This window comes from Pantherophis guttatus, chromosome 3, assembly GCF_059756535.1.
Source record: "Pantherophis guttatus breed Tessera chromosome 3, ASM5975653v1, whole genome shotgun sequence".
NCBI classification, from domain to species: Eukaryota; Metazoa; Chordata; class Lepidosauria; order Squamata; family Colubridae; genus Pantherophis; species Pantherophis guttatus.
The window spans coordinates 184,828,040-185,116,397 of NC_142065.1; the positions used below are offsets into that span (position 1 = coordinate 184,828,040).

The 288,358-nt window shown below is 37.6% G+C and overlaps 6 protein-coding genes and 1 long non-coding RNA gene across 20 annotated transcripts; 3 read left to right on the plus strand and 4 right to left on the minus strand.

Moving 5' to 3' along the window:
- The first annotated feature begins 21,289 nt into the window (after positions 1-21,289).
- On the plus strand, positions 21,290-46,059 carry ATP6V0D2 (ATPase H+ transporting V0 subunit d2). Its single transcript, XM_034422377.2, has 8 exons — positions 21,290-21,577; positions 28,008-28,179; positions 34,619-34,797; positions 36,955-37,034; positions 39,001-39,078; positions 42,661-42,837; positions 43,384-43,461; positions 45,245-46,059. Exons 1-8 carry the CDS (start codon positions 21,448-21,450, stop codon positions 45,404-45,406), a joined length of 1,056 nt encoding a protein of 351 aa, XP_034278268.1. The 5' UTR covers positions 21,290-21,447; the 3' UTR covers positions 45,407-46,059.
- Positions 35,034-72,056, minus strand: LOC117668479 (uncharacterized). Its single transcript, XR_009620146.2, has 2 exons — positions 71,875-72,056; positions 35,034-35,377 (listed from the first exon to the last, which is right to left on the minus strand). It is a non-coding gene; the product is annotated as an uncharacterized LOC117668479 (long non-coding RNA).
- Positions 72,057-72,061: 5 nt separating this feature from the next.
- WWP1 (WW domain containing E3 ubiquitin protein ligase 1) lies at positions 72,062-140,354 on the plus strand. 11 transcript variants are annotated; one of them, XR_015733417.1, is made up of 25 exons: positions 74,315-75,531; positions 77,385-77,539; positions 97,617-97,707; positions 102,640-102,781; positions 103,401-103,525; positions 108,317-108,454; positions 108,542-108,608; positions 117,345-117,508; positions 122,825-123,173; positions 123,622-123,717; positions 124,537-124,711; positions 125,203-125,257; positions 125,335-125,419; positions 125,513-125,641; positions 128,392-128,464; positions 128,556-128,627; positions 130,749-130,837; positions 132,769-132,928; positions 135,517-135,650; positions 135,742-135,882; positions 136,674-136,794; positions 136,980-137,084; positions 138,889-138,998; positions 139,106-139,178; positions 140,095-140,354. XR_015733417.1 is itself a non-coding variant. In XM_087890765.1 (25 exons), the coding sequence occupies exons 2-25, from the start codon at positions 77,525-77,527 to the stop codon at positions 140,192-140,194; spliced, it is 2,796 nt and encodes a 931-aa protein (XP_087746891.1). In that variant the 5' UTR covers positions 74,315-75,531; positions 77,385-77,524; the 3' UTR covers positions 140,195-140,354. The 11 variants fall into 11 exon arrangements, 8 of the variants coding, with proteins under 8 accessions (XP_034278262.2, XP_087746894.1, XP_087746891.1 ...); XR_015733418.1 differs by having other exon boundaries at positions 108,545-108,608; XM_087890765.1 differs by having other exon boundaries at positions 138,889-138,985.
- Positions 140,355-148,433: 8,079 nt separating this feature from the next.
- RMDN1 (regulator of microtubule dynamics 1) lies at positions 148,434-163,508 on the minus strand. Of its 4 annotated transcripts, XR_004592298.3 has the most exons (11): positions 162,754-163,508; positions 160,414-160,531; positions 157,316-157,403; positions 156,526-156,685; positions 155,040-155,129; positions 153,532-153,587; positions 151,490-151,577; positions 151,053-151,083; positions 149,675-149,808; positions 149,090-149,214; positions 148,434-148,590 (listed from the first exon to the last, which is right to left on the minus strand). XR_004592298.3 is itself a non-coding variant. In XM_034422379.2 (10 exons), exons 1-10 carry the CDS (start codon positions 162,895-162,897, stop codon positions 148,552-148,554), a joined length of 948 nt encoding a protein of 315 aa, XP_034278270.1. In that variant the 5' UTR covers positions 162,898-163,508; the 3' UTR covers positions 148,434-148,551. The 4 variants fall into 4 exon arrangements, 3 of the variants coding, with proteins under 3 accessions (XP_034278270.1, XP_034278272.1, XP_034278271.1); XM_034422379.2 differs by lacking the exon at positions 149,090-149,214; XM_034422381.3 differs by lacking the exon at positions 149,090-149,214 and having other exon boundaries at positions 163,201-163,332.
- CPNE3 (copine 3) lies at positions 163,284-189,356 on the plus strand. The gene is made up of 16 exons (XM_034422376.3): positions 163,284-163,773; positions 166,639-166,770; positions 168,033-168,212; positions 169,180-169,254; positions 169,883-169,954; positions 171,025-171,108; positions 171,424-171,513; positions 173,780-173,878; positions 174,485-174,571; positions 175,484-175,543; positions 176,075-176,208; positions 179,486-179,540; positions 179,912-179,963; positions 180,854-180,987; positions 184,639-184,875; positions 186,685-189,356. Exons 2-16 carry the CDS (start codon positions 166,639-166,641, stop codon positions 186,814-186,816), a joined length of 1,623 nt encoding a protein of 540 aa, XP_034278267.2. The 5' UTR covers positions 163,284-163,773; the 3' UTR covers positions 186,817-189,356.
- Positions 189,357-195,149: 5,793 nt separating this feature from the next.
- Positions 195,150-280,602, minus strand: CNGB3 (cyclic nucleotide gated channel subunit beta 3). The gene is made up of 18 exons (XM_034422383.2): positions 280,476-280,602; positions 274,139-274,223; positions 247,177-247,297; positions 227,356-227,507; positions 226,255-226,419; positions 225,645-225,853; positions 221,758-221,808; positions 220,611-220,697; positions 219,319-219,383; positions 217,858-217,980; positions 212,905-213,046; positions 211,336-211,495; positions 210,993-211,090; positions 209,344-209,427; positions 206,112-206,230; positions 201,328-201,474; positions 196,746-196,917; positions 195,150-195,491 (listed from the first exon to the last, which is right to left on the minus strand). Exons 1-18 carry the CDS (start codon positions 280,575-280,577, stop codon positions 195,177-195,179), a joined length of 2,397 nt encoding a protein of 798 aa, XP_034278274.2. The 5' UTR covers positions 280,578-280,602; the 3' UTR covers positions 195,150-195,176.
- On the minus strand, positions 227,813-239,487 carry LOC148114937 (uncharacterized). The gene is made up of 3 exons (XM_087888849.1): positions 239,453-239,487; positions 237,898-238,677; positions 227,813-228,059 (listed from the first exon to the last, which is right to left on the minus strand). Exons 1-3 carry the CDS (start codon positions 239,485-239,487, stop codon positions 227,813-227,815), a joined length of 1,062 nt encoding a protein of 353 aa, XP_087744975.1.
- Positions 280,603-288,358: the final 7,756 nt, after the last annotated feature.

A 288,358-nucleotide genomic window follows, 5' to 3' on the forward strand; every position in this document is an offset into this window, starting at 1 on the left:
AAATGCTGTCCATTTTCCTCTGGTCTAGTTTTTTCATGGTCCATTATTCACAACCATAGGTAGCTATGGGATACAGGAGAGTGGGGATAATCTACAACTACTTGCATGGCTGATGACCTTACTTTTCCATACTCAATTCATGCTCATCATTGCTGTGCAAACCAGTAGAATTTGATGCTTTATTTCTGGACTGCATTAACTGCTTTGATCGAGCTACAATCCGAGAAATATTGCAAATGGACATAATCAGATTACTTCTAGAACTGTTAAGATATTAGAAAATAGAACAAAATAACTGAGAAAGGAGACAAAGCAAATTTAGAAGCTGCTATTATCTCAATTGTTTAAATTTATATGTATCATTTGTGGGAGAGTATCACAAAGTCTTTCTTTGAAAAATTATTGGGAATTTTTAAAGTCACTTTTTTAAACTAGGCAAGCTGCAGGTTGGGAGCTCCACAATGTTCTCCTTATATTAGGCAGAAGTTAGAACTCTACATCTAGGAAGCAAAGTGAACTAAAATGTGTCTGAAATATATAACAATGTTTTCAGTTGTTTTGAAGGTCTGTTTGAAATAAATTAAAGACATAATTAGCCAAACTGCACCATCTTGTGGCTGCATAGAAAATGTTTGAGACATAGAAGCATTCTAGAAACACCTTATATTATGCTGGTATATGATGTTAGTTTGCTCTGACAAATAATAATTTAGGTAAAATGTATAAATGTTAATATAAAAACCACATCTGCCTACAGTTTGAAAACACTAAAATTGTTGCATTGAAATAGAAGTCAACGACCAATGATCCTAAGCAATAACCAGAATGAATTATTTTACTTCTCAGTACAAATTTTTGAGATCTGCTGTCTAAGATGACTGTCTTTTTCCTCTAATGATAGAACCATAGTGGCTCTTCCTGGTGAGCTCCTGGAGGGGTTTTTGTGATGAATCACAGCCTTAAAGATGAAACTCCCAGGAGCAATTCTGCTTTGTTCAGACCCTAATTCCCCAGGTTCCTTAAACTCTTTGAAAAAGGCAACATATGGAAATGTGAATTCAAGTATCACATTTTTCACCCTTGGTTTAGGGGAAAAAAATCAAGCAAATAGGCTCCAGAAACTATTTGCTTCAGAAAGTATTCCTTCACAATGAAGACAATTTTTAAAGAATGGCTTCCAACTTCAGCTCAAGACAAAGAAAGGAGTGCTTCCTCTTCCCTAGCTGCCTATCTGTAGAAGTCAATCTAAAGAAGGACCAAGGCTGTAAAGAAGAAAATAGCATTCTTCAGGAACACTTCAATTTTCCTTCTTTCTGGTCTCTCCCCCCCCCCCAGGTTATTATCTCCTTCTTTGATGGAGGTATGAGAGCTTAACTGCAAAGACAGGGATGAACACCAAATGGCAGCAAAGTCATAAGTACAATTCTTTGGCGCCATCTACTGATCACCAATATTTTTGCAACAAGTCTTGAAATCAAATCTTTTCACAAATCTCTATCTCTGTCTATAATTCTCAGGCACTTTACTTCAGTCTGCATTATTTATATTGAAACAGATTTATATAAGTGTCCTTGTGATTCTGTTTTTCTTACTCCCCTTCCTTATGAAGTTTAGAATACTTCCCTGATTTTTATTGGAAGAAAAAATACCCAGCATTATTAATCACAACTGTAAGAAAGATAGTAAAAAGGTTCAGCTTTTAGGCATGGAGTTTACCAAAATGAGGAAGTTACTGTTCCCGAAATTGAGGAAGTTGGAGATAAATATAGGTTTCTGAAACTGTCACAGCATATTATACAGGCTATAAAATGAATGCTTTTATCAAAATAGTTATACCATCAGCTCATTTCAGCCAATAATAGCAGAAAAGGAAGAAAAATACAATAAGGAGATACAATCTAAAAAATTATGATAGGACATAAAATGGCTCCACAGAACAACTTTCCATTACCTGCGTCTCATTTATACAACTAAAATAACAGATTTTTCCATTGGCTTTCATTAACCTTGGCAACAAATGTTCATAATAATGCTTCATCCAGTAACTTAATAAGGTTAAAGCCATCCTCTGTTTCATAGGAGCTCAGTGGCTCCCATGAAACACAGCCTTTATTCAGTGGCTGTATATAGAGAAAGAATTAATTTAATGCTCTCAGTCCCTCCACGATTCCCCCCCCCAACAGATTTAAAAACAAGCTAACAACCGTAAAGTATCATGAACAAAAGTTATTATGATGACTTGGTTCCAGATTTGCCATGAATAGAGCTCTACTTCACTTCTTGGAAGTGAAGTATGCATTGGGGGGATTTCATTAATACTGTCTTCTATTTATGTTCCCCTATAAATCTGTTCTGGAGGGTTGGATTACCTTCTGGAACAACTTGAAAGGGGGTTGCTGGGGAACAGGTACTAGCAAAAGTCACCTGGAGCCACTAGACTGCAGTCCTTTCTGCAAATGGAAAGAGATCTTCCATTACAGAAGGGTAACCTGGAATCTGGCTCAATCTATTTTTGTCTAAAACAATCCGGCATTCTCATCTAGCAAATGAAAACTGGGGAATATTTTTAAATAATGGCTGACAGCCTTTAACATTTATCTTATTTATTTATTTTTGCTTAATATATACTTCCCACTTTTCTTCTATGACAAAGCTTAAATTGGGAGGGTTAATCCTATCAATCAGCAGAGGGAGAAAAAAAATTCAGGTGAAAGATGTTTAAAGGGCAGATGCTCTGGCTAGATGTTCCTCCAGCTGTTCTTCATTGGCTAAAAGAACTATATATAATAATCCAGAATCAACCTAGAAGACAAGAGCTTGTGAGTTCTAATCTCCACCTTAGGTACAAAGCCAGCTGTGTGATCTTGGGCCAGTTACTCTGTCTCAGCCCTAGGAAGTAGACAATGGCAAGCCACTTCTGAAATCTTGCCAAGAAAACTGCAGGGAGCAATCCAGGCAGTTGCCATGAGTCAATACTGGCTCAAAGGCACACGCACAAAAAGTGATGCAGTACTGTCTTCTTGCCAGTGATGAGATAAGATTTAAATACCAATACCATTCCAGGGCATAGAATGAATTGTAAGTGTTCCTTGTCATCTGCCATAAAAAATAAAGTGTCTTGAGCCAATTCCACAATCTAGTTTACATAATATTTATTTCCATTTGTTTTGTTTTAGCGAATCTGCTTCAGCAAAGTCAATCCACCATATGCCTTTGGATATTTTTAGTACAATTCTTACCACTTCCAACCAACACAAACAACAGCAAGGGTCCATGATAGCTGTGAATTGTGGTGTTTTTTTGTTTTTTTGTTTTGGCCTGCCTTAGTTTATTTTTGGAAAGAAAAATAAGAATGGAGGCGAATATTTCTCTTTATTGGAGCCTGTAGGATGACAATAAAGGATGTAAAGATGGGTTTATACCTGTAAAGGTTCATATCTGTTTGAAAAAGAGGTGATTTCCAATAATTAAAAGTAACAAGTCAGATGATGGTAGAATCCTATCCCTAAATATGTTTCTATCTAGTAACAGAGAGTTTATGGATAAGCAAACAATCTTGGCATCTCTTCTCTATCAGTCTGAATTTTGTAGTATGGTCTTTAGAAAAAAAGTCTAAGCAAAGGAAGGAGAAAGGATAAGTAACAAGGGGAGGAGAATACCATGTTTCCCTCAAAATAAGACCCTGTCTTATTTTTTTTGAACCCTGAAATAAGTGCTTGGCTTTATTGCCATACGCTCAAAAGCCCAATTGGGCTTATTATCAGGGGATATCTTATTTTGTGGGGAACAGGGTAATAATTATCAACTTGGCAGGGAATGGAAGGGTTGTACCATAACTCTGTTGAGCTGACTTTTAATTAGCCTACCAAATAACATTTAAGTCCAAATAAGGCATAGGACATCATCATTGATGATTAGGCAACAACCAGATGGCCAATAACAATAAATATGGCATTGTATAGAGCAATTGCCTAGATACATGTAGTACCTATCCAGTTAATTGCTAGTTAAATTAACTCACTTGTGTCAGCCATCAGCTCCCTCGTTTCTTCTTGTGCCTATAGAAAGAAAATACGAACTCTTGGGACAAAATTATATTTGTGCCTTGATATCTAGTTTGTTTCATAAACTTCATTGTTACTTCAGTTAGGAAATAAGAGAAGAAGCCAAAGCTTTTGAAGGATCTTAATGAGATGTGTACAACAGTGCTTCTCTCATGTTGCTGATTTACAAAATCTAGTAGACCCAGATATTTACTATTGAAAACTCCGTCAATTCTTCAATGATCCGTAATGTTCTTCAACCAACTTTAATTTTTCAGGCTTGGAGAAATTCTAAGTATGCAGTCCTTACACGAGTTCTAATATCTTTAAAAGGTAGTCACAAGACATTGTTGGGGTTTATTGCAATGCTTAATTTTGTTTGCAAATACAGGGTAAGTATGATAGAAGGACACAAGTTTCACAATATGTAGTCCTGCATATAACTTGAATGTTGGTGTATAGCATATATGTTGGTGTATAGCATATATGTATAGCATATATATATGTTGGTGTATAGCAATTTCACCAGAAATTGAGTTCAGCTCAAGAAAGATTTTATACTTACTTTGATGGGCAATATGATATAGACATTTTAATAAAGTGATAAATAAACTGAAAGTTGTACAATATCAAATTGCGTCTCATAAAAATATTGTAAAGTTTTTGTGATACAAATAAATGATGAATGGAGTTAGATATTGTTTTGGTGCCATTTATTATTCAGAGGTTACCTAGCCGACATATTTCTTGTCAAGTTCAGTTCTGGGATTTTGATTCTCTTGGGCATTGCTGATGCGTCACAATAACCTTGGCTACTGAGTAACTATTGATTCATAACACAAAGCATGTATGAGAGAATTTCTCCATACAGTTAAGTGATTTGTATACATTACATGAAGCAATGGTATAGTTCTTCGGTATAGTTTTAGATTCTTGGCAGATGCTCCTCCTATACCTGTCTTTGATATTCCTGTTCATTTGAAGGACAGCTTCCTGATTAGCAAGACTAAGTCTTTTTAGCAGTGAGAGTCATCTTCTTTTAGTTTAATTAAAGTGCAATATAATCGTACATATATTTTTCCCAGGTGAAGACAAGTTAGAGAATGAAATTAGGTTGGAAAAAAAAGGACAGGTAGAGCAAACATCAGTAGGTATGCAGTTATGGCAGAGCTTTTACAGAAGTTATGTTCTGTTATGATACAAGAAACAATATTGGAAGATATGGCTTCCATGCTCCTCTTCTACACAAGTCAATATATTACAGTAGACAACATACAGTATGTTGAACTAGGACCACACAATGCAAATTCAAGTGGCCTCCCAGCCATTGTTACTCATTTGGTGACTATGTGCAGGGTACTATTTCTTAGGCTCCCAATGTTGTTCTAGGAATGGAATAGGTAGTTCCAAGAATTCTACTAATAGATTAAACGGAATGAATGAATGAATGAATGAATGAACAAGTGAGTGAGTGAGTGCTTAATGAATGAATATATCAGTCCTAATTTATTGTGTGGCTGACTCCCTTTTTGTGTGGCCGTTTCCTACATCTGACTGGTCCCATTGCCAATGATAATGAAGCAGAAGATCTGGGTAAGAATAGAGGTCTAATACAAAGTTTTTTGTTTTGTTTTTAATTTGATTTATATATCGCCTTTCTCCGGAGACTCAGGGCAGCTTACAATGCGTTAAGCAATAGCCTTCATACTTTTGTATATTTATACAAAGTCAGCTTATTGCCCCCACAAACTGGGTCCTCATTTCACCTACCTTAGAAAGGATGGAAGGCTGAGTCAACCTTGAGCCTTGGAGAGATTCAAACCAGCAGTAAATTGCAGGCAGCTGTGTTAATAACAGGGTGCGTAGACCACTGTACTATCAAGGCTCTTGAAAGTTATCAGCCTGTGTGTCATATTAATACTTCTTTGACTTCTGCTTTAATTTACAATGAAAACAACAACAACCAAACAGGTGTTTCTACCTAGATATGTGCTGAAACTTCAGGAGATGATAAGCGGTACATACTGGTCTGCAGAGAGGCTTCTCTCTTGAGTTTAAACAAGAACTGCTTTAAAGCAGAGCCTTAAATATGCCCTGTCAGTAGTAACTTCATTGGAACACTTGACAATACTGCCATTTTTAGTCATCGCTGTTTTTATTTCTGCTTCATTTTTTTCCAGAATCCTAATTCTCAACGGTTTTGATTGCTGAAATCACAGTGACTGCCCTTCTCCATTCGCTTTATTTCTGTATTGCGTCTGCTCATTCCTCAAACATCTCTGCTGGTGTTTTAAAAATAAAAATAAAAAGGTGGGAAATGGTGTAAATTTTTATTTTTCATTTCTGCAGGCCTTCCTCAACCTGAGGCTTCTCCAGATGGATAACCCTTGATTTTCAGAAATCCCCCAGCTTGCATGGGGGATTCTGGGAATCGGAACCTGACATCTTTAACTTCATGTTGGGGAACACTACCCTATAGTTGTCCAAGTCTCCTGATTCTAACCACTTCTATGCAGGAGATGACAATTTGGCTACACATCAGTGGTGGGTTCCTCCTGGTTCGGTCCGGTTCGGCCAAGCCGGTAGCGGTGACGATATGACGTCACCAAACCGGTTCTCCCCCTCCGCCCTCCCACCCCCCCCACCCACGTTATTCTTACCTTTTATTTGGTCCCACCCCCAATCTATTGCTGCCTCCTGAGTCCCAGCTGATGACTAGAGGGAAAAAAACTGTTTAAACTCTTGCCACGGGGCTTCAAAGGGCGGTCCTACAGCTGATCAGTGTTAAAAGCAAACAAATGAGTCAGGTCGTAAGTGCGAGGACTGGTCGTAAGTGTGAGCACCTTCCAGAAATGACTGATCAGATAGCCACGCCCACCTAGTCACATGACCTCCAAGCCACACCCACAAAATAAGCCACGCCCACAGAACCAGTAGTAAAAAAATTTAGAACCCACCCCTGCTACATATTTAGGGAAATTCACCATTAGAACACTGGAAGTTGATTAATTTGGAACTGTACAATAAAGTGCCATAAGAAAAAATGCCATGGAAAAACATTAAGCACTGCATTTTCTACATGTATTTTGAGGGAGTAAGTGCTGCTAAATGCAAAGTAATTTATTAACATGTTTAAAGAAATTTAAATACAATAGATAAAAATATGAATTTGTAACAATGTTGTGCGGTAGAGACCTTAATGTAAATTAAATGAAGAGTTTTTTACTATAAAGAAGATCTACTTCATGGGAAAATATAACAAACAACCTGAAATCATTTGATCTGCACAATGCTGGGAAATCTTTCCTAAAAATAGGAAGTGAGGGCATTGCCAAATTGCTCAGCTGTTTGTCTAAATCTTATTCGACAAATGAAGGTCACATCTATCATAGATTACATAAATAAACTACCCTAGAGACAATCTTTGGCATCTATTATGCTGTCTGGCTGTAGCCTTTAAAGTATGGAACATGAAATATCAAGTTAATGCACCCACATATATTTACCTATATTTAATTTTAGAGTTACCTTATGATAAGATGGGCCGCCAATAACTTTTATAAATAAATAAATATTGCTGTATAAGGTGGTGATGCAAGTGCACCATGAAAAAAGAAACAGGAGATGGGATATCTATGTCTTTAAGAGAGTTCTGACCTTCTTATTTCAGATCACACAGTTAACAGAGATTATCTCAGAATATTACTTGTAGCAGTAGCTAAGGTGCAATGACATTACTGTATATTTTTAACACCAGAATATCGGTTCTATTTTTACATCTGCTTCTGAACCTCATTCTAAAAAGGTTTGGTGTGTGTGTGTGTGTGTGTGTGTGTGTGTGTGTGTGTGTGTGTGTGTAAGTGTGTATGTTGGGGGTGGGGGTGGGAGATTCTTGTGGTTATTGTTAGCACTTTCTAGCAATAATATAGACACTTACATTAAGTTTATTAAATTCTTTCTTCCCTTTTCAGGTCAAAATATCTGAAAGCATGAGAATTATAGCTGTACCATGCATAACGGTTCCACTAACTTTTATAACTTTGCAGGTTTATAAAATAGAGGAGATGTAATTAAAGGAGGGTCACATTTTTTTGTCAGAAGATTAATTGACTCTGGGCAAGTATGTCCAGGGTCACCTTCTTTTCTTCAGTCTTCTGAAAAGGGAAAAAGCAGGAAGTATTCTCTGTCTAGAGTAGGGATATCCAAGCTTGGCAACTTTAGGACTGGTGGACTTCAATTCCCAGAATGACCGACTGGGGAATTCTGGGAGTTGAAGTTGCCTGAAGTCCACAAGTTGCCAAGATTGGACACCTCTGATCTTGCAGGGCCGAGCTGAGGATTTTGTACAGTATCTGGATGATAAAATAACTCAGATTCGGGAAGACTTGGCCGCTGACTGGGTTAGTTCAGACGAGATGACTGAGGCAGGCCTTGAGAGTGTTATCTGGGAGGAGTTCAATCCTGTGGCTCCCGAGGACGTGGACAGGATCTTGGGCTGAACGCCACCACATGTTTATTGGACCCGTGTCCCTCCTGGTTGGTGCTGGCTTCCCAGGAGGTTACACGAGGCTGGCTCCAGGGAATTATCAACGCTTCTTTGAGTGAGGGTGTCCTGCTGGCCGCCTTGAAAGAGGCGGTGGTGAGGCCTCTCCTCAAGAAGCCATCCCTGGATCCGGCTGTTTTGGCTAACTATCGTCCAGTCTCCAACCTTCGCTTTATTGTGAAGGTTGTTGAGAGTGTGGTGGCGCGACAGCTTCCACAGTACCTGGATGAAGCTGTCTATTTGGATCTGCTCCAGTCTGGCTTCAGACCTGGGTACAGCACGGAAACGGCATTGGTCGCATTGGTGGATGATCTCTGGAGGGCTCGGGATAGGGGTTACTCCTCTATCCTGGTCCTGTTAGACCTCTCAGCGGCTTTTGATACCATCGACCATGGTATCATGTTGCGCCGGCTGGAGGGACTGGGAGTGGGGGGCTTTTGCGGTGGTTCTCCTCCTATCTCTCCGACCGGTCGCAATCTGTGTTGACAGGGGGGCAGCGGTCGACCCCGAGGCGCCTTGTTTGTGGGGTGCCACAAGGGTCGGTCCTCTCGCCCCTCCTGTTCAACATTTATGTGAAGCCACTGGGTGAGATCATCCGTGGTTTTGGGGTGGAGTTCCATCAGTACGTTGATGATACTCAGCTGTACATCTCCACCCCAGACCATCCCAACGATGCCTTGGAAGTGATGTCCCAGTGCCTGGAGGCCGTGCGGGTCTGGATGGGGAGAAACAGGCTTTGACCCAACCCTTCCAAGACCGAGTGGCTGTGGCTGCCGGCGTCCCGGTATAGCCAGCTGACGCCATTGCTGGTTATTGGGGGCAAATCACTGGCCCCCACGGAAAGGGCCCGCAACTTGGGCATCCTCCTGGACGCACGGCTGTCTTTAGAAGGGCATATGACGGCTGTGGCCAGGGGGGCTTTTTATCAGGTTCACCTGATACGCCAGTTGCACCCCTTTCTGGATTGGGACTCCCTACGCACAGTCACTCAAGCACTCGTCACCTCTCGTCTGGACTATTGTAACGCTCTCTACATGGGGCTCCCCTTGGGGTACACCTGGAGGCTTCAACTGGTGCAGAATGCGGCTGCGTGGGGATTATGGGAGCGATGGGGCACTCCCATGTGACTCCTCTTCTGCGCAAGCTGCATTGGCTTCCGGTGGACTTCCGGGTGCGCTTCAAGGTGTTAGTGATCACCTTTAAAGCGCTCCATGGCTTAGGGCCAGGGTACTTACAGGACCGCCTTCTGCCACCAATAGCCTCCCACTGGCCAGTTCGCTCCCACAGAGAGGGCCACCTCAGGGTGCCGTCGGCTAGACAATGCCGGCTGGCAACCTCCAGGAGGAGAGCCTTCTCTGTGGTGGCACCTACCCTTTGGAACAATCTACCCCCAGAGATACGAGTGATCTCCGACCTCCAGACTTTTCGTCGGGCCCTAAAAACTCATCTCTTTCAGTTAGCTAGTCTCTTGATTTTATGATTTTATGGTTGATTTTAAATTTTGATATGGATTTTAAATTGATAAATTTTAAACTATGGGCCAAATTTAATTATTTTAAATCTATTTTTAATCGTACTTTATGTATAAATGTTTTATTTTGGCTGTTCACCGCCCTGAGTCCGAAAGGAGAAGGGCGGTATAGAAATTTGAATAATAAATAAATAAATAAATAAATAAATAAATAAATAAATAAATAAATAAATAAATAAATAAAGTCTACATGCTGCCAGACAGAATTAAGATTAAAAACTAGCACTCCTATTCACAGACAGATTGATTAGCATTGCCAAACACAGCTGTCATTTTACCCTATGATTCACAGCAAGAAATCATTCTGTTCTTCTCTGCTTGAGCTAGCATATTACAATCTGCCAAGGATACCTCACAGGAGACCTTGAGAGGCAAGTAACAGCAAGTGGTAGTACCAAGGGATTGCAAATAAGAAAAAGGGATTGCTTCATTGGAAATGTTTTTCTGCAAGGATAATCTTTATACCAAGAGAAAATTGCTGCCTAAGAGACAAACATCTTCATATCATGCTGCTGGACAGGTGGTCAACAGCACAAAAGTTTTTTTAAAAAAGCTAAAAGAACATTTTTTCCCTTTTGTACGCAATATACAAACTGAAGCATTATCCAGAAATAATGAAAAGAAGACAATGAAGTAATCTGTCAAATTCAGTAATAACTGAACATCAATCTGCAGCAAGATGGATTTTGCTAGTCTTATGTTTTATAGAATGTAGGCATAGAGGAAGAAAATCACCATTATAAATAAAAACATGTGGTTCAGGTAGAACGTGTTGTTGTTGTTAGTTGTGAAGTCATGTCCAACCCAATGCGACCCCATAGACAAGGTTCTTCTAGACCTTCCTGTCCTCTACCATCCCCCGGAGTCCATTTAAATTCACACCGACTGCTTCAGTGACTCCATCTAGCACCTCATTCTCTGTGGTCCCCTTCTTCTTTTGCCCTCAATCGTTCCCAGCATTAGGCTCTTCTCCAGTGAGTCCTTCTTTCTCATTAGGTGGCCAAAGTATTTGAGTTTCATCTTCAGAATCTGGGACTCCTCTAAGACTGACCGGTTTGATTGCCTTGCAGACCAAAGGACTTGCAGGAGTCTTCTCCAGCACCATAGTTCAAAGGCCTCAATTCTTTGGCACTCAGCCTTCCTTAGGGTAGAAAGTACAAGGTAGAAGGTACAAATCACTAAAATGGACATTAAAGATTTATTTATGCCTGAATTGAACTGTGTGCCTTGGTTAGCCTGAGGAAGCCAATTTGAAGCCTCAGGAGCTTCACAGGACCTTCTCAACCTCAGTTTTGTAGACCACAGTGACCTTTCTGTAGAACACAATTTGACCCACAAATGCTATAAACCATGGGCCAAAATTTCCCACTATTTTATGCTAATAAACGTATAAATACATGTGCCACAATCTAAGCACAACTCAATTCCACTTGACTTCATTGGATAGGATGGTGCTTGAATGCTGATCTTCTTCCCTAGTCACTTTGACCTTCTTTATTAGGGTCTGAATTACCTGGTAAGGTGTATTGCCTTCAAACAAATGAGAATACCACTCTCCAGATTTGCTGGAGGAATGGATGGATGTTGGAGAGAATGGAAGGAAGATCATGTGTAGGGCTTCATTCTGTCAAGACCTTGGATACCTAGGCAAATCTTCAAGAAGTTTATAGTATAGACCATGGGTGTCAAACTCGCTGCATCATGTTGTCATCACGTGACGTATCACAACATTTTTTCCCTTCACGGAGCTGGGTTGGCATGGCCTTTACATGACACATTCGGCCCACGGGCCACCAGTTTGACACCCCTGGTATAGACTAAACTTTAAGCCCTGTTTGGCAAGCCTTGGCCCTGCAAAAAATTAACAAGTGAGCTATGGTTGCCCATCCCAGCATTAGTTTTCAAGCAGATATTCTGTAACAGAGGATGATCAATATGTGTGGTGGAGAGTTGAGATTGCATAGATATTCATTTAGCATCCACCACTGAGACTGGCCACTCAATCATTAAATAGTAACTAAGTGAAACCCCAATTGTGCTTATGTTTACTTCAGATTTCCTTTGCTTTACAGACCTACAGAAGTTGTAAAAGTGATGCTTAGTCCAAAGTTACTTTGCATCACTGTCATAACTGCAAATGGTCACTAAACAAGGCAGTCGCTAAATGAAAGACTACCTCTAGTCATAGGTCCTCTTATCCCAATCTCCTTCCAATCAAGGGTTCTTTTTCAACAGAGGTCCCCATACAAAGAAGTTGCAAACTGACTAGCATTACCTGCTCAAGGGCATGGTGCATTTGGCTTCCTCTTTAACAAGTTTTTCTTTTTTTATGATAGGGGGAAAAAAGTCAAGAAGTGATAAGTAAACCTAGTATGTTATAAATGTTGTACCGTGAGACTGATTATATAGTTGAAACTGTATTGGGGATATTCCACAATTGAATGAATCATGAAAGAAAAATGTCTGAATACTTAAATTAAACTGCCTAATATTCAGTCTTCCATAGTAATGTCCAAAATATTTAAATAAGTGTTTCATTTAATATAATGTCTATCCTGAAGATAAATTCTACAAAATTTAATAACAATTTTGTAACTTCTGTTTTGAAAAATGTCGTAGAAAAACAGTGGCAAACCGACTTGTGTATCACAGTCAAGAAAACTACACTGATTTGTCTGTGAAGCCAGCAGTGTTAAATTCTAATTGGCAGTTCATAAACAGAGCAAGTAATTTCATTTTCCAGGTGCTGTTCATTCATTTGCTGATTACTTGTTTCTGTCAACAAAACAGCTCCCCAAAGACCATATCTTTTCCAACTTTGTACACAGTAAGCAAAATAGCTAGATAATCTTTGCTCCCTTTAATTGTTTTTCTATAATTTGCTTGCATTCCTGATTGCTTGCTTTGCATTTGCAGTCAACCAGAGCAATATGCTTACTTCACTTGTTTGTGTGGACAAGTGTACATGTGCATGAAAGTACACTAGGCATTTTCATGTGTGCCTTGTAAATTAACAACATTACGTCCCATTAAGTGATGCCTCTGATCAACCTTATTTCAACCTGGATGTATAGCTACTTCTCTATTACTGAACCTCAGTTGTAGGCCTGGGTAAGCATTTGTACTCCCATCCAAGTCAACGGTCTGAACTATTAATTTTGCTTATGCCCTTCCAACTTGGAAGATGGATTAACTTTGGTGGCGAAAAAATCCATGCGTGAACATCATTTATTGGTGAAAAGGCAGCTTATGAATTGAATCAATCAATAAACCAACCAGCCAGGTATATTATGGGAGAGTTCAACTTGAATACATATGTGTTGTACCTTAATTGCAAAATGAAACTTTTGACTACATGAAATATTTTGAACCTACTTTAGAAAGTTCTTGGATTATAAATTAATCTGCTTGTGGATATCTGTTTGCACATGTATAAATGTGCACATAAAAACATGTACGTGTTCTTTTTATAGTTGATTAGTATATATAAAACCTTTTTAATGTTATTTTCTAAGCTGGAATGTGGATGTTAATAACACGAATATGTAAACATAAAAGCTAGATGAGACTTTTTAATAGAAACATTATGTTGCTTCCTATCATTTTTTACCATTAAATATACAGCATTTGCCATTGGTATATATTTTCTAGAATGTTTGCCTTGTGATTTGCTATGGCTCTATTATTAAATATACTTTCTTGCAAAAAGAATCACAGCTGAAAAAAATGCAAGTATAAATGCTTAACAGGCAATCCTTGGGTACAGTTTAACAAGAATAATTTAAAGCTGCTAAAAATACTCTCAATTATATTCTTCTGGGAGTGTGGTGTAAAGGAGTATCCTCATGGGATATAGGTGATTTATTTGCTTGAATTACTGTGATGTGTTATATGGCTAACACTCTCAAAAGGTCTTCTTTTATACTTCTCCTCCACTTTTATACATTTCCAAATGAGGGATTCTAAAGAGCAACTTGGAAAAAACTGCCAATTTTAAACTGTTCTTTTTGTGGTTTCTCTTTCAGAGGGTTAGATAAATTCAGCTTTAGAAGCATCTGCAAAGGTGGAGTTGAGGGGGACAAGAAAAAACATTATGCCGATTTGTACACAAACCTCATAACATATGAAAGAGGCAGAGTTTTCCTATAGAGGGAGACGTAATTAAGAAAATATTGGAATGTGCAGAAATGAATAGATTAACATTGGCAATTAAAGGAAAGGAAGAATCGGAGTGTTACAGGATATGGGGGCAATTTTATCAATGGATAGAGATGAGAATTAATATAAATGTAAGAAATTTGGAAAAAATGTAATAAATTAAATTAGAATGTAAAAGCAAGATAGAAATGAAGCAAGAAAATGATGGTAAAGGAGGAATACGATGGCACAAAAATTTGTACTCAGATGACACACTGAATAATTAATGATGTACTGTTTGTTTAAACATAAAAATAAAAAAAAACTTTTTTGAAAAAAAAAGAAGAAAGAGGCAGAGCTTAAACTGAGATAGTACAAGCCTGTTTTTGTCATTTTGTGAAAAGTCTGGATTCTGTAGTATCTAAGATGACTGTTCAAGGTGCTAGACAGGTTGTTGGCTCTTTCAAGCTACCACCACATGAAAAGTTCCGTAATATTCCAGATAGTAATACAACTAGATCTTAGTGTGACAACCTGAGGCGACACTGTAACGCCAAGCTTTAATGAGTTTGAGGATGCTCATCATTGAATCATTTCTTCTTTTCAAATATGTTTTAGAATTATCAAGCAGATGGATAGGCATGTATATGTTTCCAGATGCTCAGTTTATTCTGTTTGTGGATATTACTCTTTTCTAAAGCAAAATGTTACTTATTCCCAAAGCAGTGGTGTTTTTTGTTTTTTTTTTACATTTGGACAAAAGAAATAAATCTTTAAAGTCCCATAGTCACAATGGTGCTGCAATTTAGAGTATGTGAAGTCAACTTTACAAATTGTCTTTTGCTTATGTAAAGCTTAAAAGGTTGGGGTGGGACGGTATGGGGTTATAGAGAGCAGATCAGTATTAACTGTTCTCCACACCACTAAAAATATCCACGGAAGCCTCCAAATCACAATCACACTCCTGAGAATATTAACACGGATAGTGTTTACATTTCCTAGCTCAACTAATGACTCCAGGACATAATATTTTGGAGACCCTTCAACAGCCTAGAGCTCCTCTAGATGTATTGGATTTCAATTATTATAATCCCCAACCATGCAAAAGAATGAGATTATAATTGTTCATTTGCTCACAGCTGATGGATTGGCTAAACAGGACTACATTTATTGCAAAGCATCAGCAAATAAATTGGATGAAATATTCTCTGCATACATGACAGGGAGAAGTAGCAAGACAGAGCTGTAGAAGAAGTTAGAAATGGAGAACAAACCAAGAAAGGGCTAAAAGTCAATAAGCGAATACTGGAGTTCAGAAAAGCTCACCTGGGCAGGTAAGCCTTTTCTGGTTAGCACAATCCTGGATTAGTAGCATCAGTACAGTGCTGGATGGTTCTTGATGAATGATAGAAGTGCCCTATCAAACCCTGCACCAGTTAACAGTGGTGTCCCCCAAGGCAGCGCTTTAAGACCCACTCCCTTTCTAATTTACATAAATGACTTTTGCGATCATATAAGCAACTGCATCCTCTTCGCTGATGACGTAAACCTATTTAACACCACCAACAATACTGCTGCCTTACAAAGCGACCTTGACTATATGTCAGAATGGTTGAACAATTGGCAATTTCAAATCTCAACCAACAAATGCTCTGTCTTACACATTGGCAACAAAAATCAGAACACCAAATACAAGCTGGGCGGATATGACCTCGTAGATGATCCTCACTCTGTCAAGGACCTAGGAGTATTCATCTCAAACGAACTAAGCCCCAGAGCTCACTGTAACAGCATTGCCAAAAAGGCATTAAGAGTTGTTAACCTAATTTTGTGAAGCTTCTTCTCCAGTAACATTGTATTGCAAACTAGGGCATACAAACCTTTGCCAAACCAATTCTCGAATACAGCTTGTCTGCCTGGAATCCACACTGTATATCGGACATTAATACAATTGAGCGAGTCCAGAGGTATTTCACGAGAAGAGTACTCCACTCCTCTGCTCACAATAGAATACCTTTGTCACCAGGCTTGAAATTTTGGGCTTGGACAACCTAGAACTGCGCCACCTACGGTCTGACCTAATCATACACAAAATTGTCTGCTACAATGTCCTACCTGTCAACGACTGTTTCAGCTTCAACCACAATAATACACAGACAAACAATAGATACAAACTCAAGGTAAACTGCTCCAAACTCGATTGCAGAAAATACGACTTCAGCAACAGAGTGGTCAATGCCTGGAATGCACTACTGACTCTATTGTTACATCCTCAAACCCCCAAAACTTTAACCTTAAACTGTCTACTGTTGAACTCACCCCATTCCTAAGAGGTCTGTAGGGGTGTGCATAAGCACACTAGCGTGCCTACCATCCCTGTCCTATTGTCCCCATGTATTAGTACTCATTTCTTGTGTTCATGTCCATGTTTATATATGTTTTCTCGTACATGTTTGACAAACTAAATAAAATTTTTAAAAATGATAAAAAAATAAATGAAGGTTGTCATTTGCAGTATTATGGCATACAGGTAGTCCTCATCTTACAATTGGGACCAGAATTTCTACTGCTAAGCAAGGTGAGTGTTAAGTGAATCGTGCCCAATATTATGACCTTTTTCGCCATGATTGCTTAGCCAGCCATGCAGTTGTTAAGTGAATCTGGCTTCCCTCCTCCATTAATTTTGCTTGATTACAGTTGGTGATCGCATAACTCCAGGATGTCACAACCAGTCAAGGGCTACCTGTATGTGATGGGGCAGAAATCCAATAGTTTCTGAAAACCACCTCTGTTATATTTAATTGCACTGCTTGTATTATGCAGAAAAATGTTTTCTGCAAACTGGTGTCCTGCAAATTTATAGCAATAGCACTTAGACTTATATACGGCTTTACAGTGTTTTACAGCCCTCTCTAAGTGGTTTTTACAGAGTCAGCATGTTGCCCCCAACAATCTGGGTCCTCATTTTACCAAATTCAGAAGAATGGAAGGCTGAGTCAACCTTGTCCAGAATTTCATACAGCAAACAGCAAATATCTTTTGTGGCTGCTTTCTTTCTTTCTGGCTTTATCCTATTCTTTTTTTCACCATGTCTCATAGTTTATTGGCAGTGCTGCATGCTTTTGGAATAAGTGAAAGGGTGGACCAGTCAGCAAGTAGCGGTTTCATATTGCAGCGGCTACTTTGAAAGACTGCAGAACATCTCAACCCAACATGCTTTTTAATTATCCACTGCACATTTTAATAATATAGTTAAACTTCATTGTTATACCCACCTGCGTTCCTTCCTTAAGGTGCTGCCTGAAGCATTTTCATTATCCTGTTAGATGTCAGGGGATGAGTTTGCATATGAATGATTGCAGAGCTTAGAAAAATATTGGTGCAATCAGCAAGATCTTCGTTTAGCAAGGTCTTCTCTCCCTTATTTTGACTGAAAACATGCTAAGAAAAAAATATTAAAGCAGCCTATGCCAACACATGATGTAACCTTGGTTTTTTTTTATTGAAAAAGTTTTACAAGTACAAATTTTCCCTTCCCCCCATTTCCCTCCCTAACCCTCCCTAGTCCTCCCCTCCTCCCATGACTTCCCCAAGGTGAAATCCAAATCCACATCATATTATATCATGCTTTACCACCCATCTATTCTGCTCCCTGTGTACTATACATTTCTACATGACATTGAACTATTCTACCCCCTATATACTATACATTTCTACACAACATTCAACTAAAAGCTATCTGGTACTTTCTAGTTTGATATTTGTTCTGCACATAATCTATCCATTTCTTCCACTCCCATGCATAGGTCTCTTTTAAGTATGCTGATATCTTTGCCATTTCTGCAAAACTGGCCACCTTCAAAGTCCATTCTTCAATAGTAGGCATAACATCCCTTTTCCAATATTGACCAATCAGTAACCTAGCTGCTGTCACCATATACAATATCAATTTTGTTTCACCCCTTGAAAAATCCGTAACTATACCCAATAAAAACAATTGAGGAGAAAATTGGAGTTTTTTCTTCAGAACATTTTGCATAACCCACCAAATTTTTATCCAGAATGCATGTAACCTTGTTCAATAACAACAAAGCAATTTATTTTATTGATTCCTTAAGGTAAAGGTAAAGGTTCCCCTTGCACATATGTGCTAGTCACTCCCAACTCTGGGGGGCAGTGTTCATCTCCGTTTCAAAGCTGAAGAGCCAGAGCTGTCCGAAGACGTTTCCGTGGTCATGTGGCCAGCATGACTAAACGCCAAAGGCGCACGGAATGCTGTTACCTTCACACCAAAGGTGGTCCCTATTTTTCTACTTGCATTTTTTATGTGCTTTTGAACTGCTAGGTTGGCACAAGCTGGGAGAAGTAACAGGAGCTCCCTCCATTATGCGGCACTAGGGATTCGAACAGCTGAACTGCCGACCTTTCGATCGACAAGCTCAACGTCTTAGCCACTGAGCCACCGTGTCCCCTTCATTGGATTCATTGATTCCTTAGAAGAATTCATAATCTGCTTTCTTTCAAGAAGAAATTAGCATAAGCATTTTTTCAGTTAAGACGAATAAGTAGGTCCTGTGGGCACATGCTTTTCCATTTGCTTCTCCTGATTCAAACCACATATATTTGTGTGGGAAGTACCGATTACTCAGAGATCATTTTGTCACCTGCTCTTTGCCAACACCATTTTCCCCAGACAGAAAACAGTGTGATGGGGGGGGGGAGCAAAACATTATAAGGAAACACAGAAATGTATCGAAAATCAAAGCAAGTTGCTTCTTGACTAGAAACAACTCAGATTTTAAAATTCTTCCTCATTACTTCCACCTGAAGTGTTTTGTGGGTTTTTGTCACAGTGTTGGGGAGACCCCTACTGGTCATATGCAGAAAGTAAAATTCAGTTTATTTTACAGTAGTGATTTAACATGAGAAAAAACATTATCAGAGGATTACAGTGACAATCAAATTAGAATATATATATATATATGTTTTGTGAGATATGTATATATACTGGAATAATTAGGTAAGTAAGTGGTATTTTTTTGGGGGGGGGGGGAAACAGTGTAAGAAGAACATCCAAAAAATGAGAGTTAATACATTCTGTAAAACAGATGTTAATGTCATCGAGACTGATTTCCCTCGCCTATTTTGGACCATTTTGAATGTAATTCAATTGTCAGTGTTACAAACAAAAAATAAAATATTTTAAATAAAATAGGGCCTGGTGGCTCAGCAGACTGATAGCATTGTGATTAACAGCAGCTGTCTGCAATTACTGTAAGTTCAAATCTCACCAGGCTCAAGGTTGACTCAGCCTTCCATCCTTTATAAGGTAGGTAAATTGAGGACCCAGTTTGTGGGGGCAATAAGCTGACTTTGTATAAATATATAAAAGTATAAAGGCTATTGCTTAACGCATTGTAAGCCGCCCTGAGTCTCCGGAGAAGGGCGGCATATAAATCAAATAAATAAATAAATAAATAAATAAATAAATAAATAAATAAATAAATAGATAAATAAATAAAATTTAACTAAAAATCTGAAATCTGCTTATGAGTATACATTACATTAATTGTTAAATTTATGAAATCAGAGAATGTTTGTGAAGGTTCTGCTATATGTTAATTTTTTGAAACACAGTTGTAAGTGGGTGGGTGTAAGACAGGAGTAGGTTCTACTTACCTTTATTACCAGTTCTCAATGGGATCGTGCTTCTGCACATGTGCAGATCACCTATGACAACATCCGGGGCGGTGGGCGGAGCCTCCGGCCAGTTTTACTACTGGTTCTTACGAACTGGTCCAAACCAGGGGCAACCCACCACTGGTGTAAGACATGCAATCTGGTTTGAGGAGGTCATAAGAATGCTGGGAGTTTGTGAAAAATGCTCTGCAGGACATGGATGGTGTACAAAGAGGCAGCATGTTTTGGGGAGGGGGCATGGGATGCACAAGAGGTGATGTACAGATGGGTGAAGGTGCGCAGGGGGAGCAAAGCACGTGCATGATGCAAACCAGGGGTGTTCTACTTACCTTTACTACCAGTTCGCAACAGGACCATGCACACACTCTTGCTTCGCTCCGGTGCGCATGCTTCTGTGCATGTGCAGATCACTCATGATGATGTCATGGCGGGCGGGCGGAGCCTCCTGCCAGTTTTACTACTGGTTCTATAGAACCAGACTGAACTGGGAGCAACCCACCACTGATGCGAAATGGTGGTAACACCGGTTGAAACCCACCACTGGTATATGGCGCTTCCTCCTTCCTCCTTGTTCTTTCTCTTCCTTCCCTCCTGATCAGTGGTGGGTCCCTCCCAGTTCGGCCCAGTTTGGCCGAGCTGGTAGCGGTGATGATGTGATGTCACTGAACCGGTTCTCTTTGTTCAGGAGCTGGCCCGTCCCCCCCTGTGTTATTCTTACCTTTTATTTGGTCCTGCCCCCAATTTATTTGCTGGTGCCTCCAAGAACAAATGGGTAGACCGGTGCCTCCTAAAACAAATGGGTAGACCGGAATGCTCCAAGAACAAATGGGTAGACCGGTGCCTCCTAAAACAAATGGGTAGACTGGTATAGCTCTGCAAGCAGTTAAAAGCTTGGTAGACCAGTACCTCTGCTAAATCCTAAAGAATTGTCACATGACCATCAAACCACACCCACAAAATAAGCCACCCTCACAGAACCGTTAGTAAAAATTTTAGAACCCACCCCTGCTCCTGACATATTATAATTTAGCCCATTTGACGTACCTTTGTTGACAAGGTTTTCCCCTATGATATACCATTTCACCAATTAAAGGTTACAGACACAAAGAGTTTAAGTAGGAGAAGTAGTATACAGATTTAGTTATATTTTTAAACACTACATTGCACCCCATTTTTAGAACTCTTGTCAGATAAATCCAAACTGTACATTTGAAAAATGTACAACTTCCTTGCTTTGTTTCTACTTTTTGTTTGCCTTACATGGTTTTTCCTTATACAGGGAAGTGTCCAGTTCTTCTAGGAAAAAATTAGAGTTCTGTCTGGTAAATTTATGTTGTGTAAGCACTGAAAACCACAGCTAGTTTGTATTGGAAACAATGAAGCAGGAAGAAAGAATTCACTTTGAACCCAACCAGTTCTAACTCCTTCTGGTGATCATCTACTGAAGAGAAACACAAAACTCAGGACTTTCTACACACGGGGAGATTTCCATTATGCCAGGCTACTCAGAATTTTATTTCAATGTGAATCATGGTTATCTAGAAGGACTGGTCCGAGGCTTTAAAGCTGGAATCTTGAGAGCTTCTGATTATGTTAACTTAGTCCAGTGCGAAACCCTGGAAGGTGAGTCAGGTTATGTTGAAGTTCAGTGTTGTGGCTTTGGGAAAATCTGTCTATTATCTATCTATCTATCTATCTATCTATCTATCTATCTATCTATCTATCTATCTACATTGCCTTCTCACCCACAGCCATTCTGTGCGTAGTACATCTATCTATCTATCTATCTATCTATCTATCTATCTATCTATCTATCTATCATCTATCTATCTATCTATCTATCTATCTATCTATCTATCTATCTATCATCTATCTATCTATCTCTATCATCTATCTACATTGCCTTCTTGCTGGCAGCCATTCTGAGAGTAGTAGATCTATCTATCTATCTATCTATCCATCCATCCATCCATCCGTCATCCGTCATCCGTCATCCATCATCTATCTATCTATCTATCTATCTATCTATCTATCTATCTATCTATCTATCTATCTATCATCTATCTATCTATCTATCTATCTATCTATCTATCTATCTATCATCTAATTTTTGTAATGCCCACCTTTCTCAGAGAGGGATGCTGGGCTCTGTACAATAAAATGTTAAAATATGTAACAGTATATATAAAAGTTTAAAAGTAGGCAAGAGATTAAAATTAGCTAAAAGGCAAAGGAGGGCTTTTAGGGGACTAACCAGCCTGAAAGCAGCATGCTTCTTTGGGCTTCCCACAAAGGAGCCATGTCTCTTCCTTTTCGGAAGGCCAGGAGAGTGAGGGCCTGCCTCATCTCTGGGGAGAGAATATTCCATAGCGTGGGGGCAATGGCAGAGGAGGCCCTCTTCCTGGACCCCCACCAGTTGGAGTTCTTTAATTTATGGGATCTGTGACATAACTTTCCTGCCTGATTGGGTGGGATCCTGGGCTGATGTAATGGGACGAAGATGGTTCTGTAAATAACCTGACCCCATGTCATGCAAAATTATATTATCTCTGTTAAAGAGAGGAAAACATCCTTATCTTGGCATTAGATTAAACTTTGATAAAAGAATGTTGGATATATCACTGAAATTAGCAAAATTAAAACCTGGGATTATCTTTCAAAGAGATCTTTAGGTCTCAGCAAGGATGTAGGCAGACATCACCTTGAGAAAAAGGTTGGTAAACTTTTTGGGTTACATTATTTACTTATTTTATTTATTTATTTATTTTAATTTGTCAAGTACATATTAGATAATATATATAAGTATAAGCATGAACTGAATACATAAAATGAATACAATTAAAGGGAACATTAGGACAGGGACAGTAGGCACGCTGGTGCTCTTATGCACACCTATTATTATTATTATTATTATTATTATTATTATTATTATTATTATTATTATTACTTCTACTAGAATTGTGCTGCTGTTATGCAGTTCTAATAATAATGAGGATATGTACTTCTATAGTCTAATATTTAATCATACTAATAGCCAGGTCCATTAGTTACATTAAGACATTACCTGAAGCAAAAGTAGAATGTTAAGACTTTTTTTTTTTTAATTCACAAGCAAAAACATTTCTCTGTTAACATTTTTGGCTACACTTTAGGATGTCTTGAAGCTGCAACAGATTTATAGAGTTAGGGTTAGATTTATAAGAGAAGCTGCAATAAATATGTACATATATCTAATATATGACTATATTGAACTATTAGTGGGCTGCATTCAATACTTCCAAAGGAAACTAGAATAGAAGTTCTGTATAACCCATAGATGAACCTAAAGTAATTCCAGAATAATTAATACAAATGTAACAACTTAAAACAAGAAGGCACAAATGCACGAATTCCTACTAATTTATTTCATGCGATCATGTGCATGACTAAAAATTACTAGAGATGCATTATGCATGTTATATTTGTGGTATTTTAAATTTCCAACACAATTAGAGTCACTTGAATACAACAACGGGCTCATGTTTTGAGGTCATTATAGGTTATTTTTGGATCCTGATCTTTCTGAATTCTTCAGGGCAGTCTGAGAGGTGATTAACTTCAGGTAAATCATGCATTTAGAGTTTCATCTATGTATCATTTCTATTTTTTATTTTTTTTTAAATTTGATTTATATGCCGCCCTTCTCTGGAGACTCAGGGCGGCTTACAATGCATTAAGCAATAGCCTTCATACTTTTATATATTTTATACAAAGTCAGCTTATTGCCCCCACAAACTGGGTCCTCAATTTACCTACCTTAGAAAGGATGGAAGGCTGAGTCAACCTTGAAAAAGGTCATTTTAAAAAAGAAAAGAAATAAAATAAATAACTTAGGGAGCAAATATGCAGGACCAATGCCTCTGATTATTTCACATCTCACCCTTTTACTGCAGGTAAGGCTATAATCTTCACAATGTTTTTACCAACAGATCACTGTTTTTAATTCTGCAGCCCTTTGTTTAGCATACAATCCTGATTAGTTTATATTGGCAGGCTTTAGCCTAGTTGACATAAAGCAACTGCTAGATTTAACCTTGAAAGACTGCATGATGCTAGATATCAATAAAGACATACAGAAAATGTGTCACTGTCATTCACAGCTGTCTGGATATTTACAGCACCAATCTAGTAGCCCAATCTCTTCACACATTTCCAACACCACCTTTCTTCTGATTCATTCTGGTTCATTTTTCTGATTTATTTAGCAGACAATTATTCTCTCTCTCTTCCTCCCTATTAAAATGAACTTTGAAATGAAAAGTTTTGGTTTTTCTTAGAAAAACTCACCCACCCAAACAACCATCTTTATGAGAATGATACTACGGAACTGGAGCTTTCAACCTCATTGTAATGGAAAGAGGAAATTACTGCTTCTGGAATTGAAGAAGTTAGTTTCCAGAAATTATGTACCCTGTTTCCCCTAAAATAAGACATGCCCTGATAATAAGCCCTCCCTGAAAATATTTAAACACATGTGCAGCCGGTCCCCACCATTTCCTCTGGTTTCCTCCATGCGCCCCAAAATAATAAGACCCTCCCAAAAATAAGGCCAAGCGCTTATTTCAGGGTTCAAAAAAATATAAGACAGGGTCTTATTTTCGGGGAAACACAGTAGGAATTGATAGAAATAAAAGAAGGCATGTAAGATTATTATTGCCTACTGCGTTCCTGAAACCTAAACATTTTGAAACATATTAATTAAGCTCGCATTCATAGTGTGCTCTGCAAGAAATCTTCACTTATAAACTTATAAAAGGAGTCTTGGTAGTACAGTGGTTTAATGTACCCTGTTATTAACACAGCTGCCTGCAATTTCTGCAGGTTCGAATCTTACCAGGCTCAAGGTTGACTCAGCCTTCCATCCTTTCTAAGGTAGGTTAAATGAGGACCCAGTTTGTGGGGGCAATAAGCTGACTTTGTATAAATATACAAAAGTATGAAGGCTATTGCTTAATGCACTGTAAGACGCCCTGAGTCTCCGGAGAAGGGCGGCATATAAATCAAATTAAAAAAAACCCAAAAAACTATGGTGTGCTGCCATGATACAATAGGTTGCGTGACTCAACATGACAGCAGCTTTGCAGTACTTTGCTCTGGTCTTGTTACATCTACAGCTTGGATTGATGCATTTCTTTGAACTAGATTTCCCTACCTGGTTGGTTTTGATCTATACAGCTGCAATTTTTTTTTAAAGAAAAAAAATCAAGATGTTCATAGTTTTCTTTTTGAAATGTTCCTATAAAAGCTGCTATAATTTTTTTACTGCTTAGGGAATAAATGAGTAGTGAAAGTATAATAATAATAATAACAACAACAACAACAACAACAACAATAAAAAGAATAAAAAGAACAAGCACTACAAACTAATGCCATGAAAGTGAAGATACAAAAATCCACTGACAATCCAAACTGCCAATTTTGCAACAACAAAGTCAAAAATGTTTCACATTTAATATGTGAATGCAGCAAAATTGCACAAAGTGATTAAAAAGCTAGAAATGACCGAGTTGCTAAATTAATCCACTGGTCATTATGTAAAAAATACGATTTACCTGTATCCAAAAAGTCATGGGAATATAAAGTGGAAAAAATTATCAAAAATGAGAAGGTGAAGATCTTGTGGGACTTTCAAATACAGATGGATCATCTTTTGGAACACAACACAACCTCCGGATTTTTCGTCGGGCCCTGAAAACCTATTTATTTCAACTAGCTGGGCTGGCTTGAGCTAAATTTTAAATTGATTTTAAATTGGGTTGTTTTAATTTACGGCCAGAATATTTAATTATTTTAATACTGTTTTTTAAATTTTGTATGCTTTGTTTTTACTTAGGCTGTGCACCGCCCTGAGTCCTATTTGGAGAAGGGCGGTATAGAAATTTAAACAAATAAAATAAAATAAATAAAAACATGCCAGATATCACAGTTGTCAAAAACCAAAACATACTATTTATTGATATCGTGGTACCAGGAGATGCCAGAGTCGAAGATAAAGAACTGGAAAAATCATAAAATATTGCGACATGGCCATCGAAACTATGCAATTATGGATGAAACATGTAACAGTGATACCCATTGTCATTGGGGCACTTGGTACCATGTCCAAGAATTTTATAAAATACATCAAGAAATTGCAGCTTCCTGCAATAACACCAGCAGAATTGCAAAAAACTGTGCTACTTGGAACATTGTACATCTTAAGAAGGTACTTGGTTGATACCTAGGATGCTGGCAGCAACCTGTATCAACCATTAGCACCAGTCAATGGTATTTGTGATGCATTTTTGAATGTTCAGTTGACTGAATTCATGTTTAATGAATAAAGTAAACAACAACAACAACAACAACAACAACAACAACAACAACAACAACAAAACTACTGTGGGACTTTCGAATACAGTCTGATAAAGTTTTGGAACACAATACCCCGGATATCACAATTGTGGAGAAGAAAAAAGTGTGGATTGTCGACATTGCCATACCTGGTGACAGCAGAATCAACGAGAAACAACTTGAAAAATCACCAGATATCAGGACTTGAGAATCGAACTGCAGAGACTCTTGCATAAACCAGTGCAGGTGGTTCCAGTGGTACTCGGCACACTGGGTGCTGTGCCTAAAGACCTAGGCAAGCACTTAAAAACAATTGGCGCTGACAAGATCACCATTGGTCAGTTGCAGAAGGCCACCTTACTGGGATCTGCTCGCATAATCCGCCAATACATCACTCAGTCCTAAACGCTTGGGAAGTATTCGACTAGTGATTTGTGATATGAAACCCAGCATGGTTATCTCGTTTGCTGTGTATACTGTCATAATAATAACAATAACAACAACAACAACAATAATTTTATAAAACAAAACAATGGCTCCGTACCCAATATCTGGATTTATATTGGTTAGCACTTTAATGGCAAACGCAATCCCATATAATAATTCCAATTTGGAGTATTGGGAACAATTAAAGGATATAATCCCTGTAATCCAACCTCCAGGAGCAATCTAGAAATCTGAACTAGATCGTTTTGTGGCATGCAAGGGCTGCTATCCCAAAAGGGAGTTGAATTAAGGTAAGTAAGTGGATAGTATATAAATTGCAGTTAACCAAAATTGAAATTGAACTCAATGTCAACTATGATTAAATTCCTTAAACTCAGCCAGAATGATTGCCCCTAATACATTTAATCTGAGATACCAGATGTGAGCTGCATAATTCCAGATAGCCATTAGCTGACACCTGAGTTAGACTTTATCATTGCTACAATCTAGTGGCAGTTTAGATCTGATAGACCTATTTTGAGGAGAGATTGTGATTGCCATAGCAAGTAAATTTTGCTGTCTTATTCAAAGAATAACATTTCTATCTAGTTTTCTTCAGTTAGGATCCAGGCTTTGTAAACCAGGATTTGGGGCCAAGAGCACATTCTGCTTTCAGATTTTGGCTTCTTAGGAGAACAACATGCCTAATAAATTATTTATATATTTTGGTTTGGTTATGCATTCTCTAATTTCTTACTTACACTTTTATCTTTTGAATTCAACAGAAACTATTGTTTGCGCCGATTGTTATTTGGAAAATTGCTTCAGATATGATTTCAAATCCAGATTTATAATCTGTAAACAAATTATGATTTGTAGCCAGATTGGAGATTAAAACTAAACACAGGAACATTCACACTCTGGAATGCTCCCCTACCCCGAAATGCCTACTACAATAAATGATCTTTAAAGTGTCTGTTGAAAATATATTCTTCACCAAGGCCTTCCCAATATAAAATGTGAAGATATTCTTTTCCATTGTTATATTTGTTATTGAATAAGGTATTATAGTATTTTAGGGTATCATGATGATTATTGGTTTGAGATGCTTTGATCTAGGAAGTGTTTAAAAAATAAAATAAATATTGTGTGCAACTGTATACATGTCATTGAAATGGGAAATCAGTATGATTTGTCACTTAATTTCTTTGAAAACAATAAATTTATTGTTACTATCTTTTCGATTCTGTTTTAGACCTGAAGTTACACTTACAAACCACAGATTATGGAAACTTCTTGGCCAATGAAACTGGTCCTCTTACCGTCTCTACAATTGATGACAAACTAAAGTTCAAACTGCTGACAGAATTTCAGTATTTTAGAAATCATGCCTTTGAACCACTTTCAACTTTTCTAAATTATGTTACGTAAGTGAAGTTACTTCCTGAAATGATTGTGCCAGTGAGCTATGAAGACGAGCTAAAATCTATATCTTTATAATTTTGAAAATAATAACATTTTGTTAAAAACGTGATCAGATCTGGTGAATACATGGTGGGAGACAACTAGAAAATCTTGGTGTTGTAGATTAGAGTAGGACACTCAAAAAACATTGCAAAAGATCATGACAAAATCCTCCAGTCTGTTGCCAGAAACCAACACGGACAAGTTCATCTATTCATCGGAAGTTAAACTCAGCCCAAGGAAAATTATCTTAGAATTTATATATATATATATATTATATATAAAACACCTAGCTATCTCATGCATACATATTCTTAAATAGGCTGTTGCTATTTAAATATTAGTCATGAAAATCCCCATGTTATGCTTGCCAAATCGCTTCATAAACTGTGTATTCTTGGCTAGGTAGCTTCACACTGTTGGAATGCGCAAGCAAAATACAGAATGTTTCCATCCAGAAATATAAGTTTTACTCATACGCCAGTTTAATACATAGACTTACATTATCAACAAACATTTAGCAATAGAGCATTTTTATGCTGCCACACAACTGCTAGATAGTCTTCCATATCTCTTTGCCGTCATTTACTAGTCTTTGGGATATCTTGATACTAAGCTGGGTAACCTTCTTTAAAAATCAGAAACAGAAGTGCAACTTTTTTTCCCTAGAAATTTTTTTCTGTTATTGCAGCAATATTTCACTCAGTAGGAAAGATGAGTCATAAAAATGGCAGAGAGTTTTTAACCTTGTTGACCTTTCTTTCTTTGTAAAAAACTGGTTGCAATTTCATAACATAGAAATCACAGAGGTAGAAGAAAGCTTAGCACTCATCCTGTTGTGCAGGATCTGCTAGAATATCTCTGAGACATGACCATCCAGTCTCTGTTGGAAAACTTTCAGCAAAAATAAATTTATCATTTCATGTGGCTTCATGTTCCACTGGCTGACAAGTCATATAAACAGGAAGCCCTAGAATGATTCCCCCCTGCCCAGCATGAGTTAGTTTTCAGAAGTGATTAAAAATCAGTATGAAGTAGACTGAGCCCGAACCATGTCCAGAGAATGCTGAATGCAGATCATTGTAAAAATGTGGCATTGTTAAGCAGCACCCAGGCAATCCTGAATAGTGGAATGATGTCTGTTGTTATCGACAGCAGTCCTACCATCGCCACCATCACCGTATTTATCATTATTTGCATTTGCATTCTGCAAATAATGATAAGGTGGTTGGGTCTCATTTTCATTTAAAGTTCTCCCAAAGCTCTTATCCAATGTTTGTGGGCAAATTCAAATGCAAGGACATCCAATACCCAATACCTCTTCGAGCCGTCACAATAACTGTCAGCATTCCAGAAAGCCCCCCAACTCCAAGTAAAAACTCTGAAGCAAGCATTTTTCAAAATTCTATTTACTAGAATAGGTAAACTGGCACGTCTGGGAAAACCCGAATCTGAGAGGTCCGGGTTTTCCCTCAGTAAATCAAAACCTCCAAAGCCATCCCCTCACTCTTCAGTCGATCACATGCTCCAATCACTATCCATCCCATCTCGAGACAGCACTCTGACCACTCCTTCTCCAGATGCAGGATTGGCCTGACTTTGACCTACAGGAAGAATGCTATTATGTCTAAAGACAACCCCTCTACTAAATCCCCCCTCCTACTTTCCCACACATGAGAAGGTGGCAGCATGGAAGCTTCCGGCCTAATATGGCTTCCAAAGCTGACAATAACATTGAAGTGCTATTGTTCTCATCTTTAGAACAGTGTTTCTCAACCTTAGCTATTTTAAGATGAGTAGGGACTTCAACTCCCAGAATTCGTCAGCCAGTATTCTGGGAGTTGGAGCCCACCCATCTTAAGTTGCTAAGGTTGAGAAACATCCTGTAGCAAGCAGGAAGCATTGTGAGCAAGTCTTACACTATGCCCTATAACCATTCACATGGTTGCCTTAGCCTTTGCCTTGGCAGTTGTAACAAGAACTCAAAAGGAGCTAAAGGCCAACAAATATCCTCTTTCATGCCAGGCATTGGCACCATGGATTGAAGTAGACATGCTAGGGATACTTGATCACTGCAATCCTGTAATTTTCTGGGTACCTGATATGGCACTTTTACATAATACAAGGTGATGACCCAATTAGGAAGTATAGCATTTAGCTAACCAAGTAGAACAGTATTCGGTATGTTTGGGCCCCAAGTAGGGATGGTGGTATTTGATTATTAATGTTTACTACTTGATGTTCCACTTTAAATTGAGTTAAATTGTTTTAATATGTCATTGTTGTTGTTGTTGTTGTGGTTATTAGTTAATCTTTAGTGAGATTCACAGCCTTTGAGGCTGGTTAATAGCTCAGCAGCTCGAGTCCTAACCAAGAACCTAGGAACTGTTAAGGTATCGTCGGAGGATGTAAACTGTTCCGAGTAAGGTGGTTTTTTGGAGAGTCAAAATGTTCAAGTCTGGCAAATTTAGAATTTCTAAATAGCGGGGTAGCCCTTTGGGTATTGCTCCAAGGGCTCCAATTACAATTGGGACAACACACGATTTCTTTTTCCACAGTCGCTCAACTTCAATTTGCAAGTCTTGGTACTTTGTGATTTTTTCTTGCTGTTTATCTTCAATCCGTGCATCACCAGGTATTGCAATGTCAATGAACCATACTTTTTTCTTTTCAACTACTGTTATGTCAGGGGTGTTGTGGACCAAGTGCCTATCAGTCTGAATCCTAAAGTCCCACAAGACCTTGAGTTTCTCATTCTCTAAAACTTTCTCAACCTGATGTTGTTGTTGTTGTTGTTATTATTATTCACATATTAATTTTTAGAACAATTAGTTACCATTGTTTTGTATTATTGTTGTAACCATTCTGAATACTTGGAGATAATGAAAGTATATTAATTAACATTTTGCATCTAAAAATTAAAGATGCAAATGTTAGGCCAAGAAACCTTGTTTATATTTCACTTGGCAAAGTTGCTTTGAGATGCTTGCATTCTGGAAACTAAGTAGAGTCAGCCTTGGTAAATTACTTGAATGGAGAACCATCTAGGAATTCCATGGCTGTTGGATAGACTGAAAGTAAATAAAAGCTATCACCCTGCTGAAGAAGGCAAAGGGAAGACATTTCCATAACATTGCCAAGAAATCTGCCTGGACACAACCACCAAGTTCAGATTTTTATTATGAGTGATGCTTGGGATGATGCTATTCACCCACAAGAATTCTGGGAGATATGGCAATCTGGGAAGAAACTTCTGAAACCTCTGATTGTTTTCTTAGTTATTTATTTTAGGTAACAGATCCAGAGGGGGATCTACAATTTCTTCTAAAGACCTTTCCTTGAAAAATAGTGTGACTGATTTTAGCCTAAACACATTTCCCCTGGGCAGCTAATTTGGACTTTCATAAAAGAACAATTATGTGTTAGCTGTGTTCATTATTGCTACATCTTTACAGCACAGAAGGTTTTTTGTTCCCCTCAAATGTCAGAATAACTGACTGACTTTGAGTAACATGCACTTAGACTGGAGACTGGGAGTCATCTGTCATTATCTCTTAGACAACAACATGACTTAGTCTGTCTCCTGAATTGCCACCAACGTTTTGGGGTCTCTTTGTTGAGACTGCCTATTGAGGCAGAGTGACCTAGAACCTGTTTTAACCTCCTTCTGATTCTATCAAAGCAAAATCTGTCACAAGCCTAATATATGTATGGAAAAACAACATATTCTTGTTATTTCGTGTGATAACATTTGCATATTTATTTTAAGGAAATAAATTTATAGCAAATGATTCCCATAGTTTCTGTTGCTGTTGTTATTGTGTGGTGAACAAATTCTATGAATGTTGAATAAATTTAAATAGAAATGGAGCATTTTTAAGTTCCATTGAAATAAATGACTGTTGTCCAAAAATATGTGTTTTGTGTGAAAGAGAATGATGTAATGCTCATTTAAAGAAAAACAATAGAAATTACTTGATAGGATAATTTAAGAAACTAATGTGGAGACTCAAAACATGCTGACAAGCTATTTGTTAGTAATTGATTTTTTTTCTGATTTGCAGTAAATATGTACATTTTTTTCTCCTTTGTTGACTTCTAGCAACTGTCTGGATTACTCCCTATAGTTTCCTTGGCAAAATTTTCGCAAGTGGTTTTTATTGCTTGCTTCCTAGAGCTGAGAGAGATTGACTGGCCAAAGGTCAAACAGCTGGCTTTTGGCCTAAGGCAGGATTAGAACTGACAGGCTTGTTTCTAGCCCAGAGCCTTAATGCCAACCTCACTCATACATTCAAATACTTACCTTTTAACTCTTTATAACACCATTGTAGGGGGTATAGTGGCTCAGCGGTTAAAGATGCTGAGCTTGTCCACTGGACAGCTGACAAGTCTGGGTTCAAGACCCAAGTGTTGTGCGATGGAGTGAGCTCCCCAGGTCCTGTCCACCTAGCAGTTCAAAAGCATGCAAATGCAAATAGATAAACAGGTACTACTTTGGTGGGAAGGTAACAGCATTCTGGTTGCCTTGGCTTATAGTCATGCTGGCCACATGACCACGGAAAAGTTTTAGTCATGATGGCTCCCTCAGCTAAGAAACAGAGATGAGCACTGCTCCCTAGAGTTGGACATGACTGGACAGAGGAAATCTTTACCTTTAACATCACCATAGTAATATTAATTTCTTTCTTTTGTTTGAAACAGTTTCTTTTTTTACTCAACTATTAATTATGATTTTGTTGTTGAACCAATTGCTGTGTTTTATCATTCTGAATTAGAAACATAACCTATTGATTACTGAAGAGAGTTTTATAAGCAATTGCCTTTGAAGACAACCCAGAAGCCAGCTTTGGTATAACATGCAGTACAGTTCAACGATTATTTTTAATGTATAAAGCCCTTTATGGTTTGGAATATGGATAGGTAGTTATAGGTTTGCCTGGTTCAAATAGAACTGTTCCATCCAATGCATTTGCCTTGAGCTGTAATTCAGACAGACCTCTTCCCCACCTCCATCTCTGCCCCTCTGGGAAGAAATCAAGAGAAAGCAACACGGTGTTTCTTGGTACATGCTCCATTTCCATAGAACAGTGATTCTCAAGCTGTGGGTCGGGACCCCTTTGGGGGTCGAACGACCCTTTCACAGGGGTCGCCTAAGACCATCGGAAAACACATATTTTCAATGGTCTTAGGAATAATTTTATGGTTGGGGGTCACCACAACATGAGGAACTGTAATAAAGGGTCGCAGCATTAGGAAGGTTGAGAGCCACTGCCGTAGAATATCCTAATCTTGGAGATTTGGGCGGTACTAACCCCAAAGGCCGATAAAGTGGAAAACCAATATTAAGATATCAGGTCAGAAAGTTGGAGGCTGTGAGTTCTAGTCCCACTTTCGCTATAAAATTCAGCTGGGTGATCTTAGGCAAGTCATTTTCTCTCAGTCCAACCGACTCACAGGGTTGTTGTTATGAGGAAAATAGGAAGAGAAAGTTGTGTTGGATTTGTTCATCACTTTGAGTTAATATAATAAAAAGTAGGATGCATAAATTAAAATATTCTATGTGTTTTAATATTTGCTTACTGGGATGCCAATGTAACTTGGACTTGGTATTCTGCTTTAGTGGGAGTAGATTTTATGTGTATTTTTGTAACCTGCTGAGAGTCTGTTTGGGAGTCAGCAGTATATAATACTGCAATTAAATAAATGGATTTCAATTGATAATTCATTTCTTAGAATATTAAGTCCCTGACATCACCAATCTAACTTTGTCTTATGTAAAAATGGGAAAGTCTGCATACATCTCTATAAAATGTATTAATTAAATTTTAAGAGGAAAAAATAAATATTTAACCCAAATGACTTATCACCCAGAGAAGGGCAGAGATGTGTCTTCAAAAGCATTGCTATGTGACTTATTAATAAGAGTCAGTAGCATGTGTCTCCTATTTATCAATATAAAGTAACATTCTCTTCCCAGACCTGTTGCTTTCCAAGTACCGTCAGTTCAGCTGCTATGGGCAGGATTGATAAAAGTTGTGGTCCAAAATATTTGGAGGTTGTAAGTTTCAGAATGGCTGATAGAGAGGTGAGGAAGAATGAGGATCACAAAATCCACATGCAGATAATGAAATGTAAAAAGAGTTGGACTTTCCCCACCTCTTAATGTGCTACGCTCTGCAAAATAGATTCCTTTTTGATGATATTGTCATTTTGTTTAATGTAGCGTGCATTGTGAAGAAATTCTTATTTCCATTTTATCATATGATCCCCGCTTAGAGGAAAATTAGCGTTCTGCTACAAAGCCCAAGATATTAGATTTAACATTAACCTGATTCTTAGATTTTAAAACATTTTTCAGAGAATGCAACAAAACCTTTGACTGATGTTATCTTGTCATACTAGGTATAGCTACATGATTGATAATGTGATTCTACTCATTACTGGTACCTTGCGCCAAAGACCCATAGATGAATTGGTTCTTAAGTGCCATCCTTTGGGCAATTTTGAGCAAATGGAAGCTGTCAGCATTGCTCCAAACCCTGCAGAGCTCTTCAATGCAATCTTGGTGGACACACCATTAGGTACGTCACTCAATCTTTTCATAGATTTCCAAGTATGTTCCCACGGAAGAGAACATTTCCTACTATAACTTCTTTCTTTAAAAAAGCATGTGGCCCATCAAAATGAACATAACTTATTATGCTCTGATTTACTTAGTGAATATTGCTCACATATCATTGTAGTGCTGGGAAGGCATAAATATTAAACAATTTTTACACATCCTTTAGCTAAGTATATCACATGCTATACCCCTTGGTATGAATGTTTGCTTTTTATGCATTTCTTTTATTATAGTAAATCAGTTAACAGAAGAAATATACGTACAATAGTGTTAACAATATAATATACCCTCAAAATTAATAATAATGAAAAGAAAAGAAAAGAAAATTAGGGGTAAAGGGAAAAAAGGAAAAACAGTCTGGAAAAATGTTTTCAATCAAAATTTCCATGACATTATTGAGGAATGTCTTCTTTCTTGCCCCTTTGTCAAAATAATCGATTTTAAAAAATCACATGGGATTTTAAACCAGTCCATTGCTGCAAATCAGGTAGATTTCTCCTTTCCATGTTATATCATGATTCTTTTCACCAGTACCATATCTGAAAAATGAAAAAAATATTAATAACGATTAATTCCAATTTTAAGAGTGACAGCCAAGAGAAATATATGTCCCGTTAATAAGACAGTAATTAATCTAGCATTAATAAAATGAATCCAAACCATATGAGTAAATAATACTCATATGGCGACCCCCATGGGGAGGGCCTTCTCTATGGCAGCACCTACCCTCTGGAACGACCTCCCCCGGAGATACGTAGGATACCAGATCTCCGTGCTTTTCGCCGTGCCCTCAAAACTTTTCTATTTCATCAAGCTGGGCTGGCATAACCCCCCCCCCCTTTAGATATTTTTAATTGTAAATGGATTTTAGTCAGGAGGTTTTAAATTTTGGGCCAAAATTTGTTTCTTTTAAAATTTAAAATTTTGTATTGGGATGTTTTTTATTCTTGGCTTTGCCCCGCCCTGAGTCCAGCAGGAGAAGGACGGTATAAAAATTTAATAAAATAAAATAAAATAAAATTATATATATATATATATATATATATATGTATATGTATATGTATATGTATATGTATATGTATATGTATATGTATATGTATATGTATATGTATATGTATATCTTGGATTGTATTTCCAACAGGGAAGGGTATCTGCAAACAATCCTTACTGAACATTTTCTGGTACATCCAATATGTAGAAATCACTTTGGAAAATTGATTTACTGATCTTATTTTAAGATGATAAGAACCCAATTAACTTTATTTAAAGGGTGCAGATTTATTTACACAGTAGAGTCAAACTCAGTATTGAGAATTTCCTTTCCTCTTCTCCAGTCACACAGGGTTTTTAACACTTTCAGCATTTCCTATAACTGCATCATGATAATTTGGTTTACTGTGCAAAAGGGGTGGTGGTACATATTTGCAATCTAAATAGGTCTCTATGTGAGTTTGGTTGACATATGAACCAAAGCTACCTTCAACTGAGTCAGATCGCTACAGTCTTTTCCAATAAGGGTACCCTTCTGAAATCAGGCGCTTCTCCCAGTGTCTCAGCTCGCATGCCTATTGCTAAACTTTCCCAGAATTAAAAGCCATACATCTGGATGTTGCAATTGAGGTGCTCTAACAACAATAGTTCTCCAAGATTTCAAATCTGATATACCAATCAGAGAACTTGAGAACTTTTCTATTACTTTTCCTAACCCATTCTACAATAATAACTAACATTTGAGAATAGTTTAGGTTTCTTAAAGACAACTATATTCAGACCCTGTTTCTGGAATTGGCAATGTGCTGCCAACACCCTAGCCACTATAAAACTGATCACTTTCCTTATAACGTCATCAACAACAATAAGAAAAGCCAGCCATAGTGAGGTAATCTTTCAGAAGGGCACCCCAGGAAGCTATGGCTATCATTTACCATTTTAATTCTGACACAATTCTTCTGAGAATTTAACATTAACATTGTTCCATAATCATGTCACTTTTCCTATTTTCTCTCCTATTTTTTCATAATTAGAAAAACTGCATAGCATTTGAACATGTTTTTTAAAAAGTAATAAATGAACTTTTTTGAAATTTGGTCTATAGTTTAAATATTATTTTTTACAGCTGATTTTTTTCAAGATTGTATATCTGAAAATGATCTGGATGAAATGAATATTGAACTCATGCGCAACAAACTATACAAGGTAAACCCCACTTGAATTCTATTGAATTCTGTTGCATAGAGAAATTTATACAAATTAAGAGTATTAAAATAAGTGGCAGATTTATCACTGGTATAATGTAAATATAGATAAAAGATTAAGTACAAATAAGATAGATGTATGTAGTGGCAAAAAACCTGAAGGTACTTTGTGACTTCTGTTCTACTTTATGTTATTATCTGTCGCACACAAAGCCATTCAGTTCAAGAATAGGATTCAGCATATAGAATTTAGGCAAGTTCAGATGCAAGGACATGTGGAGAAGACAGAATGAGCATGTCTTCGGCCTACTCTATAACATATTTTTCTGACTATATTTAAATGGACACTTTCAAATCTCTCTGTTGCCAATAGACAAACAATAATTGTTCATTAAAAGACATCTAACTACGTAGAAGGTATCAATAACTTTCAGGGGGCTAATCTCTGCTCACTTCTAAGCCCTTCTGAGTTTAGTAAACATATTTTTGCACGATGTTGCAAAAGTCATCCCAAGAACTTTTTGCTGTGCAGGACAGAGAACAAAGTAATTCTTCCTCTCTCTTCATCATTGCACCCAAGCTGATTCAACTGGCTGGATGACTGAGGAACTCTGCAGTTGAAGTCCACACATCCTAAAGCTGCCAAGGTTCAAAAACACTTATTTTAACACTAAATGATTCCTCTACAGTAGACACAGCTTTAAAGATCAGAGAATAAGCTGTCTACATACCGCTCTGTTTTCTAACATTTGACTGCTACTCCCATGCCCTGACATCTCTGTATCTAATGGTAGGACTACCCCTTTAGGGTTGCTGTTACAAGAAGCACTGTCAGCTGATGTTGAAATCTATTTAGCAATGTTTCTAGTTATTAAGTAGAAACCAAGACTTCCAAATTCAACTTTTATTTTAATATTGATCTTATGCAATATAGTTTGGGATGAAATTCAAGTGGGCTACAGGCAGTGGTGGGCTGCTCCCGGTTCGGACTGGTTTGGGCGAACCGGTAGTTCTGACGATTAGCTGGCCCTGCCCACCCACTCCTGCCCTATCCTATCCTATATTTCCTTCTTTCCGGCTCAGCTGATTCGTGTGGCACAGCTGATTTCCGCACCTCTGTTGTTCTACTTACCAGGGCTGCCTGAGAAGGCAAACAGCTGAGCTTCAAATTGCTGTATTTTGAACGCTGCGCGCAAACGCGCACTCACAGAACCAGTTGTTAAACTGGTTGCAGCCCACCACTGGCTAGAGGAACAGGCAAAGAACATATCCTCTAGACCCAAAGGTGCTTTTTCCAAAAGGCAACTGGACTTTCTTGGTTTTTTCCTTGAAAACATTTCGCTTCTCATCCAAGAAGCGTTTCACTTCTCATCAAAGAAATATTTCACTTCTTATCCTTTTTGGATAAGAAGTGAAATATTTTCAAAGAAAAAAACCAAGAATGTCCAGTTACCTTTTGGAAAAAAAACACCTTTGGGACAACCATGACCTGGATGATTGAGAATCTCCATAGGCAAACATATTTCCTTAACACATAAATATGCTCTCAAAATTTGCAGCACAGGCACTGGCTTCAACAGTATTCCTAGTTTTCATATTGTTAATTCCAGTCTCCAGGGGATAGGCAGAAATTTGCAAATCTGACAAATGGATGTGGAGGAGACTAACTTATTCTTCTCCCTATGCCTTGCTTCTCAAAATCGTATCCAAGATTGCTAGTAGCAATCAAGTCAAATCAAATAGAAAGCAAACCAGAGAGATGCATCCAGTTCTCCTCTTGATTTACAAAAATCTACATGAGTTATAAGTTTAATGGTGGAAGAAACACATTAACCTGCAGTAAACAATATAATGTATTCATATTTTTCCTATTGTCCTGTACTCGCATCAGAATTAACAACTCAAGTTAAATTGTATTTGTGATCTTTCAAAGAGGGTTTTTCAAATAAATGTGTTCTATTTTTTAGTCCTATCTTGAGGCCTTTTATGCATTCTGCAAAAAAGAAGGTGGCACTACAGCAGATATAATGTGTCCTATTTTAGAGGTAAGAAAAATGTAATATTTCTTCTTTAGATCTCATCTATCACCATAGATGAGATCTATTCTATATCCTAGAACATAGAATTGGGTTGGAAGGAACCTTGGAGGTCTTTTTGTCCAACTCCCTGCCCATGGCAGGAGAGCCTGTACTATTCCAGACAAATGGCTGCCCAGTCTCTTCCTGAAACCGCTAGTGATGAAGCATCCACAGAGGAAAGCTGCTCCACTGATTAATTGTTCTCACTCTCAGGAAATTTCTCCTTAGTTTTAAGTTGAATCTCTCTTTAATGATTTTTCACCTGTAGTTTTTTGTAATGCCCTCAGACAGCTTGGAGAATAAGTTGACTGTCTTTTTCTGTGACAGTCTCTCAAGTTTTGGAAGACTGTATCAAATTTCTCCTAAACCTTCTCTTCATTAGACTAACAGATTAACAGAGTTGGAAGGGACCTTGCAGGTCATCGAGTTCAACCCCCTGCCCAAGCAGGAAACCCTACATCTGCCTCTACCTAGGATCGAACTCACAACCTCCTGATTATGAGGCAAGAGCTCCACCTCTAGGCCACTGGCTCTATACATACCTAGTCCTCTTTCATGGTTTGAACTCCAGATTCCTTATCACCTTTGTTGCTCTGCTCTACACTCTTTCTAGGGTCTCAGCATTTTTCTTTCTTTCTTGGTGACCAGAACCATTTTTAAGCCACAGCATCCAGTACACTTTTGCATTAGTACATTCAATTATTTTAATAGCACACATGGCAGAAATAAATTTCCTTAAAAATAGGATTGAAATACTTTAGATTTTTCTAGGTATTTTAACTAAATTAGATAAGGCAACAGATTATTATTAAATTATTAAATACAGATATTCCAAATTTGTATTTACCCAACACACACAAACACAGCCCTGAGAAGAAATTTGAGGCTAGAAAAGTGATAAAATATGTTACCTTTATTTTAATAAAAGATAAATGCATCTTCCTTCACTTTCTATCCCCCAATCTGTATTTAATTCATTTACTTTAGCTGTCATCAATGGTTTCTTTGATGTTCTTCTTCGCATGTGAAAATGGATCTGCTATATCTCCAGCACTAATGTGGCTAGGCTATTTGTTACTTCTTTAAGTTTTTTCATGATCCTTTTAATTGCATTTTACTTAAACTGTCCTCTTGGGCTGATAAAAATTTAAAAACCCACTTTGGTTGATATTTTTTATTCCACTGCATTATAGATAAAATAATAACTGTCAATTATCTCACAATAGTTATGCACTAAAGTTCACTGCCATAAAAGCCAATTCTGCTTTTTTACTAGGAGTTTTTCCCCACCCTCTGCTAACCATGGCAGACACTTGCTCCATCCATATTCTGAGAAAGCTTATCCATTTGAGTGATCGGTGCAATTTCTATCCTACAAAGGGACCTAAATCTAACCAGGAGAGTTCCAGATAATGTGTTTCTTCTAGGTTTCTCTGCAGTTGGGTCTCATTACTTTCTGAATAATCTTTAGGTCTCTTCAGAAGAAAGCCAACACTGTCTTTTTCAATGTGGTAACATAACCAACTTTCTCAAAGAGGCACTTATCACTTCCTGAATTGAATTGCATACATCCTATTCAACTGTCCAACGGAGCCAGAACATGAAACATAGATTTAACTAATAGATGATAGAGCTCATACTATTGTTGATCCTATAATTTAGTATCCTGTGAACATAGTCTATACAAATCCACATTAATATATATCCATTGGACAGAAGAAGTTGGAGAAAAATGTATTAACGAAATAAATGTACAAGAATGCACCGAACCGAAAGAATTGGATGAAATCCTACAAGGAGCAGATGTGAAGATGATTAGGAAATTATATAAATATTTACTGGATTACGATATGATAGACGAGAAAGTGAAAGAGACCATGCTCACCTGGAGTAAGAATTTTGGGTATGGCATAGATCTAGATAGCTGGCAAAAACTATGGGAGAGGAACAGAAAGCTTACCCTAGCCACTGCATATAAAGAAAATCAATACAAGATGTTTTACAGGTGGCATTTCCCACCCACAAGACTGGCCAAGATGTGTAAAAATTGCTCACCGAAATGTTGGAAATGTAAAGCAACACTAGGCATTTATTATCATATGTGGTGGGGGTGCCCGAAAGCTAAGGACTTTTGGCTCAAAATATAAAAGTGGCTAGAAGAGCTGTTAAACCAGATGATAGATATGACGCCAGAACTCTTCCTTCTGGGTATAGTAAGGGATAATTACAAAAAAGAAGAAATATATCTTATGGTACACATATTAACGGCAGCAAGGTTGATATTCGTACAAAATTGGAAAGGCAGAGAGAACCCACAAGAGGTAGATATAATCAACAAAATATTGACCTGTGCAGAAATGGACAGGTTAACAATGGAGCTCAAAGATAAAGATGAATCGGAATTCTATGTAACCTGGAATACATTTTATAAATGGCTAGAGAAAAGGAGGAATGTAGGGATAGAGAATTAGAAACAGAGTGAAGAAAAGGGGAGAAAAATAAATAAAATAATATAAGAAATATTAGATAGGAATAAATTGGAGTTGAATAGATACAAAGGGAATATGTATGTAACTGAAGTGTGATTGAATGTACAAAAAGTATATATGGAATATGCATGATGTTATATTGTAATATTGCTTAGCACATTGTAAGCCGCTCTGAGTCTCCGGAGAAGGGCGGCATATAAATCAAATTAAATATATATATATATATGAAAGAAAAAGTGTTAGAAAAATATGTACCAGACAAGTCGCACCAAGTTTTTAAATTGTATATTTAATAAAATTAACAAAAAAAAAATGCATTACATTAAGGGGGAAGTGCTTGCAAAAAGAAATATACAAAAATGTAACATTAGGCAAAATTGCAAATAACATCTGTTTGGAACAATGTGCAAAAATGCCTACATATTGTTATGTTTTTTAAAAAGAAGTTTCAAACTCATGTAGGAATGGAATTCATAAAAACTTCTGAATGGAAAACTAAGAACTTTATCAAAAGTTCAAATCAAAAAGATTTGGAAAACTGAGAAACTGAGAAAAACTGAAATCAATCAATGATCCACTGCTGGAACTTCCTTCTCTTATAGTTCCATTGACACCTGTCCTGGACATAAACAGCCAGAATTAAAGATTGCAAAAAAAAAAAAAGAAAAAGAAAAAAAGTGATTCACTTCTGTAGTACACAGCCTACTGATTTCTTTCTAATAAGTAAGGTTTGAAATATTTCATTGGTTAAAAATCTTGATATTTCTGCACAGAACTAATTTATTTGTGCTCTTTCAATTCTTCCTTTGGAATATGTTACATTACTAGGAAATAATGTGAGTTCCCAGTGGGATGGAAAAGGTGTTTACTTAACTTTTATATTATTAACCAAGAGCAGAAAACTTAACCAGGTGAAAAAAAAAAACCCTTTTTAAAATCAACATTGCCAAAAGACAGAGAGAATTTCAGTGGATTACTAAAACGAAGCGTAACAGTTATGTATCTATGAATGAGTCTTTTAAAAAACATGTAAAATTGTCATATGTTTTACTTTATTCAGTTTGAAGCTGACCGGCGGGCATTTATTATCACAATTAATTCATTTGGAACAGAACTAAGTAAAGAGGACAGGCAGAAGCTGTATCCAACTTGTGGCAGACTGTATCCAGAAGGCTTAGATATGCTCGCCAAGACTGATGATTATGAGCAAGTGAAGGGTGTGGCGGACTACTATGCTGTAAGTAATTTCCGAATTGTGCCTGATAAAAACGTATTCTATCTATATCACTTTAGGGTATATGTTGGCAAATTTTAAAAATCTTACATACTGGGTGTACCAGATTCTAAACAAAGCAAATGGATAACATTGACCTGCTTCCTTAAAGGAAATGCATGGAGCTCTCTGGCCAATGATGGAGATTGCTATTTCCATTTCCATTTGCTGTTCTTGCTTTTCTGAGATACAAAATATGATTGTTCTGGAAGAATGACTGCTGATAAAAACAGTTGATGTTATAATGGTATTACTATATAATTCTATAAATAATGAGGAGAGGACAGTGGGAGGGGACATCCAGGGGAGAAGAGCGGCGCAACAGTGGATGCAACTGGGTAATTTAAAGAAAGGGGAGAAAGAGAGAGCGAGGGAACGTGCTTTGCAATTTATAAAACATGTGAAGTAGAAATATGCACTGAAGAATCGATTTACCAAGATCACTTATAAACAAAAGGAAGCAATTTGTGAATGTTTTACAGAATATTTAGTGGCTGCTTCTGCTTTCAGGAATACAAGGCTTGCTTTGAAATGGTTGGAGGTAGTACAGGTGACAAAACCTTGGAAGATGCCTTTTTTGAGCTTGAGGTAAGATTTGATTTACCTTTCAAACACTGTCTTCCCAAACTCTTTCTTTTCAATGTACTCCGAGACATTTTGTTTTGTGGGCCTCCCAACAGACATATCTACTGTGGATGTACCTAAGCCTAGGAAAGGACTTCAAAAAAGTTTTCCTAGATTAGTAGGTTGGAAAAGGTGCATTATAAGGTGTCTCTATAAGGGACACGGTGGCTCAGTGGCTAAGATGCTGAGCTTGTCGATCGAAAGGTTGGCAGTTCAGCGATTCAAATCCCTAGTGCCGTGTAACGGGGTGAGCTCCTGTTACTTGTCCCAGCTTCTGCCAACCTACCAGTTCGAAAGCAAGTAAAAAATGCAAGTAGAAAAATAGGGACCACCTTTGGTGGGAAGGTAACTGTGTTCGATGCACCTTTGGCATTTAGTCATGCCAGCCACATGACCAGCATGATGTCTTCGGACAGCGCTGGCTCTTTGGCTTTGAAATGGAGATAAGCATCACCCCCTAGAGTTGGGAGCGACTAGCACATGTGCGAGGGGAATTTACCTTTTTAAGGTGGCTTTGCATGTCCCCATGTAACCAACAGAACAGATTGCTATCATCCATCAACTATCTACAGTGGTGGGCCGCAACTGGTTTAACAACCGGTTCTGTGAGCATGCGCGTGTGCCTAACACACTTGCTGCAGCATTCAAAATACAGCAATTTGAAGCTCAGCTGCTTACCTTCTAAGGCAGCCCCGGTAAATAGAACACCGGAGGTGCAGAAATCAGCTGTGCCACGTGAATCAGCTGAGCCAGAAAGAAGGAAATATAGCACAGGATAAGGCGGGGGTGAGTGGGCGGGGCCAGCTGATTGTCAGAACTACCGGTTCGCCCGAACCAGTCTAAACCGGCAGCAGCCCACCACTGACTGACTGACTGACTGACTGACTGACTGTCTGTCTGTCTGTCTGTCTGTCTGTCTGTCTGTCTATCTATCTATCTATCTATCTATCTATCTATCTATCTATCTCATGCTGCCCATCTCTCCCCTACAAGGTGACTCTGGGCTCATTTGATTTTCTTCACAGAGACCTTGATTTATTTTAAACTCTGAGAATTGACTGAGACTTGAAGGGTTTGAAATCACTGTAATCATATGAAAATCCATGTTTCATAAATATAATAAAATGAATACAAAGTTATAATATTAACATTTCATGTCTTTAATTTTAATACATTAAGCCTTTAATGTAATACCCACCCTTTAAACATCTTTTGGCGCACCCATCCTGTTTTGCAGTGTGAATCTTTCTGATATGTGACTCAAAGGTTGGTGTGGACTTTGCTCTAAGATTCACAAACTTCCTTGCTTCTAATTTTTTAAAAAATGTATTTTTAACCTTTGTGATAAGTGGCATACAACTTGACATTCTTCATCAGAAGGATGAAAGCAGAATCAGAATGTCTTGCCACGAATTACATCCCTATGGGGCAGGTATAATGTAACAATGCATATAGAAAAGGGCTGGAGCAAATAGCACAATATTACGATGCTGCTTTTGACAGCTTTGCCCTCCTTGGCCCTTCTGTGAATGATGATCCTGTGAGCTATTTGAAGCATTGCCACAAATGCTCAGATATAGTTAAACCTCAGGCCAGCTTTTATTGAGCAAAGCAAAGGGAAAATCCATTTAGATTTACTGCCATTTGTAAAGCTCTTTTGAATTCTGAAGAGGGAAAGACATGATTTAAAGGTAACCAGTTATCTTTTTTTTAAAAAATAAATAAATATATTTCTCCTTTTGTACAGGTGAAAATGAACGTGCTGGCATTTAACAGTCAATTTCATTTTGGAGTTTTTTATTCCTACGTTAAACTGAAGGAACAAGAAAGCAGAAATATTGTATGGATTGCTGAATGCATTTCTCAAAGGCACAGAACAAAGATTAACAACTATATCCCTATATTCTAAATTGTTAGTGATGCCTGTTGTCATTTATTAAGGATCCTTTACTAAATTATTCCTCAAAAAACAATCTCTACATATTTGGCCATTAGGAAGAAATTGCCTTAGAATGTAGCATTTCGTTGTTCCCACATGTTAGTTCTGTTCAGATGAAACAACTCATGTACGATTTAAGCAATTTTCAGTTATTATATTACAACAAATGTAAGGTGAATACAAAAGCTTGTGATTAAGATGTTTCAAATATCCTACTTTACAAAAGGCAATCATCCATTTAAAGGGCTGTCAAAGATGATTTTCCATATAAAGGCAAGCTCCACTTGAAGAGATTTTCAAGACGCGTATGGCTTAAAGATAAATAAGAATCAATTTAGGTAGTACTTTAAACTAAAGATCCTTGTGAATAATTAGCAGCTGGAGCAAAGGTTTCTGCGGGTGTGCTCAGGAAATTGAAACTGATGGCAGAGTGGTGCAATTGAAACTCTGGGTGTTTTAATGTGTGTCCTATATGTGATGCACACAGTAAAAAGGTATACCATTAATTACACCATTATGGCTGCCATATTGACTTTTCTGATGTAGAATGGAATAGAATGGAATGGAATGGAATGGAATGGAATGGAATGGAATGGAATGGAATAGAATAGAATAGAATAGAATAGAATAGAATAGAATAGAATAGAATAGAATAGAATAGAATAGAATAGAATAGAATAGAACAGAGTTGGGAGGGACCTTGGAAGTCTATCTTCTCAGGCAGGAAACAATATACCATTTCAGACAAATGGTTATCCAATCTCTTCTTAAACACTTCCAATGTTGGAGAATTCACAACTCCATGAATACTCCCTCAGTTGGAGAGTAAGTAAAGGCACATAAGTCACCTTATCATAGCCTTCCGTACTTTGTCAAGATGGATGTCATTTCTATTATGTCACAGTAATTATTTTAAAATCTGCCTTTATTTTATGTAACATGGTGCCAAATTTGTTCCTTTTTTGGGATTCATGTTGCCACCCAAGAGTTGTGATAACACTGTGGAAAACTTAGTACCTCCTTAATGAGCAGCACAAAAATTTATCCACTTAGTGCAACAACTGCAATATGTAATAATTTTAAATGGCCAAACTGATTTCTATCTAATGACATTAGGTTAAATAGGCCTCTTTCTGGAATGATGCAACTAGGAATCAAAGGTAATAATGAATGAAAATGCAAAGAATATTTAATAGTTCTGCTTCTTGTTGGTTTCTTTTTAATATAATATATATATATATATATATATTCATATTTCCTGTTTAATACTTAATAGTATATGGAATGTTTGGAGTATAATTATTGTAGATTCTGTGACAAAGATGCTCTCAGTTTGATCCAGAGAGCTATGAGTATCATTAAATCATCAATTGTGGATAGGAAGCATATTCCAATAGATCAATTCAGAATTTACTGTGTGATCTCCGAGCAATATTTTCTATCTATGTGTACTAAGGTATTTTCTTCAAAAACCCCACACCCTGTCTATATATAGAAATATGAAGCAATAAGTAGCCACTGAAGGCTTTTATGTATTGGAGGTTAAACTATGTGAGATTCGATTCACCTAATTTTTTTTAAGTAGCATAATCTGATATATCAAATAACTATCAAAATTATAATGAAGAAATTCCTTCCAATTCAAATAGCAGCTTCAGAGGAGCAATTTTCCTGTGGGTCAGAACAGTAGAGAAAAAAGTTAAACTGGTTATGAGTTGGATGTAAATATTACAGTCTGTACTTCCAACAAGTTGTATTGCGTTTCTCAAAATGTATTTAATGTCACAGCTGGTTCTAAGAAATGTCATCACTGATGGAGGAGAGAGAGAGGAAAAGAAACATCTTTTTAAAGCTCTTGTATTTCATTAAAAGAATCAAATTATATTGCAGGCTTTGAGTTAAATGTCAAGATTCTTATAATGCCCTATTTATGAATCAGAGTCAATAAGAAACCACAAAGACAAAATCAACCCCATTCTCTGGCATTTGCTTGCCTTTCGAGGCACTGTATGTTGCAACAGCAGAAGTTTAATCTTCCTTAATACTATTTTGAATCTTATTTTTGAGTTATTTTGAGTTATAATTGCTGTTTTAAAAAGTTGCAATAAGTGTATAAAATATAGTTATAATTTTAACGAAACTGAATTATAGATATTTGTTGCTGCTTGGTTAATAGCTAATAGAGTAAATAAATTGTCCAGAAATGCAGTGTAATATCATCTGCACAAATGTTTCAGTTTTTCTTCTGTGTGAAGATTTGCTTGCTTTAAATTTGTGAGCATGTGTGATATCTGCATGAACACATACTGTATGCAGTAATACATTGAAACAACCTACATCCATCCATCCAATCTGTAGGCTAGACTGGGAAGTTCATGAAGTTATCAGAACTCCAGTTTAACTTCAAGGAGAATCTATCATGTATACACCAGTCTAAGAAAACTTCCTTGTTTTCTCATTCGATGAAATAAAATACTGTATTTTTCGGAGTATAAGATGCACTGGAGTATAAGACACACCTTAGTTTTTGGGGAGGAAAATAAGAAAAAGCTGATTGGCTGGTGGATCGGTCTCCCAATCAGCTGTTCCCAGAGGTGAATTTTAGCAAGAGATTCCTTGGTTGTGAGCTTTGTGCCTTGCTTTTTTTTTTTTTTTTTGCTTTTTTTCCTGCCTCTGAAAGCCTCCGAAACAGCTTCAGAAAAAAAGCCTCTGAAGCTCTGTTTGAGAAGCTGGGCAGGGCTACATTCGGAGTATAAGACGCACCCAGATTTTCACCCTCTTCTTTTGGGGAAAAAGGTGCATCTTATACTCCGAAAAATACGGTATGTTTCAATGGATTCAATGGATAAATTGGATTATATTGCAAATGTGAATTATGAGTTTTCTTCTGTTTTTTATGTTTTATTTCTCTTCAAGAAAATGAAATATTTCATACGTCCTTCTTTTAATATGGACAAGGTGGAAACCCCTCCATTTTCCTTCCTTCCAAATGTAAAGGTTTGAAAACAGTGTAGAGAAAGCCTTATTTATTTGAGAGAGAATTCAACTTTTTTTCCCAACCCCTCCTGTGGGACAAGGAGGAGACAAAGGTTAGTCAGATATGCTACTCTGATATTCTCACCATGGGGTCTAGGACAACTCGCTGTGGCCAACTTGCCACGGCTACCTTGCCAAGGTTATCTCACCAAGTCAACCTGTTGTGGGACAACTCGCCACAGGACAAATCCATGCGGGATAACTCAATGTAATAAATGTTATTCACTACTGTTCAATGGATGTTATTTCCATTTTTGTCAATTGAAATAACAGTGGAAGATAATAGTGGAAGATAACACTTATCACATTGAGTTATTCCACATGGAATTGTCCTGGGGCACGTTGGCTGCGGCAAGATGGCTGTAGTGAGTTGGTCGTGGTAAGTTGTTCCATTCCACCCACCATGGCTGAGATGAGGGGAGGTGAGACAGGAAGCAAAAGGAGAGTGCTTTAAAGATGGCAGGATAGCTGGGGGAAGATAGCTAGTTTGGTGTATCATAATCATAAGTTTATTTGTCAAGCATATATAAGATAACAGGTAAAAGTAAAAACATAATTTGAATACATGAAAAGAGTAAGTAAATAGGAATATTAGGACAGGGACAGTAGGCACGCTGGTGCACTTATGCACGCCCCTTACAGACCTCTTAGGTATGGGGTGAGGTCAACAGTAGACAGTTTAAGGTTAAAGTTTTGGGGATTTGGGGAAGAAACTACAGAGTCAGATAGTGCATTCCAGGCATTGACCACTGTTACTGAAGTAATATTTTCTGCAATCGAGTTTGGAGCAGTTTACCTTGAGTTTGTATTTAGTATTTGCTCGTGTATTGTATTGTATTTATATGCCGGCCTACTCCCGAAGGACTCAGGGCGGTGAACAGCCAAGATAAAATACACATAGTACAAATGTTAAAAACCATTTAAAATACATTAAATACCATGGCCCAAAAACAAATTTAAAACACCCCAATTTATAAGACAAATTTAAAATTTAAAATGATTTAAAAAAGAGGTTGAACATTAAAATTAATGTTCTAGGCACATGAGATAGTTTGGTTGTTCATTTACTGAAGTAATGCCCCTTTGAAAAGACAAGGGCGAATTAAACAGGAAAGACCCCCCATGATCAGTCTTATTTGAAAGACTGAAATGTTTACATACACATATACAGTACAGGCACAATGTCTGGGAAAATACCATAATATTGACTATCATGTGGTATAGTATATGTCATTGGTAGGCAACCCATCACTGAGAGCTGCATGTAGCTTCACACCATTTCTCTGCTCATAGTCCACCCCTCCTCATATGAACTGCCAAAATTAGGTGGTAACAAGCAAATTTTCAGCAACACATTTTTCTGTTGTGTCTGGATGAAAATAAGGTGAAAAGATGTATAACATACTGTGAACTGGAACTTGGGAAGATTCTATTTCTCAATATATGTCTATGGATATGTGACTTTTGGCCCTTGTAATTTCCTTACCTGGCAATGGCTAAGAGAAGGAAAGTTGAAGAAAGAGACAGAAGAAGGGCTAATTCTGTCTGCACAAGACCGGGCCTTAAGAACAAATGCATATAAAGCCAGAGTTGAAAAGACAGGGACAACAAAAGTTGCCTCTGCAAAGAAGCTGAAGAAACAATGGACCACTTTGTTAGTTGCTGCAAGAAGATTGCACAAGCTGATTGCAAACAGTAGCATGACATAGTAGCAACAATAATTCAATGGAATATCTTCAAGAAATGCCACTTGCCTGCAAGCAAAAACTGGTGGGACCACAAAACAGACAAAGTAACAGAAAACAAAAAAGCTAAAAAACAGACAAGCATCTGCCACACAACAATCCAGACTTAACTGTTAATAAGAAAGACCAAAACAAAGTCTGATTAGTGGACATTGCAATAGCTGGATACAGAAGAATAGAAGAGAAAGAACTGGGGTGGGTGGGTGGGGGAAATCACAAAATATAAAGATCTGCAAATAGAACAAGTGTGGCAAAAGAAAACAAGGATAGTACAAATAGTAATAATAAGTGCCTTGGGTGCAATTCCAAAGCATCTGGAACACCACTTGAATAACATTGGCATTGACAAAATCACCATCGGTCAGTTACAAAAGGCAGTTTTACTTGGAACAGATTGCATCCTATGACATTACCTTTAACAACAGCATCTGCTTATCCCAGGTCCTTGGGAAGAACTCAATAGGTGGATAAAAATGACAACTCAAGTCTAAATATCTGGCTGACTGTGTGATCATCATCATCAATAATAATAATAATAATAATAATAATAATAATAATAATAATAATAATGCAAAAAACTGTGCTACTTGGAACATTGTACATCTTAAGAAGGTACTTGGTTGATACCTAGGACGCTGGCAGCAACCCGTATCAACCATTAGCACCAGTCAATGGTATTTGTGATGCATTTTGAATGTTCAGTTGACTGAGTTTCATGTTTAATGAATAAAGTAAATAATAATAATAATAATAGCACCTCCATGACTTATAGAATCTTGGTTAGGACCCCAAACTTCAGAATCAACATCTAGTCAATCCAATTGTGATATTCATTTGAAGGTATAATGAGCAAAATAATTCAATGATTCCATTCCAACTCTCCTTTCTGAAAGAGATTGTGACCATTCTAAGGACATTGAATGTACACAATTTGACAGCATGACTGTAGTTTGAATACTTCTCCATTTGTTCTTTCTGTAGCAAACCATGGAATTCCCCATTTGCTATTCTCCACCCCAATGTACTTTGGCAACCTAAGTTACAAATCCTCACCCAGGTGGCCTCAACCCTGGAAATAAGAGAAGTGACAGGCCTTCTGTGCTGCTGTCGAAAAGGGTTGTTTTCCTACAGCATGCCTTGCGCTATAGGAAATATGCTGAAGAGATCACTTGGCATTACATGCCGGTATGTCATGAAGTTCCAAACAACTGGCCAAGGGGGATAATGTTTTCCTAGCCTGACCATATCAATTTCTTCCTATACCGTTTTCAAAAACACTGACAACAGGAAGAATCTGAGCTGAAAAAGGGTTGTGACCCAAGTTTTTTTTATTCAGAAATCTAAGCATTGTGGAGCAAAATGTGCTCGGGAGCTCCTGACAGCAAACCTGAACATTCTTTGGAATTCTTTTTCAGACTGCCTTTGATGCAAGCTAGTGTCTTCTGGATGAATCTGAGTGAATCTAGCTTTCAGTTGGAGTGAATGTCGTTTTCAAGGATCCCTCACTCCAAAGGGAAACATGCTAAACAACAGAGGCTTTATATTCACTTCACAAATTGTGTAGAATATTCACCACATAAAAACAAGATCTTATTCAAACAATGCGAAGTTGCCTGGTTTATGATTTGAGGTCCTTCTCTGAATGAACAGACCTGCAGTGCCAGAGGCCCAGAATTTTTTTTTAGCAGTAGCTGTTTTCTTTCTTGTCTCAGCCTTGAGAATGAAACATATGCCAATTAATTGATACAACCTATATTTCTTTCTGATAATGCAGACTAAATTTTACACCTTCTGATTGGAGAATCTGGTATGCTAGATTATATGACCGGTTTAGTCAGGATCTGGCAGGCAGGGCATTTTCTCAAGCAGGACTGAATTATTAATTACTCAGCTATAGCCTTGAACCGTAATTTGGATGCTTTCTCTCAGACTTTTGCAACATGGAAATAACTTTTCGAATGTTTGAGTCACATTTGGGAAAAAGTACATATTTGCCCACACAGCACAACTGCATTGTCACACAGTTGCAATTTGGTTTGCTTGATTTTGGCATAGTGCACCTTGCCAAACTAATCATTTTGGCTTATAAACGATATCTAGGGAAGTTTGGTTTATTCAACAAATTATAGTTAAACAAGTCAGGGATTTCTCGGATCTTAGCAACAAGGAGACTTTGGATGCTAAAATGCCTGCTGCATCATATAATGCCACTTAGATTCTCCCAAAATCATTATATTCTCTTTTTACTTTCCTCTCTCCCTAAACATAAAACCAAAACTAGTTCCATGAAGAAGCATTCTTCAAAGAAGGATCTATTTAAAAAGAATCAGGGTAAGATCTGACTATAGCCAGAAATATGTGACGACTACAATTAAATAAATTAAGGTGCACAAACGTATTCAATTGACATTGAAGCATATGGTGTCTCCACTATAAAGGGGGGAAAATTCTAAGCACAAGATCAAAGAAATCCTAACATTCCCTAAAACTTGCAGTGGGATTAAAGGGGCTTAACTGGGAGGAGTTGATTCTGATACAAGATAATGAGAATAATAGTCATTGCTCCACAAGGTTTGCACTCTCTCTTCTTCACTCTTCCTCTTCTGTTTCTGCTTTCTATTCAATACCTCTTTGAAGGCCATGTCCCCTTCATTCTCTTTCCCCAAGCATTGTGCTTACTCTTGACTGTGATCAATGCTGCCTCTGAGCCCTGTAGGTATTATCGCTTTCAGGAGAGGCATATGTCTTCCACATTTTCCTTCTACTCAGGCAGTTTTTTTCCTTTCATTCAAGCAGAAACTTGGTTCTAAATTCTATTCCTGGAAACATTAAAGTGATAGCAGCATTTGGATCATTCCATACAATAGTAGGCAGTAACATGCATCCTATTGTACAGTTGGAGATAATCATTTGTTCTGGGTAGCTCACAACATAAAAAAAAGAATAAATATACAGTCAGAGAAAAAATTGATACAAGATGGTGAAAATCATGAAGCAAGATATTTAGTGAGGAGATATCTACTGCATACAAGGGATGTGGTGGCTCAGTGGCTAAGACGCTGAGCTTGTTGATCAAAAGATTGGCAGTTCAATGGTTTGAATCCCTAGTGCAGCGTAATGAGGTGAGCTCCCGTTACTTGTCCCAGCTTCTGCCAATCTAGCAGTTCGAAAGCACGTAAAAAATGCAAGTAGAAAAATAGGGACCACCTTTGGTGGGAAGATAACATTCCGTGCGCCTTTAGTCATGCCGGCCACACGACCACGGAGATGTCTTTGGATAGCGCTGGCTCTTTGGCTTTGAAACAGAGATGAACACCGTCCCCTAGAATCAGGAACAACTAGCACATATGTGCAAGGGGAACCTTTACCTTTACCTTTATCTACTGCATCTAGACTCAGAGAGAACTTCATTCTAGAGAAAGCACACCTCCTGAGTCATAATTGCTTAATTGAAGGAACCAGGGGCATCCTAATATTGTCAGATCAATCCAGTTGGTCAGATATCCCAGGAGACAGCTCTTAGATATATTTTAAGCCTTCTTAGGGCTTGCTTAGAATTGTGCTTTCATGTTTTTGTCTTACTGCTGAAAATTAAGCTTATTTCTGAAAATGTCAATTGAGTGTTCATTCAATGTCAGTTGAATAAGGTTGTTTTTCCCCCCCCCCAACCTTTATGCCCATCCCTCAATAAACCATAACTTGAAATTACAATCCCTTTTCTTCTTGGCATTAAATACCATCTTTCACTGAGTTGGCCTTAATTTTGACCAAAATCTATTTCAGTGATTTCTATATAAATTTAATAAGATACTAAAGTGACAGGTGCAGAAATGTTTATATCTGATTCCCATAATGCTTTCAACCCCTTCATGTTTATCTTGATTTCTAATAAAAGCCTGTGAACTTTGAGATTCTGCCTTTTTCTCTGATAGGCAATGAATTCAACCTAATTTCAAAATCAAATTCAACTTAATTTGAAAAATAATTTCATAATTGCAATTCCTTGTAGTTTAACTGCTGGGATAGCAGTAACCTGAAAAAGCTACTTAAAAAATTTCAGCTGAACTTGGTACACAATAAGATCCTCATGAGCAGGAGTTGTGCATTTTGCACAATAGTAGAATGCAAAACAGAAGATTAAGCACCTGTGGTGGGGAGAGTTTCCAGACAAAGGATTGCCTACAGAATACTAATTTCTTTTTATTTCTCCAAATGGGAAGGGATAAAACTTGGTATATTATTCAAACAGAATTCCCAAGTACCAAACGGTTAGATGATTACCATGCAAAGTTAAAGAACATTTTTAAAAGAAATCAAAAATAGCAAGAATATCATTATTCTAGCCCAGCCCTGTCCAAACCTACACATAAAATGCCCAGATGGAGTTCATATTACACGCAGAAGCATAAAATGTGATATGGTCTGATTACTGAACTAACAGAAAACTCCATCAATATGCTTGCAATAGTTCAAATTTCTTTTTAAAAAATGTAACAATACATAAAAGAAGCCAGTGTTGTTTGCTTCATTATTATTACCTATGGTGGAAGGAGTGACATGACTCTCTAACCAACACAAAAAAATATAGAAAATTGTTTTCGGCTGAAATCCACAGTAATGATAGAGTTATAGATATAAATTTCAGTATCCTTAAAGAAGATTTTTCCAATCTGACACCTTCCAGATGTTTGAGTAGAATTCCCAGAAGATCCAGTGAACATTCTGAGAATCCTAAGAATTGCATTTAAAACATCTGGAGGAAGTCAGGTTGGGAAAAACTTTTCTCTGCTTTATGAAGTTAGTAAATTTAGCTTAGCTTGTCAACAATTTATCAAACATTGTATCAGGAATTTAGGATTATTTTCCAGGAGGATTCACAACAAAACATTTGAAAAAAAAAAGCAATAACTGCATAGCTTTTTGTTCTTTGAAGACTAAGCTCTCTTGCTCAATGCTTTTAAAATGATTTAAAAACCCTACAGTTCTTTGCCATTTGAGGGCCTCTTGATTGGAAAGCGCACTTGGATGTAAGAATATGATGAGTGCTTTACATGACATTTTCAAATATTTGAACAAGCTCAAATCTCTTCAGCACCACCACCATTTATAGTTTTAAGCCATTCATCTCCCTGCTAACCTCAAAATTCAAACGACTCAAAAAAAGACAATGAGTTTACTTCCAACTGATAAAATAGGAGGCTGCAAAAATAAAAGGTATGCAAACACTGTCCCTTTTTCTCAATTCATGCCCTGTTTGATGTTTGGGGCTTTGTAAAAAGACTAACTGTAAAAGGAAGTAGCTATAAAATCGGCAGAGAAGCATATCACTACTAAAAAGTAATTTTCCAAAACCCTTAACATGTTTCTGGGTTGAGAGAAGGATTCAGAAGTTGGGAGGTGGGTTGAGCCAAGACTCCTAACATGGGGAAATTCCAATAGTTCAGTAAAGTTCCACTGGAAACCTGCAAGTTCTGATTATCTATAGGTGACCAGAAGAAATGGGTTCAGGTGCTGTATACAATGGAAAGTTTGGGGGTCTATTGGGGATATTTTTTTTCAAAGGTCTATGTAAGGGTAATTTTGGAAACTGGAAAAGAAAAGGGAGATGTTGGAAACATAACAAATATGAAAGAGATGGTTTAGGATTGAATCTAGGTAGGTCACTGGGACCAGAGGCTTAGTCTTTTGAGCTTTTGGACTTGTGCTGGAGCCCATCCTCAGGGAACTTTTCTCACATCAGAATGTGCACACCGAGGATAGGCTCCAGCATAAGCCCAAAAGCTTGGAAGACAAAACCTCTGATCCTGGTGACTGACCCAGATTGGATCCTGAAACATTATCCTGGAACACACATATTTGCCTTTATTCGTGAGAGACAGTTTAGCCATATTTCTTATGTGAGCCCTCCTTCCATCAACTGGGGATTCTATAGGAAAAGAATTTAAATGACACATGGAGACTTTGCCTTAATGTACTCATTCATAAAAGAAGAGTGCAATTTTATATCTAGCTTGCAAACTTCTCAGTTGTTTGTCCTGGCATTCAATCTACTTTCCTTAGTTATATCCTACTATTAAGGGCAGAAATTGTAAAGCAGTTGTAAGGGCAAGATTGAAATAATAAGATAAATGCTTAGAGGTCTCAAACGTCTCTAAGAAACCCTGTATGCCAACACACTATAGCTCCACTTTTTGTTTTGATGTAGAAACTTGGTTGTTTGGGTGACACCAAGTATATTCAAAGGAAATAGGGCTCCTAGGACTTGTGCAACTTACTGGCAACTAAAAGGAAATACGACTGAAAGGAAATTTAATGTGTTCCATAGCACTATTTCTTTCTTTACACAAGAAGTAAATAGAACTGAATCTTTTTTAAAAAAATCAACGGAGTATGTTAGGTATTTTTCCTCAAGATTTACACCCAAAACAATCATTGGGCAAATAAACATATATAAATGCAATCACATTGCATTTTAGAAGAACCTCCAATAATAAAAAGTAAAAGATAAAGATCTGAACAGATCTTTAGATGATGCTAATTGTCTCCTACTTAAAAGCAATGCTATATAAAGGTGCCAGTTTGCATCTTTAGAGTTTACACACAAGGACAGAATTTGTAAGATGGTAATAGCCACCAGAGACAATCCATTATCTTGAAATGAACAAAAAGAATGAAAATAAAGTCAACGTAGTTTTTAACTAGCTTTATCTTATTTTACTAAGTATGTGCCTTGTGCCCATTTGTTACTTGGAAATACTTCTTTATGAAAGTCCACATTTAGCCAAAGATTGGAGAAGGATCTTAGCTCTTTTTTCCCCTTCTACTGGATCCCCAGCCCCTTCATGTTTCTCTCATACCCATTGGAAAGCTTCTTGCAGTTTCCAAAAGAAACAAAGGTTTCCCACCTGGAAAGAAAGGATGTGGGGCATCCTGCATTTGGCAAAAGTAAGCACTTATCTTCAGGAAGACCCCTCCAAAAATGGGGATAAGTAGAGAGTATGTGTTTTGTATTTCCCGTCTAGGGAACAGCTGTTAATCTTGTGAATGCTGGATGGCATCATAATTAAAGTGTTACTGATCATGTAATAATCAGAACATGTGTAACTTCTGTGAATAAGTGTCAGCCTTCCCAGGTAGATCTTTCCAGTTAAGAAACATGACTGTGATGAATAATTTAATTTTATTGTAAGGCTTGACAGACTTTTGCAAGTGTGATAGTACAAGTTATCCTGCCATCTCTTTTACAGAGAAGTTAGGGAGGATCCCTTTTAAGTATCTTGTTCCATGCATTAGCAATTGCAGGCAAAAGGGAAGGGAAGGGAAGGGAAAGTTAGTATTAGCTGCAAACCTGAACTATGAAATGAACAATTGAAATATCCAACCTTGGAAAATAAATGGGTCCAGAAAATAATAACCAGAAAATAGAAATAAAGAATTTTCTTTTTCTTTCTTTCTTTCTTTCTTTCTTTCTTTCTTTCTTTCTTTCTTTCTTTCTTTCTTTCTTTTTCTTTCTTTCTTTCTTTCTTTCTCTTTCTTTCTCTTTCTTTCTTTCTTTCTTTTTCTTTCCTTCTTTCTGTCTTTTTCTCCCTCCCTCCCTCCCTGCTTCCCATCCCCCCTCTGTCTGTCCTTTTTTAAAGAAGGGGGTATTGAAAAATAAAGGTTCTTCTAATCACAGGCAGGAAGCTGTTCCAAAAGACTGAGACGGCCACTGGGAAGACATGTTTCTGAGATTCCATTATATGGCAACATTTAAGGACTGCACCCACACTAATAACCTAGTAAAATAGGCAAATATCCTCAGGGAGAAGCAGTCCCACAAGTACACCTGGCCCTGAGCCATGTATGGCTTTATTTAACAAGCAGCTTGAATTGTACTCAGAAAGCAACTGGAAGTGCATCTTACGCAACATAGGTGTTACTTGGGTAACCTGTAGAACACTCAAAGTTGAGGACACCAAAGTTCAAACACCACCCACATCCAAATGTTATGCGCAAGTGCAACTAATGCTGTCTTGGTACTATAGCCTGACCTGATTCCTAAGTGAAAAAGTTCATTTCACCCAAGGCCCTCTGTAGCTCGGAGATGTAAGTCTGTTTTCCATTTTTGGAAAGTATATTCTAAAAATGAGAATATGTTTTATATGGTGTAGATTTAGTGACAAGTTTAAGAACTGAAACAGAATTGATTTAATCCCATGTTGATACTAAATTGATATAAAGATTGTTTTTGTTATGTGTGGTTTTTTCCTTTTTTACATTTATTTCCTTTAATATATGCAACGTTTATTTTATTGTAGAGCCATTTTGGTTTTTTTTTTAATGTTTCAGCTATTTGTATTTCAATATTTATCATTATTTTTAAAGTATTAATTATTATTGATAAAAGGATCCTCTCGTTTGGGAATAGTCAAAAAGCAATTCAAACCTTGTAATGATAGAAAAAAAATCTTTAGCAGATGGTTAATATATTAGGCATATCTAATTGATCACAATCATAATTACACCTCTCAGACAAGATTGGCTGCCTCAGTGGCTTAAAACTAAAACTCGCCACAACTTAAAGCTTCAGCACATAGGTGAGTGTATGGTTAAAAAAAAAAGAGGAAGGGGAATATTTACCATTTAATGATTTGGCTTCAAATTCTTCTGTTCTCTTATGGTTTTCATTGTTCTTGGCTTAGTCTGTCTCCCTAATTTATTTTTGCCGTGCATTTTCAATTGCAACCAACTGTTGAAAGTTTTAAAAGTTGAATCAATATTCTTGTGACTACAGAAAAGAAAAGATAAACAGTTTTGTTTTTTTCTCTCTTTCAGACTGTCTTTTCTCACTTGCATCTAGCTGTGGCACAAAAATGCCTTGTCAGCTTATTTTCTTCGCCACAACCCCATGCCTTCATCTGATTCATGCCTTCAGCTGAACATATATTTGAGGCAGCCTTAAGCCAACGTAAGCCATGTCTGCATTAAAGCATTTCTCCTCCTCCCCTGCTTAGAACAATGCAACTTTGCCATAGATATAATCCAACACACTTCAATCACTGTCTATGATCTAGTCAGGTAACCTTCATAAAGTGAGATCAGACTGGTACTTATAAGCCTCCTTAGAATGGTGAAAGATAAATTCTACTCATCTCTATTTTATGAGCGCGGACTTCTAGGACAATTCTGCTTTGGGCAGCGTGAGAGTACAGTTGTAAATCAACACTCATGATTTATGCTTCAGAAACTCTGTAAGTCTGAACAGCAACTGACCAGCAGTTGGGTTGGTGATGGGTGGTAGGGAGTTTGTCCAGTGAAGTGTGAGAGAGATATCTTCTTTGTTGCTGCATAATGCAGTCCTTATCTATCTAACTAGATAGATTGTCTATCTACTAATATTCAGACTATTATTGGATACCAGTTTAATACTGGAAGAATGCTACTCATGTTGAGTGCCTTTTGAATATAAAATTAAGACTGTTGATCTGGGGCCTATAAAAGAGCCAGTTTGGTCTAAGGGTTAAGGCACCAGGCTAGAAAGCAGGAGATCAAGAGTTCTAGTCTTGCCTTAGCCATGAAAGCCAGCTTGGATGACTTTGGGTCAGTCACTCTCTCTCAGCTCAACCCTCCTCAGAAGGTTGCTGTTGTGGGGAAAATAGGAGGAGACAGATGTGTTGGATATGTTTGCCACCTTGAGTTATTGTAAAAATAATAAAGACAGGATATAAATAAGTAAGAAGGAAAGAACATATTCCAGCATCCTGAGCTCTTCAGTTCCCAACCTTGCCATGTTAAACAGAATATAATTTTTCCTGCAATTGAGGATTCAGACTTTCTTGGAAGAATGAGAAACCAAGAGACTTACAGAATAATGGAAAGGACTGGATAATGAAAGGACATTAACACATCCCTTGGCCATTTCTTACCTAAACAAGGGTAGGATTAATACACTTCACCCATTGACATTTATTTAAACTGTTCTTCTCCTCTGACAAGATTTTTAAGGCAAGGCCATTTTCATCAAGTGGAATGAGAACACTTTTTTTTTTAAATAGCAGAATAATTGCTTTGTCAACACTCATTGGAGGCTCTGCAAGACACAAAATGCATGTTGTGCCTGAGCATTTCAGTCTGCTGTTTTGAGGAGGCATGTGTGCCTTCCTGAGTTCCACTGATACAGACTCTATAGATAAAAGTAAAATTTATGTTATGTGAACATTCTGAAACTTTCATAAAACAGGAAACGATTAGCCATTTCATTCAGACATCAGCATTTTCCTTTCTGTTTTTTTTTTGTTAATCTGCACACTTCCTTTTCTTTTCCTGTGAACAGTATATTGCAATAAAGAACATATAATCCACAGCGAAGACTTCCTTATTTTTTTTTTTAAACAAACACCCCCACCCATAGACACACAATGGATTTGTGACAGTCTTCTAGTTTCCTAAACTGGAAACAGAAGCCTTCCTTCTACTCCTATTATTGCCCTTTCTAAACTGGTATTTGAACTAGTCATACTGGTTTGATGGGAATGCCCACTTATTGTCTATGTTACAGAAGAGATCATGAAATACTGCATGATCACCAGCAATTCAGTTTGGGCCATGGTTATTCAAGCGTAAATATTGAATTCAATCTTTACTTCCAGGTAATTTGCAAGATAGCAGCCTCTCTTTCTCTCTCCTCTCACTCCCCCACACCCACCCACACATTTTCTTTTACCCCATTCATTCCCCTAACATTTTAGGAGTAAGCTACAGTTATCTTGTATCATTTTAATAACAACAGATATCCACAAATAAATTGTGGTGATGCTCAGGATTTTTTACAGGTACGAACTGTGTGGATTACTTTCCAGTGTTGTTGAGTGTGGCCTGTAAATGTGGGATTGTCTGTAGGCCTTGATTTGTTTTTAAAAGAAAGCTGGGGGAGATAAAGGAAGACAATAAAATAAATACCCTTAATCTGATGTTGGAATAATCATTAGTATCATTCCAACAGGCATGCTGGCCAAGCCCAATTTAGCCAGGGGGTAGAGGACTAAGGAGGCTGATTTCACAATTCATTTATTTAAACATCACTTTTAGGGGACAAGTGGAATTGAAGCTTGAAATGTATGACATAGTTTCTACTGAAATTTTAAAATATAAAAATGTAACAAATATCAAAATATAAGTTAATTAGCTTTTAGTTAATTAGAATATAAGTCTATTCACAGCCCTGTAAAATATGACAATAAAATGGTGGCAAGGCTCAAATGAAGTGAAAGCCTTTCCAAGCAAATTGTTTTTCAAAGTTACTGGTCAGTCTAAAAGTGCATCCTAGGGCTGCCAAGGAAACTGATGCTGGAGATAATCAAGTGAGATTACCAGACATCGCCACAGTTAGCCTTAGGAACTGTCAAGCTTTTTATCTGGAGGGCCCTTTTAGAGAGCCAGTGCAGTGGTGTAGACATTGGACAAGGATAATAAAATTCAAGTCCACTTTCAGCCAAGGAAGCCCACTGGATGACCTTGAGCCAAGTACTCTATCTCAGATAAATGTGGGCATTAGTGTAGAGGAAAATTGAAGAAGGGATTGTTATGCCCAGGGATTGAACTCCTGGAAGAAAGTCTAAAGAAAGAACAAGATCAAGGACATTTCTATCAACTGGAGAAAATATTGGATTTTAGCATTCCATTGGAATAAAATTCTATGTTGCAAATTGGCCACTTGGAGGCTGTTTGCCAAGGTTATTGTATCCCTGCTGAAATTGTAAACACTTGGTGTGTTATCATTGAGAATCTGGCCAAGGTTTTTCTATTCCTTGGAGAAAAAGTCCAGGGACAGAATATTCATCTTTCTTTATTCTTTTTTCTCACTGCATTGTATGTCCATGATGGTTCCCTCCCCCCATTATTATCAGTATCCCAGTAGAGAGAAGTGAGGACTTGCCATGTGCAATGTGTGCATAAGATATTCCTATTAAGTTAAATTAAAATTACCCCAGGAAAATACACAAAAGATTGTAGCCTTAAAGTCATGTTAAACCACTTTCATTTCAAGCTCAACAGGATTTTTTTAATGCCCAGTTTTTAACAAGAAACAGGTTGCTTTATTTAAAGGTATATATATTTAATTTCTCTAACATACGGCGTCTGAGATACTGAAGACTATCACTATGTTTTGTGACTGATGTCATTCTCAAAACTCAAAATGATTGTTTGCTTTTATTGGCCAGCAACTAGGAATCCTTACAGTATTTACATATTTAACAATATCACCTTCATTCTGCTTGTCAGGTGTTTCTATTCAGTGCCCCAATTGTAATGACTCATTCAAAAAACCTTGGAGCTTGTTCCAAAATGTTGTTTATGTGAAAGCTGAAGTGGCACAACTCATTCCAAATTGCCTCGGTTCTCCTTCCACACCCACAACTGAATTACTCTGAAGAATCCACCTCAGACTGGCATGCCAGAAACTTAAAGTGTACAAAAAATATCATCGAACTCTTTCTAACAATCTATTTTCAGCAATTTTATGTGATATTTCAAGAAAAAAGAAAAATGAATTCTCCAGTTTGGGGAAAGATAAGTGCTGACACTTGGGCTAAACAAATTCTAACGCAATTATTGCCACAGTTCTTCATTCTGAGGGTCCTTTTTTTTCCCCCTGGAGGACATCAAGGAGTGAATGCCTCCACCTAACAGATGGAAAACAACCCAAATAGGAATGGAAGAATGGAAGAGGGAAGGAAGAAGTAGTAGTTTATGGACATTTCTTAGATAGCAAAATGTCTTGAGCCAGCTGCAACAAAAGCAGTGCAATGAAGACTCTTCTCAAAAAGATATGGTGCATGTTGACTGGAGATCCAGTTCTGTCATAACATAGTTTACAATTACAGATTCAGATTCTGAAGACTCAAAATACACCCAGAATAACACAAGTGGTAGGAGCTAGCAAAAATAAAGTACCATTCAATCCCACTGAATTCAGAGGACAACAAGTCAAGTTTAACTTTAATAGGCTAGCAGAGTTGAGCAATAATTTACTCATGGCACATCAAGTGACTGATCATTTTCTGTTTCCAGCCCAACATTTCAGAGTTTTTTTTAAAGTGCACTCAGGGACTCAGTCATATTAAATCAGCCTATTAAAAGCAGCAGATCATTTTGGATCATAGACAAGTGATTGTATTTTTAGGAAATATAGTGATTAATAATCATTTCCCTAGTTATCTGATGGTAAATATAGTAACAGCAACAATAACATGAGAAACGAAGTCTTCAAAAGAAAAAAAAACAAGAAAGTCCAGTTGCCTCCTGAAAAAGCACCTTTGGGAGCAACAATAACAACACTAAAGTTGACAGATAGCATAGGGAACAAAGCTGTTACAGAATCTGGTAGCCCTGCTAGAAATACTTCGAAACCTCCTCCCAGAGGGGAGCAACAGAAACAGACCGTAAAGTAGGTGTGTGGGGTCTCTAACAATGCTTTGAACTCTTAAGCACATAGTGCTGCAACTGTCAGAAATATGAGCCAGTTGCCAAATGTCTTAATTTCGATCTCATGGCCACGGGAATGCTGCAACAGTGTGAAAAACAGTCATAAGTTTTTTCAGTGCCATTGTAATGGTCACTGCATGCATGGTTGTAAGTCAAGGACTACCCGTACCACATTTTATTTATGGTAATGATACAAAAGACATTTATTGAAAAAGTGACACAAATTATATCTATTTTTGGATGGCTTTAGAAATAAAGTATGCTCATTATTTGGAGGTGAAGTCTGACCAAAAATGTCTGTGGTATCTGAAGACCGCTGAGAAAGATTCTGCAAATCTACATTTTACTGAAACAAAACACTTTGGTGTAACTGTGTTGGGAGGTTAGTTTGGTTACTGTCCTGAAAACAATATTGAATTGAAAAAATAAAGGAAAATTGCAATCTATGAGGCGTTTAGCTCAGAAAAAATAGATTAAAGTATGTGAGGCAAGAGGACATTTCTGCCTTTCTCCTTATACTCAAAAATGAGCATCACCTAATGAAGCTGAATAATGGGAGATTTCGAAAGACAAAATGAAGTTCTTTGTCACACAGCAAGTAATCAAACTATGGAATTCACTACCCATAAGCTGTGGTAATGGACACCAACCAGAATGGCTTGATAAAAGAATTATGTCACCCTTTCTTCCTGATCTCAGCATTCCTCTGGGTCTTGGAGCCTCCTTGCTCACCAGATTTGGTTCTACTTGGATCATAATAAAATACTTATGGGTAAAAAAATGTGTAATGTGGAATAAAAAGTTATTAAAATGTTGCTATTTTAATAAGACTGGAATATTTCTCTTGTTAAAATAGATATTATGAGCATAATATTTTATTTTTTCCTTATATTTACATTATGTCTTTGTCCATACTTGCTGCCATTTTGTGTTCTTCATTTGTTTGGATTTATATATTGCCTTTCTTCTAGGAGCATAATCCTTGGACATAACAATCTCCTCTCCAATTTTCCTCCACAATAATTTATTATTCGTTCGATTTATATACCGCCCTTCTCCGGAGACTCAGGGCGGCTTACAATGCGTTAAGCAATAGCCTTCATACTTTTGTATGCCCACATTTATCTGAGAGAGAGTACTTGGCTCATCCATTGAACTTCCTTAGCTGACAATAGGCTTGAACTTTCTGATCCTGGCCCAGAGTCTTCACCACTACACTGCATTGGCTTTCTAAAATGGCACTCCAGATAAAAAGCTTGAAAATTGCTAACAATGGCTATGTGCCATAATCTCATGACATTATAGGGGTGAAATCCAGCAGGTTCTAACAGGTTCTGGAAAACCAGTAGTGGAAATTTTGAGTAGTTCACCACCTCTGGCTGGCCCCAGAGTGGGGTGGGAATGGAGATTTAGCAATATCCTTCCCCCAGAAGGGGAGGGAATGGGGATTTTGCAGTATCCTTCCCCTGGAGTGGGGTGACAATGGAGATTTTGCAGTATCCTTCCCCTGCCATGCCCACCAAGCCACGCCCACAGAACCGTTAGGGAAAAAATTTGGATTTCACTCCTGTGACATTATCTCCAGAATCAGAAGGTTGTTTCCCAATACCAGTTGCAGGAGTGGGGGGAATACTGCACTATTATGGTTAGTCTTAGATCTGTATCAGTTAGGAATTGCCATCTAGTGGGACTACGAAGAAGGCCCTTCTTGGTGGTGGCTCCTTCTTTATGGAATATAGTTCCCCCTGAAGTACGGTTTCATTGTTGCTTTTCTGAAAGGCCACAAAATGTGGTTTTGTCAAGAGGACCTGGGACCATGAATGTAGAAGGAGCCAATCAAGTGGCTGATTTCACTGGGTGTTGCTGCCATGGGGGAAGGTTCTTTTAATGGGTTTTATTATATGGTGGATTTTTAAAAAAATTATAAGCCACCTGGAGTCACCTATATGTGAGTTGGGTGGCTATATAAATTTGTTACAAATACCTTATTTGTATTATTTTCATAGGCTTTTTGCTGGCAATTGTCAGAACTAAATTCTGAACTAGACAGGCCACTAGTGTGATTTAAAATTCTTACAGATGTTCTGAAGCTATTTCATGACGCGCTTGAGTGGAGTTCAGTGACCTCACAGGGATCAGAATTTGAGAGCTACATTTGTTGTGTTACTTATCTTGGGAAAAGTATTCCTGTAGGTTGTGGGATATAAACAACAATTTTTTTTTCTGGAGATGAGACTGTATCCACGTTGTCTGAAAGGATATATATTAGAAATATTTATTTTTTTTGGAAATGCCTTACCAAAAGTGATTCATAATGTTTGACATTTGCAGCCCTTGTCTATTGCAAACAGGATCAAAAGCAATCCAGTAACTATATGCCAGTTTCCTTTGTATTACTTGCTTTCTTGTTTGTTTATTTAAAACACATTTATTTGTGTTGTTTTATAATCATATTAACTCTACACATAAACCCCATCTGCCCAATTAGTAGCAGACTTCCAGCATGTGATATACCACAGTCCAGTTCGTAACTACTTGTTATGCAGTAATTACCTTATATATTAATAATTTATATCCCACTTTATATTCCCTAGTTGTTCTTCCCCTCCCATTTTATCTTCAAAAGTCTTGTTTCATGAATTCAAATGAAAGGTAAATAAAGTGCTTGCTTTCCCCCTTCAAAAAAATGTGTGACGGTTGAATTTGAGTACTTGGTTGTTTATATTTCTAAGCTGCTTAATCATTACCTGTTTCTAAAACAGAGACATTCCATATTACTTTTTGTAAATGTTTAATTTAAAAACAAAACAAAACAACAAAGAACCAATGTAGCAAAATGTTAGATTTTTGTTAATTTCTCTGAAATCACAGTTGTAATTTTAATCTAATTTCATCAGCATTATTGCTTTAGTCAATTTTTAGCTTTTGAGTAGTACTGAATTCTAATTCTAAAACTTCAAAAAAGGCAGGAACATAGCTTTTTAAAAATAAATTCAAAAAACTTTTAACAGATTATTTGGATTGCAGTGTCCTGCTGACCTGCAGTTTTTCGTTCTACTTTTCAAGTAAGGTTAGATGAAGTCCCTTTGCGAAGAAATTAAATATGGGTTGATTTATGCTTTGGAATATAACCTTTATGGCACCTCAAGGTCAATTTACAAAGAAAGAGTATTACACAGAGTAGATTATGTTTCCTTGTAGTGTAATGAAAAGATACAGCCCTGCTGAGATGATGAGTCCCAGCAACATGGTCTTCTAACCTTATCCTTCTCATATTGCATGCTGGGATAATTAGTCGCAGCAATTTACAACAGCATGAGAACTGAAAACAGTTCAAATATAACGTTGAATGTTATATTTTATTTTTGTCAAGTGTAACTGTCCTTTAATGCCATCATTCTCTGTTCTAGGTAGCCAGATAAACTTGAACACATAGACTGAAATTGCCCAATGAAAAGTACTAGTAAGGAGAGATACAGGATAATTAGTGATACATTAATTGTATTCTCTCTTTGTTCTCGTATTTATTTTCATGACTAAATGATATTCATTTTACGTAGAAGTTGTGTATGGAATGTGATGTTATACTATTTGTTTTGATTTGTGTGTAGTTTCCCCCATCTCTATGAAGACTTATAGGTGCTTAGTGTTATGCTGACATCAGCTACTACAGAGAAATGACTTTGCATATTTTACAGACAAAGTCTGCTGTTTAGTTGGCTGCCATTTTTTCCCTCTGGACTGTGCATGCACGGCAATGGTGCTTCATCTGTGTTTGGCATAACAGCTATTTGTGATAAATATGATCAGCCTTTCCTAGCCAAACTGAACCCATTGGATGGCGAAATAATGAAATTCTTGCAGCAGAGGAAAGGATTGTAAAAATGACAGAATTTACAAAAATGGAGAAATTAAACTTGCTTGGTGACAGGATAAACTATAAAAACTTTTTTTTGAAAGATTGGAAATCTTACACAAACCTTTTGTTGAAAGAAGAAAAAAGTGAATTGATGATTTATGGCTTTGAAGATTAAGAAAGATACAGAATGAGGGGATTTGTAAAATATTTAAGAAGGAGGAGGGACAGTATTTATTTATTTATTTAATTTATTGGTTTGATTTATATGCCGCCCTTCTCCGGAGACTCAGGGTGGCTTACAATGCGTTAAGCAATAGCCTTCATACTTTTGTATATACCTGCTTAGTAGGGCTTTCGCCCCCCCGCCCCCCCCCAAGCGGTGTTCTTTTTACACAAAGTCACCTTATTGCCCCCACAATCCGGGTCCTCATTATTAGTCATAATTATCTGTTTAAAAGGCGGCCAGAAATTATTTCTATACTGTATTTCTTAATTTTAGCTTTCTTTTTCTTTCTTGCACTCTGTTGTTTTTCTTGTTCTTTTTCCTTTTGATTAATCTTTTATTATATGAAAATTCTTAATAAATGTAAATAAAACAAAGTTAAAAAATGGAATCCGCTAGGAGGATTTGTGGTTGTGGAAGAGTGATGCAAGTTTCTCATCCAAGTGCTGAAGTATCTTTTTTCCTTATGTCTAGAGCATAGATGAGGCTATGAGAGATATGCAAAAGAAATTTGCATATCTCTCATAGAAATTTGAATATTATTTTGTTGTTGTTGTTGTTAGTTGAGAAGTCATGTCTGACCCATCGCGACACCAGGGACAACGTTCCTCCAGGCCTTCCTGTCCTCTACCATCCTCTGGAGTCCATTTAAGCTCACGCCTACTGCTTCAGTGACTCTATCTCGCTACCTCATTCTCTGTCATCTCTTTCTTCTTTTGCCCTCAATCTTTCCCAGCATTAGGCTCTTCTTCAGTGTGTCCTTCCTTCTCATTAGGTGGCCAAAGTATTTGAGTTTCATCTTCAGGATCTGGCCGTCTAAAGAGCAGTCAAGAGCACTCCTTTAGGACTGACCGGTTTGATCGCCTTGAACATCATAAATTGACTAAATTGAACAACGTATGTCCAGAACAAAAACAGATTAAACATTATCACTATAGAAATCATTAGCCTTACCAGTGGACCTGAACAGTTTCCAGAACAGGAAACACAACCATATAAGCTAATTCTACTTTACTATAAGGCTACCTTAACAGACTCTTGCAAGTCTAAAAGTCCAGTTCCTCCTCTGTCTCCTTTATATTTCAATATATTATGGCATATGTCTTCTGAACTTCTTGCCCTTCTATGTTGTCTCTTCGCTGACTGTTTTTTTAGGCATGTCTCTGGGCCTAGTCTCCCAAGGTCATTCCCACATCTCTTTACACAAATGCTTGTGGAAAGTGTTATTAGCATTACAACAGCAACATCAGGCCTCTAATCAGAATTGTTATGTGGCGCCATGATGGGTAGGCTGTTTGTCCTGTGGAAATAAGCAATGCCATGGCATATGATTATTTTAAAAAAATCACATTATTCTTTGGACATATGCATGATGATATGTAGAACTTGATTCTGCCTCAATCAACTTTAATCTTTTAAAACCTCCCCTCTTTCAATACAAACATGCACAATGGGACCAACATTTATGCTTAAATACATTTTGCTACTGCTACTGTTATGGCCCACTTGCAGTGAAATTATGATCAGATATTGCACCAAACTTGGTTATACCAATTAGGCTTCATGCAGATTCTTAAATTGCGTAGTTTTCATGTGAGCATCGCTTCTTGGAATACTATTCTGTACTGTTTGCTAAATGTAGTCTTACTGAACAATGCTTCACGCTTTCAATTTTGAAGATATTATAAACAAACATCAATAAATCTAGTGAGTTAATGTAATATAAGGTCTTCACAGATGTCAATTTAATAAGAACACTGAATAGAAAAAAAGTTTGGATCAGAAGCTGCAAATCTGTACTTGATAGCAAAGTGGATAGAGTTAAGTGGAGTACAATTGGATATTTATTTTATGTGGAAGGGTTATACTACTTTGGGAATGATACGTTCAGGAGGACTATATGCTAGGAAGTAGAAAAGGGACTAGTTGAAAGAGGTAGAGTGTATTTTTTTCTCATTTGGCAACTTATTTTTCTCACTTTCTTTCTCCATCGTTTTAAACATTTCAGTCTTCCTTACAAAATGTTTGATCACATACCACTGCTATCTATTACAGGTAGTCCTCAATTTACGACCACAACTGAACCCAAAATTTCTGTTGCCAAGTGAGATTTATTAAGTGAGTTTGCTGCATTTTACGATCTTTCCTGCCACAGTTGTTAAGTGAATCATTGCAGTTGTTAAGTTAGTAACATGGTTGTTAAATGAATCTGGCTTCCCCCTTGACTTTGCTTCAGGTTACAAAAGGTGATCACATAATCCCAGGACATTGCAACTGTCATAAATATGAATCAGTTGCCAAGTGTCATTTTGATCATGAGACCCATGGGGATGCTGCAATGTTCGTAAATGTGAAAAATGGTCATAAGTTACTTTTTTTCAGAGTAGTTATAACTTTGAATGGTCACTAAATGAATTGTTGTAAGTCAAGGACTATCTGTACTCTATTTAAACATTGTCTCCTGTCCTATTCTTTAGATTTACTCAACCTGTATGAAATTAGACATATTTGCCCATTGCTGGGAACAACGTATAGGTGACCTCTCTTTTTGAATTCCATCTAATCATGTTATTTACATCTTCTTAATCTATTCACGTTTTGTTTTACATATTAGGTTTGCAATTGTATCCCATTCATTCTCTGAACTGTATGACCAACCAAACTAGCATAGTTTTTGTACTGGTTAATCACTTCTTTATGACCCTTTCTATTTCTTCTAGTTTCAGCAAACATATTTCTTAATAACCTATCCCAGTGTTACTGGATACACATTAAATGTCTCACATCTATTTAACAAAGAGAACAGAAACAAACTCTTATTGTTGTTGTTAGCTGTGAAGTTGTGTCCGACCCATCGTGACCCCATGGACAACGTTCCTCCAGGCCTTCCTGTCCTCTACCATCCTCTGGAGTCCATTTAATCTCACGCCTACTGCTTCAGTGACTCCATCCAGCTACCTCATTCTCTGTCGCCCCCTTCTAAAAAACTCTTATAATCATTTTTGCCTTTGCCTTTTCTTTCTTCTTTCCTTGGCTTCCATGGCCATTTTTTCTTAAGATCTACTCTTGATAAAATTATGATCTGTCCCACACTCAGACCCTCTCATCATCCTCGTACCCTATACTAACATTTTGCCCAAAGTATGCTTATATTATTAGGTGCATTTTGGGTGAGTCTCTATTCAGGACTTTGCAAGCTCCATCCCATCAACTCGGAGATATATGCAGTGTATAGGCACACACTCAGGATGTGCCTACTTTTCTCTGTGAGACAGACTGGTACCCAAATACTTTGATGATGGACTAAGTCAGGGGTGGGTTCTACTTACCTTTACTACTGGTTCTCAACGGGGTCGCACGTGCGCTCTCTTCTGCGCATGCGCAGAAGCATTTTGATGACGTTGGGGTCGGTGGGCAGAGCCTCCCGCCGGTTTTACTACCGGTTCTATAGAACCGGTGCGAACTGGGGGCAACCCACCACTGGACTAAGTGTCTTTGTTTCAATGGTCTATCAGTGTTTCAGTGGTCTAGATAGTATTCCTCACTCTTTCTCTATCTGTTTCTTGCTACATAGCTTAATCCTATGCATTTTTACTCAAAGTGTCACATTTATCCCAAAACTCCTGAAGATTTCCTTCTCCCCCACCGTGGTCTTAATATTAAGAGATGATATTAGATATAGATACAGAAATATACTTTCTATCTACTATGTATAATATAATCTAAAGTAATTTATAGGTAAACTATTTAGACAAACATATTTAGCCTGCCTTGTAACTACGTTCAGCAGGTTCAGTAGGCTTACTCACAGGCATGTATACGAAGTGCGTAGCAATTCACTTTCTTATTCTATACACCTTGCAGGCTTAGAGACCTACATAACAGATCATCCGGTCAACTGGTTGAATAATGTAGCTCTATCCAATAAATATTAATTAAATAATAAACGGGTACAAGCGATCGCTACTTCCCAGCTTTCTTCGTTACGTTGTGACACCCGTCCCTCCTCGATTTCTTCTCCATTGGTTCAGTCCGGACTGTACCGGGGACGGGCGAAACATTAATGTTATCCGGCCACACAGTGTTCAACTTTCAGATGTCACCCCTTTACCTTTCACAAGTAGTGGTTTGGTCCATGACCTCTGCTCCAGCGGGGAGCAGTAAATGAAGCGCGGCCTCTCTTTGCACTGGCAACTTCCATCTCCCTCTTCAGTTCCTTGACTAGGCGGCTGGTGTTGCGCGCCTGCGCACTCTTTCTCCCTTGCCCTGAAGTCTCGAGCTATTCCCTTCCCACCCCCGCCTCACGGCTTGGGTCGCGCTTTGGGGGTTGTCTCGCCTTCTCCTCCCCCTTCCTCGACGGTTGAGGCGCGCGCCGCCAGGGGCAGACGGGAGCCCGAGCGCGAGAGCGCGCTCTCCTGTGAGGAGAGGCTCCGATGCCGCTGCTGTGAGATGGCATCATTTTGTTGCGCTGGGGCGGCAGCGGCGGCGGCGGTGCCGATGGTTGGGAGCGGTGCCGAAGGTTGAGGAGATAACCCAGCCCCTCTCTTGTCAGAGAGAGAGAGAGAGAGAGAGAGAGAGAGAGAAAAGGGGGGCGGCGGTGGCGGCACTACCTCGCAGCTGGGCTCCGAGCCACGGTAAGACCGAGCGAGTGAGAGGAAAAGCAGCCATTCAGCCAGCTTTGACTCTTGACAAATAAACAGGCTGCGTAGCCGCCGCCGCCGTAGTCTCGCCCCGAGTATTCTATTCCTTGGTGGGGGCCTGAGAGAGAGACAGACAGACAGGAGGCGGGGGTGGGGGTGGGCAAGACACGCTATTGCTTCTTTTGGGGGTCGTATTTGGGGAAGGAGCTCTTCGTGCCCCTCGGGGACCGCTGACGTCCCAGCTGAACAAATCGGAGAGGAGGGCGAGATCTGTCCTCTGTTTTTTTTTTTTTCCTCCCTTGCCCGGCTTGTTCAAGGGAAACCCGGAGGGCAGAGGCTGATTGCCGGCCTTCTCTTTACAGACCCGACTCACTCCTTGGCCTGGTGTCACCTTGTTTATTCGCATTTTAGGTCTTTAACTGCCGGGAGGGGTAGAGAGGGTAAGGCGGGCCGTGGGAGAGGAGCCAGGTTGAGGGCTGAACCTTGAACCCCGTTAGCAGCGTTGATTGGCAGAGGCGTCGGGTGCCCTGGGAAGCATTTTGGCCACACCAGGGGTGACTTATTTCTGGATCCAAAGGACAGGGGGATATATTGGGTTCTGTCTTTATGTTTGTTGGTATTTATTTCTGGGAAGGAGGAGGTGATGAGGAAAAGGAGTGTCTCACTTTAGGATGACTTGCTTTAACTCTGCAGCGTTTCTTGGTCTTGCAACCCCCCCTCTTCCCCTCCTTTGCCCAAAATACTGCATACAGTAATACAGCTTTTCTCCCAAGTGTAGAGCGTGTTGCTGCTGGAAGGCTGAAAGTCTGGAAGGGTTGATTATATCTTACCAAAATATTCCCCATTTCCACACAGTTTTGAACAATTTTGTGGTTGTTGTTGTAGCTGGCTAGATAATGCAGATGTTGATTTGAAAACAGCTCCCTAAGTCCCTGACTTGCTTTCAATAAAAAGTGCATGTGATGTATAGCATTGATTGACATGGTAGAAAAAAAGTGTTATGCAATAAGTTTAATAGCATTCTTCTGAAAACCGAATAATGAAGTCTTAAGACTAAAATCTTACTGCGTTTTAAAGTGAAGTTGACTTATGATGTGACGTTATGATGTGTTCTGAAATGGGTTGGTGGATATTAGTATTCAAGTCATACTTGATTCTTCTTTATGTAATTGCTTGATGTTGAAGTATTTTATTTAATAAACTTTTTTATTAAAAAAGTTTTAAAAAGTTTATTGAATAAAATAAAAAAATATTAAAAAGTTTATTGAGTAAACTTTTTATCTTTGTCTTTTTATCAAGCACTGTAATGCGATACAAGGCTTTCCATTAAGGCTTGCTTTGCTTAGAAATATCTACTACATTTTGGAATAATATGTCCTAGATCTTAAACATGTTTTCAGTTTTTTTTGGCAGATTAGTGTCTTTAATCTTTTAGGTTCAGATCTAACCTACAGTATTGAACTGATGTTTAATATTTTAACTATATATAGGTCATCTTTTAAGATAATAAAATGCACAGGTACTTGTGGAATAGGAATTTTGGGCAGTAATCTTTGCCACTCTTCATTAACAGGCTGTAATTGCCATAGTTTTGTTTTTATCACCATTAAACATAATATTATTTCCTCCAGCTTGTCACCTTTGTAGCATCCCATTTCTCACTTAAAAAAGACAAAAAATAATATTAATTTTCAAAATATTGCTAATTTAGCTGGTAACTTACCATAATAATTTGAGATATGGACCAACTTAGCTCCTACCCACTAAGAATTCTGTGCTTTATGTGATCAATTTACTATTCTTTAGCAGAAACTAACCAAGTGAAGTTTTCCAGTTACAATAATGGGAGCAAAACCAAGTACCATTAGCAGGATTTATTTCCATGTCATTTCAACAATGTATAAAAGCTAGTGGCAATTGACATTTCAAAAAAGATAGAAAAATATGTAATTTTAAAAGGTACAGATGTATTCAAGTCAAGCTCAGCTAGTAGTGATTACATGACTGACTATCTGTTAGGTTTTTTTGGCAATAGTATGGAAGTGGTTTGTTTTTGCCTTCTTCTGGGATTTTTTTTTTTTTTTACTTACCAGTCTAAGGCTTCTCTTAAAATCAGATTTATAGCTTAATACTATCTGAGACAAAGAGAGCTTTGCCATAAGTACATATGTCTTGTTAGCATCCATGTTAATGTGTTAAAGTGCAACATGGTGTATTACTTATAAACATCAACTGAAACATAATATAGTGACTAATTGCAGTTTAGTGTCTTACCTTTATAACTATAGTAGTGACATAAAGATTAGTCTCACTGAGCTAAATGGAGCATACTATCAAGTTAATTGTATTATATGCTTGGAAACTAAAAAAATAGAATTTATTTTGGCAGTATTAAAATAGCATTACTGATTTTTGTTTTCTGAGCATAATTCAAAACATTAGTAGATAGAGTTAAGGTAGATTTTAATGGATATGGGAAATTAGAAAAGTTGCTACTCTTTAGGTAATAGTTCTGCAGAACTCTGAAATTATTGCTAATGAGACAAAATGAAGCAAGCGGGATTTGAATGTAATTACTTGTTCTGTTCAAATGTTGGTACTTTTGGGCTTTTCAAATTATAGATCTAAATATCAATAAACACAAACAAGTATTTGAATATTTAAGTAGCATTATATTTTATGCAATTCTTTGTTATTTCAACAAAGTCTCATGAAGGTTAGGTTCAGGTATTGTACTAAGCTACACTAAGCTATAAATCATGTTGTTAAAGAACTATTGTAGCCTAGTTCAGATTTGAATCAAATTTGCAATATAAAAAGAATACAGTACTGCAAAAAGGATGAAGAAAGACAAGTACAGATACCAGTTCTTAAATATAAACTATGTTTTTTAAAGAATGATGAAAGTTGTTCAGGAGAGACAGAGAGAAAACAAAATGCAGCAGATTCAGTGGAATGACTATACTTATTTACTTCAAATATTTATGTCCTATTTTTCAGCTGATAAAGCTTCCAGAGCAAGTTTCATATCCTTAAAATAAGTCATTATTGTGCTACAGCATTGTGGAATGTTTATTGCTACAGTATTCGCAAGGAAGAATGAAAGGCCGTCCTTCATCAGAGCAGATGTAATCAGCTTTTATCCCTCTGTTGACATCAAAAAGAGTAAAGTTTTCACCACAATAACTGAGCTTTCTTGCAATAGCTTAGTCCAGTTGGGGAGAGGGGCACTGATCATAATCTATAGCTAAAGCAGCATTAATGCCTACTATTCCATGCTTCTTTGAGATTTAGGTCATTCTCTTCAAATAGAAATCCAAAGAAAAAGTAGAATTTTATTTAGTCCATTAATTTAACTTCTTTTAAAAGCCATCAGAAGCCAAGACATATATTGGAGCTCAAAGGGGAAAAAAAGGATAGTGGAGATGGAGATGACTTTGTACGGAGATGAATAAACTTAAACATGGTAAACAGAATGAATCAAAAATGGGTAGGGATAGGGATTAGGTGGGTTAAATGGTAGTTTTAATTATTTTTGTTGGTGGAATTGATAGGTGGGAGAAAAATATAGGGAAAAGTGAAACTTTTAAGAGCTCAAAGTAGGGTTTGATCAAAATACTTGGTTGATCAAAATAATTTGTTTTTAATTAAATTCTTTAATTTTTAATTAAAAGAGTTTATTATTTCTTAACTATTTCATCTTTACAAGTCTTTTCTTCATTCTTTTTTCAAAAACTATAAATTTATGTTAAGCAATTCAGCTAACTTTCTGGTCAGTTGCTCAAATATTTTCTGAGCAAATCTGATGTAATTCCTCTCTCTATAGTTTGCTCTAGTAGTCCTCTCCTCCATTTTTGTTACTTTTCTGGTGGTTGGGTTGCTATTACATTATCCAAAAATGAAAGTGTATCAAACAAGGAAAAGAGAAAAGACAAGCTATCCCCCTTTTAATTTTTGTCTTCCTGTGTCCTTAATACTTTAGTCTCAAGTGGCATTCCGTAGTTCCAGGCAGCATCACAGTCAACATAGTTGCATAGTTATAATTAACTTCAAAGTGTTTGAAGTTATCTGTATCTTTTGTCCTTTAAATCCCCCAATTGTCTGCCCTTTTTAATAGAAAATAAAAACCAGTCCTGTGATTGGTTTTTGATTTGTTTTTTAAATCCAATTAGTTTAAAAGCATTTTCACCCTAAAATAATTTTTTGAGATAACTGTTTCTTTACCTGTTTTAAAGTTTCTTACATCAACTCCTTGTTATGTTTTTTTGGCAAAAATGTTTAAATCTTTAAAACCTTTTTTCTTTATTCCTTTGTAATCCAGAAAGCATAATAACTCACCAAATGAAATTTTTATTCTGCCAGTCAGAACATCTCTCTAGCTGTAAATTATTTATATCCAAAAATGGTTAAATAATGAGGCTTATGTGAGCTTTTATATTCATATAAAATGCATTGTGGTTGTGAGTTTGATTGAAATCCTTTGACTCCCAACTCATGATGCAACCACAAAAGCCTCAGTTCCTCCAGTTTACTTACAAGGAGCAGTTGTCCAGAGTGCAAGTAGGCAATCTCATAATCTTTCCTCTTCATTGTCTGCTACTGATCTGATTGTAATGCCATCCCATTCCTTCAACATCTAGTTTGCCATGAATCCTCACCAGAAACTTGACGGATAGTAATTAAGAAGATCAAACAAAGATGGAGCTTATGAAATTTTGTGCAATAAAGATGTCAGTGTTCAAGTTACTTTAGAAGGTGGTCATTACTTATAAGAATTGCTAATACTAGAAGATGAAGTGTCAGACCCAAACCCAGAGATGAGATAGCAAGAGCCAATTAAATTCAATCCACTATTAGTTTACACCTAATGGATAGAATACTCAGCATACTTAACCCACTAGTATTAATTCAGAAGTAAAACACACTGCTAGAATAATCTAAAAAGAAACATGAAGTAATTTATCTCTTCCTTAATTTTCAGAGTCAACTAGTCAACAAGATAGTCCACAAGGCAAGAAACGTCCCTAGTATATCTATTTTATCTTGGACACTTAAGCCAAAGCATAATCTATAGTTTCTTTCAACTTGAGCTTGACTCTTAAAGACATCATAAACATCTCCATGTATTGTTATCAGGTAAAGCCAGTTTTTTTCAAGCAAAAAAGAACTTAAAATTATTTTTTAAAAGTTCTTAATTATTTTTGTCTTTCATAAAAAATGAAGAAAGGTCTACTGATATTGCATAGCCAGTTTAATCAGTAAATTAGTGGTTTAACTTTCAGAAACCTACCAGGACTATTTGACCTGGTCATTTTAAAAACTATACATTTTAATCAAATGTATATGTAAAATGAAACTTTTAAAGTATTCTCCAAAGATATGCATGTAACATGTTCTTCTTTCTGGAAACATTGTTGCACAGAACAAAAACAAAGTATTAAATACAAATCCTGACTAAAAATGCTACTAAACTAAAAAAAATCTGGTTTGACTAGCAAATATATGATTAAATATTTTTCATCAGTACAAAACAATTATCTAGGTACACCAACACCTTGATAGTTATTTGTTCTAGAAATTCTAATTGGAAGAACAAAGTAACATATCGAGTCATGAAAGCATACTGAAACAGTCAAATCTTTTATTTCTTCATGAAAACTCAGTAGCGTGAGAACTGAACCAATCTCTGAAGGAAAGCTTTTCTTGATATGTTAGGCCATATAAATTCGATTAAATACATTATGAAGCATAGATCCTGCAGATGACATTCCATAAGACAAGGAATGCAAAAATCAGAACAATCCTGATCGACATGCAGATAGAGTTAGCAGCCCTGAACATTCCCAGGTCCTAAACTATGAAGGGCTTTAAACATAACAACTAGCCAGTAATCAGTGCAGTTCTGGGAGCAATCGTGTTAAATGCTGGTGAATCAATTATATTTATTCAGTCAGTCAGTCAGTCAGTCAATCAATCATTCATTTTCTATAGCCATCTATCTCAATCAATAACCCTGGGTAGCCTACAAAAAAAAAATACAATTAAAAATGCTAGAAACATTAAAAAAAACCAATAGAATCAAGATAGCTTTATTACAAACTGATCTAGTCTTCACCACCACCAGCAGACAGCCCAGAACCTTGAAAGCCTACCATCTGGGGCTTACAGTTGAGTCTAAGAAACTGGAACATGCCACAGGAATTACTGTACTTTTCACACTATAAGACGCACTTCCCCCCCTAAAAAGTGGGTGGAAATGTCTGTGTGTCGTATAGAGTAAATACTGCGGTGGGGGGAGGGGGGTTGGTGTGCAGGGGTGAACCGTTTACTGCTGCTGGGGAATTCTGGAGCCTTCGCTGCTGAGCAGCTGATTGGTGGTTGGATTGGCTTCCCGGAATATTGCCGATCAGCTGTTCCAGGTGACAGGGATCGCCACCACCACTGCCTATCGCTGGTGATTGGCGGCAGCAATCTCCGTTGCCTAGAACAGCTGATTGGTGATATTCTGGGAGGCCGTTTCAACCACCAATCAGCTGCTCAGCAGCAAAGGCTCCAGTATTCCTTGCCGGTGGCAGCAGCTCAGCTCAGTTGACGAATGGTGGGCACAACGGAGTGGAGCCCTGATGAGCCACATGCTGGGGCAGCGATAACATGCTGAAGCTGACCAGGCTGTTTGCTGTTTGCTGCAAGGATGCTAGCCAGATGAATACCGGATGGATGCTGGGAGGCAGAGGCAGATTTTTTTTTTCTACTTTTCCTCCTCTAAAGCTACTGTGTGTCTTATGGTCCGGTGTGTCTTATAGTGCAAAAAATATAGTAGTACCTGTGGCTCAGTCCTCATGAACAACACATTTCTCAACTCTTGCCATATTTTCCTTTATTCATCACTATTGGGATCTTATAACCAGCTCCCATCTCTTCTGAGCTATCCCCTCTTCCCTGTTGATAACCGTATTCTTTCCTAACTGTGGCTCCCAACGAAATTACTCAGTGAGGAGAATGTGAAGAGAAAAGGTTCCTGAGGCCCTTCAGTATTAGATCTCAGCACCAGAAGGAACTCTCCCTCAACTCCAGCTCCATTCACATTCAATCTACCCCACTCCAGGACTGGTCTCTTTCATTGGCCAGTTTGGGGGCAAGGCTGCCAACACACACACACACACACACACACACCCTGTATCCCTGACTCTCACACAGACAGAAGGGTGCCGAACACTGACTTCTAAATTCTCAGCAACAAGTCCTGCATTAATATCCCAGTTGCTACATACTCGGCAACTACATCTACCTCAGGGGTTGTTAATGAATTATGATTCAGAAACTGAACAACTCAAATATTACATAATTTGACAACAATATGCAACAATAGAAATATCAATGAAAGATAAATATTAAATTTACCATGACTATACAACTTAACAACAGCTTATATATTTAGTATATTATTCCAACTTTTGATTGTTAAAATGGATAATGCATATTCAAAAACTGTTGGGATATTTAATAACCAGATTGCATCAAATGGCAATATCACTCAATCAGTGATTTTGAAATATGATTTGTCACAGAATGAAACAAATTTTAAACACTGTCTTTATATTCTTATTAGCTGTTCTTCCATTAAGAATCACTAAGCTTTATGTTCCTACAAACTAAACCTTAGTTACTTTATATATGATACCTGTTGCCAAGAAATTTATGATTCCCCCTGGAAATTACACTGAATCTCTTCATTACAGGGCCTGCAAATTAAGCTGTTAAAAATGGTATCGGCCATGATCTGAAGTAGTATTTTGTTAGTGTGTAAAATTAAGACTTATTCAATACAGATAGTCCTGTCAACTTTCCTATGGCTCTTCTGTGCTCCCCCCAACCCATCTGTGCTCTGTAGTGCCTGTCCACAGCAACGCCTGCACTCCTTGCCTGAAACTCCCATCCTTTTCTGTTTAATGAACTATGCAACCTAATTATTGTTACAACAATAATTAGGATTGCTGTTGCTAAGTGATGCAAATATGTGCCCTAATATGTGATATATGTGATGGCAATGCCAGCCTAAATAAAGTCCTACATGTACTGTAGTTAACATACTCTGTTTTTTATCTTTGATATTGGTGCATAGACTGAATTCTTACAATCTTTTAGCCATCGGATCCAGATTTGCTGGCAAAGTTGATTAGAATCTCTACAGATTCTTCTGTTGTTTGTCTTATTTCTACAGCTATTCTATCACTTCCTAAATATTCTAATACTGTAACTACCAGACTGCTGATCTAACTTCATGTGATGAAATATGCTCCTGCAAAAGCAATGGGAACATTGCCAACAGAGCTTTCCCAGAAAGTGGTTCAGATTAAGAGACTGTGCAGTCCCAAAATGGGTGAGGGAGAAGGGAAGAGGTTCAGGGGTAGCCACATCCTAGAAGCTCTCAGGATATAGCAAATAAGTAAGAAGGCTATACCTTTAGTTTAAATCTTACTATTTGACCCTAAAATCTTTATCTCTCATCTAAGAGCTGTGATGCCTTCTTGTTTTTAGTAAATGATATTCTTTCATTTTGCTTCATATATTACTTATATGAACCATGAAACTAAGACCAAGTTCTAATACAATCCTGATGAATTATGTCTAAGATGACCGGCCTTTTCCTGCCTGCCTGTTCTTTGGAACATTGTTGTTGCAACTAAAATAGAAACCCTAGGAATAAAAGGATCATAACTTTGGCCAGTGGGAGAAATGGAATAATTGAATAAATTATTGGACTAAATAACTGTTGATCTGACAAACAAGTTGCCTCTTAGATGATCACTTGCTAAAATGTCTTTTTGGTATTGAAAGATTTAAGATAAATTATTATGCAAAGCAGTTTAGGGATATTTGAGTTTTTGAGGCAGAGCAGAAGAGCATACAAATTACACCTTTTGCAAATGAAAGTTTGCATTTTGCTGAAGTATAAAATGAAAGGCTTTATATTGGAGGCCAGCCATCTTTGAGACTCATAAAGAAAAGGGAAGAAAACGGACATTGTCTTACCTGAACATCCCTTTTCTGCTCGTTGATCCGACACTCCTAGTGCTGGGTAATCTTCAGTCTCATTGGGTTGACTGGGTGCCAATCAAACTTCCTCTACAGCCTGGTCACTCCCCCTTCATCTGCGCATACTCAGTCTTTTCACGAAGCCACTTTACTTCATAGACCAATAATGTACATAGGAAGTTCCAGAAAGGCATCCAACCATCGATTAAACCTCAGGATTTCCAGCAGCTGTAGAGGACGACAATCCAAAAAAACAACCCAACCGGGCCAGGTGATGGAAAAAACCCCATGGGAGGGCCGGAGTGTCGGATCAACGAGCAGAAAAGGGACGTTCAGGTAAGACAACGTCCGTTTTCCTGCCTCGTTGCTCCGACACTCCTAGTGCTGGGACATACCCAAGCCTATTGAGAATGGGAGGGCCTCAAACCCATCCCCTGGCCACGGGAGGACGTTACTGCTTGCAAAGCCCTTCTACCAAACGAAGCATCTGCCGAAGCAAATGAATCCAACTGGTAGTGTCTGATAAAAGAGGAGATTGACGACCATGAGGCCGCCCTACATATTTCCTCAATAGAGGCCTGCGTAGCCCAAGCGGCTTATGTGGCAGCACTTCGGGTCGAATGTGGTACAATCCCCTTTGGAACTTGAACCCCCTGCGAATTGTAAGCTGCAGAAATACAAGCTTTAATCCATCTTCCAATTGTTGCTGATGAAACCTTTTGCCCCATAGAAGATGGTAAAAAGGAGACCAACAGAGCCTCATCTTACGGAATGAAGCCGTTCTTTTGATATAACATTTAACGCCTTATGAACATCGAGCGTATGCCACTTGCTCTCTAATGGGTGTTTAGGATTCAGGCAAAAATTAGGCAAAACAATCTCTTGAGCACGATGAAATAGAGAATTGATTTTCGGAATGAACACCAGATCCAGTCGCATAACCACCCTATCCGGAAAGAAAATACAAAGATCTTGACGAATTGATAATGCGGCTAATTCTGACACTCTGCGACCTGATGTTACTGCCAGAAGAAATGCTATTTTCAATGTGATATATCGTAGTGGAGCATCTTTGATCGGTTCAAAGGGTTCAGAAGTAAGAGACTGTAACACTAAGGTAAGGTCCCAAGTTGGGTATCGGTGCACTACAGGAGGCCTCAGATTAACCGTACCCCTTAAAAATGACCTAATCAGTGGATCTTGTGACAACGAATGTCCCTTGTCACCTAGAAGAACTGTTGCTAACGCAGCAACCTGACGTCTTAGTGTAGAAGGCTTCAATCCTTTATCAAATCCCGACTGCAGGAATTGAAGAACCTCTGGAACCGTCGCAGACGTAGGATCTATATGTTTAGTCACACACCACTGAACGAAGATCCTCCAAGACACATTATAAATTCGTATTGTCGACGGACGTCTGGCCGCTTGAATAGTAGATATGACTTTGCTTGGAAGAAGGTCTTTCGTTAATCGTATCCTTTCAAGCGCCAGACGGTTAACTGGAGCCAGTCTGGATTTGGGTGACACACGGCCCCTTGGCTTAGCGATATCTTGTTGCGCGGGATCCTCCACGGTGGTTCTGTGGACCGATCCACCAGATCCGCAAGCCACTCCCAACGAGGCCAATACGGAGCCACTAGTACAAGGTCCGCCTTCTCTTCCATCATTTTCCAGATGACCTGTGGAATGATTAGGATGGGAGAAAATGCATATAGAAACCCCCGAGGCCACGGCGACCTTAAGGCGTTCAGCCTTTCTGCACCTGGTGTTGGAAATCGAGAGAAGAACCTCGGGAGCTGTGTGTTCTTTGCTGTAGCGAATAGGTCGACAAGTAGGACTCCGAACTTGTTGACTATCTCTACAAATAATTTCGGATCCAGCTTCCATTCCGACTGGTCGAAACGACCCCTGCTCAGCCAATCCGCTTCCTGATTGACTGCACCTGATATGTGTTCTGCTTTCAACGAAAGGACGTGATTCTCTGCCCACGACATCAGCCGTTCCGTCTCGTCCATTAGTGATTTGGACCGCGTGCCCCCCTGCCTGTTCAAATGAGCCTTTGTGGCCATGTTGTCGGTTAAAACTAGCACATGTCTTTTTGCTAGTTGTTGGTGAAAATGACGTAGTGCCAGCCTTACTGCACGCAACTCCAGCCAATTAATACTGTGTTGTTTCTCGGAGAGGGTCCAGGTACCCTGTGCCAGTTGAGACTCCAAATGGGCTCCCCATCCATAGAGGCTCGCATCCGTGGTCAGCGTGACCCTGTTTGGTTCGAGAAATAGGATTCCCGCACATAAGGCTGGGGACAGCGACCACTTCAGAGATAGTTTAACTGGAAGAGACACTGTTACCTAGGTTAATGAGTCTGCCTTGCCCTGCTTTTGAAAGGGTAACAGGAACCACTGCAATTGGCACGAGTGGTGACGAGCCCATGGCACTATGTTTATACACGAAATAAGTTTGCCCAATAGTTGGGACAAGCGAAGTAGAGATATAGTCCTTTGTGATAGCACCTGTGACACCAATTCCCAAATGCTGACTTGACAGTCGGGTGAAAGGTAAACTAGACCTTGTATCGAATCTATTACCGCTCCTAAGTGTAATAGCCGTGTAGTTGGAATGAGGTGACTCTTGTCCCAATTGATGGTAAGGCCGTGAGCTTGTAATGTGTGAATCATCTGCTGCCTGTCTAGGTTTGCTTGAACTGGGGACGAAGATAGTATCAATATATCGTCCGGGTAACAAACTATTCTCACCGAGTGTTCCCTGAGCGTTGCTGCTACTGCCGCCATAAACTTTGTAAATGTTCTCGGCGCCGACGAGAAGCCAAAAGGCATGGCTCGATATTGAAAATGCCGCCCCTCTTGAGCGAATCGCAGAAATTGCCTGTGAGCCGGATGGATGGGCACATGTAAATATGCCTCTTTCAAGTCTATTGATTGCATGAGATCGCCGGAACGAATGCACCCCAGGAGCGACTTGAGCGAGTGCATTTTGAAGCGACGATACTTCACGTGGAGGTTTAGTTGGTTGAGAATGCCTCGCCAACCCCCCGAACTTTTGGGCACTAGAAATAGTATTGAGTAGAATCCCTTGTGACGTTGTTGTTCCGGAACCGGTTCTACCGCCTCGATTTGTAGTAGATGTCTTATTTCCAATTCCATAAGAGTCTGACTGGCTGGAATAGTAGGTAAAGGACATTGGAGAAAATGAAACGGAGGAGGAGAGGTGAATTCCAACTGTAGACCGTCGGTAACTGTGCGAATAATCCAGTTGTCTGTCGTTGAAAGTTCCCACTGGTGGTAGAACAACTGAATCTTGCCTCCAATGGGGATAGCACTCATGGAGTCATTTCCCGCGACGGAACGGACGGGAACCAATTCCTCTGTAGGGCCGCTTGAATCCAGTTTGACGTCTTCCTCTGTCTCGAAAGGAATTACGGTCAGAGTATGCGAAATACTGTTGAGAGGCTGGTCGTTGCGAATAGGAACCACTGGTTCCCTGTTCCATTCAAAATGGCTGCCTTGGATATGGTGAAAAACGACGGTCTAGTCGTCTGTATGAAAAGGGCAACACTTTCTTCTTGTCACGTCCCTCCACCAAGATAGGCTCAATGGAAGCACCAAAGAGGGACTGACCATGATAGGGTGCTACAGTAAGTCGCCATTTAGATTTCATAACCGCCCTCCAATGGCGAAGCCAGAGGAGGTGGCGAGACGTTACTGTGGAGGCCAATGCTCTAGATGCAAACTTGGCTGCATCGAGTGATGCATCCGCCGAATACTCCGTCGCTGCAATTATTATGGCTACATCTTTTTGAAGGCGAGCGTCCTCTGGAGGTAAGCAATCGCATAATTGTCGAAGCCATATCAACGAAGCTCTATTAAAGAAAGATGTTGATGTGGTGGCCCTTATCGCCCAGGCGGCCGCCTGGTGAGTCTTATGGAATGTCATCTCAGCACGTTTATCCTCCAGCTTCAGGCCTTCACCAGCATCACTAACAAGCACCGAAGACGACGTAAGACTAGCCACCGGCTTGTCCACAGCGGGCAATTTTAATAATGCATCTAAATCCGGAGAGGCACAATACAGCTTCCTATTAAAACTGTTAGGTCCGGAGAGAGATCCAGGCTGCTCCCAGGGTTTCTTAACCACTTGGGAGAAAAGATCTGGAAAAGGTATATAATCGTGATCTGCAGAAGGTACTGGAAACAGACTACTGGTAGATTCCGTCTGTCTACGAGAAGCAGTTGATTGGTCAATTCCCTGCTCCATATTTGTAGCTGCCTTCGCCTTACGAAGGAGCGATTTGAACAAAGATGGCTTGAAAAATCCCTGAAATGACGGTCTCCCTGCTACTTCCTCGTCATCATCTGACAGCTCCAGTTCATCCAGGTAATCCCTTCCTGGAGCCTCCTCAGCTAGATAACGATAGTCTGACATGGAATGATGCTGCTTACACGGAGAAGCAATGCCCTGAGCTGATGCCTCAACTGTAGGCCCCACGGGCAATCCCGCTTGAGTTAACCCCGCTTGGAAAATCCATGTAATTGTTTGAGAAACTAAGGCTTGGAAGTCTACGTTTTGGGCAGCAGAGAGCCCTTCTCCAAGCTGGAGACCAGCGGCCGTTGGGGTGAAAGTTGCCTCAGGTGCAATATGTGGCAACTGCTGATTAATAGACCCCACCATTGTAGACCTATGATCATATAGTCCCCCTGGTATATATGATAAATTGGAACCTTGTGTGTCTAATGTTAGGTCCTTTTGTTGCCACTCCACATCGTCTGGCACTGCAGACTGTAATGGGGAATGCTCCATGGCTTGAACCACTAGTACCTCATCCGAATTACTCTGAGTGACAGATTGCGCCGCAAGCTTAGCTTTATTAAATTGACGCTCGAGGGCCTTGTGTCTGCGCTGATCCTCTTTACATCCCTTGAAGACTCCTTCTGGTTGATTAATCCCAGGTGGAGCTGCCTCAACTATGGCTTTAGACTTGCCCTTCTTAGCCCTAGGCGGTTTAGGAGAAGGTGGTCTAGGAGGTGAGGGGGCCTGATCCAGGTCAGAGGAAAGTTCCTCTTCCGCCATTGTGACTGAATATCTTAAAATGCCCTCCCCACACAAGATCTCAAATTTGTAAAAAAAAAAAAAAGTTTACTTTCCTGTTATATGTTGAATACTTGATAAGGAGTATTGATGACAGGAGGCAGGAACAACGCAGACAGCGTCTGCTGTCCGACACTTCTCACCCGCTCTGGATAACTGCCAAATGCACAGGCGGGAATAGGCTGAAACGGCGGTTGAAAATGGCAGGCGGCGATTAACGGTTTCCACAACGCCTCTCGGACTGCAGCCAAATAAAACCGCCAATGTTCTCCTTACGAAAGCGGAACAGGTCCAATGCAATTAAACGAAGCCGCTGCGACTTCTGACGGCAAAGCCAGCTGTCAAGAAGTGCCCCCCTATCAAAGCGAGTTTACCGGCAAGGCAGTGACTCGCAAGCCGCAATGGCGCTGAGGGCTGCGAGAATGAGGCCGGTTCTGCCGGCACGCCAGACAACCAGCTCCTCACTTGTGGCAAATAATTGGCTGCTAGCGGAGATTTTAACCCTCCGTCGTGCTGTTACAACAATTAAGTCAAGCGGCGGCAGGCGTCCCAGCCGGGACTCGCCTGCACACCCAGCGCTGTTATCCACGAAACTTTCCAACTCACACAGCCCTCACGATGTTAAAGTGCCAAATTAAGTAAAAATCCACTAATTCAAGTCTAAACTGTCGCTAAGTTCTCGAAGAGAAAAGGCACACCAGTCTAATCACCAGCGACTGAGTGAAAAGACTGAGCATGCGCAGATGAAGGGGGAGTGACCAGGCTGTAGAGGAAGTTTGATTGGCACCCAGTCAATCCAATGAGACTGAAGATTACCCAGCACTAGGAGTGTCGGAGCAACGAGGCAGGAAAACACAAGCATTACATAGAATGCTCTCCATGAAGGTCAGCAGAATGGGACCTCTAGGTGTCAGGCTCACTGGGTAGATCACAGCAGAATGATCCTACTATAATACTTAGAAACACACTTTATTTATGAGAAAACATTTCCACCATTTAGTGCATAGTTTTCAAACATTTTGGCTTCAAACCTTTAGTTGAAGAGGAATTGTCTTGGATTGCATATAACATACAGTATAATTAATATATATAAAATCATATAATGTGTATAGTTTACAATTTTGTGGGGCTGCATTACTAGCTGTCCAGGATTGTGATCTGAGGGTTGCAGATTAGGCATATTTGATTTTGTGGATTCATAAATTTATGAAAAAAGGGCAACATTGTAGATAGATGAACACTCAGATCTGTGACTTGAGATCTGCTCTTTGTTAATTGTGTATATGAGAAAGCATGTATAAAAAGTCTGTGGATAGCAAAGGCCATCTGTATTAATAGTATAGGCATAAAAGAACTCAGTGAGAAGAAAAAAAAATGGAAAAAAAAGATTGAGTCTATATTGGATGAAGAGTAATCATAGTGGGACAAGCTGGGAAGCAATTATAAGACCAAGCTGAGGAGCCATAACTGAGACAAGAAATTGGTACCTCAAGCTTGTTAAGGATGTGTGTCAGAAAGACAAAACTCAGAAGACGATAAGGCTGACAAGGAATTTAAAATGTAGCATGAGTTTGGATATAGTTGTGAGTGTTCTAATATGTATGAGGTATAGGAAAAGGGGCTATTGTTGCATTGTGTAGTGGAAGTGGAGGAATAATGACAGAATATGGAGAAAGCAGAACTGATTGGCATTTTCTATGTAATTGAGGAATGAAGTGGGAGAACCTAGTCAAGAATTAATTTTAAAAAATCCTTCAGGGAACTCTTCTATCTAGGAGAAATTATTAGTGGTTCTCCATTTTTTTAAGGATGTGAGGGAAGCTGAAACCTAGAAACATGCTTTTTCTTAATGACTTCTGTAATACCTATAATATCTCCCTAATATTAAATACCTGGAAAATTGTAGAAGTTTGAAATTTCTAAAGCTATTTTGAAAGATGATGGTGATATGCTGTTGTTGGTTATTGCTTTTACAATTAATATTTTTCTGCAATTTTATATGTTTTTATGTTTTTTTTAAATAAGTTAATTGTCAGGAATCTTTGTTACTTGCAATGGCATGCAAAACAGATAAAATTCCTAGAGAGCTGTTGAGATGCTGGAAGACTGGAAAAAGCTAACATTTAAAAAAGTGGAAGACTTATAAAGTGACACTGCATATGAGAAAGAATTAGGGCTTCTGGGAGCTATCAACTGAATATGAGCAAACAGTATGATGTAACAATTAAAGTGACCAATATAATTTTAACAAAATCAATCACTGAAGTAACAGTGCTAGTATAGTCAACAGTGGTCAGACTACACATGGACATTTATGTCAGTTGCTGAGTACCTCACATTAAAATGGACATAGAGATCCAGTAAATTTAGACCAGAACTACTTGGATGTAAGAAGTAGAAAGCATTATGAAGAATGGTTATATCAGCTGGGCATATTTAACTTGTGAAAAGTAAGATGGAAAGAGAATGCTGTAGTGATTTGCAAATATCAGAAAGGTTGTCATGTGGAAGAGAGGATGGGTGGACTTGTTCTTTTTTGAAAAAGAGCAGGATGATGAACATGTTGAAATAGAACATGTTGAAATAGAAGAATCATTCAACATTAGGAGGAATTTTCTGATGGTAAGAATGATTGAACAATAAAACAATTTATCTAGAATGGTAGTGAACAACTTCCTTTGTTGGAGATTTTCTATAAACATTGGATAGTCAGTCACCTGTTGTGAATGGCTTAGTGGATATGTGCACTGATCAGGATTCAGGTTGGTTTAAATAAATAACATCTTTTCCAACTTGTATACAAGTTGCAGGAGGTTTGTTTTCCTCTGAGACTTCCAAATTCTTGTGGGAGGTGGTGATTGTGTGCTTTTGTCTGGCAAGGTACATTATATCTGTATTGACATTCTGCTATCTAGAAAAATGATAAAGAGAATGTTCTTTCTTTGTCTTAATGTGGTATAATGAGCTTAATGGTTAATTATCTGTGAATAGGGTTTTGATAGTTCATTGGCTTTCCCTTCTTGTGTTAAACTTGTGTTTTCAGCTGAAATTTATAACACTGTAGACATTTCTATAATATCAACTACAAAACCTTAGTTTGAAATTAAATCAGTTTATACATTCTTCAATACTTACAGTTTCCAAAATGTATCATTCCAGAATGGAATATTAGGATCAGTTTGGTTTGAAATGGTGTGATTTTTGTTGTTTTGATACTTGAACTATGGTTTGAGATCTAGAATGAAAAAAAAAAAAAAAGGAAAATGAGTAATCAAGCTGCTGTTACTATGGATCTGCACTATGCTCTGATATTTCAGTATGAAAAATAGTATTAAGTGAAAGAGATGAATGGTAGAGGGGACAAACCACCCAGACCAGGATATTGAAGGTGAGCTAACATCCACACTTTTAAACTATTTTGATAGTTTGGGTTATAGTTTATATGTAACATTTATTAACATTTACTTTTTCACTAATATGGATTATTAATCTAAATATGGAATATCATTTTACTTCTCATACCTTTTACATTATAAGACCCTAAGGGCAGGAACTGTTGTTTCTAATTATAAAAGCTGCTCTGAAAGCTTTTCAGCTGAAGAATTGAGTATAAATACTTTAAAAATAAATCAATAGTTTATTTTTATCTTAGCTAATATTAACAATAAATAACTGCTTGCATTCCAGAATGTCAGCTGTTTTTCAATTGATTATTATTCAGTAACATATTTAAATTATTACCTTAGCACCAAATTACTTTTAGTTCTTACTTATATAATTTTTTACCATTACAGTTTTTCTAAATATTTAGCAACCTTTTTCTATATTTTAACTAATACATAGTTACATACCACTACCATATATAATTCTAATTCAGTTTAAGAGAGCAAAAAGTAAAATGTTTTATTTGCTTTTAATTTGAGAATAAGAGGACATGATTGTAGAAATATAGTACAGGTATTCCTTGACATATGTCTACAATGATGCCTGCCTATTAGGATCTTACATTGTGACAATTGTAAAATGACTTGGGTCATGTGACTGACTCAATTTTATGTTTTTTTGCAATGGTCATTAAGTCAATGTGGCAGACTGTAAGTGAGCCAATGGTTTGGTAAGTGTTTTGTTGAAAGCTGGAACGAAGCGCTGTCTTTTGACAAAAACAGCATAAAATGAAGTCATGTGACTGTGGGATATTGCAAATGGCTGTAAATGAGGCTGTTGCCGAGTGCCCCAAATGCAATCATTTGACTGCAGAGGGGACCTGATTGTTGGAACCTCGGATCCGGGTTGCAAGTCCCTTTTTCAAGTCATCAGAACTTTGAATTGTAAGTTTGTAAGTCCTTGACTTACAACCTCTCTGTAAGTCCTTGACTTACAACCTCTCTGTTTTTGTTTGAGATAAATTGGTTAGCATACATTTCATACAGATTTTTTGTTGTTGTTAATGATAAAGCAAAATCAGAGAAGGCCAAGTTCTGGTACCAGTCTAGTCAACAGTTACAGGAAATCTACTAGGTGAACATTGGAAAGACAAACATAAAAATATCTTTTCAGGAACCCTGATAACAGCGATCAAATATTATTCTTTATGTATAACTTTATTGCTGTCAGTGACCAGTTACATGACAACAAGACACAAAACACTAAAAAGCATATTTTTTATTTATATACCTAACCCCTTTCTATATAAAGCAGTGGTGGCAGTAAAAAAAATCAGCTGTTCAAGTCTGTTTTCAACTGGTTTCTTAAATATTACATATGCACAATCTGATAATGTAAAGCAAACAAAAGTCATTCTCAGAGGCCATATTAACAGATAAAGTTACGAAGTCAGAGAACAAGTTATTATTGAAAGGGCATTGATAGAACATGTTGGCTAGAATCTCAGGTTCCTCTAAAACACAGCCAAATTCACAGTGCAAAAGTAGTCTTGTCTACCTTCCCTGCAGTATTGCAAAGGACAAAGTAGGCATAAGAGAGAGTTCTGTAGTATGTTGGACTATTAACATTGAATAAGTGACTTACTGGTTTGCTATTTATATTCCACCTGCCTAAATTGATGTGATAGATCACATCAATCTGTCTGAAAAGCTGTTTATAATACCCCTGCCTGATTGTGGTATGTTCTTAACAGAAAGCAAACGTTTTCTGATATGATAGGGTAGAGGACCTGAAATGATTAGCTGGAATCAGATATTAATTGTATTGAAGATGAGTAGGAAACAAGATTTTCAGATTGTGATTAATTTTACTTAGTATAAGAAAATCACTTTAAGAGCTATTAGAGTTGATTCTGCTGCGTAAAAGAATTGTGCTGATATATTATCTCCAGTTTAGTTTTATGTTTTCCACAGGTTTATGATTATACCTAATGTCTTCATAAGCACATGATCTCTATAACTTTTTCATTAATTGGAAGCAATAGGTAAATGACAGATGTCAACATTATAAGAATAAGTTCTCTTTATTTAGTTTTTCAATGGGTGGAAAATAGACATCTTTTAGGTCATATTACGCAGAAATATTGAAAATTCAAAAGAGTTCACAAATTTTAACAACTTGTATATTTGAGAGATGTTAAGGTGCTGATTTGTGTAAACTGTGTGTTCTAATTCAGCCTGAGGCATGAAAGCCAGCTGGTGAGCTTGGGCCAGTTTCAGCCCAACTTACCTCACAGGATTCTTGTTGTGGGGAAAATAGGAAGAGTAAAGAGTATTGGGCATGTTTATCACATTGAATTATTTATAAAAATAATAAAGACAGGATATAAATAAATAAATTTTGAAATAGTACTATCTATGTAGTAGTGCTTATTTATTAATTAAATTTACAGTTTAATCAGTTAAATTAAAGTTACAATTTTCTTTCAAGAACTAAGGGTGGTTTTCATGGGAATCATTTTAATTTCTTATCCCCACAACAACAAACTTATGAGATGAGTTGGGTTGAAAGAGAATGGTTGACAAAAGTCATCCAATGAGTTTCTGTGGTTAAGGATAGACTTAAAACTGAGTCTCCCTATTGATAAATCAATTTCCTAACCATGACATCTTACATGCTCTTTAAGCAGTGGTGAAATCCAAATTTTTTTACTACCGGTTCTGTGGGCGTGGCTTGGTTGGCATGGCATCGCATGGTGGGTGTGGCAGGGGAAGGATACTGCAAAATCTCCATTCCCACCCAACTCGGGGGTCAGCCAGAGGTGGTATTTGCCGGTTCTCTGAACTACTCAAAATTTCCGCTACCGGTTCTTTGAACTGCTCAAAATTTCTGCTACCAATTCTCCAGAACCTGTCAGAACCGGCTGGATTTCACCGCTGTTTTTAAGTGTTTTGTTACAGACATGAATTTATTGGGCCTACTAACAACTAAAAATATGAAAGCAGTAGTAACTATTTTGCAGACGTGATTAAAAGTATTGATACCTTCATTTTTTCACAATTTGCCATTAAATAAATTGAAACAAACAGATAAATGGCTTCCACCATTCTTTGTTCTATAGTGCAGACACTTTGCTTTTGAGGCATGAGTTAACATATTCTTCTAAATAAAACAAATTAAAATGGAATGGACATAATTATTTTCATCCTTAGATATTAAACTGTTATTGTATTTTAATAATCTCTGAAGCAGACTATTCACTTTAATTATTGTCATATTCAGTCTCATAATTAATCACTCAGCCAATTTGGAGAAAAGTACTCAGATATTTGTATCATTGTGTGCAGCACAATAAACATGACAAAAGAAAGAAAAGCAGAGATTTGACTGAGGAGGAAAGGAAAAAGGTAACAGCCAAGCATGGTAAAGATTACAAAAGGTCTTCAAAGAACTTCATGTTCTTGTGACCATGAATGTCAATGTTATCAAGAAGCTTAAGATCCCTGGAACCATAGACAACCTCCCTGGATATGGCCACAAGATAAAAATTGACTATGGATTGAACAGGAGGAAAGTTTGAATGGTAGAGAAAGAATCAAGGAAAATTGCAAAACATATCCTGGCTGATCTGCAAGATCAAGTTACAACAATATCATGAGTTCCACTGTCAAACACTGTCTGACTGAAAGTGGTGTCCACTGTACAAGATCCTACTTCTTAAAGATTGGCACTAAACAGCCAAATTGCAGTTTGCCAAAATGCATGTTTATAAGGCATAGATTTTTATGACAGTGTCTTTTGGACAATTTAAACAAAATTAGAGGTTTCTTGTAAGTTACAGCAGCTGTATGTTCACAAAAGAAAAAAATGCTTTTTAAATAACACCAACTCTACCGTGAAACATGAACCTTCATAAAGTTATGGGATTAATGAATAAATGAAATCAGAAAATTATCAAGACACCATGGTGTTAAACTATAACGCCCAGTGTTAGAACGCTCTGCCTTAGCTCATGGGTTCTCTAACAGAATAATGGCCCAAAACATTTCAGAGAGAACCAAAGAATGGTTGGAAAGCAAACATTGGGCTGTTCAGAAGTAGCCTGCTTTAACTTCTCACCTGAATCCAATTGAACATTTATGAAAGGAGTTGAAAGTCACAGTTGAGAAGAGCCTATGAAACCTAAAACAATTGGAGTAATGTTTCAAGAAGAGTGGCACAGATTGCCAATTCAGAAATATAAAATCTTATTCAGAAGTACACTCATTGCAGTTATTGCCTCAAAATGATATGCTATGAAATCTTAGCTTAAGGATACCAATAATTATGCCCATACTATTTAAATTTGTTTTATTATTTACAAGGATATGTTAAGTCATACAACAAAATCAACGTGTCTTCTCTGTAACACTTCTGTATTGAATAAAGATTAATGGATGCCATTTGCTTTTGTAAGTTTCAATTTACTTCATGACATTGCAATAATTTTTTGGAAAACATGGAGGTGCACCAATAGTTTTGGCCACATCTCAGTGCTGAAATCCAATTTTTTTTTACTACTAGTTCTGTGGGTGTGACTTAGTGGGCGTGGCAGGGGAAGGATACTGCAAAATCCCCATTCCCTCCCCACTCCTGGGGGAAGGATATTGCAAAATCTCCATTCCCACCCCACTCTGGGATCAGCCAGAGGTTGCTTTTGCCGGTTCTCCGAACTACTCAAAATTTCCGCTACCGGTTCTCCAGAACCTGTCAGAACCTGCTGGATTTCACCTAGTGGTGGGATTCAATTTTTTTAACAACCGGTTCTGTGGGCGTGGCTTAGTTGGGGGCATGGCTAGCTGGTCATGTGACCGGTGGGCGTGGCTATCTGCATAGGGACTACAGAGGGCTGAAAAAAGTCATTTCTGACAGGTCCTCGGACTTTTGACTGGTCCTCACACTTATGACCCTCCTCACATTTATGCCTGTGCAGCATTCTTAACAACCATGTCACTCATTTCACAACTGCTTCTCTTCAACATGGTGATAAGATAGGGCAAAAAACGTAAAATGTGAGGACAGTCGTAAATTCGAGGACTGGTCAAAAGTGCGAGGACCAGTCAAAAATAACTTTTTCAGTCCTCTGAGTAGACCCTGTGCACAAAAGGACTACCCAGAGGGCTGAAAAAAGTGATTTCTGACAGGTCCTCGCACCTTTGACCGGCCTTCGCAGTTATGACTGGTCATCATTTATGCCCATTGTAGCATTCTTAACAACCGTGTCACTCATTTCACAACTGCTTCTCTTCACCATGGTGACAAGATAGAGCAAAAACGTAAATTGTGAGGACAGTCGTAAGTTCGAGGACTGGTCAAAAGTGCAAGGACCAGTCAAAAATAATTTTTTCAGCCCTCTGAGTAGTCCATATGCATAAAAGGATACAGCAATAGAGAGGGATGAAGGAAGGGAAGGGAAATTAGAGTAGGAGTGAGGGTAAGAGAGGGAGGAAGAGGAGGAGAAGGAGAAAGGAAAAGGAAGTAGGGAGAAGAAGAAGAGGGGGGGAAGAGAAAGTAAGAAGGAAAGAAAAGAGAGAGGTGGTAGGTTTGAGGAGAAAGATTGCTGTACAATAAAAAAGATGAAAGGGAAGAAAGCCAACCCCAAACAAATATAAAGATATTAAGATAAAGAATGAATTGTTAAACTTTAAAGAATAAAAGAGAACAAATATGAATAAATAACAGTAATTAGAAACACACATACAAACATACAATGTATTTTCTTTGAACAGAGTATTTGGCCAGTTCACAAATTTAAACAGTGTTTAGTCATTTCAATTAAATTTACAATTTCTATATTTCCTTTTTGCCATATTCATTCCTCATCTATTTTTGTAAAAAAACAATATTACCCTTCATCCTCATCTCTAATCTTAATCAAATTCAATTTTTCCCTTCTATATTATACCCATCCTCACATTGGTTAATTATGTATTATTACAGTTGTTTAATATAAATTCAACATTTTAATATAAATCAATTAGTTATATAACTACCTTTTTTGTATATTAATCAATATGAACATGAATATTCCAATTATTTCCATGCAATCCAATTTCTCCAATCCAACCACAACTTAACCATTTCTGCTTTCAACACAATATACAATTAATAGTATCTCAATTATTACAATTCCGTAGTTAAATAGAGCTTTTTTTCTTTTGTGTTTTAAAATCTTGAACTCTCCTCTTTTCCCCTAAATTTCCCATTGTTTGCACCTACCTTTTTTGGTGAGGAAAAAGAAAAGAAATCTGCCTGCCTAATTTTCCGGGAGCCAATCTAATCAGGGGCTAATTAGCCTATGCTGAAGCTCTGCGGGCCAATAAAATTACAAAAAAACACCGAACCGTTTGTTAAATTGCTGGCTCTCCCGCCCCTCGCCCACCACTATTTATTGGCAATAAATAGTGGTGCAGAGGGGCGGGGCAAGGGGCGGGGCGAGCCAGCAATTTAACAAACGGTTCGGCCGAACCCCCTAGAACCGGCAGAATCCCACCACTGATTTCACCCCTGACACAGCTGTATAGGTAATTCCTGATTTAGGACTAATTAACCCTGGAATTATGGTCATACAGCATTTTATCATTGTAGCATGTATTTTTTGCCAAAAACTAGAAGTGAAGTGAAAAATTCAAAAATTGGGGTCATGTGATTGTGGGACCTGTAAATGGCCGTAAATGTCAGTCAGTTGCCAAGTGTCCAAAATGCAATCATGTGAATGCACGTGGGCTTTGAACTTTAAAAACAGGTCATGAGTAACTCTGGGGAGGTCCAGTGGTGGGATTCAGCTGGTTCTGTCCGGTTCAGGTGAACCGGTAGCGCTAACTGTAGTAGGCCCCGCCCACCCAACTGGAAGTAATGCCGTCCTATTTAGCCACATTTTGGAGGCTGTGCTTGCGAGCAAAGAGCACGTGCGGCAGGCTGAGCATGTGCGGAAGATTGCGCGTGTGCTCACATTTGTGAATCGGTAGGGAAGGTAAGTGAATCCTATCTCTGGGGAGGTCCATTGTAACTTTGAATGGTTGCTTAAGTGATGAAGACCTGAAGTATCAGATTAGAATTACTATTTATTTTCTTAAAAATAAAACATAAACATAAATAAAAATAAACATTTTTGACAATAATTTCAAAAAACTTGATTTCATTGAGGGCCGCATCAGGGTTGTGTTTGACCTTGAGGGACCAGGGTGGGCATGGCCAGCTTGACATCACTTGTAACGGGGGCCACTATGGTGGCCCAAGCGCTCTGCCAGTGAAAATGGGCTCCCAAGCTCTGTTTTCGGCTGCCACTGCCTCCTGCTGCTCTCTGCTAGTGAAAACAGATCGGGAAGGTTGCGCACAGCCCTTGCAAGCTCCGTTTTCAGGTGCGATGACCTCCTGCAACCATCTGCCAGCGAAAACTGAGCTCGGGAAGGCTGCCTGAGCTCCATTTTCACTGGCAGAGGGACCGTGGGCCGGTCGTTCATTGTTTCCAGGGCGGCCCTGGGGGCCAGATCTAAGTACCTCATGGGCCGGATCTGACCTCTGGGCCTTGAGTTTGACACCCCTGGTTTATAGAAACTAAACTTGATTTATTAAATTATTATCAGCTGATTGTAATTTTAGTAGAAAAATGGGAACATATAGTCAAATATTTTGTCTTCTTCAATAGGCTGAAAGTGCATCCTCTGATATGGCTGCAGCCTCCCCAACATCTGGAAGCAGTAATAACTACAATGGAAGACTACAGATGCAAGTAACAAGTAAGTTGAAATCTACAAATGATGTGTCTTATTATTTGCCTGTCATTGATAAATAAAAATAGATTCTACTTTATCTCTTGTTCTGTTTATCTGTGTTTGATTATATCTCTCCCTGAAGTGACTAGTACAGATTTAATCCTTTGCAGATTTACAATTATATTTTATATGTCTATGTTATCCTTTTAAAATAGAAATACCACATTATAGCCTATTAGTTTGAGCAAAGAGAAATGCCTGGTGGTGCCCTAACATTTGAATAGAATAGGAATAGAATAGAAGGGAACGGGAACGGGAATGGGAACAGAACAGAACAGTTGGAAGGGATTTTGGAGGTCTTCTAGTCCAACCCCCTGCTTAGGCAGAAAACCCTATGCCATATTATTTTGGTTGTTTTGAATTTATATTTGATTACTATGTTTATTTTAAAAATAGATAATCATACACTAGAATGAAATAACATTATTATTGTTGTTGTTGTTATTATTATTATTTAATTAAATTTATATACCACCCTATTCCCGAAGGACTCAGGGCAGCGAACAGCCAGAAAATAAAATACATATAATACAAACGTTAAAAACCATTTAAAATACATTAAATCCTTTGGCCCAGAAAACAAATTTAAAACACCCCAATTTATAAGACAAATTTAAAATTTAAAAAAGCAATTTAAAAGAGAGATTAGGCCAGGCCAGCCTGCTGGAATAGGAATGTTTTGAGGGCACGGCAGAAAGCGCGCAGATCCAGAATCCTCCGTATCTCCGGGGGGAGCTCGTTCCAGATTGCAGGTGCCCTCACAGAGAAGGCTCTCCCCCTGGGGGCCGTCAGTCGACACTGTTTGGCTGAAGGCACCCTGAGAAGCCCCTCTCTATGGGAGCATACTGGTCGGTGAGAGGTTACTGGTGGCTAAAGGCGTTCTTGTAGATACCCGGGTCCTAAGCCATGGAGCGCTCTAAAGGTGGTAACCAAAACCTTGAAGCGCACCCGGAAGACCACCGGGAGCCAGTGCAGCTCGCGCAGGAGGGGAGTCACACGGGAGTACCACGTCGCTCCCATAACAACCCGCGCGGCCGCATTCTGGACCAACTGGAGCCTCCGGGTGCTCCTCAAGGGGAGCCCCATGTAAAGAGCATTGCAGTAATCCAGGCGGGAAGTGACGAGGGCATGAGTGACCGTGCTTAACGAGTCCCGATCCAGAAAGGGACGCAACTGGCGAATCAGGCGGACCTGATAAAAAGCCCCCCCTGCCACAGCCATCTAGTGCTCTTCTAAAGACAGCTGTGAGTCCAGAGGACACCCAAGTTGTGAGCCCTCTCCGTGGGGGTCAACGACTCGCCCCCAATATTCAGTGATGGCACCAACTGACTATATCAGGACGTCGGAAACCACAGCCACTCGGTCTTGGATGGGTTGAGCCTGAGTCTGTTTCTCCCCATCCAGATCCATACAGCCTTCAGGCACCAGGACATCACTTCAAGGGCATCATTGGGGTGATCCGGGGTGGAGATGTACAGCTGAGTGTCATCAGCGTACTGATGGTACTTCACCCCGAAACCACAGATGATCTCACCCAGCGGCTTCACATAAATGTTGAAAAGAAGGGCGAGAGGACCGACCCCTGTGGCACCCCACATACAAGGGGCCTTGAGGTTGAGCTCTGCCCTCCTGCCAACACAGACTGTGACCGGTCGGAGAGAAAGGAGGAGAACCACCGCAACACGGTGCCCCCCACCCCTAACTCTTCCAACCAGTGCAGCATGATACCATGGTCCTTCAAGTTTTATTGAACTTCCATGTGCCTTGGCTTTAATCATATGGTTACCTGTAGTTGATAAGAAAGAGAAGAATTGCTTTTCCTTCCTTGAATTTTGTACCAAATTGTTTTTAATCATCTTGGGCTTTTCTGAGCTTTCTCTCAGTATCTTCCTATTAATTTACATTGCTACAGTTGATGATCGAAGTTTGGGATATATGATGGGAGTAAATTCAGTGAAAGGTCTGCTTTGGGAGTTTAATTAGATATCAAATTTAGCCTATAAAAAGTTTTATAGTTATAGGTATTGTTCTGATAGTCCTATGGCCACTCATGGGCCTGGAATCTCTGTGATTGAGCAAAGTGGCCATTAAACAATGTGTTGTTTTGCTCAACAACCACAATCCCAACTCTCCCAGTTGCAGTTGGTAAGTGAATACATGAGTCATTAAGTGGAGGGCTGGAGAGGGGGCCTGTGCCTCTAAGACATGATAGGGTAGGTAGAGGAATTGGGCCTCCACCATACCTGGGAGATCTGGGTCTTCTCCTAGTCCCATTTGGGGACAATCGTGTATAATGGCGTTTACTAGCATTTTCGCCAGATCTGATTTCCCTTCCAGCATGCTAAGGGACCAGACCTTTTCCAACCTCCCCTTGATTTGCAGCCTTCTCTGCTGGCTTCCCCCATTGACTTTCAAATGATTGCAAGATATTTGGCAACCGGTCATAAATACAAACTGTTGTCAAGTAAATGTGATCATGTGATCAAGGGGATCCATACAAAGCTTTATTAAAGTCGGGATATTTTATGGACTGTAAAGCACCTGTTCCAAGGCAATACAGGCACTAAAACAACTATAATGATCTTTGTGAAACAAGAACATTGCATTGACCTGTTTTAGGATCCTTGAAATGTAAAGAAGCTCAAAATACTTAATCCCAGGGAAGACAGTAAATCTCAAAGAACTAAGTAAGCTTTAGGTATATTCAAATGATAAAGGACTTCTGGTTGTTGTAAAATGTCATGGTGGCCACATGATTGTGAGGTGAGTGCTTGGCAACCAATTTGCACTTATGACTAGTTGCCAGGCACCCATGATTATTTGATCGCCATTTTTAATCTTCTCTGTTAGCTTCTCCTGAAAATCAGTCGAGAAGCTGGCAGGGAAGCAATTCCTCTTCCCTCCACATACATTCCACACACATGTATGTGTGTGGAAATCCTTTGTGGGACTGCATCATGACTTATTGCATCATATCATTTATTTTACAAAAAGAAAGCCAAAATGGAGAAGCCGTGATGACATGTTGTAATATATCATGTGTTGTTCATCTGAGATTGTATTTACCTACTTTTAAGCACTGCTAAGGATGAGATAATTTTTACTATGTCCTGATATGAAAAGTGTAGAACTCAAAAGAGGGTGTGCTTTCTTTTTCACATGACTGTACAGTATCTCCTAAAATCATGAACATTAAAAATCTGGCAGCAAAGTTAAGATATCAAAACCAGACATCATTAAATCCTCTCATTTATGTTACCCCAATCCCAGTGCTTGGAAGAAAGCCAGATCTTAAATGCCAGGGAAGGGTATTCCATAGGGCAAGGTCTGCCACGGAAAAGGCATGCTTCCTAAATCCTGAACTGAATGCAATTGTGGCAGGGAAGGAGAAGGATGTGATCCTTCTCATCTAATGACAGCATTGTCCTACCTAACAAACATAATTGGTTTTTTAGGCCTAACTCACATAATTGGTTTAAGCAGAGGTTTGTCCTCTGAGCTTGCTGCTTGACTGTGGATGTTTTGTTACCAAACTAGGTAACATGACAGTCACAAGACTAACGAACCACCAGGACTTACCCTGTTTCCCCAAAAATAAGACATCCCCTGATAATAAGCCCAATTAGGCTTTTGAGCGCATGCGGTAAAGTAAGCCTCCTCCCGAAAATAAGCCCTCCCTAAAAATATTTAAACACAGAGCTGGAAATCAGTTAGGCGGCAAGAGGAGCCCCATCTTGCTTCATGTGCCCCAAAATAATAAGACGTCCCCCAAAATAAGGCCAAGCGCTTATTTCGGAGTTGAAAAAAAATATAAGATAGGGTCTTATTTTCGGAATAAACGAACAAGATACTTCACCCAAAATCCTTGTTGAAGATGTTACCTAGTTTGGTAACAAAATGTCCAGGATCCAACCAGCAAGTTCGGAGTACAGACCTCTACCTAAATCTACAACCCAAGCTATGAATATTCTCTATAATTTCTAATCTCATTTGGGACCACTGGAAGTGCTGTCACTAAGCAGGACGGTTATGTAACAACTACATTGCTTTGTGACACAGGTTCAGTCCCAGTTGAGGAATACCTGTACTTTTACTTCTTTAGTAAGCAAAATAATAGTCTTTAGGTATAAGAGACCAATTCTTCAGGTATAGCTTTCATGTAAGCATTTTTGCTTTTGTGATACTATATGAAACTAGATTTAAGACCTTTCAAAACGTCGATTAAGAAGGAGTAGAGATTGTTAGAAGTTCCTGATGATAGGGTTAGTGAAAACTATATCTGTAGATTTTAAAGTTTGCTGTTTGATTACATAATATCTCTGTCGGCATGTTGCTATAGTAACTTTTATAAAACATTCTATGTCAGAAGGTTATTTAAGGAGCTGGAACCATTTTCAATGAAAATATAACTCAGGCGATAAACAGTTAATATTAGTGTACTGGTTTGTTACTAGTGAAGTGGAAGAACAACTTCAAATAGATCTGTTTAACTCTTGTTATCACACCCTTCCAGTAGTACTCATCCATCAGGTTTTGTTTTTTTTGTGTTTTTTTTTTAACATGGGTCCTTTTAGCTAGATGAAAAAGGAAGTGTGAAGTGTGATATTGTTTCTGGATCCCAACTGTCATGCTGGAATATATACAAGGGATTTTTTTGCAACAAAGCAGAAGCCTTTTGATTGTCAATATCTTCTAAATTACTGGAGTACTTCTAGGCAATTTTAATATACAGTAAAATATCGTTTGTAATCACAAAATGTGCACCTGGTCTGGATTTTCTAGATGATGGTAAAAATAAGCTCCTCCATTCATTAGTTTTGAATAGAGACATTGTAATTAATTGTCATTTCCTAAAAAGATCTATTTCCAGTAGTTTTAAGTATTTTTTTTTTTTAGTTTCTAGTGCCAAATTGAAAAGAAAAAAGAACATTTTTGGTTTAGCTGCCATTTATACAGAACTAGTAGCAGATAATGAAGTGAAGAAAACATCTAAGTCTGGCAGTTCCTCAAATCCAAAATGGGAAGAACAATTGACAGTGTAAGTAGAATATTTTTGTAATTAACTATTTCTATCCCAAATATCCAGAATAAATATGCAGGTACCAGATCCCTTAATCAGACTAGTTTTTTTAATGGACAAGACGAGGGAAAAACTGTTGGTGATATGGAGTTAGTCATTGTGTTATGATGGAATAGGAAAGTAGAGTCTCCTCTGTTAGATTCCACTAGACAGATTCCACTGTTTTGGATTGTATCCAAGATTGTCTCACCTACTATTGGGATGAAGAAACAAACACAAATTAATCCCCATTTTTGAAAATAAAATTTTCATCAATAATCTGGCCTTGTTTCTATCCATAAGGGAAATACAGGTAAGTGGAAACATAAATAAACAGAAGACGGAGATTTCTTTGAAAAGTATATTATGACAGTTTGAATATTGTGTATTAGGTTATATATTATATGACCTAATTTTAATCATTTTAATTATTGAACTCAGGCTGTATTATAATTGTGTTGATATATTATCTAAACTTGCTGCTTTCTAATCAAAAGACAATATTTAAATAAAGTAGTAATTGCTTTTCATGTTGGGGATTATTAAATATGTGCAGTAATGTATTTCCAATTTTAAAAAGGAATTTGTTTTTGTCTAGGAATGTGACTCCACAGACCACTTTGGAATTTAGAGTTTGGAGCCATCATACTTTAAAAGCTGATGCTTTATTAGGAAAAGCCACTGTAGATCTTAGACAAGCTTTGGAAGTTCACAATAGAAGATGTAAGTTAAAGTTTGCATAGAATCCACTTATTTTTATTTTTAATATTCTTTACTTTATGTTCCCATTATGCCTTAAATATAGGTATGCTAAATATTATGTGATAATAATTCCCTCTGAACTACCCCAGGCAGATCCAGTGAGCAACTTGGGAGTTCTGCTAGACTTGTGACTCCTGCTCGAAGAGGAGGTAGCAGGCTAGGAGATCATTTGTACAACCATGGGTTGTGTGCTAATTGCATCCTTTTTTTTATTATGAGGTTCTGCACTCAGTCACTCATGCCATGGTTATCCCCTATTTGGATTATTACAACACACTCTATATAGGGCTACCCTTGGAGTATTTTTTGGAAACTTAAGTTGGTTCAGAATGCAATCACGCATATAGTTTTAGTGGCTCCTAGGGTGGCACATGTAACCCCAATGTTACGCAAGCTGCACTGGCTGCTGATTTGCTTCAGGGTACAATTAAAAGTGTTGGTCATTACCTTTAAAGCCCTTTATGGCGTAGCTCCAAGATATTTTAGGAGCCATTTTGCCTCTCTATATTCATGCTGGCTGAAGAAGTCTACTGCAGATCCCATCAGCCAAGGAATTATGGCTGGCGAGATCCAGGAGTAGAGCCTTTTTTGCCACGGCCCCGCTCTCTGGAACATCTTGTCGCAGGAGGTGAGGTCCACCCCAGTCTGGCCTTCAGGAAATGCCTTAAGACTGGCTATGCCAGTTGGCATGGGGTCCAGGTAAGGAGAAGTTGTAGGCTGGAGATGGCTTGTGTAATACCATAGCAGCCACAACCACCTTTCCTCTCTAAGCCTGTGGTTTTTTTTTACTTTGTTTTAATCTTTTGTAATTTTGATTTGTTTTTATATTTAAAATTGTTTTTACTTTCTTTTGTTTTACTGTATTGTATGCCTTGCACTGCGAGATGAATGGTAAGATAGATAAGATAGATAGACAGACAGGAATCATTAAAAAGTGTAATCTGAACTAAATAACATTTAAGGATCAATGAAAAAAGAGAGTCCACAGGAGTTTGCCAGTGGAGTTCAATAAGAAATTTGGAAGAAAAGATGCACATTTGGAAGGGCTATGTGCTAGCTAGCTGTGAACATTGAAAAGGGGATCTCCTGAATAACTACTCATTGTGAGGAGTGTTTCCTGAAAATATTGTTTGGCCATTCTGATTAATTGCTTATTAGTTCAAGAGGAGGATTAACAAGCATAGGAAAGGACCATGATGGAAGAATTAATGGGATGAGCCCCTAACAAGTAGGGATGTATACTATCTGTGAAGGGAACAAGAAACAAACCCAAATGAAGTTGAATGAAGGAATAGTCAGCAGTTAGAATGTGTACTGCTTGTCCTTATTTTGCTCGTTTTTTTTGTCCTTTTTTCCCTAGTTTTAATAATAATTTTTATTGATGTTTAGAGATAAAAAGATAAAACACTAATACAAACTTAAAAAAATATAAAAGTAAAAACAAAAAAGTGCAAAGAAAAAAATTAAAAAGACAGGAAAAATATAGTAAAGAAAAAATAAGTTACATAAAGAAATGACTTGTCCTTCATCACAACAAATAGAAACATTTTCAGAAACTTATCACCTTCCCTGATACTTCAACAAAAAATCTCTTCTTCCTATATGTCATTTTTTACCTGTAAACAAACATATTTAGCTCTCATCAATAGAAGTCCATTAAGAGCTTCCAGAAATAACAGCATATATATTTTAACCTTAATTAGATAAAACAACTTTAAATTCCTTTACTTTCATGAGTAACGTCACTTTCTCTGACAATACAATAAAATATTTCTTCTTTCCATATATGATCTCTTGTCCTCCAGCAAAGCTTACATTTGTTTTAATTAAAATTAAAATTTAATTGTCATTCAGTCCTAGTGAGCAAAATCCATTAAGAGTTACCAGAAACAACAACCTATATATTTTAACCTTGATCAAATACATGTACTCCTTCCCTTTGATTTTAACAATCTTGATCTTTAAACCCTTTAAATAGAATCCCAGAATTTAATTTCTTTTCATTTTTTCTTTGTCCCTTGAAAACTTTAATATGTCTCTTAATATGTAAATCCAAAAGAAAAAAAAATATTGAAGTCCATCTTCAGGTTTGTTTTTGTGTTTACCTTTTAATTAACGCATTGTAAGCCACCCTGAGTCTCTGGAGAAGGACGGCATATAAATCAAATTAAAAAAAAATTATTAAAACATCACCTGGTTTCATTTGTAAATTCTATATAACATCTTTTTCTATATCATTTTTAAGCTGACATTTTTAAACAATCTCTTTCTTGTCCAGTAAAACTAATTTTTATATAACCTCTTTTCAATCCATTTTATGATAGCAGATAATCTCAAGAGTAATTTCTGAGTGCATTGTTTTCAAATAACCTTGAATTGTTTCAAAGGTAGAGTATTTGACTTATTTTGTATTAATGGTCTCTTCTTTCATTATAATCTTTAGTTCAGTTTGGTTCCCTCTAGTGTCCAGACTTCAAAAGTCCCATCTTATTTTTTTTCCCAATCAACATTTCTCATGGAAATTTTTGTTATGCTTAATTTCATACTCTTCATGTTTAGTAGAATTCTAAAGAATTCACAGGAAGGATTCCTGCTTTTAATTTCAAAATCTATTTAATTTCAAACCCATCTGGCTCCTTAGTCCATTTATAACTTTCAGAATACCAGTGTTCTAATCACCCTTTTGTTATTTATTCCAAAAAAAAAGGTTTTTTTTAAAAAAAGCCCTTGAACTTGCATAAAACTTCTGTTGTCAAGGATTAAAGGAAACTCATCTAGTGTAATGAAACTTGCTGTTCTGTAGGTGATATGAATATGTGTCTGTGGGTGGGTGTGTTTGTGTGCGCACATGTGCGTGCACACACAGATATATGCATATATACAGATATATGTACATACTGTTACAAGCAATTTCCATAGGTGTTAAGAAAAAAAGTATGTGAATCCAGTGTCAGCTTTGGATTGCTTAGTAGGCACAATGTAACATGCTGGCATTGATCTTTAGAACTCTTTCATGACTTATGGCCTAACTATCTGTGAACCATTTTTCCCACCATGAACCTGGCTAGTTACTTAGATCAGTAGACACAATTCTGAAAATTCTCCTGCTGCTAAAAACATGACTCTCAATTATTTAGTAAAGGACATTCTTCTGTATGGCTCTCAGGTATTGAATGGTTCCCTAAGGAGATGCAGTTGGCTCCCATTCACCCATTATTTAGGAAAATGGTAAATTCTTACATATTTTCTAAACTTTTGTTATTTATTTTAATGAGTTTAACTTTTCTTTATCTTTTAATTGTATTCATCTTGTTCTGTTTGTACTATATATTTTATTGTTGCAACCCATGCTGAATGTAAAGAAATGCAGTAACTAAGGTATCAGATTAGAAACTAGGAAACCATGAGTTCTAGTCCTGCATTAGGCACATAGCGAGCTGGGTGACTTTGGGTCAGTCATTCTCTCTCAGCCCTATAAGGGAGGCAGTGGTAAACCACTTCTGAAAAAATCATACCAAGGTTTGTCTAGGTAGTCTCCAAGAATCAGACACAATTGAACGAAATAAAAAAATGCTGAATATTAGAATAAAAAAGATGGAATATAAATCCAATAATAAATAAATGTTGCCTTGGGAAGGAAGGAATTTTAAAAAACCTCTATTTCATGAACAGCTTTCAATCTGTGTGAGTTGTGCTTTAAATGCATAAAGATCCTTATATCTTATAGCGGAGGTATTAAACTTGATTTCATTGAGGGCCGTATCAGGGTTGTGTTTGACCTCAGGGGGCTGGGGGGCAAGGGTGAAATGCTACCGGTTCACACTGGTTCGGGTGAACCAGGAGTAATAAAAGCTACAGTTTCAGGTGAACCAGTACTTAAAAAAAAGCTACCGGTTCAGGTGAACTGGTAGTTAAAAAACTACCGGTTCGTGCAAACTGGTAGTTAAAAAAAAGCTACCGGTTCGTTAGAATGGGTATTTCCAATGATCAGCTATGCCGCGTGGTTTACATTCACTAGAAAGCAGGTAATCCTGCTTTCTAGCGAATCTAAATCACGCTGCACAGCTGTTTCCCCCCTCACTGTTTTACTTACCTTGTCAAGCCTCCTTTTTCCTCACGCAGCATGTGTTTGGTGTGCACTGTGCATGCACGGGCAGCAAACTGGTGGCAAACCGCAAAGGATTTCAACACTGACTGGGAGGCATGGCCAGGGCGCATGGCCAGCAACATCACTCATGTCAGGGTTGCCTGTGGTGGCCCAAGTGCTCTGCCAGCGAAAACTGGCTCCTGAGCTTTGTTTCCAGCTGTGACGGCCTCTTGCAACCCTCTGCCAGCAAAAACGGAGCTCAGGAGGGCCACGGATGGCCCTCCTGAGCTCCGTTTCACTGGCAGAGGCACTGCGGACTGTCTGCTGTTTCCAGGGTGCCGCAGCTGGCCCATGGGCCTTGAGTTTGACACCTCTGTGATATAGGTTCATTTTGATGTTTTTAAGACTTTATATCTTGCATTACACATATGCAATTAGACAATTATTACCGACTATGCTTCATAAATAGTGTGATACACTGTTCAGATTTCTGTATAATTTGATAACCATGTTGTAGAAATGTAATCTTAATATTTGAAATGATTAGACATACAGAGGGATTTTTTTCTCCTACATATTTAGGTAGTAGAGTTAGATCTGAAAAAATGTATTTGCTGTTTTAATAAGTGGCTTATTTTCTTTACAAAACAATTTTTTTCTGATAGTAGAACATGTCAAAGAACATTTGAAGCTTTCACTGGAAAATAAGAGTGGCTTGATACAAACGGGAGAACTGATAATAGTGCTTGATGGTTTGGTGCTTGAAACAGAATCTCTTTCAAATCGCAGTTCACTAGTAACCAGTAAGTTAAATTCAGGGGGATTAAAATTATTATCCCTTAGTTTAAAAAGAGAAATAGAAAAATCTAATTTTCTGTTTTATTGTTTAGTAGAAGTCCAGCAAAATGGTGATGCCTTACATGAAAATAGAGAAACACCAGCTAGGACCACTTCCAGGTTAGATTTCTTTTGAAGAATACTATTTGAATACTAAATGTCATTGAATTGAATATGCAGAATATCAGATTACATTCTAGCCTCGGCTAGGAGACAGTGGAATAAGTTGTAGCGCATTATCATGTATGTTATTAATTTGACTAAATGTTTACTTTGAGAAGGCATTTGAGTTGTGTATATTTTTGCATGCACATAATGAAAATATTTTGTGAAAAATTCTACAGTAATTAATATATTGGATGAAACATTTTAATAGGGGATATGTGTGATTGCAATTTACAGGAAAACAGTTAAGAAAAGAATGGCAGTGAATTTACATTATGTTACATCAGTGTAACAAAAAAAAAATCTTTTTAACCTCTCCCTCCTGCTGTTCAGATAGTTGAAAAAATAGTCAAATTGGTTCAGCACCTTGTATTGTTGCTTTCTTAAATGCAGTGTGGCATTACTTTAGTAAATTCTTTTGTGGAAGAAGCTTATCTAAATGAATTGTACAAAAATTAGTTCAAAGTCAATCCTTATTGCCACTCATTCTTGCTGTAAATCAGCTGGGATTCTCTTGTAAACATTAAGTCAGTCAGTCAGTCAGTCAGTCAGTCAGTCAGTCAGTCAGTCAATAAGTACGTAAGTAAATAAGGCTGTAGTTTAGCAACAAAACACCTGATCCAGCTAAACATCATTCTACCTCCTGCTATTTTTTTGTTTGTTTGTTTCTTTAGGTCTAATGTGTCCCTTGTTTTCTTACAGAGATAAAGCAGCATAATCTTTATTTACAATGAGTATATCTATTTATTTGTCCTCTTCATTTTTCTCTGTCCACTGGTTGTTTTGAAACTACTGTGAAGTACAAAATGTGTTACACTGAATTGTTTTACTAAGCTATTTTGACAGGATGTTTCCATTCAGTTTTATCAAGTATCATTTAGCAACTTTAGTGGCCAAAAATGTTACTTTGTGTAATGAAATTTGAAATTTATTATACTGAAAAATAATTGGGGTTCTACATAATAAGAAATCTTATATGCTTATTAAAATAATATGCACATTCAAAAAACAAAGTAATTATAACTAGTTTGTGAAGGGGCAAAATGTTATAGAACATATTAAATAAATATCCAAATACACATTGAAATAAAGTTAATATGAATAATTGATATTTTACACATCATTTGTTTATTTTTCATTTTCATTTTTTTTCATTTTATTAGATTTCTATACCGCCCTACTCCCGAAGGACTCAGGGCGGTGCACAGCCAAACAATAAAAACACATACAATACAAAATTTAAAAAATAGAATAAAATCAAATTAAATAATTTTGGCCCCGACAAATTTAAAACCCCAAACTTTTAAAACCAATTTAAAATTGAATATATAAATACTAAAAGATATTTAAAATTTTAAAAATCTTTTATAAAAGAGGGGGAAAATTAGGCCAGGCCGGCCTGGTGAAATAGTAAGGTCTTTAAGGCGCGGCGGAAGGTGCGCAGATCCTGGATCCTCCGTATCTCTGGGGGGAGCTCGTTCCAGATAGTAGGTGCCCCCACAGAGAAGGCTCTCCCCCTGGGGGCCGCCAGTCGGCATTGTTTGGCTGACGGCACCTGGAGGAGCCCCTCTCTATGGGAGCGTACTGGTTGGTGGGAGGCTATTGGTGGTAGTAGGCGGTCCCGCAAGTACCCGGGTCCTAAGCCATGGAGCGCTTTAAAGGTGGTAACCAAAACCTTGAAGCGCACCCGGAAGACCACCGGGAGCCAGTGCAGCTCGCGCAGGAGAGGTGTTACATGGGAACGCCATGTCGCTCCCATTACCACCCGCGCGGCTGCACTCTGCGCCAGTTGGAGCCTCCGGGTGCTCCTCAAAGGGAGCCCCATGTAGAGAGCGTTGCAATAGTCCAGGCGGGAGGTGACAAGGGCATGAGTGACCGTGCGTAACGAGTCCCGATCCAGAAAGGGACACAACTGGCAAATCAGGCGAACCTGATGAAAAATCCTCCCGGTCATGGCCGTCAAGTGCTCTTCTAAAGACAGCCGTGAATCCAGGAGGATGCCCAAGTTGCGAGCCCTCTCTGTGGGGGCCAATGATTCGCCCCCAATAGTCAGTGATGGCGTCAAGTGACTATATCGGGACGTCGGAAACCACAGCCACTCAGTCTTGGATGGGTTGAGCCTGAGCCTGTTCCTCCCCATCCAGATCCGTACGGCCTCCAGGCACCGGGACATCACTTCAAGGGCATCGTTGGGGTGATCCGGGGTGGAGATGTACAGCTGGGTGTCGTCAGCGTACTGATGGTACTCCATCCCGAAACCACGGATGATCTCGCCCAGCGGCTTCACATAAATGTTGAACAGGAGAGGCGAGAGGACCGACCCTTGCGGCACCCCACATATGAGGGGCCTCGGGGTCGACCTCTGTCCCCCTGTCAACACAGACTGCGACCGGTCGGAGAGAAAGGAGGAGAACCACCGCAACACAGTGCCTCCCACCCCCAACTCTTCCAACCGGTGCAGCATGATACCATGGTCGATGGTATCAAAAGCCGCTGAGAGATCTAACAGGACCAGGACAGAGGAGCACCCCCTGTCCCGAGCCCTCCAGAGATCATCAACCAACGCGACCAATGCCGTTTCCGTGCTGTACCCGGGCCTGAAGCCCGACTGGAATGGATCCAGATACGTCGTTTCATCCAGGTGCTGGGGGAGCTGTTGCGCGACCACACTCTCAACAACCTTCGCAACAAAGTGAAGGTTGGAGACCGGACGATAATTTACCAACATTGCCGGGTCCAGGGAAGGCTTCTTGAGGAGAGGCCTCACCACCGCCTCTTTCAAGGCGGCGGGAAAGTCACCCTCACTCAGCGAAGCGTTTATAATCCCCTGGAGCCAGCCTCATGTCACTTCCCGGGAAGCCAGTACTAACCAGGAAGGACACGGGTCCAATAAACAAGTGGTCGCGTTCAGTCTACCCAGAATCCTGTCCATGTCCTCAGGGGTCACAGGATCAAACTCATCCCAGATAACATTCTCAAGACCTGCCCCTGTCTCTCCCCCTGAGACTACCCAGTCAGAGTCCAAATCTTCCCGAATCTGAGTGATTTTGTCATACAGATACTGAACAAAATCCTCGGCTCTACCCTCCAAGGGGTCCTCCCGCGCTTCCTGGTGGAGCAGGGAGCGGGTCACCCTAAAGAGGGCAGCCGGGCGATTATCTGATGACGCAATAAGAGCAGCAAAATAACTACATTTCGCTGCTTTTTTTTTTTAAATACTTTATTGAGTTTTCCAAAACAAAAAAGAAAATATCCAATCTATCTCTCCTTTCGGAGGTGCAGTGTTTATACAATATAGTGAAACAAAAGTTAAAAAAAGGACTTCATCCTTAACTATACATTATTTTATACAATACAACTATAATACATGTGCCAAGTCAAATTCTAAGGTCATGTTTTCGTCTTATTGTTCAACCAGTGATACCAAATACCCCATACGTCATAATATTTTGAGTTGTCCTCGTTTTTTAACTCACTTGTCAGTTTCGCCATTTCTGCGCACTCTAGGATCTTATTTATTAGAGTTTCTTCTGAGGGCATAAGTTTGTTTTTCCAGCATTTTGCGAAAGCTAATCTAGCCGCAGTTATAATCTGGATTATCAGTTGGGTTTTGTTGTTAAAGCCTTCTTCGGTTATGCCTAGGAGGAAAAGCTCTGGGGCTAGGTCTACCTCCTGTCCCGTTATTTCACAGAGCCAGTGTCGGATTTTGGACCAGAACTTTTTAGTCTCAGGGCAGATCCACCATAGGTGGTAGAAGGTGCCGACCGTTTTTCCACATTTCCAACATGTGGGAGAGAGATTTGGAAACATCTTGGCTAGCCTCGCTGGGGCTAGATACCACCTGTGTAACAATTTGTAATGATTTTCCCTAAACGTTGTCGATTTAGTTATTTTGTAGTTTCTATTCCAAGCTATCTCCCAATCATTAAAATTTAGTCTATGTCCTAGATTTTTTTCCCAGATGTTCAGTTGATTTCTTGCTATGGACTCTGCCCTATCTTCATCTAATAGAAAGTTATAGATTTTTGATAACATTTTCTTATCTGTTCCCCAAATAATTTTGTCAAAGTTCCCAAATTTCGCTGCTATACCAAATTTGTCTCTGTCTTTTTGGAATCTTGAGTTGATCTGAAAATAGTTCCACCAATCCAAGTTTAGGCCCTGATCTCTCAATAGATCCAACGATTTAAGTTTCCCTTCTTCATCGAGGATATCCTTGTATGTACCCCATTTGTACTCATCTCTCCTGTTTGGTGCCGCCAACGCTTCCATGATGGAAAGCCAGTTGGGTACTTTCTATAGATCTTCTGTCTAATTTCGACCCACGTGTGAATAAGGGTCTCCCTAATTTTATGTTTATGAAAATAGGATTTTTTCTTGTTCTTTATATCCCAAAAGTAGGAGTGCCATCCTTCTAGAAGGTCATGTCCTTCCAAGGTCAGGGTTCTCCTATCTTGTAACTTGATCCACTCCTTAATCCAGATTATTTTTGCCGCCTTTTGATATAGTTCCCAGTCAGGGAGCCCAAAACCTCCCAAATTCCTTTTCCCTTGGAGTATCTTAAAAGAAATCCGCGATTTCTTGCCCTCCCACAGAAAATTCCTGATATGTTTGTTCAAGTCCAAAAAAAATTTTTTATCTAAAGATAATGGAATGTTTTGGAATAGGAACAAAATTTTTGGTAGGATATTCATTTTAATCGCTGCAATTTTACCAATCAGAGACAATTTGAGTTTTTTCCATCTTTCAAGATCTTGGTGTGTTTTCTGCAGAAGGGGGATATAGTTATCATCCTTTAATGAGGAGAATCTTGCGGTGATCCATATTCCCAAGTATTTTATTTTCCTAACTGTCTGGAGGCCTAATAAATCTTCCAATTCTTCCTTTTGAAGGTCTGTCATGTTTTTCACTAATAATTTAGTTCGTATAAATCTTTCGCCTTTTACATTTCGCTGCTTTTATCGCCACTAAGTAATTCCTAATGTGGGATCTTACTAGTGTCCGGTCAGATTCAAGAAGACTGGCCCTCCAACTACTCTCTAGGCGTCTTTTCCGGCGCTTCAACTCCCTCAGCTCCTCGGTAAACCAAGGAGCCAATTGAGATCGGCGCCGGGTCAGAGGCCGCAAAGGCACGACCCGATCCAGAGCACCAGCAGCCGCCCTATCCCAGGCAGCCACCAGGTCTCCAGTCGAGGCGTGTGCCAGAACCTCAGGAAATGGCCCAAGCTCCGTCTGGAATCTGTCAGGTTCCATCAGGCGCTTGGGGCGGAACCATCTGGGGCGGGGTGCAGCGGTTCGAAAGTCGAGACGAAGGAGAGAGTGATCTGACCATGACAAGGGTTCAGTAACTATATCCCCTATATCAAGATCCCTCAACCACTGTCCAGAGACAAAAACCAGATCCAGCGTGTTTCCCCCTGTGTGGGTAGGGCCATGAATTAACTGGGTCAGGTCCATAGCTGTCATGGAAGCCGTGAACTCCCGAGCCATCTCTGACGTCTCACCCACAGACGGCAGGTTGAAATCCCCCATGACCATAAACTTAGGGGTATCAACCACCACCGCGACGATGACGTTGAGTACCTCGGGCAGGGCTGTTGCCACGTGGCAGGGAGCCAGGTACGTGATCAGCAAACCCATCTGAACCCCATGACCCCATTTCACAAAAAGGGATTCACAGCCGGCCGTCTGAGGAACAGTGGCCTCCCTCGGTCTCAGACCTTCTTTAATGATAACCGCTACCCCCCCCGCCCCTCCCCTGTGACCTCGGCTGATGGAATGCTTGGAAACCTGGCGGGCACATTTCAACGAGGGGAACCCCCCCTCCTGGCCCAACCAGGTCTCCGTAATACCTGCCAGGTCCGCACCCCCCTCCTGAACAAGATCACAGATGAGGGGGGCTTTATTTACTACGGACCTGGCATTGCACAGCATCAGCCGAAGGCCTGGGTCCTGAGGGTCTATGCAACCTGAGGAGCGAGTAGAGCCTTGGGGGCCGGAGCACGCCACCGCTCGTAGACAGCGAGTACGCACTCCCCTAACACGATATGGCCCCCTGCTCCCACCATATCTACCCCTCCCACCTACAGTACTGATGTTCAAAAAACTATCCGGACAAGCTCTAACCCCCCCTCGATCCCGGGTCCCCCATCCCCCACGCCACGCTTCACTGCCAGACCCTCCCCTCCCCCTTGTGGGTTATCCCCCATACCCACAGCCTGAATTCCAATCTGACCCTCCCCCTCCCTAGGACCCCTTAAAAATTTGACTAAAAATTTTGTTAGAAAACCCCTCAATCCCCTCGTTTTCACATGCCACCTCTCTGGGTCCCAAAACCCTTCCTTGAGTTGGGCCCTCCATAGTGAGAAGGGCCACATCTGCGAGAAGGGGGAATCTCGCAGCGCAAGAAGATCTGCAGTCGTATACATCTCCAAAATGCAGCGATGGATGCCCAAAGCTCAGACAGGGGACTTCACAAAAGATGTAACACAGCCAATTGTTCATCGATGTGCTGTTGGTATCTCAACTGTCCTCCCACAACAGCAGGAGGGTCCTAAATTATCTCCTCCAATGGGGGCGACCTCCGGCCTGCCCTCTCATGGCGGAACCCCACGGGGCCGTAGATTGAAAAAGTTCTCCCACAGACAAGAGTCATGATGTAATAGAGGACCCTTCAACAGTTGCATCAGTTTGGCTGACCATGGTCGGAAGAAAGATTTATCAGTCTATCAGTCAGTCTATGAGTCACGCCAGGGGCGAAGATGGAAAATCCTTGGCAAAGTCTTATACTCAAGATCATATTCGAGTAAGTCCTGATGAAAAAGGGAAAGAAGGGAAGAGGAAGAAGGAAGAGGGGAAGAAAAGGGGGGGGGGAGAGAGAAAATTCCCTCAATTAGGGCGAATAATAAGCCCATTTAAGCAGACACAGTACCTGGGAGGGGGAGGAGAAAAGGGCTGGTATCTATGTGACGGAAAACTCCTCTGTCGCCCCCCAGCCCTACATTCCTCAGATAGTTCAGTTCTTCCGGGATAACAAATCCAAACCCCAGCCTCCATTGGATGTCACAGGGGGCCTCCAGGTCCTCTACAGCTGCCAAGATATCCTGGGAGGGGGTCTTTCTTCTCCGGTCCGTTATGCTCCTCTCAGTTTTCACCCTCTAGCAAGCCCCTCTTCTCTGGCAATAGGGCCTGAGAACAGCTCCAGTACTTCCATGGGGTGTGCCATGGCCCAGTTTAATGTTGCGGCCGGCCTCACCACCCCTGCTGATATCCACGCCACCATTCCCGGATTCCAGGGGCCGCTGAGGAAGTTCCTGAGTGGGGCAGATGAAATTTCAACAGGCTGCCACCACTCGCTGCCCCACAGCCATACTTCCCCTTTCACCTTGCTGCTATCGCTGCCAATGACTGCCGCCGAACAAACCACCATAGCACCACTTTTGGCGGCGTTGGAGCAGCGCGGCCAACTTCTTCGCCAGTGCCTCTAGGCATGTCCAGGGGCGAGGGAGATCTCAAAAACCCTCGCCCCCTCCGCTGACTGCCCCCCCCGCCGCCAGCAAGCCACATCTCCATATCTCTGTTCTCCGCTCTCCGCTCGGCTCGGCTTCGCTCTCCCTTCTCCTTCTCCTTCCCAGCAGCGCCGCCGCTCTCCACTCCCCACTCGGCTCGGCTCTCGGCGGCGTCGGCGGAGTCAGCAGCGCGGCCACACTCTCCCTCGCCGCCTCCGACTCTGGGGGCGTCCAGGGGCGAGGAAGATCGCAAAACCCTCGCCCCGAAGCCATCCGACCGAATCAGGGGTCGCTGATGGTCGAGCTCCCCTGCAGCACCCCCTCGAGCCCCAGAAAGTCCTCCATCCAGCCGCAGCACCTCACCTCACGACCGCCATCTTGCGCATGCTCAGAAGAATTCTGAGTTTATATTGTTCTATAGATATATGGCTCTCTTACAAAGACAGAATTAATGTAGAGGTATTTTTTTTTAATGTTTGTAAGCCTCCCAGAGTTATCTTATGGTAAGATGGGCAGCCAATAAATTTTATTTATAAACAAACAAACTACAGATAGTGCTCTCTTAGTGATGATAATTGGAACTGCAACTCTGTTATTAAGTGATGTGGTTGTAAAGTGCAAAGGCATGTGATTTACAATGGCAGTTGTGACTTAACAATGGCAGTTGTGACAATCCCAGTTGCTGTCATGAGGCAAATCCTGCATAGCTGTAGTATCCTGCAGTCCCATGAGCACTATTTGAGGATAGCTTCCCTATTGACATTTCTTGTCAGAAGCTGGCAGTGGAGGTCACAATGGTGATCATGGCATGCTGCAACATCATAATTTTGAACCAGTTGCCAAGTGTCCAAATTGCGATCACGTGACCCCAGGGATGCTTTGATGGTTGCAACTATGAGGACCCTTTGTAAGTCCCCCTTGTTCAGCACCATCATGACTTCAAGTGATTGCTGAATGAGTGGTCATTTGACAAGAACTGCCTATATTCCTTGCTCTAATGGCTGAAAACATGACAGATACACAAATTAAATACAGTGCTGAGAAATGAAAACAGGTGAAGGAAGAAGAATATGAAAATTATTTAAAATACATTTACTTTTGATTTGTATGTAGTGGGTTATTGGAGTGGAGAATATATAGATGTAATACATATTTTTTATCACCTGTGTGATATTTCCTACAGATTAGATAATCAGACACCATCAAGTTCCATAGTAGAGATCTCATTCCCTATACATGCTGTTAATGGAGACAATGGAGACAACTCATCATCTCCTCATATTGTGACCAGATCCAAAAATTCACCAATACCAAAACCACTGTCAAGTGAACAAGATAACAACATTGGTAAGAATAATGTCGGCTAAGGTGTTTTACTAGACTTATTTTTTTTAAAGGAAACATCAAATTAATACTAAGAAGTGATTTATTAAGTTAGATTATTGAGAATCTGATACATAGGAGGAGAATACTTCAGTATGTGTATGTAACAAAATGTCACTTTCTCTGTTGTGCTACACTTACTGTTGCATCAAATAATCTGACCTTTTGCAGCAGCTTTTAAAGGACAATATGGAAAAACGTTGGGTAAAAAATTGGATTTAAAAAGGCTCGTATGTCACCTTGAGATAAGATGTTTTATCAATGCTATTTATTTGTTCCTTGAAATAGAAGGAAAATGCAAATTGTAAACATTTATTCAGAATATGTATACAACTTAACTTATAAATACAAGGTCAACAGCTATTTGAGAGAAAATAGAATAAAAATTTAATAAGTTATCTTGAACTCAGATTTCTTGGGGGAGTGGAATTATTTATCTGATTTAAAAGGCTCAGGCCAATGAAATGACTTAAGCTAGCATTCAGTAGGTTAAAACATAATTTAAATATAAGATGAAATACCACAATAATAGCAACCTGTTAAGGAATGTACAAACATTCAAATAGCAACCATTCAAATAATTTACAAATTACCTAAGACCTGCAGGAAAAATAAACTTTTTAATTCTTTCCTGAAGGTCAACAGGGTTGGGGCCCAATGCTATTCCTGTAAAATGTAAGGAAGAGGACCTTGATGCAAGATTGATGTCAGCTTTACCAGGTAGACCAGACAGGAAACATGACCGGATAAGCTAATTCTAGTTTCTTGTACAGTTAACAGAATCTTGCAAGTTTGAACGTACAATTTTCCTGCTGTCAATTTTACAGCCTGATAACTTGGGGAAGGTCCTTCCTGAGCCTCTTGCTCACTCACTAGACAGCTGGGGACTATGCTGTCTGTCATCTGACTATTCCCTAGGCAGCATCTTTTTGCCCCATCTTCCAAGGTCTTTCTCCCTTACCAATACACATATTTCCTAACAGCCTTGACTAACCAGGAGGAACATGGGTTCATCATGCGGGTGGCTGTGCTCAGAGCATTGAGAACCCCATCTGCTTCCTTGAGACTCACAGGATTAACTCTTCTCAGATACCAGTCATTTCAGTAAGACTTGCTTAGGCAGTGTTCAAATTAGAGCTGATCTAAGTGATCTTATTTGTGACGTTTCCAGTAGTAATGGCATATTATCCTGTGAGATATTTCTCTGTTTGTATTTTCCTAAGAGATTATGAGTCACACTAAACAGGACTGCTGAGTGGCATTCTGGATGCAGTAATCACTAATCAAGGAACCACCAGGAATTCTGTCACCGACACTGACAGGGCAAGGCACTAGTGATGAGTATATAAACAGAGAGCTAACCCCACTCCCTTCTAGCACTGATATTCTTACCTAGTTGGATAATGAAATGTTTGCAAGGAAACAACCAAGCTCAGAGAGCCCCAAGGACCCTACAGTTCCACCCTGAGCTATTCTCTTCTATTATTATTATCATTAATCTATTCTATTCTATTATTTCTAATATGTATTTAAAATGTAGCAGTTTATTACCTGAAAACTCAAACTAATTAGACGTAAAGAATCATAAATGTAATAAAATATACTGCTGTAATAATGTAATTTATTTCTTAGATATTATGTCTTCCTTATAACAGTCTCAAGGAAATTAATATTGAAGCATGTAGACAAAGCTACATATCTACCATATCTACTGTTTTTAATTGATTTTGCTTATTAAACAAAAAAAGTTGCCAGATTCATATTCTGTTCTGGCTGGCTAGAAGCAAACATCTTTTTTAAAAAATAGAGAGTGCCCCTTTCAGTTTGGAAAAGTGGATAAAACGTTTTAATTTCAGTTAATTTCAGTTACTGCTGGAGTTTCCCTACTGGATATTGGCTGTTCCTTGCTGTGGATAAGATTGATAGTTTGTTTTTCTGCCTAAGACAAAAGGGCATCCTGTCCTGTTCTTATTCATGTACAGAGTCGGACTAAAATGGTGGTTGAATCTTTAATACTGACAAGAGGGCATAATCTGCACTTATAGACAATAAAATACTTAAGACTTTAAGTCAGACCATGTAACGCAGCTCAGATTCCCACCCCAGTATTTAATTTTTATCTTTCACTTCCCAGCATCTGCTGCCAGAAATTGTTGTCTGTCTTGGCCTTATGGTAAGACAGTCTCTTGGCTTGAGAAGATAAGAAGATAAGGCTGAAGCTTATTCTAAAGTAGAGTATAGAATTTTAGCTGCAGATTTTTTTCATTACTTTTCAAAAGTAATGAAAGGAGGAAGATGTGTTTGCATTAAAATTGTTAGTATGTTTACAGCTGACCTTTTCAGCTTCAGCTTTGGAAATAAAGCTTATTGTTTGTCAGAAGTTGCAATTTCAAGGTGTTTCAAGGAGAGACAAGGAGACGCTTCAAGAAGAACATTGGAATCGCTTTCCTAAACTTTAATAATGGAGAACCAAAGGAATTATGTAATGAACTTAAAGTCTTTAAAGATGATTGTGAAAAGAGACTGTTAAAACTGAAATAAGAAAGAAAGCAAACTGGATGTCAGGACAAACTCTGGAAATTGCCAAGAAGAGAGGAGAAGAGAAGCTAAAGCCAAGAAAGACAAAATCTCAGAAAGAGACTTCTTGAGAACAGTTTTTGAGAACTGTTAGAAGAGGCAAGAAACAGTATGCAATGTGTACAACATCTGCAAAAATGTAGACATGGAAACAGACATGGAAAGTCTTTCAAAAGATCCCTGAATTCAGGGATCTTCAGAAGGAAGTTCAAATGCGTATGCTAAAGGACACCAATGGATAAGTAGTAACTAATTATAAGGAGAGCCAAAGAAGAGGGAAGGAGTATACTGAAACACTGTGCAATAGAAAACTCAACATCCAAGATACCTTAGAGGATATTCCTTATTTACAAGAAGCTCTAGTATCAAAAAATGAAATTATATCAGCATTCTGGTCATTACCAAGTCAGAAGGTTACAAGAATTGATGGAGTACTCACTGAAATAACCACAGAAAAAGAATCAGTCAAGTTTCTAATCTAATGAAGCTATGAAAAATTGAATGGAAGTGGAGATATTTAGTTTGGATTAACTGATTGATGATGAAGATTAACATTTAACATATGCTGTGTTAAGATTAAATATTATCTATCCGATATAATCCAATGGAAGTACTTACAGCAACATTTGTTAGCAATATTTTATTGGCCAGCACCATTCTTAGCTTCTGAAACACCTGAGGTACTAGAACTTGTTAAAACTGTTAAAACTAAAAAGCTTATTATTAATTGTTATAGATATTTGTTACCAACAAATCAACTTGATATGCAAATAATAAGAAAAAATGGAACAAAGAATTAGAGATCCCTATATTACATAGACAATAGGAGAATGTTTTAATGTCTATTACAAGAGTGTTAGTGGACCTCAAATTATGACTTATACAACAAATAATAATATCTAGAATTTATTGGACTGTTACATTTGTATGGAACAAGACTATGCAAAAGCTGCATTGCATAGTAGAGCAGCCATGAAGGCCTTAGAAAAAATAAATGCTGTAATGTGTTTATATCTACGAAGATCAGAAGAGTGCAAGCCATAGTATTTCTTGTGACACTGTATGGAAGTGAAAGTTGGACTTTAAAAAGCAGAAGAGAAAGATTATTGATGCCTTTGAACTTTCATTTTGAAAAAGACTCCTGAGTATACCATGGATAGCAAGAAAACAAACCAGCGAATCACTGAAAGAATAAATCCAGAGTTCAAGACACAAATTGCCAAACTCAAATTATCCTACTTTATGTTTTATGTTTGTTTTATGTTTTATTTGATTTGTATACCGCCCTACTCCCGAAGGACTCAGGGCAGTGAACAGCCAAACAATAAAATAACATAGATACAAACAATTTAAAAAACCAGATAAAATCAAATTAAATCATTTTGGCCCAGACAAATTTAAAACACCCCAATAATTTAAAAACAGATTAAAATTTACATGTTTAAAAAGGGGAAGAGATTAGGCCAAGCCCGCCTGATGGAATAAAAAGGTCTTCACAGCGCGGCGGAAGGTGGGCAGATCCGGGATCCTCCGTATCTCTGGGGGGAGCTCATTCCAGATGGTAGGTGCCCCCACAGAGAAGGCTCTCCCCCTAGGGGTCGCCAGCCGACATTGTTTGGCTGACGGCACCCGGAGGAGTCCCTCTCTATGAGAGCGTACTGGCCGGTGGGAGGCTATTGGTGGTAGTAGGCGGTCCCGTAGATAACCAGGTCCTAAGCCATGGAGCGCTTTAAAGGTGGTAACCAAAACCTTGAAGCGCACCCGGAAGACCACCGGGAGCCAGTGCAGCTCGCGCAGGAGAGGTGTCACATGGGAGCGCCATGTCGCTCCCATTACCACCCGCGCGGCCGCACTCTGCGCCAGTTGGAGCCTCCGGGTGCTCCTCAAGGGGAGCCCCATGTAGAGAGCATTACAATAGTCCAGGCGGGAGGTGACGAGGGCATGAGTGACTGTACGTAACAAGTCCCGATCCAGAAAGGGACGCAACTGGCGAATCAGGCGAACCTGATGAAAAATCCTCCTGGTCACGGCCGTCAAGTGCTCTTCTAAAGACCGCCGTGAATCCAGGAGGACGCCCAAGTTGCGAGCCCTCTCCCTGGGGGCCAATGATTCGCCCCCAATAGTCAGTGATGGCATCAACTGACTATATCGGGACGTCGGAAACCACAGCCACTCGGTCTTGGATGGGTTGAGCCTGAGCCTGTTCCTCCCCATCCAGATCCGTACGGCCTCCAGGCACCAGGACATCACTTCAAGGGCATCGTTGGGGTGATCTTTGAGCTTGTCATGTGAAAACACGGCTCTTTGAAAAGGCTATTTTACTAGGACAGGTGGAAAAAAAAAGAAAAGGAGGGGATGATCAGCAGCAAGATGGATGTATTCAATTACAGTGTGCATCATTGGGAGACTTGAAAGAACAAGTTGGAGATAATCTATGTGGTTACTAAAAGTTGAAAAAGACTTGAGTCAAAAATGAAAGAACCTATTAAGTTGATCATAACACAATCAAATCATGTTGCAGTTGCCATTTTCTTTGCATATCACTTTAGCTTTTTAATAATCTATAATACTTAAAAAATCAATAATGTTTGCAGGTTACCATTGCTGGCTAAGCAGTCTGCTTTCATGTTTGATTTCAGATGTAATATTCAAAAGATAACAGTAATGCTTATTCACATTTTATTCTCTTTTTGTGTATTACAGTTAGTTGTGAATCATCCATAATGGAAGCGGATAATCTTTCAATCTCCGAAATACCTATGGATTCTACAGAAGCACCATCCACATCTGCAGATTGTACTGCTACTACTTCAGAAACTCCTATAGAAACTGAGGCTGCTACTAGTAACGCTGAAAGCAGTACATCTACAACTGCCTTTAATGAATTTTCAGGATTTCAGCCCGTTACTCCTTCAGATTCAGTATCCTCTAGTACAGAGAACAATACAACACCAATGACAGAAGTAGCAAAACCAAGGGAGTCTGCTAATGTATCTGGCGAAGCTATAAGGCAGCAACCTGGTAACACCAGCATAGAACCTTTGCCCCCTGGGTATGTGAGATTAAATGCGTTGCACTTGTTAAATTCACATGTTAGTGATTTTTAACCTAATATATATAATATATATTTAGGTTATTGAAATGTATTTGTCAATGTGTTGGATTATACTAAAGTAACTGAATTTAATCTCTTTTGAAATCATTTATGTCTAATACTTCCTTAGGTTATGCCTAGTATTTTCTATTGATTTTATCTCCAGTGGAATCAAATTAAAGATATTTCACCTAATTTGCTATATATGCATGCAAAAATAAATTTAATTGGGCATCGTTGTGATGATGACTAACTTGTTTTTAATGCTAGATTAACAGTATTTTAAGAATGTAACCATATAACTATAATTGATCTGAAATTTGTTGCAGTTTTTGTAAATTTCAGCTTTTCAGGAGAAAACTTTTGTTTTCTATTAATTAAGTTCTACTTTTTATATTTTTCAAAGATGGGAACAAAGGAAGGATCCACATGGTAGAACCTATTATGTTGATCATAATACAAGAACTACAACTTGGGAAAGGCCTCAACCTTTACCACCAGGGTAATAGTTATACTCTTCCATATATTAATAAAGGCTACTAAATTGTAAATGTAGAGATGAGAATTTGCTACAGTATTTGTTTCTTTGTATGTAAATTATATAATGGAATTTAAGTTTCTTTATAATAAGCTTGCTAAAATAAGCTTATTATAAATAATGTTTTTTAAAAAACTAGCCTTTAGTAATCTTTAAAAGTAAATCCATGTGCTTGAATTATAATTAGGATAGTATGAAGATGCTTCTTCCATCATACGTTCTTCAGTTATTTATGCCCTTTGAGTTTGAGGTGAGCTTCCTGGACAATGGGAAGAGGAATAGGGAGATATTAGTAGTCAGAAGTCTGTCCCATTTTGCGCAGCATCTATTTCACAGAAGCTTTACTGCCCTTCCCTCCCAATTCACATTATTTAAGAGGGAAGAGGGAACTGATAACGTTTCTTTTATTAACTGTTCCACAAAAAGTATGTCAATATGCTAATTAATAAAATTCAAAATAAAAATCTTCAAATTTGTAATACATAAAAATAGTTTTAAAATTCACAGAATTATGATTGCTTTGGAGTGTCTACCACTAGTTTATTCTGTATTCAGACTAGTTTATTATGGATTTTATTTTGTCTCATTGATTGATTTCTTTTTTATAATAGCAATTCCCTTGGTGATAACTTTCATAGATTAAATTATATTGTTATAGATTAAATCTTCATAACTACTAATATAATAATAATAATAATAATATATATTATAATATAATAATAGTGCTTATAACAAGTTATATATTGCTATAACATGAATCCCAATATTGTAATTTCTTCCTAGCTGGGAAAGAAGGGTTGATGATCGTGGAAGAGTTTATTATGTGGACCATAACACACGAACAACAACATGGCAGAGACCAACAATGGAATCAGTCAGAAATTTTGAACAATGGCAGTCACAACGAAATCAATTGCAAGGAGCTATGCAACAATTTAACCAACGATACCTCTATTCGGTAAAGCTAAAAAAAGTGTTTAGATTCTTCTCTTGTCCATTTTTAAATATTTAATGCATATTATTTTACGGATATGATTTTACATTGCCCTGACAATGGCTGAACTGAATATAATGTGAAGCCGTGATTTAGCCAAAACCTTGACCTGTTTAATTATATTTTGATACCAGTCCATGACTGATAAAATACTTGGTCTCGGACTAAATATCTTAAGAACATTGCCATAATAAATTTGTTAATTTTTAATACGTTAGAAAGCTCAAAAATGAGTTTTTGTTTTATTAACTTCCAGGTAGATAGTATAAGCTCAATTTGGGAATTGAATAGTTTCTCTGATTAGAAAGACCTTTATTTGTTTGTTTGTTTAGCAAATTTATATAGATTGCAAAGGAACTGATATTGACTAGATGTTTATATGGAAGGATTTATTTTCATCAAGTCCAGATAAATAGTAATAAAAATTAATTCCAATTTATTTATTTTTTCATTAGGCTTCAATGCTTTCTGCTGAAAATGATCCACTAGGTCCTTTACCACCAGGCTGGGGTGAGAAATATAAATATGTAAAATAATATTCATGCATTAATGTTTATATTATTTACATAGCTCATTTTTTATTACAGAAAGGAGAGTTGATTCAAATGACAGAGTATATTTTGTAAATCACAATACAAAGACAACACAGTGGGAAGATCCACGGACTCAAGGGTATGCTGATAATCTGTTTTTACTCATTAAACAAAACTAAAAAAAAATAAAAATTACTGCACTTTTAAAAAAGCGGTTGACTAACTTTTTCAGCTTACAAAATGAAGATCCCCTTCCAGAAGGCTGGGAAATTAGATACACAAGAGAAGGTGTAAGATACTTTGTTGACCATAACACACGAACAACTACCTTCAATGATCCTCGTACTGGTAAATCGTCTGTGTAAGTAAAGTATTAATGGATATTCTGAAAACGCTTAGAGCAGTGGTTCTCAACCTTCCTAAGGCCGCGACCCTTTAATACAGTTCCTCATGGTGTGGTGACCCCCAACCATAAAATTGTTCCTAAGACCATTGAAAATAAGTATTTTCCGATGGTCTTAGGCGACCCCTGTGAAAGGGTCGTTCGACCCCCAAAGGGGTCCCGACCCACAGGTTGAGAACCACTGGCTTAGAGTGTGTTAAATATATATAATAGAGCTAGCATAATTGATAGTGTTTGGCCTCTAGTAATTAGATAAATTATTTCATATGTACTCCACGATGTTCTTGTCTTATATTCTGTTTTCGCTTACTATACTTACTATGAGACATCTATAGAAGGCTCATCTGGCAGCAGGTTGGAATTAATCCTTTTGTAAAACCATCCCTGGTTTCTTGAATTAATTATTTTCATTGTTTGTATTTAAAAATCCTTATTTATATAATTTTAATTGTATTAATATTTTTGATGCTGCTTTATGGTTCTGCTTTAAATCATTGTGAATGTGTAATGTTACAAAATATAATGGAAATTAAGAAATACATACAGTGAAATAATTCGTCCCTCTTTCCCAGTATACATAGTTTGTTCTCTTAAGCTAACTTGTAAGTACATGAGCAGTTTGACTTTAAAAACATCAGGGATGGTAATTCAATTTTCTCTAACTCTGGTTATCAATAAAGGAGTGACGTTACTTTAGATAGAGTGAAAGATTTTAAAGAGAGGTTGTTGTTAAAGTGCAAAGTGGTGAAGAAAATAGGAAGAACTCATGTTCACCATCTTATTTGTAAAATAAATAAATAAATAAATAAATAATAAAGGCAGGATACAAATAAGCAAAGAAAATTACATGTACAAAGTATACAGAGTGAGGAAGAGGTCTTTGATGAAAATAAGCAAAAAACTTTCATAGACAAAAAGGGCTGAAGCATATTTTAAGTTCAAACTAAGATACTAGTTGAAAACAGCTCAGGCAGAGACCTTCCTAATACACTGAATTATAATAAGGCAAAATTGAAGTCAAGCCCACCAAGTAGATCAGAGCACCCTTGCCACCTTACAATTTAAGATCCCTGCCCTCTGCTACCTCAGTTCACTTTCACCACTGTCTTTTTATTCCTGTTGATGATGAGATGTGCCTGACCTGGCTGCTTTGCCCTATGGGGTTGACTTTGCATGGTGAAAAAGAAAGCAGAAAGCTTAAAGAGGCTAGAGTGCAACAAGCATTGATTTTTTCTGTACTCCTGGATCATATGGCATTGGCTTTGTGTCATGAAAAAAAGGAGCACAAACCCAATTCCATATATACTAGGAGCACCCCAAAAAGTGGCATTTTGGTATGCTATTGCCCCTTTAAGCAGCTCTGTACTTCCCCCCCCCCCCCACTATGCGAAGCCAGCCCCATACAGCAACCAGGCCAGACACATCTTATCAGCAGCGGGAGTAAGAACATGGTTGTGAAGATCAGCTGGAGTGTTGAGTAGAGGGCAGCAGGTGGAAAAAAGGGCAAAGATGGTGGGTGGAGTTCTAGTGCTCCTATAGTCATAAGGGTGAGTGAGCTGCCAAGCACCTGAAGTTTTATCACATGACCCTGGGTTCTGTAATGGCCATAACTTCAGGCACAAGTCATAAGTCCCTTTGTTCCCAGCCGTCATAATTTCAAACAATCACTGAACAAATGTTTCTAAGCTGATACTACCGGTACCTGCAGATATCTGAGTTTGGATGTTGTATAAAAGAAGGATATGCAGGAGTTACATGTTATACAGCGTGATCTCTGAAGCATTAGGTGATAAGATTACATACTGTTAAATATTATTTGGAAGATAATGCTTTGCAGAAATAATTAAAGGAACCCACCTATTTCCAGGCTTCTCTATAAATTTGGGAAAAACATCTCTACTGCATTAAGAAGTTGATTCATGAAAGTAATGTGATTCTTAAAGCACAGACATAGTTTTTCAGGCTTTTTTTGAAGCCTGAGAAGTTTATAGATGTTTATAATGAGGAATCATTTCAAGTAGTCTGAAATGTATAAATTGTGCAGAAGGTTTTAGGCTGAAGACAGCAGGAAAAGGCAAACCATCAGCAACAGCACTTGAATAGAAGTAGGGTAAGGAGGGCACCTGGAAGACTGGGAAGGGGCAGGCAGGCTAGTTGGATATGCTGTAATAATTCAAGAGTGGCAGTAGTGGCAGCTAACAGAGATAGTGAAAAGAGGTTGCTGGGAAGATTTGAAAGAAAGAGGAAGTCATCAAGTTAATTATTAAGGATAATAGCAACCTAGGAAGGCCACTGGAAAAATCAGTGGGCAGAGAAATGCACAGGTTATATTGGGGAAATGAGGAAAGATGTATAGACTTGTCCTACTTGCTTCATAAGATTTGTTTCCAGAATTTGGCTTAGCAAAACCCAGAATAACCAAGAAGTTCTGAGTTTAGGTTAGCCGTATTTTGACCTTTCTGGAACAGTTTGACTAAACTGCTGAGCCACATAGTGTTTCTTTGGGATTCAAAGCAAAACACGTTCCCTTTTGTTGACGCCTGCACTGGTGATGGAATTTCACCATCTTGTTAGAAGATAAAATCATAAAATTAATCTAGAATGAAAGTATACATACATTAGCTGTTACATCATTGTTAGACCAAATGAAATTGCTGAGAAATTTTAATCGTGTTGTGTTTAATAAATTTAAATATGTTTCTTTATAGAAATAAAGGACCACAAATTGCTTATGAACGCAGTTTTAGGTGGAAACTAGCTCATTTCCGCTACTTATGTCAGGTACAATAATACTGTCTAAATTTAAACTTTAAATTTTCCTTTATAACTTTTGTGTTTATGGTTGTATTAATCATTTACTTTCTCTCTATAGTCAAATGCTCTACCAAGCCATGTGAAGATCAATGTATCTAGACAAACTTTGTTTGAAGATTCCTTCCAACAGGTAAAATACTATAATAACCTAAAGTATGGAAACTAACACACAACACTGCAAAAATTAATATCTTTAAAATAACTTAGATTTATATGTAGGAAGAAAATCTTATTCTAATTAAAAACATTTGAAGGTATTTATTTATTCAGAAGTTCCAGAACAAAGAATCAAGCCTATGAAATCTTTATACCAGGGGTAAAATGTAAAATTTGTTACTACCGGTTCTGTGGGCGTGGCTTGGTGGAGGGGTAATGTGACTGGGTGGGCATGGCCAACTTTTTTTTAAAAAAAAACTTTTCAAAGCATTTTTTCTAATGCTTTGAAAAGCCTCTGCCGATCAGGCAACTCAGCTGGGATCGTCAGAGGCTTTTCAAAGCATTTTTTTACCAGGTTGCAGAAAAAAATGCTTTGAAAAGCTTCTGACGATCCCAGCTGAGCCGCATGATCATCAGAGCCTTGGTAGCGCAGCAGACTAAAGCACTGTTAAGTAACACCAGCTGCCTGCAATTACTGCAAGTTCAAATCTCACCAGGCTCAAGGTTGACTCAGCCTTCCATCCTTTCGAGGTAGGTGAAATGAGGACCCGGTTTGTGGGGGCAATAAGCTGACTTTGTATAAAAAAGAACACCACTTAGGGGTGGGCCGAAAGCCCTACTAAGCAAGTAGGGGTATGAAGGCTATTGCTTAACGCATTGTAAGCCACCCTGAGTCTCCGGAAAAGGGTGGCATATAAATAGAACCAATAAATAAATCAGAGGCTTTTTTTTTTTTACTTTTAAAAGCATTTTTTCGTCGGAAGAGGTTGTAGAAAAAATGCTTTTAAAAGTAAAAAAAAAAAGCCTCTAATGATCGTGCGGCTTAGCTGGGCATGGGGTCGGGGGACGCACAGGGATTTTTGCTACGAGTTCTCCGAACCACCCGTCGCCATCGTTACCAGATTAGGCGATCTGGCCCGAACCAGGAGCATTTCACCCCTGCTTTATACATTAATAAACAAACATTTGTTGTTTGTACTTTTATTTTTTTAAGACTGCCTAAGTCCGAATATTTATGGGTAGTTTACACTTTAAAATCAAGAACACTTAAACAAATAAAGAAATTATCATCCCAAAGGAAAAAACAACAACAAATACAACAGCAACAGCTTGCAGAACTGTGGTACAGTGTCATGTTGGCATTACACAGTATGCCCATGCCACTTTTTATCTTTTTATTTTATATTTTTATTCATTATTTTATTTATAAAATTTATTGACCGCACATTTTGCCATAGGGTAACTCTGAGTTGTTTACTGTCTGTCTGTCTGTCATCTCTCTCTCTCTCTCTCTCTCTCTCTCTCTCTCTCTCTCTCTCTCTCTCTCTCTCTCTCAACATAAATACATTAAAACAAAACATTAAAATCTAAAGACGTGGAAGTTGGGGCAGAGTGGGGGGAGGTGATATCTGTTGTTACTCGATTAACCACTTTCACTGTGCTGTTTCTCCATTGGAACAATAGGCCAACTTTTATAGAATTTCTAGTCATTCATGTATGAAAAAAGGAAGAAGTACTTGACCATAATGTTAAGACAGAAGATTGTTTCCGTTTTTTTCCTTTATATGCTTTAGGAGTAGGTTATTGTTTCTTCACAGAGCAGGAAGGATCTGACAGTGGAGATACTTTTTTTTTTTTGCAGAAAACAAAGAGACTAGTACACAGTAAAGTGTTCTAAGTCTGGGAATGTTACCTATTCCTTCAATAAAGACTCTGCGTTTATTCCTTGATAAATGCTGTGGCCTATTTGCTCTTGATGGCAGTGCTGTATGCTGAATGTAGCTTTATGTTTACATCTTTTCAATAATCACATGATGGATAACTTACTCTGGTTGTCCAGAATGGGAGTAAAAAATACTATAGAAAAGTAGTAGGTGGTGGCTACATGAATTAAAAACAAACAAAAGTACAAACTGTCTTTGAAGCATTAAAACATATTTACATTTTAATTTCTAGAAATAGAATGTAGTTCTATTTGAAGAAGAGCAGTTGGATGTAATGCTTAATATATTGCAATATGTGTTTTATATTTTTCTATATTTTACCTTCTAATATCCAGTGGTACATTTTGTTTGATTTATTATTTTATTTACAGATCATGGCTTTAAAGCCTTATGACTTAAGGAGAAGATTGTATGTCATATTCAGAGGAGAGGAAGGGTTGGATTATGGAGGTTTAGCCAGGTAACAGTGCTTGTTGAAATCTCATGACCTTTGTCAAGCTATTTAAAAACAATAATAATAATTTGTCAACCATAATAGTTTATTAAATGTATATGCTGACTAATTCCCAGTGTCACTGATTGGTTTACGAATTATTTAAAACATTAGAAGGAAACAACAAAAAACAAAACTAAGAGTAATAGCAAGAATTGCAACTGGATGAGAAGAGCTGTGGTGGCGCAGTGATTAGAATGCAGTACTGCAGGCTACTTTTGCTGACTGTCAGCTGCCTGCAATTTGGCAGTTCAAATCTCACTAGGCCCAAGGTTGACTCAGCCTTCCATCCTTCTGAGGTGGGTAAAATGAGGACCCAAATTGTTGGGGGCAATATGCTGACTCTGTAAATCGCTTAGAGAGGGCTGTAAAGCACTGTAAAGCGGTATATAAGTCTAAGTGCTATTGCTATATTCAAATTTCAGTGGTCATTTTTTATTTGGATTCTAACTGACAGTACATTTTGGATCTTCCAATTAAAAATTGTAGCATATTTTGATCAATTGAGAGAACAAAATATTACTAATATTTTTCACCCAATGCTTATTAATTGGCTTTCCTGTGCCTAGATTCTACCATTGATAAAAATTATAAATAAACATTAGTCAATTTACCAGATAAAGGAAAAATTAAACCTGTGTCTGATCTTTGAACCTGGCGCTCAGCAAAGAGGTAGCAATAGCATTTAGTTTTATATACCACCCAAAGCACTTTACAGCACTCTCTGGGCGGTTTACAATGTAAGCATTATTTGCATATTACCCCCAACAGTCTGGGTCCTCAATTTACCAATCTCAGAAGGATGGAAGACTGAGTCAGCCTTGAGCACCGTCAGGATCCAAGTGTTGGCTGTGGGCAGAGTTTACCTACAATACTGCATTTTAATCAACGTGCCACCAGGACGTAATATTTTCTTATGGTAAGGAGTGGATTAAGATATGTGCTTGTTACCAATTTTGAAAAGCCTTTACATTCCAAGAACAAGAAGGAGCAAAATCTAGATTTAATTATGCAGATTTAATTATAAGAAGATTAAACCCATATTATCAAATTATTACTATATGGTTTGTGCATATGTATATATTCCTTTTTATGTTTCATCCATGAATATGATTTTGTTGAAATAAATTATGTATAAATTACGGGTAGTCCTCGATTTACACAACACTGAAAAAAGTGACTTGTGACCGTTTTCCACACTTACATGTTGCAGCATCCGAACAGTCATATAATCAACATTCAGATGCTTGGCAACTAGTTCATATTTATGATAGTTGCACAGTCCTAGGGTCATGTAACCACCTTTTGCAACCTTATAAGCAAAAGCAATGGAGAAAAGTCAGATTTGTTTAACAACCATGTTACTAGCTTAACAGCTGCGGTGATTCACTTAAGAACTGTGACAAGCAAGGTTGTAAAATGGGGCAAAATTCACAAAGTCTCGCTTAGCAAAAGACATTTTTGGTTCAATTCTGGTCGTAAGTTGAGGACTACCTGTAATTTATAATTTTAGTATATAATTTTATATTATACAAATTTATTATATACATATGTAAATTCTATATATCTCACCAATAACATTTAATTTAAAAAGAAAGCATTGTGAGATGACATGTATTGTTTTTCAAAGATAACTTAGCAATGCCAGTATTAATTTTCAAACTAATTAGTTACGTGAACTCATATAATTGTTCATAACATTATTAAAGCATTAAATTAATTCAGAGTTCATTTGAACCAAACTTTGTTATACTATAATTCCCTGTTCCTTTTTCACAACATCATAAAATAAACAGGTTATCGTATCTGCTTAAAATGTTCCTCGAATTTTTAGGTCAATATTTGTAACATTTGGAGATAGCCATGTTTGATTATCTATTCATTATATTTTTAAATAGAGAATGGTTCTTCTTGCTATCACATGAAGTGCTGAATCCTATGTATTGTCTCTTTGAATACGCTGGCAAGAGTAACTACTGTTTACAGATAAATCCAGCATCAACAATAAATCCAGATCATCTTTCATACTTCTGTTTCATTGGGCGATTTATTGCTATGGTAAGGGTGATTTCTTTTTATTTTCTGAAATATTTAGCATGTAAATGTGTAGGGCTATCATATTGAGAATTAATTCTGTTTGCCACCAACATTGTTCAGTAGAATAATTACAAGTAAGTACATGAAAAAGGACTGGGGTATTTTTCCTCATTGGAATACTTAGTTGATTTTTTTAAGTAATGGCATATATTGTTTAATATCAAGAGAGAACCATTTACTGATTGACTAACAAAATGGCAGATAACATGAAATAGAAATAAAAAGAATGCATCTACACATTAGTGTGAACTATTGTAATCATCTAGGCAAAGTATATAGCAAAAACCTTTCTGAAAATAGCAGCATGATGTGCTAAGCAGGCACAGAAATTTTATTCAGCTAATTCTCAATAAGTTGGTTGCATTGTCATCTACACATAGAAGAATGAATATCTGCAACAGATATTTAGAATTCCGCATGATTACAATTCTTAAATCATGTTAAATCAACTCTACAAGTAGATCTGGCCTTCCATTTTAGGAATTTGTTTGTCGTGTGTAAGATGTCAGAATTAAGTGTCAGTGGACTAAAGAGATTATGACTGATGAGATGCTTGTAATATGCTACAACATGTTTGAAACGTGTCTTGGACTTGTTAAAATGATCATATCTTTTTCTAGGTTTATATTGTTTCTTTGGTAGCTATTTCTAGTCAACTCTGAATTCTGTGCGTGTAGAGACAATTAGAAATAACTGTTAAAGCACTACATAAATCCAAAGAGATTTAGTTGCTTTAATATTTCTTTTTTAAAAAAAATGGGTTAATAGTCTTCCCACATGTACCAAAGTACTCTTTTCAAAGGATTTGCACAGCCCTACTTCTGAATGTGGTTGCCTTTCTTCACAAATGGTTGTAATTACATGGGGTGAATGTAATTGCAGTCTTGAACCTATCGTAAATTCTACGAGTTCAGTGATATTTATTCTAACGTAAAAATTTAGGATTGCCACCTTAACATAAAGATATATTGGCAAAGAGAAAGAGGATAAAATTCATACATGTTCAGAGTTAAAAACCCCATCTTTAAAATTCCTTTACCATAAGCAGGAGAGTTAATATAGCCTTGCATATAATAATGATTGGGAACACATGGGCTGGTAAAAACGGCAAGTCCAATCATGCCCAGGTCACTGAAAAGGCATCCCATCAGTACCACTAGAAAGGGGACAGTAAATACATCTAGTTATCAAAGAAGATGTGATTTTTTTTCCTCTGGATGTACTTGATCCTTAGGATTATCAATCATGTTTGTGTATTCATAACTACATATTAATACGTATTTGGAGAAATTCATGATTTTATGTAGTTTTATGTATATATTATTATTATTACCAATGCCAATATAAATGTAAACATGTATTTTAATATAAATATGATGATGTAAGTTTTAACAATGTAACATGATAGATGTTTTAACACTTTATTCTGCCTTAAATTAATAGAAAGATCCAGGCAAAGTATCTGATCATGGAAATATATGTGCTTTGCTTTTATTTGCAACATACTGGGAATTATATTCTAATCTGCATGGTTCCACATGTATTTAGTACAGAAAATAAGTTAACTTTTTTTTAATAATTTATAACTGAGATGACATCATTCACACTAATTGGACTATGTCTGATATAAAGACAGTTCTTCATATTCTTCAGTGTCTTCAGTGTACTTCCAATTTAAAATGGGCATACAATGGATGTATTAGGGAAAAATGTTAAAGTGAAGATATGCAGATTTTAGTGTGCGCTCATTCATGGAAGCTCTCTAAGTGAATCTAAGTCCTTCTCTTTCAGGTTGGTCTACCTCAGAGGGTGGTTATTGTAAGAGGAAAAAGGAGGAGGGAGGCACTAGATAGGCTGCCTTGAGCTGCTGAAGGATAGAGATGATATAAGTCTAACAAATAAGTTTACCAAAGTTGCCCTATCCCCCACCCCAAGAGATAAAAATCACTTATTTGTTGGAATAGGACCAAGATTTATTAATACAGACTGGAACAATTGGAGGTCCTCTGGGTAAACAAAGATAAGTATATATTTTTTAAAGTTAGAATAGAATTTGGGTAGATCCCTTAACTACATTTAAGTGTACCTTATTTAAAATGACTTCTTTAGTTCCTCGTACCTGCTATAGGTTATTTTCTTTTGGTTAGATTTCTTTCTCTTTTAACATTATTGGTATTTAACCAGATGTATGTTTAGAGCATTATTATGTAGAGTGTTGACTTGGAACATGAAGTTCATGGTCATTATTCTGTTGCATTCATGACAACTGACTATATGGCTATATTCTGAAGCTACATCTGAAATATCACCTGCTAGGGTAATTGTTGTCAAGGCTTCCTTTAGTATGGAGTGTTCTTGTTTCCTATTCTACTTAAGCATTCTTCCACACACAATCCATATATGTCATTCTACTTACAACTAGAAACAATCCATTTTGAGTTATCAGTACACTGTTTTTATCAGATGTACTATTTTCTTTAAAAGTTTTCTAGTTAATAGTTAAAAATGTTTATATCAAATACTACATTGACTTTTTAAATCTTCAACAGGCATTGTTTCATGGCAAATTCATTGATACTGGGTTTTCCCTGCCATTCTACAAGCGCATGCTAAATAAGAAACTCACAATAAAAGATTTGGAATCTATTGACACTGAGTTTTATAATTCTCTAATTTGGATAAGGTTTGTAAATCTTTTCGGATGTTCACAGTTTTTTTGTGCCAAAATAAAGTGAACATATTTGGTTAATCTTTTTTTTAACCTTCTCTCTTAGGGACAACAATATCGAAGAATGTAATTTAGAAATGTACTTCTGTGTTGACATGGAACTCCTAGGAAAGGTTACTTCACATGAGCTGAAATCAGGAGGATCAAATTTACTTGTCACTGAAGAAAACAAAGAAGAATATATTGGGTAGGGGGATAGAGTAAAATAAAGGACAAGAATAGATTTGTTTTTATACATAGTATTCTATATTAAAAAAATCTACCATTTTGTATAATTTTTGGCATTTTCTCAATGTCAAAGCGCGATAGACTTTAAGAACCGTATGTGAGAGGACAAAAAGGATTTTCTTTATCCCAAGACTTTGTGAAAAAGGAATTGCCCAAAATATAGAATAGCCCCAAATATATGAATGCAGCTCTTCTATTTAGCAATTCTATACAGAATATATATATAATATATACAAATTAGGTAGCCCATTTTCAAATGGCCCTGAATTCTGTTTTTATAGTTGAGCTCAGGCTGCAAATTTTTATAGTTAATGCTCACATTATGTTGAGCAAAGAACTAATATTAATATGGAATTTGTTGGAACAATAGCACACTATTGGCAGACCTGAAGGTTCAGGTTAGGGACAAACTGCAATGGAGAAAATTCCTCTTCTATGCTTGCTAAGAATCAACTCCCTCTTGATGGCACATAATCAGTAATGCTATGAATGCAGTTTTTTAAAAATAATAATTCTGGAGTCTTTTGGGTATATTCAAATAGTTATATATTATATCACAGGTGTCAAACTCGATCACATCATGTGATGTCACGTGAAGCACCCTGACATTTTTTGCCTTTGTGGAGTCAGGATAGGTGTGGCTACATGTGATGCATCCAGCTTGTGGGCCGCCAGTTTTGACACCCCTGCATTATATACTTTAAAATAAAGAATGTTATTTTCAGAGTTATAATATTTATTCTGTTTTAGTTTAATGGCAGAGTGGCGGTTTTCACGAGGAGTACAAGAACAAACCAAAGCTTTCTTGGATGGATTCAATGAAGTAGTTCCTCTTCAATGGCTACAGTATTTTGATGAAAAAGAACTGGAGGTGAGTTTTTTCAGCTGTAGTGGATAAAATTCTTCTACAATGAGGATTAATACAAGTAAATAGCTATAACTGTATTCAGTAAACAAAGCAGATAGATCTTGAAGTGCTATAAAATGGTATATTGAAAAATAATTTATATTTCAAAAAACTCAAGCTAATATCTTAAATTTTGTGAACTTTTCTAGGTTATGCTTTGTGGAATGCAAGAGGTTGATATGGCGGACTGGCAAAGAAACACTGTTTATCGCCATTATACAAGAAATAGCAAACAAATAATGTGGTTCTGGCAGGTATAATACTTTATTTGTTCAGAGAACCAGCAAATATAAAGTGGGTGACCATGTGAATTTTAAAAAAGCAATTCTGAAATAAAGCAACATTTTTAAATTCCTGATATTTGCAGGAATTTTTCATATATGCATCATGTATGCATCATGTATGATTACCATAATAATTTGCAGGAGTCCCAAAGATTTAGGTAAGTTTATTCAATGTAATTGATATTTCCCATTTTCCTCTACACTGAAATAATCTTGTATTCTCAATTTACTGTCTCCTGGGAGTCATAGTGAAAAGTTTTTACTGATGGAATTGAATGTTAATTTCTTTTCAAAGTGAAGACATCAAACATGGAAGCATTTGGACAGAGCAATAATTTTATATATACTTAAAGAACATATGAATGTTTGCTAATCTATTCCAAAAATGTTGAAAACGTTCACTTGGGCTGTGAATCCAATGTCCCAATTAAAGCTTTCTCTAGGCTCATTTTGACATCTTTTAAAAATACCTTGGCTATACCTTTCAACTATAAAAAGAGATTTTTTTGAAATAAAGATTAATATTATTTTACCTCAGAAACATTCAGAATTAGAGTGTATATTTAAAGCACTTGTAAGAAATTAGGGGAATGCATGAATACATGCATACATGTATTTTGTTTCAAACTTGAAATGTTTTCCTGAGCCATGTTATACTAATCTCAAATTCTAAACCAAAACAGTATTAAGATATTTGGCTTTATAAAACACTATATAAAGGAGAGGTTTTTAGTGCTGCAAGTATCTGGACAAAGGCTGAAAACTAAGCCTTTGCTGCTCATCTATTGATCCTCCAGGTTTTTGCAGCCAAATTTGGAAGTCTTCCTTTAACTGACAGCAGGTATTTGCCATAAGGGTATATCTAAAAGTAGTATGGGCCCACTTTTTTTAATCTTTCACACAACACTTTTAATAAGTTACCTGTTTGCGTATTAAGAATAAAAAATAATTCCAGTCAGCCCATTAAAGACTTACTTTTTAAAAATGTTTTAAAATAAATATTCTCTTGTAAATCTCTATCATGTGTGTCTGAACCTAGGCTTGCAGGCAGACAAGAAATTGGACTGCGTCCTTCGACTAATTAAAAATTTACTTTCAGATTTACCTTTTTCTCCTTGGCTGACTGTCAAAAACAAAAAATAGAATTGCAGTTTCCAGCTGCTGAAATGATCATTAATATCAAAGGGAACAAACAAACAAAGAAAAGTTGAACTTAAGAAAGCACAAATAGGGAAACAGAAAGAGTTTTCCCTATCTGACTGCCATCATCTATACCTTAAATGTAAATAATATAGTATCAGTACTTGCTAGCAAGAGGAAACCAGTAATGAGTCATGCACACACTACTGCTTAGCAAGACAGCATATTTGACATCTGAAATGCTAAAAAAAAACCCAACAATTCAGAAAACAGATCAAATAAATAAAGATCAATATAAAATTTTATAATGTAATAAGATAATCTGGGTTCTGCAAATATTTATCAGGGAGCTTTTTTTATTTTTGTGAGATGTGTTGTAATTGAATTATTATGTATTGTGTTCCTAGGTTGTTTTTATGTGTGGTTTATTTTGTACAGGTATGCTGTTGATGGTATTTAGTTCTTTGATAGGGTATATGTTTTGTTTTTGTGTTACACAACTCTCCTGCATTTTGCATCTTATTTTAATAGAAAAAGTTGAGGCAAGTGTAATAACAGTAAAATTATATTAAAAATAATTAATTTTTAATTAGCTGGAATTTCAGAATAATACTTCTTTTACATCTGTTTATAGTTCATAAAAGAAGCTGACAATGAAGTCCGCATGAGACTGATGCAATTTGTCACTGGTACTTGCCGGTTACCACTGGGAGGATTTGCAGAGCTCATGGGTAACTAATCAGTGTAAATAATTCTTAACTGGTATCTTATAAAGCTACACTTTCTGAAATATTAAAATAATACTAAGTTCTTCATGGTTGCTAAAAAAGGGTTTGGTTTTTCCCCTCCAGGAAGTAATGGTCCTCAGAAATTCTGTGTTGAAAAGGTTGGGAAGGAAACCTGGTTACCAAGAAGTCACACGTGGTGAGTTAAAACAGAAAAGTGATGTGGAGGAAGACCTTAATGCAGATTTAGTCATGTGCTGCATAGATCCATTGAACTAAATACATTTATAGGATTCATGGGCCACTTATTTTAGCAGGAAATAAGCGAAGAATCTATTATGTAGTTTTGCTATACTGGGTATCCCTGACTGCAGATATGACACCAGTATATAGACAAGTGTGTGTTATATTTATTTAGCATACTAGTAAGATATGCTGAGGTGTAATTAAATTCTTACAGAGAGAAATCCATAGTTTATTTAGCAATAACATGGAAATAGTTTCTATTGCCCATTTTTTTAAAAACGTTTTTTAGTAGCTTAAAGTCCTAGATTTTTTTTTACTACCTAGCCACCCTTTCAATTACAACTCAGCTTAGCTTTGAGGTGATTTCTAAGGACATAATAACACATCTGCTTTTTTGTTGCATGTATTCTATTGAGCTCTTTCAAGTGCCAGGCATTGTCATATTAAGAGATATACATTAATTTGCACCAAAGTTGTTCTTTTATGCAGGTACTGATAGATTTAAAATAATTCTTTTCTGTAGCAGAGATGGGTTTTTAAGGCCATCCAGACAAAATGTTTCTCAGTGCATGCTATGTGAAAAATACAAGAATAAATAAGTGGAGGAAGATCTGTCAATAACACTTATGATTGTCTGGCCAAGAAATGTATACATCTGAGCTATAAAAACTGTGGAAATTGCTAATCTGTAATGCATATTTCAAAATTTTCTTGATTGTTTGGATCAGTGGAGAGAAATGTTAAAATGTGAGCGCTGATAGTACTTAAGATGTAAAATGATAAGTTATTGCATCTTTAAACTAATGGTGTGATCTTATCAGATAGAATAAAATAGAAAATAAATAGTTTTTTTTCTTTTTTCTCTGCAGTTTTAATCGTTTAGATTTACCGCCTTATAAAAGCTATGAACAGCTAAAAGAAAAGTTGCTTTTTGCAATTGAAGAAACAGAAGGATTTGGACAAGAGTAAGACTCATTGAAGTGAAGCTTTCATTTTTTTTCCAGATAGGCTGGAGCAACTAAATTGCACAGTTAGTTGTACATAAGCCATCTCTTCTGTACAGCAGTTTTTCTGGAAATCTTTTTAAAAAGCAGTTCTGTTCTTCCACAAAGATATGCAAAAACTTTTACTTTCTCTACTTATTTATTTTGCCCTCAGAGATCGGCCAGAATGAAATTGAAGCAGAAAAAGACTTTATTTTAAAATGTGTGCATATATATCTATATAGATATATAGATATATATGTACACACACACACAAACAATAGTCAGCTCTAGTTTTATAGAGCTTTAAACTTAAAAACATCACAGCCATTCAGAGAGTCAGGAGTTTCTTCTTGACTTCAGAAATGTACAGACTGCTCTGTATTCTTCTAATTTATGCAACATCTCTAAGGTTCTTTCTATTGCATGGCTGTTATAAAAGGTGTTAAAAGGCTTCTGCCAAATACATCTTCATTATGTAGAAAAATGCTGCTGGATCTTTGAAGTGATAGAATATAATTCTATCAGCTTAATTTCTTTAAAAAGTAATAGTTGTTAACCCTCTTTGCTACGTCTATGTAGCTGTGGTAATAGGTAAAGCCTTTATTACTTGCACAAGAGTAATGTACAGTAAAATGAATGTGATTATTAAGATATTGGTGCCACTGTTCTGACTCACAAACAGAAGCTGAACAGATTATTTTAACTCACTGATCAGCATTAAAAATTGTTTACATACTATCTTGGGTTATTTCCAAGAGAACAGTAGGTAATCTTGAAGAAAAAAACAAAAGTTGCTTACGTATTATGCCCTAGTCTGGTATTTTACCGGCTTTTCCACAATATTGATTATATTCCTCAATTTCATAAAATGAACTAATTTGAAATTTAATAGGATATGAAAAGTAATGTGAAATCTTCTGCTCATGGATTTTTATTTTTTGCTATGGATTTAGAGACCTCTATTGAAACTAGTCATAAAAGCTTGCACAATTGAATTGATTTTATTAGTGTTCAGTATTCTCATCCATTTTTAACTTCAATAAATCCAGATGTTCCTAAACATCTTTAAAATTTGTTTTTATAAAGGCTAGTCTTATTTGTCATTAAATGTACAATATTATATATATATATATAAAACATTAAATTATTTTAGCAGTATTGAGGGCATTTGCTATTTGCAAATGTATGATAAATTCTACAATGTTGATGTGAATTATATCAAATGCTACTTTTAGCAAACTGTGCTTCCTTACTAGAGTAACATTTTAAATTACCATTGTATCATGCATTCATTATTCATTGTAAATTCCATTAAACGTAGAGTTTTGTACACACACAAAATAAATTTCCTAGAATTAACATTTCTGTAACATATCAAACTGCAAAAAATCTGTAAATGCAGTATGAATCTGCTGTTATTCATTTTCTCAATATAGCAGTTGAATTCTACCAAAACCTTATTTTTCTACATATTGTTACACTTTATTATTCATGATATTAACCTGAGAATGCTTTGATAAAAGCACTGAATTAATGGGCCTTCGGTCTATCTTGTTAGATAACTTCCCCCTATCAATATGTTTTTAATGTCATAAAGCCCTCTCACAATATACATAGGCGCCTTAAAATAAAAATACCCTAAGATTTGGAGGAAAATGTATTTGGAGTCACCTGAATTATGTTAATTTATAAAGAAAAAAACTTCAAAAAATATCCAAAGAAAGAAATGGTTTACCTAAATTCTACATTCAGAACAACAGAAACACTATTATTTGCACTATTGAATGACTGAACCATTGCAAAGTTAATCTTGTAAATCAGTAATTAACAATAAAGAACACAGTGCATCACAAAGTATACTCTGCTTATTTTTATTTGGTCTATTATTCAGAGGATATTTTGCAAAAAGAGAAAAAATACAAACGAAATACTTGTATAAGTTTATTTAGGAAAAGAGACAAAGAGGAAAACAAAACTCCAAAGCCAGTTTTATTGGAATTTAGGAGAGCTAAACAAGGGCAGCCCTAGGTAAGTAAAGGTAAATGTATAGTTTCTCTTCCATTTTATATTTTCCCATTTTTTTCTGGTAAATTAAATAGAGATTTTTGGCTTGGATCAGTTCATTCTTTTTAAATTATGCATCCTTCAGCTAATTGCTGCTAATAGCAGTGATATTTTCTATGTCAGAAGAACCATTGCCTGAGGGACACCCAGTTGGGGGCTTGTGTCCCTATAAAGTTGCCCACTGAAGTTGTACTCATGAATCTATTCGCTGTCACCCTCTTTTGAACTGCTAGTTAAGCAGGAGCTGAAGCATGTGATGGGAGCTCACTCCGCCCCATAGCAGCAAAAGGTCTCAAATGCAAGCATTGCTGATTGTCAGCCCAGTGTTCTAACTTTGTGAGCCACTGTGCTCCTTATATGTGCAGTCATGAAAGGAATACTTAATCCAGTTCCAACCATGAGAAGGGAAACTACTGAAGTTAAGAATTACAGCATGCAATATTAAAATACTTAGGTTCATAACATTGATTGATGGACTACGAAGAAAAAAGGTATTTATTTAGCAATACCTTTCTATTGTCTGGAAGATCAGAGGAAATAAGTAACATTTCAAATATTCCTCCCCTCCCCCCCCCCAAAAAAAGTGCATGTCAAAGAGAGTCGGACAAATGTGTTATGGCCATTTTCCCATGCTGGCAAAACTGTAGGCAAGGTGCATGTATTCTAAATTTATCAATGAGTGATTTCCATGAACAGTAGCCCCAGCTGGAGTTTAGGTTTCAATGACTGCAATGAAATTTACTTAAGTGCAAGTCATGGGTGCAGGGTGTTACATAACATACTTTTTTTTTTATTTACAGAATATCTTATTTACTTTGCCCATTTTTGCCCAATTCAGCAGGCCTTGATTCACTGGCTGATTTCCCTATAGCAAAGAAACAGTACTTTGTCTGCCAAGGAAGATAGACAAATTGCATCTTACAATGTTTCATCACAGTGAGCTATTAAAACCGATCAAGTTCAATTAGGAAATCCAAGTAGATAGGTATTCAACCGCTTAAAGAAGCGATCTTCTCAAAAACATCTTTGAGCTGCACAAGATTGGCTAGTTTATTTATATTTTTATAAAACAATGATATACTTAAAATTTCAGTATTTTAGAAAGGAGGTGTAAATGCACTCTTCTGAAAATCAACAGTGCTCATTAGAATTTATGTGGAAAATTGAGAATAAATGCAGATTCCTATGTATTGGATCTGGTTTTTGTACATCTCTCAATCTCTATCTCCATCTCTCTAATACAAAAAGGCTCAAAAAGATGCCTTGGCTTCCCCAAGCAGTTTTATAAGAAGAAAAAAAAGTAACTGATGCCTGAGAAAGATGTTACTAAAATTAAATGGGATAACCAAAGTGCACCTTGCTGGTTTTAATGAGCAAATATTTCAATGGTTTTGCTGCTGTATTGCATTCATGAAACCCTTTGCAATAGTCTAAAAAATAAGACTTCTTATGAATAACAAACTATGTACCGGTATCTTCCAAATATGCATTGGATGTCTTTGAAATTTGACTAAAAATTTAATTTATCTTTTAAAAACTAAATGGCTATCCACTCATTCTCAGTGACTCTGGGCAGCTTACAAAAATAAAAAACGAATATACAAACGATACCAAACCCCTCCCCCCCCTACAGCAATCTATAGCAATTCAAAAGAACACATAATTTTCTGACCCTTCATTCTCTATGTGGAAAAGCATTCCTTCTTTCCATAACTGCACCCATTTCTCTGGTAGGAGAGAGACAGACAAGAACCTGTGTGCTAAAATGGGGAGGGGAAGAGGAAACAGAGAAATCAGATGCTCCTCCAAGCTTAAATTTAGAATTTGCAGGAAGGATTTCTCAGCTAATAAATCAGCATACAGGTAATACTGTACCAAAGTATTTTCTAGAATAGGGAAAAGTTAATCAGTGTTTAATTTCTTTTGCTTATGATAAAAAGTTGCTTCTAAATAAGAACTGCTGAGCCTTTTTTGCATATATTTTTCTACTGGAATGTCTTCTAAAATGCTGTTAGTGATTTGAAGAGTTCTATATTTTTATTTCTTTAGCAGAGTTTACAAGTAGGTGCTTAAAAGTAAAAAGCATTTTTCTTTTTTTTCTTTTTTTTAAAATAATCTTTATTTACATTTTTCATTAAAAAACAGAAAACACACCATATAAATAACATACAAGACAATATAACAAATAACAAACATATCTGCAAGTAATATCTTAACAACTAAATATTCGGTACGATATATCTACATTACATTCCGAGGGAGGCAGAACAACTTATCTCTCTTTATATATCAATTAGGTCTATCCGACCTCACTTTATTTGTATAGTATAGGTTTCTCAATAAATACCTTTCCTCTTTTCGATTGGGTTATGATTTTCTCTTCGCTAGCCAAGTATATAGTTTTTCCCAGGATAAACATGTTTTTGTTTGATCTCTATCTTTTAATTTTTTAGTCAATTTATCTGCTTCCGCACAGTCCAAAATCTTTTTTATAATTGCTTCCTCTGATGGTATATTTTTGTTTTTCCAAAGTTGCGCGTATGTCAATCTCGCCGCTGTGATAATGTGTAGGGCCAAATACCATGAGTCTTTTTAAATATTATCCGGTTTGGAGCCGAGCAAGCATGTCTCTGGTGCCCAATCAATCTTTTGATTTAAAATCTCATTAAGCCATTTTTTTATTTTTCCCCAAAACTTGGCTGCTTCCGGGCATGTTCACCATTGATGGTAGTAGGTGCCTCGTTCCAGCTCGCACTTCCAACATTCAGCAGATTGTCCAGTGAACATTTTAGCCAATCTATCAGGGGGAAGGTGCCACCTATATATCATCTTATAAATGTTCTCTTTGGATGCCGTGGAAACTACTGACTTCATATTCTCCCACCAAATCCCTTGCCATTTATCTAAGTGGATTGGGTAACCAAAGTTTTTTCCCCAGGCGATCGTTATATCTTTGATTATCTCATCACCTATTTCTAATCTCATTAACAGTTTATAACTTTTCGAAATCATGCCTTTTTCTTGGCCCCTCAAGATTTTATCTAATTCTTGTAGGTCCACGTGTATGCCTTTCCCATCTCTATCTTTCTTAAATTTGGATTGAATCTGTAAGTAGGTCCACCAATCCACTTGTAATCCTAAAGAATTCAATTCCTGTTTAGATTTTAATTTTCCCTGTGCAGTCAGTAAATCCTTGTATATTAATTTCTTTGTCGGATTATAAAGCTTGGGGTATGTCAGTGCTTCCACAGGTAATATCCAGCACGGTGTTTTAATATAATATTTTTTGCTGACCTTTTCCCAGTTTCGAATTAGAATATTTCTTATGTAATGTCTGGTGAACCATTTGTTTTGTGGGATACTAACTCGCCAGAGTGCCATATGCCAGCCCTGTTGTAGGTCATAACCTTCTATTTTAAGAAGACGATTGTTACCCAAGGTAATCCATTCTTTTACCCACACTAACAGAGCTGCTGAGTAGTAGTTCTCCCAACATGGTAATCCCAGGCCTCCTCTTTCTTTTATCTCCTGCATCATCTTTTTTTTAATTCATGGCTTTTCCCCCTGCCAAATAAATTTAGTTATTGTTTGGTTTAATTCCATAAAGAATTTTTTGGATAGGTTCGCTGGTGCAGTTTGAAATAAGAAATTAAATTTCAGTAAAATGTAAGATTTAACTGTTGTTACTCGTCCCAGAGGTGAAAGTTGTATTTTACCCCATTTATCTAAATCTTTCCTTGTTTGGATTAATAGTTTATTATAATTGTCTTCTTGTATGCTCGAGCATCTACCAGATAACCAAATTCCCAAGTATTTAATTTTGTTAACTATTTTCAATCCAATCACTTCCTGTAAGCTCCTCTTATCGTCCTCTGAGATATTCGTTAATAAATTTGTTTTCTTTTTATTAATCAATAATCCTGCTACTGCCCCAAATTCCTCAATCAACTCTAATAAGTATGGGCAGGATTTTATAGGTTCTTCTAGAATGAAAACCATATCATCTGCAAAGGCCTGGGTTTTATATACCTGTTGTCCAATTCTAAGGCCTTTTATTCTTTCCTCATTCCTTATTTTTCGCAGTAGAGTTTCTAGTGATAGAATGAATAGTAAGGGGGAGAGGGGACAGCCCTGTCTTGTGCCTTTGCTAATAGAAAATTCTTCTGTCAAATCCCCATTTATCAATAATTTGGCCGTTTGTTTGGAGTAAAGAGCTTTGATTGCATTTATAAATCTGTGTTCTAGAACCCATATGTTCTAGCTGTAATAATATAAACTCCCAGTTGACCCTGTCAAATGCCTTCTGGGCGTCTATAAAAACTAGTGCGACCTGTTTACCGGGATGATCTTCGTAATATTCCAGTATGTTTAGCATGACTCTCAAATTATCTCGTAATTGGCGTGATGGTAAAAACCCATTTTGGTCAATATGTATAAATTCATTCAGGAAGCCTTTTAATCTATTTGCTAAAATTGTTGTGAAAATTTTTCCAATTCTTTCAACAAAGGCAATTTCTATATAAATTATGACGCTGCTTTGCCTTAGCTGATTTACCTTCCCACAAAGGAGAAGGTAGAGAGAGGCTATTTTCCTAATCGCTATATGGCCATGCTGTCCTCCTTTTTTTCCCTTAGAATTTGCCAGAAAAGCAACAGATGCTTAAAAGTTCCCTTTCTCATACACACATTGGGATTAATGTGTGTATTAATCACACATTACACCATTAAGAAGGGTGTAAGAGAAGATTGCCCATGGGAGTTAGGTGGTAACTATCAAACCTCAATATAAAAAGCATAGCTATGTATATAGGCACAGAGGCTTTGGGGATAGGGGATTGAAACCTTCAGCTTTTTAACATATAGGGTCAGCTCTTCTATAAAAATATATTCAATTTTTTAGAAAAACTTTTCACTATTTGATGCAGATACATTAACAGCAAAAGCAAATTTTTTGACTTACTCTCAGGACTAGACGATTTCAAATCTACAAAGGGTTTTTCATAGAAAAAAATTAAAGGTAACTATTTAGGTACTATGTTTCCCCCAAAATAAGACCCTGTTTTATATTTTTTTTGAACCCTGAAATAAGCGCTTGGCCTTATTGCCATGTGCTCAAAGCTCGATTGGGCTTATTATCAGGGAATGTCTTATTTTGAGGGAAACAAGGTAGATATTAGTTATTTGCATGATTTAGAATTATTCATATTGAAGTATAAACATGATCTTACTTTTATAGTAAAAGGATATGTAATCCTAGTTTTAAATCCTTGAGCTGATTTGTTCTCTGCTTATGACTTTACCTAACAAAAAGAGATACCAATCTATATAGTTTAATGTTGCATTTCAAGACTATTAGTCAAGAGCTATATTGTTTTTGAATTTTTCTTTTTCACATTTATATTTGTTTATGGGGTTTTTTGTTGTTTTTTATATATATAAGTACTTTTTATTTTAAAAGGACCTTGTTGCAAATGAAGGGTATTGTTTAAAAGCAGCAAACAGATTATACCCCTATGGAACTATATGATTAAGATGTGAAAGGCAACAAGGAATCTCTAACTACACCTTGCAAGAAACCAAAAAGCTCAAAAAATTATTCATATATTGGTTGCAAGCCAAAATGTAAATAAACACTACACTGTTTAAAAATATCTTTACATGTTAAGGATAAACAATTGCATTAGCAACAGCACTCATACTTAGATACGCTTCATAGTCCTTTACAGACCTCTCTAGATGATTTAGAGAGCCAGCATATTGGCCCAAACAATCTGGGTCCTCATTTTACCAACCTTGAAAGGATGGAAGGCTGAGTCAATCTTGAGCCCATCAGGATTGAACTGCTGACTGCATACACTGTGCCACACCTCTTATAACAATATCTTAACAAATTATCCTTTGACATATAAAAGCAAGCATATTCTATCCTGCTAAATTCTCCAAAACAAAAACACTGTACTTATCCAAATGAAGTATCTAAAACCATGTTTCCATATGCTAGAAGATGACCGAAATAACAGTTTAAACAAGAAAAGTAGATATTAAAATTAAAAGCTATTATTTCTGAATACTTGTCAATTTCATAACTGTTTCCTGATTTCTCTCTCTACATTGTTTGTATATATGTATATAGATGGATTAATAGATGTAGATGGAAATGTCAGTAAAATCTGGAATTTATTATTTTCTCCATATACCAATTTAAACCACAATATAACTGTTTAGTTTTCTGTTTAGTTGCTTAGTTCATCAGTTCATATATTTTGAGTAAACATGTCATATGGAATTTAGTATTTCCAAAGCTTCTTTTTGTACCTGGAACAATAGAAGTGAAAAAATTATCATTTGACACAGTATGCAAATCATGTAAAAAATAGTTGTGTTAATGCACTGGTCTGCTAATTTGCCTTTGAATATTTTTTAAGAAAATAGAAAATCTACGCAGACATTTATTTCCAGGATTAGATCGGGTAGAAACTGATGCAGTGTGAAGCGGCCTCCCTCTGGAGATCAGAGTGCCTCTCTCTTTACTGCTTTTACACCAGATCTTAAAAGCCAGGCTTTTTGCTGAGCCTTCCCCAGTTTGATTTAATAGTACCATCTCTCTTTTTTTTTAAAAAAAAAAAACACAACAACTTGTTTTTATTTTTATATGGGATTTTGTGCTACATTTCTTTTTTAATGTGAACAGCAAGGGTATACAAAGATATTAAATAAACAAACATTGGGCTCTGAACATCCACTGAGAGAGTTGGTTTCAAGTTTCTGCTTAGTTACAAATCTGAGTCAATAATAATCACTTAAACCAATTTACCTCAGTGCTGCTATAAATTAAAACTGAAAAGCCAAGCTCCAGGTAAAATTCTCACAAAGAAGTACAGTGGAACCCAACCAGAGTATCGTTATCAAAATTTATGAAATCCTTTCAATCCTTTTCCCCTGAAAAAGGGACAGAAAGAAATCTACAGGAAATTCCTCTATTCCAACTGTCCATTTTTAAACTTAGTTTCGATGAAAAACATTAACAATGCTTTATAACAATATTCATATTACGCTAGATCTAACATTTCTATAATCATTTGATAGTCTGTTAACATCTAACGTTTCATAACATAATTATGATTTATTTCAATATACATTTCCAAGATTTCTTTAGATTAATAATTTATTAAATTTAGATGCTGTCCAGTTCACAGATGATTACTCTCAGCAAAGATCATGTTGGCTGGTTAGTTCTGAAAGTGGAACAATATATTTCCAAGATCGGGAAACAAAGCTTTAGGCTACAGTGTAATGCTAATTAAAGCACTGATGTGTGTTCAGTATGTGTTCTAGCACAAGAATATTTGAAATGTATTTTCTATATCTATATACATATCTGGCTGTGAAAGTAACTTACCTGCTTATCTTCTTCTGTATGTGGTAGTCGATCTCTAGCTTTTGTTAACCAAAGAAGGGCCATCTTTTTATTATTTAATTTCATGTAAGTCTTTCCCAAGAACAACAAGTTTTTACTATAGAAATTTGGTTCAACTACACAAAAATGAAAACAAACAAAAAACTTCTGGTTTTTAATTTATAATGTAAAGCTGATTTGCTTCTAATATTTTAAAAAGTTAAGCATAATCTCAGTACATATACAGAAAAGAGATAATGTGATACATTTTGCTGAATGGGAATGGTAAAGGATATTTGGTTCTATCTACACTGTAATGTTTTTATTTCATTATCACTAGACTGACATTCTGTATTTTATATATATGTGTGTGTGTGTGTGTGTGTGTGTGTGTGTGTGTGTGTGTGTATGTATAGTTAATATTTCGGGTTTCTTCCCGTGTAGTTGTGGATATATCCCTAAAAGGGTAGAAGCGACGTTTCGGCAGAATCCCATCTGCCATCATCAGGCTTATGTCAGCAGTCATTTTGCACTAACTAATCATATATATATATGATTTATATTAAATTTAAGATAGAAATTACTTTGTTTCTGTTCCTCAATATAAAAATCACTTCAATATACATCTTTATAATTCAAATTCTGAGGCAAGTTCATTTATGACTAAAACATTTCACATTCCTCTTCTGAGAAACACAATGTATAAATTAGTGGTGTTAATTTTAATCTTCCCATAATCAATAGAAACATTTTAATAAACAAAGAAGAAACGCTTGTTCTAACAAACAAACTCATAACATGCTTTCAAGATAGTTCCTTTAGCATCCTTTTTGAAAGTGTATTAAATAGTGTAATTAAAAAGTTGCATATTCAGTACTGTTTCAGTACTGAAACACTATGGATTTTCCAATTTATAATTTGGGTATCTAATGACTAGAGATGCTATTTTTTTCATTCTACATTGATACCAAAGTAGATATATTAGATAGAGCTGAAGGGAATTTGAAGAACTTTCATTTATCTATATCCTTCTTTCATGTAATACTATAAATCAGGGGTACCCAACCTGTGGGCTGTGCCCCACTAGTGGGCTGTGTCTGAACTGGGCCATGGAAATGGCGAGCGAAGGCACCCAGGCCATCCTCGCGTGAGCGTGGTGCTCCATTTGTGTGAATGGCAGTGCGCATGCATGCCGCTCACAGAAATGGAGCTGCGTTCACGCATGCTTGCCAACCACTTGTGTGAACCGTCCCCTTCCCCCCACAAAGCCGGAAATGCTGGGAGACTTTGCTATAAATAATTTATACTTTCATATAATATCTAACACATTTTAATTTTGATTTCAAAGTTGTCATGCAATGTACTTTCTTACATAACTTACCATTTTCAGCCTTTTGAAAGTACTGTAATGCCTAGAAGACATTAGCATTAAGATTAGAAGAATACTATTAAAATAATCCAAATCATTCCAATAAAAATTAAAATACTTCAATAGCTGCAATGTAACTTGCTTTCTAAGGAAAAACACAAAAGGTAATGCTATATGCTTTATAGTTTATATTCAAATGATATATTTATTTACAAATGTAATGTTATGTATTTTGTGAAATAGCTGGTATATTATCGATAATAACAATAAGTAGTTAGTCATTTAGTAGATGGTATATTTATTTTTCAGAATCTAAGTTTTATTCAAAAATATACTGCCTGACACTATAGCTTATAAAGAACTGACCTTTCAATCTCCATCCCCCCCCCCAAAGTTTTAAAGGATAATACACCCAAAAAAGCTATAGAAAATACTAATGGGACACATACTTCTTCATAGGTAGAGCTGGGTGGTGTTGAGAATAAAATAGCAGCTATGTTCCTCTGATACCATGGCATATCAGCAAATGTGTAACACCTATAACATAGGGAAAAATGTATTTATTAAGTATGTCTCCTAAGATCACAATATTTAAAGCCACATAACTAGAGGAGGCCAGTGAATTCTAACTTTAACCGAACTCTAGAATGGTGTATGCTTAACTGACTATTATACTTCCAAATCATTGCCAAAGAAGAACTAGAGAAGGCTGTAAGTTAAATGCCACTTAAGTGTAGAAAGGCCTCACTGGTTAGTTTTTTCTGTATGAACACTAGTTTTTGATTCCCAGACATATTATGACTTGGCTAGTCAGATAAATATATATTTACTCTGAAGAGATTTTGAGAATAGAGAGAGTAAGCCAAACACATTCTCTTCTCGGTCTATGCTATGTTCAGTTGGTAAGTTATAAGAATAGGACTTAGTTCAGCTACTCATTGGAGGAGGAATGGCAGCTTCAAAGGTGGCATAAAATGTTAGAAACTTCCATGGACAACATGTCAAGATTAGAAGAAACTGATCAATGAAAATCAGGCTGACAGTTAACATAGAACAGCAGCTAAAACAGACTAGCCATTTGAATAATTGTTGAAGACAGAATCATTATTCTGTCCAAATTAAAAGTGGCTGGTAGATGGATTGAACAGTTAATTAAGATTTATGGGATGCTGGGTGAGATCAGGATAAGACTCACCAAAGCATTCAAGAATTGCTGAAGAAAAGTGCCAAAGAGGAACAAATATACGATTTGTAACTATTTTTGTTTTAATGGTTTTAATTATTGTGATATAATTTGCCTCCCGGAGTCAACTGAATTGAGATGGGCAGCTATAAAAATTGAATAAATAAATAAAGATATGCTTACTAAGAATGCTTTAAGAACAAATGCCAAGTCTAGGGGAAAATACCTGAAGTATGCTTAGAGAAGTTGAGGAAAATTCATTTATGAAAGAATGTTAAAACTGAAATGTAAAAGTCTTAATTTATTCAGATAAGGCTTGACCAATACTCAAACTGCTAATAATATGACTAACAAGTCAAAGCTTGTATCTCTTTCATTATACATTATTTGTCCCTTTGTTTAAGACAAGAATATTCATCATTGTGTTTGCAGATCTTTTAAGATGCGTTATCTAGTTTGGAGGTTCTCAACATTATGGAAGAAAAGAAGGCCTTTTTTAAAATAAGGTTTGAGCAAAATGTTGCCACCTAGGATATAAATCAGTCAATAACTTACCACGAGAGACAAAACTTATGATAGTTGATCAGGAAAGTAAATATTAATGAATAATAAATGCAATCTCTAACCATTAGGTAAAAACTGGAATGGGAAAATATGTGATCCTTCGAATACTATCATATACAAGTCTCTGATCTCTTATGATTATCATGTTAGTTAGAGCTAACTAAAGTTGAAATTTAGTAATCACTGAAGGCAAGATCAATGGACCGAGTTACAGTGGGAATGAATGTACTATTGAAGACCTCAAGGACCAAGTGAGGGAGATTGTCTTGGAGAAAATCTATATGTTATCTATGTGGCTGTTAAGAGTTGTCACTAACTTGAGGGCACATAATAAATATCAAAAGAGCCATATGTTGCTTATCCTTGACTTAAATTATTCAGGGAATATATATATACAAAAAGTAAATTTCTCCTTGACATATCTTCTAAATAATGACTGAGAAACCACTATAATTAAATCGATATGCTTAACAGAGTAGAGTGGGGAGAGGTAAGTTTGGTGTTTAATTAGAAGGAAATGAGGATGGATCAAATGCAAATACAATGTTTTAAAAACACAACTAGTGGAGACATATTGCTAAAATTTATATATACTGTTATGTAAGACAATGCTGATAGAGTAGTTCATTTGTTCAGAGACGTATTGCTAAATACTAAAAGCATTGTGCAATTACTTCACATTCCACATATCAGGCAAAAATGTTGGCATTTCAAATATAATTTTGTTTAGAATGATCGTCTTACCAAATGCCCATAAGATGAAGTGAAGTAGCATCCTTTGGATTCAAATCAATTGCTTTCTGTTTAAAAAAAAAAAAAAAAGCAAAAGCATTTCTTTATCATTGCTTAATATTTACCTCCATAGCTCCTACCTTCCTGCTTACCTAATCCCTAGCAACAATTAAATTACATCATTGCATATTTTTGTCTGAAAAAAGTAATGAATTTCATATGATTTAGGGAGAAATATCCTTAATATTTAGTACACGTCTATGGCTTGTATAGATCAGATTTACATCCTGATGGTTGAAAGCTAACATTAAGTTAAGCCTGCTAGCATCCAACTTTCTCTGTTCAAGCTCACAAAACTATATTTAAAAACACAAATATCCTGAAACATGTAGTTGAAGGAAAAATGAAACACTGAAGAAATTATAATCAGGAATGTGCAACATTCAATAGGTGCTCACTAGGATTTATATCTGACCCTCCAACAACCTAATTCAAGTATTTCAGGGTGGTTTATGTATTCTCAGAAGTACATTTTCTAAAAGAGAATATGGTTTATTATATTCTTGATACCAGTAAAACACCAAAAATCACCTCCAGGATGAAAATTGAGACAAAATGTTCCATTTTGTACCTAACTTACTTATCCATTTTGAAAGAGCTTATTAACAAGGACGCAGGTAATTTCCTATTTCATGGAGTTTACTTTAACTATTATGTACTTTAAGAGAAATGGACCACAAAAGATTTCTAACAATCCAGGAAAAGGTCAAGACCATTAGAAATAGTGAATTCTTAAAACATATAATATGGCCGAGCTACAGTGAACAATGGATTAAGCATGGATTAAAGGAAAAAATGGCCAAATAAACTGAAATAAATTGAGATGAGTTAGTTTACCTTTTCTGCTCTATATTTTAGAAGTTAATTAAATAAATGTTAATTTCCTACTTCATATAATGACACATTGAAAAGTTTAAACTGCTCTTTATGTTTGTTATTTCAACACCCCCTTAAACAAAAAAGTTTAACTACACTGAAAAGAATAGAAATGCAAAAAAGTACAGAAGTCTTCAAGTTCCTGGGACTAGAACTGTGTCCCTCAGCAAGCATGCAGCAAACATAAATTACCGCCTCTGAAAAAAGAATGGCAAGACTTCTGAAACATGAAGGACTATCATTCTAAATTCATGCTGACCATGACTTTTCAGTGACAACAAATTATCCTTCTTTGGTTCCTTATTACTTAAATGTATCTAATGTAGGCTTCAAAAATGTTACTTTTTTTGTAATATTTTTCTTACAAAAATGTATTTTTGTATATGTTAGACAAAACCCATTAAAATATTTTTAAGCATTCCCTATTAATGAAGACAGTGAGAGTTCAATGATTCATATATAATCCAACAATTAAAAACACTTCAGTTTCTAATTTATTCTTCATCATAAATTGCTCTTCCCTCATGTTCAGGTTGTGTGGCAGAGAACACAAGGTTAATACAAAAATTAATACTTTTAAATACCTGAAAATGTTCCTTAATAACAAAAGCACTGGAGATTTTTTTCTTTATTCCTTCATAATCTCCCACATCACTGAGGCATATTGCATACCACTAATAAAAAGAATGAAATAGATTATTTAGCAATATGAAATATTTAGGGATTAAATTATTATCATAAATATATTTCTAACCATACTAAACAAAGATTTATTTTAAGCTTCAGTCAACAGGGAATGCTAGGTAGTTAACTGTCTAAAATGAACTATAGTTAAAACTAAATAAATGGCATAAAATTTCTTACGAGGCCACGCTGAAGGAGGTTTTAAATTAAATTGAGATTACATAAAAGTCCTGAGAGAATAATTTTGGAAGAGTGAAGAAGAAACTTTCCCACATCCTACATTGAGACAGGGCTCTGAAAAAATAGACATTTAAAAGAAATTCTATGTTAATGTCTAGACAGGTTCATACTCAAACAGAAACTGACTAGCTATAACTGTCTAAGCCATTCTAGGTTTTTAAAGTTAAAATTTGAACTCAGAAATAACTGGCAATAACTTAGTTCATTTACAATTATTATTGTACAATTGTATACAATTATTATCTTACACTATGCAATACTTGTGTTTTAAAAGCAAAAGGGTGCTCCGGAGCATCCAGGGACATCTAAGTTATATGTATCTTCATCTTTTAAATCAACTGAATCTTTACTTGGGATCATGCAGCAACATCTGCATTGTTTTCCCTTTAAGTATGCCTTGGTATGTATCACTAGTTGCAATATTTTCAATATTGGTATCTACTTTAAAGCAATCAAGTCAGTAGAAATATTACAGCAGCTAGGGTTTCTGGAACTCTCTGATCTCACTTCATTTGGTAGGCTGGTTTGAAATTATATGTCGAGCCTAGCCTCGCGCTCGACAACACTGACATGGAATGAAAAGGAAGACGGGAACAGACCTGCATACACATGGGGATGGTGGTGGTGGCACTGGGTGTTAGGCGGCTGTGTGCGGGGTGTGGGGAGGTGTATATGACGGAGCTAGGAAGGATGCTAGTGTGTTTGCTGCTGGTTGTGGAGAATGACGAATGCTGGCACCAAGGGGAGAAACTGCCGACACGCTACCAGCGTTCCTCTGATGGACAATAAGCACCGGCATGGTAACCCAGGTTTCACTGATGGGCATGCTAATGGGTGTGATGACTAAAGGGAGGGCTATTTAAGTGTCACAAGCCGGATGGGTATAGCACCAAATTCAGATCAATTTGATTGCAGCGTGTACCTGGAGCCAGCGCGCATTAAACCAGCATTATCCAAAGAGCTGAACTTGGTGGTTTCTGTGTTTTGCTGCGTTTTGCCTGGGAACCCTGAGATTATAATTGCTGTATAATTAAATGAATCGAATACGAGTTTGTCATTTAAGATATGAAGGAATTGTTGCAATTTTCCTTTCAAATTCCTAAACTCAGAAATGAGCCACTACAAAATGTAAATTGTTTATCTGACCTTGTGTACGCTATAACAAGTGTTGTCTTTCTCAAGTGCCTTCTCTGCATAATCAAGGGCTTCATAAGCCAGCTGCTTCTTTTTTTCTGCTGAAGTTTGACTAAGCTGAGCAAGGTCTCGTAAAGCTCGTGCCAGACGCCATAACACTTGTGCATTTTCACTACATATTAACATATATAATAGGATATATTGATTATAATGTACCATAGTAAGGTATCAATGTAAAGACATATTTATTATACTTTTAACTACCAAACAATAGTTCTGTGGGACAATTTTATATACAACAATATAAAGGCAGCTTAATAATAACACATCACTGCATGACACTATAATAATTTTAACTGAGTATTTTGCAGCAAACTATATCTAGTGAACTATATCTAGAAAGTAGAGGTACTCTACCAATATAATCAGCTCCAGAAATTAAAGTCTGGGTATATTCAAATTTACCCAAAAAGAAAGTTTTTATGAACCGTACATTCCCAATCTTCTAAATGCATTAAAAAAAAAAACTGATCTTCTTAGAACTTCAAACTGTTTTATTGCTCATTTTAATTATTATAGTGTCATGCACTGATGTGTTATTTCATTTTGAGTGTTTTCCACTGAAAGCAATTAGAAGAAAAAGTTGTTTTTTAAATGAGAGTAAAAGGACTTAAAAGATCCATTATAAAGTATTCTAAAATTCTGATTTCAACCCTTCCATGTATCTAGTAATTTTGTACCATTGCTGTGAGCTTTATGCCAACCTCATCCAATCAGAGCACGCTGAAAAAGCATATTGTACCTGTTTTTGTGTTCACTCAGCAACTGATAAAGCTTTTCTGTTTCTCCACTTCCGTAGAGATAGTCTGCTTGATCTAGGATTTCACCAACTTATGATATAATAAAACAGGAATTCAGTGAATCTGCTCATCTGTGAAACAGGCATTACTTTATAGAAAAATAATTGATGTAATTGCATACAGACATACTAATATTACAAGCATCAGACAATAGCATCATGATAATCAAAACATCTTTCTATCAACAGCTTTATATGGTACTGTTAGGTTTTGTCTATTAACAGGAAGTGTTTCCAACAACTACCCCTCTTTCTGAGTCAGTGTCAAAGAGCTATAAGATTAAAGATAAAACACTGATCTAGTCTAATCTTTCCCAATTTACCTCCTCTCAGATAAATTAGACAAGTCATGAGTCAACAGTATTATTGGCACAACAAAGAAAATAGGTGATATAAGTATTAGGTGATACAGTCATGGCCGTAAATGTTGGCACCCCTGAAATTTTTCCAGAAAATGAAGTATTTCTCACAGAAAAGTATTGCAGTAACACATGTTTTGCTATACACGTTTATTCCCTTTGTGTGTATTGGAACAAAACCAAAAAAGGGAGGAAAAAAAGCAAATTGGACATAATGTCACACAAAACTCCAAAAATGGGCTGGACGAAATCATTGGCACCCTTTCAAAATTGTGGATAAATAAGATTGTTTCAAGCATGTGATGCTCCTTTAAACTCACCTGGAGCAAGTAACAGGTGTGGGCGATATAAAACTCACACCTGAAAGCAGATAAAAAGGAGAGAAGTTCACTTAGTCTTTGCATTGTGTGTCTGTGTGTGCCACACTAAGCATGGACAACAGAAAGAGAAGAGGACTGTCTGAGGACTTGAGAACCAAAATTGTGGAAAAATATCACCAATCTCAAGGTTACAAGCCCATCTCCAGAGATCTAGATTTGCCTTTGTCCACAGTGCGCAACATTATCAAGAAGTTTGCAACCCATGGCACTGTAGCTAATCTCCCTGGGCGTGGACGGAAGAGAAAAATTGATGAAAAGTGCCAATGCAGGATAGTCCGGCTGGTGGATAAGCAGCCCCAAACAAGTTCCAAAGCAATTCAAGCTGTCCTGCAGGCTCAGGGAGCATCAGTGTCAGCGCGAACTATCCATCGACATTTAAATGAAATGAAACACTACGGCAGGAGACCCAGGAGGACTCCACTGCTGACACAGAGACATAAAAAAGCAAGACTACAGTTTGCCAACATGTACTTGAGTAAGCCAAAATCCTTCTGGGAAAACGTCTTGTGGACAGATGAGACCAAGTTAGATCTTTTTGGTAAAGCACATCATTCTACTGTTTACCGCAAATGGAATGAGGCCTACAAAGAAAAGAATACAGTACCTACAGTGAAATATGGTGGAGGTTCACTGATATTTTGGGGTTGTTTTGCTGCCTCTGACACTGGGTGCCTTGAATGTGTGCAAGGCATCATGAAATCTGAGGATTACCAACGGATTTTGGGTCGCACTGTAGAGCCCAGTGTCAGAAAGCTGGATTTGCGTCGAAGATCTTGGGTCTTCCAGCAGGACAATGACCCCAAACATACATCAAAAAGCATCCAGAAATGGATGGCAACAAAGCGCTGGAGAGTTCTGAAGTGGCCAGCAATGGGTCCAGATCTCAATCCCATTGAACACCTGTGGAGAGATCTTAAAATTGCTTTTGGGAAGGGGCGCCCTTCCAATAAGAGAGACCTGGAGCAGTTTGCAAAGGAAGAGTGGTCCAAAATTCTGGGTGAGAGGTGTAAGAAGCTTATTGATGGTTATCGGAAGCGACTGATTTCAGTTTTCAGATTTCAGTTATTCCAAAGGGTGTGCAACCAAATATTAAGTAAAGGGTGCCAATGATTTTGTCCAGCCCATTTTTGGAGTTTTGTGTGACATTATGTCCAATTTGCTTTTTTTCCTCTTTTTTTCCTTTTTTGGTTTTGTTCCAATACACACAAAAGGAATAAATATGTGTATAGCAAAACATCTGTTACTGCAATACTTTTCTGTGAGAAATACTTCATTTTCTGGAAAAATTTCAGGGGTGCCAACATTTATGGCCATGACTGTATATAAAAGAACAAAATCAGACAGAGAAGGAATATGTTAATATGATAAATATTTTATATATGTATTTAGAAAAATATAAACTTTGTAAAGAAACAAAATATGCAAAATCCACTTTATATATATTTTAAACCATCCATCAGCAGCAAATCCTGTATCAATACAGATACCAGTGCCAATCTCCATTTCAATAATCATCTTAAGGCTGAGCTTCCATCTCATCAATATTTTTCTAAGTAAAATCCTTCTATTTGATTACTTTAAATACATAACTAATTCCTGGGCTTCAAGGTTGTTTAAGAGCTCTGATAGAAAGCATACAAAATTATAGTCTGCAACATTATTTGCAGTTTCCAAGATCTCCAGAACATGGGTCCAATATTTTCAGACTGTCCTCTTTTGTATTGGGTATGAAGGGTGAAAGGGATTCCTTAAACCTTCAGGGTTTTAAAATACTGATTGAAAGAATGAAATATCAGACTGATAGTCCCCTTTTCCATTTTAGAGAACAAAATCAGTATCTAAATATTTCCAAGGCTGAACATATGGATTTTTCTTCGCTGAGTCACCTCAGTGCTAGGCCTCAGAATCATCAAATATCCTCTTCCACTTGATATTCCCCATAGGATCACATTACTTTGAACTTGCTATCCTTTTATTGGATACTGAAGACCTGGCTTTCCCTCCAGGCCATAGGTAAGGTAGAGTAGGCGTCACCCAAGTGTGTGTTTTCTACTGGGGTTTCCCTGGTTATCACATTATTTGTTTTATACTATATTGTATTATATAATCTGTATGCCATTAGAGTTTTAGTGAGTTGTGTGGCTTTATAAATTTGATTTATAAATAACTGAGAGAGAAAACAAACTGTATCTCTTATAAGCAGCCATACTTAGTCCTTCCTCTAATAAAAAAATCAGATTATATTTTAGGGATGGGGGATTGGATTTGACAACTCTACATTTTTAGAAAAAAAAATTCTTACCTTTCACATCAGCACGAACCATAGCAGACCGAGAGATTACTAGATAAGTGTTGTATCCCAGGTAGGACAATGCTGAGAATATAAATCCTCTTTTGAAAATTCTGGATTTTTCAAACACCTAATAAAAAAAATCAATATAGCTATTTACAAATCTGATACCATTTTTTTAAAATCTAAGCATATATGTTCACAAAGTGGATAAAGGTGGAATTTGAGCATTAGTACCAAGTACTATGCTAAGACATATTGTGGCTTACTATAATATGGAATTAGGGTCATTGCTTTTTTATGGTAATATGTAACTTCACATATTTCAGTGTGTTAAAAGCTATCTATTGTATGTCACAAATCTTTAGTTCATTCTATCGATAAACTCTATATTTCTGTCCCCCAAATAATTCAGTGCTACCTTTGGTTCTTTTTCAGCTGTGACCATTTTATCAGGGCATCTTGTTTACAATGAAACAAAATATTGTAAGCTTAAAAACCTCAAGCCTCAATGTATCTTTCCCTCCTGTTAACATGCATGAAAAACAGGAATTTAAAATTAAGCAGGCATTCTAATTACATACTTTAAAATGTTTAAGGTTTTCTCACTAAAATATTCTAGAATATGGATTCCAATTCTATTACACTCATCTTGGAGAACATATGTATAAGTACAGGACACACACATAAGCTAGTCAAAGTGTGACCTGAATTTACTAGTTTAGTTCTACCTTACGCACAAAGCCAACTGACTTCAAGTCATTCCCTCTTAAACTCTCCCTCAACCCAAGGAAGGAGGCAATGGGAAATCACTTCTGGAAATCTTGTCAAGAAAACTGCAGGAATAGCCTGGCAGGAGTCAAAACTGATTTGAAGGAGTCAAAGCTGACTTGAAGGCATAAAACAACAATAAAACCATGAAACCCTCCAAGTTGTTTGGACAACTATTCTCCCTCTCTCCCTCAGGGGAAGGGAATATTTGTCCAAGAACAAAATACTACAAGAATAAAACACAGACGTTAAAAACAACTTGGAAGCACCAAGAATTATTTCTATGTCTCTTTATAAATTGTTTCGTCAGTAAAGCAAACATTCCCCAAATGTCTGAAGCTACTTTTTCAAGAAGCAACTGGACTTTCTGGCTTTTCGCTTCTCATCCAAGAAGCTTCTTCAGCTCTCAAACACCTGACTAGGTGGCTCAGTGGCTAAGACACTGAGCTTGTTGATCAGAAAGGTCAGCAGTTCAGCGGTTCAAATCCCTAGTACAGCTCTCCTGTGTGAGCAGGGGGTTGGACTAGATGACCTCCAAGGTCCCTTCCAACTCTGTTACAGTTACATATCTTCAAAGAAAAACCAGGAAGTCCAATTGTCTCTTGAAAAAGCACCTTTGTGATAACCATGACCTTGGATGACTGAGAATACCCACAGACATTTCCAAAACGCTATATATTTTTCTCAAAGAAAAAAAAAAAAAAAGGTCTATTATTCTAAGTGTTTTTTCTCAGGGCAACCTGGTCTACCCAAATATGGGATGGAGCATACTGCTTCCGCTTATTTATAGTCTATTATCCTAATTTTTCTGATTTTCCTACTCAGCAAATTAGGAAGCTCGAAGAAGAGTATTACATCTTATCGTCATAGGGTTAAAGAATAGAATAGAATAGAATAGAATAGAATAGAATAGAATAGAATAGAATAGAATAGAATAGAATAGATTTTTTTATTGGCCAAGTGTGATTGGACACACAAGGAATTTGTCTTGGTGCATAAGCTCTCAGTGTACGTAAAAGAAAAGATACATTCATCAAGAATCATAAGGTGCAACACTTAATGATAGCCATAGGGTACAAACAAGTAATCAGGAACAATATCAATATAAATCGTAAGGATACAAGCAACAAGGTTACAGTCATACAGTCATAAGTAGAAGAAGATGGGTGCTGGGAACGATGAGAAGATTAATAGTAGTGAAGACTTAGTAAATAGTTTGACAGTGTTGAGGGAATTATTTGTTTAGCAGAGTGATGGCATTCGGGAAAAACTGTTCTTGTGTCTAGTTGTTCTGGTGTGCAGTGCTGTATAGTGTCGTTTTGAGGGTAGGAGTTGAAACAGTTTATGTCCAGGATGTGAGGTGTCTGTAAACATTTTCACAGCCCTCTTTTTGACTCGTGCAGTATACATAGATGAAGGAATAATTCATACTGGAGAGAAGACGAAGTCAGATTAAAAAAACATTTAGGAGAGCCATGTTTTTCAATCAAACCGAGAGCATTATTTTCTCCTCTCCCGGAACGAACTCGGGCCCTGCACAGGAGAGGATAAGAAGGGATGCGCCTATAACCCAGTCCATACCTCGACTCCCCTTTTTCCTCCATGGCCTGAAGAAAGTTGACGGCTGCAGCCGGGTTTTATTCTTGGAGCCTCGCGAAAGAAACGTGTCTCCAGGAAAGAGCAACTTCGAAGCCAACGTCGCACCGACACCTTCCCCAGCGCCATGACAAAAACCTTTCCTTGCTATTTTTTTTTCCCCGCACTCCCGAAATCACCCTTTCTCCTCGCATATGCCGGAAACAGGAACTGCCCGTTCAACTCCTCCACAGCCTTTTCGCACGGCTGTGATCCACACCGGAAAAGCCTCATGTCCCCTTCTTTAAAAAAATCCGGAGGGAACAAGATCCGAGTTGCATTCATTCCGCTCTTCCTTGGCAACCGTGATTACTCAAAGCATCCCACCGCCCTCTTGGCTTTTCCCTGAGGACTTAAGGGGGGATTCTGGGAGTTGAAGTCTAGACATCTTACCCAGTTTGAAAAAAAAGACTTCATGGCATTGACTTCCCACGCGCGGAGAAGCCCAGTTGCCAGAGTTCTATCACGTGATCCCTATCATTTTCAGAAAAGGAGCATCCCACAAAATTTTGGTTAGTCTAGGACAGGGGTCTCCAACCTTGGCCACTTTAAGCCTGGCGGACTTCAACTCCCAGAATTCCCTTTGCTGCCTGGGGAATTCTAGGAGTTGAGGTCCGCCAGGTTTAAAGATGCCAAGGTTGGTCTAGGAATCTTTTAAAAAAAAAAAAACACCAACCAATCACCTTTACAGACTCAAAGCAGAGCGCATGCGCCTTTGGGTGCCAACAACTGGCTGGCTTTCCACGTTGGGGAAAATTGCTTGGATTACACAATTGGCAGCGAGGAAAAAGGCGGGGGGGGGGGGAGACGGTAGAAGCGCCGCCCCTTTAAATACCTGAGCGGCCTTACCGCTGCAGCTTGCGTTGCGTTGCATTATATATTGCCTTGCTTCGTGGAACAGAAACTGGGCGAGGCCGGAGGAGAAGGATCACTGCTTACGGATCGCTGCTGGTGTGATCTCTCGAGGTCGGTACAGCGGCGAGTCTTCCTTCCAGATGGGGGTCGACTAATTGCATCCTTTTTGGTCGGGCTGGCCGGGGGATGGTGGGACCTTGAAGGGCATCAGTTTGAGCAACACTAGCCGAGGTAGAAGAAAGAGGAGCCGGAAGGGTGCGGGGGTGTGTGTGGGGGGGGGGCAGAGGGATTAAAAAGACAGAAAAGGTTCGTTTAGGTGAGGGGGAGAATAACCGCAGAGAAAGAAAGTTTATATAAATAGGTTGATTGTTATTGATCCTTAATATCAGTCATACATGGGGGGTAGATTACAGGCCGGGAGACAACTTTTTGGGCGAATTCGTATCTGTGTTGTAGATAATTTTGGGAAAAAAAGCTGCTGCCAATAGGTGTGGCTTTTGGGACATATTGGGTGTGTTGAGGAATTAAAGGCAATGAATGATATGCTAGGTCCACTTAGTGCTTTACCTGTGCAGGCTGTGACAAGAGAAAGGGCGAGAAGGTTTAGGACCCTGCTGATTTCTTTTAAGAAGTTGGACCCCACTCAGAGGTGGGTTTCAGCAGGTTCTGACCAGTTCTGGAGAACCGGTAGCGGAAATTTTGAGTAGTTCAGAGAACCGGTAGTAAAAATTCTGACTGGCCCCGCCCCCATCTATTCTCTGCCTCCCAAGTCCCAGCTGATGGGGTGGAAATGGGGATTTTGCAGTAACCTTCCCCTGGAGTGAGGAGGGAATGAAGATTTTACAGTACCCTTCCCCTGCCACGACCACCAAGCCATGCCATGCCCTGCCCACTAAGCCACGCCACACTCACCAAGCCACACCCACAGAACTGGTAGTAAAAAATTTTGAAACCCACCACTGACCCCACTGTTAGAAACAAAAACCTATTTGGCTATTTACTCTACTCTTTCATTCAGAGATTTGTGAGTGCACGTGTGCCTTCAAGTCAGTGTTGACTCCTGGTGACTGCCTGGTCAAGACACTGCAATTTTCTTAGCAAGATTTGGGAAGTGGTTTGCCATTGCTTACTTCCTAGGGTTGAAAGGGAGTGGCTGGTCCAAAGTCACCCAGCTGGCTTGCTGCCTAGGGCAAGACTAAAGCTCTGGGTTTCTAGCTTGGTGCCTTAATGGCTGAACCACTACGCCAAACTGTCTCCCTCAGAAGTACAGGGTTGCATTTTTTTTTTGAAAAGGATATTATGCTTACAGATATTATCTTATATTTGTAATTTACTATTTTAAAATGTTTTTCATGGGTCCTATCTATGCTGCTGCTGAGTCCTCTCTTTATCACCAATTGAGAACCTCTGGTTTAGATCATCGCATGACATTATGCGACCCAGTGTTATCTTTGCACTTATGTGCTAGTGCAGTATTGTATTTTTTCCTTAGTCTTACATCTGGTAGGACTAACTATTATCACAAAATAACCCAAAGATTTTCTACATTTTCTTCCTTGTGAAAGATCCCCCACAGGGATACAAAGAAAGGTGTTGTTTTTTCATCACACTCCCTTTCTCTGGAAGCTATGTTGCACTCTTCCATAATTGTGTTCCATGAGATTTTGAAGAATGAACTCTCTGGAAGGCCCTTAAGAATGACTCTGCAGCCTCTGAAACTGGGTTTTGTTGGAAGAAATGTCCATCTGGGTTCAGTTTCAAGTGGGGAGAAAGACACTGGAAACATGGAGATTGCTTGAAAAGATAGTCTAATGGTGGACAGGACCACATGAAGTCCTGGCAAAAAAGCACATGGGTGTGTGTGTGAGAGAGATTTATACCTTTGTTGGGCTTTGGATTTGAGCTTGTATTCTGATTTGGTTGTCAGATTCCCATGGGGCCATGCAGGGGTAACTTTGTAGGTTGTCTTTTGAGTCCCAAGCTTGGTTGAATCTTGCTGGGTGATGTAATCTCCCCAGGTGCCATGTGGTGAGTTCTGTTGCTAGATGGGTAGAGGGATAATCCTATCTTTGTTGGAACTTGGGTGAGGGCATTTGCTTATGAATAGACCTAGTTATCTCTTAAGTGCTGACATTTGCTGTGGGCTGTTGAGAGTGTGGGGGCTGAGTTTCTGTTTTAAGATTTCTGTTTCTCTTTTAGAGATAATATTCTGCCTTTTAATATTTCCTAGAATATTTCATTTTTCTAGGAGAGATGTGGGTGCTAACTTCCTACAGTTTTGTTAACTAGTTTACTGGTTGTGTGATGTGCGTGGGCATGGCCAGCATTTCACGCATCTAGTCCTTGGGTTGGGAGTTTGACAGCCCTGCTCTAGAAGTAACTCAGAGTAGCAGACATATATAATAGTCCGTACTCCTCCTATTTTATAACAACCTTGCAAAGTGAATTGGGCTGGGAGAGGATGACTGGCACAAACTATCACTCTCATAGCTTTCATGCCTAAGCCTGGACTAAAACGCAAGTCTCCTAGTTTCTAGGCCAGCACCATAACCATTGCACCAAATTGGCTCTCAATTACAAAGCTTACATTTTTTCTATAATCTTTTTTCCCAAGATTAGATTACATTGCATAAAGTGTGTGATTTTCAAGTTACATCTCAAGTAAATATGTGTATATCAGTTGATCCCTGGTTACTGAAAATATAAAATTCATGTATTATCCATATTTGTCTTAATATTTGCACAAGGTGCTTGATTGAAAGCAAGAGTAAATAGACAATATAAGAAAGCAGTGGATAACATGGGATGATATATTAAAAGTCTAAATACATGGTAAATTAAGTGACATTAAGAACAGTAGCAGCTGGAGGGATATAATTTCAAAAGTTACATGTGGGTACAACTTGCTAAATAAGCTAACAAATTATTGATATATGCAGGGTACACATGATAATTGATTTTCTCATCTTGTTGCAGATGGCGGCACAGTGTGTAACTAAGGTGGAGTTGACTGTTTCTTGCAACAATCTCCTGGATAGAGATATTAGCTCCAAGTCAGACCCACTTTGTGTGCTACTTCAATACACAAGTGGACAGCAGTGGTATGAGGTATGTTATAATGGCCGTTGGGAGGTCGGTGAAATGAGGACCCAGATTGTTGGGGGCGATATGCTGACTCTGTAAACGGCTTAGAGAGGGCTGGAAAGTACTGTGTAGCGGTATATAAGTCTAAGTGCTATTGTTATTAATACAGTCTGACTGCTTTGTTATTGGGAAATAGCAAATTCAGGAAGTCCTCTTTTGACTTTGCCCTTAGGTATCAGGACTACTTTATTTTTAAACAAAAATGCACCATTAACCATTTCAAATGGCAATTTCTACACATTCAAGCAGTGTAAAAAGAGCTCTGTTTCTTTGCCAAACTGACACAAAAACAGAATAGTAGATCTTATGCCAGATGTCTTGAAAATCTTTTCCGGAAGATTGAGTGTCTTTTCGGGAGATGGAATGTGCATGACACATAATTAAAGAAGTATGAAGGAAGTCTCATTACAAATAGTCCTTGACCTATGACTTCAACTGGGAAGCTATGTGGTCATAAAGCACAACATACAGTGGGTCAAAATGACTGCCATAACTTCAAACCGCTGCTGAATGAATGGTTATAAATTGAGGACTTCTTGTATTGAATAGGTGTTCCTTGATAGCTTTGCAGTGCAAAGAATTAATAAAATAATGCCAGTTTAAAAGTACATATTTTCTGGTTTTGCTAAAATTGCATGTTGGGTTAAAAGATTTTGCATAATATTTCAAATGCTTCTGAAAAATAGAAAAAGCAGTGGTAAAATAACATTTCATATTTATTTGAAAGTAAGTTCGGTCAAAATAAACAGACCTGGCATTTAATTATTGATGTAATCTAAAATTATATTTGTATTACTGTGTTATTATATTAACTTTCATTTATTCAATTAATAAAGTTTTTTTTAAATCAACTATATGTTTTAGCAATCTGCGAAGGAAAATCTGTCAGCATTCTATCATTGTAAAGATTTTTTAAAAGATTTCTTCATGCCTAAAATATACTGTTTATATTTTACAAAAGTTTCAGCATAATCCTGTGCAAATCTATTTACACTTAATTGAGATTTGTGCATATCATTTTATTCATTATTTGATCCCTGCTTTATTACTTTATAAATAATTCAAGGAGGCAAATATATTTATTACTCCTTCCTCCATGCTAATATAAATAGGTATGGGATTGCATATTTACTCCTATTTTCTTTAATTTTCTGGGGGAGTGCATTTTTCAGAATGCTCAAACAGAAGTTAAAAAAATGGTGATGAGCCACTATACTGTATTTCAGGTTGATCGCACAGAAAGGATCAAAAACAGTTTGAACCCTAAATTTTCCAAGAAATTCCAGATTGATTACTATTTTGAACTAGTTCAGAAACTCAAATTTGGGGTTTTTGACATTGACAATACAACTGTTCAGCTGAACGATGATGACTTCTTAGGAGAATTTGAATGCACACTGGGACAGGTATGTGCAAACAGGTTCTGGACATTTCTTAAATTATAATAGCATTGGCCATGGGGGGAAAAGACCAAAATACATTGATAAGATATCTTTATTTTACAAGGGACGTTCTGTTGCAATAACCAGCTTGCCTGATGAACAGATTTTTGTATAATTTCAGTTAATTTGTGCTTTCCATTGATTTCATTCTAGAAATTGTAATTGGTTCATTTACCTTGAATTTGATCCAGCAAGTGGCAGGACTTGAAATTCCATTTATGCTAAAATTAATTAATGTTCCTTGCACACACATTGAAAATGGAAGAAATTGTTATTTATTGTCCCTCTCCTTTTCAATAAAAGAACTATATTCTTTAAAAGCAATTTGCAGATTCTAAACCATTTTTAAAATCAAAACAGAATGGGAAACTAGTAGGCTATTTAAAAAGCTTTCTAATTTAATGTGTGTGAGTGCATATGTGTAGGCCTTCAAGTCACTTTTGATTCTCGGCAGTTTGCTTGACAAGATTTCAGAAATGGCTTGACATGCCTCCTTCCTAGGGCTGAGGAAGAGTGACAAGTATGGGTGAAGATATCATTGGGACATTTGACTACTTTGGTTGAGCCATAATAATCATGGCTTTTTATACTAATATTTATTAAAACAAGAAGATCTGTATGGCAGATACAATTTTCTTTTTTTATCCTAGAGTATACTGTAGCTTCTCTCATATCTTCCTTAGTGCAGTATTTTCTATTTCATCTAAACTAGGAAACTAAGTTTTAATTTAAATTAAATGTAAGAATTGAAGTATAACAAAAACTAAGGTATACGGTGGCTTATGAGCAAAAGGGCAGGGGTGGCGATTATGGATTTGATTATAGTTTTTGACTTCATAAAACATTAATTGCATCTGAAACAACCTTCAGTTACTAGAGGTGGTAATTGTAATAAATTGCTTTCCTTTCCTGAATTTTCTGTATTTTACAGATTGTTTCTAGCAAGACACTTACCAGACCTTTACTGTTAAGGAATGGCAAACCTGCAGGAAAAGGTGCAATTACGGTATGAAAACAAAGCAGAAATTTTCTGATTGATTATTTTTTAGTTTCTCTTTTCCACCTCCTTCCGGTATATAAATATAAGCAAGAGAAATGAATGGTCTGTCATTCAGCAGAGCGCGATTTACTTTTCTGCAAATATGCGTTTGAAGTTTTGTAAAGTGTTTTTCCATAAACTTAAAAACTATTTATTGTTTATGTTTTCCTCATTTGTTCAACATTTTCTTCTTCATTTTTGTGGTCTGAAAAATAGGAAACTGTATTTTTAATCCAAAGACAAATCTGCTGCATATCAGATTTGAGTTTATATTTTAAAATAGTAATCTTGTTATTTTCTAAATTCTTTTGAAAATTAAAAACATTTATAAAAATAGTTCCAAACAGGATGGCATATATGTCTCTTATTCCGATGAAAGCAAGGCAGAATCTCATTGAGTAAAGCCAGGGGCAAAAATTTAAAAAGTTACCTGCAACTGCATGATATATTATTATTGTTGCTTCTGAAACTGATAGAAATGTCACATGTACTTCTCGTAGAATCTTCCGTTTGTGTTTCGTTGTTTGATTCATAAAATAAAACATAGCCATAATTTATTAGAATGGAGTATCTTAATTGGTCTGTGTTTATTCAGATTAGTGCAGAAGAAATAAAAGACAACCGTGTAGTCCTACTTGAAGTTGAAGCAAGGAAACTAGACAATAAGGTGAGATAACTGGAAAACTTTCCCACCTTAATTCCTAAAATTTGTTTCCAGGGTTAGATATCAAAAAGGTGATTGTTAGGCCTATACATTGAAATGTATAGGCCAGGGGTGGGTTCTACTTATCTTTACTACCGGTTCGAAACAGGGCTGCGCATACGTAGAAGCGTTTTCATGACATCAGGGTCAGTGGGCGGGGCCTCCCGCCGGTTTTACTACCGGTTTATAGAACCAGTGCGAACCGGGGGCAACCCACCACTGGTATGGGCCCTCCACAGCAGTATTTCTCTTGACATGTTCCTGCACAACTTGCTGTTTTGTAAATCGCTATACTCAGACTGTCACGCTATGGGAAGTTTTACTCAAAATTGTAAACCTGGTTCTGATGGCATAAGATCAAGTTTTGGATTATCATAATTTCTTGGTTTAGAACGGGTTGACAATCTTAAACACTCAGCCATTTGGACCCGTTTCCACAGAAAAGAAAACACTGGGAGCCACAAAACCCTTTTGACATCTAAAGTACAGAGCCTGTAGTACAGTGGACTAAAGCACTGTTATTAACATCTGCTGCTTGCAATTACTGCAAGTTCAGATCTCACCAGGCTCAAGGTTGACTCAGCCTTCCATCCTTTCAAAGGTAGGTGAAATGAGGACCCAGATTGTGGGGGCAATAAGCTGACTGTATAAATATACAAAAGTATGAAGGCTATTGCTTAACGCATTGTAAGCCGCCCTGAGTCTCCGGAGAAGGCGGCATATAAATTAAAGCAAAGAAAAAACCATCTTGGTATTATCCTGATTTTTCATTCCTTGTTTAACCTGATTTTTTGGTGGTTGCCTTCCTAGTTTGTTGCCATTGTTCCCTTTTAGAGAACAATGTTTTATTGTTATGCATTTCCTGACTTTTTCCGAGGAAGAAAATCTATTATCAAAGAAATTATACATAGCCCTTTGCAAAGCTATCAGTGAGAGGGAATAAACAGAATTACTTTGGACAACAGGACTATTACTACAAAAGAATACAAAGGATTATTTGGAATATAATTCACATAGCTTATTTCTAATTCCAGGATTTGTTTGGAAAATCGGATCCTTATTTGGAATTTCACAAGCAAACATCTGAAGGAAAATGGGTGATGGTACATAGGACGGAAGTAAGTGTCATTTGGTTATTTCATATCACAGCATATTTCAGCATCTTTAGTTCTGAAACTTTGCAGCTAAATTCTGAATGGATAGCACTTTAAAAAAATCAGCTGTAAGTTTTAAGAAGGGTTTTTTTATTATATATTTTTTTCTTAATAGAACAATGTCAATATTGAAATAAAGGCCTACTTTCTTATACAGCGATACATTTGTTATATTCTTGGATAAATTTGTGCTAGTTGTTGGAATAATTGAACAGCAGGTATTATCCAAAATGATTTATTCAGAAGTCATGCTAATATGTCAAATACATACTTTTATAGGTTATTAAAAATAATTTGAATCCTGTCTGGAGGCCATTCAAAATCTCTCTCAACTCTTTGTGTTATGGTGACATGGACAAAGCAATCAAGGTAATATTGAAGGAAAGCAGAAGTATTATAATTTGAAAGTGTTTTGAACAAAGGTGTTTTAATTTAGAACCTTAACATAAATTTCTGTTCTGTAGCTTTTTTGAGGTATGAATGAATTGTACATTAAATAGGATTTGCTTACGTTATTCTGAAAATTAAAGAGATTCATAAATTTGGCAGCAAAATACACTGGTGGGTAGTGAATGATTTGATTGTCAAAACAAGCAAACTTTCATTCTAATCAATTACCAAAATATCATAGATTGATAAGGAGAATGTGCCTCAGTTGACACAGAAGCTGCCTATTCAAGAATTTCCCTAGTTTGGCGGCATCTTTTTGTATTAAACTATATTAGACTACAACTCCTACCAGCATCCAACCAGCAGGCCTGTTGGCCAGTCTTCAGCTGGTGAAAAAGCAACATATGGAAGGTGGGGAAAGATGATCTAGTTCTTTAGTGATGCATCTGTAATTGAGTTTATGTAAGACCATATTCCTCACCCATGTAAGACCGTGTTCCTCACCCATCCATGTTTCTAAAATGTGATAAATCAGTAATAGCTGGCTGGGTTTTACAAACTGTTTTTAAAACTAGTTTTGCATATATTACATCAAATCATCTATGCTTATAGCTCTGCTCCCTAATGTCTTTAGGCCTTATTTCTTTAATTGGATAATTAATTTAAACCTTCTTTTCCCTTTAATACTGTGTTGGAATTTAAACACTACCGTGATAACCACAAGCAAAGATACCTTGCATTCTCTAAAAGTGTTTGCAAAAATGTATTTCATGTGAACTTATCACCAGGGCTGCTTAATGTGACATGTACATAGTTTGCTTCCCAGAAGTTCTCTCCATCTTCTTATGCCTCACAGCACTTTTTTTTTTTAAAAAAAAAGAGGAAGTGTGAAGCAATGCTGAATCACATAGCAATCCTGGAAGGAGTTTTTCATCTTATTAATATGGTTTCGTCTTACCTTGTCAACTTCGATACTTCTTTGTTTATCCATATGTTGATGTTCCACTCTCTCCCTATTTTGACGTAAGGATTTTCATAGGAAAGGAAAAATAATGAAAATAGTAAAAGCCATATTTTTATAGTTTCCTTCCTATCTGCCATGATTGCAACTGGTATTTTAACACTTTAGGAAAATTACTTTCCATTTTCATTCTTGAATAATTAATAACACTATTCTTCAATAAGCTATTTAATGTGCGTCTCATTTTGATGGAGCAAAATCAAATGTAGTGAATGTTTGATCTGATGTGTGATCAGGCTTGCAGTCTAAACTTCCTTATTAAGTACATCTGAGAAAATGGAAAAACTTTTATTGTTTCAGGAATTAAAAATCTCTTATAATGAACAAGACAGGGAAGTATGATCTTATAATAACTGAACAATGCTTTCATACTTTATGCACACGTTGTCTTACATAGCTGCCTATTTCGTTGTAGTAAGTAAAATAACTTTTCTATTTCTTCCTGACAGTACTGTCATTTTATGTGTTCAAATGGTTTGTTTCTCAATGCAATCATAATGCAGAAGCATCTCACTTGAATACCTCATTAGCTATCTTCAAAGTGTGTCTCTGTGTGTTGAAGCAGCAAGCATGAATTCTTTTTTTCTATTATGGGTGGGAAATGTAACTCTCAGTATATTATAAAACCTATATTAAACATCACTTTGGGTGAATATCTCTTAATGATTTGCATATTACTATGTTAATCATTAAATTCAGGAATGTCCATAAAATACATGTTGAAACATGGGTGCTTGTAGTGTGTTCCACCCCTGACTTCAGCTTTATTCTGTGTGCTTTCATTATGTCAAAATCTGTTTCCACAAATCATCTTTGGTAATAGGAATCTCTGCATGTTTGCATTAAAGGGAATGTCTGTGCATGTATCTTAAGAACATTAAAAAATATATTTTTGGATATGTGCTGGATTGCAGTGTTTATATATTAGACTGGAAGTAACAGTGAACTCGTCAAAAATGATAAATGCAAGCAACTGAATTTCCTTAAAACTTAATTTTTAAAGCAGAAGTGCAAATACGTGAGACGTGTAATGGCATATTAAGTAGTAGTGCATTACTACTACTGCTGCATTCAGGTTTTGATGGACTGTTTTTAAAAACAAAGTTGACGCTATCACAGTTATTGAATTTGTAACTATGTTTGAGCAGCAACGTAGTTTGATCCTCTTAGATATCATGATACCATGTACAATATTCTAGGCTCATGCTGTATGCTTCATTTTAGGTTGAGTGCTATGACTACGACAATGATGGCTCGCATGATCTCATAGGGACGTTTCAAGCTACAATGTCTAAATTGAAGGAAGCCTCTCGACATTCACCAGTTAGTCTATTTATACATCTTTATCATGTTAATTGAAATGAATGTGGAAGCAAACACTGATGGTCTTTGGGGCTTTGCTAAAATAAAGAGATTGATTCAAAAGGGGAGCCTATAAATGGGAGATATCCAAAATGTCTTATTGGACAAAATGAAAACTGCTGTGCAGCATAATAGTATCTGCTTGCTTTCTCTTCCCTTTTCTCATAGGTTTGTGAGCAATTATGGCATTTAGCCCTAGACTGCTAGTTCCCAAAAGTTTATTATTACTTCTAATAGTCTTGTGGTATGGTCAGAATGCTAAAATATTAATAGCAGCAATATTTAATAGCAGTCTAAAAAATCAGTAAATACAAAATGTTGCAGAGATTTGCTTCTTTTCTTCCTCAAGTTCAAAAAGTAGTTTTCTCACACAATCTGGCATAAGTAATTGACAACTATGCTATCCATGACTTATGATATAAAGTTCAGAAGTAGATTTTATTAGACCCAGATCTGAATAGGACTTGGACAAAGGTTGCCAAAAGTCATGTATGTGAGAGCACGTTTCTGAGTAAACAGACTTGGGATCACAGTCTAACTATGTGCCATTTTTACTCTTTTCTGTAGATTGAATTTGAATGCATCAATGAAAAGAAGAGGCAGAAAAAGAAAAGCTACAAGAACTCAGGGGTTGTGAGCTTTAAACACTGTGAGGTCAGTGCTTTCAAAATACTGTGTCCATATTTATGTGGACATACCCACTGCGGTAAGGGAAATATAGCAATAGTATTTGATCTAATGATTGTACTGGAAGAAAACATTGTTCCTTGCACTGTGACTAAATCCAAGATTTTGATGCAGCTTCTGCAATTTTATAAGGTTAACAATTTGCAGTATTTTATTCATGTATTAGATTTTTATCCTGCTTTTATTAAAAGAGCACATAGTGTCTTTCTTCCTGTTTCTTTAGGTACAACTTCTCTGATATCAGTTAGGCTGAAAAAGTTGTTTCGCTGATGCAGAATGCAGCCTTTGGCACTAATCTGATCCATTGTACTGGCTCTTCCTTGTTTAGCAGAGGGGAAAGATTGCAAATACAGCATTGCTTCAACCACTGCACAGCTTTCCTTTTTTTTTTTGAAAAAGAAAAAGGGTAGTTGAAGCTAGTGAAAGTTGTGCAATAACTGTAAAATGCTCTTCTGTTTCAAAGGGGTAAAAAGTGCTCTGGAGCTCCTTGGACCAAATGTCTTTTTTGAGGGATCATAGAGTACAGTTGTGCTATCGGAAATAGCTGTTTAAAATGGTTGGCAGCAGATGTTACGTTTGCGCCCTCACATGCTCTGAGATCAGCCTTTGGCCTTAAAAACTGAGACTCTGCAGTGCCTTAGTGATTCCTACTGCAACAGTACCATACAGCACCGAGCATCAAATACCTTACTTGGATTTTGCATTTAGTCAATCCTTAAATTTCTGCAACCAGGACCCTGCTGTTCCCATCTCACAGTCCATCCCCATCCCCAATTTCGATGTAGAAAATCCTGCCGTGGTCCTGTTGGGACGAAACAGGATTGTGAAAAAAAAAAGTTGATTCCTTGGTTTATGTATCACTATGTGACTTTTCTATAGGTCATCACAGAATGTACTTTCCTTGACTACGTCATGGGGGGATGCCAGCTGAATTTTACTGTAAGTAAACTATAATTCCCCTGTCTTTAAGTATTGGCAATAAGCTCTATTCATTTGAGAAAGGTGGATACATGCTTCCATGCCAGAACTATTCCATTAGTACTAAAGCGCTGGCATTACAGAAGAGGATACAGGAGACATGATGTTCTGCTTTCCTGCTGGGGGACAGGAGGCTGATGTTCAATGCTACTCTGTGCTTTTAAACATTGCTTCCTGCAGCATTGCTTTGGGATTCAGTTTCTATAACTTCCTAAGTTGTATAGTGCATTTATCAAAATTGTCTTTAAAGAAGCTCAAGGAAGTGCAGCCTCTTTTGAATTAACTGTGACTGGAAATTGGGTTCACAGGGAAGGTTGTTTTTTTTCTTCCTGGATTTGGGAACATTTCCCTAATTATTAATTCCATGGGGCAGAGGGGTGGAAACCGTTCACATTTTCTCATACAAACTTAGCTTGCCCTGTTGATTGGTATTACAATAGGTAATATGGAACAAAGTAAAGTTGTACATTATTATTATTGTTGTTATTATAGGTTGGCATTGATTTTACTGGGTCTAATGGAGATCCTCGTTCTTCAGACTCCTTACATTACATCAGCCCCAACGGAGTGAATGAATACTTGACAGCCATTTGGTCTGTAGGAACAGTCATTCAGGATTATGATGCGTATGTGTTTTTATTGAATTGTTCTTAAACTGTTGAACATGATGAGTGTACTTGGATTCTTCAGTATGCCAAAGCTTATTTTAAATATTTTAATTCATTATTTGCATATTTTTAAAATTTCCCAACCTTGGTAATATCAATAAGAGTGGGTTTTCAACATACACTTACATTAAGTGTAAGTGTAAGTGTAAGCCAGGGGTCAGCAACCTGCGGCTCCAGAGCTGCATGCGGCTCTTTGGGCCCTCTGCTGTGGCTCCCTGTCAGGTGATCCCACCACTGGCTGGCCCTCCCCTCCCAGTCACTCCTCACCTGGCCTGAGAAGGTAAGGGTGATGGCGGGGGATAGAGAAGCGGCCAGGGCAGAGACATACATACAGAGAGATACAGAGAGAGGGGGAGAGAGACAGAGAGAGAGGGAGGGAAGGGAGAGAGAGATATGTCAAAAGGATTTTTGTGGTTTCTGATGTTTTTTAACAACTGGTTCTCTGCCCTAATGACCTGCTGGATAGGCATGGCTGGAGGTGGGGGGGGTTCATGTGACTGGTGGAAGTGAGTGACACCGAGTTGGCCATGCCCATCCAGGTTTTGTGGCTCCTGGTGTTTTCTTTTTTGTGGGAAACGGGTCCAAATGGCTCTTTGAATATTTAAGGTTGCAGACCCCTGGGCTAAGCTAAAACTAAACATTCTCACTGATGTATCTTCTCAGTGAAAGAAAGTATATAAAAAAGTGCGTGGGGGGGAGATGGGCTTTCCAACAGTTGCTAAGGTAATTGAGCTTTTGTATTATGAATGTCCCCCTTGTAAAAGTTCTGCAATTTATTCCAGGAAGTTTTGTCCAATCTTTAGCAGCCTTCCCTCTAAAACTTTCATTTCGTTTCCTTCCTTGTATTCTTGCAGTAATACCCTGAAAGTAGATTCTCATATTCAAATGCATCCTATTTATTTCAGTGTACTCATTAAGCCATCTAGATATTATCGAATCATTTTTCTTCTATGAAGTATCAACCACCTATCCCATCTTCTTGTCTTTCTACTTAGTTGGCTTTTCTATTTTTTTTTCAGTATCTTCTGCCTTTTTCCTATCCGTTGCACTCCCCTGCTTAATTCCTGCTGCAGATATGTACTTCCTGTTCACTTGCAGAACCATATGTGCAACTCCATGCTGTATCCATGGTTCTGATGAAACAAAAGGTTTTTTTTAAAAAAAAAAATCCCATAGTTTGAGTATTTGGAAATCAGAACCAGAATTCCAACTCAACTTCCTTTCTCCCAAAGAAATAAGAGATTTCAGAAAGCTTACGTCTCCAGTTTTGCCTAATTGTATTTAACCTTTGAAAAGTATATATCTTCTATGCAATATCACATTAGGGAGGCATGTTAGGGCAGGAATATTGAAGAAATAGCACTTAGATTTATATACCGCTGCTTTAGAGCACTCTCTAAGCAATTTAAAGTCAGCATATTGCTCCCAGCAATCTGGGTCATCATTTTACTGACCTCGGAAGAATGGCAGGCTGAGTCAACCTTGAGCCAGTCAGGATCGAACTGGCAGTCAGTAGAATTAGCCTGCAATACTGCATTCTAACCACTGTATCACTTGGCAATAGTTACAGTTTCACCAGAGATCCTTCATCTGCAGATAAGCAATGCCACTAGGATTTCATAGATTTTTCATTTCTTCGTATATAAATCATAGTACTGTTGTGAAATCTGAATGTTTTAGTTCAGTGTCTCTCAACTTCAGTAACTTTAAAATATCTGAACTCCAACTTCCAGAATTCCCCAGTCCATTCATCTTCAAGTTGCTGAAGTTGAGAAACATTAGTTAGAGGACTGCAGTATTCAGTACAATATGTATATGTTGGTGCCACTAGGTTATTTATTCTCCACCCTGTGCTGGAATTGATGCTACAAACAATATGCAATAACTCAGTGGTATGAGGACATTAGAATCCTAGCTTTGCCATCCACGCAGAATAATTTAGCAGATATTTGAAAGGAGATATGAGTCACAGATGCAAGCTTTCCGTCCTTCCAAAGTTGGGTAAACCACTTTGTTAGCATTGAGCAATTGGAGGAAACACTGGTCGGCGTCACTCTGAAGATCATGTTGGATCTTTTTCCTTTATTGCAACAATGATTTAACTTCAGTTATTGGATGGATTAAAAGTATGATTAATTTTCGGCTCCACTTTGGCTACACTTTTTTCAGGTAAATCAGATGACTGGAGTGGCATTCAACTGAAAAAAAAAAACACTTGGTTCCTAAGATAAACTAACATAAAAGAGTAAATAAGGAAGGCTTTTCTCATCCTTTTATATTGCTTCTTTGTTCACTTGGAACCTCCTAAAATCTTCAATCGGGGGCAATCCTGAACAGTCTGTTTGGAGAATGACTTGCATTGGTGGGGGAAGAGTTGTCTTTCCATGGACTTCCTTTTTTTTATTCTGTATCATTTTGCACATAGAATAAACATGCACTGATTCAATTAAACTTACTCTCAGATAATTTGATAGTGTGCCCAAACTACATATTCTCAGGTAAGCAGGAACTGCAGAAGGACTGTACTCCTTGGTTTACGACCACAAGTCCAAAATTTCCTTTGCTAAACCAGGCAGTTGTTAAATGAGTTTTGCCTCATTTTATTATCTTTTTTGCCCCAGTTTGTTAAGTGAATCATTCAGCTGTTAAGCAACTCAAGCTTTCCTAGTTGACTTTGCTTGTTGGAAGCTGGCTGGGAAGGTCACGAATGATGATTGCATGACCCTGGGACAGTGCAACTATCATTAATACAAACCAGTTATCATCTTCATTTAATGACCCCATAATCCCTTGCGAGGTGGGAGTCTGGGCAACTGAATGGAGCTAGCAGAATGTTTTAATGGCCGGATGCCCTTCCTGTTGCCAATGCGGAGTTTTGTTCAGCAGATATATTCTCAGTGTGCCCAGAGATGGAAATACCTGCCCCTACCTGGGATCGAACTCGCAGGCTCCTGATTGTAAGGCAAGAGCTCCACCTCTAGGCCACCGCACCACTCCTAATACACACCAATTATCAAGTGATCAAATTTTGATCACGTAACCCTGAGGATGCTGTCACAGTCATGAGTGTGAAAATTAGTTATAAATCATATTTTTTAGTGCTGTTATTATTTCAAAAGGTCACAAAATCAATGGTTGTAAGTTGAGGGCTGCCTGTACTGTTCATGAACATATATTCAAATGAATGCACAACTATGGATTTACTTATCATTGTTTCTCTAAATTGCTTACACAGAGATAAGATGTTTCCAGCTTTTGGGTTTGGTGCTCAGATCCCCCCTTCATGGCAGGTAAGCAGTATGCTTTGGGAAGATAATTTACACTCTAGAACATTGTTAAACTTCATTAATTAAATTAAAAAATAGTGACATGATGTAGATTTAGAGCAATGCACAGATCACCTATGATGACGTCCGGGTCAGTGGATGGAGCCTCCTGCTGGTTTTAATACTGGTTCTTGCAAACCGGTCCAAACCGGGGGGCAACCCACCATTGCTCAATTCCCAGAATTCTACTGGTTGGGAAATTCTGGGAGTTGACATCCATCAATCTTAAAAATGGCTAAAGTTGTGAAAGTTCGATTTAGAGGAAAGCTATTTTGAAAGTAGAAAGATAAATGAACCCGTGGGGAAAAGAAATGGGTACCTTTATGTATTTTCAGGTGTCTCATGAATTCCCGTTGAACTTCAACCCATCAAACCCCTTCTGCAATGGTAAGTTTTAATATACTACAAAATACAAAACTACAACTACAAAATATAATATACTATGTCCTGACATTTCCAGGTATGCTGAATGTAATAGTAGAGCGCATTCTAAAATTAACCCTGTTAATTTTGCATAATTATTCAGAGACAATTGTAAAAATAAAGATTTCTGATCAAAATTCCCTGCCTGCAGAGAGATTAGCAACAGGTTAGGCACTTCTGAAAATATGCGAAGGAATTATTTGTTTTTTAAAAACCTTTACAAATATAATTCTAATGAAGTGCCACAAAGGGACTGCTAAAGTATACGAGTGTCTTATGATTTCTTTCCATAAAGGAGTTGCCATTTGTGGAACTGTTAAAATTTTACTGCAGGAAATTCTCTTTGGAACAAGAAGCTGTGTTGCTACAAGACTTTTGATGTTGGGTCATGATGAAATTCTCTGCGTGCTGCTGTACTTTCAGGATTTAACAATACGAAAAGAATCACCTTGATTCTCAGAAGAGCTGAAATACTGACAGCTCTTCTCCAAAGTCATGTGGCCTTCAAAAGTCCTTGGGATTTAAGTTTCATTCACTGTTTGACTAGCTAGTCTGCTTACTTTAAGGCTTGAGATAAGCAACTTTGTAGATCTTCTGCCTTAAATATAGACCATTTACAATAGAAATGCTTATTGAGGCATTCAGCATATAGACCATGGATGTCAAACTCGTGGCATCACATGACGTATCACAAAGTTTCCCCCCTTTCTGTAGCTGGGGTGGGCGTGGCCTGCACTTGATGCATCTGGCCTGTGGGCTGCCAGTTTGACACCCCTGATATAGACCTTCATAAACTAGAGTGGAGGGTGACCATGGTGGATACATTTTCTTCATTATGTTTTTATTCCCTGCAGGTGTCCAGGGTATTGTTGATGCATACCGGGTCTGCCTTCCTCAAATAAGATTGTATGGGCCCACCAATTTCTCTCCAATCATCAATCATGTAGCTAGATTTGCTGCTGCAGCTTCACAGCAGAGAACAGCCTCAGTAAGTATCTTTTTGCTATGCTTAGGTGTTGTGAAAAGATACTGATGAGGGAATGAGTAGTGGACTGAATTTCTGAATTAGCGAAAGTTCGTGGTAATGACATATAAACAAACAAGTTGATATTTTTTAAAATATATATAAGCAACTACATTTGGCAAGCCTCTCTACCATGTTAGAATCTTCTAGTACTTTGTACCAAAAGTGAAATGTTGCAAAACGGAGATTAATTATTTATGATAAGGCATGAAGATTAGTACTAACTGCTATTTGTGTAGAACATAAATATCTGTACCTGTCCATTTCTTTTCCCTGAGATGCTCTTAAAAGCACTTTGGTTTTCATAAAGCAAATTTACATCTGTTACACGTTGGGGTGAATGCTGGTAACTGTTGATTTGAATAATTATCCTACTTGGAAGTCATAATTGAGATATCAGCCAGATTCTAATTATCCTACATTTATTGCTTCCTGCTAATAATTCTATCATTACTTATTTAGAAAACGGTAATATTAAGCTCAGAACATGAATTATGACTTTTTATAAGATTCTTGAAGCAGGTATATATAACTTCAACAATAATTCATTGCAGCAATGCATGAATGAAAAAAAAAAGAAGAAAGAGCTTATTACCATTTGTCAGGCTAAGAAACTAAGAAACAAAAATATAACCAGGTTTCCTTTCCTTGTGATAGAACGTAGCAGTTATCTCCCTGCAAGTTTTGGGAACCCTCATATTTGCCGTTTTTCTGAGTTGTGAGTTGGCCTTAGTGGATCCTATATTTTTTTAGATGGGGTAATATCCTTAAAATGCTCTAAATCTCAACATGGTATTAACAAGAAGCGCCTGTATCTGGAGTCTTACATGAAAGGATGTTTAAATTCTTGCCGCGGGGCTTCAAAGGGCCGCCCTACAGCTGATCAGTGTAAAAGGCAGTGTGGTGGTAGATCGGTGCCTCCAAAAACGAATGACTAGACCGGTGCCTCCAAAAACACCAGGGCCTGGTGGCTCAGCAGACTGATAGCATTGTGATTAACACCAGCTGTCTGCAATTACTGTAAATTCGAATCTCACCAGGCTCAAGGTTGATTCAGCCTTCCATCCTTTCTAAGGTAGGTAAATTGAGGACCCAGTTTGTGGGGGCAATAAGCTGACTTTGTATAAATATACAAAAGTATGAAGGCTATTGCTTAACGCATTGTAAGCCGCCCTGAGTCTCCAGAGAAGGGCGGCATATAAATCAAATTTTTTAAAAAATGGGTAGACCGGTACCTCCAAAAACAAATGAGTAGACCGGTGCCTCCAAAAAGAATGGGTAGACTGGTGCCTCTGCAAGCAGTTAAAAGCCTGGTAGATCAGTACCTCTGCTAAATCCTAAAGAATTGTCACATGACCATCAAGCCATGCCCACAAAATAAGCCACACCCACAGAACCGGTAGTAAAAAAATTTAGAACCCATCCCTGGGATGGATGGGAGGAAATGAATGTCTAAAGAAGCAAAAATGGTTCTGTATAAAAATACGTCTAAAATGAAATTAATTAAATAGAAGTGAGTATCGGTGTTTGCCGTGAGAAACATAAAAGTAAATTGAAGTCAATTTAGTTGGGTAAAAAGTTGATTTAAGATTTGATGGAGAAAACTTAATGGAATGTTTTACTGTTAAAGTACAGATAGCCCTCAACTTACAACCCAAAATTGAGTCCAAAATTTCTATTGCTAGGTGAGCTGTTAAGTGAGTTGTGCCCCATTTTACAACCTTGCTTGTCACAGCTAAGTGAATCGCTGCAGCTATTAAGTTAGTAACATGGTTAAGTGAGTCTGGTTTCCCCATTAATTTTGTTTGTCGGAAGGTTGCAAAAGGTGGCCACATGACCCTGGGACACTGCAATCATCATAAATATGAACCAGTTGCCAAGCATCCGAATTTTAATCACGTGACCAGGGGGATGTTGCAACAGCTGTAAGTCTGAGAAATAGTTATAAGTCACTTTTTTCAGTGCGTTGTAACTTAGAATGGTCACTAAATGAACTGTTGTAAGTTCCCCCACATTCCCCCACATCTTTTTTGAACAGAGTATTGGCCATATCTTATCTTATACAATTTATCAAATTCAAATACATTTTACTCAATTACAATTTTGCCCCTATTTTCTTTTTTTTCCTTTTTTTAATCATATCTCAATATTTCTTTGCTTACTTATATAACAACCCCTTCATTCGCCCTCAAATTCTAATTTTCCTGCTTATTCATATTTATTGTCTTTTATTTATTTATTTATTTATTTTATTTTATTTATTTATGTATGTATGTATGTATGTATGTATGTATGTATGTATGTATCTATGTATGTATCTATGTATGTAATTTATATGCCGCCCTTCTCCCGTAGGACTCCGGGCGGCTTACAAAAACAAAACAAAGAATTACATAAACAATTAAAATCAGTTTAAAATTAAATTAAAATCAATTAAAAATCATTAAAATTATTTGGAATCACCCCAAGGATTCAGCCCATTTGGTGAAAAAGCCACGTCTTCAATTCGTGGCGGAAGGAGAGGAGGTCCGGGGCTGTCCTGAGGCCGGTGGGCAACCCATTCCAGAGGGTCGGCACTCCCATAGAGAACACTCTCCCCCTGGGGGCCGCCAGCCGATATTGTCTGGCTGATGGCACCCTGAGGAGGCCCGTTCTGTGTGAGCGTACCGGATGGTGGGAGGAAGGCAGGAGATGATCCTGCAGATACCCCAGGCCTAAGCCATGTTTTATTTTTTAACCATTCATTCTTTATCTTAGTATATTTATATAAGTTCGGGGTTGCCTTTCTTTCATTTCATCTTTTTTGTTGTACAGCAATCTTTCTTCTCAATCCTGACATGTCCCTCTCTTCTTTCCTTCTTACTTTCTCTTCCCCTCCTCTTCTTCTCTTATCTACTTCCCCTCCCTTTCTCCTTCTCCTCTTCTCTTCCCCCCTATCTTCCCCACTCTCCTACTTTAATTTCCCTTCCCTTCCTTCCTCCCTACTCTTCCTTCCCTCTCTCTCCTTCCTCTTCCCTTCCACCTCTCTTCTCCTCCTTCATCTCTGTCTATTGCTGTATTCATCTTCAATTTAATATTTTCCACTATGGAGTCCAGGCAACCCTGATCTTTCATTTATCAAGTATATTTCACAAAATTCCTCTTTTTAATTATAAACAGTATATTTCATTTTATCCCATTTTTCCCTTTAATTTTTTACCCAAACAATCTTCCAATCATTTATCTTCTTTACCAATATCTTCTTTTTACAATATGTTTTTCTTCTTTACTTTTTGCAGGTATAACACTTAAATCATTTTTTTAACATTTCAATTGTAAGTTGTAAGTTGAGGATGATCTGTAACTTAAATATCATTGTTAGGTACAGTGGGAGAGTAAAGAATACTATTCTGGAAATTTATCTGGAGATAATAATAGTGCCTTTGTATAAGGCACTGCTCTCCAGATAACAACCTAAGACACACATCAAATTGCATTAATCTTTTTTAGTGTATTGTTTTGGAACTTTTCCTTTCTGTCATTCTTATAAATTGGTATCCCAGTCCCAATTGGTATCCCAAATATACCTTTGTAATATATTTTCCTCAGTTTTAACAAAGTCCTTTTGTTCAACAGCAATATTTTATACTCCTGATAATCACGGATGGGGTGATAACAGACCTTGATGAGACCAGATCTTCTATTGTCAATGCATCTAAGCTTCCCATGTCCATCATTATTGTTGGTGTTGGAGGTGCTGATTTCAGTGCCATGGAATTTCTGGACAGTGACAGCGGAGCTTTGAGATCACGTTCAGGAGAGGCTGCTCTTCGAGACATTGTCCAGTTTGTGCCATTTAGACAGTTCCACAATGTAAGTCTTCTTTCTTAAAGATGTGCATTGCTTCCAGTTCAGTCCTAGGAAGGTGTGTTTAGAACATGTGACGAGATGAATGTAATAGCAACTTTCTGTAGCTCTTTAAAGCAGCTGCATCTTTTCCCAGCTAAGAAAATTATGGCTATTTAAAAGTTGTAGATTTTATTTATTTATTTATTTAGAGAATTTATATTGCCGCCTTTTCACATATGGCGACTCAAGACAGCTTACAGAATTATAAAACCCCATATAAAAACAATAAAACTAATAAAAGAAAAGTTATATAATAAATGAATATACTAAAATCACCCCCTCCCCCATTAACAGCACCTCACATGAACCATTTAATGGTTTCTATCCCACTCTGGGTTCCCCAGGCCCGCTGGCAGAACCAGGTCTTCAGCGCCTTCTGGAAGAGTGCTAGAGTGGGGGCCATGCTAATCTCTGTGGGAATGATGTTCCAGAGAGAGGGGGCCACCACGGAGAAGGCCCTTCTTCTGGGTCCCACCAGGTGTATCTCCACAACATTCCCTGCCTCCCCACTGATGGTTCTGGTAGATGTGTCTGGCAAGAGACGGTCCCTCAGATAACCTGGTCCCAAGCCATGAAGGGCTTTAAAGGTGACAACCAGCACATTGAATTGCACCCGGAAGCAAATTGGCAGCCAATGCAGCTTCTGCAGGAGAGGTGATACATGTGCACACCAGGATCTGCCCCAAACCATGCGGGCCATTGCATTTTGTACCAACCGGAGCTTCTGGATGCTCTTCAAGGGCAGCCCCATGTAGAGTGTGTTGCAATAGTCAAGACAGGAAGTGACTAGGGCATGAGTACTGTGAGTAGGGATTTTGGTCCAGGAAAGGGCATAACTGGCGCACAACCCACAGTTGCGCAAAGGCCCTCCTAGCCATGAATGCCACCTGCTCTTTGAGCAGGAGTCGTGAGTCTAGGACAACCCCCAGATTACGCACAGGGTCTGTTTGGGGTAGATTGATGCTATGTTGGTGCTCTTGTACACTCCAGGCATTCTTATTGAACTCTGCTTGAAACATACAGCCAATTAAACCATCGAAGTTCAGTTCTGAATGAAATCTATGAATCTTTGTTATGAATTTTCATCCATAATGGAAACTTTTGAAGTAGTAGGCTTAAGTGAGCAACATGTTAAAGGAATATCCCTATGAGGGAGAGGAAAGTAGATACATGTCTAAAATATTTATAGTTATTATATGTCATCTCTCTGACTTATACCACTTCATTGAAGCAGGGGTGAAATGCTCCCGGTTCAGACCGGATCACCCAATCCAGTAGCGATGGCAGCGGGTGGTTCATGACCATAAGCCTGGGGGTATCAACCGCCACCGCGGCTATAACGTTGAGCAGCTCGGGCAGGGCTGCCGCTACGTGGCAGGGAGCCAGGATATGTTGGATGCCTTCTATTTGTGGCTACAGGAAAAGTTTGGCTTTTATCAATCTTACAGAAATTCCACTAATTAAGCAACTTAACATTGCTCAATGTTTGGTTATGTCTTGCAACAATGCATGGTGGTTATTTTTATAGATCTTACATAATGTTTTCATTTAGTTTTCATATCCAAAATGCTCTGCTGCTAGTTTTGGCTTTATGAAGCTAGTGTAAAAGGAAGAACTCCTCCACCGTGATACGACAGCTCATTAAAACAACCTTAACGGACAAGTCAGTTTGTGGTAGCGATCTTTCCTTTAAAAAAAGCGCTCCTGAGATCTTCCTAGATGAGCAGGAATTGAATCGATTGGCTTTACTTCTCTCTCTGTCCTTTGAATTAGGCCCCCAAGGAAGCTCTTGCTCAAAGTGTCCTGGCAGAGGTGCCACAGCAAGTGGTGAGCTACTTCAGCATGTACAAGTTGCAGCCGCCAAACAAACCGTCAGCCAAGCAAGAACAGCAGAAGCAAGCATGAATCGCTCGGTGGGATGTTTCTGTGCTGCCTATCTGTGGTGTCCCTTGATTGTGATGCACAATAAAAGCTTTTTTTTCATACGTTTTACAGAAAAGACGCCATGCTAAGATAGCCTTTCCCTTTTTCGTTCTGAGTTGCCAAAGATGCTCTGTGTTTAACCCCATTGCAAGTGAGATTGGAAAAGTAGTCTAGCATACAAGGTCTCCAGCAACATATACAACACATCCCAGAGCAGTAGAAACATTTTGGTTACTTTGAAATGATAGCGTAACTTGCCTTGGGTGCTTAATTTTTACATAGGCCTATGTCAAATTTTCAGTCTTTTTTTTTTTTTTCAAACTTCAGAACCATTAATACCAGGGTGCTAAATTCAGGATATTTAAGTATCTTTCTTCATCCCTCCTCCATGGTGTCTGCCCTTCTATTTCTGAATATTTGTAATTTGATGAAACAGAGTAAACATTTGAAAACGTTTGAGTATTATCTGGAGACTGGAACGGAATTATATTACAATTTACAGCTTGCTTTGTAGCATTAAATCAAGGTAGCATCGGACTGTGATACATAGTTGCCAACAGTTTGTGTCCGTCTTTGTGTCCACATAAAGGATATAAATAGGATTAGGATTGCTTTTCTTGCTTATTTTAATCACAAATCAATTTTATTTTTGAGAAATATAATTGTGTAAAATAACATCGACATAGAAGCTAAATATGTGTGTGTGCCTGGGGAAGCTTACCTGTTTTATAGCTGTATATATAGAGATCTCTATGTGCTAGAGAATCTGTATTATTTTAAATATTTCATAATAGGTTTCTCTATGGCTGTTGCTAGTTCCAGGATGCCTTATCACTTTCATTCAGTAGTATAAACTGAAGTGCTCCCCACAGCTGATTTAGAGAAGCTAAAGAGTGTAAATTTTCTTTTTATCACAGTGCCCATGTATTAGATGATCTTATTCTGCATGTTCTTTTAGGTCCTCTGGTGTTTGGGGGATTTTTACATTAGTGACAGTTTGTGATTGACTTTTAGCTGCTTTCAGCATTTTTTTTTTTTTTCTAAATCCCAACTACATTGCTGATCAATAATCCTGATGTATTTTTTTGCCGTTTGGTCAGGTAAAAAGAAGCGCACATAACAGTTCTGTTCTTCTGTATGTATACTCCAAGTGAAATGAAATTGGACTGAGCTGTCTGAAAAGGATTGTTTAATTGTACAGCATTAATTATGTAGGACTGTATCAAAAGGCAAAAATGAGAAATCAGTGTTAATAGCAAAGAAGCTGATAGGTATGCATTTTTTCTGGGAAAGTGAAAGTAACAGCCTTCTGCCCTGAAGCTTTGCATTAAGATCATATTAAAGTGGAAAATGTCTGCAGCTTATAACATAACTAATGCCATGTTTAAAAGTACATGCCTATGTAGAATATCATCTATTCATCTAAGTAAAGGTATTTTTATTAGGAATATTCTGCGATAAGAAAATCTTTAGCGGGTTTCTTCTAGCATCCTACTGGGAAATTTTTCTTTGTTTCGTGCATATGTATAGGTGACTATTTATTTAGATCAGGGATTTGTTGCTAGTGGTTCGGTGAAAAAACTAGATGTCCGGAATGTGTAAAAATGTATTGTGTAATGGTATGCTTTGTGAATATTACTTACTGTATTGCGACCAGTTTGCATCAAAGGTTTATCATGTTGGAGTCCAAGTATTTCAGGATCAAAAAATTAGAATTCAAAAGCTATATTTTGTAAACTCTGAGATATTTGCTATGAGCTCTTGTAAGAAAGACTGAAATTTTATTTTTGCACTTTGTTACTACCTTATACTGTATTTTCTGACTTAAAACAAAAGGGAAATGGCAATATCTCAAACAGGGGCCACTTCCTGCATGTTTTTCACTCCCTTCAACATATTATCTTAAGTCCATGGCATATGCCAAAGCTATGCAACTTTTTAAATGGATTTTTTTTAATTGAAAAAAAGTTTGCCTTTTGGACCATGATATTTTGTGATTGCCTTGTCCACTGTGTCAGCCATTGCTCACAAAATTCAACAGGTTCTCGGTATTCTGAAAATTACTGTGTTGAACTGTTCCTATCTTGAAAAATGACAGCATAGCCTACAGCTATGCAAGTAAATCCATAGGAGCATTGCATTTCTTAAAAAAAATAGTATGATTAGAACTGCAACCATAAAATATGAATATAGTATTTGCTTATTAATACTTTTTAATACTTTATTTAAGTAATACTTTTTCTTATGTATGTTTTCAGCATACTTTTTCTAGCCAGTTGCTAGCACCACCTTGTGATAGAATTTGATATTGGCTTATTTGTACCAATGTTTTTTTTAATTTTTCCTACTTGATACTTTCATCATAAATTTGTATTTTGCTTTGAAAATACAATATCATATATATATGGCTTGCACTATCATCTTTTCTGAATAAAGCTGTTTTTGTATGTGATGTTGAAGCTGACTTTGAATGTGACGTGGCATATTTTAGTGACATATAAACCAAATTTGTTAAATCTCAATAGTGTTCTTGTCTTTTAACTTTTTCCTCCAGGAAAATGTGTTTGCTGACCTAGTGGTCATATTGTAGCAGAAGAGAAGAAATGCTTTTGCCCATATGTTTTTCAAAACTTAGCTTATATTCTCAAATTTATTCTTTGACCAAAATAATTGTTCATCATATTAATATAAAATGTATAGGCTGCCCATCTTACGTCAAGTAACCAGACCGAGAATAGCTTTCCAGGAGACTTAGTAATGGGAAGAATTAATACTGTGCTGGGGGAAAAAAATCATTTAACAGAATAACAACATTGGAAGGAACCTTAGAGATCTTTTAATCCAACCCCTGCTCAAGCAGGAAACCCTAAACCTGTGATGGCGAACCTGTGGCACGCGTGCCGCAGGTGGCATGCAGAGCCATATCGGTGGGCACGCAAGCATTGACCTACCTTAGCTCCAGCACGCATGTGTGCACCAGCCAGCTAATTTTCAGGCCTTCTGGGCCCACTGGAAGTCGGGAAACAGGCTGTTTCCGGCCTCCGGGGTGGGGGGAAAGCCATTTTTGCCCTTCCCAGGCTCCTAGAAAGCCTCTGGAGCCTGGGGAGGGCGAAAAACAGGTCTTTTGATCTCACTGGAAGTTGGGAAACAGGTTGTTTCTGGCCTCCGGGGGGGCGGGGAGGCTGTTTTCACCCTCCCCAGGCTCCAAGAAAGATATGGGTGTGGGCGCGAGTGTGTGCGACCTCTCCTCCCCCGCGCTCCCCCTGCTTTACCTATACCATTTCAGACAAATGATTTTCCAACCTCTTCACAATTGTTGAGTTCATATAGTAACCTAAAGTCTAAGGTAAGCAATTCACATCACATCAGTTTCAGAGCTGAGAAACCCCTGTCTTTGTTTTAGTTTCTTTAAGTCAGGGGTCTTCAAACTTGACAGCTTTAAGACTTGTGGACTTCAACTCCCAGAATTCCCGGAGTTGAAGTCCACAAGTCTTAAACTTGCCAAGTTTGAAGACCCTTGCTTTTAAGTATTCTACAAAGAAGACATTTGGTGGAGGCAACTTCTCAAGATTCATATAGGTATTTTATTGGGAGTCCATGTACAATTTCATTCTTTATTCTTAGCTCAATTCCATCATTGTTTATTCTGCTAATGGCCCTGGAGCAACCACCTTTGTGTTTAAGACCTGCTGCAGACCTTTTAATCTTTAGAGGCACTATATAAAGAATGCAAAGTCTCAAGGCTACGGAAGTCTCCTACAATCCTCTCCGTAATCTGATAACATTAGAACAAAAAAAGGGTCATAAAACATCAGAATGGCTTTAGAATAGTTCAGTACAGCTGACCTTTTTGCCAGTGGTGCTTTTTTAACCAAAATGGAGTATTTCCCTGGAAAAGCTTATTGTTATGAATGAAACAGTGGAACATGATGGATGGCCACAACAGAGGAAGTCCGGTGGAGAAATCTATTATTATTTCTCATTCATAAATTATTCCTCTTCAAGGATTATGCAGACATCCAAAGCCATTTTTCTGGCAAGTAGGAAAAATTTCAAGGAAGTGAAGAGCTGCTGTTGCCTCATATATTGCATTGTTCAATAACGGCTCCCAGTCAAATATTTTTTCAAGTATTAGCCATTGTACTTCACTTTATTCCTAACACTAGTAGTTCCCAGTGGGAAAAAAAATCAGAAGTTATATTTTTAATCTCGCAGAGATACGGCTTTAAAAGTCCTGGTATTTCTGTTCTCTTGATAGGTTAATAAAAACAGTAGGATTGCTCTCATTATCTTAATTTTAATATTTTTAAAAAGCACCTTAATTTTGTTAATTTTATGGATGGCTTCTCCTGTTGGTTTTCAATTTCATGTTGTGAGGTAAGGAACAACCTTCAGAGAAATTATTTGGAAGCAAAGGTCAATTGTGTTACAGAATGTTTAACAGGCCTATGTTTAAAATGAGCCGCACTACTCTTGCCACCCCTATTCCACTACCATTCTCTGCTGCTGAAAGGCTCCAGAATGTTTTACCATATTTTTGGAGTATAAGACGCACAGGAGTATAAGACGCACCTACCTTTTTTGGTGAGGAAAAGAAGAAAAAGAAATCTTCCTCTGCCTCTGCCTCTGAGCAATTTTTCCTCGTTGCAGCAAACAGCCTGCTTTACTTTCATTTTCGGTTTCAGCATAGCTTGATTAGCATAAGGAAAAAAAATCTGCTCCAGCAATTTACTTCTTTACAGCAAGCAGCAGAGCCCTGTGCAAAACAGCTGAGAACAAATCAGCTGAGAGTCGGGAGGCCAATCCAATCAACTTGTGCTAATTAGGCTGTGCTGAAACTGAAAGGAGCTGTTTTTTCTTGCTGTTTTCTTGCAAGGAGATAACTGCTGTGAGGCAGAGGCCAAAGGGTGGGGGCCAGTGGGTGGGCGGGGCTACATTCGGTGTATAAGATGTACCTAAATTTTCACCCCCTTTTAGGAGGGAAAAAGGTGTGTTTTATACTCCGAAAAATACGGTGTGTATGGTTAGTAGCATCAATAAAACAGAATGGATTTCAGTCTTCCAATCCTATAATTTTATGCAACTTTATTCTTTGTTGGTATGCTCATAGTTTTTATCAGTGAATTTTTTTATAAGAGGAGTGTGGAAAATATTCAGAAGCTGAGAAAATATTTTTTGTCTGGAGCTCAGGACAAAACAATTTGAATGACATTATTTTAAGTATTAAGAATTGTGAGTTCTGCAGTTGCTTGCCCAATAAATTGTGACCAGGTTGTCTTTTGTTTCCAACATAGCCTATACAGATAATCCTCGATTTACAATAGTTCATTTAGTGACAGTTAATAGCTAAACAACAGCAAGAAAAAAGTGATTTATGACCATTTTTCACACTTAGGACCATTACAGCATCTCCCATGGTCATGTGACCAAAATTTAAATGCTTGGCAACTGACTCACTTATGATGGTTGCAGTGTTCTGGGGTCACATGATCACCTTTTGTAACCTTGAGACAAGCAAAGTCAACGGGAAAGCCAGATTCAATTAAGAACCGTGTTACCAACTTAACAACTCCAGTGATTCACCTAACAACTGTGGGAAACAAGATTATAAAATGGGGTAAAATTTACTTAACAAATGTCTCACTTAGCAACAGAAATTTTGGGCTCAGTTGTGACTGTAAGTCAAGGACTACCCTACTGTTTTAAGAGTGCTTATTCCTATTCCAGTAGACTGAAGAGGAAGGGAAAAGATTATTGAATATACTGAACATTGTTATATTTTTATGTACTAAGTCAACTTCCATGTGTGTGTGTGTCTGTTCAAACCCTATAAGTTTAAAACTCTGTCCTGTACAAGTAGAACAAATGTCTTTAGTGAATGCTGAAATTTTGAAAGAGATGTTTCTCTCGAACTATGAGAAATCATATATACAACTAGTCCTTGCTTAACAACCTGCAATTGTGGCTAGCAGTTCCCTCACTAAGTGATGTAGTCATTAAGCAAGATATCACATGACCATTATGGACTTAGAATTTCACTTCTACCATGGTCATTAAGTGAGATATCGTTTGCGAATTTACTGCTAGCTTCTCCAATGATTCTGAAGCAAAGATCAACAGATAGCCACTGTTACAATGTCCAAGTTAACAAAATAATTCTGAAAAGAGAGCGTTTTATTTAATAATACACAGAACAATGTTAACCCAATTATGCAGCACTTTTTAAAGTAAAATAAATTATAATCATGGAAGCCAACAATTATTTAAATGATAGCACTATGTTTTACTGCCTTCTAAAGAATTTACATTTGTACCATTAGAAAGAACCATTTTTCTTATCAGTTTCCAGATATCTTTTACAGTGTTTGTTGTTACAAACCAACACATTGATCCTTATTGTTGCTACTTATAAATTACTGTCAATGTCCTCATGGAGTTAGACAAGGAAAAGTACACAATAATGTGGCAGTTTATAATCTAAAATATTCAAAGCCAAAATCCTTGAGTACAAATGTCATTTTCCTGGTTCCAGGATAAGGAGGAGCAAAAATTTTATCGGTCATGCATAGGAAAATCTAACTCCTCTTATATCTTTTCTGAATATTACAAGGAGGCTTTTTTATTTAAAATTAGCCAGAAAGCTAAATTTTCGTGTCCAAATAGGCTAGTAAACAGTTTGCATCAATTAAACTATTTTGGATAATTGACTGTGCAAATCTTACATTGCATATTTTAATTATACTACTTGTGAAAAGCACAGAATCCTACCCTGATCCTTGGGAAATGCCTTGTCAATCTCCTGCTTCTGGACATTGTTTGGCATGTTATATTTCATGTTATATTTGCCACCCTGCAAGCCAGCATACCCTGCGTAATTTTCAAACCTGTGGCAATCATAAGAAAATACAGACAAAGAATCTTTAGAAATCTCTCCTTTTTCCCAAGGTTTCTAATTGCATGGATTCACTAGTGGTATGTGTTCTCCTTGGAGTTCAAAAAATGTTATTTTTGTTTAGTATTCTATGTAAGTAAGAGATTTGTAGAAACGCAAGTACAATTTTATGTGAAATTAACAGTAAACAGGGACCACTAAGCCCAGTGTTCCTGTATTTGTTGTGCTCATAGCTACTGTTTCTGTAAATCTTGGAAAATCTAGATATTTTTAAATACTAAATTAAAAATAGATACAGTAAAACACATGCTGACATATTATTAGCTTGGAACCCTCTATGTCGGTGGTTCTCAACTTTTTCTTTGCCACAGATCCCCTTCAAATACCTCTTGTGGCCATGGATCATGGCCACGGACCACCAAGATCTTTCAATTCAAGATTTAAAGCACTAGATTGCATCATGCCTTTGCGGTGACACTGTGACAACATTGTGGCTTCCCCCAGGGATTTGCAGACCACAGGTTAAGAACCACTGCTCTATGTTGTCATCTGAAAGTGTCTTTAGTGTATCAGTGGCATTTATTTCTGAATAAGTAATAGCACACTCTTAAACACAATCCATCACAACTTATTTTTAGTTGTCCCTTCTAGATAATGTTTGCTTACCATAGTACAATCTAGGCTTTCTGGTCAGATATGAAACTTTTCCCTCTCCTAATAAAGTGGACCCTGGGGAAAAAAATTCTTAAGCTTGCTTCAAGGTCTCAAGTCTTCCAATGACAAGAATAACATTTAAGACATTTCATTTGAACACTTGATGTGAGATTTGGGAAAAAGGAATGATATACCCAGCAGCAGCAACAACAACAGCAGGATGAGTGAGATTTACGTGGCTGTTATTGAGGTGAAGTGAAAAATAAGATGGGTAATTCTGGAAGCTCATCCTTGACCTAAAAAAACTATACTTTTATTTTTTTAATCAATTTTTTTTTTTAAAAAATGGGTAGATTTGCAGCATATACTTGCAAAATGCAAAGGGCAGCATGCACTTAACCGAGTCATTGAAAAAACAGCATGTCACAAAAATCCCAGAACCATGGTCATTTCTGCCTCAGGACTGAGTCTGAACAACCCTCAATAAATATAAATTAATATTGAGTTATATTTTAAGCCAGCCAGTCAGCTAGCCTGGACAAGAAAATGAGGTGAAAAGACTGTGAATTATTTGTCTAGCAATCAGCAGGACAATGATCAAATTTTCTATTTTGAAATTATTGTTGAGGATTTATAGTTGATATTCGCCTTATAATTTACAATGAATGCAGTACCACTAACATTCTACTAGCTTTTATATTTATGTTTTTGGAACATACAAAGAAATCTGAGATAATCTGAGAGCTCAAGCAGTGCCTGAGATGTCACATACTGAATGTATAGAAACATCCACTGGTTATTCTTCCTTTTTCTCTTTGACTTCCACAGTAAGGATTTCTCCTTCCCCTGCTATAGGAGAAGGAGTCATGCTAATAACAAGGGACTGTTTATTGATGCCTGAGAGCACCAATGGTTGGGGTGAAGGTTTTGTGACTGCCTCTTCTTTAGGAGCACTTGCCTCAGCTTTGGTTTCTTGGACTTTAGTCTTGGGCTCTTCAGCTGGTTTTTTTCCCTGTGGATTTGGTTTGACATTTTCTCTCTTCTTTTTTTCTGCCTTTTCTTTTTCTTCCTTCTCTTTCTTTGCCTGTTCTTCCTGGGCTTCCTTTTCTTTCTAATAAAAAAAAAAAATTAAATATTGACTTTTATCTTTTTCTACCATCTTTCCATGTTTTTTGCTCCTTTTGCCTGCTTATTCCTCCTCCATATTTTCCCTCTAAACATAGACTAAATATATTAAATAAGAACACTTAATTGTGCAACCTCACAGCTTTGTCCATAGTGACCAGAGGAATGTTGTCTTCCAAGCACAGTTGGTAGAAAACCCATTCTCACTTCAAAGTGGTTTTCTGGTCATAGAGTAAAGTAAATGATTGACTGATTGATGTAGCACCTGGAATCCTTCACAAGTTCTGCAAACTACTAAGACAAGAGGCTGCTACATAAACAGTCTTAGAATTTCCCAGAAGTGATTTTGACCATAAACATCTCTAATATATCATTTATTTCTATCAGAATAATTTTAACTTTTTAAAATTAGTTATTTATATAACAATTTGTGCATTTCCCAATATCTCTAATTCTTGTGGGAATACCTGATATCTGTCTATTCAAACATTTTTCACTAGGATACAGTAACTAAAAGATTGCATTGCATCAGTAAGGTATACTATCTAAATATAGTTTTACACTTAAATCAACCTTTTTCAAAATCTTGTCTTACAGACTACACATTGTGTTTTATATTCAAAGCAAATTTCAAGTGTTGGGTATGAAAAGTGCTCTTTAACCCGTAAAGCAGGGGTGTCAAACTCTATTTCATTGAGGGCCGCATCAGGGTTGTGTTTGACCTTAGGGGGCCGGAGTGTGTGTGGCCAGCTCAACATCACTTGTGTTGGGGGCGCTTGTGGCCCAAGCACTTTGCTAGCAAAAATGGGCTCCCAAGCTCCTTTTCGGCTGTGATGGCAACCCTTTGCCAGTGAAAAGGAAGCGGGGGAGTGTCGCCCATGGCCCTCCCAAGCTCCATTTTTGGCTGTGATGGCCTCCTGCAACCCTCTGTCAGTGAAAATGGAGCTTGGGAGGACCACACATAGCCCTCCCAAGCTCCATTTTTGCTAGCAGAGGCACTGCGGGCCAGTCCTTTGCTGTTTCCAGGGTGACCCCATGGGCCAGATTTAAGCACCCTGTGGGCTGGATCCGGCCCCCGGGCCTTGAGTTTGACACCCCTGTCATAAAGATAGTTGCAAAATTCATTTCTGAAATCATTTTTACTAATTGCTAGTGTCCTGAATTTTAGCTATTTCTTTAATTTGATCCATTTTCTGCCTTTCTTGTTTTACACTGGGTTAGCACCACAAAAGATACATACCAGGGCCTCATTCGCTTTCTTCACCCTGTTAATTACGGCTAAAATACCTCCTTTCCCACCAGTTAATGCTTTGAGCATCTTAGGTGCTTCCGCTTTAGCCATAAGCAGAGCTAGGCCCTTTACAGATGGTGCTGGTGGTCCAGTAGGTTTTCCTGCTTTCTTCGTAAGTGCTCTAAATTGTAGAAAAAGAAGAGGGTGGGAAAAGTCATCAAATATAGCATCAAATGCTTCTTAATGATTATGATTCTAATCTCCGTAAAGTCTTCCAATCCTATTTTCCTAATTAGTCAATGAAATACAGCAACTTCTGCTGGACACTTGGACCTCATCTGATGCCCTTATCTTTGTTTCCATTATTTTTAACATTTAAAATTTTATTTTATCTCTCCCTTCCTTGTTTCCAAGTAAAAAGTGCCTTATATGATTGTCTTCTCCTTTTTCAATTGTCAGTTGTTACCAAGACAGTTCATTGCACAGTTAGCTAGATGGTTTAGACTGGATTGGGCATGTTTGCTTATCAAGTCCTTTCAAAGGACCGGGGATAGAGAGGTACCATATTTTTCAGAGTACAAGACGCACCTTTTTCCCCCCAAAAAGAGGGTGAAAATCTGGGCGTGTCTTATACTCCGAATATAGCCCCGCCCAGCCTCTCAAATGGAGATTTCAGAGGCTGAAAGAAGCCTCTGAAAGAAGCTTCAGAAAAAAGCCTCTGAAAGGCTTTCATCTAAAATAATATAGCAAGCAACAAAAGAAGAATCAGTAAAGGTTCTAACCAAACTATATTAACAAATCTGGAGAATGACACAATAACCAACAGATCAGAAGAGGTTAATCTACATACCAATACCAAAGAAAGGAGATTGAACAGAGTACAGATAGTCCTTCAGAATAAAAGCCTCTGAAAGAAGCTTCAAAATAAAAGCATTTTTTTGTTCTGAAGCTCTGTTTCGGAGGCTTTCAAAGGCAGAAAAAAAAGTTTTTTCTGAAACTCTTGTTTCAGAAGTTTCAGAGGCAGAAAAAAAAGCAAGGCACAGAGCTCACAGCCAACAAATCTGTTGCTAAAATTCACCTCTGGAACAGCTGATTGAAGGTATTCCGGGAGACCGATCCACCCACCAATCAGCTTTTTTCTTATTTTCCTCCACAAAAACTAAGGTGCGTCTTATACTCCAAAAAAATACGGTATTTCTCTTTCATGGTGTTCAAGGTATCACAGGATGTCAAATTATTCCAGGTTAAGCTGCTTTTTGCAATTGATCAATGGAGATTTTGTCAATGCCGATCATATTCAAGTGGTGTTCCAGACATTTTGGAATTGTAGCCAAAGCACCTATTACTATTATTATCTTTGCTTTCTTGTCCCATTGTCATTTTATTTCCATTTGTGAGTCTTTATATTTTGTTATCTTTTCCAGTTCTTTCTATTCTACTCTGCTGTTGCCAGGTATTAGTACATTCATTATCCAGACTTTTTTGTCTTTATTATTGACAATTGTTAAGTCTGGGATGTTATGTGGCAGGTGCTTCTTTGTTTAAAATCTAAAGTCCCAGAGCTTTTTATCATCTTCATTTTCTAATACTTTCTCTGTTTTGTGGTTCCACCCAGTTCTTGCTTATAGGCAAACGGGATTTCTTGTAGACCTTCCAATGAATGCACCATTGTTTTTATTATTGTTATTATTTAAATGAACAATTCTGCTTTGCCTGTGCATGGGTAATTTCCATCTCAGTTGACAAAAATAAAAATAAAATACATATTCTGTACCCAATTGTATTTTTTCCCCCTTTTTGTATAACTTATAAGCACTTTCCACTGACTTTTTTAGTTCATAAAAAAGCAGGAAATTCCTTGCAAGAACTTCAATGCATATCATGGATGGATGAATCATATAGCACCTAGTTTACTCTAGGGATAATGGAAAGAATTGATTTCTTGGTTGTCTTTATCCCCTTTAAAAGTATTAATCTGAATAAAATTCCATGGACAATTAAATGTATCTCCTCCTAAATCAGTACAGAAATAGCTTAGGGTAGATGACTTGTAGAATCTATATAAAACCAAAGAAAAGATTAGTTAAATCATCTCAGAGATCCATTTATTTCAGTACCCTGTGTCTTGTATATACCGTATTTTTCAGAGTATAAGACACACTCCTCCCCCCCCCAAGAGGCTGAAAATTTGGGTGCATTTTATACTCCCAATATAGCTTTTTCGAAGCTTTTCTTTCAGCCCTAATGAGGCCCTAGCGAGTGAAGCGATCTTCCAGGCTTTGCCTGCTTTTCTCATTGCTTCTCTCTCCAAAGATCAGTTGTGCTTTAGAAGATGTTTTTTATCTCCAAGTAGGGGATGAAAAGCATGTGTGTGTGCTCAAAACCAACAAACTAATGTGCTGAAGCTGACCAGACTAAGGACACTAGCCAGATGAATACCTGGTAGGCAGATTTCCCCCATTTTCCTCGCCAAAAACTAAGCTGCGTTTTATACTCCGGTGTGTCTTATACTCCAAAAAATATGGTATTCATCATAGTGATCAGTCAACCTAATAATTTACTTTCCATCTTGTTTGACAAAAAAATACGTATTCAAATACCCAATTGTATTTTGACATGGTACATGTTGTTGAGAGGCTTAAAGAGGCTGAAATTGCCGATCAGAAATATTCTGCACTCCAGAGGTTTGAGCCTGGCTTCATCCCTACTCCTGCCCACCCAGAAGTTTGAAAGCATGCAATACTGGAGTAGATAAATGGATACCACTTCAGTGGGAAAAACCTAGCTGCATTTGTGTGTGCGGTGAGCAAAAGCTGGTGCTCGACCTGGTTGGATGTGGAGCATCACAATACAAAGGGAGGCAAGGCAAGGCCAGCGGGAGCCTGGAACAGCCAGCAATCCAAGCACCACTAATTAGCTGGTGTAAAGCTAGTTCGTGCCCCCCACCCCCACATGGTGCACCAAGGATAGGCATATAAATTCTGAACAGAACGAACTAGCATTCTAGGCTGTCAGGAGTGTATTATGTATCTAGTACATGTGGATTTTGTGACATTGTATGCCATACGCTAAATAAATAAATAAATAAACCTAATCATTTTATATTTCATTAAAAGAGTATTTTGCATGGATTCATATGTTCATGGTAGGTAGACAATTTGTGCATTATTACTGGAGCTGGAAATAATCCATTTAGTTTGAAAGATGGATACTTAAATTTATATCTTTTTTAAAAAATCTATACCATCCAGAAAAATGCAGTTCTTTAGGCAGTTGCAATAACTGCAATAAATAAATAAAATTAGCATATTTGAAACAGACTAGAAGTAATAAAAGAAAACCTGAAGTATCTAGCAAGACATATAATCTCTCTTGTTCTACGACTATATTTTATTTATTTATTTATTATTTATTTATTTATTATATTTCTATACCGCCTTTCTCCCGTAGGACTCAAGGCGGTATACAGTCAAGAAAAATATAGACACACAAACATCATAAAATTGCTAATTAAAATTATTACTTAGTTTGGTCAATTAAATAAAACCCAGAATTAGATAACATTTAAAAAATCATTCACATGTTCATATGTTTAGCCCCGCCTTTTGGAACCTCAGGGTCTTGAGGGCACGGCGGAAAGCACAGAGATCAGGGATATTCCGTATCTCCGGGGGCAGTTCATTCCAAAGGGTTGGAGCCCTCACAGAGAAGGCCCTCCCCCTGGGAGTCACCAGTCGGCATAATTTGACTGACGGTACCTTGAGTAGTCCCTCCCTGTGAGAACGAACTGGTCGGTGGGAGGCTATTGGTGGCAAAAGACAGTCTCGTAGGTACCCAGGTCCTAAGCCATGGAGCGCTTTAAAGGTGATAACTAACACCTTGAATCGCACCCGGAAGACCACCGGGAGCCAGTGCAGCTCGTGTAGGAGAGGTGTTACATGGGCGTAACGAGTTGCGCCCATAATCACCCGCGCGGCTACATTCTGGACCAGTTGGAGCCTCCAGGTGCTTTTCAAGGGGAGCCCCATGTAGAGAGCATTATAGTAGTCCATACAGGAGGTAACTAGGGCATGAGTTACCATGCGCAAGGCATCCCGATCCAGAAAGGGACGCAACTGGCGGATCAGGCAAACCTCATAAAAGGCACACATATTTTGAGGTGATATGAATCAAAAAGTGAATTTCTTAATATTACTTAGAATATGATGCTACTTCGGAATAAGAATCTCTAAGTAGCCCCATGTAGTGTTTGCATAAAACAGTATCTTTAAAACATTTTGTTTAGAATGATGTTTTTTAAGTTGGCAACATTAAGATAGATGGACTTCAACTCTCAAAATTTCCCAGCCAGCGTTTTGGCTGTGGAATTTTGGGAATTGATGTCTACATGTCTTTAGTAACTTTGAAGAACTAGGTTTAGAACTATAGTTTTTAGCATATTAATCTTGAATTGTCTCTCTTCCAGCACTAATCATGCTTTTCCTTTAAAATACTGCAACTATAATACTAACCTCTGGCTAAGATATAATAATGTATCATAGCACTTAGCACAGCAACAATTTTTCTATACATAGACGCAAAAAATACATACTTTCCCTTCTTTCTCAAGTGCCTTTCAGATTCAGGATAGTGCACAAGGATTTCATTCAGTGTCTTCTTGTCAAGAATAAAAAGATTGGCAAATCCATGAGCAATCACATTTGCAGTTCGCCGATTTCCTCCACTGGCTGCTAATAGGCTGAAAGGACAAAAGAAACAGGCATGCTTCTGTTTTTAGTTAGCCATCCTATAAACAACTTCTCCTACACTTTGAATATATTGTTGATCTTTAATTTGAATGAACTATTTAGCAGGTCAAATGCAACAGTGGGTTTCACTTACCTTTGCTACCGGTTTGGAACTGTGAGCGTGTGTGTATGCACTCTCATTTCTCTCACGTGTGGTGCTGCTTCACATGCACAGAACCTTCTGCACATGCCCAGAGCATCCCTGATGACGTCCAGGCAGGTGGGCGGAGTCTCCCGCCGCTGCCGCTCCCAGTTTGCCCAATCCAGGGCGTACCGGTAGAAACCCACCACTGGTCAAATGCCTCACTCTTTAGTCTGTGCTTTGTGGACACGAAGAACATCTGTTGGTTCATGTCTGAACCTCTGATACTTTTAATGTTTGAAATTGCTACATCCGCATATATCAAGATAGACTTATCGAGAAACAGAATACTTTTTAACTTACAAGTCCAACTTGAACATTTGGATAAAAAGCTTGATAAAGTTTTAAACCAACTCGGAAGATGGTAACCAGATGCAAGTAACAGCAGGACAAGATTTACAATCTGATGGATTGGAATGTAATTTTCTTCAGCAGACCTGAAAGATGAGCTGGACTTGAATATGCAAGTTAGCTAGAGAGCTCTGAGAAAGGTTTGTATGTTAAAGACTTAAAGCAGTTATGATAGATTTGGATCAGATAGACTTGACCAAAATTGATAGACTTGACTTTTTTAAGAAGATTGAGGAGAATTGGGGAATGGATTTATCATACCCAATCGGAAAACAAATGTTAAGAAATGTTACAATTTACAGGAAATTTTTTTTGTACAACAAATTCTGTGGAGATATAGAAAACAGGAGCTTATGATTTGGGAAATAAAATCCAATTGTTAGGAAAGATCTTGATTAATGTCTTAAAGAAAAGCCTCATTAGTTAAGAATTAATTGAGAATATTTGATCCTGGACAGACCAGAGACAATGATTGTGGTGACTTACAGTAGACCAGAAGCCGTTGTGGAACTTCTGCATGTGAAAACAATAAATAGACTTAATAGACGGTTTTAAAGTTTAATTTCACTTATTAACTATGTTTCCATATAGTGGATCAGGCTGGGTTGGCTAAAGACAATTCTAGAAATTTATAAAGTGTGTATCTGCTTTGCAAGGGGGGAGGAATTATTATCTTTGAAGTATATTTATCAGTATTTGACTAGGCCAGGGGGACAATTTATGTCTGTTTTGGTTTTTATTTATTTATTTATAATTTTTATTTATTTATTATTTTATGCACTCTTTGTATAGTCTTGCTTATTTTTGTATTTTTTTTTTGAGTTCATAGTTTATTGTTTTGAATAAAATAAAAATTAAAAAATTGTGAAAAAATGCTATATCCTCCAATGGGATCTTCTCTGTTCCAATTCTTTCTGATGTTCTTCACATGAGCAATTCATCAGGGTTTAATTTGAGCTATTTCTACCTTTGAATTTAGCATTGAATGGCAGGAAGCAGAAGCATTCTTTGGTGTAAACAATCTTTTTTGGAGGCGAGCTACCACTATCAGCAACAACCAGTAGTTGGTAGGAAACCACTTTCTGTCTCTTTTGCTTGAATGAAATGAAATTAATACATTATAAATTATCCATTATTCCAGCAAAGCACCGTATGAGACATGCATAGCAAGAAGGAAAAGGTAACTGCATCCAGAAAATCCAAGAGTTACAAATGTCCCCTTTCCTTAATCTGTGAGTTATTCATATAAATCAGGGCTATTGAAAGTTCACTTTTGTTAGTAGAATATTAGAGTGAAAAAAATCATTTTTGAAAGTATTAGATCAAGCTTGAATTATTTGTGATCACAAATCTAAATTAATCCCGGTAGTTTTTTATTCTTGCATGTGAAACCACTTTACCTGAAAGGCAATTTACGTTTGGCCTATTGGGAAGGCATCACAATCTGGTCTCATTAAGATAAGACATTTGAAAGAAGGTAAAAGGGGTAAGATAATTGGAATTAAAATATATTGTTGCAAATAAGAACCTATTACTGGTCTCTAATTACCTTCTTGGTATATTGTTCTAATTCATATGCCACTTCCATTTGTTTTGTTTTTTTATTTTATTGCAAAATAAAATAAAATAGGTCCAAACTAGCTTTATCCACCTTAAATGCTGTCAGATACACTGGAATTCTCAATAAGATGGCCTGGGAATTTTTGGCTGGGAATGATCTCAACATAATTGGAAGCACCCTCTTTAAGTTAAAATGTAAAAAGCCAACAGAGTTCTAGGCTGCATAAACAGAGGGATAGAATCAAGATCACGTGAAGTATTAATACCACTTTATAATGCCTTGGTAAGGCCACACTTAGAATACTGCATTCAATTTTGGTTGCCACGATGTAAAAAAGATGTTGAGACTCTAGAAAGAGTGCAGAGAAGAGCAACAAATATGATTAGGGGACTTGAGTATAAAACGTATAAAGAACGGTTGCTGGACCTGGATATGTCTAGTCTTATGAAAAGAAGGACTAGGATAGCAGTGTTCCTATATCTCAGGGGCTGCCACAAAGAAAAGGGAGTCAAACTATTCTATTCTGAGAATAGAACAAGGAGAAATGGGTAGAAACTAATCAAGGAGAGAAGCAACTTAGAACTAAGGAGAAATTTCTTGACAGTTAGAACAATTAACCAGTGGAACAACTTGCCTCCAGAAGTTGTAAATGCTCCAACACTGGAAGTTTTAAAGAAGAGATTAGATAACCATCTGTCTGAAGTTGTGTAGGGTTTCCTGCCTAAGCAGGGGTTGGACTAGAAGACCTCAAAGATCCCTTTCAACTCTGTTATTCTATTTATAGGAAGGGCCATAGCCAGTGGTTGGTTGCTCCCGGTTCTATCCGGTTCTATAGAACCGATAGTAAAACCAGCGGGAGGCTCCGCCCACCTGCCACGATGTCATCATGGGTAATCTGTGCACGCGCAGAAGCTGCGAACTGGTAGTAAAGGTAAGTGGAACCCACCCCTGGCCATAGCCAGTGATAGACAATATGCTCTGAGGGAGATGGGTAGTTCAAAAATATGAAAAATAAATAAATGCTTGGAATCTGTTACCTGCATGCTAACTCTTTAGAAGAATTGGGGAGTCAATACCAGACAAAAGAGATAAATAATCTGATTTGTAAACCCCCCTATTATTATGTCAAATGCATAGCCATTGAAAAGGGTTTTTATGGTTATGTATGCCACCCAGAGTCCATCAGAATTGGGTAGATCTGTTAAATTTAAATACATAAAAATAAATAGAGAAGAAAGATCTTATTAGATTCCAATTGTTCTATATAACACTAGAACTAGTGCAAACAAGTCAGAGTCCATGCAAATGTATATATTCCTATACAAAATAAAAAGGGATATGTTTACTGAAGCTATATACTGATGAAATGTTACTTCAAATAAGACACAGGGCATTCTTTTATAATCTTTTACAAATACTATAACTGTACAGGGACAATTTATAGCCTGATCTGATTTCTACTGGTAATATTAGAAAATCTTTTCTGACTCATTCATAATGCTGAGTGTTACCATATTAGAAAAAACAACAACCCCAAAGCTTCACCATTCCATTAACTGACTCAGGAGAAATATAAATGCCAAATGGTCCTAATTTTTTTTTTTATTTGATTAGAATGAGATGAAATGTTCAGAAAAGTAAAAACATGTGCAAGGATTAAGTTAATTCACTTTCACAGAAATCAATATAGGAGCTCTTGCATAATACTCCTTTATAATCTCCATTCTTAAAGTTATGATAACTTTTCAGGTTAATAAGGATAGTGCGATGATTACAAGTGGATGAAGTGTGCCATACTTCACAGAATTAGTGCATAGATTTTCAGGTTTCATCGTCTTCTCAACATATCAGTTGCTTCTCAGAACATTTCTGCAGTGTTCCAAGTACCATAATATTTGGCTGGTTAGCTTGACAGAGGCTAGGACCCTCAGTTTCTCCAGTAACTCCATCCCATAGGCTAATGAACACACAGACCAAATTAGCCAGGGCAAAATGGAAAAAGATGGTGGAAGATGTTGCTTATAGATTAAAGACAGAAAGAATTCAGTCAAGAACTTTATATCTTGGTTACCATCAGACAGTAGGGAGAAACCTTTGCGTGCACTGATCTGTGATGGCAAACACATTTCCTCTCTGGAAGTGATATAGAATAGAATAGAATAGAATAGAATAGAATAGAATAGAATAGAATAGAATAGAATAGAATAGAATAGAATAGAATAGAATAGAACAGAACAGAACAGAACAGAACAGAATAGAATAGAATAGAATAGAATTCTTTATTGCCCCAGTGTGATTGGACACACAAGGAATTTGTCTTGGTGCATACACTCTCGGAGTACATAAAAGAAAAGATACATTCATCAAGAATCATAAGGTACAACACTTGATGATAGTCATAGGGAAACAGTCAGTATAAATCTTAAGGATACCAGCAACAAGGTTAAAGTCATACATATTCTTATAACAATTTGTTAAAATAAGTATTTGTTTAGCTCTCTGAAAAAAATCACAAGATGAACAAAGAAGAATACCTGATTTCTCCAAATACAGCTCCTGCTCTCAAGGTGACCAGGACTTTAGTGCCATCAGGACCTCCAAGTACTTGAACTTCACCTTGTTTAATGATATACATTTCTCTACCAATTTCTCCCTAAATGCACATGATGGGGCAAAAAAAAACATATCATGCATCATATCCAATTATGTTGGATGCTATCTGAAGAAGAATCAGAGTTAAACATAAAATCTCATTTTCAACTTGGTGAACTTCCCACAAATTGAATTCCTTCTCTCCACAGCAATGTTTTTCAAGCTTGGGAACTTTAAGATGTGAGGCAATGGTGGGATTCAAATTTTTTTTACTACCAGTTCTGTGGGTGTAGCTTGGTGGGCGTGGCATGGCTTGGTGGGCATGGCAGGTGAAGGATACTGTAAAATCTCTATTCCCTCCCCACTCCAGGGGAAGGCTACTCACACTCACACTCTGATGTGAGGGATTCAACTTCCAGAATCATGCTGGCTGGGGAATTTTGGGAGTTGAAGTCCACATGTCCTAAAATTCCCAAGGTTGAGAAACTGCTCTACAGAATTGGCTAATGAAACAACTTCCTTCTATGTGGTAAGGCAATTCATCTTTTTCCAAAGTTTATATGAGATGTATAATTTTAGGTGAGGACTGAGAGTGTTCTGAACTTCTAAATTGGATTATCTATGGTAAACTATAGGAGTACAGTACCACATTAATTTTCTTGGACAGCCAAACAACTTTCAGCATCTTTGACCAATTTAGAACTGTTGAACCTAGAAGACATTGTACTGCAATGGACCTAAACTTTTTTTCTATAGGAAGCAGATAGATTTATTCTTCTACTGTAATAGGTACCTGGTTTAGTTAGTATTACTTTGTAACCCATTTTGAGCATGCTTTTGGTGGGTTGGTCTTTATTTTTTTCTTCTGCTAGCCTGTGTTACACATTTAATGTTATAACTTGCTTTCCTGAAGATGCATGTATCTGAGATTTTTTTTTTAAAAAAAATGTTAATTTAATTATAGTAGGGAATGAAGAATTGTTTACAAATGCAGTATTAGGGCTATTATGTCTGGGTTGCAAAAACACGGAAGGCTGTTAGAGATGTGGAAAACTCACTCTTTACTGATATCTAATATGGACTTTTGCAGGTCAGTTAGGATAACCTAAACAAAACGAAGCTAATGCTTACAATGTAGAAAGAGATGTGAAGCTGGGTAGGGGGTACATTTCATTCTTTTCAGCGCTAACTTTTTATGCCGTATGGAAAAATTGGTGACTCTGAAGCTTAAGATTTGTACCTTGGCTTCAAGTCTAAACATGCATTGTCTAAAGAAATTCTCTGTCTTAAGAAATATGAATTAATTTGATATCCCACTTTTGGAATTTCTTGTTAACTGGGAAGATTAATCTTCATGGAGCTTATTCTGAGTGAATCAACTTTTTCCTAATAGATGAAAGTCTGCAATAAATATCCATTTAAATTCACCTTTTTTCAATCTTCAAAGCAAGAACAGGAATAACAAAACAAACAAATGAAACAATGCACACTCAAAAGTAAATCAGCATTTTAAGTATTTTCTTAATGATCATTTGCATAATTTTCAAAGGGGAAATCAAGAATAATCAACCAACCAAAGCATCTGCTGTTTCTTGCATATTTACCAGCTCATTTGTGAGCTGATTAGCATTCAAATGAAGCCAATTATACCTGGACAAATAGAACTGAAAATTCTAAGCTTGTGATATATATATATATATTCCAATCAAAGTAATTGAGTGTGCTATAAAAGAAAAATAGCATACAACTGGGACATATCTATCATATATATAGTTAGGATGGTCCAGTGCCTTGAATATTCCTTTAGTGCCCAATGGATTTATATGTTTAACATATATGTTATGCTTTATAAATAGCAGCTATGGAATACCTGTGAATTGGGACTCTACCACGCTGGCTTAGAAATTATATTTTTTTCCTAATATGCTAGCATCCCAGTAAAAATTATCTTCCCAAAGCTGCTATTTGCTCTTGGAAATATGCTTCCATTGGCATCTGTTGAAGCTTCTTTTCTGTGCCAAGCAGGTGAAGAGTAATTTTTCATGGAACCAGAGCCAGAGTTAGGAAACTACTGACATTGAACTACTGAATGTATGAATATCAGCACTGATTATTCTTGGCAGAACACAGCATATCTGTATCTCAATTTTTTTTCAGATGGCAAGTGACGAAGTTTTATAACGCAGCCTCATATGTTCTCCTGGGTATTATGAGCAGGGGTCACCAACCTTTTGGACCTCAGGGACCACTAAGTTCATAATTTTAAATCCTGCGGATCACTAATATGATCTACCTAATGACTGGCTGGGTGGGCGTGGCTAAGTGGTCATGTGACTGGGTGGTCCTGGCCAACTCACCACCTCCCCGTCCGGGCTCCTTAAGGCCCAAACAAGAAGCAGTTGTTGGAGCTAAGCAGCAACCACAAGAAAGAGTTGGCAAAACAGCTCAGTTCACATTGGATCTGACTGAGAAGGAGCTCAGCAGAAGCACCTCACTGAGGACTACAAGCATAGGCTTTCCAAGTAGTGAAAAGACTTGCAGGAGTGCAAGGCAAGTACTGGCACATGGAAGCTCAGCAGGCTGAGATGGTCAGCCAGTTCCAGGCCATGAGGCAGTCCCACTGGAACAAGGTCATCCGGCTCTTCGCCACCAGTGCCACTTCCCTCCAGCTTTCGCCCAAAGCCCCACACCAGGAGGCTGAAGCAGATCCCAAGTCGGAATTTCTGCCCCCCTCCGACCCACACAAAAAGACCTCAAAGGGGGAGACTCTCTGCAGCAACACAAACATTCACTGCACGTATCTGTCCCAGGCCTTTTGTTTGAGGATCCCTGATTTAGTGCAATATTAAAAATGCAAATAATTTTTCTGCGGACCACCAATTGATGACCGCTGTTATAGAGTATTTATGTGCAAATTGTCCCTTCAATATTTCACTTCCAATGTCATGTGCCAATATATAATTCATATTTAAATACTATACATTCATATTCTTTTTTTAATTATCCTGTAAGTAAAAAAAAAAATCTATATTTTCTGGACCAAGTAAGAAATCTGAGAACATATGGCGATGATCATGCACTGTATTATATACAGTATATATGGTATGTAATTTTAATATTAATTTTATTCAAAATTTATTTTTGATCTACAGCAGAACAAACAGGTTACATCACCTTTTTGCACACAAAGTCACCAGGTAAATACACAATAGATTTCAATCTCAGCAACATGTCGCATATCATTTGGGATTCACATTCCTGTTTAAAAGGAAAGACAAACCAATTTCAGTAATATATTTAAGTAAAACCTTATCAGCAATACTAAGCAGTGGGCAGCTTCTGGTGGAAAATTTTGGTGGGCTAATATTTCTGAAGAAGCAAAGAGGCATCATAGTTGAAACTGAATTAATAGAAAATGGATTCATGAAAGAGATGGATTCATAGTTGAATCCAGCACCTGTTGGAAATTGAATTCTGACTGGAATAATCTCCCTGGATCAAACAGAGATTGCGAGATCTCCATGTGCATCCTGGACAGCTGTTCCTCATGGATAAACAGCAGAAACAGAAAGTTCTTGCAGTCAGGGGGCTGAGCTGCTGGCAATGCTGGAATTTCATCTATGCTCACAGTTTTAAAAAAGATTTAAAGGAGAATTGGAGGAGATGCAAATGGAGTGCTCAGAAGAAACTGCACAAAAAATCACAACAGATGCAATAGGAATTGGACAAAAGATGATAATGAAATTGGTGCCATGTGGATATTGATCTTTTCAAATGTTTGGCCTAATTATGGATTACAAAAGTTTAACATGGAATATAAATGGAGCAAAAGCTCCTCAAAAGAAGAAAAATATAATTGAAAAATTTAAAACTAGATAATTTGTTCATAGGCAACTAATATCAGGGGGGAAAATGCAAAATATTTGGCTTATAAAACTTTGGCTCTCATTTTCTCTGTGTAGAAAAATATAAGTTTTTTTTAATGTGATTGTGTATGTGGTAACTATTTTATGAGACCCACAAGCAAGTAAAGTATAAAACATTGACAAAAATTTTACTCTTGCAGTTGTTTTTTGTGAGAATCAAACTAAATGATGGAGAACAGCTAGGACACATAGAAGCATTGTTGTCCTGTAATTCCAGGTGTTTGCCGCTATTAGATCAAGCTCAGTCACTACTTCCTTGTGTCTTTCCTATCTTAATCTAAGGCAACATAAAGAAACAGATGTCTATTTATCTAACTGTTGGAAACATAGACTGGAATGGGAAGAGTTCAAGGAATAACTGCTTGCTATGTGGTATGAGTTAGGCAGGTCTTTCTTTACTGCAATGGCCTCCAACCTTTTGGGGACCAGGGACCAGATCCATGGAGAGAGGTTTTTCCATAGACTGGAGGGGGTGTGGTTTTGTGTGCTGCCTGCATCCCGTGAATGGGGCTTTGCTTGTTTGTGTGGCCCAGTTTCTGATATGCCATAGACCAGTGCTGGTCCACGGACTGGGTTTTAGGGACCCCTGCTTTACTGAGTCTTCTGGATGGATCAACATCTTACATGACTCTAGTACCATCAGGTTGATGGCTCCATGATTCCAATAACTGCAATATCTGACTCTGATGATCAAATGTGTTTGTAGAACCTTTATGGATTTTTCGTATTAAGCCACTGGTAAGAACTTGATGATTCTCATCAAGCCTGTGGTAATTGCTATAATTTGATTATATCTGTTGTCCTACAAATTGAACATGCTTGTTATAATTGCTTGCTTTACAAAAATAATAATAATAATCTTGCCAATATTGTTATACTACCCAAAGTTCTACTGACTTTGAACAAATCGACTTTCCGGACAATAGCAAAATTGACATCAGTTGCAATGTCTAGCTGCATTTTTCCAGGCATCTGCTCCAATAATTCTGATTCATCTGCAAGACAAAATGATAAAAGTTGGTTTATGCTATTGGTGTATACTGAAAAATCACACACACACACACACACACACCCAATGATTTGAAAAATGATGATTCATCATATCATCTGAACTGGATTGTTTAAGTGATATTATTCAGTGAATGTTAGTGCCCACTTTCTATTCCTTTTCAATCAAACCAAATGAAACGGGTATTCCCAAAACAGCAGACTTGGGAATATGAAACATTCTGAATTTTACCTAGCATTCCTTGTGAATCCCACGTATACTCATACCATGTTCGAACACGATTCTGAACAAGCCATGGAATTGTGTAAGTATTCATGTAAGCAACTGTGTCATCCATACAGGCACGATAATAGTTTTGCCCTGCTGTTGCTGCTCCAATAATATCACGCATCTGCAAATATCAGCCATTATCATTACATGTTATCATAGGTTTTTGCTAACTTAAATTTTTAGTTGCAATACAAATTGCTGTCTATGTAGTTTGTATTGGCTTTTCCAAGTTACAGTATTATTTTATATTGGAATATATTTTAACAGTTTATTAATTCACTAATTGAAAAGAAGGTCATTTAATAAATGGAATAGAGAGATCTGTGATATAATAGATTATTTTCTATTTTAAGTTAGGATTTTCTATTTTGGCAGTATTTATTTCCATCACTTTCCCCTTTTCTTTTTGGATTTTAACCTGAAATCTGCACTCGAAGCATATGCACTGCAAGTAAGAGCTCTTTTTCATAACCAAACTAAAATCTTGTTCACCACACTTTGAACTAGCAGAAAACTATACTGGCCTAAAATTCTTTATCTCTTATGATAATAAGGAATAACCATATTCTTTAAAATCCTTATCCTGCCACAGGCATGGTATCAGCCAATTGTGCTGTTTTTATTTATTGTCCACAAGACATCATCCAAGAAAGGCAAGGATCTTAGGAAGGAACTTAAAGTATTTCAACTGCTTTTAGAAGAGACAAGAAGCAGTACTACACAACTTTTGTAAAGATATTGAAGATGGAAACAGACCTGGGAAAACGAAGATCTTGGGACTGACAAGGATGTTCAAATCTCAATTTGATATGCTAAGGAATGTCAATAAGTATTTTAAAGAAGATCAATGAGAATGGAAGGAATGTACTATTGTAGAGAATCCAACATCCAAGAAAACTTGGAGGATAATCTATATCCTGTTATTTCAGTAACAGAGTTGTCAACGCCTGGAATGCGCTACCTGTGGTTTCTTCCCCAAATCCCCAAAACTTTAACCTTAGACTGTCTACTGTAGACCTCACCCCATTCCTAAGAGGTCTATAAGGGGCGTCCATAAGCGCACCAGCATGCCTACAGTCCCTGTCCTAATGTTTTCTTTTATTCGTATCCTTTTCATATTTATAATTATGTTTACACTTGTATCTGTCATAAAATACATGCTTGATAAAATAAAATAAAATAAAATAAATAAAATAAAGTAAAATAAAATAAAAAATAAAAAAATAAAAAAAATATCAGGGGTATCAAACTCATGTTGTCACAGTGGCATCACATGACGTATCAGGACTTCCCTCCCCTTCGTTAAACTGAGCATGACCAGTGAGTGACACATCCAGCCTGTGGGCTAGGAGTTTGACAGCCCTAGAACAGAATAACAGAGTTGGAAGGGACCTTGGAGGTCTTCTAGTCCAACCACTAGAAGATGTTCAGTCTGCACTGTGGTCATTACCAAGTTGGCAGGCTACAGGAATTGATGGAATATCTATAGAAATATGGCAAACACAGTAACTCAATAATGTTTTTGTTTACCTGGCCAATCAAACTGGAAAATACAAAGACACCTGAGAAATAATTTGCAAGATGAAAGGTTATTTCAAACAAAGTGACTGGTTCTGGTAGTCCACCAATTGTAATCAAAGTGCAAACAGCCCAGTAGTAACATCTTAGATACCTGTAGATATAAAACAATTACTGATATCATTATTTTTCTACAGATGGTTGTACTGATTATTAATGTTCAGAATAAGGAATAATTCCTTTTTTCTAAAGCAGTTAATCATGGGAATAATAATTAGGTAATGAAGCGCAGAGATTTTCACCACTATTTTGTCTAGATAAAGAGTAAATAAGAAATTGTGTGCCCTATAAGAGTAGCTGTCTAGTTGTATAGTATACAACCGATAGTGTAGATAGTTCTAGTCAGTTACATGGATCAAGGATTTTTTGTAGATCAGACTCTAAATAGACCAAGACAAGAAAGGACTAACATATTATGACTAGATTTATTAATCAAACTATCATCTCCAAGGCATCAGTGGCGACATCAATGGTGAGATGTGAGCAAGGATGAATGCAGCCTGGATGCGTTGGCGAGAACTCACCAATGTGTTATGTGACTGACAAATGCCAACCCATCTTAAATCTAAGATTTACAAGATGTAAATCTGTATGTCACTGAATGCTGGGCAGCAACAACAGGGACTGAAAGCTATCTCCATGCCATGGAAATGTGAATGCTCCATTGGATATAGGGCAACTCCCTTCTTGACCAGATCACAAATGACACCATTTGAGAACATTTTGGTATAGCGCCAATGATAGAGAAGATGAGAGAAGGCCGACTCCACTGGTATGGACATGTCCAGAGAGCAGCACCTTCCACCTTGGCCAAGACTGCCTACCAACTAGAAGTCAATGGCCGGTGACCTGGCAGGCATCCAAAACAGAGATGGCAAGACACCATCAACAAAGATATGCAAGCCATACCATACCCTGGAGACACAGCTGACCGTGCAAAGTGGCGCTCAATGATCCTAAAGCTGCAGAAATATGCTAGGAAGATTTATAAATCAAACTAAGCCATGCTTTCAAATTGGCTTCTAAGCTGTGCTTTCAGATTTGTTTCCAAATCAACCTGCGTTCTTCTGGATAAAATCTTAGGAAATTGCCCAAGTCACACTGTGACTGAGCTCACACACATACAAAGCCAAAGTTTGTTTTAATCATAGCTTGTTAAATCAATACTGCAACATGCTAAACCATAAACTTTAAGTTTACAAATCATACTGAATTCACATTATCAAAGAAACTATGTTATTGGTTTGTGTGCTGTGTGAATGTAGCCAATGCGAGTGCCATCTTTAAATACCTGCAGAATAGCCAAGTAAACAATGGAGCAATGTGTATGTAACAGAAAATGTATATCACACTCTGCTTACAGTATTGGTTGACTGAATTTAATGTTTTTGTTCCTGGAAAAGCAGATGGAAAGAATGAGACAAAACAATAAACAATAGAAAAAACGCCCTGTTTGTGTAGCACGAAATACAGTGGTCCTGTCTGTGTGATAAACTAGCCAATAGGGCAGGTGCTTTGTCAGAGAAGACACAACTCCTGCTTCCCACAAGATAATTTTCTAATAGAAGGGACCTAGACCATGTTATCCCTGCTAGATGTGATAGGATGAACAAAGACTATGAGGCAGGTGGTCCTGCAAGTACCTGAACCCTGTGCTGTGTGGAGCTTTATATGTTACATGTATGTTATAGCCAGCATCTTGAATTGCACCCAGACGCTCACTGGTAACCACTGTAGCTCAAGGCTCAGAGGTACCATGTGGGTGTGTAGCAAAGTGCCCAAACTTCCTACTAGGGGTGAAATCCAGCAGGTTCTAACAGGTTCTGGAGAACCGGTAGCGGAAATTTTGAGTAGTTTGAAGAACCGGCAAATACCACCTCTGGCTGGCTCCAGAGTGGGGTGGGAATGGAGATTTTACAATATCCTTCCCCCAAGAGTGGAGGGAATGGAGATTTTGCAGTATCCTTCCCCTGCCACACCTACCAAACCATGCCCACAGAACCGGTAGGGAAAAAAAATTGGATTTCACCCCTGCTTCCTACCCTGCTGCATTCTGGACTAATTGAAGCTTCAAGAGCAACCAAATGTAGAGTGTATTATAGTGATCAAGTCAGCTAGTGACTAATACATGAGTTATTGTGAGTAGGGCCTCCCAACAGAGAAACAATTTAATTTAATTTAATTTAATTTAATTTAATTTAATTTAATTTAATTTAATTTAATTTAATTTAATTTAATTTAATTCCACTCATCTCACAAATGTGACTATATGAGTTTAAATTGTGTATTTTACACATTCCACAATGTGTAAAATACACAATATAAAAATAAAAACACATACCATCTGAGCATCACAAAAACAACTGCCGACAAAGATAAGAGACAGGCTACATTGCACACTCAGGCTCCAGGCCTGGATATAAAGCCTAGGTTTGGGGGCCTTGTAACAAGCCAATAGGATCAGGGCAGTGGTGGGTTGCTCCTGGTTTGCATCGGTTCGCAAGAAGCGGTAATAAAAATTTATAGTAGTTCGGAGAACCAGTAATAACATTGGCTGGACACGCCCCTGAACTGGTCCCCAGCCCAGTCACCGCTCACTTACCCCGCCCACCTCATCAGAGGCTTTTTTTTTAACTTTTAAAAGCATTTTTTCAACAACCTCTTCGGCCAAAAAAATGCTTTTAAAAGTAAAAAGAAAAAACCTCTAATGATTGCACGGCTCAGCTGGGATCATCAGAGGCTTTTAAAAGCATTTTTTCTACAACGTCTTCAGCCAAAGAGGTTGTAGGAAAAAAATGCCTTTAAAAGCCTCTGGAGATCCCAGCTGAGTTGCCTGATCGTCAGAGGCTTCTAAAAGCATTTTTTTCTGCAACCTCTTAAGGTTGTAGAAAAAATGCTTTTAAAAGTTAAAAAAAAAAAAGTTGGCCACGCCTACCCAGTCACATTACCCCCACAAGCCACGCCCACAAAATAAGCCACACCCACAGAACCAGTAGTAAAAATATTTAGAACCCACCCCTGGATCAGGGCTAGTCTAATCTCAAGTGGCATGGTGTTCCATAAGGTAGGCATAATGGCAGAAATGTTCTCTTCCAAGCCCTGTCAGCTGACACTCCTTAGTCAATAGGACCTGCCAATCTAGTTTGTTTTATTGTGTTTTATTGTGGCTGTGCACCGCCCTGAGTCCCTCGGGAGAAGGGCGGTATAAAAATTTAAATAAATAAATAAATAAATAAATAAATAATAAATAGTTTGTAGAAAAGTTCTCTAGTCATATCTATTACCTGATAAATTAGAAGCAGATGTGAATGCAGAAAGACCCCCCAAATTATATACCTGTGTGTTTGAGGAGTTACTACCCAATTCAGAGATAAAAATAGCAAATCTCTGAATCTAGGGACTTCAGAATTATACTATTTCTCTGGATCCAGTAGTTATAGACTTCCCCAGGTTGCAATCTTGCATTTCTAATTGTGCTTTACTTCTCACTTCCCCATTCTCCCTTACATTAGGGGTGGGCTGCTGGGGGTTCACAGGGGTTCGGGAGAACCTCTAGCTAAGATTCTGTGCAGTTCGGAGAACCCCCAAATCCCACTCCTGGCTGGCCCCGCCCCGCCCACCCTGCCCCTCCCAGGAGTCCCCACACAGCCTGTTTTGGATGCAGGTAAGTGTAGGGCACGCGTGGAGGCTCGGGGAGGGCAAAAACCGGGGCTACCGGAAGTTTGGGAAGGCTGGAAACAGGCCCATTTCTGGCCTCCAGAGGGCCTCCGGAGTCGAGGGAGGGCAAAAACACCTCCCCCCGGGCTGTGGTGCAGGAAGCCGACTAGGCCACGCCCACCATGTCCACGCCTACCCAGCAACTGGGCAGAGAATCCCCCTTGCTAAAATTTTTGAAGCCCACCCTTACATTCCTGTGAAATGAGTTTCCTGAAACTAAGGAAGTGTTTATCTGAGCTGTTTGCTCCCTTCCTCAGATTGTTTTGAGCTTGAGTCATGCTGCTCACTGTGTAGCTTTGAGAATGGATCTTGCTTATCTCTCTCACTGTCATCTCCTTTATGCTCTACAAAATGGCACCCTGTATGCTTATATTACTTGAGTGTTCCCACAGGGTGTTGTACCAGCATGATTTCTAAGCTCTCCAATTCTTCACTTGTGGGCTCTGCATTTTGCGTGCTTTTATTGAATTTTCAGAATAGTTTGATCTGCTGCAGATGTCTGACATTCGTAGACAGTAGGACACAGGGCTTGAGATTTAAGCTGTCTTTGGACATTTCCATAGTAACTATTCACTTTCTTAGAAATACTGTATATACTTCAGAGCACATTATCCTCACTTCATCCCACACACCCATTTGTTTTCCTTCTGTGAATTTATGTATGATATGGCACCTCTTCCCTACTCACTTCAAGCAGTCAATTACAATAAATACTGTAAATAAATACTATCTTCCACAGGACATTATCTTTTTTAAAAGAAAATGTTTGCATACTGTATGACCTTCACCGTAAGTAAAGAAATGGTGGAATTAGATCCTATGTAGCCTTTTAAAAGGAAATATATTGTCTCTTATGATCTGAATGATGCATTATTTATTGCAGTTGGACTTCTTAGATCTTTTCCAAGTGGTAATTTTCTTATCGCTCAAGATTTCTTTACACAATGAGTCAGTTTAATTTATGAAGTCACGTGATAGCTAAATGATTGAGGAAAAAGATGAAACCATTAAAGAAATAATTAACATTCACTGATAAAATGAACCGCATGGTAACATTCACTAGTCTTCCATATAATAAGCACATTTTACTGCTATTAAAACTGGAGCTAAAGGTTACCAGTGGAAACACTTATGAATGTTAAGCATTTAATTAAGATTACAGGGGAAATGTAACACAAAACCACTTGCATGTTTCCTTCGCCATCATATACCCATTTGGTGCTACCAAGTCCTTGATAGGTTGAAGCCCAGTAATATAAGCATGCATTAATATGCAAGATAAACAACAGGTATCCAATAGTTCGAATGACCCTGTGAAAGAAAGAAAGACCCAACGTTTATGTAAGTTCTGATATGTATTTTTTTTCTGGGTTTGCTTTTTCTTAGAAAATTTTGATTTTGGTCAATACCAACACTGATACCCACCCAATATTAACAGGACAAAAAAAAAAAGCTGCTAATCTATTTTACTCTTTTGAAATTCAATCCTTATTTAACTGGTCCAGGGACACCAGTGAATTATGTTTCCTGAAGGATAACACAGCTGACTAATTAAATTTACATTGGATATTTGGAAATAAACATTTATTTGGTGGAAACTGGTGATGTTAAAATCAGAAATACCCAGACTAGAGAGAATTGAAATAAAACATACTCTAGCTGCCTCCCAAGAACATTGTTTCTTGAAAGGCAGTCTGGTTAGATGGTTAAGGCACCGGGCTAGAAAGTGGGAAACTGATGAGTTCAAATCCTGCCTTAGCCATGAAAGCTGGATGTCTTTGGGCCAGTCATTCTGTCTCCACCCAACACAATTCACAGGCTTGTTGTGGGGAAAATAGGAGAAGACTGATGTGGTTTCTGCTTTTTGCTATTTGTAAAAATAATAAAGGTGGGATACAAATAAATACATTAGATAAATTATCAAGCCCCACGTGGTTGGCAAATTCAAGCAGAAACACTGATTTCAAAAAGGCATATTTAATGTCCTAGTCAGAGCAAAAACATAATCTTGAAGACTGAAAGAATTAGCTACCCAGACAGATTTACAGTAAGTCAATTAAGGCAGAGTCTCTTTGAAACACTTTCTTCCCATACTCCTAAAGCTAACCTGTGTTGCTGCTTTTCATTCAAAACTACCTTGACTGTTTTTACAATATCTGGAGTAGTCTATCACAGCAAGCAAAATTCTAACAAGAATCTTTTGGCACAGATATGTGGGAAGAAAAATTCAATAATTAATACATACAGACACATCTCTGAATGAACAATAAATCCTTTTGTTGTGTGAAGTAACACACAACAGTTTCTATCTAGCAAAGTTTTGTCTGAGAGTCTTATGACTAGCCAAGCCCAGGTATGAAACCTGATAGATTTTGCTAAGTATTGTAGATTCCATTACATCACACCAGGACTTAATTCTGCTAAGATAAATATTGTTCATTTAAATGTCAAAATGTAGATTTCCCACAAGACTCTAGATTTTATAACATGTTCCATGTGACTGCATTAATTTATCCATCACGGATTGCAGATAAAGTTGCAGAAAACTATAGAAAACTGCATCTTCCTCCTTGCCCTCATCATTCCAAAATATTAAAATATTTCTGAAGACTATATTTCGTGGGATACTATAACATCAGTAATACATACCTGTAGATGTATGCTTTATCCATTATTGTCTCTAACTTGTCATTGAATTCAAAGAATGTGAGATGCTGAATATAAAACAAGAAAAAGTAAAACCAGCTCTATAATGCATTTTTGTCATAAATTGCCTACTTGTTCCCTTTTTTATAGGGGAGGTGATGATTTTTCTTTCCTAGTAGCAAATCAGTATTTTTGACAGTGTAATGTATTCAGTTAACCGAACAAAGTTTTGCTGATTATATTTATTCATTACTTGATTTCTATATAATTAGCTTTTTGAAAGAGAGATAATTGTCTGGATAACTTCTTTTTAAACTTTGCAAATTAAAGGGCAAATTTAATCCATTAATTTGAAATTAAATTAGATAAACAGATCATGAGTCAGGTCACCTCTCACCCCAAAAAGTACAAAGAGACTAAAAATCATGAATAAGTACTTAATTTGCAGCATTTACATAATGAAATCATCTTACATATATAAATTTGCCCTTGACCTCTTCTGTGGATGCCCATGCCTATCTTTCCTGTTGCTTTTTAAAGATTTATTTATCCATTTATTTTTAAAGGAAACCGATATATTGCAGATATGCAATAACAGTCACAGCTATTATACTTTACAGGAATAGTGCTGGGACCCACAAGCATTCTAAGAAAGTAAAAATAGTAAGTGGTTATATACCCACATGCATCTTCATTCCCTCCTCAAAACATAATCAGGCAAACAATGAAAATCAAAGATAAATAGATTTGTAGAAAGCATTCTGGGACAGAAATTTCTCAGCAGCAATTTTGTAAATAGGCAGTTCCTAAAGAGAATAAAATATGGTCCGCATTCCAAATGTACCAATTAGCCTAAAGTAGTGTTTTTCAACCTTTTCAAATGTAAGATATATGGACTTCAACTCCCAGAATTCCCTAGTTGGTCCACACCTCTTAAAGCTGCCAGGGTTGAAAAACTCTAATTTAAAAAGAATGTATAAGTGTAAATCTAACTGAACACAGTGAGACCTATTTTTAGATAAACTTGCATACAATTACATTAATGTTAATTCATAAAATAAATATCTGCTATTCTAGTGTCCAAAGTTTAGTGTATAAACTTTTAAAATTCATTTAGAACTGAAAGAAATGAATGAACTTTTTTTTCTCAAAGAAAAATATTTAAAATGTATAGTTAGAAAGTGTGTGGCATGTTTTTATTTCGAATCCATCTCATCCCCAGTGTGATCAATGAACCCTAAGGAATATGAGTTTTATCCCAGGATTAAGAGTAATAATAGATAATCTCTTCTTACCTTCAATATCCTGTTTACTCTAAATATTGCATTGATTCCAAATATAACGTATAAAACATCAAATGGAATTACTGAAAATAAATCAAGCTGGTGAAGCAAACAATTCAGTTAGTCTTTCTTAAATTAATATTAATTTGATACTTATATTAAAAGTTATTCAAAGTTAATTTGGCTTATTGAGTTCTGAATATTTGTCAGAAAGGTGTCTAATTGAGAAGCAAAGTAAGAAGAATAAGTTATTCTCATTATTCCTTGTTTCTACTGAAAATAATTCATAATTTTACACAGATGGGGGCTTCTAGTTTTTGACCTCTAATCTAGATGGTTGCTAAAAAAACGAACACATCAATAATGATGTTGTGTTCCTCTTTTGACAGAAACATGGGATAATCTATGTTTATAATGTTTTAATTTATTGGTTTATTTTATTCATTTGTAAAGTTTAGATACTTCCCATCTCACCTTCACCGAGTGAGGTTATTTTTCCAGCCTATGGTTAAAATTTGGCAAAGTATTCTGGATGGTTTTAATCTATTCCATTTCTAGAGATCCATGACAGAATAAGGGACTTCTGCATTATATTTAACTCCCATGCTTCCCACAGATATTTCTTAAACTGGTTTCAGAAATTTCAGTCTGTATTGCAAACTGGCATTGGGCCCAGGCTGATACCAAGTCTGGACTATGGCCACTACTTGGCCATAACTTTACTTTCACTCATGCAAGAAATACAAGCCTCACTGACTGGTTCCTCTATGGGCTGTTTCCCCAGTGACTGCCTTTCCATTTAGGGACTGTTCCCTCCTCACCACTCCTATGTCTTTCCTTTGTTTTCCTTTGGAAATTAAGTAGGTTCCCAGAATGCCAAAATAGAAATCAGTTGATTCTCAAAATATTTTGAATTCTTTTTCCAGCCAATAATTGTTTCATTATTTGTAAACTGTTGGTTTAAGTATTTTATTTATTTATATATTTTTGTTTTAGTCTGTGTATTCATATATAGGGCACTGATTCCTGACTTTTTAAAAATTCAGATTATCAAAATTTGTGAAAAACTATTATTATTGATTGCCATGTTGAAAAAAAAGAGAGATATAATAATAATAATACCATACCCAAGCGTACCCAATTTACTCATTTTACTTACCCGAAATTTTAATGAATTCCGGTAGGACTTCTTTATTTCTACTTTATCTGTCTAAAAGTAGAAACAGAAAGAGGAGACAGTCACAGTTCAATAAATTCAATAATATATGAGAATTAGTACGTGGTATAGGTTCACATCATAATCACTTGCAAAATATATTTATATTATTTAAAAACTCCAAAGTTATTTATCTAAAGAATATAGTGCACCCCATGCATAGAAATTTACTAGAGGTACTCTCAAAAGTTTATGGTGGCACAGTGGTTAAAATGCATTACTGCAGGCTAACTCACTACTCACTCCAGGTGTTTGATTCTGAACAGCTCAAGGTTGACTCAGCATTCCATCCTTCTGAGGTTGTTAAAATGAGGACCCAGATTGTTTGGGGGCAATATGTTGATTCTGTAAACTGCTTAGCGAGGGGTGTAAAGCACTATAAAATGGTATATAAGTCTAAGTGCTATTGCTATATTGCAGCCCAACAATCAACTACATCTTAGCTCAGTCAAAAACAATGGATCTTAAATTACAAGTAGTCCTTGACTTACAACAGTTCATTTAGTGACCATTCAAAGTTACAATGGCACTGAAAAAAGTGACTTTTTCATACTTATGACCATTGCAGCATCCCCATGATCATGTGATCAAAATTCAGACTCTTGGCAATTGACTCATATGTATGACGGTTGCAGTGTCCCGGGTCATGTGATCATCTTTTGTCACTTTCTGACAAGCAAAGTCAATGGGGAAGCCAGATTCACCTCATAACCATGTTAGTAACTTAACAACTGCAGTGATTCACTTAACAATGGTGGCAGGAAAGATTGTAAAATGGGGCAAAACTCACTTAACAAATTGTCTCACTCAGCAACAGAAATTTTGGGCTCAGTTGTGTTTGTAAGTTGAGGACTACCTGTATTCACAGGGAGTTCATTTGGTTGCTTTATGCGGTCTCAATTTTTCTCTCAGCACTGACCATGTCTAGAACTCCTAAACCTGGTTATAGATTTGAAGGAAACCTTGGAAATTATCAAACTGCCATCTTAAGTTGTCAGTAATCCTGAGAAAATATTGAGACTAAGGCTTTATATTTACAGCATAGATTCCTTCAAATAACAACATTTAGAAATCAGCATATTATTTAAAATACCTAGGAATATAGTGTGATTTCAACTATTATTAAGGCTTTCCCTTGATGCATTACTTGTTCTTAGACTTTGGAAACATCAGAACCTCCTTCCACAGGTACCTAAGTAGGAAACAACTAATTCAATATTGCCTATACTGTTGCTAGGTGTCTTTCAATGTTTTAAGCCTGTCTTTCTCAGCCCTGGAGATACAGGGCATTAAACTGGAGATGTTCTTAAGAGTACATGGACTACATCTTCTTAATGATACTTACAGTAGATAACTAGTATACTGAACAGAGAGGGGGAAAAAAGATCACACTGCTGAAATACTGTTAGAAGAGGGCCTTTTTTCAAAACAATATTTGGAAAACAGACTAGAAGAAGAATAGAAGGGTAGGTAAGTAATTCTTTTAGGGAGAATAAAATCTATGATTTTGGATGAGAAATTTTCAGCCTCATTTTAAATCCACACTTCTTTATTTTGGGCTTTATTATGTTTTTTTAAGGAAAAATGTAATGATTATTGTAATCAATCTTTGCTGAAATCTATTGGTAGCAATTATAGCAGGGATGAGCCATTAGAAGTAACACTACTACACAAATTATTTCATTTAGAAACCGGATGGATGTGCTCTCATTAGCATTAGAACTGTCAGCATTACATCTATTAAGAATGATTAGTTGTTTATTTTTAAGTTGTTCTCCAATGGGGAAATGATGCTATCTTCTTATCAGAGAAGTTTAACAGAACTCTAAAAATAAATCTAGCCTTCTCTCACTTGGCAACAGCCTGCTTATAACTGTAGCCTTCCATGTGCATTTTAAAAGAATTGATTGCATGATTGGAACTGTCTTCTTGACTGAAAATGAACAGGATTGTTCTTGAGCTGATGAGGTTTAAAGGACTCAGTGGCCAAATTGAAGGTTTTACACTGCAGTCCTAGTTCCTAGCATGTAAGAGCTGTAGGAAGATGTGATTCTAGCCAGCAGCTAGGAGGAAGAGCTGAAACCTTTTCTAGCAAAGAGAAATCAGAAAAGAAAGTAAGCAGGAGTTACCAGCCAAGTTAGGATACTACCAAGAAAGGCAGACTAAGTGATTTACATTAGCATTTCTCAACCTGAGCAACATTTGGAGGTGTTGACTTCAAATTCCAGAATTCCCCAAGCCAGTTTTAAGAATTTACAACTTAACAACTTTACTTGTTAAAGTTCCTGGGGTTGAGAAACCCTGATTTACATAATAACAATTATGACAATGTAATAATTACAACATTATATATATATAAAAAAAGCTGCTATTCAGCAGAAAGTCGCAAGCCAGGTTATTAACAAACTATGCTTCCTGTTCATGATGGAACATGTACTTGGTGAAACAGTGGAGCAGAGTCTGGACAGCACAGAGCTCTCCCAGTGAGGAGGCAGTACATTTCATCAGAGAGAAGACCAAATTAAGAGACTGTGCAGTCCAAGCTAGATGAGGAAGCAGGGCAGTAGTGGGTTTCAATTTAGTTTGCTACCAGTTTGCTCGTGTGCGTTTGCGGTCACGCGCAACATGTCTGCGCATGTGCAGAAGCATCTGAGTGGGTGGGTGTAGCCTGCCGCCGCCACTACCGGTTTGCCCGATCTGGGGCGAACTGGTAGCAACCCACCACTGAAGCAGGGGGGAAAAGTTCAGGGTAGCCTCATCTTAGAATCCTTCAGAACATATCTATTAAGGTAGAGGAGTATAGATTTAGTATCTAGCAGGTTAGAAGGTTTAGCAAGATTCTGTCCATTAGGTTTAAGCAAATAAAGGATTGAATCTGATTCGATTTTACTGTGTCATCTTTAGGCTTGGATCTGACACTATTGAACTAAAACGGTTACCACAACTAATAATGTAGTGTTACTATTAATATTGTTATTATGGTTTTTTTTTACAAATGGAAAACCATTCTTGAGTTTGGATTGGGTGTACTCAATAACAACACTGGCAGCCTGCGTTATGTATGAAGATAGTTCTTGAGCTAACAGGCAGGAATCTTCTTCTTCTGCATTGTGGCTTTGAGGATTTTTTTTGCCTATTTAGATCCTATTGAACACATATAAACCAGGGATGGGTTCTACTTACCTTTACTACCAGTTCCCAATGGGATCATGCGCGTGCCTTGCTTCTGTGCATGCGCAGATCGCCGATGACGACATCCAGAGCAGTGGGCGGGGCCTCCCACCGGTTTTACTACTGCTTCTTGCAAACCGGTCCAAACCGGGGGCAAACCACCACTGATATAAAACCTCCCCTTTATATTAGAAAAGTAGATTCTCAGGTTCACTAACAAGTCAGAATTTGCCTATCTGCAAGAAATACCAGCACTCTTGGACTTTGGAATTCAAACAGATAAGCACCTGCCATATAACAGACACTACAAACATAGCACTGGTCAGTAAGAAAGACAAAAATAGTGGATGTAGTGGTATCCAGAGACAGCAGAACTGAAGGGAATGAACTGGGGAAAATCACAAAATAGAAAGACCTGCAAATTGAAATGCAATGATTGTGGCACAACAATGCAAAGATGGTACCAATAGTAATAGATGCCACCCAATTGGGTCTTCTGGGTTCTGCTTGTAGCACAAAAAGTACTCTGTTCTAACCCCCCAAATAACATTGAACTTCATCTCTGAGTGGGCTTTTGAATCTAATGTTTTCTGGTAAGAAACATCAACCCAGCCCAATAGGCTTCAGGGTTCTCAGTTCTCTCTTTCTTTTTTACTTACTATTATATCTCCCTCTTTCACAAATTGTACTCGAGGTTGAAATAACAGGAGATCACAGATGTAGCAGATGTCACTTAAGATGTCTGTAGCAATCCAGTATATTATATTGCTGGATGTTTGAACTGGGAATACTAATCGCAGTGGGATGAACCAGCAGTTCCAGTTATAAGCAACAGTAACTAAGAATAACCACATTATATAGCGACGATCTGGAAAAGAAAAATAATATGCTTGCTTAAGTTACTGTCATTGGGATTTGGGAATGCATTTCTCCAGAAAAAATAAATGAAGTGCCTAAGGAAAGTATCATAACTTGCTGCTATGTTTAATTGCAGTCTGAAAATGATGCATAGATTGTTTATTAGTTAACCTGTATACCAAAGTTATTTTTAGAAGGCTCAACTTCAGTCACTATCTTCAAACAATTAATAGATTCCATATTTTGGGGCAGAGTTAATAGTCAGTCTAGGTTAACAAAAGGGAAAACATGCTGACTTATCTATAGTGCAATAGCTCTTGATGTCTGCAAAGGTCTTTACATGTCCAAAGATAATCACTGAGAATTTCACTATCTCCAGCACTTCCTTGCTCTGGAGAATTGGACTTATACCTGTGAATGCATCTATGGTTTCTGGCAGTTTCAATTTGTTCATATATTCTTTCATGGATCGTTTCTTGACTGTAGAACTTGGCTTCTCTTCAGGTTTGCTTTCTTCTTTCTTTTCCTCTTTCTTTTCTTCTTTGGCAGCAGGGGGTGGGGGCTTCTTTTGGGGTGCTAAATAAATTTTAGAGAGTCAAAAAGTTAATACCACTTTCTCAAATGCACCAAAATTCACTGCAACTACAGAATTTTATTCTAGATCCTTTATCCTTGTGGTACACTTTTTACAACTTCCCCAAAAACATTTATTATTGCTTTAGAAAAGTGATCTGGGCAGGATTAATCCCATTATGAACAGAAATATATTTGTAAACTAATAGAGAAATAAAGGTTAGAAAAGGCATCCCAGGTGGAATTTGAATTTTAAAGTTCAGGTGGTCCATATTTAGTGACCACAATTGGAACTGACAACCCAGTTGTTAAATGAAGCAGATGCTAAGTGAAACTACAACTGTGCTTACGGTCTTACTTCAGTTTTTCTTTGCTTTACAGACCTGCAATGGTTATAAATGTGAGGATTGGTGTCAAAAGTTACTTTTTCATCACTGTCATAATTGAATGGTCACTGTTCAAGGTTGTCATTAAATTAAAAACTACCTGCAATTGTGTCAGGTAGCTTCATGATAAAGGAAGCATCTTCTCCCAAAAATATCCTTCCACCCTATGTACTTCCATGTTGTGGGTGTTCTTGGAAATAAATTCTGTGTCTCAGGTTGGGATCATGGGCATACTGAAACTTTAGAAGAATACTATTTTACAGAGCTAAATACTTGTGACCCACAGGCAGCTCACTATATTCTCACTATATTTCTGTACTGATATTTCTTTGAGGATGAATAATTAAGGCTCTTGTCAAGCATTGGATAAAGTATAAAAATGACTTAGTAGATAAAGGGTAACTTCCTGGGTTAGTATTGTACATATCTGACCAGGATGGTAATACCCTAAAATTAACCCAGCTGGAGAACCTGATTCACAGTCCCAATTCATTACCTTCAAGCCACTTGTAACACAATGTAAGTAAAAAAAGGTACAGCTTCCACAACTTACATGCGGTTGGACTGACTTCTGGTGAAGACATTATTGGATTAGTCACCTTTTCTTTATAAGTAGCTGTTCTTTGTCGCATTTTTTGGACCATGTCTTGCAGTTGTATTTGTGCATATTCATTGATAATGATTTCCGGTGGTTTATTTTCTGGGCTGTTTATGGGGTAGGACAATGATTAAGATCTTTGAAAAAATATGAGTACATCCATGTATTTAGATAAGCTTAAAAGTATCTAGCAATAACGCAGAAGGTCCCTTATCTTGAGAATGAAATAATTTGATTATTAAAAGAGCAGACACTACATAAGTAAAATGTTAGAGATCTTGCCTACTCTCTATAGGAAACATATGCTCAAGTGAGACAGCATAGCCTCATCACTGCCAATAGATTTGTACCTTTGGCTATGCTGAAGAACCTATTTTTCTATACCATAAATTATGTGGACCATTCCTCATTCTTACATAGTTACCGGCAGCAGCCAAAATTCTTTCTCATTATTCAATGTGCAACCTTTCAGCTTTTCTTTTGCATCCAATAAGCCTAAACAGGCCAATTTAAACATTGTATGAAAAAAATAATTGGCCACTGATTCAAAGAAAGCACACTTGTCATCAACTGCATTCAAAAGTACCAGGATATCACTATTACATTTGTCTTTTCTTTCTGCTGGTATGCTAGGAACATAACTCATTAATTGTTTCTCACTGCCAGTTTATGAATCATAAACTGGAAAATTAAGACTGCAATTATATGTTTGCACATTTGGATGATTTTTTTAAAAGAAATATAAAGTGAATTGTACCTCTATTTTTTTATTCAATTCATCTTCAGAAATACAGTTTGAATCTTTTATGCTGCCCTAAAATCTGGCTCCACACATTCCATGGAAACAAAGTTATTAAAATACAATTAAAACAGTTACAACTATGTCCGGAAAAGGTCATATCTTTTAATTACTGATTCCAACATCAAATTATTTTTATTATTACAATGTTTTTATAACACATAAATGCAGTGTCATCCTTTATGTGTCTTGTTCATAGAAATGTTAATGCCAGTTGATGAAAAATGCTACTATGTTATCCTTATCCAAAGCCAAAGATGATGATGATGATGATTTATTTGATTTGTATGCCGCCCTATCTCCATAGGACTCAGGGCGGCTCACAACAATTAAAATCAAACCAGATAAAACATGTTAAAATACATATTAGACACATATTAAACATATTAAAATAATCCAAACCCCATCAGTCCAGGCTGGGCAATTTGAACAGCCATGTTTTTAATTCGCGGCAGAAGGTGCAAAGGTCAGGGGCCAACCGGAGCCTCAGGGAGTTGATTCCAAAGGGTGGGAGCCCCCACAGAGAAAGCTCTACTTCTCTCAAATATAATTCAGAACAGAACAGAATAAAATAACAGAGTTGGAAGGGACCTTGTAGGTCTTCTAGCCCAACCCCCTGCTCACACAGAAGACCTTACACCTTTTATAACAGGTGGTTGTCTTCTTAAAACCCTTCAGTGATGGAGCACCCACAACTTCTGAAGACAAGATGTTCCACTAGTTGATTGTTCTCACTATTAGAAAATGTGTCTGTCAGCATTCTGATGCTGCCATAAAAAGACGAGGCTTGACTTTTCACCTACTTATTTTCTCTGTAGATAATATCCCCTAGGAGATGGGATGGGAGGGGAGAACATTCCTGTGGGGTGAGGTCAGAAACTGGGGAGACTGACTTGGAAGATGGCCAATAAGAAGATGACAATTGGGGAACAGAAAGGGAAGGGTTTTGGGGTCAGAGGGTTAGTATCGGCTACGACGAAGTCGGGGCCAGATCTATCGTACTCAATAAATGGAATATTTCAGCAAAGATTAATTGTTTGGGAGTGCAATTTATTTGAGATGACATCTAAACCTGACGGTGTCCTTAGTTCTAGGTTGGATCTCTCCTTGATTAGTTTCCATAAAACTTCGATAAAACCAAGTTTTCATAAAACTTAGTTTCCAGTACTCTGATCATTATTATTCTCATTCACCAAAAAAAAAAAAAAAAGTCCAGTCACCACATCTCACTCTTACATACTTGATAAGGTTGCTGTGAGCATAAAATTAAAAGATGAATGTTATATGCATCATCTTGAGCTCCTAAAGGACAGGAGGGATAAAAATATATTAATGTGCGCATTGCTGGAGTAGGTAGAACTGTACTGAAATTTAAAGTGACATTAGAAATGCTGGTTTTTAGAAAGGTGCTTTGACCTGCCTTGCTAAGTATAGCAGCAATATAGTTAGAAAGAACTAACCTGAGTAAACATATAAGTCACTGCTCCACCATCACCCCACAGATAAAATGAGGTCAACTGCAGTGTAATTGAAGAATTGCAAATCTCAATATACACTCTAATTCATTTATTCTCTCTTTGGCATAACATCCTGACTGACTGACCACAAGGACTTTCACCTGCAGACCTGATACTCTCACAATTCTGATCAGCTAAAAGGATGCAGATAATAAATTCATTAGCTTTGCTTTGCTTATACTACCTACTGATAGTTCATAATGCTATTACCATAATGAAATGGAGACAATTTGCATGGCTTCTGTGTCTCTGGTGAGCTAATGTCTATATAGTGTAAACCACTGGTTCTCAAAATGTGGTCTGGGGACTGTTGGGAAATCTGTGAAGTCAACTATTTTTAAATGTTTCAATTTCAGTTTTAATTTCTAATACAGTAAATATCAGTAGATACAAGCCAAATAAACCAAAGCCTTTTTTGGATCCTCAATCATTTTTTAAAAATGTAAAGGGCTCCTGACGCCAAACAATTTAAAGACTGCTGTTATAAGCTATTCTGGAACTAGACAAGAGGATAATCTGCTTTCTTCAGCAATACCATCAGCAATCCTTACCTAAATTGTAAACTAATTATCCATTTACTCTATATTCCCTTTAATTCTCTGTGAACATGTATAAGATCTGTGCTAATTAGTCTTGTGCAGTGGTGAAATTTTTTTTACTACTGGTTCTGTAGGCGTGGTGTAGCTTGGTGGGCGTGACAGGGGAAGGATGCTGCAAAATCTCCATTCCCACCTGACTCCAGGGGAAGGATACTGAAAAATCCTCATTCCCAACCCACTCTGGGGCCAGCCAGAGGTGGTATTTGACGGTTCTCCGAACTGCTCAAAATTTCTGCTACCGGTTCTCCAGAACCTGCTAGATTTCACCCCTGGTCTTGTGGTTCTTGTCTAGTCCTGGGTAGGAGTCCAGTGATCATTGTATTTTTGCTAACTTACTAGAGAAACTAGTTTGGACCTATCTAATTGCATTGACTTATTTCTTAAGGTGAGTTTTTGTCACCACAAATTTATGTAATGAACAGGTTAGGAAGCTTGGGTATTGTGTGTGTGTGAGATTGCTTTACAGAAAGACATCCCTATAAAGACTTTTTTCAGTACTGTCTGAAGTTGTAAATGGAATGCTTCAATGAGGGGAAGAGATGCTACTTAGCAAACAGACAAAAGAGACAGAAATTCCCAGTGGCTTAATGGTCAGAGAAATAAACTTAGGGAGGACCTGCCCCAATGAATCAAGCAATTAAAAGAAACGGTAGGAAGTTTATACTTTCACTCTTGCAATATTCTGTTAATGTAGCCTTACAATAAAGTAGTTTTAATTCATCTAGTCATGTCTGGTTTACCTGGGAGACCTGAAAGAAGACTCCTCTCTAACCAGCCTCCCTTTCTAAGACCTGATTGAAGATGTCTGGAGAACAATCCCAGCTGGTAATTCTGCAGTGTTAGATTGCTGAACAGGGTCTTATGAACTGCTCTGGTGCTCCTGTAGTTAGGCTAGTCAGAAACCCCCTAACTAAGTGTAAGAGAGTAATGGGTGGCTTCAGGAAGCTCAACCCAGGAAAAAAGGATCATGTCTCAATTGCTGGAAGTGCAGTGCCTTTTTGAAAACCTTTGCAGAAGTAACTTGTATCTGTGGAAGCATCCTGACCCTCTCAGAATGCAGTTTATTAACTGCCCTGAAAACTCTGCATCCTATTAAACTGGTTAGTGCAAGATATCCTCTTGCAAAACACGTCCAGGTGAGCACTTGGCGAGATCAGTGTGAAAGGCTTACATAGAGTTTTGTCAAATATTCTGGAAACGAACACTCACTTCCTCACCCACTAACATAACTAGATTAGCTAGCCCTTCAAAACAGCCAAGGGGTGCTGCTTCATTATTCAATTTTAATACTGCCCTGATACTTGATAATTCACTTCAGATGAGGTAAGGCACAGCCCTTCAATAGAAATGAATTCTTTTCCTGAATAACTGATTTTTGATTTATGACATGAATTTCACTTGCCTAAAATACATTAAATTGTGCTGAGCCTGCAGTAAAACTGTACAGTCTCCTGACCTTCATTCACTTCTCACATGAAAAGAAATCTGCTGGGACATAAGTGAAGTACTGCTAAAAGCAGCTGCAAAAGAGAGTCTGCATTTAATTTAAATATTTCTAACATATTCGCTTAAAACAAAAATGGTTCATGAACATGAGAGATTGTCTCTAATTGGTATAAGTTACCAAATACTTAGAGCTTTAAAACAATCTTGAAGGCCTACAAACCTAAACACAAAAAGGAATAATCAAAAATGTTGCTCTATCTTTGGACATTTAAAAAGAAAAATAGGAAAAAAAAATTCATCATAATAGATGACACAAAACCCTCATGTCTGTTAAAACTATTTCTATAAAATCATTGTCCTATTGTTTGCTTACTTTTTCCACATGTTGCTGGTAAAGAGGTTTGTTTATTTCTACTTCCCCAGGTTCTTCTCTAAAGAAGGAGGTTGCCCATAACAACCAAGGTGAATAATATACAGCATGCTTGTGAGAGGAAAGTATAAACTATTTATTCGTATTCTCCTTTTTATACAGATTAGGGGATGTTGTTGTTGTTAGCTGCAAAGTCGTGTCCAACCTATTGCGACCCCATGGACTGTGTTCCTCCAGTCTTCCTGTCCTATAACATCCTCTGGAGTCCAGCTGACGCCTACTGCTTCAGGGACTCCATCCAGCCACCTCATCTCTGTCGTCCCCTTCTTCTTTTGCCCTCAATCTTTCCCAGCATTAGGCACTTCTCCAGTGAGTCCTTCCTTCTCATTAGGTGGCCAAAATATTTGAGTTTCATCTTCAGGATCTGGCCTTCTAAAGAGCAGTCAGGGTTGAGCTCCTCTAGGACTGACCAGTTTGATTGCTTTGCAGTCCAAGGGAGTCACAGGAGTCTTCTCCAGCACCATAGTTCAAAGGCCTCAATTCTTTGGCGCTCAGTAAGATTAGGGGATGCAATGCTCAATATTTAAAGACTCTGAGCTTGTCAGCTGGAACCCAAATTTGGGACCCGAGTGCCACATGACAAGGTGAGCTCCCATTACTTGCCCCAACTCCTGTCCACCTAGCAGTTCAAAAGCATGCAAATGTGAGTAGATAGATACCACTTCAGTGGGAACATAACAGCATTCTGTGTGCCTTAGCGTATAGTCATGCTAACTGCATGCTGGCTCTCTCAGCTAAGAAATGGAGATGTGCACCACTCACACATCAGGTATGAGTGGACAGGGGAAACCTTTACCTGTTTTTTTTATATATAGATAAGAATAGATATAAACACTTGTAGAACTTCTGAGACAATTCTTTTTATAATCATCTGTTGGTAGCATCAAAAAGCATTTAATAAGATTCTGTAATCTAATAATGCCATTTCCAAGAATCATGCATTTTCATTAATATTTGGATGAATTCCATTCAGAGAAATTTCCTACAATGTGTTGTGGCCCGCCAGCGGCCTGCGTGGATCGTGGCTGATCCTGACGACGAGGAGGCTGGTGTGGGGTCGCGCCAGCAGCTGGCGCAGCCGGCGCTCGCGTCGGACAGCAAGGAGGCTGAAGAGGATGTGGTGCCAGAGGTAGAGACTCAGCCAGGGCCTTCAGAACCTCCAGAGGCTCCCTCAAGTGGAGAGAGCGAAGTGGAGGAGCCTCTCCTCAATGCTCGAGCACGCAGGGTTGCCAAAAGGCAGGAGTGGCTATTCAGGAGGAGGAGGTCTCCTCAAGAGTAAGGTTTGAGGATAATTGGCCACTCCCTTAGCCTATTTAAGTCGTGCACAGTTAATAATGTCTTGCTGGAAACAACATGTTATTACAGAGCATTTTGGAGAGTGTCTTATCGTATCTTGCTTTCTGGGCTGGTTGCCAACCTTTGCCAGACTTTGCTTATTCTTGGTATGTTATAACTTTGATAAGGACCATTGGTGTGTGTCACAATCCTTGGGAATCTGGAGCTCGGGCAGAACACAATGTTAATTAAAATCTTTCTTATAAAAAAATGGTGAATTTGTTGCTCCCTGATCAGGTTTGCTAGTAAATTGGTTTCCACCATCTTTTGGTTTCCAACAACTGTTCTAACATCCACTACTAATCAGTAAATCTTGGAGTGTTCAAAAATAAAATAAGAGAAAAATTAAAGACAAATATGACCAAAATTCCAGAAGAACATGAAATATTGCAAGTTGTCATACTTGCCCCAAATCTCACAAGATTTCAAATGAGGCCATCACAACACATGACATGTGATCATCCTACAACAATTCAATGTTCCCTGAAATTATTATTTAAATTATTGAATTTTGATTTCCATGGACACCGTATGGAGCACATATACTACAATACCCACAAGTGCTGAATTTTCAATTCCTTTTGTATAATATTCCTTAAAAACTTTCAGGACAAAATAATAAAAGAAAAGGTTAAATAAAATTTATGGGAAAGGGTTGACATTACTCTCTCTTCATTCCTTCTTGAGAAGTCCATAAAAAAATAGCATGAAAAGGGATTGAATTCTTCATCCTATGTATCTAAATGCCCCCATTTTAATTGGAGATACTATTTTATTAGTAACTGGCTTGAGTAAATTTATTTTCAGAGTTATTACTGAAAAAGGGTCTCTATCTATACAAGTATTTTCTTCATCCTGCTCCATTCCTCCTCCATCTTTTCTGAGGAAGAGGCCTATCCAGATACAACTACATTTGATTCCAGGAGTTTTCAATCCTATTTGATTTCAGTCTTTAGGACAGCAGCCTTACATAGGTGTCAAATTCACCACATCACATTGCTGGTGATGTTTCCCGATGTTTTTCCCATTCGCAGGTCTGGGTGGGTGTGGCCTGAATGTGACACATCCGGCTCGCGGGCTATCAGTTTGACACCCCTGCTCTAATGGAAGATTCTCATGGTACTTTTTTTGTTTTATTTCCAAGTTACATTTCTCTATACAGTACCTGAAAGTTCCCTTCAACCATGATCTAGAGAAGTCACCAGCTTAGCTTCTTGCCATTTTGTGGAAGGAAGCATGAAATTTAAAATAAGTCTAAAATAAGATTAATGCAATGTAATTATAAAATCTTCCTTAAAATTTGCCTTATCCACATAACAGAGTTTCTCCTATTTTAATCACCAACCTGTTATCTGTTGCCCTCAACTCCCTCCCCAAATATTAAATGCAGAAAAGAAAAGGGTAATAATTCTTTAACATAGATTCACAAAAACAATTGAGTTTTGAAAAATAAAATTTGCACAATAAAAGGGGTGCTAGCAAATCTTTGCCATATTATGCTTGACTAGAACCATGTGCTCATTTTTCCCATTTTTCTTTCGTACCATCACAATTTTAATACAGCCACTTAAAACTTGTTTCATGCTCCAACAGATAAACTGAATTTAGATGGATGCAATGTTCAGTTTATTAGGTGATTCTCTTAGGGATTCCTCTTTGTTATAATTAATGAAGGCACAGTGATTAATAGCATAATTAATTGCTCATTTAATAGCTCTGATTATGTGCCTAAACAATGTCATAGTTATTCTTGAGTGAGACTAAATTATGGGCAGGCTAATGCAAACTATCCATCACATTAAAGCTTCATAACAAAAGGCATCGTCTAATGCAGGCCTACACAATTTATGATCCTTCACTGCGGCCTGTGCCTAACCCCACTGTATAATCCATAGGGGAAAACATATCAATGCAAATTTTAGATTGCCATCTTATCTGTTCTGACCCTGAAACTTGGACTCGGTAAATACTGGAAATAGCTATCTCATTTTAAAAAATAATTGTTCCTTTGAAAGTTATTTGTCTTTACCTTTATTTATTTATTTTTCTATGCTGATTAATCCATAGTAGGTTACATCCCTGCTGATTCAATCTTTTATTCCTCTAATTGATTTTCACATTAATATGTGATTTGCATAGTAATCTGCTTTTGCACATCTTGTTTACCTTTTTGAACTTATTTCTTGTAAGGAGAAAATATTTTTTTTTATCCCACTCACAAAATGCATATGTATTATTTGCTACATGCATTTCACAAAAGGAGTTGCAATCCACAAAGTTCATGCCTCAATAAGTTAAAAGTGATTGCTTTAAGATTATCCAAGATGCTTCATTCATGATCTGTTAGCTTTAATCATAATAATAAGTCATAATCATAAGTTTATTTGTCAAGCATATATAAAATAACAGGTAAAAGTATAAACATAATTTGAATACATGAAAAGAGTAAGTAAAAAGGAATATTAGGACAGGGACGGTAGGCACGCTGGTGCACTTATGCACGCCCCTTACAGACCTCTTAGGAATGGGGTGAGGTCAACAGTAGACAGTTTACGGTTAAAGTTTTGGGGGTTTGGAGAAGAAACTACAGTGTCAGGTAGTGCATTCCAGGCATTGACCACTCTATTACTGAAGTCATATTTTCTGCAATCGAGTTTGGAGCAGTTTACCTTGAGTTTGTATCTATTATTTGCTCGTGTATTGTTGTGGTTGAAGCTGAAGTAGTCATTGACAGGAAGTACATTGTGGCAGATAATTTTATGTATTATGCTTAGGTCAGACTGAAGTCAGCGTAGTTCTAAGTTGTCTAAGCCCAAAATTTGAAGTCTGGTGGCATAAGGTATTTTATTGCGGTTAGAGGAATGGAGCACTCTTCTCGTAAAATATCTTTGGACTCTCTTGATTGTATTTATGTCCGATATGCAGTGGGGGTTCCAGACAGATGAGCTGTATTCAAGATTGGTCTAGCAAATGTTTTGTATGCTCTAGTTAGTAGTACAACATTACCAGAAAAGAAGCTACGCAAGATTAGGTTAACAACTCTTAATGCCTTTTTGGCAATGTTGTTACAGTGGGCTCAGGCACTTAGATCATTAGAAATGAGTACTCCAAGGTCCTTGACAGAGTGAGGGTCATCTACAAGGTCATGTCCATCTAATTTGTAATTTATGTTTTGATTTTTTTTGCCAATATGCAAGAGAGTATTTGTTGGTTGATATTTGAAGTTGCCACTTGTTAGACCAATCTGACACATAGTTAAAGTCTTTTTGAAGGGTAGTTGCATTGTTGGTGGTGTTGAATACTTTAACATCATCAGCGAAGAGAACACAGTTGCTTTTAATATGATCACAAAGGTCATTTATGTAAAGTATGAAGAGTGTTGGACCTAAGACACTGCCTTGGAGAACACCGCTATTAACATGTACAGGATTTGATAGAGCGCTTCCTATTTTGACCAGTTGTTGTCTGTTTGACAGGAAGGTAGCTATCCATTTATGTAGGAGTCCAGAAATGCCATAGGATTTTAGTTTTAGGAATAATTTGTCATGTACCACTGAATCAAAAGCTTTACAGAAGTCTATGTAAACTGCGTCTATTGCTTTGCCCTGATTGAGAGGTGTAGTCCATATGTTTTTGCAATGTAGTAGTTGTAGATTACAAGATAATTTTTTTCTGAAAGCGAATTGTTTGTTAGAAAGTAGGTTGTTTGTCTTTAGGTATAGGGTAATAGATTGGTTAATGATTGATTCCATGACTTTGCAGATGACGCAACATAAAGAGATTGGTCTGTAATTTTCAACTAGGCTAGGGTCTCCCTTTTTGAAGATAGGGATGACCCTGGCTTGTGACCATTGGTAGGGCAAGGTGCTGGTACTGAAAGATTTTTCAAAAATTATGCTTAGAGGTTCTGCAATTGCAATGGAAAGCTTTTTTAAGAAGTATGCACATAGTTCATCAGGTCCAATAGATAGAGATGGTTTTAGATTGCGTAGTGCCTTTTCAACATTATCTTCTGTAAAATCAATATGTATAAGATCACTGTAATCATTGTAATTGTCTGTATTACGACTCGGAAATATTGGGTATGTGTTGTTGCTGTTTACAAAGACTGAGCTGAAGAACGTGTTAAAGAGATTGGCTTCAATGGTTTCGTCAATACAATCTTCATTGTTTGGTCCTTTTAGGGGTGGGATGGATCTCAAGTCTTTAAGTTTGATGTTTGCAAAATTATAGAAGGCACGGGTGGATTTTGTGCATAGAAGGTTTTCTTCTTGCTTGATGTGATAATTGGTACATTCAGTCTTTATTTGTTGGCATAAGTTTTTGTAGTGGTTTTTGAAGTTAGCTGCATAGTTAGTTTTGTTTTTTCGCCAAAGAGATTTTTTTCTGGATTGTAGTTTCCTTATTGTTATTGGTAGTTTATTTTTTCTGGTTTTGGGGGATATTAGTGGTACATAAAGTTTAATGATTCTTTTGATTTCGCGCAAGAAAATTTTGTAATGGTCGTCAGCAGTATTACAGCCAGTGAATAGAATTTGCCAATTAAGAGATGAGAGTTCATTGTTTATGAGATCATAATTGGCTTTTTTAAAGTTATAACTGGGAATCCCATCATTATGATGATTTTTGTGAGGGCATAAGTTGAGACAAAAGTCAATCATGCTGTGGTTGCTGTTAGAAAATGGTTCTTTTATTTGTATTCCATAAATTGAGTTTAAACTGTTGCAGAAGATGAGATCAAGGCAGTTGTTGAGTCTAGTGTTGTTAGTTACTAGTTGATCAAGTCCCAGATTAGTTACAGTATTGTACAGGGTTGCATGTATAGGTTCAGTTGTACATTCATTTAGGGTCCAATTAATAAGTGGTAAATTAAGGTCACCAAGAAAGCTTATTGGGTGTGGGCAGGAGGCTGCCCAGGTTAGTAGTGAAGTTAACTTGTTTGCATGTTTAATGTCGTAATCTGGGGCTCTGTAACAAAGTAAGAATTGAAGTGTGGTATTTAAGGACAGGTCGCAGACGATGGTCTCAGGAAGAGCAAGTTCACATGTAACTTGAATATTTTTTAGATGTAGGGACTTTTTGTAGAAGATAACAATACCACCTCCTCTACGGATTTCACGATCTGACCGGTATACATGATAGTCTCTAACTCTGGTAATAGAGTCAGGGAGGGATGTATTCAGCCAAGTTTCACAGACAAATATAATGTCGAATATAGCCGTATTTAGTAAGAGGAGGAATTCAGGTATTTTATTTACAAGGCTTCTTGCATTAAGTAGCTTGCATTTAAGGTCGGTAGTAGTTGTTATAGAGGAAATTTGGGGTGTGCGTGCCTAGTTTTGGATGATTGGGAGTTGGATGGAGGAGGATTGGGTGTTAGGATGTGGGTTGTGGGACTTTCTTTTGATACAGTTGGCATGGTAGTCGATGTATAAGTCAGTATGTCCTTGTTCTTGACGTCTTTTAAATTCTGATCGGAGTTCACGGGAGTGGATTCTTTGCAATATGGATAAGTCTGGACATGAGCAAAGTTTGTTATGGCTGATGTTGGTTTTGGCAATTGAATTTATTGTATGTATGAATATGCGTTTGATGGACTCATTTTTGCAAATAACTCTGCAAAATTGTGGAGCTACCGAGCCATCATTGTATTTGAACAGTGGGCCATCTCTTGAAATTTTGATGATGTCATGAGTTAAGTCATTAAGTCATCTGTTAAGTGAATTGTCAGTCTGTGTTATCATGTTCTGACAGGCTGTTGTTCCTATCCTTTCTATAAATTGTCTGGTTGCCTAGTTCAAGAGCACATCATCAGCTCTTGATCAAAGCATTATCTTTGAGAGGATCCTTGAGAGGAAAAGAAATCAATGGCCCTAATTTAGTTACTCCAGCCCTTAAGCTGTAAGAAGAGCCATCAAGCCCTCACACAACTCTTGAACTCTGAACATCTGTTCCTGTCATTCTGACTTTTGGACCTACACCCAATCTCTTGCTTGACAATCAGATCAGCTCATATAATTTCCTGTTGCCAAAATATAGGGCTGTTCCAGATAATGTCTAAGCCTTTCTCCTGCTATCAGAAGACTATTGCCTCAAATATCAAGGCATGCCTTAACACTCTGGCTAGCTATCTCTGATTACCCTCAAGAATTTTATGACATGGCAATAAAGACTTTTAACTTTAACACTCTTTTTGCACTGTTTGGCATGGAGCAGGCTCTGATGGGCAATTTGACTGAGACCTTTGGAAGTGGGAGTGGCCTGAGACAGGATTGCTCCTGAGCTGCCTCTCCCCATGTGCTAATAGTCATGGCCCACAGTCTGGGGAATTTTGGAAGATAAAGCATTTTAAAAAGGTGCTAAACACATGTGCAAAACACAGCCAAACACATGTGCGAGTCTATATTAAGGCCTAATTGTGGAAATAAGTGTAGTAAAACATAATTATTTATCTGCTGTTAATGGTGTCTGCAGGGTGATTTATGACCCTGAATTTTAATCCTTATTTGATTTATGCTGTTTTTTCCCAATGTGGAGTTTAATGCAGTTTTTCTTTTATTACTGGTTGATTGGTTTTCTTTTGCTTTTAAAATGTATTCATTAGTTCATTGAGTATTACCTAAACTTACTTTGGTGACCGAGGCAGCTTATAACAGAATAAGAGTTGGAAGAGACCTTGGAGATCTTCTAGTCCAACCCCTGCTCAGACAGGAAACCCTATACTATTTCAGACAAATTGTTGTCCAAGCTCTTCTTAAAAAATCTCAGTGATGGAGCATCCACAACTTCTGGAGGCAAGTCTTTCCACTGATTAATTGTTCTAACTGTCAGGAAATTTCTCCTTAGTTCTAGGTTGCTTCTCTCCTTGATTAGTTTCCATCCCTTGCTTCTTGTCCTACCTTCAGGTGTTTTGGAGAATGGGTTGACTCCTCTTCTTTGGGGCAACCTCATTTTTAGATATTGGAACACTGCTATCATGTCACCTCTAGTCCTTCTTTTCATTAAGCTAGGGATACCCAATTCTAGCAACCAATCTTTATATGTTTTAGCCTCCAGTCCCTTAATCATCTTTGTTGCTCTTCTCTACACTCTTTCAAGAATTCCAACATTTTGTTTACATTGTGTGACCAAACCTGGATGCAGTATTCCAAGTGTGGTCTCTCTCTCTGTATATAAAAATTTTAATGAAAAAGAAATGCAATGTAGCTATTCCTGTTATTATAAATATAGACTTTTTGTGGGTTTATAAGTTATTTCTAAGTTGAAATGCATAGAATTTTGACTGCTAATTCCAATATAAAATGGTAGCTGTGTATGATAGATACTCAAAAATTATCAGTGCAAGTTTTGTAGCAAATTAACAAGTTTTTGTAACTGATTTAAAATGATGGCTTCAGGTTTTTCAACCAAGCAACCAACCAACCATCCAGCCAGTATACTATAAGTGAGCCCAGAATAACTCAAATGAATAATGCTAAATTGGGCCAGATAAGCCAAAGATTTTCACAGACAGATTCTGTTCCAATTTCCCATTTTTACATTTGGGAGATATCAACTATACCCTGCTATATGTGAACTTTTGAAGTTCGGATTAGCTTGAAAAAGTGATTTTCATTTGGCTCAGTTATACAGAAAATAATTCTGAAGCTTTAAGGAATATTCATCTTTAAGGAGTTTAATTCCCTAAGGACATTTTTCTTTTTTAAAAATCCTGAAAAAAGGCATATTGTATACATAATTTGGGACAGATAGCAGTGCTTGTATGAATTAATAGTAAGTGAAAAGGGGAGTAAGGTGACATGTAAAGTTTTTGTGCTTATTTCATAACTTTTTATGATATACTGTAAGGATTTAAATAGAAAAGAACATAGAAAAGAACATTGGTATTTAAAAGCTTTCGATTTGCGCCTCCTCTTTTAGTAACTTCTGTCCCTTGAATAAATATACAGTCCTAACACTTAGAATAAAAGGGAAGATGCCAGACTCTCTCATAATAATCCACACCTAGGAAGGTTCTTCCTTCCTGGGTTTAACACATCCTCAGGGCAACAATTCTAATACATCTAAACATACACCTCACAGTCAAAGCCTAGGGCAGGAACCTCAATCTGCATATCTAAACATCATAGCCCACTTGTCATAATATATATCTCTAGTAAGGTAAAGGTAAAGGTAAAGGTTCCCCTCGCATATATGTGCTAGTCGTTCCTGACCCTAGGGGGCGGTGTTCATCTCCGTTTCAAAGCTGAAGAGCCAGCGCTGTCCAAAGACCTCTCTGTGGTTATGTGGCTGGCATGACTAAACACCAGAGACGCACGGAACACTGTTACCTCTCCATCAAAGGTGGTCTCTATTTTTCTATTTGCATTTTTAACATGCTGCTAGGTTGGCAGAAGCTGGGACAAGTAACGGGAGCTCACTCCATTACACGGCACTAGGGATTCAAATCTCTGAACTGCCGACCTTTCTATTGACAAGCTCAGCATCTTAGCCACTGACCCACCGTCTCTAACGGTGCAGGCTACCTTCAACGATTGTGTGTGGTTGGCTGAATAAACTACTCTACTTCTAACAGCTGCCTCTTGTGTTTATTTGTAACCCAGCTCAGGAAATGGACCAAGAAAATTCTTCTAACAATTTAATCCTGTGACTAAATAGGTCAGGACATAAACCTAGCCAGTATGAACCTTTCAACCTGTTCCTGGCTGAGGTAGTAGGTGGAATTTTAAATGATCTCAACAATGTCTTGAGTTTCTTCTCCTGTGTTTTAGGTTTATGAATTTGGAAACAGATACCGATATTTTCTTTTACAGATTTCAATATTTTGTTTGGTAGTCTGCCACAAAACTAATGCCTCCAGTTGCAAGATAAGTATAATTTATTACAGAGAAGGCATTTCCTTAATGTTCCTTAAACTATTATGTGATTAGATTAATATTCCCTTTCCCTTCAGGAGCTCAAGGTGATCTATGTCTGCAAGGGACCACATGAACAAGTAATCATCTACACTTACAAAAATAAATACAGTAGAAAATAATGAAGACAAATGATTCAAACCATTATTCCACATCAGTAGTTTAATGTTAGTATCACAAGAGCTCATTTATGAAACAGAATTATTTTCCTGAATAATGATTTTAGTGGTATGTTTTATGTGTTATATTATTTCTGCAGGCGCTCTGCTTAATCAGCAAAGAGAGGGGGAATTGCAAATTAATAAATAAAGAAGTTAGTAGCAGACTGAATGCAGCTTATCATCAATTTCCTGCAAGTACCATCACCTACCCTCTATTGTACTCCAGGTTGCTTCCAGCGAGTGGCTGCTCATGGTTGCTTTTTCGTCATACACAGCTACATGAAACTTTCCTCCAAAACTGGTAGTTAGAAACATTTCCAGTACCAGAGAATGCATAAACATAATGATTACTTATCCACTTTCCTACCTGGAGCAGGAATAACTGATCATTTTATTTCTATGAACTAATGTGTAATCTCGCTATGGAGTTCTTGGTTGTTTGCTTGCATAAATTTCATTAGCTAAACAGGTAACATAATCAGTGTGAATGAGTGTGGGTTTGTTGCCTAAATGTTTCTCCTGCCAGTTTTGGTAGGTGTGTAGTTTTCTCCTTGGTGATGTCAGATCAGGTCTATGAATTTTTTTGTAAATTTTAAAATCATAGAACGATTTTTCCTAACATGGAATCCTTGAACTGAACGAATTATCTTTACAAGAGATTGATGCATTAACCGTATCCTTAACAAAACAGCACCAATCATTATCCAAAAGACTATTGAAGCTACGCAGCAAGTACAAACCTCTTTATGAAAGGACCCATTTTTTTTCTCCTCTTCACCCGAACACCGAAAGAACAGAACCATCCTCTGCTACCATTTGTCAGATATATATTGATGGTTGTGCTCATTTGGTTCTATGAGGAAGTTATTTGGTCAATACAGCTTCAGGTTCAAAAAGTTGTTTTATTATTTACAAAATATATACATGCATACAATAATGAACAAGGTGTCCTGTTGCACGTTTTACCCTAACTGTATGACTCAGATGTTGAAAGGAGAGATAAGTTCACATGTTGTCTTGCTGAGAGATAGATGAGATGAGAGAGAAAAAACAGGGAAGATGTCCAAGTGGTTTCTGGGTAAGAGTCCAATAAAAGAGTTCATTGGCTGATATAGTCACATGTGATGTCTGTAAAGACTTAACCCCTTCTAGTCTCTGGTGCATCATATGCAGGCAATATTCTGACAGGTGATTTCTTGATTAAAGTATTGTTTTCTGCCTGATAGTTTGGTGCTGATCCCTGCTTATCTGAATATGGACTGTTGATATGCTACAATATTTTTGTTTCCTTTCTAAATTTTTTTATTGCCTCTTTTGAATGCTGTATGGATGTGGATTATCTCCATGTGTCTATTGATGGCTGATTTGTCTGAATGCCAAACTTCCAGGAATTCTCTAACATTTTTGGGTTTGTTTTTGTCTATGATACGAATAGTTTCCCAGCTGAAATTGTGGTATGCCTGTCCATGTGTTGTGAGATTAAGTTTTCATCTTGTCTTCAGACAGCTAATTGGTGTTCATATATAGCAGGGGTGTCAAACTGGCAGCCCGTGGGCTTGATCTGTCATGCACAGGCCATGCCCACCCCAGCTCTGTAAACATCGCAAAACATCACGTGATGGCAATGTAATGTCACGGGTTTGACACCCGTGATGTATAGTATGGTGTTCATGTATGTTCTGTATAATCATTTTGAAGCTATACATCTTGATGGTTGTCACATAGCTGTATGTTGTATGCAACATAGTATACTTATTTGCTTCATGTAGAAATATTTTTATTAGGATTTTATATTACTAAGTTTTCATTCAGTAACTTTTTTTTAGTACTGAGAATTTTTTTTTTTAGTTCTGGGTGAAAAATGCTCTATTTTTTGCATACTATACATTGTTTCATGGTTGTTTACATTTATTTCTTACTTATTGCTTTATATAAAAAGCCTTTCGAAAGGCCACAACCTTTCTGGATGAATTAAAAGGAAATCTCGGGGTAGAAATGTGAATATTCTTTAAGCTTTCCCTCTTATATTTACAATTTGTAAACACAGTGCTTGGAGATCCACAATACGCATAAGCCTGAACCAGTAACAGTTGAATTAGAATATCTTATCTGAATTTTATAGGTTAATATTGTAACCTATCTATGTTTGCATGACTGTTTTGTTTCTCCCACTCTTTCATAGCTATGAAGAGTGACTGTAAGTGAATGCATTATTAATTTGTTTCTAAATTAAATTAGAAAATAAGGAAACAAGTATAATAGAGTTTACTTTTCATTAAAATTACATCATATACATTAGTTTTCTCAGTGTAATTCACTTCCTGTTAAAATGTATTGCACAATTTCTCTTTCCAATGGCTGTCTTATCATATATTATTATCATTGTACAATCTCTTGATGCATGTCAGAATTATTTTTGTGCTAGTAGAGGTGCCTTTTTGGATTAATTTCCTGATATTAGATTCTTGTTAATATGAACTGACAACATGATCTGACAAAATGATCTGCTAAATTTGCTCTTCTTACTTTGAAGAAAATTCATCTACGCATCTCTCAAAACCAGAGACAAAATATAGCTATCCTGAAAAGCTATTAATAGGGATATGATTGTACTGTTATTAGAGGATAGAAGGGGAAAAAATAGGTTGCTAGACAAGCCTGACTCAAAGTGAATCTTAATTTAAATTATTAGGAAATTGACTTTAAAAGACTTTCATTTGCTCAATCAACATTTTTTTCAGTACACAGGGCATTCACGTATGCCAAACCACTTTGAGACCTGACAGATGTGACCAGGCAAATTGCAGCTATGTCCGCTGCTATTTGCCAATGCCTAACACAGTGTGGTTTTTTTTGTATTTAAAACAAGAAAGTACTGAGATGGAAGCCAAAAGGGGGTCATTTTTTCTCTCACTAATGGAGTGCAAGGCTATTCTGAGGTGATCACACTGTCTATCACAAGTTGAGTGAGTCATTTGACAAGATAACAAATTGATTTCCCCCCCATCCTATGATGATAATGATGAAAAAAAGGCAGTGGTTTTTTTGGACTTTGTGATGCATCACAGAGGTTGAGAACTGGAATACTGTATATTTAAGTACTAGTTACCATACCCCTATTAGCACCAGCTAGTATACACATACATATACTTCTCGATTTATGACCATAATGGAGCCCAAAATTTCTGTTGTTAAGTGAGACATTTGTTGGGTGAGTTTTGCCCCATTTTACGATCTCTCTCTCTCTCTTTTAATTTGATTTATATGCCGCCCTTCTCCGGAGACTCAGGACAGCTTACAATGTGCTAAGCAATAGCCTTCATCCTTTTGTATATTTATACAAAGTCAGCTTATTGCCCCCATAACTGGGTCCTCAATTTACCTACCTTAGAAAGGATGGAAGGCTGAGTCAACCTTGAGCCTGGCGAGATTCGAACCTGCAGTAATTGCAGGTGGCTGGTCTTAATAACAGGGTACTTGCCACAGTTCTTAAGAGAACCACAGTAGTTGTTAAGTTAATAACACAGTTAAGTAAGTCTGGGTTCCCCATTGACTTTGCTTGTCAGAAGGTCGCAAAAGGGGATCACATGACCCTGGGACACTGCAGCCATCATAACTATGAGTCAGTTGCCAAACATCCAAATTTTGATCACGTGACTGCAAAGGTCATAACTGCTAAAAACAGTCCTGAGTCACTTTTTTCAGTGCCGTTGTAACTTTGAATGGTCACTAAATGAAAAGTTGTAAGTTGAGGGGTACCTGTACATATATGTTTATGTATACTTACATACACACACACACACACACACACACACAAAAGCACCAGTTAGTATATATAGATAGTATATACCAGTGGTGAAATCCAAATTTTTTTACTACTGGTTCTGTGGGCGTGGCTTGGTGGGCATGGTGTGGCTTGGTGGGCGTGGCAGGGAAAGGATACTGCAAAATCCCCATTTCCTCCCCACTCCAGGGCAAGGATACTGCAAAATCCCCATTCCCTCCCCACTCCTGGGGGGGGGAAGATATTGCAAAATCCCCATTGCTACCACCTCTGGGGCCAGCCAGAGGTGGTATTTGCTGGTTCTCCGAACTGCTCAAAATTTCTGCTACTGGTTCTCCAGAACCTGTCAGAACCTGCTAGATTTCACTTCTGGTATATACTATCTATATACTACTAAAACTCTTATGTCTGTAACCTTTAACTGGGTGAAACAATGCATCACAGGGCAACAATTTTTGAACCAAAGTACCTCAAATGGGCTAACTTATAGAATGCATCCAAAAACTGGGACCCATAACTCCTGTAAGATTGAAATTTGGTAAAGTTGTGATCTTTCCAGAGTTGCTAACCTGCTGCACAGAGGTTCAGTACACCAATCCCATTCTAGTCCTCTATAGTCTAGGTGGAGCAGTCTCACCATCGACTGCCGTGGTTGATCAGCCATAGTCAAGTCAGCAGGAGGTTGGAAGAGGCTTCCATTCTGACTACTTTTTTGTCCTTGGTCATTCTTATTCTCTGCTTAGGTAAGGAAATTTAATATGAATGAAGTGCCAGCATTTTTGCTACTCACACTGCGGTCCCTTCCTTCCCCTTGTCTGGCTGTGCCTCCTCCTTCTGAGTTGGTTCCTTTGATTCCATTGGTTGTTCAGTTTTAGAAGGCTCAGGTCCTGGTTCTGGAGTTCTTGCTTCATCTAGAATTGAATAATTAATAATATTATTATGCAAACATGTTCTTGCACTCAGAATATTAATTCTTAAAAACCAAAGAACAATAGTGACAGGGAAAATATAATTAGAAGAATAACTTAAACTCACAAATATCAGCATTAAGTACTGCAGATACTAAATGCTTGTCTCTTCTAGAGTTTTTCAATTTAGGTAGTTCCTGATATGTTGGAATACTCTTTGCATCACAGTGGTGAAATGTAAAATTTGTTATTACCGGTTCTGTGGGCGTGGCTTGGTGGGGGGCGTAATGTGACAGGGTGGGTGTGGCCAATTTTTTTTTTTACTTTTAAAACCATTTTTTCTACAACCTCTTCAGGCAAAGAGGTTGTAAAAAAATGCTTTTAAAAGCCTCTGACGATCCCAGCTGAGTGCCTGATCGTCAGAGGCTTTTTTTTCTTTTAAAAGCCTCTGACGATCCCAGCTGAGCCACGCGATCATCAAAGGCTTTTTTTTTTACTTTTAAAAGCATTTTTTCAGTGGAAGGGGTTGTAGAAAAAATGCTTTTAAAAATAAAAAAAGAGCTTCTGATGATTGTGTGGCTCAGCTGGGCATGGGGAGGGGGGCAGGGATGTTTGCTACTGGTTCTCCGAACTACCTGCCACCATTGCTACCAGATCAGGCGATCCAGTCCGAACCGGGAGCATTTCACACCTGTTGCATCACCCTCTGCCATTTCTAGTGTATGTTTAAAATTTGGAATACTGGATTATAGAAGGTAATCTACTTAGCATTTCAATTGAGCCTACAGCTTTAGGACAGAATCTAAATAAGCAAAAAAACAAAAACAAAACAAAAAAACAAAGAAGGGATAATGACAGATTACTCTTGTGGAGTTTTCCTGAAGGTGACAGTGAAGTTTCATCAAATTAAAAACAACAACAACAACAACAACAACAACAACCCTTCAGACAGCTGGTCAAAGAACTGTTCCAGGTCAGATCCTTGGAACAAGATCCTCTGCTGAAAAATGATAGAAGGTAAGAACATAATGATAGAGGAAGGTAGTATGGAATGTTGTTAAGAGACCAATAAATCAACTCACAATAACTTTCTTTTTTCTGCATGGTTGATGTCCAGAGAGAAGTATTTGTAATCCTTGTATCATGAGGCACATGGAGGGAAAAATTGATATTTGTTCCTTAAGCTTTATACTCCAATGTTGGCAAGCCCCATGGAGCTGAGAAACCCAAGAAATGAAAATCCTACATATTTCAGAAAGGATATTGAATACTAATCAGTGTTTTAAAAACATTAATCTTGAAAGTGAGAAGAGAAATTCCCAGGAAAATATATACCAAATCGGTAATGGACTTGGCTGCCTCTTCCCACAACAACTGAATTCCTTCTCCTCCATTTGCTTCCCACAAATGCCTGGCATTCACACTTAATGTAGAATAAACATTTCAAAAGAGGAACTGCATTTAAAAAGAGAGAGAGAGAGAGATTAACAATGAGAATAGGAGGAATCTGTGTGTGTGTGTCAGACCCAAAACCAAGAATGACATATGGTGATTCTTCCAAGCTGAGTTCTTTATTTTTTTCATACCTAAAGACGATATCTTGCGGAATGGTGCAGTGGCCTAGGGGTGAAGCTCTCACCTCACAATCAGGAGTCTGTGAGTTCAATCCTAGGTTGAAACAGATATTTCTCTCTCTGGGCACAATGAGCATATATCTGCTGAACAAAACTCCGGATTGGCGACAAGAAGGGCATCCAGCCATTAAAACACTCTGTTAGCTTCATTCAGTTGACCTGACTCCAACCCTGCAACTGATTATGCAATGGTTAAAAGAAGATGACGATGATAGATGATATCTTGCCAAACTGAAGACTCTACTTTCTGCATCTGCAATATACTCTGTAAACTATTAGAGAGGGTCTGTCTTTCACACATAATATCTGGGCTGAGTTGCCTCTTACTCCTCTGGAAAGCACATCCTCCCTCCTGGAAATCCATCACGCTCTCTCACACATATAAGCAGAATATGGACGGGCATATTAATTTGCTCCAGGAGAAAGGGATAAAATCATTAATGGAAACTGATGCATAGTAGATTTTATGTCAACTTCAATGTTTTCTAAACGTGGGATTTTTTTTTGACAATGAGACAAACTATCTTGGGAGGTAGTGGACTCTCTTCGGTTACTAGATGTTTATTAAACATTAACTCCATAATAATATGTCAGAAGTGATGCATTTGAAGCCTGCATTATATACCCTGCATTATATAATCTGCTTTATATACTCTGCAGAGGGCTGGATTAGATAAAATCCAAGTTCTGACTCTGTAGGCACATCTGTATTTGCCTTTGCCTGGATATAAGGACGGTCTTTGCCTGGATATGAGGATGGTCTGTTAACTATTTCCAAAGGAAATATGTATATGCCACCGTATGTATCTCATCACCCACCCACAGCTGAGATGTAAAGGTAGGTTTTGGTACATAGCTTTGAAAGTGCTGTTTTGCCTCTTAATTTACTTTCAAACCCTGTGTGGGGAATGTAGGGTTTATTGATATGCAGCCTAAAATAACCAATTCTTTATCCTCAGTCTGATGGTTCAGATTGATTCCTCTGGTCTTTATGAGGCACCCTACCTTTCAACCATTCTTTGAGCTGTTCTCTACCTCTCAGTCTTCTTTTTCCTCCAAAGGAGATCAGGAATCCTGATTTTCACACTTTATTTTCTTTTGTAAATGGGTTGGTAAAATCTGTCACAGAGTGTGAAGCCCTAAATTGACTAGTGTTAATACTTATAATCAAAACTGTATTCAAAATGGCACATCTCTTGTACTTTAGTAGCCTGTCTGGACAAATTCTTTTCCTGATGACCATGGCTCCCAGGAGTGTCAGCACACCATTTCCTTTTCTTATATTATGTTCTGAAAGTAAGTTTGCAGCTTCCATATTTATTTCCATGGCTTGATTCTTTCTCAAAATCCAGCTCATCAGCATCACTTATTTAATAGCTGCACAATCTGAATGATCACTAGATGGTAGCTAAGAGGCATAAACACTGCAATTTTTTTGCTGCCAACTAGTGGTTAATCAGTTGATCCATAAATGTCTATAGAAATTCTCAGTCATCCAGGTCAGGGTTGTCCCAAAGGTGCTTTTTCAAGATACAACTGGACTTTCTGGTTTTTCTTCGAAGATATTTCACTTCTCATCCAAGAAGCTTCTTCGGCTCACCCAGTTGATCCATAGTTTCAAAGAATTAAAAAAAATGTTCAATCAATAATAGCACAGAGAGAAAAGAGAGTTGTAGTGCATGGATGAACTAAATATTGTGCATGTCAATTGGAGGCGACCTTTCAGATTGTGGATAATGTTGCCTATAGACCACAGGATCATAGAGCTGGATGGGCCCTTGAAGGTCTTCTAGTCCAACCCCCTGCTCAAGCAGAAAACATACCTTTCTGGACATATGGCTGCCCAGTTCCTTCTTGGAAACCTCCAGTGTTGGAGCACCCACAATTTCTGAAAGCAAGCTGTTCCACTGATTGTTTTCACTGTCAGGAAATCTGTCTGTAGTTCTAAGTTGGATCTCTTTTTTATGATTTGTCATGGCCAGTTGCTTTGGAAATTAGGTTGATCCAGGGGTGAAATGCTCCCGGTTCAGATCGGCTCGGGCGAGTAGGTAGCGATGGCGGTGGGCAGTTCGGAGAATTGGTAGCAAAAATCCCTGCCCCTGCCCCCCATGCCCAGCTGAGCCGGGAGATCATCAGAGGTTTTTTTTTCTTTTAAATGCCTCTGACGAGCCAAGCTCTGACAATCCAAGCTCTGACGATCTCAGCTGAGTTGCCTGCTGATCAGGCAACTCAGCTTGGATCATCAGAGCCATTTAAAAGAAAAAAAGTTTTTTTCTTTTAAATGGCTCTGACCATCCAAGCTCTGACGATCCCAGCTGAGTTGCCTGATTGGCAGAGGGTTTCTTAAAAACCCTCTGACGATCAGGCAACTCAGTTGGGATCGTCAGAGCCTTTTGAAAGCATTTTTTTACATGGTTTTACATGTAAAAAATGGTTTTAAAAGTAAAAAAAAAAATTGGCCATGCCCACCCAGTCACATTACCCCCCCACTAAGCCATGCCCACAGAACCGGTAGTAACAAATTTTAGATTTCACCACTGGGTTGATTCCTTGATCTCCATAACAGCCCCTCAAGTACTGGAAGACTGCTATCATGTCATCCCAAGTCCTTTTCTTTATTATATTAGACACGCCTAGTTCCCTCAGTCATTCACTAGAGACACCTATTCATCTTTTTTGCTCTTCTCTGCACTCTTTCTAAATTTAACTCATTCTTTATTTGTTTCTTGGTTGTTCTTTCTTTCCAATTAGATTAAGACTATACAAAGCTCTTTTACTTCTATTTAATCATAAAAACACTATATGGTACAGAATTATATTGCTTGTACAGGCCTGTGACATTCATATATTGCTGTCTAGTTCTTTGTTTTATATATGCTTCCTATACACCTGAACATCTCATTTAGTATATTCAAACTAAATATTTTAAAATAATTAGCTAATAATTTTGTAAATAATGTATCAAATCTTCTAGAACTGGAAGGTGTTCTGGAGGACTGTCAATCCCTACCTATATCTGAAAATATGTTTTATCTGAAGGTATTGCCAATCTGGACTTTGGACCAATGTTATATGTGATATAATTCCTTAAATTAGAAAAATAAATTAAACCTATAAAGAGTTGTCACTCACATCGATGGGCGCTTTTCCTTAGCTGTTACAATGTAAAAAGGGTTAACCAGAGAGGCAGTTTCTGTAAGCAGGGCAATAAAGATTAGGCTAGAAACAACACCAGAACTTTTCCTTCCTGCCTTCCTTACAGGATTAGCCCTGAGTTTAGTCCCATTTTACGACACTTCTTGCCACAGTTGTTAAGTGAATCACTGCAGTTGATAAGTTAGTAACCCAGTTATTAAGTGAATTGGGCTTCCCCATTGACTTTGCTTCTCAAAAGGTTGCAAAAGGTGATCCCATGACCTTGGAACACAGCAGTGGTCATAAGTATAAACCAGTTGTCTGAATTTTGATCACATGATCATGGGAATGCTACAAAGTTGTAACTGTGAAAAATGGTCATAAGTCACTTTATTCAGTGCTGTTATAATTTTGAATGGTCACTAAATGAACTGTTGTAAGTCAAGGACTATCTGTATTGCATTCCACACCTCCCTAGTACTAAATAAAAGGAAGGGGAATTCTGCATTTTTCAAAGTAGTTGGAATCCCAGACCCGTTCAACTTAGAAATGGTATAAACAATATCAATCTCAAAATAACTCATAAGAGCACATTTTCAAAAAAACTAAAATTACTACTTTAACCGACGATGAAGATTAGGTATAAACCTAAATCTATATTTTTTTTTAAAAAAATTCTCCAATGGTTGAAGCTTCCCAAGTGACGAAAGAATAAGGAAATCTCTTCAAATAAGCTTCCAAAATAGTGTATTAAATTTTTAAAACCATGTTCTAGGAAAATGCATGCCTGTGTGTGTGTACATGGCAAAACATTTCAATATTTCATTTTTTCCAACTACTTAGTTTATGTTCTGCCCCAACTACGGACCCCAAAGAACGCAGCACACACAAACTCTTTACAAAGTTTATTTTAACTTAGTCTTTATTATTTCAAAGGCTGTTAATGAATTGTCTTAACAGCCTACCAGAATTCTAAGATAAGGTAAATCACAGTCTTACTAGAGTTGGCAGAAAGCCCAGAAGCAGTTTTGCAGTCAAGAGAGTGAACTAAAGTTGTTCTCTAAAGCTTGTTGCAAGTGGTGTTCTTTCTTGAATAGGCTAAGGGAGTGGCCAATTAGCCCCAAGCCTTACTCTTGAGGAGACCTTCTCCTGAGGAACCACTCCTGCCTTTTGGCAGCTCTGCGTACCCGTGCATTGAGAAGAGGCTCCTCCTCTTCCTCCTCTTCACTTAAAGGAGCTTCTGGAGGTTCTGAAGACCCTGGCTGAATCCCTGCCTCTGGCATCACATCTTTTCCAGCCTCCTCATTGTCCGACTCGAGCACCAGCTGCATAGGCTGCTGGCACAGCACCACACCAACCTCCTCGTCGTCGGAATCAGCTACAATCTGCGCAGGCTGCTGGTGGGCCACAACAGTTTACTACTCTTATCCCAACTATCTTTCCTAGTTTAATAACAATATATTTATTTTTGGAAGAAACCATAACACTCACTGACCATTTTTCCCAATAAATCCTGTTGTTGATTTATTGTCCTTAGTCCATGAAAAATAGATGCAGTATAAGAATTTGACTCCGTTCTTGTTCAGTGGACAGTTTGGTTATTGAAAAACATTGGAAAATAAAATATATCTTTTACTGGATTACTGATTTTTAAATCAGTGGGAAATTGCTCTCATTGAAAAATTAATATAATATTGATTTTGAAATGCCCTGAAGTGAAGAAAACATTATTCAAATGTCATCAGCATTTATTAGCTATCTTAACAATATTTTTTCTAAGAGTTATTTTTGTTGATACAAATGTCATTCGGAATAGAATTCCCAATATTTAAAATGTTTATGTTTCTTCTTAAGATCACATATATTCCTAAAGGTGCTTTTTCGGGAGGTGATTGGACTTCCTGTTTTTTTTAAAGATATTTCGCTTCTCATCCAAGAAGCCTCAGAAGCTTCTTGGATGAGAAGCAAAACATTTTCCAAAAAAACCAAAACACAACCCAGAAAGTTCAGTTGCCTCTTGAAAAAGCACCTTTGGGACAACCATAACCTGGATGACTGAAAATCCCCATAGACATTACATATACTCCTAAATTTTTAGTATTGCCTCTTTCCCTATTCTTTATCTGTGATTTGTATTTGCTTGTTGTTATGTATTTGTTCTTTCAACTCATTATTTGCAGAGTAGCTTTAAACAATGCAGGTGTTAATGTAGGTGTAAAATGCAAATTTGAGGAAGAGAGCATTCAACTGAATTATTGAGACAATGTCCTTTAAATGACATTTAGCTATTCTGCAATGATTAATTTTTCAACTTCCTCTTAGTTGGTATTTCATCTGTATTCCTATAAAACATAAGTTGCTGTCAGCAGTCTGATGCACTGCACAAAGGAGAAACAGTATAATTTTAATCAAAGCAAAATGATTATAGGAAAATGTCTTAGCAGTGTATTCTTAATGCATAAATCTGGATCCTTTATTGTAAACTGTGATTTTTAATTTGCCTGGGACTATAAGAAACAGTTGTCATAAATAAGACTTTTAGAATCATAAGGTTTAATTAATCTTATGTTCATTCCTGTTATTCATACTGGAGTTGAGAGGGTGCCCAGTCCAAAGAAACATTGGTTTGAAACAAATAATATGTTAGATTTTCCTTTTAAAAGGAGACTATGCTGCAGTTCTGTCAAATCATATGTCATTATTGCTCTATGCCTTTGAATTCCAGAGACTGAGAGGAGGTGAAGATTTTTGAGTATCTATTGTCCTACCTGTTCTAAAAACAATTTGATAAGCCTCTCACAACTCTCAGGATTTATTTGAATAATGTGTCTCTTAGGAGTTTTTGGAAATTGGCAATTTTACAATGACTGAATGCAGCTTTGGAATAATCTTTTGTTTTCCTTGTTGGAATAATCCTTTGTAGTCCAGACAGGAAAGCATGCAAGGAAAGCAGGTTTTCCTATGAAGTGCTCCTAGAGACTACAGATTTTACAATCAAGTTTTCAACTACTTTCGTCCTTGGTATCTAAAAAAAAAGGAAGCTAGGACAAAGTTTATGCTGGAATTTAATACTATCTCTCCTGCTCTTTTCTTGACTTGGAGGCCTCCGAAGGCTAGAGGCTGTTTCTTTGATATTTTTCACTACAGACCAATCTAAGAGATGTGATTTCTTTTTCTTTTTTTAATTATTGTTATATTTTTTTAAAAAAAATCATAACTAAAATATATTTTTAAAAATGAAAAAAAAACCTACAGAAAAGAATACAGTTTAGGAAAGAAGTTAAAGAAGTTAAAGAAGTTTCCCCTTTCTTTACAACAATCACAAATACATTCGCTATCCTTCTTCCCTCCTTATCTTTACTGTAATCCCTTCAGCCCATTATTCAATCTTTTTTGAATCAAAGGAACTTGATTTTTGAGTGGAGAAGCGCTGGCAATGTCCTTCAAGTCAAGGAGGCTATCACTCAAAATCAGCCAAGTTACTGTGGGTCCCTGACACAGATATTCCATGTTGTAAAAATGCAACAATTTATAGAAGTTGCAATTTGCTTACTATGATGGCATCCTCAATATTAATAAAGGAGAATATTTGTAACTCAGGGTTGAAATGAGGGCTCCGTGGTGCTCTCCAGGTGCTTCAAAAATTTTAGCAATGGGTTCTCTGCCTAGTTGCTGGGTAGGCATGGCCATGGTGGGTGTGGCCTAGTCAGCCTCCTGCAGCACGGTGGTGGTGGTGGGGTGTTTTCACCCTCCCCAGGCTCCAGAGGCTTTCCTCGAGCCTCTGGGAGGGTGAAAATGGTCTTCCCCAGGCTCTGGAGGCCCTCCAGAAGCCGGAAATGGGCTCATTTCCAGTCTTCCAGAGCCTCCAGGAGGCCTGTTTTTCGCCCTCCCTGAGCCTCTGCATGGCCCCTGCACTTACCTGGAATCCAAAATGGGCCCGTAGAGACTCCTGGGGGTGGCGGGGCAGGAGGGTTGGGGCGGGGCGGGCGGGGCCAGCCAAGAGTGGGATTTGGGAGTTCACTGAACTGCACAGAATCTTCACTAGAGGATCGCTTGAACCTGGGCAAACCTGGAGCAGCACACTCTTGGTGCTCTCTGAGCTTGGTTGGCTTCTTGCAGATGTTTCATTACCAAACTATGCTCCACGGAGGGATAAATGAAACGTCTGCAAGAAAACAACCAAGGTCAGAGAGCACCAAGGACCTCTCATCCCCAATATTTCACCTCAAGCAGCCATCTCATTCAGCCTAAGCAGAACTGACCACTTTCTTCAGGATGCTTCTTTCTAAATCCCATCATTTGCACATGACATGTTCTAAGAATCTGAATCATTTTCTTCTTATCCTCTGAGATGAGGAGGCCCACTGGTATAGCTGTCTTAATTAAGAGCCTGTTTCTGAAGTCATGTTGAGAGGGAAAGAATCGGGAAAACTATTTTACATAATTAAAGTCTGTTTTTATCTTCCCCTCACATTCCATCCAATACAAAAGCTTCAGCTGTTTTGATGTGCTAGAGCAGCAAAAGAGAAAATCTAAGCAGACAGGTTTTGCATTTCAGACTCATTGCAGGTACCATCATCCATTGTATGAAATTCTCTTGTCTCGATTCTAGGAAAGTTTATTTGGCAAAAAAGTACTTTTTTTTGTAAAAAGGAACATCACACATTTAAAATATGAACAATAAAACTGAGCATCTGTAAACATAGATGCAATCATTTATATTTCAGGGCTGACTTGATTTTGGAGAGATGCTATGAGCATAAAGTGCTGTTTTGGTTCCTTAGGGGGTTGGAAAAGGGATAAAGTGCTGTAAGAGAAGGTGCTATAAGTTTTGCTTATTTAATTTATTGTAGATGTTGCCTGATTCCAAATTGATTCTAGACAACTCACAATAAAATAAACCATAAAAACATAATACAAAGCAAATATTGTTACCAAAACTATTATTATTGCTACTTTTAATTATTTCTTTGTTTGTTTTAATCAATGTTAAGTTTTGAATAACTTCTTGCAGTTTTCCTGACAAGATTTTGGAAGTGGTTTGCCATTGCCTCTTTCCTAGAGAAAGTAACTGGCCCTAGGTCAGTGATGGTTAACCAGGAGGAGTGTGTGTGTGTGTGTGGGGGGGGGTTGTGCCCACACCCATAATTCAATGCCCCCCGCCCCTCCGCGCATGCGTGTGCGACCCCCCCTGCTGCTTCCCCCGCTTTTGGCACATGATGGCATGGTGGGCCTGGTAGGCTCCTTTTTCGCCCTCCTCAGGCTCTAGTGGCTTTCTAGGAGCTTGGGAAGGGCAAAAATGGCCTTCTCCACCCCCCTGGACACCCTCCAGAGGCTGGAAACAGCCCATTTCCTGACTTCCGGTGAAATCTGAAAATCTTCTGGCCAGCATGCACGCTGGAGCTGACCTAGAGCAATGCTCGCGTGCCCACAGATATGGCTCCATGTGCCATCTGTGTGTGGCTCCGTGTGCCATCTGTGTGTGCCATCTGTGGCACGCATGCCATAGGTTCGCCATCACGGCCCTAGGTGATTCAGCTGGCTTCATGTCTAAGGTTGGACTAAAATTCATGATCTTCATGAGGTTTATAGCCTGAAGCAATCCACTGCAGCAAACTAGCTGTGTCTGCTATTATTAAATCAAAACCTTCATAATATTGTTTACTTAACTCAGTGTTTTCTAACCTGAGTATTTTGAGGGGATTTCAAGTCTCTCCAACCACATAATCACTGTCAAGAATTATAGCGATCAAAGCCCACACATAAGGAACTTTATTATTTTTTTTTAAAAACGCTTTATTGAGAAAAATGGTGGCATTTAAATAATCACTTCTAATATTTTTCAAAAATCACTTCTAATGCTCTTATCATTAGCACTAATGAAACGTATTGATGGATGTTTTACTCTTCTTTTTTTCCTGCAAATGAAGATGTGTAGATAGAATCAGATGAATTGTTTTCAAAAGACCATTGATAATTATGGATACTTTAAATTCTTTTAATTCCATAATTAGTCCATAATATCAGTAGACAAAGTATATGTGTTAGTAATATAACATACAAATATTTGAGTTTGTACATTTTTATAGTCATTCATGTATTTCTAACGTCTGCTCCAAAAATAATCCAAATGAAATTTTGGTTATAAATTTCAGGTATATAAGTATATTCTTCTGCCCACTACCCACAGTTAACCAGCCTATATATTTTGCAGCTGCATTATTTATAATGAATATATATTGTATTTGTTTGCTATGGGACTAGACACCTGACTCCTGATATAACAACTTCCTATATGTCTTAATCATAAACAGAATATGGGCCAGCAGTGTAATATGGCTGTTGAAATAAAAAAAAATAACTAATGACATAAAATCTTAAAATTCATTTAGAGCAGCATAGTTTTTAGATTATAAAAAGTCATAATTGGCTTCACTAAGATCACAGGCAAAACTGAGCATTTATCTCTAAACCTGGTCCATAGACCTAGGTGGAAAGAGTAGTGCTGTACTTCAGGACTACAGGATCTCTGTACTTCAGGACTACAGTCCAGATTCTACAAAACAAAGCAGAGAGAACTTCCCCCCCACCTCCTCCTCATCCTCCGGAAGAATTTAAAAGCAACTAGAAACATGGAAAATCAATAACAACAACAACAACAGCAACAACAATAACAGTAACAGAGTTGGAAGGGTTCTTGGAGGTCATCTAGTCCCCTGCTCACGCAGGAGACCTATACTAGGGATTCGAACTGCCCAACTGCCGACCTTTCTGACTGACAAGCTCAGAGTCTTAGCCACTGAGCAGGGAGCAAGGAAGTGTTACTGTTATGTGCCTTGTTGAAGGGATACAGAATTACTATTAATCAGAGATCTGAAACTACCTAAATGTAGTCAAAGAACAGCTGAAAGAACTGGATCATTTAGCATGAACAAGAGAATAATTAAGACATCAGCACTGTTTTCAACTATATAGAGGTAACCCAGGAAGAATGGAACATACTTATTTTATTTATTTATTTATTTATTTATTTATTTATTTATTTATTTATTTTGTCAAGCATGTATTTTATGATAGATACAAGTGTAAACATAATACATGAAAAGGATACGAATAAAAGAAAACATTAGGACAGGGATGGTAGCCATGCTGGTGCGCTTATGCACGCCCCTTACAGGCCTCTTAGGAATGGGGTGAGGTCTACAGTAGACTGTCTGAGGTTAAAGTTTTGGGGATTTGGGGAAGAAACCACAGAGTCAGGTAGTGCATTCCAGGCGTTGACCACTCTGTTACTGAAATCATATTTTCTGCAGTCTAGTTTGGATCGGTTTACCCTGAGTTTGTATCTATTGTGTGCTTTTGTATTGTTTTAGTTGAAGCTGAAGTATTCATTGGCTGGTAGGACATTGTAGCAGATGATTTTATGTACTATGCTTAGGTCAGACTGAAGATGGCAAAGTTCTAAATTGTCTAAGCCCAAAATTTCAAGTCTGGTGGCATAAGGTATTTTATTGCGAGCAGAGGAGTGGAGGACTCTTCTTGTGAAATATCTCTGGACTCGTTCGATTGTATTAATGTCCGATATGCAGTGCGGGTTCCAGACAGATGATCTGTATTCAAGAATTGGTCTGGCAAAGGTTTTGTATGCCCTAGTTTGCAGTTCAATACTTGTTTTATATTATTACCAAACAGCAATACTAGAACCAAAATCTGAGAATTCTGTATGTTGCCTTCTGTGTCTTAAACACCTGATTTTCCAGTTTAGCTTAAAAAGGTAGTTTAGCTTAAAAAGCTAAACTACATTGGCAAAACAGTTCAAGATCAGCTAAGATAGGTTGCTACCTGCTGTGTGTATACATACACACTATTGGGGATAACGTGTATGTAACTATCAGTGTAATGATAGTTAACTGATCATGTACAGTATTTCAACAACAGCTAATCTTGAGTTTTTCATCTGGGCAGATGAATATTGTTCAGCTACCAGTAAACTTTCTGAAATTGTAAGTCTTATTTCAAAGAAAATTTCTTTCTCTCTTTTATTCTAAATAGAATAAAAATATAACTGATTGTGTTTGTCTGGCTGCTATATCCCATTCATTGTTAATTCCCATTCCTAGCAAAAATGTCTACAAATAGATTTATCTTCCAATATAAGAATATATGGAGCTAAGGGTTGAACTGTGGAGTCCTTGGTATTCTCTGAGCTTGATTGTTTTCCTGCAGACATTTCGTTACCAGATTAGGTGACATCTGTGTTGAAGCTCAGGGAGAACAAAGGACTTCATGGATTTATCCTCATTTAGATTGACCCCAGCATTTTCCCAAAGAAATCTCTGTTTACCCATCAGTCATGTACTTTTTGTCAACTTTCTCAAGAGAAGAATTCATATTCAGAGTCCCTTGGGAGTTGGGCAGCATAGAAATGCGACAAAATAATAATAAATAATAAAAATAATAACATTCAACATGTCTTTATGATCCTTAAAAACGATAACCTCTCACTTTTCAGGGAAAAAAAAAACCATTCAGGCAACTTTCCATATGAAAAGATATCTACTACAGAAAATGTCTGTCAGTTTTACAAAGGAATGCAAACTTAGGTTATGTCTCTTAATAGCACAATATCTTAGAAGAATCATGCCCTGAGAGATACTGGCATCTCCTGAATGAAATCAGAAGTCACTGAGAGACCACTTACTATGATGTGTAGACTGTCAGGTTTTACAAAGGATTGTGAACCGCTTACTGTAGACTGATCTATAGACAGCATTAACTATTTTCAGGAAAATTGGGGTCTATGCTAGTCTATGCTCAGACTAGACTGAGCATAGACCCTAGTATAATCTTTCAACAGATATTTATGTAGTAATGAGTGTGAGTTCTGAAGTGAAAAAGATAATCAATTTGTGTATATGTATAAAGTAGTCTCTCGTGGTTTTCTGCCTAGCTTTCATTTGTTGGTACAGGGGCTTAAAACTAAATCCCATTGTAATACAGCAGTGAAAAAAAAAAGCCAAAACTTTTCAAAGAATAATAACGTTTTTGAAAACATTGGCTATGAAAGTACATTTGGGGGATATTCATTACTAGAGTAACTCCAAAAGCAGTGAGTGGAAGACCTTCGCAGGTGACCTTAACACAGCAGAACTCAAAATGCGTAGTATTACAACCTTTAAAAATGCTTACTATATTTCTGAGACACTCCCTCATGAATAAAAGTAATGATTTTTTTTTACTTAGGTGTTGTCCAAAAAAGAACAATATTTACTGAAACATACGTAATATTTACATATTTACATACTCCAGGGGAAGATTACTGCAAAATCCCCATTTCCTCCTGATCAGCTGGGACTCAAGAGGCAGAGAATAGATGGGGGCAGGGCCAGTCAGAAGTGGTATTTACCGGTTCTCCAAACTTGTTGCAATATTTTCAGGATCAGATTCAATAAAGATAATAGAAGTTAAAGCTTTAAATATATTTCTTTTTAATTATGATAGGCATTCTATATTCACTGAATATTCAAGGTAGAAGCAGCGAGAATGGTGAGGGTGGCTCCTTATATATACAAGGGGTGGAGCTAGGAATGGGAGTGGTAAGTTATGAATACATTAAAGTCCAAAGAATAAGTTAACCTCTGATGTTCCATATATACATTATTTACACATTGGAGAATAAGGCATTTACATCTGACAAATCCCCCTCTAAATGCCGGTTCGTTACACAACACCAATTACATTCTGATTCAGGACAATATAATACATATAATTTAGAAGTTAAATATTTGTGTTGTTTAGAAGGTAAGGGTTTTGTTAATATGTCAGCTAATTGTTCAGAAGTATCGCAATGTATTGCTTTAATGAATCCGTCTTGAGACAGTTGTCTCACATGCTTAAACTTTATATCAATATGCCTGGACCTTTGTCCAATTGCATCGGATCTGGATATTTCAATGGCCGCTTTATTGTCTTCATGCATAATAAATGGTAAGGTGGGTTTCTTCCAAACATCAGTGATCAGATCATTGAACCATACAAGGTTATTTGCAGCTTTGGACAAACAAACATATTCCGCTTCTGTAGTAGAAGTGGCTACTAGTTCTTGTTTACCAGTATACCAGTAAACTGGACAATCATTCAATAGAAAAACATAACCAGAAGTACTCTTTCTGCATGATGTATCACCAGCCCAATCTGCATCAGCATAACAAGTAATTTTTGGTTCTCTGTCATTATTGGGTTCCAACATTAAACAAAAATCTAATGTACCCTTCAGATATCTTAGAATTCTTTTGACAGCTTCCCAATGATACAAGGTTGGTTTACTAACATATCTTGACAATAGATTGAGAGGTAATGCAATATCTGGCCTAGTCCAATTAGATATATAAAGGAGTGAACCTATAACTGATCTGTAAAATGTGTTGTCTTTAAACTCAGGGGAAGATTCATCAGTGTTTCTAAGAAAATCAGTTTGCATAGGGGTGTCACAGGTTTTAGCATTATTTAAGTTACATTTGTTTAGGAGTTCGATGATTTTATCTTTCTGTGTAAGTTTGAATCCCCTTTTAGTTTTGTTAATTTGCACACCAAGGTATTTATTCACTTTACCCAGAGATTTCAGTGAGAAGTGTTCATTTAACTTATTTACAAAGATTTCCCTGCTCTCTTTATGCTTTCCAATGTATAAAATATCGTCCACGTAAATTAATACAAATTCAATATGATCATTACTCTTTTTTACAAAGAAACAGTTATCAGCAGTGGTGGCGTTGAAATCCATGGTCTTAAGTACTTTTACCAAGCAATCGTACCATCTTTTGCCGGATTGCTTTAATCCGTACAGACTCTTATTTAATAACCAAATTTCGTTCTTATTAGTGTATTGACTGTGTGGTGCTCTTACATATATTTCCTTATCTAATTTTGCATGTAAGTATGCGGTCTGTATGTCATATTGGAATACGTCCAGATTGAGTGCAGATGCTACTACAAGGGCTGTTTTGACACTCTCTGTTCTCACTGTGGGTGAATATGTATCAGTATAGTCTTCTGGATATTTTTGTGCATAGCCTTGTGCAACTAGTCTAGCCTTGTATAAGGTATTGCCTCCTTCTAAGTTCTTAATTTTATAAATCCACCTGGTACCTATAATTGTTTTATCCTTAGGTGCGATCGCAGGTGTGAATACATTTAATCCTTGTAAACTTTCCATCTCTTTTTCCATAGCTAGTTCCCATTTTTCTCTTTCTTCATGTGGAAGTTTCAATACTTCTTCATATGTATTAGGTGTTATTTGTTCTCCATTCATATGCATTATGTAATCTTTGTATTTATTTGGTATTTGGTTTCTATTGTTTCTAATAGTTCTTTCAGGCTTGCTATGGTTATCATGCAAATATCTAGCTTCCTTTTTTGTTAATGTGTCTGTCTTTATTTTATGCTGACTATTAGTCCAAGTTTTGGTTTTGTTCTTACTTTTGTTAATATTTTGATTTTCTGTTGTTCCTTCCTCGCAAGATATCGTATCTTTACATTTATTAGGAAATATTTCATTAAGGTGCAATTTTGACCAATTGGCCTGTTCATGGAACACAGCTGTTCTGGATACTATAAATTTGTTATTACTATCAATAAATCTGTACCCTTTGGTTCCAGTTTCGTATCCCATGAATCTTAATCTCCTGGATACGTTTTCTCCCTTTCTCCTCAATTGTTTAGGTATGTGTACGTCTGCAGTGACTCCAAATATGTGCATGTGTGATAATTTGGGTTTTCTATTGTACATCACCTCATATGGTGTCTTATTCACAATACTGGACCAGGTTCTATTTTGAGTGTAATTCGAATAATGTAATGCCTCTGACCAAAATTGTTTGCCTAAACCAGCATCCTCTAATGTGCACCTAATCATGGTTTGTAGTGTGGAATTTTTCCTCTCTGCAACTCCATTTTGAAATGCAGAAAAAGGATTGGACGTGAAATGTAACATTCCTCTATCCTTTAACCATTGGGAGAATTCTTTAGACATGAACTCACATCCCCTATCTGTCATAATTTGCTTTATTCTGATATTATGTTGTGTTTCTATACGTTTGTAGAATTCCTTAAATTTCTGAAATGTTTCATCCTTGTGCTTTAATGTGTAAACAAAACCATATCGGCTGTAGTCATCCACTATTGTTAGGAAGTAACGTTTTCTATAGGTAATTGAGGGACTTAATGGACCAACTAAGTCCATATGTACCAAATCAAAAATATTGTTAGTTGATCTGTTAGATTTTTTTGGTCTGGGACTGGTTTTTAGTTTGGTGGACTTACATACTGAGCATTCCAAATAATTTTCACAATTTTTTATTTTGACACCTTCTGCGTGTTCAGTCATTTTTTGTACTACAGGAAAGCTTGCATGTCCTAACTTCCTGTGTAAGATGTGAGCACACTCATCATGAATTGGTTTACCTATTTTTGGTTTCTTTTCCTTGTATGTGTTTTTGTGATCATGAGTTATTCTACACTCATCATTGTCACTGTTACTGACATTTTCATCATCTGCTTCAATACAATCTTCCATATTTGAATCAATGTTATGTAAACATCTTTCTTTAGTTATCAGATAGGGTAGACCTCCTTTTATCATTACAGTACCTACATTTGTTTTGTTCTTTTCTATAGTTGCTTTCCCCTTTGAGAAAACTATATTGATATCAGATTCTCTGCTTAATTTTATGGCACTTAGTATGTTGTGAGGTATTTCTGGGATTAATAATACCCCCTCTATTTTCCCTAGACCAGGCAAGGTCACATTTCCTTTGCCTAGTACTTGAACCTTTTCTTGATTAGCTACCTTTATCACAAACTTATCTTCTATAAATGAAGATAATATACTTTTGTTGTTGGTGGTGTGATTTGTTGCACCAGAATCAATAAGCCAATTGTTATTCTCATCCTGCTGTGTTCTGGTGCTGTCTTGTTTATTTAGCCCATTCAGTGACCCAGATTTCCTCTCTTTTGAATTTTCTCTACCCCCTCTACCTTCTTTGTAATTTGGTGGGCTTCTATATTTGTGTCTATCTGTGGAAGATTGTCTGTAATTATATTTGCTCCTATATTCTGGTCTATGTCTCTCTCTTGAGACTTTGGGGCAGTCTCTTCTACTATGTTCCCTGGATCCACAATTGTAGCATCTAAAGGCCTCATTATGTTTATCTTGAAAGACTACTTTCCTAAAAGGTTTGTGGTCTGTTTGGTTACTGGATCGATTTTTTCTTGAATTGTCTTCTGCTATCAATTTGTTAGATAGACTTTCTATGGATAAATATCCCAAATTAATGGTATCTAAGTGTGACATAAAGCTATCCCATGATGGATCAAGTGAATTGATAATAACACTTTTCATTGTTTGATCTGAAATCACTTCCCCCCTCAATTGTAGCTCAGCTCTTATTTTGTTTAGATTTATCAAATGCTCACTTATAGAAACCCCTGGTTTTACTCTAGAGGAAAAGAAATCCTTAGACATTCTTGTGGTTGTAGCTACGCTATCGCTGTGAAATAGATTAAACATGCATTGAATTATTTCTGATACAGTTAGGTTTGGTTTGATGCTATGATACATTGCAGGAGACACGCTAGATATTATTATGAAAAATGCTCTATGATGTAAACAATCTATTTTTAAAGTCCAAGGTCTTCTTGGAGGGCTAGTTATAAAGAATAGTAAATTTTCTTTCATGAAAATAACCTGAAGCTGTTGATACCACTCTTGTAAATTAATGCCATCAATTCTAAGTTTTGGGAAGTCACTGGGTAAGTTACCTACATTATTCTGTCCATTACTTACAACCTGGGGCAGTCCGTGATCTCTCAAGTGCAGGAAATTACAGAACGGCATTGGGATGCTTGCAATGAGTCTGCGCGGTTCTCTGGCCAGTTCAAGTCCTTCTGGGTCGTCTACGTAGTTTCGCACATGCGCGTTGTTCATTTCTTCTTTGGTGGCGTCGTGGAAGGTTCTCTCCCTTTCAGCTCTCTCGATCCGCTCCTCCTCAGATGAGTCGGTCTCTGGCTCGGTTTTTGGGGTTCTGGTGGTGGTGACGGTTCTTTTCTTCTTTTTGTGTGCGTTGGTATTCGATTTTGTCTGTGGTGTAGGGCGAAATCGGCATGGCTCTCTGGGCTCGGGCGTCGTCGCTTTCGAAGTCAGGATGGGAGCGTGCAGGTCTTGAGTCGCCGGTTTGATTTCTTGCTTCTTCGTAGATGTCTTGGTAATTTTCAGTCTTGGCCCAAAAGCAGCAAAAAGCGTTTTCATTGCTGATTTTACTTGAGATTTTGTTAAATCGTCTTCACTTTCTGATTTTGGATCATCTGAAGAGTTTGAGACTTCTTTCTCACTTTCTTCGTCAGATAGTGTTTTTCGCGCCAGAAATTTTGAACTGAGCGTTTTGATTGGCTCTGCTCCATTCTCTTTTGAAGTTCGTTGAAACCAAGATGGCTGCCATTCAAAATTTCGCGCGGGATCACATCTTTTCTTTTTAACAACTATTTTCTCAGTAGTCATCTCACTTACGATTTTTTGATCTTTGGGTTTTTCTTTAATGACGTTTTTCTCTCTCGCTGCTCCGCTGTTCTTCAGCATCTCCTGGAGGTCCGCGATGAGACTTTCATCATTCTTTTGGCTTTTTAGTATCTTTAATATCTCTGACCTGAGTTCGTTATTTTCTATTTCGATTTCTTTCTGGTCATTATTTTCACTCATTAGTTCTTCTTCTTCAGTGGTGTATTCTTCGGATTCTCTCGAAATCGCATTGGTGGATTCGTTGATCATCTCTTGATCAGTTTCTATTTCTTTGCTGTAGGCCCTGGTGTTGGGCCTATCTTTCTTGGACATTTTTAATTACTTATTGAGTCAATTAACCATCCTCTGCTACCAGCTTGTTGCAATATTTTCAGGATCAGATTCAATAAAGATAATAGAAGTTAAAGCTTTAAATATATTTCTTTTTAATTATGATAGGCATTCTATATTCACTGAATATTCAAGGTAGAAGCGGCGAGAATGGTGAGGGTGGCTCCTTATATATACAAGGGGTGGAGCTAGGAATGGGAGTGGTAAGTTATGAATACATTAAAGTCCAAAGAATAAGTTAACCTCTGATGTTCCATATATACATTATTTACACATTGGAGAATAAGGCATTTACATCTGACAAAACTATTCAAACTTTTCGCTACCGGTTCTCCAGAACTGGTCAGAACCTGCTGAATACCACCTCTGGATATATTATATCATATTTAACATGCAGCGGGAAACCATTTGCTATGGATAGTGGACACTTTGACCCATGGGTTCAGCAATCTCCCCAAACTTGCTATGGCCTTTACTTCCTGTTTTATCTGCACAAGTCTCTGGTGGGATTCTCTAGATAAATTGGAAGCAAGTTTTAACAGCATTCCAATTTTGACTGTTTATAATATTTCTGAAAGCTGATCAGACTATCAAAAATAAAGGAAGATTGCCATAAAAAATATTCTTGGTTCTGCTTTGCTTGCCCAAGGCTTACATGTGCCTCCTTAGGCAAAAAAAGGAATACTTTTTAAAATAACATTTCTACTTTGCCTTTGCAAGTTTGATTAGCTTCAAGAAAACATTTCAATCTTTCCTGTCCCAGTTGTTTATGAGTTCCTGGGGGATTGTGACTCACTATTTGAGAACACCTGCCTTAATGAATGTGGCGGATCGTGCAGAAGAGAGCAATGTCTTACATGACTCAGATCCAAGTCGTGAAGGCCTTTAAATTAATTACAGGATTTCACATTTGCTTTGAAAGCAAATCAATACAAACCACCATATTTTTCAGAGTAATATTAGAGTCTTTAATTACAGTGATTATATTTTCTTTCCACTTCTAAATCAAATACCTGTTTTGTATATATGAACATTGGTAATTGAGTATTTAATGCACATGTTTATTTTATAAAATGGCAAAAAAAATAATAATCAAAATTGCTTAGGCATTCTTTCGGTATAGAAAATTATGCTCTTATATCCATTCATCCATATTTAGCCCAAAATGATAAATCTAGAAAACTGTACTTCAAATATTTCATATAATATATTGAAGAAAGTATAAACATTGAATAATTTCTTACAATAAATCTCAGTCTAGCATCCTGTGTCACTTTATTTTAGTTCAGAAAGATAAAACATGTTAGCATTCATTATGTAAGTGATTCTCAGATGCTTCATTTCATTAATTTCAGATTTTTACTTGTAAATTCTTGCCTATTTTAAACAAAGACTTTGTGTACAGTGAAATCAAGATAAATCAAGATAAATGGTTTAAATAGTTAGATGACATTTTCTTCCAAAATATTCTCAACATCTTTCTATGTCATATTGTTGGAAAAATACTGTGGGAATTTACAGGTGCTCCTTGCTTAACAATCAAAATTGGGACTGGAGTCTCAGAGGTTGAATGCAGCAGTTATTAAGCAAGATACCCATGTGACTGCTTCACTCAGTGACTGTAATCTCAGCACTCCTGGTTGCTGTCATTAAGTGATCTCCCTTGTCCTTAAGTGGATGGAGTGAAAGAGCTGCCTGTTAAAGGATTTCAGCCTCTCATGGATAGGATCCCCAGGATTTAAGATCTGTTCCTGTAGCCTGCAGAAAAATTTCAGAACCCACCATCCCTTCTGCTTGTAACCGTCTCTCCGGTTTACCCATTGACTTTCTGGGGAAGCTGGCAGAGAAGATTGCAAATGGTGATTACATAATCACAGGGCCCTTGATAGCATAGCAATAGCACTTATATATTGCTTCATAGTGCTTTTACAACTCTCTCTAAGTGGTTTACAGAGTCAGCATATTGCCCCCAACAATCTGGGTCCTCATTTTACCCACCTCGGAAGGATGGAAGGCTGAGTCAACCTTGAGCCGGTGAGATTTGAACTGCCGAACTGCAGCTAGCAGTCAGCTGAAGTAGCTTGCAGTACTGCACTCTAACCATTGCGCCACCTCAGCTCTTTGATAACTTGTCATAAATGTGAACTATTTGCCAAGCATTCATAATGCAATGTTGGGTCGGCACAATGTTTTATGACAGCGGGAAGGGTTTTATGGGCCATGAAGCACCCTTTCCAAACACAACCCAATTTGGTATTTGTTTATTACATGTAAGAAAATGTTGTGACTTTTACAAAATTAAGCAATGAGACATCACAAGCAGGAGCTACAATACTGGAAAAAAATATGAAATTATATTCTTAAGCTTCCAGTCTTAATGAAAAAAATATGGAACCCTGGTCAGAAGACAGGTGAAATGCAAACAGAACATGGCTTCCCACATATTTCTTCTAATTAACTAAAAGAGATCTATCTTTCATATTTTTGCCAGTTTTATGTGCTAAACCTATATGTGCTTTTACATCATTCCCAACTGAAGAACTGGCCTGAAATGACTCTCTCAACTTCTATTCCCCATGTTAGAACGATTAAAATTATTTTTATTGTAAATACCATCCAAGAGAGTACATATCGGTTATAGATATAATTACTTGTTTGGGTAGTTGACCCAAAACAGATTTTCTTGGTTGTTGATGTGACTTTCTTTCAAGATGCTAACACTTTCATATTCACTTGACCCATTGGGTATTTTGAACTGGCTGTAAGCAGACCATGGTAAAGCTTAATTGGACACCAGAAGCTACTCTCCCTTCTTTGAAAAGACAGAGGTCAGGCCACCAAAATTTGCAATTTGTAATTGCTGTGTGCATTATCTGATGTTAAGCAGAAAGTATCTGTTACTTATTGCTTTAATTTTCACATCTACATAATTAGCAGCAGTTTCTTCTTGAAAAGAAAGTCAGGTCAGTATGGAAATGGTCGGGTAGATCTAATTTTCAGTTTTCAGTTGTCAGGCTGGGTTTTCTAATTAATCTCTCATTGTTCTCTGAATAAAATGAGTGTTCTCAAGGACTGTCTTTGTGAAAGAGTCCTAGAAAGAGCTGTATCACTAATGTATTTTTATTGCACTTAGAAATTCTGTGAAAGTCTTAAAGAGGCCATAAGCTGTTACTCCATTGACTTATTAGCGGATCCCCCAGTTTCACATCAAGTTGACTAAAGGTTGAGCCTGTTGGATAATTATCCTAATTCTTTGTCTCTAGCCAGATTTGTTGTATCTTCATTTACAATATTACAGCAGAATAACAAGGTGTTCAGGTCCATGGACATCTCTGAAGGCAGTAGTGCAGTGGTGGGTTGCTCCTGGTTTGCACCGGTTCACAAGAACCGGTAGTAAAAATTTGTAGTAGTTCTGAGAACTGGTAATAACATTGGCTGGCCATGCCCCCAAACCGGTCCCTGGCCCGGTCACCGCTCACTTACCCCGCCCACCTCATCAGAGGTTTTTTTTGTTAAAAAAAATCTTTTAAAAGCATTTTTTCTACAACCTCTTCACCCGAAAAAATGCTTTTAAAAGAAAAAAAAGCCTCTGATGATCCTGCGGCTCAGCTGGGATCATCAGAGGCTTTTCAAAGCATTTTTTCTACAACCTCTTCAGCCAAAGAGGTGGTAAAAAAATGCTTTGAAAAGCCTCTGACGATCTCAGCTGAGTTGCCTGATCGGCAGAGGCTTTTCAAAGCATTGTTTTCTGCAACCTCTTAATGTTGTAGAAAAAATGCTTTTAAAAGTAAAAAAAAAATGTTGGCCACGCCCACCCAATCACATTACCCCCCACCAAGCCACGCCTACAGAACCGGTAGTAAAAAAATTTAGAACCCACCCTTGCAGTAGTGATATCATGTGAATCATGACTTCATTACACAAAAGGTACAAATTACTCCTTTGTTTCATGACGTGATCATATACATGAAGTTATTCTGGCTTCTAAATAATATTTTCATTCAGGCTCATTCAATCTTTACAGGTTCAGCAACAAAGAAGCCTAGAAGTGAAACTTCATCAAAATAGGCACATCTCTCCCTCCACATCCCAATATTGAGGCATTTAACCATATTTGGAATAGTTTTGACTCCGTGTTGGTGTATCCTTCAAAGCTACAAAAATGAAACCCATTATGGTTTAACATTTGTCTTACTGGGACAACAAATATCTCCTTATACTTCTCTGCATTTTTTTTATTTCTTTAAGGGCTTTCCTTTAAGGAGAAAAAAGAAATAGGGTTATTAATCAAGCCTATAATGCTCTTATTTTCATGTCCTTTTATCTTTTAATGAATATCAAGGCTGGTCTGTGGGGATTGTGAATTCACTTTATTGAAGACCATAAAATCCAGACCAGCAATATTCCTGGTGATGGTTGTTTTCTGCCTGAATTCTGTAATACCTCTAGAACAGGGGTGCAAACTAAATTTCATTGAGGGCCACATTAGGGTTGTGTTTGACCTCAGGGGCGGTGTGTGTGTGGTCAGAGTGGGCATGGCTAGGGAGGAAAATGCTGGCTCAACATCACTCGTGTTGGGGGCACCTGTAATGGCTAAGTACTAAGGAAGGGCTTCCCTCAGATCCTCCCTCACTCTCATTATAATCTCCTTCCTTCCCTCCTTCCTTCCTTCCTTCCTTCCTTCCTTCCTTCCTTCCTCCCTCCCTCCCTCCCTCCCTCCCTCCCTCTCTTCCCCCTCCCTCCCTTCCTTCCTTCCTTTCTTCCTCCCTCCCTCCTTTTTCCTTCCTCTCTTTCCTTATTTTTCCTTCCTTGCTCTCTTCCCATCTTTCCTTTTTTTTTCTTTCCTCTTTCCCTTTCCTGTCCCTTCATGCTCAAATGCAAAAGGGGAAGCATTTCTCCTTTTGTTTTGCTTTTAGTTTGTTTTGCTAGCCCTCTGCCAGCAAAAACGAGCCCCTGTTTTCAGCTGCAATGGCCTCCTGCAGCCCTCTGCCAGCAAAAACAGATCCTGGGGGACTGCACATGGCCCTCCCAAGCTCTGTTTTTGCTGGCAGAAGCACTGCGGTCTGGTCCTTTGCTGCTTCCAGGGCAATCCTGCGGGCCAGATCTAAGCGCTCCGTGGGCCAGATCCGGCCCATGGGCCTTGAGTTTGACACACCTGCTGTAGAATCATAATTTTAAGCAACTGTTTTTAATAGTTCAGGGTGAGAATGAAATGTCATGTTAAAGGTGCAGTCCCACCTTTATTTTGTCAATGTCATGCTTGCTCACTGGAACATAGTAGCACATATCATAAAAAATATTGACTCCTTTCGATTTGTTGTTATATAGGTACATTCAATCAAACATTGTTCTATTCAATGTCTATGTCATTGTAATGTCTTCTACATAAGACCATTTGTGATGTGGTTTTCAGAAAATAGGCTTAGTATGTGTAGAATTTCTATATCAGCTAGAGTTGTGCTCATTTTAATTGCCTTAAAAATCATTTTTTTAAACTACAAGGTCATTTCAGGGGCAATGTAACTATACAGCATAAGCATGTTCATGCTTTTCAGCTACTCAAGAATATTAGTATAATAGCCTTCTTTCCTTCTAAGTCATTTTATATTTTATATCAGCAATTATAGTGGTCTAGTTATATAGATACTGCCTCCCTATTTTCTGAGTCCCTAAAAGGTTCATGGCTCTTCTAATTAAATATGATTGATATGCAGTGGAAAAACTGTTGCACAAGCATTGTTGTGTAGGCTAATGTAGAATACACCTCCAATATGCTTCATCTTTCTATACCAGTGATGCTAACCTTTTTGGCACTGAGTGCTGAAACTGGAGCACACGTGCTGGAGCACTGAAACCCAAAAGAGAGCTGCTGGCCAGTGCACATGCGCACGGCGGCCAGCTGTTCTTCTGGGTCCATTGTGCGCATGCACGATGGACAGCTGGTCTGGCGTGCATGCGCACCAGCCAGCTGCTCTCTTCCGGGTTCCGTTGCATGCACACGACGGAACCCGGAAGAGCAGCTGGCGATGGCATGAGTGCCCATAGAGAGGGCTCTGTGTGCCATCTCTGTCATGTGTGCCATAGGTTTGCCATCTCAGTTCTATACAGATTCATGAAGATCAAAAATAGACTGAACTTCTTTAATCAACCATATTATTTCATTAGATGATACTTTCTGTTTTTCATACTTTTTGTAGCTAGAGTTACACATTTTTGTGCTCTCTAGTATTAACTTTCTGCAGTTATATAGGGCAATTTTTAAAAATCAATTTATTACAGTCTTAGATCAGAGACTCAGAGGCTCAGTAAATATACAATTAAAAATTCTAGTATAAAATAATAAATAACAGCTAAAAACTATAATAAAATCCAGTCTGTCAATTATACATGGTCTAACTATCATACAATTACAATTCATATATAGGGTAAAATATCTAACAATTGCCTCTCCATAACAGCCTTTTTACTTGTTTGATTACTTTTTATTTTTTTTAATACTCTTAATGGTGAAACATAAAAAAGAAAATAAAGGAAAAAAACACAAAGAGGAAAATACAGAGATTATAAAGTAAAAAATAAAATAAAACAGAAAAATGTAGTGATTCAAATAAATCAAGCCTGACAAAACAAACAAACAAAAAACAAACAAATAAATATAATCTAACAAAAAATAACAATATAAAAACTAGCTTGTTTAAATTCTAATTAACAGGACAAAATCCAGATAATATATAGATGTTAAATTAATTTAATCCTTAATTTTACCCTTAATCTAAATCAAATAGCAACACATTATATCATCTTCTCTTTTTTAGCACAAGGGACTATTCAAAAATAGATAACAAACTTGTATGCTAGATCCTTTTAAAAAAAATCAAGTAAATAAGTTTCTTTCTAGTTATGTAAACTTATCTTCTTTTCCATGTCCTAAGTTTTAGAGAGCCAAGAATCTGTGAGATGATAGTTTCTATATTTTAGGAAAGTAGTTTAATATCACATTAAGAATATAATACTGAACTACAATATTTCAGAAATAATTACTTAATTGCAGTAATTGGAATCCAAGACAACAATACATTGTTTTTAGAACCTTCAAATTTCTTATAATTTGAAGGTTTTAACAAAAAAGTCACAACTTTTTTTTTTTTTTAGCTCTCAAGTTATATTACTCACTTTCTTCCTTGGGGGCTGATTGTGCCATGTTTTCTTCTTCTTTTTTCAACTTCCCATTTTCAACATCATTTTTGTTATCTTTTTCCTGCCCAAAAGATAACAGAAGTATTCAAGGTATATGCGTGGATAATAAATTTTGAATAAAATCATCATTCCAGTACATTGAACAAGTTTTTTTAAAAAAATAACCTGAAATCTATAATCTGCCTATCTATATATTTGAATATATAGAATTTACATTGCTTATTTAATTGTTTTATGCTCTCCATGAAAGTTATGAAAATGTTCACTATTGTAATCAGAAGACATTGGATTTCACAAGATTGGACCAATTCCTATACCTACTTATAAAACAAATTATTGTTTTATATTGTTTTATATTATTGTATAATAAGCAAAATTTGCTTATTTATTTTAAAACACAACTCTGGACAGCTCATAACAATAAAGTTTCCATTACCCTTTTTTTGCCTCTTATACCCATTTTCATTCTATTGCTATTTGTGTCATTAGACGTTAAATCAATTAATTAAACAAATAAAAATGAAGGGGGAAATGTAGAAACACAGAGACAAAATAAATCCAACATATTTCTTCATTTCATTGAAAACATTGATGTTTCCTATGACCTCTGCTGATAAAGAGCTTGGAAAAGATAACTGACTCCAATAAGCAAGACAGGGCCCTATTTTATTGATATATGTGAAGCATACTGTTAACCAGAAGATCAACTTTTATGCTATGTATTACAAGATAATTCAGATTTGGGTGTTTTTTTTTCTTTTTTCAATGATTGATAAGACCAACAGACTTTCTCACTGCTGTATCAATGTCACAATCAAACCAACATTTGCGATGGATTTCCTACCATTGCTTTTTAAATGCCAAGTGACTATAGAATTGAGGTAGAGGATAAAATAGAAGGATGGAAGGTGAAAAAAATATTTTATTTTCCAGTCATGTTTAGCTATAGGAGTGCTCCTTCCATATGCTAGTATTAATCCATTGTCTCAGGTGGCAGATGGCCTTTGGGTGAGGGCATCTGCCTGGCATTTCCTCTGCCTTAACTGATCTGCTGCTCTTAGCTGTGAAGAAAGTCTTCTTCCATTGCCATGACTGAAGTAAGATTAAGTGGCCATTCCACCTGTTTTCTCCATCTGGAAAGTAGAATGTGACATTTGTCCTTTGCCTCCAGCAACAAAACGCTTTAGGCTGGTCCTGTTTATCCAGCCTGAATCTTCACATTTTCTAAGGCTTCTATCAAAAGCTTTTTCTTCTCCCTTAAGGCTAACTGCACTTGGAAGAGGCAGTTGGGAGCACAAAAGAACATCAGGAAAAGTTTCAAAGTAGTGGTGGAATCCATCTTGATATTGAGAGTGGAGGCATGCCACCCCCCATCCACCCCGCTCGAAAGTGATCTCTAATGAATATAAAGGACTGGCTGGTGACAAGACATTGCTAGATTAGGCAAGGACAAAATATTTGGCCCTTTTTGATTTGGTGTTGCTTCTTAACATCATTTGAATGATAAAAATCAGCCTGATTTTTGTGGATTTGGGGAGGTAGGTTAACTCTTTTTTTTAAAAAGGCCTCATTCTTATCAATTTCATATTAGCACGACATGGAGAAAATATAGTGCTCAGAACAACATTTGGCTCTGCATGGCAGCAGCACAACTTATCATTCAAAGACTGAAGTTGGTTCAGGCTTTGGGGTCTGAAGTAACAGTCAGTATGATGAAAGATGTAGACCTTAGCTAAGGAGGGTCCACACAGGCTGTATTTGCCTCCATAGTTCCTTTCCTTCCTCTGCATCCTCTTATTTAAAATCTAATGAATAATGGCCGAGACAAAGAAACACATACAGGTTATTCAGAATAATGGACTGTAGGAAACGCTGCTAACTAATTTTAATCAAAATACAGATAACAGGGTTTAAACATTGCTGAATAAGCTACACCCACATTCCTTTTGCAGTTCCCCAATTTCCCCAGAGCAGTTTCAGACTGTTGTAAAGAACAATTTTAGCTATTGTCCATATGAAGGGAATAGAATTCATTCCCCCGCCCCCTAAAAAGATCCACTTTTTCTATATCTAGAAGCCTCGGCATTCTTTGGCTTGTCCCAGCTTTTGTTGTTAACTTTTAAATGTATTTATTTAGCAAAGCTTTTGGCCCCTGCAGCCAGAACCATTGCTGGCAGCATATAAATTCCAGCTTTATAAATCAGATTACAACAAGAGAGGAGGGGGGGAGGAGAGGGAGAGGGAGAGAGAGAGAGAGACCAAACCTTCATCATTTCATAAAATTACATGGATGGGATCTTATCTTCCTCCTTTTGGATTAGTTTTGTAATGCTATTTTTGGCTCACTCACAGGCTCCATTTGATTCCCCAGTTGCCCAAAGATGTTACATGGAGATACTTGTGTGCTCTCAAGATGAGAGACTTTGACTTATTCCATCATTACTGCTATCTCATTTGCTAGGTTTCATGGGACAGAACACTTCTATAAAGTAAGACAAATATCCAGAACACTGTTTGTTCCTTATCTGTACATTACTAAAACTCTCATTTCTGTTTGATATTTGTAACTTTTAAAAATGAAAGCTGCATCATAGGTCAAAGCTTTGTCAAGAAATGTACTTCAAATGGGCTGATTTACAGAATGTTGAGGCTCTCTACTCCCAAGAGAATAAAATTCGATGGTTTTTTTGCCCACTTTAGTGCTGTCGTGTGGCTGCTGTCAGCTGTCATCTTAGAATGCTCATTTTCAATTCTCTATGACAGATTCTCACAAGGCCAAGGGGAAGCCAGAAGGAACTGATATGATTACTGACACTCTTATGCACCTTCTCACCTGTCCACTAGCAGACTTTGCTTGTGGGAAGCTTGCAGGGAGAAGGTCAAAGGAGAAATGGTGTACTCCCTCTGTGCTTGTTCTGCACTATATACTTCCTTGCTTTCTCCCCTACCTCACAGCAGTCACTTACCTGTCTGCTGGGAAGGATAGAAGGAAGAAGGGAAATTTCTGGTGCTGACTGCCAGTTTCCTTCCAGGAAACTCAGTACAGAATAGAAAGATGGAAGTCACTCCTACTCCCACCAATTTATTTATTTTATTTTTTTTGCCTGCTTGTGGTCATTCTTTTTTCTATTTTGGGAAAGGATTTACCCTGAAGCATTTATCCAATGGGTCATGTCTTATCTAGTTTTATCTAGTTTGGTCATTTAATTGTATTTGAATATAGTATAGATTATTTAGGAAATGTTTGTGTCGCTACTGAGAATGAGTGGTGTAATAAATGTTAGCCTAAGCATTTGTATTGGTGTTAGGGTAAAATTAACATTAAACTTAATTTTCTTTGGGGCCGATGATCATATTTCCTGTGAGAGTTAACATTGGATGAATTGTTTTGTTTTGTGGTAGTCTTAGGTTTATATTATAGGTTTTATTATTTTTTGGGAATGAATACTGGGAGAAAAGAGTGGGATAAATCTTCACATTGGTATTACTTATGGTTAGAGATATGCTTGAGGTTTATGATTATATTGGGGGGGGGGCTGTAATTAGGAAATCTAACCATAAGTTTATTCTATTTGGATTGCATGCTGGTTAGTGTGTGTGTGTGTGTATAAAATACTAAAGTTTCTGGGGAAACTTATTTTTCTATGTTAAGATTTATTGTAATAGTAGTGGTAGTCTTAGGTTTATATTTTTATTTAGTGTAACATGACTGATTGATTATGTACCATCAAGTCAATGCCAGTTCTTAATGAACACATATATATTCTCCAGAATTAGTGATAAAAGGTAAATATTTTTTATTAAAATTGATGTTATTAATGAGTAAAGGGTCAGCTTTATTGAAGTTGATAATGTTTATTATCATTAATAATATAATGACATTAATAATGTTCATTAATGTTTTAATGAAATTGATAATGATAATGTTTAATGTAATGGATTGTAATGTAATTAATGGGTGAGTTTTGATGTTTTAAATCTAATTGTATGGTTAACAATAACATATAGTCAAAAACTAATTGTAGCCTTTATGTTAAATTTAACCACAATAGTCTTAGCTGTGTGTTAGTACTAAGTACTGGAGTAAGGAGTAGGGTAAAGTTAGAGCTGGGCTAGGATTTATTAAGGCCCATGGTTAAATTAATATCAGTGTTATCTTACATTTGGGAGTAAACAGGCTATCAACTGCTTTCCATACTGATGATAAACACATTTATTGGGAAGTATGCTCTCTTCCTTCCAATAAAGTTATCCTTTGCATAAAGCCTGTTTGGGATCACAGCCTTAATTAAATGATTTTAACCAAGAGAAGCAGAGTTTCCTTTGCTCACAAGGAAGCAATTAAGAGGAAGGCTCAGAGCTAACTATTTTTTTTTTTAGCTACATCCTAGTGGTACAGTTAATCAAGTCGTTTATGGTTCCTTTGGTTTGTGTAGTTGGTCTACCAGATTTACAGCAATCCAAGTTGTCTTGATTGTTAGAACAAAGGACACAAACACTACTCTTTAGCTTCTTAATAAGTTTATAAGTAGTTGAATAATCCTTTAAATTAATCTAAAGATTCCTTTAAAGCAACAATAAGGAAAGCTATTAAAAGAAGTGTTTAAACTTTGCATTATAAATCCATGAAACAGGACTGTCAGCTTCAGATCTTGAGAGCCTTTCAGATGTTTAAGACAAATTCAAATGCCATTGCACTAATTGCTTTTTCCTCAGTAACGAAAGCTTTTATGAGTACTAAAAAGTCTAGCTTCTTTTATTGAATCCGATGCAAAATATTCACTGAGTTAGACATTAAGAGCAAGGTTAAACAGCTGATAAATTATTGGCCTCCCATTTGAAATAGTTATTGCAAAATAATATCATTTCTAATACTAGAACGAATAAATTATTCGTAAATTATTTATAATATTAAAATGTTTAGGGCAAGTACATGCCTTATTTAGTACATCAACATCTCTTTTTAAAATCATACTTAATTGTATAATACCGAGTCAAATGTAACTAGCAAAAAAAATCCCCTCAATCTATCTGTTTACTTGGCTGTATCTTTATCTCACCAAGGAATAATTGATTCCAACGTATTTACAAACACAGGAAGAGCTAGAGCTTCTCTCTAATGTTCTGCTAGAGATGGGCTGCAGTATGAGTCCGAAAGCTCAGAAGACTAAACCTCTGGTCTCAGTGACCGGTCCAGATTGAATCTTGCAACAGAAAGAGTTAAAGTTTTGGGGGTTTCCCCAAACCCCCAAAACTTTAACCTTAAACTGTCTACTGTTGACCTCACCCCATTCCTAAGAGGTCTGTAAGGGGTGTGCTTAGTGCACCAGTGTGCCTACCGTCCCTGTCCTAATATTCCTTTTTACTTACTCTTTTCATGTATTCAAGTTATATTTATACTTTTACCTGTTATCTTGACAAATAAAATAAATAAATAAATAAGAGCTCCTGATTGTGATGGTTATCCATTGAATGCTATAACAGAGCATTGATTTCTTTGCTCCAGTACCTTTTGAGGCTTATAACGGTGATTTTTAATAGTCCCCCCCACTTTATCAGGTTTACATAAGTGATTTTAAATATGCTATTGATTATGGAAGCTCTTATTTGATTTCTTTGTTAAATGCTAATGCCAAGGTATTGAGAACCAATCTAGCATACAGATTACAGAAAATTCTACCAATAATTATCCATTTTCTACAGTCTGGTGTTCCAAGCGGTTAACAAGTCTTTGATAATATTAAAATATTAATTAATATTCCAAGTACACATTAAAAATAGCAAACACTAAATGCATAAGGGAAACTAACCACACTACAGGATAGCTTATGCCATAACCGCATCCAAACATATTGTACCCAAATGAAATCTAGCTAAGTAATACTAAACCTATTAAGATTTGTCAAGATTCTAATAATCACACAGATGAGGCAATTTTGTCACATTCTGTTGTTACAAAGAAATCTATGCTATTAGAAAGAATCATATGAAGTTGAATTTTCTTTATTAGATTTTAAGGCCATAGAAATCAACATTTGGAGGCAGATAGCTATATAGATAACAACAGTTATTACAACAATAATCAGTATAATGTCAACCAAGACTCTATCTGATCTCAAAGATCTTCAAACAATTTTCATTCAGTTCAGGGGAATTTATTTCTGTGTAAGTGCTATAAAATAAGCTCAACTAAAGTTGCATTCTAATTCAATTAGCAAACATGTATAAAAGTCCATGGATGATAATATCCAGTAGAAGTCTTATCCAGCAACAAATATAATGTCAACAAATGCAATCAGTTATGGAAACCTACCGGAGAAGGTTGCGATGATGGTTCTGGAGAGTTCTCGTTCACATTTTCCTCTGTTGAGTATGGTAGCACTTTAGTGAATTTTCTTTTCATTTTACTGAACATATTTGTTCACAAAGATCTATAAAATCTTTGGTCATTTGTAATTAAATGCTAGAGGCCTTTAGCTTTTCGGGGCAGTATTATTCAAACCAATTAGATGTTTAATCAGGGATTAGTTTTGCAGAGTACGTCATAATCTCCTGCAAAGACAGCCTATCCAAGTGATTGCTTTTCTTGGCATAGTTTCTTTTTCTTTTAATTGTGGCATTACTTATAGATTTATGCTGAAAATGTGCTTTGAAATTTTAGAGTTAAAAAACAACAACCAATGGATGCCTAATTATTTTGCATACCTTTTTGCTGTGGTATTACACTATTGCTCAGCATCAGTTTATGATACTGTGTTTGCAGATAAAGTTTTAATTAAAAATGCATTGAGATAAAATGAATAAAGGAAGTGATCAATAATTTTGGGACCCCATAATAATAGATTACATGAATTCATTAGAATTATTTTGTTATGTTATTCTGATACAGATGCCTCCGAGGAAGGAAATTTTGTAAATTTGGGTTGTAATTATATAGTTTGAATATTTTAGATTAAAGATTAATAAAATCCAACATGAACAATGTTAAAACTATGAAAATTCTTTTGCTACATTCTAATTAGCCAGTCTGAGAAGTCTAATCTAGCCCAATGCTGATTTATCACTCAAGAAGATGAAGCTCATTCAAATGATTTTATGTTTATAAAATCATAACATGAAAATATCAAATCAAATATAAAAGTCTTGTACCCTATTTGAAAAATAGTTCTCAATTCAATATATATATATATATATATATATATATATATATATATATATATATATATATATATATATATAGTGAATGTTATGCTCATTTGTTATATTTGGAAGAGTTCCATACAGATAGTCCTTGATTTACAACAGCTCATTTAGTGACCATTCAAAGTTACAATAGCAATGGAAAAAGTGCTATTACCTTTTGTCATATTCATGTTGTGAACTAAAGTTACAGCATCCTCATGGTCACATGATCAGAATTCAGATGCTTGGCAACTGACTCATATTTATGACAGTTACAGTGTCCTGGGGTCATATGTCCATCTTTTGCAACCTTTTGACAAGCAAAGTCAACAGGGAAGCCAGATTTACTTAACAACTCTGCTACTAACTTAACACCTTCAGTGATTCACTTAACAACTGTAACAAGAAAGGTCATAAAATGGGGCAAAACTCCCTTAAGAAATTCTCATTTAGCAACAGAAATTTTGGGCTCAACTGTGGTTGTAACTCAAGGACTAGCTGTATATGGGAATGGCCAGGTAGAATTTTGGGAAGTATTATTTCTTATCTCCAAAGCACCTGAGAGTAGGACAAGAAGCAATGGGTGGAAACTAATCAAGGAGAGAAGCAAATTAGAACTAAGGAGAAATTTCCTGACAGTTAGAAAAACTTAATCAGTGCAACAACTTGCCTCCAGAAGTTGTAAATGCTCTAACACTGGAAATTTTAAAGAAGATGTTGGATAACCATTTGTCTGAAGTGGTGTAGAGTAGTGGTGAAAGTTTGCCTCAGCAGTTTGCCACCAGTTTGCTGCCTGTGCATGCACGGTACATGCCAAATGCGTGCTGTGTGTGCCAAGCGCACGCTGCGTGTGCATGCACATTACACACCAAATACGTTGCACACAGAAAAAGGAGGCTTAAGAAGGTTAGTAGAACAGCGAGGAGGGGGATCAGCTGTGCCGTGTGATTTAGATTCGCTAGAAAGCAGGATTTCCTGCTTTCTAGCGAATATAAATAGCGTGGCACAGCTGATCATCAGAAATACCAGTTCAGTGTTTGCTGGTTTGCCTGAACCGGTTGCTTTTTTACTACTGGTTTGCCTGAAACGGTAGCTTTTATTACTACCGGTTCGCCCAAAACGGTGTGAACTGGTAGCATTTCACCCTGGTGTAGGGTTTCTTGCCTAAGCAGGGGGTTGGACTAGAATACCTCCAAGGTATTCCAACTCTGTTATTCTATCTCTGGAGTGGTGCAGTGGCCTAGAGGTGGAGCTCTCATACCTCTCCAGGAGGCTATGAGTTTGATCCTAGGTTGAGGCAGATATTTCTCTCTCTGGGCACACTGAGAATATATCTGCTGAACAAAACTCTGGATTGGTGACAGGAAAGGCATCCAACCATTAAAACGCTCTGCTAGCGCCATTCAGTTGCCCAGACTGTCCACAAGGGATTATGGGGTTGTTAAATGATGATTATTTCTTATCTCTCCCAGAGATTGCCATCCTGACATGATTAGAGAAATCAACAGATTCCAATGAATTTGAAATTTACATGGAGGAAGCAAAAGCCATAACAGTAAAGTCAAATAGGGACTGGGTGAGTTAAAAGTGTTGCTTTTGTGTGTCTGTAAATGCACATTCTTTTTATGAGGAACATATGTTAATGAATTTTCTTGGAACATATTGCCTTAATCTTTTTACAAATGCAATATCTCTGTAGCATAACAAAGAATTATAAGAGAGGCACTGTTTTGTGCAGAGTTTTGATGAACTCAAATGAAGTCCCCTCTGCCATTGAAGTTTCAGCTTTCTTCGATTATGACACTCTGTACTGTTTCTCGCGTATATTTAAAATGCATGAAAAATCAATGTAATAGATATTAAACAAGGAAATGTTTTTGGGGACTTGTTAATAATTACTGACATTTATGACTAATGAATGTTATATTGGTTTAATCTGTGACTAATAAAATTAATGTTTTGAAAAACCTTTCTGAGTTACCATTCAAAAACAATAATCAGATCATAATGAACCAGATAGGCTCTTACAAATGAAATAACTTGTTCCATCACCTCTTCTTTCATTTCTTTTTCCTGAACTATGTCCGTGTAGCGAGTGATTAACCTGCCTCCCTGTTTGGTGGTCTTTTATGCACAATAGCTATTTAGCTATATTTCTCATCTAGTGAACACACCAACAGCACTTCAATTAATTGGATATCGTGACCTACTGTTAAGTAAGAAGATTAATGTTGCAGGAGGCAAGGTGGCTGGTCTGTATCCAATTAGCTTCTTAACCATGCTGACTCTGGCCAGTATAACTACTAACTAAAAGCTCTCCATGTTTGACAAGAACAGGAAGGGAGTATGATGGAGTTTTTATTCTTAACGTGAGTCATCACACACAACCAGTTTCAAAACAGAGACATTTCTTTGTCCCTGGCCCATTCAGACATGAATGACAATGAACCCCACTGATGGAAAAGGAAATGAAAAAGAATGGGAATAGATAATTTTTTTTCATCCCCATTTTTTAAATCCATCGTTTAGGCCAGAGGTCTTCAAACTTGACAGCTTTAAGACTTGTGGACTTCAATTCCCAGAATTCTCCAGCCAGCATAGCTGGGAGTTGAAGTCCACAAGTCTTAAAGATGCCAAGTTTGAAGACCTCTGGTTTAAGCTGTTGCCATAATCCTCAGTCCACTTATCACGAAGCAGTGTAAAACTGCTACATTAAAGCATTAGGTATTGGCAGACTAGGATCTGTAAAAAGATGTCACAGGATAGCAGATTCTTTCTGATGAAGTTGCCTTGTGTCCACTACATGATCCCCATTGACCTCTGTCCTGTCTTAATGCATATGTTAAGGTAGGATTAAATTGCCAGTTTATCAGCTTAAATTCAAAGTATAGATTGAGGATCAGTGTGTATCTGGTCTAATTTTGTGCAACTAGTAAAGCATGATAAAACATAATGAGAATTAGCAGGCAATTGGGAAAAAAGAAGCTATTGCTTTCTTAGGGATTAGAAGGGCTGCCCTTCTAAAAACGATATGACTAATAAATAATTTGCAAACTGCCAAGATTCCATGGAAGTCAGGTGGCATATAAATGTAATTGATAACAATGATATTTGTGGGTGGGCAAAAGTTAAAAATTGCTAAAAAAAATTAAATTAAAATTAGAATAAAAATATTAAAAGTTAAGAATCAAGATGATGGGCAGCCTGGAGGTGAGAATATTCTCTATCTTGTCAGTCACCCCAATATAGCAGACTAAGTTTGAAGGCTCTTCTGGAAGGCCAGGAATGTGCTGGTGGATCTCACATCTGATGGGAGAATATTCTAGAAGACCATAGTGGAAGAGGTTCTTCTCCCGGAATCCTGCCAGCCAAAATTCTTTGGCAGATGGAATCTGAAGTAGGTCTTTTCTGCTGGAATGAGTGGGGTGAGTTGTCCCATCAGAGTAAGATGGTTCCTCAGATACCCTGAGTAGAAGTATTATATTACTTCTCTTTAAAATGGAGATGATGTTCATATTCTATTCCTGGCATTTGCAGTTAACATTTGTGGAATAAATCCCTAGAAAAAATAAGAATCAAATAAAGCATGAGAAGTCCTCTATTTGATGAAACAAGAGAAAATACAGCTAGGTTATTCGTAGAAACAAACTTTAGTTCTATCTATGGATAAATAGAACTTGACTTTTTGTACCAAAGCTGCCTCCTCATGCTCAAGCCGTCATTTAATTGCTCAGGTTCATCTGAAATGCCACATGTCCCCCAAGCGAATGAAGAATGTTAAGAGTTGGGTTGATCTCTGAGCCAGACTTAGCTATTTTACATTCCAGTAGGAAAAACAGTGATGATTTTAAAAAGATTTTTCCCCAAAACAAAAGAACAAAAATGATTAACAGACACATTATCTTTGAGAGCCTGCAGCATTTTCAAAATCTTTGCACATTTATTTAGATGTAGGGCCCCCTGTGTTTAATGAGGCTTCTTTGCTGTTTTAAGTATTTTGACAACTATAGTCTTAACAGCAGCAAGATAACAAAAAACAAAAAACATTGCTCACTATTTAACAGTGGACTGTATAGTGGTTGCATTTAATCCTTTTTTTCTTTTTAACAGAGATAAATGGATATTTGAGATACTTTATAAAACTTCTAAAGAATTACTTTAGTTTAAATTCAGATTTAGCTATTAGACATGATGGAACTTTAAAAAATGGCATAGGATGCTTAGATTCTTTACCAATGTTGCTTTCTCAGGAGCATAAGAGCTATTTTAACTTCTTCTATTTTTTTTAACACTCCAGAATAAACTTCTGGAGAAATGAATGCCAAGAGATTGTAATTTCATTAGCTAAAATACATCCTGCAAATTCCTTTCAAAAAATAGGCTTTACTATATTACTCTATTACAAGAACAACCATTTTCTACTAGTTTTGCTAAGGTAATATCAGAGGTGGGTTTCAGCAGTTTTGACCGGTTCTGGAGAACCGGTAGTTTGGAGAACCGGTTGTGTTAAGTTGGGTAAATGAGGATGCAGCCAGCCAGGCAGTGAGTGACAACAGCTCTTTATTGTATGGTGAGAACCCAGCGACTGACCTAGGGAAACAGCTCCCTTTATATACCTTGCAGCTGTGGTGGTCAGCCAATCAGCTGATGGTCAGTTAGTCCAGATTTCCCGCCAAGAAAACCTATTTACATAACACTCCTCCCCTCCCAGAAGTCACTTTGGGTGTTATTTGCATACAAAGTCTCTCAGGTGACCAGGGCGTGTACGTAACCTGGTTGACCTGTGCAGTTCAGTTGGAGGGGCGGCGTCGAGCAGGTCAGAGGGACTCCCTGTCTCTCCCTGCTCCGCCAATGGAACCTCCGAGATCTCTTTGTGGGCAGCAACTTCTCCGGCCGGTGGAATCTCTTCGCTGGGATGGCTCCGGACGCCAGGATCGTCAGATAAATCCTCCGCTGCACTCGGGCTTGACGTAGTTTGTGGTTCTGGCTGATAGTCAGGGAGTGGTTCGTTGAAGTTTTCCTCGACGTCTGTGGCGATTTGCCTTCTCAGTTGATCTATGTGCCTGTGCCAAACTCTCCCGTCCCCCATGTCCACTCTGTATGATTTGGGCCCTGTGATTTCTGTGATTGTTCCTGCTTCCCAGAATGGGCCCTTCCCGTAGTTCCTGGCATGGACTGGAGTTCCTATGGTGAACTCCCTGAGCTTCCTCTTCCCCCCTTTGAAAACCTCGGGGGAATAGTTGGGATTTAGCTTATCCAGTACCCCTCGGAGCTTCCTTCGCATTAATAGCTCTGCCGGGCTTCGGCCTGTGGCTGTACAAGGTATGGAGTGCTGGGCTGTTAGAAATCGATCTATTCTTTCCTGCCAGTCCCTGGGGCCTAGGTGTGAGAGGGCCTCCTTGGCCGTTCTTACAAATCTCTCAGCCTGACCATTACTAGCCGGATGGAACGGGGCCGAGAGGACGTGTCTGACCCCCAAATCCGCTAAATACCCCTCAAATTGTGTGGCCGTGAATTGGGGCCCGTTGTCCGACACTAAGACGTCTGGTAACCCATGGGTGGCGAACAACTGTCTCAGTTCCCTAATAACCACGTCGTGGTAGTGGCCCTCATGAGCTTAATCTCTAGCCACTTCGAAAAGGCATCTACTACGACCATAAAGGTCTGTCCGTGAAATGGTCCAGCGAAATCTATGTGGAACCTGGACCAGGGCCCCTTGGGTCTTTCCCACTCCCTCACCGGTGCTGTCGGTGGATCTGGCCTAGACTCTTGGCAGGGCTGGCATCTCCCCAGCCACTCGGTAATGTCTACATCCATGTTGGGCCACCAGACGTAGCTCCTGGCTAGTCCCTTCATCCGTACAATCCCAGGGTGCCCCTCATGCAACAGTGTTAAGACTTTTTCCCTTAGGCACAAGGGAACAATAACCCGGTTGTCCCATAGCAAACACTCCCCTTGCATGGTTAGCTCGTCCCTTTTGCTCACGTACTGTTTAAATTCCACACCTCCAGTCTTTTCCGGCCACCCCCTCATCACCCAACTTGCGACCGTCTGGATCATGTGGTCTTTGGTTGAGGCTCTTGCTACTTCTGCTGATGTAATGGGCCCCGAGTCCAAAACGTCTATCAGCAGGATGGGGATGCTGGGTGTGGGGTCTTCCAGCTTGTCTGGTAATGGGCAATGGCTGAGTGAGTCGGCATTGCCCATGTCCGCCCCTGGTCGAATGTACCAGGCGATATGAGTATGCTGCGAGGAAGATGGCTCAGCGTGTCATTCTGGGCGATAGGACTGCCGGTGTTGGTTGGTCTCCTGCGATGAGACCCAGGAGCAGTCGGTGGTCGGTGATCAGGTCGAAGTCCCTCCCAAATAGGTACTTGTGGAACTTTTTTACTCCTGAGACAGCGGCGAGGGCCTCCTTGTCAAGCTGACTGTAATTTCTCTCGGCGCTTGACAGAGTTCGGGAGTAGTAGGCGATGGGTGCCTCTAGGCCATTCAGGAGTCTATGGCTCAGGACAGCTCCCACTCTGAAAGGAGACGCATCACAAGCTAAAACAAGGGGAAGTGTAGAGTTGTATTGTATCAAGAAACTCTCGGCTGACAGCAACTTCTTAATGTTCGCAAATGCATTGTCCTTTGCCTTCCCCCATTTCCAGGGGGGGCTTCTTGGCTAACAATCTCTGTAGGGGTTCAGCCACTGTTGCCTTGTCCTTTAAGAAAATTGCGTAGAAATTAAGCAGCCCCAGGAACGCCTGCAGTTCCGCCTTGTCTTTAGGTGTGGGGGCCTCTTGGATCGCCCTAATTTTACTTTCGGTGGGGTGTATGCCGGTGCCATCTACTCGGTACCCCAGGAACTCTACGGAGGGGACAGCGATCATGCATTTGTTGCATTTGACCCAGAGTCCTGCATTTCTGAATTTTTCTAAGACCATTCTCAGCCTCCCCCCTAGTTGTTGTTCATCTTCCGCTGTGATGAGTACATCATTGAAGTAGGGGACCACCCCGGGGATCCCCTGC

Coding starts and splice junctions, on each gene's coding strand:
- LOC148114937 (XM_087888849.1), bottom strand. CDS start 239,487: ATGACAGGAACAGATGTTCAGAGTTCAAGAGTTGT. Junction 238,678..239,452: donor GTTCAGAGTTCAAGAGTTGT/GTGAGGGCTTGA, acceptor CTCTATTACCAG/AGTTAGAGACTATCATGTAT. Junction 228,060..237,897: donor TCCAGAAAAAAATCTCTTTG/GCGAAAAAACAA, acceptor ATAAACTGGCAG/TGAGAAACAATTAATGAGTT.
- RMDN1 (XM_034422379.2), bottom strand. CDS start 162,897: ATGGCGCTGGGGAAGGTGTCGGTGCGACGTTGGCTTCGAAGTTGCTCT. Junction 160,532..162,753: donor GAGGAAAAAGGGGAGTCGAG/GTATGGACTGGG, acceptor TTTTTTTATTAG/GTGTTTGAAAAATCCAGAAT. Junction 149,809..151,052: donor CTTTCAAAAGGCTGAAAATG/GTAAGTTATGTA, acceptor ATTTTTGTGTAG/TTGAACCAAATTTCTATAGT.
- ATP6V0D2 (XM_034422377.2), top strand. CDS start 21,448: ATGCCAGGCTACTCAGAATTTTATTTCAATGTGAATCATGGTTATCTA. Junction 39,079..42,660: donor TAATGTGTCCTATTTTAGAG/GTAAGAAAAATG, acceptor TACTTTATTCAG/TTTGAAGCTGACCGGCGGGC. Junction 42,838..43,383: donor GTGTGGCGGACTACTATGCT/GTAAGTAATTTC, acceptor TTCTGCTTTCAG/GAATACAAGGCTTGCTTTGA.
- CNGB3 (XM_034422383.2), bottom strand. CDS start 280,577: ATGTTCAGTAAAATGAAAAGAAAATTCACTAAAGTGCTACCATACTCA. Junction 220,698..221,757: donor GGAATTCATTAAAATTTCGG/GTAAGTAAAATG, acceptor TTGCTTCACCAG/CTTGATTTATTTTCAGTAAT. Junction 217,981..219,318: donor GATAAAGCATACATCTACAG/GTATGTATTACT, acceptor TTTCTTTCACAG/GGTCATTCGAACTATTGGAT.
- WWP1 (XM_087890765.1), top strand. Junction 123,718..124,536: donor CCTCAACCTTTACCACCAGG/GTAATAGTTATA, acceptor ATTTCTTCCTAG/CTGGGAAAGAAGGGTTGATG. Junction 138,986..139,105: donor AGGATTTGCAGAGCTCATGG/GTAACTAATCAG, acceptor TTTCCCCTCCAG/GAAGTAATGGTCCTCAGAAA.
- CPNE3 (XM_034422376.3), top strand. CDS start 166,639: ATGGCGGCACAGTGTGTAACTAAGGTGGAGTTGACTGTTTCTTGCAAC. Junction 169,955..171,024: donor CAAGGAAACTAGACAATAAG/GTGAGATAACTG, acceptor TTCTAATTCCAG/GATTTGTTTGGAAAATCGGA. Junction 176,209..179,485: donor GTCATTCAGGATTATGATGC/GTATGTGTTTTT, acceptor TTGCTTACACAG/AGATAAGATGTTTCCAGCTT.